The following is a 288,358-nucleotide window of genomic DNA, read 5'->3' as shown; positions in this document are numbered from 1 at the left end:
GAGTCAGATGAGGGCACGTACAACTGTCACATCAGCACCTTCCCCTCGGGGAACTTTGAACAACAGCTGTCACTCACCGTGTGGAGTAAGTTCCTCCCCTTCCTTCCCCTTACTCATTGAGTCTCTTTTTGATTTACAGAGTATAATGTCCTTTTATGGCCTATATATTTTAATGGAAAGAGTAATGGATGATTGGTGGGATGATGATGATGGTGATAATTAGGATGAAGTTGATGCTGATGAGGATGTTGATGATAATTAGGATGATGATGTTGTAGATAATGATGATGATGGGAACAGGTGTCAGTTGTAGTATTACTAGCTAAAACATTAGCTTCAGTTATGGTAATAATATTCATATAAGCCACAAGATCAGTAAACGATTAAGAACTGTTCTTGTGACAGTCAGTGTGTCCAGCTGTCTGAGGTTTTTAGGATCAAGTTTCCTCAAAGAGCTGATCTAGGGTTTTTTAAACACCTACCTAATGGAGAAGATTAGATCTCAGCTTGGATCATGTCAAAGCTGATCCTATTGCAGTGCTTGGTGATTACCACCCCCTGAAACATCATGTCACTGAACTATGAACAGCTTAACCTCCAACTAACAACTAAGACCAGTTCTAAGATTAGTCCTAAAGTCACCTCCACAAACACTAAGACCAGTGATTAGTTGCTTCCTGTCCCTGAAGAAAGTCTGACAAGTGACCGTTCTTGACATTTGACCCTTGACCCCCACAGCCACGCCCATCTCCTCCCTGGACCCTGTAATTCTTGTCGAGGGCCAGTCCTTTCGATTGGCTGCCTCCTGCCGCTCCGTGGCCCGCCCCCCGCCCATCCTCAACTGGGACACAGACCTGACGGGCCTGTCACAGAATAGGAGTTCGGTGGGCGGGTCAGTCTCCACCCACTTCTCCCTGCACCCCCTGAGGAGTATGAACGGGATGAGGCTGGACTGTCTGGTGAGGCACCGTGCTCTGAAGGAACCCCGCAGGATCACCAACAACCTGGTGGTGCACTGTGAGTTCAGACTCCACGATAGCTACGATTCTAGATACTTTATGCACAGCTCATTGAGTTTGGTCGCCAATTATTTATTAAACCAGCTAACAAGTCATATGTTTTATGCTTGACCTCTGACCTCTTATGCTTCATTCCAAATTGCTTTTTGCTTTTTTATTTAGACAGATTAGAAAAAAGGGGGGGGCTAGATTAGGAGGACACAAAGTGTGAAAGTTGGAGACAGGGATCAAACCCGGGTCTTGGTGTACCTAGACCACCAGAACATGTGGACTTTGAGCTTTTTACTATAATTAACCAATGATTAAGGAAGTTGTATCTACCATGATGAACACAAACTTGGATAAGGCTAAAGAAACTCGTACCAGCAGTTACAAGACAAATAGCTACACAACATGACCAAAAGTATGTGGACACCTGCTTGTCAAACAACTCATTCCAAAATCATGGGCATTAATATGGAGTTTGTCCCCCCTGTGCTGCTATGACAGCCTCCACTCTTCTGGGAAGGCTTTCCACTAAATGTTGGAACATTGCTGCGGGGACTTGCTTCCATTCAGCCACAAGAGCATTAGTGCGATCAGGCACTGATGTTGGGCGATTAGGCCTGGCTCACGGTCGGCGTTCCAATTCATCCCAAAGGTGTTCGATGGGGTTGAGGTCAAGGCTTTGTGCAGGCCAGTCAAGGTCTCCCACACCGATCTAGACAAACCATTTCTGAATGGACCTCGCTTTGTGCACTGGGGAATTGGCATGCTGAAACAGGAAAGGGCCTTCACCAAGCTGTTGCCACATAGTTAGAAGCATAGACTCATCTAGAAAGTCATTGTATGCTGTAGTGTTAAGATTTCCCTTCACTGGAACTAAGGGGTATAGCCCGAACCATGAAAAACAGCCCCAGACCATCATTCCACCTCCACAGCCGACGCTTGGCATTGGGTATGGTGATCTTGGGTTTGTGTGTGGCTGCTCGGCCATGGAAACCCATTACGTGACGCTCTCGATAGTCAGTTATTGTGTTGATGTTGCGTCCAGAGGCAGTTTGGAGCTCGGTAGTGAGTATTGCAACCGAGGACAGACGATTTTTACACGCTACGTGCTTCAGCACTCGGCGGTCCCTTTCTGTGAGCTTGTCGGGTCTACCACTTCGCGGCTGAGCCGTTGTTGCTCCAAGATATTTCCACTTCACAATAACAGCACTTACAGTTGACCGGGGCAGCTCTAGCAGGGCAGCAATGAGACAAACTGACTTGTTGAAAAGGTGGCATCCTATGAAAGTGCCACGTTGAAAGTCACTGAGTTCTTCAGTAAAGCCATTCTACTGCCAATGTTGGTCTATGTAGATTGCATGGCTGTGTGCTCAGTTTTATACACCTGTCAGCAACGGGTGTGGCTGAAATAGCCGAATCCACTAATTTGAAGGGGTGTCCACATACTTTAGTGTATATATAGTGTACAGTGCATTCAAAGTATTCAGACCCCTTGACCTTTTCCACATTTTGTTACGTGTCAGCCTCATTCTTACATGGATTAAACTGCATTTTTCCCCTCATCAATCTACACACAATACTCTATAATGACCAAGCAAAAACATGTTTTTACTTATTTACATAAGTATTCAGACCCCTTGCTATGAGACTTAAAATTGAGCTCAGGTGCCACCTGTTTCCATTGATCATCCTTGAGATGTTTCTATAACTTGATTGTAGTCCACCTGTGGTAAATTCAATTGATTGGACATGATTTGGAAAGGCACACACCTGTCTATATAAGGTCCCACAGTTGACAGTGCATGTCCGAGCAAAAACCAAGCCATGAGGTCAAAGGAATTGTCCGTATAGCTCCAAGACAGGATTGTGTCGAGGCACATATGTGGGGAACGGTAACATTCAATGTCTGCAGTATTAAAGGTCCCCAAGAACGCAGTGGCCTCAGGTGACCAGCACTGACAGAGCTCCAGATTTCCTCTGTGGAGATGGGAGAACCTTCCAGAAGGACAACCATCTCTGCAGCACTCAACCAATCAAGCCTTTAAAAGGCACACGACAGCCCGCTTGGAATTTGCCAAAAGGCACCTAAAGACTCTCAGACCATGAGAAATAAGATTCTCTGGTCTGATGAAACCAAGATTGAACTCTTTGCCAAGCTTTACATCTGGAGGAAACCTTGCACCATCCCTACGGTGAAGCTTGGTGGTGGCAGCATCATGCTGTGGGGATGTTTTTCAGCGGCAGGGACTGGGAGACTAGTCAGGATCGAGGGGAAAAATTAACGGCGCAAAGTATAGAGAGATCCTTGATGAAAACCTGCTCCAGAGCGCTCAGACCAAAGGTTACCCTTCCAACAGGACAATTATCCTAAGCACACAGACAGTACAGGAGCGGCCTTGGGACAAGTCTCTGAATGTTCTTGAGTGGCCCAGCCAGAGCCCGGACTTGAACATCTGGAAAGACCTGAAAATAGCTGTGCCTCAACACTCCCCATCCAACCTGAAAGATCTTGAGAGGATATGCAGAGAAGAATGGGAGAAACTCCCCAAATACAGGTGTGCCAAACTTGTAGCGTCAGACCCAAGAAGACTCGAGGCTGTAATCACTGCCAAAGGTGCATCAACAAAGTACTGAGTAAAGGGTCTGATTACGTATGTAAATGTCATATTTCAGTTTAAAAAATGTTATAAATAAGCAAACATTTCTAAAAATCTCTCTTTGCTTTGTCATTATGGGGTATTGTGTGTAGATTGTTGAGGGAAAATAACGATTTAATCAATTTTAGAATAAGGTTATAACGTAACAAGGGGTCTGAGTACTTTGAATGCACTGTATATAGCATAACCATGCCGTAAATATTATGCATGTACAAATTTTTATTTTTATTTTTATTTCACCTTTATTTAACCAGGTAGGCTAGTTGAGCACAAGTTCTCATTTACAACTGCGACCTGGCCAAGATAAAGCATAGCAGTGTGAACAGACAACACAGAGTTACATATGGAGTAAACAATTAACAAGTAAATAACACAGTAGAAAAAAAAAGAAAAAAAATTGTCTATATACATTGTGTGCAAAAGGCATGAGGAGGTAGGTGAATAATTACAATTTTGCAGATTAACAATGGAGTGATAAATGATCAGATGGTCATGTACAGGTAGAGATACTGGTGTGCAAAAGAGCAGAAAAGTAAATAAATATAAACAGTATGGGGATGAGGTAGGTAAATTGGGTGGGTTATTTACCGATAGACTATGTACAGCTGCAGCGATCGGTTAGCTGCTCAGATAGCAGATATTTGAAATTGGTGAGGGAGAAAAAAGTCTCCAACTTCAGCGATTTTTGCAATTCGTCCCAGTCACAGGCAGCAGAGAACTGGAACGAAAGGCGGCCATATGAGGTGTTGGCTTTAGGGATGATCAGTGAGATACACCTGCTGGAGTGCGTGGTACGGGTGGGTGTTGCCATCGTGACCAGTGAACTGAGATAAGGCGGAGCTTTACCTAGCATGGAGCTTCACCAAGCTTGTAGATGACCTGGAGCCAGTGGGTCTGTCGACGAATATGTAGCGAGGGCCAGCCGACTAGAGCATACAGGTCGCAGTGGTGGGTGGTATAAGGTGCTTTAGTAACAAAACGGATGGCACTGTGATAAACTGCATCCAGTTTGCTGAGTAGAGTATTGGAAGCTATTTTGTAGATGACATCGCCGAAGTTGAGGATCGGTAGGATAATTAGTTTTACTAGGGTAAGTTTGGCGGCGTGAGTGAAGGAGGCTTTGTTGCGGAATAGAAAGCCGACTCTAGATTTGATTTTAGATTGGAGATGTTTGATATGAGTCTGGAAGGAGAGTTTACAGTCTAGCCAGACACCTAGGTACTTATAGATGTCCACATATTCTAGGTCGGAACCATCCAGGGTGGTGATGCTAGTCGGGCGTGCGGGTGCAGGCAGCGAACGGTTGAATAGCATGCATTTGGTTTTACGAGCGTTTGAGAGCAGTTGGAGGCCACAGAAAGAGTGTTGTATGGCGTTGAAGCTCGTTTGGAGGTTAGATAGCACAGTGTCCAAGGAAGGGCCGGAAGTATACAGAATGGTGTCGTCTGCGTAAAGGTGGATCAGGGAATCGCCTGCAGCAAGAGCAAAGTAGTTGGTGAACCAGGCAAGGCAGTCATTAGAAAAACCGAGGCTATTGAGTCGGCCGATAAGAATATGGTGATTGACAGAGTCGAAAGCCTTGGCCAGGTCGATGAAGACGGCTGCACAGTACTGTCTTTTATCCATGGCGGTCATGATATCGTTTAGTACCTTGAGCGTGGCTGAGGTGCACACGTGACCGGCTCGGAAACCAGATTGCACAGCGGAGAAGGTACGGTGGGATTCGAGATGTTCAGTGACCTGTTTGTTGACTTGGCTTTCGAAGACCTTAGATAGGCAGGGCAGGATGGATATACAGTGCCTTGCGAAAGTATTCGGCCCCCTTGAACTTTGCGACCTTTTGCCACATTTCAGGCTTCAAACATAAAGATATAAAACTGTATTTTTTTGTGAAGAATCAACAACAAGTGGGACACAGTCATGAAGTGGAACGACATTTATTGGATATTTCAAACTTTTTAACAAATCAAAAACTGAAAAATTGGGCGTGCAAAATTATTCAGCCCCTTTACTTTCAGTGCAGCAAACTCTCTCCAGAAGTTCAGTGAGGATCACTGAATGATCCAATGTTGACCTAAATGACTAATGATGATAAATACAATCCACCTGTGTGTAATCAAGTCTCCGTATAAATGCACCTGCACTGTGATAGTCTCAGAGGTCCGTTAAAAGCGCAGAGAGCATCATGAAGAACAAGGAACACACCAGGCAGGTCCGAGATACTGTTGTGAAGAAGTTTAAAGCCGGATTTGGATACAAAAATATTTCCCAAGCTTTAAACATCCCAAGGAGCACTGTGCAAGTGATAATATTGAAATGGAAGGAGTATCAGACCACTGCAAATCTACCAAGACCTGGCCGTCCCTCTAAACTTTCAGCTCATACAAGGAGAAGACTGATCAGAGATGCAGCCAAGAGGCCCATGATCACTCTGGATGAACTGCAGAGATCTACAGCTGAGGTGGGAGACTCTGTCCATCGGACAACAATCAGTCGTATATTGCACAAATCTGGCCTTTATGGAAGAGTGGCAAGAAGAAAGCCATTTCTTAAAGATATCCATAAAAAGTTTGTTTAAAGTTTGCCACAAGCCACCTGGGAGACACACCAAACATGTGGAAGAAGGTGCTCTGGTCAGATGAAACCAAAATTGAACTTTTTGGCAACAATGCAAAACGTTATGTTTGGCGTAAAGCAACACAGCTTATCACTCTGAACACACCATCCCCACTGGCAAACATGGTGGTGGCAGCATCATGGTTTGGGCCTGTTTTTGTTCAGCAGGGACAGGGAAGATGGTTAAAATTGATGGGAAGATGGATGGAGCCAAATACAGGACCATTCTGGAAGAAAACCTGATGGGAAAAGACCTGGGACTGGGACGGAGATTTGTCTTCCAACAAGACAATGATCCAAAACATAAAGCAAAATCTACAATGGAATGGTTCAAAAATAAACATATCCAGGTGTTAGAGTGGCCAAGTCAAAGTCCAGACCTGAATCCAATCGAGAATCTGTGGAAAGAACTGAAAACTGCTGTTCAAAATGTTCTCCATCCAACCTCACTGAGCTCGAGCTGTTTTGCAAGGAGGAATGGGAAAAAATCTCAGTCTCTCGATGTGAAAAACTGATAGACATACCCCAAGCGACTTACAGCTGTAATCGCAGCAAAAGGTGGCGCTACAAAGTATTAACTTAAGGGGCTGAATAATTTTGCACGCCCAATTTTTCAGTTTTTGATTTGTTAAAAAGTTTGAAATATCCAATAAATGTCGTTCCACTTCATGATTGTGTCCCACTTGTTGTTGATTCTTCACAAAAAAAATACAGTTTTATATCTTTGTTTGAATCCTGAAATGTGGCAAAAGGTCGCAAAGTTCAAGGGGGCCGAATACTTTCGCAAGGCACTGTAGGTCTGTAACAGTTTGGGTCCAGGGTGTCTCCCCCTTTGAAGAGGGGGATGACTGCGGCAGTTTTCCAATCCTTGGGGATCTCAGACGATATGAAAGAGAGGTTGAACAGGCTGGTAATAGGGGTTGCGACAATGGCGGCGGCAAAGGAGAACCTGGCGGCGACAAAGGAGAACCTGGAGAGGCTTGGGCGAGTAGCTGCGGGGGGGGGGGGGGGGGGAGCTGTTGGCCGAGGTTGGAGCAGCCAGGAGGAAGGCATGGCCAGCCGTTGAGAAATGCTTGTTGAAGTTTTCGATAATCATGGATTTATCAGTGGTGACCGTGTTACCTAGCCTCAGTGCAGTGGGCAGCTGGGAGGAGTTGCTCTTGTTCTCCATGGACTTTACAGTGTCCCAGAACTTTTTGGAGTTAGAGCTACAGGATGCAAATTTCTGCCTGAAGAAGCTGGCCTTGGCTTTCCTGACTGAATGCGTGTATTGGTTCCTGACTTCCCTGAACAGTTGCATATCGCGGGGACTATTCGATGCTATTGCAGTCCGCCACAGGATGTTTTTGTGCTGGTCGAGGGCAGTCAGGTCTGGAGTGAACCAAGGGCTATATCTGTTCTTAGTTCTGCATTTTTTGAACGGAGCATGCTTATCTAAAATGGTGAGGAAGTTACTTTTAAAGAATGACCAGGCATCCTCAACTGACGGGATGAGGTCAATATCCTTCCAGGATACCCGGGCCAGGTCGATTAGAAAGGCCTGCTCGCAGAAGTGTTTTAGGGAGCGTTTGACAGTGACGAGGGTGGTCGTTTGACAACGGATCCGTTGCGGATACAGGCAGAGGCAGTGATCGCTGAGATCCTGGTTGAAGACAGCGGTGTATTTGGAGGGCCAGTTGGTCAGGATGACGTCTATGAGGGTGCCCTTGTTTACAGATTTAGGGTTGTACCTGGTGGGTTCCTTGATGATTTGTGTGAGAATGAGGGCATCTAGCTTAGATTGTAGGACTGCCGGGGTGTTAAGCATATCCCAGTTTAGGTCACCTAACAGAACAAACTCTGAAGCTAGATGGGGGGCGATCAATTCACAAATGGTGTCCAGGGCACAGCTGGGAGCTGAGGGGGGTCGGTAGCAGGCGGCAACAGTGAGAGACTTATTTCTGGAGAGAGTCATTTTAAAAATTAGTAGTTTCGAACTGTTTGGGTATGGACCTGGAAAGTATGACATTACTTTGCAGGCTATCTCTGCAGTAGACTGCAACTCCTCCCCCTTTGGCATGTTGTGGTGATGTGGTGTAGCCTATAAATGGCATATTTATTAGAATAAAAATTAAATTCATTATGACACTGTCTTTCCTCCCTTCCTCACTTGACGCTGCCATGCAGCTGCTGCTCCTGTCATTGTCACGGTCACCAGATTCAGTGTCAGGGACGTTGTTGTTAGTCTCAATCTTCTCATGTTGCTCAACTTTACTAAATAAATGTGTTATGGGCACATATGACCAAGTCTCTTCATCCTGTTCTTCCTTTTCAGCCCCAGATTTATACCTACTTTTCATTTTAGCCAGAGTTCAGATTCTTTGCTAGATAGCCAGCTAGATCTGAAGCTAATCCCCACCAATTTTGTTCAATGAAATGAAAAATGTTCTTGAGGGCCCCTCTCATTGGCTGCCATATCTACTATGAATTAAACCAAGCTTGTATTAGGCTACAGAAATGTGTACCTGCAGTTACGAGGTAAATAGCTATACCATGCTAGTAAATAATATGCACAGACAAATGACCTGGTGAAGCCTACACATGGGATATTATCATGTAGTAGCATTGTCCATGTGTGTTAAAAATCAATTGCTCTCTGATCTTGTTTCTCGATTGAAGATCCTCCTAATGCAGAGATCTCTGGGTTTAACCATAACTGGTATGCTGGTCTGGAGGGAGCTGCCCTCAGCTGTGTCAGTGGAGGAAACCCCAAACCACAGAGTTTCACCTGGACCAGGTAACACATGCCCTCCCTGCCTGTCGGCCTCCGTCTGTCTGACAGACTCAACTGACTCACGCTCTGTCTGTCTGGCATAATCTGTTTTTGTTTTGATTTACTGGTAATTCTATTAGTCAGTTTTTAATGGTGTTTAGTAAGCAAAACGGGGGGAGGTCAGGAGTTGTTTCTAGTTTTGCTATGAGTTCCACTTGCCAGCTTTCATTGTCAATAATAATTTGATTGAGTTACATCGTTAAACAAAGGATAGATGCATGGTCATAACGTTTTGGTTCAGGGACAGTTCAAATGGGACATGGGTATCAGATATGTTACACGGTGATGATAGCTGTGCTGAAGCAATCCCATAATGGCGGAGCTGACTGAAGTTCTTGTGGTTTCTCTACCTGGCAAATGTTTCTGGTAACCTTTGGAAGACATACCACATGCTGGAGTAAACCATTCTCGGGGTGTGGTAGAGGGTGGAGGTGGAACAAACCATCTACTGGAAATTACAACAAACAAAAAAATGTCTCATTAATAAAAAGATGACAGTTAGGCCTATGTCTGCTAGTGCGGACGATGTACAGTACCAGTCGAAAGTTTGGACACAGCTACTCATTCAAGGGTTTTCTTTATGTGTACTATTTTCTACATTGTAGAATAATAGTCAAGACATCAAAACGACGTGCAAACTTTTGACTGGTACTTTGTGTGTGTTTAACTGGATCATGGCCAACTGGGCACACACTCGTTGAATCAACGTTGTTTCCACGTCATTTCAAGGAAACTAGTGGGGTGAGACATGTGTCACCAAGTCTTAAGCTGTTAGTCACATGAACACACCTGCAAGGCGTGTTTGTGTGTTAGTAACACACACACACACACACACACACACACACACACACACACACACACACACACACACACACACACACACACACAGACACACACACACACACACACACACAGACAGCACGCTCACACACCCACACTAGACACACAGACAGCACGCTCACACACCCACACTAGACACACAGACAGCACGCTCACACACCCACACTGATTCCCTCTCTCACCCTTATATACTTAAGACTTAGATCTCTTGTTACACTCCATCGCTCCTTGCTTTACTTACACTCCACCTTAAAACACACTTCTCCTTAAAACACACCCCTCCTTAAAACACACCCCTCCTTAAAACACACACGATGCCCTAACGCTCCTGATTTAATGATGAGTAAGATAGTTAGAGGCCCAAAGATCATACCCCCAAAACACGCTAACCTCTCACCATTACCAATGACAGGGGAGGCTAGCATTTATTTGTGTAACTACATTGTCCAGCAGACCAATGAAAACTAAGGCGCGTACAGAGCTAGCGGGAAATGCTTTTACAGTTCTCTGCCCCTTCCGATTGGAACACGCTTCAAAAGGTCCTGGAAATACAGGAGCTCGTCCCTTTTCAAATGGGTTTAAAGCTAGGTTAAACACTGTGATGGGCCATGAAGTGGGGGGCTGTCAATGTTTTCACCCCTAGTTGCACCACACTTTCCCAAACCATGTGTAAAATGTTTTTTAAACTGTAGTGCTTTGTGTTTTATGTTGTAAATGTGTCTGCAACTTTGTGTGCTGCTATATTGGCCAGATCTCCCCCCAATCCCTCTTTTTACGCTGCTGCTACTCTCTATTTATCATGTATGCATAGTCACTTTAACTATACATTCATGTACATACTACCTCATTTGGCCCGACCAACCAGTGCTCCCACACATTGGCTAACCGGGCTATCTGCATTGTGTCCCACCACCCGCCATCCCCTCTTTTACGCTACTGCTACTCTCTGTTCATCATATATGCATAGCCACTTTAACCATATCTACATGTACATACTACCTCAATCAGTCAGACTAACTGGTGTCTGTATGTAGCCTCGCTACTTCTAAAGCCTCGCTACTGTATAAAGCCTGTCTTTTTACTGTTGTATTATTTCTGTACCTACCTATTGTTCACCTAATACCTTTTTTGCACTATTGGTTAGAGTCTGTAAGTAAGCATTTCACTGTCTATACCTGTTGTATTCGGCGCACGTGACAAATAAACTTTGATTTGATTTAATCTCAATGAGACTAACCTGGTAAATTAAAGGTAAAATAATTTAAATTGGGCACAACATGATCCAAAAAACAACCAAAACAAACTGAAAATGCATCCAACATGTTTGTGGAGACACAAGCTTGATATATTCATTGCGTGCTAGGAATATGGGACCAACTTTTGGCTACTTTAATAGACTATAAGTGAATTTGTCCAAATACTTATGGCACCTTTAAATGGTGGGACTAGATACATAAAAGTGCTTTAATTTCTTAACGGTAAAACATATATGTATGAAAATACTCTCAAATAAAAAGTGACATTCTGTACTGTCACCTCCTAAGAAACATTTGATATCAAATCCAAAATGCTGGAGTATAGAGCCAAATTAAACGTTTTAGCTTCACTGTCCAAATAAACATGTAGGGTAGTATACTTTCACTCCCCCTTAAAACTCACACGACGCCCACCCGCACGCACGCAGCAGGTAAACCAGTTTGCCTCTTTGTACTCCTCAATGCAAAGCAGCGGGAGAAGTAATAACCGTGCTGTCATATTGTCATGTTGCAGCTTGTGCGGAATGCAAACAGAGGACGCAGTTTCACACGAGGGAGGAAGGGGGGGGAGGGTGAGAGAGGTTAGAGAGGGAAGAGAAAGGAATGAGTGTGGGCTCCGAACAGGAGGGGTCGAAAGACAAGGAATGGGGGAAGTGGGTGGTATCGAGCCAAAGTGGGCATGGGACGGGGGAGGAAGGATACACTGTGGATTTGTTTAGAACATTATCAGGCAGTGTGATCTGTGTCTATGTAAAATTTTACGGTTTTCTTCTGCACATTGGGGCTCATAAAGAGTCTGTTCAAAAGGCCCAAAACAGGACTCAAAAGTATATAGTAGCCTATTGTTCAGATATAAGACATTTCAAATGGGAGTTCTGGGCCTGTATTTACACTGTCTCAGAGTAGGAGTGCTGATCTAGGATCAGGTCCCCCCCTCTTATTCACGATTTAAAAACCCAGACTGATCCTAGATCAGAACTCCTACTCTGTGATGCTTTGTGAATGCGGGTCCTGGTTTGTTGTGGCCTGCTTCATGTCCTTGTGGTGCTCATTTGACCTTTACGGTTAGTGTTGTTTGGTGGTCAGTAGTCAATTGTATTTTGGGATGTGTTGCTGTGATCGGGTTAGTGTTGTTGTTTTGAATGTGGTGTTTTTTACAACACTGTTGGGTGTGTTGAAAGAGTGCGTTCAGGTTCAGTGAGTGGTGTTGGGCGTTAATAGTCATGAAATTCAGCCCATTATTGTAGGATATACTGTATTGTTCTGTTAAGCCCTACGTTAAGTGCTATAGTATTTCTGTTATGCGCAGGAAGGGTGGAGACTTACCAGAGGGCGTTACGGCAGGGAATGGATCCCTGCTGTTCAATAGGCCCCTCGGTTTGACAGACGCTGGTATCTACCAATGTGTGGCCTATAACGTTGTGGGGACCGGGAAAGCAGAGGTGGAGATCACTGTGACGGGTAGGTTGTGTTGTCACTCTGAGTCATATAAAACAAATCACTTATTTTTTTTTATAGTAGTCCAGGATGTATGTTTTTTTGTTGTTGCTGTAGGCCTCCATGTTTCTTTCCTAAGAAAATAACTCTATTATATTAATGGTGCCAGTTAAGCATTTGGATTACATGTTCACTCCTGTATTCAATATGATGTGTATGTTGATTATGTTTGTGAATATGACATCACTTCCTGTTGTCCCTTTCCCACAGAGTTTCCTCAGAAGCCGGTGTTTTTCAACAGTCTCCTGATGATCATAGTTGGCGGGGTGGCTGGAGGACTGCTACTCATCATGGTCATCATAGTAATCTCAGTGACCCGTTACCACAAACGCAAAAACAAGAAACTGGAGAGAGAATTGAATGTGAAGAAGTATGTTTTCAAACCTCACAGTAACTCCCTTGAAATTGTTCTAGAATCTAAAGACAAATGTTACACTGAAAACAGTAAATGCTTTTTGAATTAAGAATATTTTAACAAGGTTTTTCTCTCTCTTTCTCTCATTCTCTCTCTCTCAGGGAGGAGATCACTACACTCTCCAGGCAGGCCTCTTTCAGGAGAGTCAACTCAGTCAGTACGGATGCTAGAGGACAGGTATATAATATTACCATGTCTTACAATCTGTGGTCTCGTCTCAACAGTCTAGGCATGCAGTCATTTTGTAAATAAATACTTGCAATTCCATGAGCATTATCCATTTACCTCGAGCTAATATGGTAATCTCTCCCTCTCTGTCTCCCTCCCTTTCTCCTCCCCTCCCTCTCTCATCCCTTGTTCTTTCAGATGGAGGAGAATATCCCTCTCAGAGTGGAGGGTACACTGCGGACCAGTCTGTCCTCTCTAGGGGTCAGTCTTAATTTCACTCTTTCTCTGCATGCGGGGAGCCTTTAGTTTTAACCTTCATATTCATGGCTTCTGAGTTCTGGGTGGCATATGCACATCTTATTTTAGTGTTTAATTAACATTTATGTAGTTAAATGAAATGTAAGGAGCTTATTTTCTCAAAGTAATATTTATATTTGAAAATAAAAGTAGTGCATCTCACATACCCTATATGAATTATACTTCATACTAATGAACTGTTACGTTATTAAGACTTCATGCTTTCTCTCCATCTTCTGTTCTGGAACTCCCGCTTCGGAAGCCATTTTAAATCAGACTATTCAGTGCAAAATGTGTGATGTGTTTAAAGCTCTCTCTTTTTCTCTCTCCATCTCTCTTTCCTTCACACCCAGGATCCAGGGCGCATCAGGGACAGTCGCTCTACTCTGGTAGGGGGAGGTGGACTAGACTACCTAGGTCGACCTGTTCTGAACAACTCTTCACGACGAGGGAGGGAGAACAGAGCCATGGACAGAGAGGAGGAGAACAGACTTAGGGTGGAGTCATACGTACGGAATAGCACTATGTCTTTGGTAAGTGTGTGTGAGAGGCATGAGGAATCAAGAATTGCATACACACCTTCTTGTAAATTGCTATGAAAATTAGAACCTTTTAAACGCATAGGTTTAGTATAGGTTGCTAATAGTGATACTCAAATTAGCCCTAGTTATTTAATTCCTCTCTTTAACCACGTGGTTACCCCTTGTCTCTGTTTGACTCACAGGGAACCCGTCTCCACCTGCCAATCCAACCCTCTCCCTTCCCAATGGAACAGTCCACCAAGCTGCTGAGGTCCCTGAACGGCAGCGTCATCATCCCAACAGAGGGGGGTTTACATGCACGGAACTCCCCTCTCAGCTGCAGCTACCCTCCTGTCACAGACGACGAACAGGAGGAGGGTGAAAGTGTGGAGGGGGAGCGGGGGACTAGCTCCAGGATGAGTCGTTTAGATCAGGGGAGGTCAGAGGACCAGGACAACAGTTCTCAGATCTCAGATGCGGAACGTGGACACAACCATCACTTCCAGCAGAACAACGGAACGCTGAGACCCAAACCCCGGCCCAACGGCATCCCATCCCCACACGCCTCCCTCATCCATAAGGCCCAGATTGTATAGATGGGTCCGGGCAAGAGCAGGTGACGCACTATACGACGAGGATTGGTCGTGACTTTGGGATAGGCGCTCGCCGGTGTGGTGGCATACCCCGGTGGCAGCCAGTTTACCTCCTTTTCACTTCTAGAACATCCCTTGCCTTCGCCTCGAGCTCTCAGACATTTTTGATCCAACAGGTAGAGGTTCTTATTGTTGAACAGATAACGCTTCTGATTGGTGTAGAGATACAAATAAGTAACACATACGTTTCACAGGAGAAGAACTGGACAAATTAAAAGCTTATGAATGTCAGGTTGCACATAGACCGAAGTAGTAATAATATTTTACTGTATATAATATCACAGCAATAACGATCACTACAGGAAGCATCAAGAGGACTTTTACATGATTTTGTACCCTAAAAATACTTATTTTTTTACATTTATTAAGACTTGATGACAGGACACTGTAACCGAGAAACAAGATTTGAATATCATCAAATACTGTGACTCCTAACTGAACTCAGCGAAGAGGCATTCAGTAGAAGCACCAATAGCGCTTGCCAGTTCGAAAGAATCCATGTGTTGGTGAACTTTCACTCTCCTTTCCACTGGATGAGGGGATACAACACATACTGATCTGTTCACCCTAATATTGAGTCCATCTTTCTAACTTTAAGTGTGGCAGGGGTTTATTTAGATATACTCCTCCTTTCCATGAACCTCGGTGTGCACAAACAACACTTTCAACTCGCTATAGTCTTTGATGCCAAAAGCCAATGAGACTGCATTTTCGCTGTGGAAAAAGTACCCAATTGTCATACTTGAGTAAAGTAAAGATTACTCAAGTGAAATTCATCCAGTAAAATACTATTTGAGTAACAGTATTTGGTTTTAAATATACTTAAGTACATTTTAGCAAATCCATAATTTTTTTTATACTTAAGTATCAAAAATAAAAGTATTACTCATTTCAAATGTGTTATATTAAGCAAACCTGACACGATTAGCTTTTTAAAATTTGTATGTACTGATAGACAGGGGCATACTCCAACACTCAGACATAATATACAAACAAATATTTTTGAGTGAGTTTTCCAGATCAAAGGCAGTAGCGATAACCAGGGATGTTCCCTTGATAAGTGTGTGAATTGGACCATTTTCCTGTCTGGCTAAATGTTCAAAATGTGACGAGTACTTTTGGGTGTCAGGGAAATTGTATGGAGTAAAAAGTACATTATTTTCTTACGGAATGTAGTGAAGTAAAAGTAGTCAAATATAAATAGTAAACTACAGATACCCCAAAAACGACTAAGTAGTACTTTAAAGTATTTTTTACTTAAGTAGTTTACACCACTGCATTTTAGACAAGAGGTTAAAACAGCTTTGATATGAAATGTTTTACTCAACAGTGAGATCCTATGTGAAAGTCTACTAAAACTGAGGATGTAAAAGCATTGTTCTATTTTCTTACACCAGACATTTAGACAATCAAACTGTTATATGCCTATGTTTGTATACATACAGTTAAAAGAGCCTTTGCTTTGTAGGCCAATATGAAGTATTATTATGTCTGATTCTACTGTATTATAATTCATTGTCTGCATCCGAAATGGCACCCTATCCCCTACATAGCCCCTGGTCAAAATAAGTGCACCATATTGGCATAGGAGGCCATTTCAGCCGCAGACATGCTATCGACCGACATCTCTATAAGTGGGTTTCTTTCACGCCGTACTCCAGTAAATGGCTTATTGTAGTTCCCTGGTTTGTACTGTATGTATGGGATTCATGTGTGGAACTCTGTTGTTTTAATGCACATGTACTTCTTTAGGAGAGTAGCAATATCGTTCTGTTTTCTATATCAATTTTTCCGTTGTATAATACTGTAACACTGATCTTTCTGAGTGAACGTAATACCTACATAGAATGTAAGAGGTTGGAAGTATATACACCGCCCCCTGGTGTGCACCAGTGAATAGTGCAAGAGAGGAAGAAACTGCATCCGAAATGGCACCCTATCCCCTACATAGCCCCTGGTCAAAATAAGTGCACCATATTGGCATAGGAGGCCATTTCAGCCGCAGACATGCTATCGACCGACATCTCTATAAGTGGGTTTCTTTCACGCCGTACTCCAGTAAATGGCTTATTGTAGTTCCCTGGTTTGTACTGTATGTATGGGATTCATGTGTGGAACTCTGTTGTTTTAATGCACATGTACTTCTTTAGGAGAGTAGCAATATCGTTCTGTTTTCTATATCAATTTTTCCGTTGTATAATACTGTAACACTGATCTTTCTGAGTGAACGTAATACCTACATAGAATGTAAGAGGTTGGAAGTATATACACCGCCCCCTGGTGTGCACCAGTGAATAGTGCAAGAGAGGAAGAAAGTTCAGGGATCTTGCTGTAAGGTCTGCAGACTGTTTTTCCTGGCGAGGTCACGTGGTCATGTGAAAACCCCTGACCCAACCACGTGCTCCATTAGCCACAACTGGGGCCTGTTCAGAAGGATGTTGATATAGAACGTTCAGATTCAGAAATGATTGGTAGAATAAGGAATTGTGTCAGCTCTAATTCATTCTATTTCTATCTGCAACAACTGTTTCACATCACTAAAACCATCCCTGCATATCTTCTAAACATGGAGATGTGTTCATTCAGGGAGGGTGTATGTCTGCTCAATGTATTATTGTGAAATAAACTTCTTGAGGGTTTGAGTCGTGGTTGAGTAGTGACTGGGTGATAAACCCTATTATTATTATTATTATTATTATTGGTTTGGAGTGACTATCATTAAAAGCCTTATATCTGACATTTATCAAAATAATTTCAAAACCTGTGTGGTACACTGCCCTACCAAGTAAAAAGACAGTAACTGCTCATTTGGTCAAAAATGAGTTAAGCATGTATTTAATGTAGCAAAAATGACTAATCACATGGACAAGTATCCTGACTCTATTGTAATGTGTTTTGGAGTGGGGGTCATGTCAGCTGTAACTGCTTAAAGTTACTGTGAAACCAAGGAAAACAAAAGCCATTTTTCTGCTTCTGTTCTCTATCACATAAAGGGTTAATGGTAGTATACTGATTAAAAAGTAAACATGCATGATTGTAGTATGACAAGAACATATTACAACTTTAATCACAATTCCAAAATAACAATGAATGTCAAAGCATTTAAGCCTTTAACCTGCGTCCTCCCAGGGGCTTCGTTTAGGAAGGGTTATTAGATTCCCTCCAATATTAGAAAGAGATAAATTGTTTCAAGTCAAACAAACTAATTCCGCAGCCTCCTCAACAACCCTGAACCATATGGCTTCTGAAATGTATGATATCCTTATATTTTTTGCCACATTTCCCACAGGTGTGGAGTTCGGTCACAGAGTGAAATTTTGCGACATGGGTTTTAAGGTAGGACGCAAGAGCAAAGGTTTTACCGCAGTAATCACAGGCGAACGGCTTCTCTCCGGTGTGCAAAGCCACATGGACTTTTAACGATTCGTGTTTATAGAAACCCTTGCCACATTCGTCACAGGTATAAGGGGGTTCTTCGGTGTGTGTGCGTTCGTGTCTCTTGCGCTCACGTTCACCTTTGAAGCCTTTCCCACAGTAGCTGCACGCTAACGGCTTGCTGGTCAGGTGCGAGGCTTGATGCATCTTAAGGTACCTTGACCGAATGAAGGTCATTGGGCATTTGCCGCAAGCATACGGCTTGGAGTCCGTGTGAGTCTTCTTATGGTCGCTAAGCGTATACTTGGTTTTGAAACACATCCGACACTGAGAGCACTGGAATGCTCTCTCTTCTGAATGAACACTTGCGTGAATTTTCAAATTTTCTTTTTTTCCGAAGCACTTCCCACATGTTGGACATTGGAACGGCTTCTCTCCCCTATGGACTGATGCTTGGTGCTGTTTGAGTTCGGAAGGAGACTTGAAACCCTTTCCACACAATTCGCAACGGTGAGCTCCTCCTCCGCTGTGGGTTTGCTGGTGATTCTTGAGGTATTTCAGCTTTACGAAGGTTTTTGGACATTTGTCACAAGCATATGAGTTTGAATTTGAATTGTGCAATATTGTATGTTCCTTGAGGCCATTTTTACTTTTAAAACACTTCTGACACACGAGGCATCGGAACGGTTTCTCTGTTGAATGGACGCTTGCATGTTTGTCCAAATAACTCTTTGTTGCAAAGCACTTCCCACATGTTGGACACTCAAGTGGCTTCTCTCTCCTGTGGACCACCAATTGGTGATTTCTGAGCTTCCAAGCAGTCGGGAAACATTTCCCACATAATTCACAACAATAAGGTCTCTCTCCTGTGTGAGTCCATTGATGCTGTTTAAAATTACATAATTTCTTAAAAACCTTACCGCAGTCCGGACAGAGGTACTCTTTCCTGGTGTTGGTCGTCTTATTTTGTTTCCTGTTTGGCCTTGGCTTTCTGTTGTGAAGAGATTCGTCACTCGAGGTTTGTCCGGCATTAGCATTCTCCTCCTCCCATTGGTCATCATCTGCGTTCTCCTTACTTCCGTCTGATTGTGCCACCATGGGTGCTTCTGTTCTCTTCTTTTCCCTCCTGGGTATAGTGGATAGCACAGAATCCGCACTGAGACTTTGTGCATCTGTACTTAGGGCCTGAATGTCTGTAGGCCTGCTTTCTGCCTCTCTGTCTGTTGGTCTACTTGCTTCTTGTTTGGCCTTATTTGGCCCCTGTTTGTTAGACTTAGTGAGTGAGGAAGGTAATTTTGCCAGAGATATAAAGCATTGTTTCATCTCTATGGTTTTAACTCTGATCGCGGTCTCCTTGCAATTTGTAGTCTTGTCAGCCTCATCAATGGGAGTTGGCACTTCAACCTGGGAGAAAAAAAAATATGGATTGGATCTCCAACATACACACATTCACAGAGCAGCACCCCTGGTTCAGGTTATGGAGTTAAGTGCCTTGCTCAATGGTACAATGGCAGTACATGTCAGTCCAGGTATTCAAGCATAATAACAGTAAAGGGCTCATGCCCACTGATAACGTCAGCCCCCTGGACTGCATAATTCATGCAAATGATGGGGGTCACCTTGGGGTCATGATTGGGGCTGCACCAAATGATTGATGTATTATAATAATTGATTATGCTTATGTTGTATTCATAGAAGGGGAAGGGCTATAAGACCCTCCCCCACTACATTTATAGGGTCCTGGACCACAGATTAGCAATATATGCATTATTATGAGATTATTTTCTAGTCTCTGCCTCTTATAAGAAACGTTATGAGCAGATGTGAGAGCTATTGTGGTCAAAACAGGGTGTCTGTGAGAAAGCGCCTCAAGGCTAAGAGATACATAGACACAGACCCCTGCAGGGGAGTAAATAGATAAGAGACAAGTCAGACATACCACTGTAAGCCACACGGGAATGGAAAATTACTGCTGAGCCCTTAGAAAACACTGGACTATTGTTTTCTCCTGCAAGTTTGTATAACTGTATATGCATGGGCTTGGTCTCATGAGTAGAAGGTGTTGACGTAGGCAGTTACATCACTAGGGGTTGACTGCAAGCATATTAAAGCAACTTTGACCTGTTTTATTTTGCAGAACTTCCACATGCGTGCTGTGTTTCTGTTGTCAACTTCTGTCTGCAATTGCATTAATAAAGGTTTGATTGATTTACTTAAAGAAGATTTTGTCTGATTGCTGATTTCACCAATAAGCCAAAGATTGACAAGGAACCTACACCTACACAAACATGTTAAATATAACATACCTCCAAATCCTCTGCAAACTCCGGTGAATATGGTAATCCCGTCCATTCCTGCTCTTCCAATGTCTGTGGGGTTCTTCCCAATGTCTTTTCAGGTATCTCCTTACCATCAGTCATCTCCAATAGCTTAACTTTCAGAGATTTAACCTCACTTTGACTCTGGCATATCTTTGAACACAGAGCTGCAGTACCTTTGGAAATCAAGTGGTTGATTTTGATAATAGTCTTTGTCACGAACTGTTTCATCACACATTTCAACTGGACCTAGAACAAGAAAACATATATAGATATATTTTTCATTCCACAACAACCTGTTTTCAAGCTGTTTAACTATGGATAGAAAACAAATTAGCTCATACGTTAAAGGGATAATCCACCCCCAGAAATGAAAGTCTCACCCCAAACTCACCCCATTCCGTATAAATGTGCGCAACCGCAACATTCAAACGAGGCGACAAAGAAAACTAATGGGACTGTAGCAACTGTGTTGACTTCAAAATCGGGGGTGTGAACTAGGTTTCTATTCAAGCGTTGATCGACATGGTAATGGCTCTATAGTATTGGAGAAATTTTGAAAAAAAAATGGCCCTTCCGTTACATCTAGACGTGTCATGTCATAATGTAAATCACACATAAAGCATCTATTTCTGTCTTACAATCTCTCTCCACCAGGTGTGCCACTTCTCTCATCTTTTAAAAACAATAAATGGACAGTGACGGGGGTAAGGGGGGATACCTAGTTATTTTTTGCGTCATCATTGCATGCGATCATCATTTTCAAAGCCGCTGTTTACTTGTAAGATCACTTTAGCACCGCCCTAAAAACCCGATTCAAATTCGACACAAACCTTCAAATAGGTATGTAATGACACATTATATAAACTCTTTATAGTGTTTTATTTACATTTTAGAGGCGATAAGGTGATAAGTTGGACAGATCGAGTGAAAAAAAGCAATTTTCCCACAGGACATTTCTCCTTCTCACTATCACGCATTAGTTTCGCTTCCCCACCCGCCATTTTTAAAAAGACCCGACGGGGCTCATTGCCTGCTTGAATTATGCAGAAATGGGCAGTGTTAGGTCATGTAATTGATTCTGTTGGAAAGGGGAGAAATTGTGCTTTACAGTGGTATTACAGTTGATCTGGAAGTATTACGTTTTGGGGGCGCTAAAATAAGGGCAATTGTACGGACCAAGGCGATGTACGAGTTTACGTTAGTATATTTTCTATGAGTGAGTAAAATAACTATTTTCCCCATAATTTAACTTCTAAGTGGTCCGTTCTCACCACTGGAGATAAAAGATAACAAACAATCACATTTTATAACTCTTAAATAATTACATGCACTCCAGATCGCCAAACCAGCCAATATATGGTAAGGGTATATACTTGTCTAGAACACACTCATCTATTTATTTCGTTAAAACAAATTATATATATTTTGCTTAGGGTGTGTTCGTAAATTAAATCTGGAGTGCGCTCTGGGCGTTCGTAATTTTACTCGCCCTAGCAGAGCTGGTTAGGCTATTTTCATGTTATCCAGAGCATTGGTGACTGTAACTGTACAGCTAGCAACAATTTAATTACGCTTTTCCGCCGTGGTTTACTAACACTGGCCATATTCAAGCGGTGTCGATCATTCGTAAATTCATCAGTTATTCTGCACTCTGTCACACTCCGATCGATGAATGCTCTGAAATCAGAGTAGATAGCCAGAGCGAATTTACTAACGGACCATTTGATGTGTTCTATCTAAACAGTGTACCAAATTAGTAACTACCATCATTCAATGCGCCCGTTGTGTCTGTGGGACAGGGCCGTTGGTGCCATAGCAACGTCTGTACTTTGCGTTGTCTGCCTCAGAGATTAACTGCAAATTGAACATGGTCTGATTGTAGACCCCTAAATCGATAGTGCATGGTGTTTAGACGATTTTACTACTAGCTAACTACTTCACATGCTGGTAATTGTGTTTGGCTACCTAACGAGCCAGCACAGAGAGAGCATTGCATTGTGGGCTTTGTAGTCCACTTGGGCTGCAACAGATTTCCACAACGATTTGCACGTTGATTGTATTAGTGTAATTTAACACTGCAAATCATAGGAAGTAGTGATGTTGGATGGATTATTAAACATTTTACTTGTAAAAGTAAAGTTAGCCACTTACTTTTACCTCCAACTCGGACTCCCCTGTCTTTCCTGCATCGACAATGCCTGTGCTGTGTTGTGTAGAAAAGACTGAGACCGCCATACATTTGTCAATTTCATCCTCAAACGACATCATTAATTCATCCATAATAGATACCAACTCATTATGGAAAGGATCTGGCTGCCACATCTTGTATTTGGTAGTTAATTATCAACAGCGATTGTTACATTTTTAACAAAGTTCAACAACATGCATAGACCGTATGACGATACACCTTCTTCTTCGGTGGGGTTTAACGGCGGTTAGCATCCAATAATAGTGCATTACCCCCACCAACTGGACTGAAGTATAAATCCATTGTTCACTGAGTGCACAAAACATTAGGAACACCTGCTCTTCCATGACACTGACCAGGTGAATCCGGAAAGAAAGACTAGATGAAGGGGAGAAGACAGGTTAAATAAGGATTTTTAAGCCTTGAGACATGGATCGGGAATGTGTGCTATTCAGAGGGTGAATGAGCAAGACAAAATATTTAAGAGTCTTTGAACACGGTATGGTAGTAGGTGCCAGGCGCACCGGTTTGAGTGCGTCAAGAACTGCAAAGCTGCTGGGTTTTTCACAAACAGTTTCCCGTGTGTATCAAGAATGGTCCACCACCCAAAACTCATCCAGCCAACTTGACACAACTGTGGGAAGCATTGGAGTCAGCATGAGCCAGCATCGCTGTGGATCACTTTTGACACCTTGTAGGGTCCATGCCCACCGACGAATTGAGGCTGTTCTGATGGCAAAAGGGGGTGCAACTCAATATTAGGAAGGTGCTCTTAATGTTTTGTACACTCAGTGTACTTTGTGATACGAAAAGAGAAAAATGATCCGGCCAACTAACCGGTAGTCACTAGTTACCACAGCCACAAACCCCACCTATTTCTACAATTATCTTCTTAAAATGTGATTTGAAACCTAACCTTAATCGCACTGTTAACATTATTAAGACCAAAAGGCTAATGTTTCTTTATACATTTTTACGATATAGCCAATTTTGACTTTGTGGCTCTGGTAACTAGTGGGAACACAACCTACCCCACACATTAAAAACCCACCACCACATTCCACTATTTTGACCCCATCTTATCCTACACCAGGACAACGGCCTGGCAGGAACTACCCTTCAACACACCCTGTAACTCTTCTGCAGTAAAATCTCATATTAGTAAGTACTTCTCTGCAGCTGCCACCACAACACCTATTTTCTGTGACTTGCATTCCATTCCGGTGGTACAGGTGATAACCACATTTAATTTGTAGGCCTATCACTATGCACTGGAAAAAGTATACTACTCACTTTGAGCCTGTTAGGGTCCCTCGCCCTTGAACCATCTTCATCTACTTTCTTCACTGGCTCAGCATAGAACACCTTCTGTACAACTCTGACCCTGGCAGCCCCAACCTGCCTCTCTCGCACTTCTGATCCCCAGCAACAAGATAGTGGTTGTCATGGTGCCGTAAGGTAGCCTAGGCAGAGAGCTCTATAAATATTCTACTTATTTTTTTTCATACATTTTAAGTGTTTTTGTAGCTTTTGTTTAAGGTATTTTTTTAGGGGCTTGATAGCTAGGATGTTTGGATTCTAATAAAGTGGCTTTTGGATTCCAAAAATGTGGCTTTCTGTTTCATCTGTTTGGAAGTATTACACCAAGGACTGCACACTGTGTAGCAGAGGAAGTACACAGACTGTTCAGGGAACGAATAGTGACTGACCATTCAGAGAAACAGGTGTGGTGGGCTGTTGAAGAGCTCCGGGGCTGTTTTTTAATACTGTCTTTGTTTCTCCTGGTCTGTCTCATCGATGACCTCTCCCACTGAACCGACACTGCCTTTCCAACCCAAATTGTCCTCAACTTCATCCCAAGCTGACTGAGACTTTCAATCTTCATCATTTACATTTAGGGTTTGTTGTTTTACTTTTTATGCACTTTGAGATTCTTTGTAAAGCCCTATACGGGTTAAAAAATGTATTCATTATTATTCGATCTGCAAATCCAAGTATGCCTAGTACGCTAGGTCTACTGTTTAGGCCAGACCTACTATGTTATGTTTGTTAATCTTTTGAACCATTCATTTATTAAGAGGACCACAATGGAAATACATTTTCAAACTTTTTTGTGTAATTCTCAATGATTTTAAATGCATTATCCACATGTGTAGTTGTATAGTGTTTTACATGATCATATATATATATATAACATGGGTACCCTACAGTTGACACATACTGCTTCCTTCACCAATACTACACATTCCTTTGTCCCATGCCCTCCTGCACACTTCTTTACATCTAGGGATCTCCCTCCTACACACTGCTGCAACATGACCATAAGTTTGTCATCTGAATCCATCTGTCGTGGATTCGGCACAATAGCTTTTACAGGATAACTGATATATCCTGACATTAATTTCTCGGGTAACGACTCAGCATCAAAATTCAAAAAGGACAGTGTCGTGAGAATTTTGTTCTCGTGTTCATTAACCAATTCAATTAAAATACTCTGTCTGTTACTAAGAATAAGTAAGGTTCTTATTAAAATGAAACAGACAGAGACCAGTCTACTTAGTCAGCAATGTTTATTCTCGAGAGCTCTGCGTATCATTTCCTGTACATTGGTCTATATACCTCACATTTCGTCATAAATGTCCCTTCCTCCTCTCAGATACAATGGCAACATAGTTCACAAGTCTTCTCCGACTCATACATTGTCTGCCACCTGTTAAACAATCTACTACAAGCCTCTCCCCTCCCTGGGTGGGGACAGAATGTCCTGTAAGGAACACAGTATTCCAGCTTGTCTGACGATAGCTCCATTTGTTTCTCACTTACACCCTGCTTACATACTAAAAAGGAACAGAAAGTCCTTGTTCTAATTCTTGACTAAAACTACACACATCAGATTTAGGTTTATGATTCTAATAAGTTTCATACAATCATGCAGTGACATGGTAGTATTCTGTTAGTTATAGTTCTACGTTAAATGTATACATCATTTAGTCATTATTCATAAAATTCATAACAGACAAGACAGTGGCCATGTTTGAAAAGGATCAAAACCGTAATGTGTCATGGGTAAATTGTGACTGACTGAACTACAAATAATTATGACTAGTTATTTATGATGGAAGATGATTTGTAGATCAGTCAGTCGGCAGTCGCTTGCACTGTCAGCTGCAATGTCTAACAAGCCCAGTGACTTTTCAGTTTCACTACGCCCGGGAATCTTCAACTTCAGTTGATCTACCTCCACCCTTACCGCAATTCCAGTAATCACTCCTTTCAATGGCACCCTGTTCCTGAGAACAAAGCAAGTAAGAAACAAAGCAAGTGGGTCTTGTCCCCATTCTCTTGGCGTGGAGTGCCTGCTCTCTCTGGGTGGGAAAAGCTAATAACCACAAGTCTACTTCGGGTTATCTTCACCGATTCAACAGTACCAAACTCCCCTTTCAACAGTACCAAACTCCCCTTTCACCAAAATCTGATACCAAATTTAGGTCAGCCAAAAGACAGTGGTCCACTTTCTCCAAAAATGTCACACCTACTGTACCAGAATCATATTTATCATGACTATTGGTGCAAGGCTCTTAACCACACTTGCCACCTCAGGTAATTTATTTGAATTATCTTCCAATTCACCTCCAGAGCTACTAGAGTACAGCTCATTCGGTTTGCACTGGCCGCCAATCTTCCTCTACACCAGGGGTGTCAAACTCAAATACCCAGTGGGCCAAAATGTAAAACCTGAACAAAGTCACGGGCCAACATTGAACAAATTAACCTTTTAATATGGACCCAAACAAGTTTTGCTTTAACATTGAATATGGAACAAGCATCGCTTATTACCATACAATATATAATTGAATAGTGGAGACATGCAAAATCGAATTTCAAATGAAAAAACACATCAATGGCATTCATTTATTAAATAAATAAAATTTAAATAAAAATTGTATGCCTCTTTTCTATTTGCAGCCTTCTGATTTAAATACCAAAATAAACTTTTTCCACTGGCTAATAATTTTACAAATAAAATGATAATAAATCAATCAACCACTCAAGCCCATGCCTTGTAGCAAGAAAAAGTGCATAAAGAAAACGTTAATTATTGCACACTGGTCTAATCTGATGTGCCCAAACCAGATAGATACCTGGCATCTCTTCTTGGATGCTAGTTCATCAATGTCTGGGCTCAAGCTCTGAGCTGAAGAAATCTTCAGTATCGAGCGAAGATGTTCATCAGTCAGACGTCTCCTGTGAGTTGTTTTGGTCATCTTCATCGAGGAGAAAAGTTGCTCGCATAGATAAGTGCTGCCGAACATGGAGAGCATCTGAGCAGCTTGGGTGCGGAGCTGAGGCATTGTGTCAGGGATGAACCGTGGAAACTGTGCGGCGCCCACAGCATCATACTTTGACTTCAGCGTGTCGTTGCACTGGAGTTCAATCAGCTCCATTTGGATGTTGGTTGGTGCATTTTCCACATCAACTGCGAAGGGATTACTAAGCAGTTCAAACTTGCATTTCTGGGCATCGAAATCGGCAAATCGCCGGCTAAACTCAGCGGCGAGAACACTGCGTTTTTCAGCAAACTGTGCGCATGGGAACACGGCGGTAGAGATCTGCGCTTTTATGGATTGGCAGCAGGGAAAATGGCAAAGGTTTCCTTGCAGCATCTGATTCTCCCACAGGCACAGTTTAGTTTTGAAGGGCCTCACTGCAGCGTACATGTCTGTGATGATGCGCCCCCGCCCCTGAAGCTGCAGGTTCAGCGCATCGAGATGGCTCGAGATGTCACAGAGAAAGGCCAGCTCACACAGGAACTTTTGCTCCCGGAGCTCTGCTGTAATCCTTCCCTTTGGTTTCCAGGAATTGACATATTTCCTCACGCAGCTCGAAACATCTGTTCAGTACTTTTCCTCTGCTTAGCCATCTCACCTCTGTGTGATACGGCACGTCTGCGTATTCCGAACCACACTCCTCCAGAAAAGATTTAAACTGGCGGTGATTTAGACCTTTGGCTCTTATAAAGTTAACTACCTGTGTTACTGCGGTCATAACATGTTCCATCTTTAGGGCTTTGGCACACAGTGCTTCCTGATGTATGATGCAGTGGTAAACAGTTAGCTCACCTGCACAGTTCTCTTCCCGCATCTTCTCCCGAACCATGCCCACCAGTCCACTCTTTTTACCGCACATCGCTGGCGCACAATCTGTCGTTTATCTAACGAGTTTAGCAGCTTTATTTCAGTTACACATTTGGAAACCTCCTCAAAGATTTCCTTTCCTGTGGTTGTGCCATGCATTGATTTGAATCCTAATAGCTCCTCCATAACACACAGATTTGAGTCCACTCCACAGATGAAGACTGACAGCTGAGCAGTATCAGATGCGTCGCAGCTCTCATCCACAGCGAGGGAGAACGCAACAAAATCTTTTCCCTTTTCCATCAGCTGGTCATACAGATTGGTGGCAAGATCACATGTGTGATCAGCTACTGTGTTCCTGCTCAGGCTCACGTTTGAAAATGCTTGTTTTTTTCTCTGGGCATACGAGGTCACAAACCTTCATCATGCACTTTTTCATGAACTCTCCCTCATTAAAGGGCCGGGCTGATTTTGCGATCTCTGCTGCCACTATATAACTAGCCTTTACAGCAGCCTCGTTTTGTGATGTGGCTTTTTTAAACATATATTCTGCCTCCCACTTGTCCAGAAAGCTCCTGTTTTGTGCCTTTCTTTTCGCCATTTTTGGGAAGGGTTAGCTCGCTGACAGTTGTAGCGTCTATGTTGCTATGACTACTGTCACAGAGGAGAGAGCGTTTCTGGGTCCTGTCCTGATTGGCGCGCGAAAACAGCAGAGCATTATGGGATTCGTAGTATTAGTGGTGAATGCGCTGTATAATACCGGCGGGCCAGCTCTAGTAGTAATTTGGTATTGTCTCGCGGGCCAAATATAATTACCCCGCGGGCCAAATTTGGCCCACGGGCCGGAGTTTGACACCCATGCTCTACACACTGTCTCCCTCGATGTTGCTAGCTTCATTGGATTCCAACTCGTAAACTACTTCCTTCCATCTCATTGACCTCAAGCCTGGAAATATACTTCCATTAGAATCCTTATCACTTTCACTGTCGGACTCCATGTTCCACGCGTCTCCATTCTTTTCCACTACTACTTTTCATTTATGTCTATTGACCTCCGCCCGCCATGCTCCCACTGCAAAAACTTGCAGTTGACTGCAGTCAAAGCTCTTCTACCCGCTTGACATAGAGATAAATAGTAATGGTGTATTTTTGTAGGCACTAAGTCCACCATGATTCATTAGACAAAGCTCATGGGGAAAATGAATGCCGTTTTTGGATAAACATCAAACATATAGTGTGTGGTAACACAGGCTTAGCAAATCTTATACGTTTTGTTCTGAGATAATCTTCATCAGCTAACGTCACTCTTTGTGAATTGTGAAGAATTTATGTTGTTACATTTTTTTAAAGCACAACGGCTTCGTAATTCATAAAGGTTGTGTTGACCTACTGTTATTATCTCCTAGAACAACACGTAGAAGATCTCCTAAACCTGTGTGAACGTCAGACCTTATTTTCTGTGTTAATTCCAAAACCCTATTCTTTGCCCATTCTTTTTTTCCCATAGGGATCACTGAACGAACCTGAGGTAACTCATTTCCGGGTTTTAGGACTACAATATTGACATATAGTAAGGAACTACAAGCTGGCGAGCTCTATTGCTGTGCATTATCATTACTGCCACCTGCTGTATTGGATGTCAAACTCCGTCCCTCCATTAGCCTCATGCGCCCTCTAGTGTTCCGTCTTGTAGTGTGCATGATCTCTGAAAGGGCCATCGAAATAGCGAAGGAAATAGTTTTTCGGTGTAAAAATGTTTTCTTCATAGCACAATTTTGGTGCAATTATTGCCATTACATAATTCAAATCTTTAATGCACAGCAATTAAAAAGGTCCCATTCAGTGAGCAAGGCATCTACTCATAACAACTTGGATTTGCAATAACCAGCTGACTCGCGCACTGCAACAATGTATTTATCTATATTTTAATGTCTATGTATTATTGATGAATAGTAAAATTGAAGCATAATGCATGCTTTATATAGTGTGCTGCTGAATGAACCATGTAGTTACATGAGCTTTTAATGCTTGGTTTCAAAGAGTTGAGGTATATGGCAGATGTATGCATATAAAACACTGTTCATTCTTGTAAATCTGTGATAAATGTTCTATTGATTGATTCTGCCTGGACAGAAAGCGGACCACACTGCCATAAAGCAATTTTGCTTACTTGACCTTCTGCCGTTAATCTTAAAAAATGTGGGCGCGTATTTCGATTTGGATTTAAAGCCTGAGCTTTCATATTGTCGCAAACCCATGTGTCGCGAAGCACGCCGCCCCAGTGAAGATGGCGGCTGAGCTGCACCCGCGCAGCGGAAAACTGATCGGACTGTCGAATTCGAACAGAACCGCTCAGCGGAACCAACCAGTCCAAGAATTTAACCACGGGTTGGTTCTAAGCAGAGAGCCACTGAGGGACCGGGATGTATTCACCGTCCGTATTGACAAGAAGGTAAACATAGCTGTCACTTTCAGCTCGGTGGGGGAGAGAGATGGGAATGCGAGGAGAGAGTGCATCCCGTGCCAGTGGGACGGAGTCTCTGTTGTCCGCAGTGGTGCTCGTGTCTTATTCAGTCCTCGTTGGGCGTGCGCAGTTTGACAATCAAGCAGTACAGTTTAGGTTTACTAGCGATCGTTTTAGCCATATCCTGTCCAAAATGTACTGCAACACATTTGCATTGGCACATTGACAACAACACTTGTTCAACACAATTAGCTAGCTAGCTCTGTGTGGTCCAGTCCATATACAGTGTATACCTTTTTTTTTTACGAAGGCAAAGTCAACTAGTGACATCTTCGCTACCAATTGCAAGGCTAACTTTACAGTAACGTTAGCTAAGTTATAGCTAATGTTAGCCATACTAGAGATCTTTTCGCGTGTGGATCGAACCAGTAAGTGCCTCGCTCTGTCAAAACACGGTAACGTTAGCTTTCAACGGCTAACTAACTAGCTATTGCTAGACAAATAAAATACCTATTATTACCACGACCAACATTTAGCCTGATATATTCACTACTGTATAGCAACGTTGGCTCGTTTAGTTAGCCATGAGTTTTCATGTTTGAAATGTAAGGTAGCGAGCTACTGTCGCTAGGTAACGTTAGCTATATCTCTAAGTTAGCTAACTAGCAACAGTCACTTGGTTGACCGCACACAGGCAGCAGCATTTATCAGTTGTTGACGTCTAGCTAGTCACAGAGGTCTGTCTACCTACAGCTAGACGAGAGAAGCCAACTGGTTGAGTCAATTCCACTAGATGTCAACAGTCTTGAGTCAATTTAACCTGTCTGTCACGTAGGCCATATGTCAATACTGTGGTCTTGACCAAATATATATAACCCCATATGGTCTGGTCTTGATAAGCAAAGCAGATATCAGTTGTGTCCTAATTGGTGTATGGTCCAACTAAAGACCAAAGTTGACAAAACAACTGACCCTGTGTCAGTGGTTAGGGGGAAACCTCACCCTACTCTGAATAGGCTCATTCCTGAAAAGCATAGCTGTAGTTTATCTGGATTATTGGGCCTCTTTGTGATACACCTTGGTATCACTGCATTTACACAGGCAGCCTAATTCTGAACTTTTTTCTCTAACTGATGTTTTGACCAATCAGATTAGATCTTTTGCCAATAATTTGGCAAAAACTCAATTGTGCTACCTGCCTGTGTAAACAGCCATTGAGCTTGTTCAAAGTGACTGATCTACAAATCACCTTGCATCATAAATAACTACTTATTATTATTTGTAGATCAATCAGTCACCATTTACCCACAATGTATAATGATTTGATGCTCTCCAACACGGCCAATGTTTTGAGCCAACCGTTAGTTACTGTTTCTGTTAAAAGGTCTGCCTGCCTATGCAACATTTAGACTTCTTATCTCTATGCCGACCGCAGCACCTAGTTTGCCTGTTATCTCATTTTAGCGAAGATAGCCATGATTATCGGTCTGCCGGCCCGTTGGTGACCCTCACACCTGTGGGTTTTTGGCAGAGGGCACTAGTACTGTCTCCTCCAATGCCATTTTAGCCCAACTGGGGTAGCACACAGCTCAGTGAACATGTATAGAGGGTGTATCCTTCAACCACTTGCAATGCCACTCTAGAAATCACTAGCTTGTCACATGAATAATAAACTCGCACAACAAGCTTTCACATGAAGAGCATAGCTAACTAGATGGATAACATTAACAACAGATAGGCCTATATCCCTCCCGGCAGTGAGTTACCCGTTTTCTCACTGGCAATAGTTTCATGGCCAGTATCTTCTCATGTATCAAAGCTATAATGGACCACTATCCGTAATTGCATGACGGAAATCAATATCTGTGCTGTACAGTCAGTGCAACAAACCTGGCAGTGTTGCTACAGTAATGCTATTTATAGACATTGATAGAGCTTGTGTCTTGTCCTGCAATCGGACAACAGGCAAATGCACCAAAACCAAGCTACTAGATTGATATACGACAGCTTGTTCGGCGTGGAATGTGATGGTGTTTGTTGGTAATAGTGACCGTAGCATATTATGCGGGATGGTTGTTTGGTAAGCACTAGTGTAGTATGTGCCTGCCTCTCCCCCTGGCTGCTCGTCTTTGTAGTGTGTGTGTCAGAGAGAGATAAGGAGCAGCAGCAGCTTGTATTCACAGATGTGTTTGTCTATGCATTCGTTTGCAGATTTGTGTGTATGTGTGCTGGGTAGAGAGACCGAGAGATGTATGCAGCATTTTAGTGTGTGAGAGAGGGTCTACATCAGATTTAGAATGTGCTTGCAAGGATGAATACCACAATAACATATGTGATTTTCAGTATCACCAAATGTGTAGGCCAAAGTCACCACATTTTGTGATACTGAAAATTACAACATCTGGCGTTATGGCATTCAGCTGACCTTTTTTACAAGGAGACGTGTGCGCCTAAGTTGAAAAATGTAGGCGCACAAAAATACATTTAGGAGCAGTGATGCTCCTAAATTAAGATTCCAGGTCCCATAGTAAAATATTTAGGCACATATGTGAGTAGAATGTTTGCACTGTAGAGCCCTGCTCTAAATTGAATTCCTCTGCCTCAATTTACAGTATATTATTTACTCTTGGTCTGTCTTTAACCCAGCTCAACCTCTTGACTTGCCTTCTCCTGTCCTCGCTATCTGTAGGCCTATGTGTGGTCCTTCTGTAGCTCATCTGTAGGCCTAGTTGTGATACATTTGCACTGACTTGTTTTAATTTGAAATGGATATTTATTATTATATTATTATATTATTGTGATACATTTACTGACTTGTTTTAATTTGATGGACTTTACTCTGCTTTTTGGTCTTCAAGTCAAATGTGAGTTTGTTGTTCACAGAATGTGCACTTAGTATTTGGTAGCATTGCCTTTAAATTGTTTAACTTGCGTCAAATGTTTCGGGTAGCCTTCCACAAGCTTCCCACAATAAGTTGCGTGAATTTTGGCCCATTCCTCCTGACAGAGCTGGTGCTATAATTTTCTTGAATTTTCCAAGCTGTTTAAAGGCACAGTCAATTTAGTGTATGTAAACAACTTCTGACAGAAATAATCTGTAAACAATTATTGGAAAAGTTTTAATGACGCCAACCTAAGTGTATGTAAACTTCCGACTTCAACTGTATGTATGTATGTATGTATGTATGTATGTATGTATGTATGTATGTATGTATGTATGTATGTATGTATGTATGTATGTATGTATGTATGTATGTATGTATGTATGTACAGTTGAAGTCGGAAGTTTGCATACACTTAGGTTGGCGTCATTCAAACTTTTCCAATAATTGTTAACAGATTATTTCACTGTATCACAATTCCAGTGGGTCAGAAGTTTACATACACTAAGTTGACTGTGCCTTTAACTTCTCTAAGGTAGGGGGCAGCATTTGGAATTTTGCATGAAAAGCGTGCCCAAATTACACTGCCTTCTACTCAGGCCCAGAAGATAGGATATGCATATAATTGGTAGATTTGGATAGAAAACACTCTAAAGTTTCCAAAACTGTATGATTGTTTTGTTGATGTAGTTTTCTATTCAATGCTATGATAGTATCCATTGATTTAGGACTCAAATTGCAGTTCCTATGCCTTCCACTAGATGTCAACAGTCTTTAGAAATAGTTTCAGGCGTGTATTCTGAAAAATGAGGGAGTAAGAGCAGTCTGAATGAATGGACTCAGAGCTTTTTCATGCGCGCAACCGAGAGAGTGCCTTAATTGTTTACCTTTTATATTGATGACGTTATTGTCTGGTTGAAATATTATCGATTATTTAGGCTAAAAACAACCTGAGGATTGAATATAAACATTGTTTGACATGTTTCTATGAACTTTACGGATACAATTTGGATTTTTCTTCTGCCTGTTGTGACTGCGTTTGAGCCTGTGGATTACTGAAGAAAACGTGCGAACAAAACAGGTTTTTGGAAATAGAGACTTTATCGAACAAAAGGAACATCTTCTGAGTGCAAACTTATGAAGATCATCAAAGGTAAGTGATTAATTTAATCTATTTCTGACTTGGGTAACTCTTCTACTTGGCTGGTTACTGTTTCTAATGATTTGTCTGCTGGGCTATGTTCTCAAATAATTGTACGGTATGCTTTTGCCGTAAAGCATTTTAAAAATCTGACACCGTGGTTGGATTCACAAGAAGTTCTTCTTTAAACCTATGTAAAATAGTTGTATCTTTTCTGAATTTTTATAATTAGTATTTCTGTATTTGAATTTGGCGCTCTGCAATCTCACTGGATGTTGGCCAGGTGGGACGCTAGCGTCCCACATACCCGAGAGAGGTTAAACAGCTTGCAAAATTCCAGAAAATGGTGTCATGGCTTTAGAAGCTTCTGATTTTGAGTCAATTGGAGTTGTAGCTGTGTATGTATTTCAAGGCCTACCTTCAAACTCAGTGACTCTTTGTTTGACATCATGGGAAAATCAAAAGAAATCAGCCAAGACCTCAGAATTTTTTTTGTAGACCTCCACAAGTCTGGTTCATCCTTGGGAGCAATTTCAAAATGCCTAAAGGTACCACATTCATCTGTACAAACAAAAGTATGCAAGTATAAACACCATGGGACCACGCAGCCGTCATCCCGCTCAGGAGGGAGACGCCTTCTGTCTCCTAGAGATGAACGTACTTTGGTGCGAAATGTGCAAAACAATCCCAGAACAGCAGCAAAGGACCTCGCTAAGATGCTGGAGGAAATGGGTACAAAAGTATCTATATCCACAGTAAAACGAGTCCTATAATGACATCCTGAAAGGATGCTCAGCAAGGAAGAAGCCATTGCTCCAAAACCTCCATTAAAAAAACCATACTACGGTTTGCAACTGCACGTGGGGACAAAGATCAGACTTTTCAGAGAAATGTCCTCTGGTCTGATGAAACGAAAATAGAACAGTTTGGCCATAATGACCATTGTTATGTTTGGAGTTAAAAGGGGGAGGCATGCAAGCCGAAGCATCATGTTGTGGGGGGAGCTTTGCTGCCGGAGGGACTGGTGCACTTCACACAATAGATGGCATCATGAGGGAGGGAAACAAATTATGTGGATATATTGAAGCAACATCTCAAGACATCAGTCAGGAAGTTAAAGCTTGGTCACAAATGGGTCTTCCAAATGGACAATGACCTCAAGCATACTTCCAAAGTTGTGGCAAAATGGCTTAAGGATAACAAAGTCAAGGTATTGGAGTGGCCTTCACAAAGCCCTGACCTTAATCCTATAGAACATTTGTGGGCAGAACTGAAAAGGCGTGTGTGAACAAGGAGGCCTACAAACATGACTCAGTTACACCAGCTCTGTCAGGAGGAATGGACCAAAATTCACCCAACTTATTGTGGGAAGCTTGTGGAATGCTACCCAAAACGTTTGACCCAAGTTTAACAATTTAAAGGCAATGCTTCCAAATTCTAATTTAGTGTATACAAACTTCTGACCCACTGGGAATGTGATGAAAGAAATAAAAGCTGAAATAAATTATTCTCTCTACTATTATTCTGACATTTCACATTCTTAAAATAAAGTGGTGATCCTAACTGACCTAAGACAGGGAATTTATTACTAGGATTAAATGTCAGGAATTGTGAAATACTGAGATTAAATGTATTTGGCTAAGGTGTATGTAAACTTCCGACTTCAACTGTACATACATGGATGCATGCATGCATGCATACATACATACATACATACATACACAGTACCTTTCAAAAGTTTGGACACAACTACTCATTCAAGAGTTTTTCTTTTTATTTTTACTGTTTTCTACTTTGTAGAATAATAGTGAAGACATCAAAACTATGGAATAGCACATATGGAATCATGTAGTCATCCAAAAAAGAGTTAAAGAAAATAATATATTTTATCTTTGTCAAAGTTGCCACCCTTTACCTTGATGACCGCTTTGCTCACTCATGGCATTCTCTCAACCAACTTCACCTGGAATGCTTTTCCAACAGTCTTGAAGAAGTTCCCACATATGCTGAGCACTTGTTGGTTGCTTTTCCTTCACTTTGCGGTGCAACCCATCCCCAAACCATCTCAATTGGGTTGAGGTCGGGTGATTGGGGAGGCCAGGTCTTCTGATGCAGCACCATCACTCTCCTTGGTCAATTAGCCCTTACATAGCCTGGAGGTGTTTTGGGTCATTGTCCTGTTGGAAAAACAAATGACAGTACCACTATGCGCAAACAGATGGGATGGCGTATCGCTGCAGAATGCTGCGGTAGCCATGCTGGTTATGTGTGCCTTGAATTCTAAATAATCAGACAGTGTCACCAGCAAAGCACCGTTACACCACCTCCTCCATGCTTCACGGTGGGAACGACACATGTGGAGATCTCGCTTCTCATTGCTTATTTGAGCTGTTCTTGCCATAATATGAACTTGGTCTTTTACCAAATAGGGCTATCTTCTGTATGCCAACACAACTGATTGGCTCAAACGCATTAAGAAGGAAAGAAATTCCACAAATGAACGACGCACACCTGTTAATTAAAATGTCTTGACTATTATTCTACAATGTAGACAATAGTAAAAAATAAAAACCATTGAATGACTAGGTGTGTCCAAACTTTTGTATGGTACTGTATATATGCTAATAACAAAGGAATAAGAATTGCAATATTTTATTTGGAATAACATTGGAAGGCTATACTTAAGCAATATGGCCCAAGGAGGTGTGATATATGGCTAATATACCACGGCTAAGGGCAGTTCTTATGCACGACACAGCGCAGAGTTCCTGGAAACAGCCCTGAGCTGGGGTATATTTGCTATATCACAAACCCCTGAGGTGCCTTACTGCTATTATAAACTGTTTACCAATGTTATTTGAACAGTAAAAATAACTTTTGTCATACCCGTGGTATACGGTCTGATATACTACGACTGTCAGCCAATCATCATTCAGGGCTTGTACCACCCAGTTTATAAAATGTATTGTACATTACTGACTAGATCTAAAAAGGGACATACAAATAAATAGATGAACTAGAAGCCTAAATAAATGTCACTTTCTTCTGCAGGTGAACTCATGGAGCGGCTCCGTAGAGATTGGGGTGACTGCTCTGGACCCGGCTTGTCTCGATTTCCCCAGCAGCGCTACGGGTCTGAAGGGAGGCTCCTGGATCGTCTCTGGCTGCTCAGTCCTACGCGACGGCCGCTCCGTTCTCGAGGAGTACGGCCGTGACCTGGACCAGCTGGCCGAGGGCGACCGCGTGGGCATACAGGTAAGTAGGATAGTGGTTAAGAGAGGCAAACCAGTGGCCGGAAGGTCACCACCGGTTTAAGCCCTGCGCCGGGCACTGAATTGGTAACAGGAGGGGTACTGGTCACTGAGCCTTGCCTTTGTGTCCTTGAGGAAAACACTCAATCTCTACAATTGCTCTCCATCCAGGGGGGCTGCTTTATGGCTGACCCTGTGCCTCTCAACTCTGTGTGTGTATTTGGGGAGATTGAGATGTCTTTCTCTAAAAATGTAATATTGCTATTCTTATTTCTGTCCTCCTATTCAGCGGAGCGCCCGTGGCGAGCTCCACCTGTGGGTGAACGGGCATGACTGTGGTGCAGCTGCCAGCGGTCTCCCGACGCGCCTCTGGGCGGTGGTGGACCTCTACGGCAAGTGTACGCAAGTGACGGTGGTGAGCTGCGAGCCGCCCTCCTCGATGGAGAGAGATACGGAGAGGGAGACGGTGGAGGGGCATGAGGAGGTGGTGGTGTGCGGGGTCCGGGAGGGAGACACAGAGGATCTGACGTCAGTGGTGAATCTGGCAGCAGCGACAAACGGGACGACAGAGGAAGGTAGGAGTTGTTTTTGTTTGCTATGTTTGTGTTAAAAGATAGGGTTCGTTGTGTCATTGTGTGAAAGGTTGTAGAAGTGTAAATAAGGGAAAGACTGACTCCTGTCTCTCACTCTTGTTCCTTTATCTCAGTGCCGGAGCTCCCTCCTATTCACAACCGACCTGACAAGTTCCCCAACAACATAGAGCCTGAAACGGGTACGAAAATAAAACTCGCCAAGTCTCTACCTGAATATCTATTACATTTGGTCAATGATGCCACATTATTGACTGTCTCTTTCTTTCCATTTCTCTCTTTTCTGTCTGTCTTTCTTTCTCTCCCCCTGTAGCTCTGACGGAGCACCAGCTCTTTGACGTGTTCAACAATGCCATCGTGTCCCTCTACCGCTCAGAGGACGAGGGCGTAGGAGGACGAGACCTGGGGGGAGGAACAGGGACAGACTCTGGGACAGGAGGTAGAGGGGACAGGGGGAGCAGCAGTGGCGGGGGAGCTGTCAACAGTAACAGTAGTAACAGTGACAGCGGGGCCGGGACCGGCAATACTGGAAGCACCAATATCAGCCCCGCAGGAGGGGTGGGACTTGGGGCGGTGACGGGCGGGATGATGACCAATGACGCGCTGCTGTTCCATGAGAAGTGCGGTACGCTGATCAAGCTGAGCAACAACAACAAGACGGCGGAGAGGCGGAGGCCGCTGGATGAGTTCAACAACGGCGTGGTCATGACCAACCGGCCGCTCCGACACAACGAGATGTTTGAGGTGCGGCCAATGACCGGCTCCAATACTGAGATGTGAATGCTTAGAATGACAAAGCGCAGGGTTTAGAGAAAAGAATAAAGAATACACGTGCTGTCATATTAATGATAAAACGCATGTCATACCTGTTTACAAAATGTTTATCTGTTCGGACGGCGGGGTGAAGTGTCACCATTTTGCTATTACATCACAATTTAAGGCTGCTCCTCTTTATATGATAAAGCTGGAGGCTTCAGATTAGCCTATTAATATTCACAATGTTACTGCCACAGGCTGTGAATAGATAATTGCATTTGAATTTGCTGGATTGCAGCTTGATATGAATAATATATTGTAAATTGGTGAATGTTTCTATATTCTGGAGGATACAGGGTGAGAGAATTCACTAGACACCAAAAGGACTGAAGCTGAGAGAGACTGCCTAAACTTGTCCAATAACAAACGCTTACTTAGGTTTTCTGTTGTCGCAAAACGCTTTGAGTGAAGACGCCCATGGTTTCTGTTGCCACAGATCCGTATAGATAAGCTGGTGGACAAGTGGTCGGGGTCGATTGAGATCGGCGTGACAACACACAACCCCAACAACCTGGACTACCCTGCCACAATGACAAATCTGCGCTCAGGTATGTAACACACACACAGAACGGCAAGATGTATTATTCTGTGTGCAGTTTTTTGTGGAATAAATCATGTTACAGTACGTATTAAGTTCATGCAACGCGTGTGTGTGTGTGTGTGTGTGTGTTTCTTGCCTTCCCAGGTACAATCATGATGAGTGGCTGTGGGATCCTGACTAACGGCAAGGGGACCCGTCGGGAGTACTGTGAATTCAGCCTAGACGAACTGCAGGTCAGTACCGCACGCACGCACGCACACACACACAACCTAACAGAGACACGCAGCCTCATGCCTTATGTGTCACTGTCTTCCAGGAAGGGGATCACATAGGCCTGATGCACAAGGCCAGCGGAGCTCTTCACTTCTACATCAATGGCATCGACCAAGGTGAGAGACACGCCAGGAGCATTCTTCAATGTAACGAGGGATTGAATGGCTGTAGCGTGGCGTTGGAGGGATAGTCACTTAGTGCTCGTCCATTGGTATAGTAGTAACCTTGCGGCGACCTAAGGAGAGACAAACCATGAAGCGAAAATGCATGAAATATTTTATTTCATAACCATTTCCACAATGTGTATTTTTATGTTTTACATACTTGTTATTTGATGTATTGCTTACATAATTGTCATGCAGTGCTGATTTTTGCCCCGTACAATGTAAAAATCATGGTCGTTTCAAGAAATGTATACAATTGCAAATCATTATCATATTTCATCAATGACCTCAATTTGACCTCTGACCCTGTCCCTAGGCGTGGCGGCGGCCCAGACACCTCCCATGGTCTACGGAGTGGTCGACCTCTACGGCATGGCGGTCAAGGTGACCATCGTCCACAATCACAACCACAGCGACCGTCTGCGTCGCAATAACGCCATAATGCGGGCTCTGTCCCCCGACGTGGGCCGCCCCCGGCCCGCCCTCTCCCTCACCGCCGACCCTGATGCCACTGACCGCCTCCTCTTCCACACCAACTGTGGGCAAAAGGCGGCCATCATCAGTGAAGGCAGGACTGCTCTTCGCCCTCAGTACGTAACCATGGATTTGAACCAAACAATGTTATTACCAACAGTCTGTAAGATTCAAATGGTCAGTTTACGGCCCTTTCTGTATTTGTAGAAAAGGACCCGTCGACTCCGTAGACAGTTTAGGATAAGGATATCATTTTCAACATCAGAAATACAGATATTTGTTTTCTCTAGAAGTAATGGTGCACTCCTATTACACTCTCACAGGTCAAAAATAGGAGCTATTCTTATGTGATGACCTCTGACCCTGCCTCCGAGGCGTGGCAACATCGTTGCAGTCCATTACCAACTCAATGACGACATTGTGCTTGCTCTTTGGGGTCTAGGCCAGGCTATTGTAAAAGTACTTTTTTGACTCTAGCTGACGTTAAAGGGCCTTTATCAATAATGATGTGTATGTATGTAGGTGACATACCTTATACAATATATTGCTAAATAGATAAATGTATAAATTGATTTGATTGTGTGAATATTTCCTCGGACAGTGCGACGGACGACTTCAACCACGGCGTGGTCCTGAGTGGCCGCCCGCTGCGCTCCAACGAGGTGTTCCAGGTGCGCATCGACAAGATGGTGGACAAGTGGGCGGGCTCCATTGAGATTGGCGTGACCACGCACAACCCCGCCTACCTGCAGCTGCCCTCCACCATGACCAACCTGCGCTCAGGTAATACCAACCAATCAGGTAATACCATCCTCTTACCCCTAGACACCCCAGATAATACCAACCTCTTACCCCAGATAATACCAACCTCTTACCCCAGATAATACCAACCTCTTACCCCAGATAATACCATCCTCTTACCCCAGATAATACCATCCTCTTACCCCAGATAATACCATCCTCTTACCCCAGATAATACCATCCTCTTACCCCAGATAATACCATCCTCTTACCCCAGATAATACCATCCTCTTACCCCAGATAATACCATCCTCTTACCCCAGATAATACCATCCTCTTACCCCAGATAATACCATCCTCTTACCCCAGATAATACCATCCTCTTACCCCAGATAATACCGTCCTCTTACCCCAGATAATACCGTCCTCTTACCCCAGATAATACCGTCCTCTTACCCCAGATAATACCGTCCTCTTACCCCAGATAATACCGTCCTCTTACCCCAGATAATACCGTCCTCTTACCCCAGATAATACCGCCCTCTTACCCCAGATAATACCGCCCTCTTACCCCAGATAATACCGCCCTCTTACCCCAGATAATACCGCCCTCTTACCCCAGATAATACCGCCCTCTTACCCCAGATAATACCGCCCTCTTACCCCAGATAATACCGCCCTCTTACCCCAGATAATACCGCCCTCTTACCCCAGATAATACCGCCCTCTTACCCCAGATAATACCGCCCTCTTACCCCAGATAATACCGTCCTCTTACCCCAGATAATACCGTCCTCTTACCCCAGATAATGCCGTCCTCTTACCCCAGATAATACCGTCCTCTTACCCCAGATAATACCGTCCTCTTACCCCAGATAATACCGTCCTCTTACCCCAGATAATACCGTCCTCTTACCCCAGATAATGCCGTCCTCTTACCCCAGATAATGCCGTCCTCTTACCCCAGATAATGCCGTCCTCTTACCCCAGATAATGCCGTCCTCTTACCCCAGATAATGCCGTCCTCTTACCCCAGATAATGCCGACGTCTTCCTTTGGCTAGGTTGAGTTTCCACCTCATACCCTCTGAGCAGTAGTGGATAGGGGCTTTATTCATCTACTTTTTCATACTCCAATGTACAGTATGTTTGGAAAGAGGTATAGATTGACTGATGATGTTTCACAGGAACGTGGATGATGACCGGGAATGGAGTGATGCACAACGGAACCACCATACTGGACGAGTATGGACACAACCTGGACCGACTCAAAGTGAGTGGGAAATCTACTTTACAGTCAGCCTTATATTATCTAACTCTACCCCCCCCCCTCTTCTCTTTTTTTTACCCCTGTTGCGCTCACGCTTTCCCTCACTATCAACATATGACACTATCATTTCACTACTTACTGCCTCTTGTGTTTCGTAGTTGTCAATTTGTCAATTTAACACTCTGAGCTCCCCCCCCCCCAGGCGGGGGACACGGTGGGCGTGGTGCGTAAGGAGGACGGGAGCCTCCACTTCTTTGTGAACGGGGTGGCGCAGGGCCCGGCGGCGTGGAACGTCCCGCCCAGCGTCTACGCCGTGGTGGACCTCTACGGCCAGGCCGCACAGGCCACCATCATGGACGACATGGGTGAGAGGGATGGGGGGGGGGTGTAGAGAGACAGGCGGGAGGAAGGTAGAGAGGTTCACAAGAACATTCTAAAGGCTGCTAGTGTGTCAACTAACTTTTTGTCTCCACAACCATTCATGACTAAACCCATCTCTCTCTCTCCCCCCTCTCCAGCGGACCTCCCCCCTCTCCCAGACGACAGCTCGGAGGGCCCCACCGTCATGTCGCCCGGCAGCCCATGCTCGGTTGCCGGGGGCAACAGTGCCAACGACCTGCGCTTCCACCAGCTGCACGGCACCAACGCCGTGATCACCAATGGGGGGCGCACTGCCCTCAGACAGAACTGTCGCTCCGAGTTCAACGACGCCATCGTCATCTCCAACAGGTCAGTGTGACACACACACACAATCGTCATTTCCAATAGGTCAAACGGTACACACACACACACACATCACTTGTGTGTGTCAAGACTGTGTGTTGTCCATTGCTAGGTGCCTTCGAGACGGAGAGCTCTTTGAGATAGTCATTCAGAAGATGGTGGACCGTTGGTCGGGGTCAATAGAAGCAGGTAAGATAATGGCAGGTAAGGCGTCTCTATTTTACCCCTCTCAAACTTCACACAGCCCTATCCACACCCACAGCAGAGGGGTGATGTGTTTGTCTCTGTGTGTTCTGTCCAGGTGTGACTTCCATCAGGCCAGAAGAGCTGGAGTTTCCTAACACCATGACGGATATAGACTACGACACCTGGATGCTTAGGTAAGGGTTTATGTTTGTTTGTGTTCAAACCCAGGTGTCCTGCTGTGCGCCTGGGAGCTAATGAAACGTTGTCAGGTCTCTTTGGACATGCGTGGTTCACCTAGCTGTCTTTGTTACGCCTGAAGAAACAGTAATTCAAACGTTTTATCTCCCCCCTCGCACTCCAGTGGCACGGCCATCATGCAGGACGGCAACACCATGCGTAACAACTACGGCTGTGACCTGGACTCCCTGACCACGGGCAGTAGGATCGGCATGATGCGTTCGGCCACCGGCGACCTCCACTACTACATCAATGGGGTGGACCAGGGTGTGGCCTGCACCGGACTGCCGCCAGATAAAGGTGAGTGGAACCAGTTGTCATGTACATCTTATCACAACCCCATGTACAGTGCCCTCAAGTATTCAGACCCCTTGACTTTTTCCACATTTTGTTACCTTACGGCCTTATTCTAAAATGGATTAAATTGTTTTGTCCCCCTCATCAATCTACACACAATACTCCATAATGACCAAGCAAAAATGGGTTTAGAAATGTTTGCTAATTTGTTACAAATAAAAAAACTGATAGCATTTACATGCGTATTCAGACCTTTTACTCAGTACTTTGTTGAAGCACCTTTGGCAGTGATTACAGCATTGAGTCTTCTTGGGTATGACGCTACAAGCTTGGCAGACCTGTATTTGGTGAGTTTTTCTTTACTCAAGGACATTCAGAGACCTGTCCCGAAGCCACTCCTGCATTGTCTTGGCTGTGTGCTTAGGGTTGTTGTCCTGTTGGAAGCTGAACCTTCGCCCCAGTCTGTGGTCTGGAGCAGGTTTTCATCAATGATCTCCCCGTACTTTGCTCTGTTCGTCTTTGCCTCAATCCTGACTAGTCTCCCAGTCTCTGCTGCTGAACAACATCCCGACACTGCCACCACCATGCTTCACCGTACAGATGGTGCCAGGTGTCCTCCAGACTTGATGCGTGGCATTCAGGCCTACGAGTTCAGTCTTGGTTTCATCAGACCAGAGAAACAAGATTCTTTAGGTGCCTTTTGGCAAACTCCAGGCAGGCTGTCGTGTATTTTACTGAGGAGTGGCTGGTGGAGTGCTTCAGAGATGGTTGTCCTTCTGGAAGGTTCTCCCATCTCCACAGAGGAACTCTAGAGCTCTGTCAGAGTGACCATCGGGTTCTTGGTCACTTCCCTGACCAAGGCCCTTCTCTCTGATTTGAATCCGTTTGGCTGGGCGGCCAGTTCTAGGAAGAGTCTTGGTGGTTCCAAACTTCTTCCATTTAAGAATGATGGAGGCCACTGTGTTCTTGGACTTTCAATGCTGCAGACATTTTTTGGTACCCTTCCCAGATCTGTGCCTCGACACAATCCTGTCTCGGAGCTCTACGGACAATTCCTTCGACCTCATGGCTTGGTTTTTGCTCTGACATGCACCGTCAACTGTGGGACATTGTATAGACCTGTGTCCCTTTCCAAATCATGTCCAATCAATTTAATTTACCACAGGTGGACTCCAAGTTGTAGAAACATCTCAAGAATGATCAATGGAAACAGGATGCAGCTGAGTTCAATTTCGAGTCTCATAGCAAAGGGTCTGAATACTTATGTAAATAAGGTATTTCTATTTTTTTATTTGCGAAAATGTCTAAACCTGCTTTTGCTTTGTCATTATAGGGTATTGTGTGTCGATTGCTGAGGATTATATTTATTTTAATCCATTTTAGAATAAGGCTGTAACGTAACGAAATGTGGAAAAAGTCAAGGGGTCTCAATACTTTTCCGACGGCACTGTATGTGCTAGGGGTCTCATGAATTGATAGTGTCCTGAAGCCATTCCTGCGCTGTCTTGGCTGTTTGCTAAGGGTATTTTTAGTTAGCTGCCACAAGCATCTCTGAATAAATACACTTAGTAGCTCTTTTATGCTAAAATATCACTGCAATTTAGTTATTTTACGTTTTATTTATCAATATTCGTCTCATTAAGATTAATTGTCTTTGTCAAGGGAGACTTTCCAAAACACTCTCCTTCCCTCCCTCCCTCCATTAGAGGTGTATGCGGTGATAGACCTGTACGGTCAGTGTGTCCAGGTGTCCATCACCAGTTCCTCTGGCCCTCTGGACAACAGTCTGTGTACCAGCAACATAACAGAGAAGAGCTTCCCCATACACTCACCAGGTACGCACCACGGACGTGTGTGTTTTCTCTCAGGTTCCGGATTGAAGAAAATTGTTAAACAACAGACCGCAAATGAACTGCCTCACATCTCCTTTTCCCCTGTGCGTGTGTCTCTTTCTGTACGTGTGTGTGTGTGTGTGTGTGTGTGTGTGTAGTGGCAGGCGTGGCCCACCGGCTTCACAGTAAACATGGTAAGAACGTGGTTCTGCTGGGAGAGGGCTGCCAGGCCGTCCGGGTAGGAGGATACGCTCATGGCATCGTCTTCAGTGCCAAGGAACTCAAAACAGACGAATTGTTCGAGGTGAGCCAAGGCAGGGGGAATACCATGGAGAGGTATTCAAGGTGTGAAAGTAGAGTTGCTGGGGTGGAGTTTAGCATTGTTTTGTTTTTTTGTGAAGGTCTTATACAGTGCCTTCGGAAAGTATTCAGACCCCTTGACTTTTTCCACATTTAGTTAAGTTACAGCCATATTCTAAAATGTATTCATTAAATGTTTTCCTCATCAATCTACACAATACCCCATAATGACAAAGGGAAAACAAGTTTCTTTTGACATTTTTGAAAATTTATTTAAAAAACAAGAACTGATACCTTTGCCATGAGACTTGAAATTGAGCTCAGGTGAATTCTGTTTCCATTGATCATCCTTCAGATGTTTCTACAACTTGATTGGAGTCCACCTGTGGTAAATTCAATTGATTGGACATAATTTGGAAAGGCACACACCTGTCTATATAAGGTCCCACAGTTGACAGTGTATTTCAGAGCAAAAACCAAGCCATGAGGTCGAAGAAATTGTACATAGAGCTCAGACAGGATTGTGTCGCGGCACATCTGGGGAAGGGTACCAAAAAATGTCTGCAGCATTGAAGGCCCCCAAGAACACAGTGGCCTCCATCATTTTTACATGGAAGAAGTTTGGAACCAACTGAGAAATCGGGGGGGAGAAGGGCCTTGGTCTGTGAGGTGACCAAGAACCCGATGGGCACTCTGACAGAGCTCCAGAGTTCCTCTGTGGAGATGGGAGAATCTTCCAGAAGGACAATGATCTCTACAACACTCCACCAATCAGGCCAGACCAAAGCCACTCCTCAGTAAAAGTCACATGACAGCCCGCTTGGAGTTTGCCAAAAGGCACCTAAAGGACTCTCGGCCCATGAGAAACAAGATTCTCTGATCTGATGAAACCAAGGTCGAACTCTTTGGCCTGAATGCCAAGCGTCACGTCTTGACATCTGGCACCATCTTTACGGTGAAACATTGTGGCAGCATCATGCCGTAGGGATGTTTTACAGTGGCAGGGACTGGGAGACTCGTCAAGGGAAAGATGAACGGAGCAAAGTACAAAGAGAGCATTGATGAAAACCTGCTTCAGAGCACTCCAGACCTCCGGTGGGGCGAAGGTTCACCTTCCAACAGGACAACGACCCTAAGTAAACAGCAAAGACCGCGAAGGAGTGGCTTCGGGGAAAGTCTCTGAATGTCATTGAGTAGCCCAGCCAGAGCCCGGACTTGAACCCATTCGAACATCTCTGGAGAGAACTGAAAATGGCTCTGCAGTGACACTCCCCATCCAACCTGACAGAGCTTGAGAGGATCTGTAGAGAAGAATGGGAGAAACTCACCAAATACAGGTGTGCCAAGCTTGTAGCGTCATACCCAAGAAGACTTGAGGCTGTTATCTCTGCCAAAGGTGCTTTAACAAAGTACTAAATAAAGGATCTGAATACTTATGTAAATGTATATTTCATATCTATTAATACATTTGCAAAAATTTCTAAAAACCTGTTTTTACTTTGTCATTATGAGGTATTGTGTGTAGAATGATGAATAAAAAACTATTTCATTAATTTTAGAATACGGCTGTAACAAAATGTGGAAAAAGTCAAGGGGTCTGAATACTTTCCCGAATGCACTGTAGGTGATTGTAATTGAGGAATTGTAAATGAAAAAAAATTTCCATCCAGAAAAACAAGTGAATTCTTTCACTCCATTTTTGCCATCACTAGTACTCATCCTCTTCTTCCTCTCTCTTCTTCCTTTCCCACCATCCCAACCCCCAGGTGAAGATAGACGAGGTAGATAACCAGTGGTCTGGTTCCCTCCACATGGGTCTGACTAGCCTGGCCCCCCCAGAGCTGCCCTCCTGCCCCATGTCGGGCCTGTCCCCCTCCCTCACACAGCTCCGCGCCAAGGTCACCTGGCTGCTGGCAGGGTCAGAGGTCAGACGCAATGGGGTCCTCCAAAGACAGAACTACGGGGCATCCCTGGACAGATTGACGGTGAGAGAAGGAGAGGGGAAGCAGTGGAGAAGGAACAACGTGTCAGAGAGAACTTGGGTGTAAAGATGGTGACTAGAGTGTTGTGAAAAACTATCCAAAAAGTAGGCAGAGACTATTGGAGTATAATAATGAACCTATAATCAAGCAGCTTCAGGGGAGATCCATCTCTGAGCATAGTCAGAGAAAGAACTCCCCTCCAGCTACTTGATTTAAAGGTCCATTATTATACTCCCAATAATCTCTAGAAAAATGTGTGCATTTGGAACGGATAGAAGGATCGCAATGAGTACAGAAATTGGCAAGTGTGTACTGGTAATGGGATGGGTACTGAGATGAATTCTCTGTGTCTAGGTGGGGAACCGCGTGGGCGTGAAGAGATGCAGTGATGACACAATGCACGTCCTCATCGACGGAGAGGACATGGGAACAGCTGCTACCGCTGTGGCCAAGGTACACACACACACACACACACGCACACACACGTGTGAGTATGTTCAATTAACACGCACACAAACACTTCATGAACGTACAAACTGTTCTCTCATCCACACACGTCATATGTGTTCAATTCTCACACACCACACCACACCACCCCACTAACCCCCACCTCTTTCTCCCCTCCCTGTAGAATGTCTATGCGGTGCTGGACCTGTATGGTCGTGTGACGGCTGTGTCCATTGTCAGTTCCTCAGTGCTGGAGGATGCAGGAAGCATCAAGGCCCCCTCCCTCTCCTCAGACAGCTGCAGCGACGGCGAGGAGGACAGCACGCCGGTGAGAGACACTGAGGGATGTAGTGGGATGCGAGACTGAGGGATGTAGTGGGATGCGAGACTGAGGGATGTAGTGGGATGCGAGACTGAGGGATGTAGTGGGATGCGATGTAGTGGGATGCGAGACTGAGGGATGTAGTGGGATGCGAGACTGAGGGATGTAGTGGGATGCGAGACTGAGGGATGTAGTGGGATGCGAGACTGAGGGATGTAGTGGGATGGGAGACTGCGGGATGTAGTGGGATGGGAGACTGAGGGATGTAGTGGGATGGAAAGGCGAGACAGTTGGACAGCATGTTTTTGCCTGGACCAAATATCTCCAAGTACAGTAGGAAGCCAGCATTTGCTCCACAGGTGGTTTAAGATAAGCATGAATTGAGCAACTGAAGTAAACAATAGCTTGTTGATTTACCTCTCTCTCGCCCCCCCCCCCCATCTATCCATCAGGTTGGGAGCAGTAAGCTAGCCCTGGTGCCCAACACTGTCATGGCCTTCCTGGAGAACCATGGGAAGAACATCCAGCTGTCCAATCAGAACCTGACGGCCGCCCGTGTCTCCAGCTACAACCAGGGTCTTCTGGTCACAGCACAACCCCTGCCCAGACAACAACTGTTCCAGGTAGCTACACTGTTGTGTGTGTGTGTGTGTGTGTGTTTTTCTGGATTTTTTGATTGGGGCAGCGTCGTTGTTTAGGGACACATTATATATTATAGTGCTTTCTGTCACTATTGTTTGTGACTGACAGTCCGGATGTCTCTGTTGCCATAGTTTCAGATCGACCGCCTGAACCCGTCGTGGACGTCGTCCTTGTCACTAGGGGTGATAGGTCACTCCCCTGACCGCCTCAACTTTCCCTCCACGGCGTGCTGTCTGAAACGCTCTGCCTGGCTGCTGCAGAGAGACTCTGTCTTCCACAACTCACTGAAGGTACTGGAGTCGCTGTCTCTCACTCAGCTCCCTTCACAACTCACTTTCTACCTTTGAGAACATTATGTCATTTCAGTCCTCTTTCTCTTTCCCTTCCCTCCATCACTTCACCACCCCTTCCTCCATCCCAGATCTGTGAGAACTATGGTCCTAACCTGGACACATGTCCAGAGGGTACAGTATTGGGTCTACTAGTGGATGGGAACAGCTGTCTGCACCTCCATGTGAATGGGATGGACCAGGGGGTAGCAGCCCAGGACATCCCCACCCCCTGCTACCCCCTCATAGACCTCTATGGGCAGTGTGAACAGGTACGTCTGTCACCCTCCCACCCAAAACCGTCTGAATCTGAAGAGGATGAGGAAGGTAATTTCTACCTGCTTAGTGTAGCCACTGATATAACCCCCGGTAATGCATTTTAATGATGATTAACAGTCCCAGTGGAAAACCAAACATCCCTCTGCGTTAAAAAAATAAAATAAAACTTCTACACAAACACAGGGTGTTTCCCAAATGGTTCCCTATATGGTGCACTACCTTTGACCCGAGCCCTATAGCCCCTGGTAGTAGTCATTTTAGACGAGTCCTACTCAGATCCACTTTTAGATCAGTAGCTAGGAACTAATCTGCTACTATGTTGCTCTATGTTCTCTAATCCTGAAATACTTCCACCTGGCCGAAGTCATAATCTCATTTAGACACTCCATCCCTCAGTAGGTCTGTAACTCTAATCCCAGCCCCCCCGCCAGGCTGGGTTTAATAATCAGTCGCCCGGCCCGGCCCTGTACAATGTAATCTGTTGTCACACTTCCTGAGGCCCGACCGAAGTCAAGTCAGTGACACGCTCTGATGTCGTTGGCAGGTTACAATCGTGACTGACAACGTGCCAACCGTGGGAGGGGAGAGCGGCAAGGCGCGTTGCCAAGGGGACATGGAGAAGGCGGACATGGTTGACGGTGAGAAGACGATGATGTCAACTCATTGCAGGCCTTTTACAGTTGATGTTCAAAATGTCTTTCATATTAAAAGTTAATTTCATGTGTTCTGTAGATTCAAAGTTGACCAAGTTATTGTCCTTGTTGGCATCACCTTCTTTGACAGTAAAACGTTTTGACTTCTAAGTAATATCAAGCTCTGTTGTCATCTCTTATTGGCCTCAACCGGTGCTACCCTTTGACCTTTGCTATCTGACCTCCAGGGATCAAAGAGAGTGTGTGCTGGACGCCCCCTCCAGAGGTCAACCCCAACAAGACCTGTGAATATCAGGCCCTGTGCTCGCGCTTCAAGGACCTGCTCACGCTGCCAGGTGAGTACCCCACACACTTTTTACATTTTTTTTTTTTTTAAAGCTAAACTTTCTTTTTGCCTGATTAACCTTTGGTGGCAGAGCATTCCATGATGACATGGCTCAGAACATAACTGAATGACGCATTAAATCTGTTTTTTGTTTTGGGTACAGTAAAGAACCCATAGTGGCCTGTCTGGTGGAGTATGTATGTCTGTTTTGAAGTGTATGCAATAGATTAGACAAGTGGTTAGCCATTTTCAACACACAAATGTTTATTTAAAAAGACTGGAAGAGAAGTAGTCAATTTCTCCTCAACCATGAAAGACTATGATGCATGTGGTTGTTAGTTCTGTGTGCGCAGTTAAGGGCAAGGCATTCTGCTTGGTTGTGAGCCAGCTAGTTATTTCTTTGCTGTGCCTGACCATATTAGTGGACAGTAATCAACATGGGACAAGACCAGAGCCTTAACAACTTGTACAGTTGATCTTTGTGCCAAAAACGTAGAACATCTAATTCTGAAATCATGGGCATTAATATGGAGTTGGTCCTCCCTTTGCTGCTATAACAGCCTCCAATCTTCTGGGAAGGCTTTTCACTAGATGTTGGAATGTTGCTGCGGGGACTTGCTTCCATTCAGCCACAAGAGCATTAGTGAGGTCGGGCACTGATGTTGGGCGATTTAGGCCTGGCTCGCAGTCAGCGTTCCAATTCAGGTCAGGGCTCTGTGCAGGCCAGTCAAGTTCTTCCACGCCGATCTCAACAAACCATTTCTGTATGGACCTCGCTTTGTGCACAGGGGCGTTGTTATTCTAAAACAGGGAAGGGCGTTCCCCAAATCCTTTGGAACTCTGTTGCAACCGAGGACAGAAGTTCAGTTTTGTGAGCTTGTGTGGCCTACTACTTTGCGGCCGAGCCGTTGTTGCTCCTAGACGTTTCATCTTCACAATAACAGCCCTTACACTTGACCAGGGCAGACATTTTACGAACTGACTTGTTGGAAAGGTGGCATCCTATGACGGTGCTACGCTGAAAGTCATTGAGCTCTTCAGTAAGGCCATTCTACTGCCAATGTTTGTCTATGGAGATTTCATGGCTGTATACTTGATTTTATACACCTGTCAGCAACTGGTGTGCCTGACGTAGCCGAATCCACTAATTTGAAGGGGTGTCCACATACTTGTGTGTGTATATATAAAAACAATCCCCCAAAATATTATTTAACGAGGCAAGTCAGCTAAGAACAAATTCTTATTTACAATGACGGCCTACCCTGACCAAACCCGGACGACGCTGGATCAATTGTGCACCGCCTTATGGAACTCCCAATCACGGCCCACTGTGATACAGCCTGGAATCGAACCAGGGACTGTTGTGACTCCTTTTGCACTGAGATGCAGTGCCTTAGACCACTGCCTACCTCTCCCCATCGTCACAACTATGTCAATATGACTTGACCATAATAACTGACCATCTAATGTTGCTTGAATTTTAGAAGAGCTTAAAATATGGGCAGTGTTTCTTGTAGCCTTACCCTAGTGTGACGTTTTGATAACCATGTCTGTCGGACAAGGTGACTTTTTATCAATGTATTCGGCTCTATTCGAAAATGATGATTAGCATCAAAGTAGACGTCATACAAAACTACAAATCCCTGCAAGCTTCTGCACGACGTCTCTAGCTGACACCTTTGCTAACAGGTATTGTTTCAATTTAAAACTTGCACAAGACAGTTAACAGAATTGACCGTTTTAAAGCCATTTAGCCAATTTATTATTTACTAAATTTAGCTAACATTCGATAGGATCTCTGGATTAACTAACTTTTGATTCGGCGGTCTCGTCCAGATCATGGCATTTTGTAGTTCTTTATGATAGCCACATTAGCAGCTAATTCGCATTTAATTTTTGGGTGATAAATACATGCAAATTTATATATATATTGTAGCTCAGTTGGTAGAGCATGGCGCTTGTAACGCCAGGGTAGTGGGTTCGATTCCCGGGACCATCCATACGTAGAATGTATGCACACATGACTGTAAGTCGCTTTGGATAAAAGCGTCTGCTAAATGGCATATTATTATTATTTTATTATTATATTTATAGTGATAAGTCACCTTGTCTTAGAGAGATTTACACTTATCAAAATGTCGCGCCAGGGTAAGCCTACACTAAACACCGCCCTTATTTTAAGTGTTTCTAAAATCCCCTATGGAGAAAAATTTCTGATGGAAAAACGATTGGAACCATTTCCTTGTTTGACTGAGTCTTATGACTCATGCTGTGGTACTCTATACCAGGTGGCTTATCCTTCTTGGCACAAACTTGACCAAATTCAAAACGGCAATCCTCTTAAATGATTAGATCTTCAATACACAAATATGATGGTTCAATGTTGTCATTTCCCTTCTGTTTGTCCACTTTAGCATAACTAGAGCGCACTCTCTGGGTTCTATTGGATACTAACTCTCCAATCGTGTGATGGCAGGTGATGTAAAGCCATAAGTTCGTTTTTTTTGTTTTTCAGTAACGAATGATGATCTATAACTTCAAAGGCTGCACTGAAATCTAACAATACAGCTCGAACTATCATCTTGTTATCCATTTAATCACTGGATAATTCTATTTCTGATAATAACAAAGAAGGAATGAATGGTTTTTGAGCAGGTTGTTTTCAGCAGATGCCTCGTCTGGTTTAGCTCGGCTGCAGCCGGGGGTGCTCTGTTCTTCGTGCCTCTTCTGCGTACTCCAGCTGTCTTGTTGGTCTCAATGGTGGAGGGGGGTGCTTTTCTGTTGGTGTGGGGGGGGGTTATGCTATCCAGTTGAGTATCCTTGGCTGAGTCATAACTCCGTCTTTGTTGTTCTCTCTCTCTCTCTCCGCCTATCCATCTCTCTCAGATGGTTACTTCAACGAGGATGCCAAGTATAACCTGTGTTACTGTGAGTCTTGCCACAAGCTGCGCGGAGACGAGTCCTACTACAAGAGAGGGGAGCCCCCCGGGACTACGCCCTGCCCTTCGGCTGGTGCCGCTTCGCACTGAGGTCAGAGGTCGCAAACAGCCAGTCAAGTGGACTGCGAAAACTGTCTTCAACCAATTACTTTAGATCAGTTCCAGTGCTATTCATGTCCACTGAATGAGTATAATCTAGTTCAATTAACAAATGGATTACTAGATCTGACCTATTCCCACCTTGGCGAAAGATACGGGGAGAATGTGAATAAAAATAGTATACAGTTTGAACTTTGAGTACTGGCTTTGAGTATCAATGTCCTAGGACACAAGGTGGAGATGGAGAGTGGTTATCTAACGATTTTGTGTGTGATTGTGTGCGTGTACTACGTCCCCTATAGGATCAAGGCCCACTGTGAGGTGTCTAGTGCATTTAAGAAGTGGCACATAGCCTACCACGGCACCAGTGTAGGGGCTCTGAGACGCACTCTGGACCATGCTCAGCTGCTCTCTGGTACGACGCAGCATTTGTTTCCTTATCCACTTTTGTTTAAAGAAAATAAATTGTACCCCTTTTATCCCCAATTTCGTGTTATCCAATTGTTAGTAGTTTATTGACTCATCGCTACAACTCCCGTACGGGCTGGGGAGAGACTAAGGTCGAGAGTCATGCGTCCTCCGATACACAACCCAACCAAACTGCTTCTTATAACACAGCGCGCATCCAACCCGGAAGCCAGCCGCACCAATGTGTCGGAGGAAACACCGTGCCCCTAGCGACCTGGTTAGCGTGCACTGTGCCCGGCCTGCCACAGGAGTAGCTAGTGTGCGATGAGACAAGGATATCCCTCCCGGGCAAACCCTCCCTAACCCGGACGACGCTAGGCCAATTGTTTAGGGGTCCACTTTTTTGGACCCCTAAAAATAGTGAATTGAACACTGGTCACCTTTATTTTGTGCATATCTCCTCAAGGGGTTGTTTCTCTCCCAAAGCACTAATCAGATGTCTATCCTTTTGAAACGTATGGTTGATTTCCAGAACCATTTCCATCACAAACATTTTCCCTAATGATTAAAGAATCATGACTGTGATGTAAATGAACAAACCCATATTGTCTTTGTGTTTCAGGGACTTCGTCCATCTTCTCTGTGTCTCCGGCAAAGGGTCCTAACGGCTACAGTGAGCCAGAGGAGAACAGCAACAGCCTCCCTGACAGGGAAAGGGACAAGGAGGTTCCCCGGGTACAGCTGTCCCCCACCATGCGCTATTCCGGCCTGGAGATGTTCGCCCCTAAAGTGCAGTACGTGTCAAGTCTCTATCGTTGTCTCTCTCATGCCCTTGCTTTTTATCTGCCTATTGAAGATTATACTCAGTTTATTAGGTACACCACCCCGTTCACAAAAATGGTTCACTCCTACAGACCGTGAGTCACGTGGCCATGGCTTGTTATATAAAGCAGGCAGACAGACATTGAGGCATTCCGTTACTGTTTTTGATTGAAAGTTAGAATGGGCAAAACGAGTAACCGAAGCGTCTTTGAGTGTGGTATGATCATCAGTGCCAGGCGCACCGGTTCCAGTATTTCAGAAACAGCTGGCCTCTTTTTAACTCACGACAATCTGATGATTCCCGAGAATGGTGCGAAAACAGCTCGTTGATGAGAGGTCGAAGGAGAATGGCAAGAATCGTGCAAGCGAACAGGCGGGCCACAAACAGCACAGTACAACAGTGGTGTGCAGAACGGCGTCTCGGAACGCACAACTCGTTGCTCCTTGTCACAGATGGGATATTACAGCAGACGACCACACCGGGTTCCACTCCTATCAGCTAAAAACAAGAAGTAATGACAAGAAGTGGGCGTGATCACCAACACTGGACAATTGCGGAGTGGAAAAACAGCGCCTGGTCCGACGAATCCTGGTTCCTGTTGCGTCACGGTGATGGCAGAGTCAGGAGTCCATGGCCCCATCATGTCTGGTGTCAACGGTGCAGGCTGGTGATGTAATGGTGTGGGTAATGTTTTTTTGTGGCACACGCTAGGTCCCTTGATACCAATTGAGCAATGTTTCCATGACCTGAAGAATTCCGGCCGTCCTGGAGGCAAAGGGGGGGTCTGACCCGGTACTAGATGGGTGTACCTGATAAACTGGCCACTGAGTATACTGTATACCATGAAATTGTTATGCTGTCTTGGTCTCGTCTGCCTTACGCTGCTTTTGTTCTTTCATTTTTATTCCCATGACTCCTGCTCACCTCTCTCCCTCCAGATTCCGGGACCCTCGTTCTCACTGTTGTCACCAGGCCCAGGTGGGTTTCCAGGTGTGCGTGCGGCCGGGCTCTTATAAGGTGGGGCCCCAGAACCTTGGAGCCAGCGAGCCCCTTGACCCCCGCTTTAGCAACACAGAAATCGAGTGGATCACCAAGGAGCAGGGTGGCACCCTCCTCTACGGCCTACTCATACGGGTGGAGTGAGGGAGGGATGAACAGCGGGGATGGATAGAGTGGAGATAAGGGAGCTTCTCTATCCCAGCGGTGCCTCCAAAACCTCTACTCCATTAACCAAATTCCAGACTTTGAGACTCTTTGGAATTTGGGTAATTTCCCTCCTGTTCCTGGGGGGGGGATTGTTGACATTGACAGTTCAGCATTATTTTAGTTTATTTTGGACAAAGTACATTTTTGTTTGTTTTGGAATCATTTTAACAGGGTGGGGCTTTGGTGGATTCAGAGAAGAACAACAAGACTGACACTGCCTGCACTTTATGTTTTGAACACTTTGTGGGCTATTAAAAAATATATATATATATATATATAAAAACAAGTAAAAAACAATCTACTTATCATTCACAATACAACACTCGTTCTTGGTCACCGCAGTTTTTCTTTTAGCACTGTTGTCCTCTCTAGCTCTTGTTTTTTATCACCTTTTATCCTGGCCTGATCACTCTCCTCACTCTCTTTTTGGTTCTCAAGTACAGGGGGGATGGTTCTCCTCAGTTCTCAAGGCTGAGTGCACAACCGGAACCGGTCACGTTCCAAGACTTGGACCGTTCCTTAAACCTCCTCGCAATGGTGACCCCCCCCCCATCGCCTGCTGCTCAGAACGGTCACTGACTATTGGACTTTATAAACTAAGGACTTAACCGCGTGTCAATGGAGGAGGAGAGTGCAAAATCAATGATGAGGAGAAAGACTGGAAATATCCCTGAACAGGAGAAGGACCTGAGAGCACCTTTTTTAGAGGGAGGAACAAAAAAAAAACCTGGAAGAAAATGTTTACAGGTGTAACGCTAACCACTGTCTGTCTACATGTATGAGTAAGACTCGTCCTCCATCTCCCTCCCCTCTACTCACACCTGTCCTAGATTTTTTTTTAAATTCTTCGTTAGTGGAAAGCGCTTCCCTAAGACAAGGGTACTTTCTCGTTCCCACGTTGCAGAGGTATAGATATATATACACTGTTTCTTGTGGTGGGGGGGGGGTGAAAGGGGTCTATTCAATTTCAGTCTGTTTCACAGACAAAGCTATCTGCATCTTGAATAGTGTGAAGTGGCTTCCTCTCCTTAGTCCTCATCTCCTTTCCTTCACCTGCACTGATCTGAAGGAAAGGAGCAGATAGACATGTAATGAATAGAGCCGACATGATTCTGTACCAGATAGGCATGTTTGTTCTTCATAACATAGTACTATCTGAACTTTACACCATGTTGTGGCCTGCTGAGCGTGCCTGTCTTCACGTCGTCGTTTACACTAGAGTTGTGTTCAAGTCTTTAAAGATTTGTAACGTATCTGTCCCATTATGGCGTCGGTGAGCGTACGGGCAGTGTCAGTGAGGCCATCTCCATTTTTAAACTAGTACATTTTCTTGTACTTCTGAGTTGGTAAACAAACGGAAAGGGTGTGCACTGCCATCTAGAGTGTGTTGTTTGAACAGGTATAAAGCCAAGGTTGACTATTTACAGCCACCTGCAGTCATGGAATGTTTGCTTACGAGTATAATTCATTGGCTGATCCCTGGATGGAATTTTATGACGCTTCCTTAACCCATAGGAAGGCCCACCCAGTTGACAACTTAATAATTGTGAAGTCCCTAATGGTACTACCCATGCTCAAACTAGCTTCTGGACACTGGAGTCCTCTATAGAACTCTATGGTCATTGTTTTAACAGGGAGAAATGTTCAGAGCCAATCCTTATTGGTGTGTCCGTGCAAATACTCTTGGGAAATGCAGTATTTAACGAAATGCAGGCCCTGATGCTGGTGTTTACATTGTGAATGTAATTCATTAGGGTTTTTGTCATTTAGTTTTTTGTGGTCCGTTTACGTTGAAACTAACACCCTTCATTTGACATATTACATTAAAAAAAGATTAACACTGGTTCATTCATTCCTTCCCCAAATATTTGATTGTATGTGGACGACTCTAAAGCACATCTTCTTTTAACCATGTATTTTGTTGCCAATCTGATATATACCTTACGTATGACTTACATTCATACATAGCCGCCCCATCTTGCCAAGTCATTATTTTGACAGAGGAGAAAAACAGGTCGAGTCAAGATCCAAGGTTCAGTTGACTTTCCTCACACACAACTGTGTATAACCTAATTTATTGCAACAAAAAAAGTGGGCTTTGAAGAAGGAAAAAAAAAGAACTTGTTTGCAACGTCCAATCAAAATGTGAAAAATGATATGGGGTTATTTAAAGGCCCAGTGCTGCTTTTTATGATAGTTTTTTTTCTGTATGTTGCATTTGTACAGGCTGTTACATAACATGAAATCATATCTTCCTGATTTGTAAAAATAAATGGACAGAGTATGCACATGACTCTGGACTGGCTTTGTGTGTCTTCCTTTTTAAAGTGTCAATCAGCAGGATAAGCAAAGCATTTTCCCCACCTGTTTTTGGTAAAAGCCTAAGGAATTGGGCTGGAGGAATGTAAACACATTCATAGACAGAGCTATGGATGCAAGGACTGACCATCCATGATATTATAGTTTTATCCATGTTTTGAGGCTATATAGTGTTTGTTCAAACATTGAGAAAAACAAGCTTACATCTAAGATTCTGATGACAGTTGAACTAAGCTCATGAGTCATTTAAATTATATTCAAGAATCATTGATTGGGTACATATAATTTAAGTCAAAATGGATGTAGCAACTGCTGAGTAGCCCCTTAATCCAAGAAGAGAAAAGCCGTAAGTACAATATACTTAATTTATACCAATCAAAAAGAGAGGCTGTTTTTAGTTAACATTTTATTCAGAGTAGGAAAAAAAATCCAGTCACTGACAAACTGCAGTGTTGCATATTTACTCACACTTTCTTTCTAAATTATTCCTAAGAATGATTTCTTAAGGCCAATAAATTCAGCCCCCCCCACCCCTCCCCTCCCTCCCCTAACAACAAAAAAAATGCAGGCAGACTCCGGCTTCATTGCCTTGCCGACGGGTAGTGACACACCTACCCACATCTGTAATGTCAATATAAAATGTCTGACTCCAGTGAAAGTTCAAAGGTAAAACACAGGAGTGTTTAACAAATAAAAAGTAGTGCAACAGAAATTAGTTGCTTTACCACAAAGCTTAAACTGGTGACACATTTACAGTACATACTTAGTGTACAAAACATGAGGAACACCTCTTCCCATGACAGATTGACCAGGTGGAAGCTATGATCCCTTTATTGATGTCACTTGTTAAATCCACTTCAATCAGTGTGGATGAAGGGGAGGAGACAGGCAAAAAAAATTTAAGCTTTGAGATAAACATTGTGTGTGTGCCATTCAGAGGGTGAATGGGCAAGACAAAAGATTTAAGTGCCTTTGAACGAGGTATGACACTAGGTGACAGGTGCACCAGTTTGAGTGTGTCAAGAACTGCAACACTGTTGGGTTTTTCACACTCAACAGTTTCCTGTGTGTATCAAGAAATGGCCCACCACCCAAAGGTCAACGAGCCAACTTGACAGAACTGTGGGAAGCAATGGAGTCAATATGGGCCAGCATCCCTGTGGAACGCTTTCGGCACCTTGTGGAGTCCATATCCCGATGAATTGAGGCTGTTCTGAGGGCAAAAGTGGGTGCAACTCAATATTAGGGAGGTGTTCCTAATGGTTTTGTACATCTCCGAGTACACGTAAAAAAACAATCTATTCTTCCAGTTGGGTTGAATTGTCTGTCGTTTGTTAACTAGTCCATCCTCGGAGGGAAATAAAACAAATCTACAGGCTGTTCTCCTACATCAGTCCTCCTGTCCTTCACATCAGCATACAGGAGACGACCACAGAAATACAATAACTAGAACGGTAATTCCCATTCAAGCCAACATGGTCCGAGGGGCTTTCCCACCCCATCCTAGTCAATCTATTTGTACAGCGACAACAGGCACATGGAAGTTAAAACCGGCTCACTTCTGGAACTGCAAGTTCTCATTCCAAGTAGGTACAACGGGCGAGTTTGTTATGCATGGATATCTGATCCTCGGTCAGTTTCTAACTACAGTAGAGCAAAAGGGGCCTCAATGGAACGAAAGTCATCCTGATCACCACCACCCCGACTCGGTCGCGGAATGACGGAAGGGCCAAAGGGTGGTCAAATAAATAGACAAGTAAAAACAGTTTGTGCTACAAATGATATAAATAAGTGCAACGTTTTGATTCAGCAGAGCTTTGGAGTCCTATTCTCCCAGCAATACACAACACAGGAGGTTGGTGGCACCTTAATTGGGGAGGACGGGCTCGTGGTGACGGCTGAAGCGGAATGGTATCAAATACATCAAACACATTCCCATGCGTTTGGTACCGTTCCATGTGCGCCGTTCCAGCCGTTATGATGAGTCGTCGTCCTCCCCTCAGCAGCCTCCACTGATACACAAGTTGAGCTACTACTTGCGAGTGCACAAGTATTTTGGGGGAGTTGAAATATAATGGGTTTTTCTTTTCAAATGGATGGAGTCAAACTACACAAGGTGGCTGAACGGAGGGGTCGGGCGTAGAAAGGGAAAGGAGAGCGACGGAGCTGGAATTAAGACAAATACAAAGAAAGTTACTGATAAGAGGGAGTAAAAGATTGGTCAAGCTTCGTTGGAATGTACACCTTACGCACACACATACAGTCTTTCAAATGAAGTGAGGAAGAGAAATAAATAGAAACAACTTCATAACAACATACTAGTACATAACCAAATGGTCCCCCTCCCTCCCCCATACACACACTCCACTTCTGCTATGTGCTTTATGAAAACGCCAGATCACAGAAATGTCAATAAATAAAACGGGTTATAAATAAACAAAAACATAAATAACAAATATTATAAACTGGGTGATTTGAGCCCTGAATGCTGATTGGCTGACAGCCGTGGTATATCTGACCGTATACCATGGGTATGACAAAACATTTATTGTTACCGCTCTAAGTATGTTGGTAACCAGTTTATAATAGCAGTAAGGCAACTCAGGAGTTTGTGGTATATGGCCAATATACCACGGCTAAGGGCTGTATCCAGGCACTCCACGTTGCGTAACAGCACTTAGCCGCGGTATACTGGCCATATACCACACCGCCTTGTTGCTTAAATAAACAACCTGCGGTACACAGACCTCACAGGACTCACACGGTTAAGACTCAAAAGATGACTCACCATGAACAAAAACAATGGAAGCTAACTCTGATGAGTTTCAGTAATAACGGACTTGGATCAGCTAGTAACAGACTCAGGTTTTAAAAACACACCGTAAAACATCGTAGGAGTACGTCGTTTAAAAACTCCGCTCGCACAGTAGAACATTAAAATCTCCTTTCATCACCAAAACCGCAAAAATTAAGCAGTGTTTGCTTTACAACTCGTGGTTTAGTTCTGCCACCCTGTGAACCTAAAATCCTCCACATCCCTCTTGTCTTGTAAAGAGGGCTGTTGGTTGGCTGGTGCTCTCCAGTTTCACTACTTGCTGGCTTAAGTTGGTTCAAAAGACCGTTACAAGATGCCTGGGCTGTCGGTTTGGGGTTTGGCAGTGGGGTCCACTGACTAAAACAAGTCCTTTAAAATGCAACGACAACTCCAGCCATGTTGAAGTGACGTGGAGAGGCAAGACAAAGCAAGAAAACAAGAGAGGGAAAGTCTTTCCTCCAATGGAGGCGAGGGGGATGGAAGAGAGATGGAGAGAAGGGGATAGAGGAGAGATGGAGAGAAGGGGATAGAGGAGAGATGGAGAGAAGGGGATAGAGGAGAGATGGAGAGAAGGGGATAGAGGAGAGATGGAGAGAAGGGGATAGAGGAGAGATGGAGAGAAGGGGATAGAGGAGAGATGGAGAGAAGGGGATAGAGGAGAGATGGAGAGAAGGGGATAGAGGAGAGATGGAGAGAAGGGGATAAAGGAGAGATGGAAGACAATGGGATAGAGGAGAGATGGAGAGAAGGGGATAGAGGAGAGATGGAGAGAAGGGGATAAGAGGAGAGATGGAGAAGGGGATAGAGGAAAGATGGAGAGAAGGGGATAGCGGAGAGATGGATAGAAGGGGATGGAAGAGAGATGGAGAGAAGGGGATAGAGGAGAGATGGAGAGAAGGGGATAGAGGAGAGATGGAGAGAAGGGGATAGCGGAGAGATGGATAGAAGGAGATAGAGGAGAGATGGAGAGAAGGGGATAGAGGAGAGATGGAGAGAAGGGGGTGGAAGAGAGATGGAGAGAAGGGGGTGGAAGAGAGATGGAGAGAAGGGGATGGAAGAGAGATGGAGAGAAGGGGATAGAGGAGAGAAGGGGATAGAGGAGAGATGGAGAGAAGGGGATAGAGGAGAGAAGGGGATAGAGGAGAGATGGAGAGAAGGGGATAGAGGAGAGATGGAGAGAAGGGGATAGAGGAGAGATGGAGAGAAGGGGGTGGAAGAGAGATGGAGAGAAGGGGATGGAAGAGAGATGGAGAGAAGGGGATAGAGGAGAGAAGGGGATAGAGGAGAGATGGAGAGAAGGGGATAGAGGAGAGATGGAGAGAAGGGGATAGAGGAGAGATGGAGAGAAGGGGATAGAGGAGAGATGGAGAGAAGGGGATAGAGGAGAGAAGGGGATAGAGGAGAGAAGGGGATAGAGGAGAGAAGGGGATAGAGGAGAGAAGGGGATAGAGGAGAGATGGAGAGAAGGGGATAGAGGAGAGAAGGGGATAGAGGAGAGATGGGGATAGAGGAGAGAAGGGGATAGAGGAGAGAAGGGGATAGAGGAGAGATGGGGATAGAGGAGAGAAGGGGATAGAGGAGAGATGGAGAGAAGGGGATAGAGGAGAGATGGAGAAGAGATGAGGACGTGCTCTTTTTTCCTCTGGCCTTCCTGGGTTGCTGGTTGAGGGCAACAGCTGCGAAAGAGCAAAAAAATGAAAAGGGGGGAGGAGGCGAAGGCGAGTAGCGATTTGTCCAGTGTTTGTTCTTTCCCTCTCCTCTCTCTTGTTTTCCCAGATGTCTCAAAACTTCTTGGGGCCCCAGGCGGAGGTCTGTTTTGGGGCCAGGCCTGCGCCGAAGGTGGGGAAGTCCTCAGCATTACTCATATCAGGAGCCTGAGACACACAACAACACACAACGTCAGAACAACCTCACGATGACGAAGATATAGGCCTACATGATAATGACTATTGATGACGAGGAGGATACTGATAAAGATGACACAAAGAATTAGGACGAGAATCAAGATAAAACACCTTGTCGTTCCAGGGGGCGTCCCGCACCACAAAGCCCTTGGCCGCCGCCCCGCTGATGTCGCCACCCCCAACCCCCCCCCCCACTCCATAGCGGGATGGGGGCTTCATGTAGGCAGCCATCGTCTCGGTCTCTGTCACACTCAACATCTAGCATGGAATGTTGGAGAGACAGTAGGCAAATAAGAAGGGAGAAAGTAAGATAGTAGCAGAAGAGAGAGACAGAGAGAGACAGACAGAGACAGACAAAGAGAGAGAGACAGACAGAGAGACAGACAGAGAAAGACAGACAGATAGAGAGAGAGAGAGAGAGAGACAGAGAGAGATTTGCTGATAATTGTCTCTCGTCCATCACTCACATATTCCTCCTCCAGATTGAGGAGGTGGTCGACGGCGTTGTCCACACTCTCTGGTAGTCCAGTCACTGTCACCCTGCCTGGGTCCTCTGAACCCGGCTGGGGAAACCGGATGTCCACCTAAACACACACGACAGAGGAGAGAAACCATGCCACGTCAGAGTGTGGCACAAACACGGCTTCATTTGCATCCACAACATACTGTAGTTGTTAACATTTCAAAATAAAAGGGCCTAACAAACGGACTCCCGGAGGTACTGCCACAGAAAAAGAAAAAAGTCTCCCTCTAAAAACAAAACAAACTGGTGCTGCGATGTCGTGCGTCGCTGTGAACCCTGGGGTTCAATCACCTCCCCCACGCCCGTACCTTGAACTCTTCCATTGTCTTGCGGACGGCCTTGCCGCGGGCTCCGATGATGCGTGCGTGTGTACGGGGGTCCAGGTGCACGTCGTGACTGACCATCTCCTGCAGTGTTGACACCAGCAGCTCAATGGCTGACCGCGCCTCTTCTGTGTTACGCTCATACCCAGAGATCACTATCACATCCTGGCAGAGAGAGAGGGAACAGAGAGAGATCACTATCACATCCTGGAAGAGAGAGAGAGAGAACAGAGAGAGATCACTATCACATCCTGGAAGAGAGAGAGAGAGAACAGAGAGAGATCACTATCACATCCTAGCAGAGAGAGAGAACAGAGAGAGATCACTATCACATCCTGGAAGAGAGAGAGAACAGAGAGAGATCACTATCACATCCTGGCAGAGAGAGAGATCACTATCACATCCTGGAAGAGAGAGAGAGAACAGAGAGAGATCACTATCACATCCTGGCAGAGAGAGAGAGAGAACAGAGAGAGATCACTATCACATCCTGGCAGAGAGAGAGAGAGAACAGAGAGAGATCACTATCACATCCTGGAAGAGAGAGAGAACAGAGAGAGATCACTATCACATCCTGGCAGAGAGAGAGAGAGAGAGAGAACAGAGAGAGATCACTATCACATCCTGGAAGAGAGAGAGAACAGAGAGAGATCACTATCACATCCTGGCAGAGAGAGAGAGAGAACAGAGAGAGATCACTATCACATCCTGGAAGAGAGAGAGAACAGAGAGAGATCACTATCACATCCTGGCAGAGAGAGAGAGAGAACAGAGAGAGATCACTATCACATCCTGGCAGAGAGAGAGAACAGAGAGAGATCACTATCACATCCTGGAAGAGAGAGAGAGAGAACAGAGAGAGATCACTATCACATCCTAGCAGAGAGAGAGAACAGAGAGAGATCACTATCACATCCTGGAAGAGAGAGAGAACAGAGAGAGATCACTATCACATCCTGGCAGAGAGAGAGAGAGAACAGAGAGAGATCACTATCACATCCTGGCAGAGAGAGAGAGAGAACAGAGAGAGATCACTATCACATCCTGGCAGAGAGAGAGAGAGAACAGAGAGAGATCACTATCACATCCTGGCAGAGAGAGAGAGAGACCAGAGAGAGATCACTATCACATCCTGGCAGAGAGAGAGAGAGACCAGAGAGAGATCACTATCACATCCTGGCAGAGAGAGAGAGAGACCAGAGAGAGATCACTATCACATCCTGGCAGAGAGAGAGAGAGACCAGAGAGAGATCACTATCACATCCTGGCAGAGAGAGAGAGAGACCAGAGAGAGATCACTATCACATCCTGGAAGAGAGAGAGAGAACAGAGAGAGAACACTATCACATCCTGGGAGAGAGAGAGAGAGAACAGAGAGATCACTATCACATCCTGGGAGAGAGAGAACACTATCACATCCTGGCAGAGAGAGAGAGAACAGAGAGAGATCACTATCACATCCTGGAAGAGAGAGAGAGAACAGAGAGAGATCACTATCACATCCTGGGAGAGAGAGAACACTATCACATCCTGGGAGAGAGAGAACACTATCACATCCTGGGAGAGAGAGAGAGAGAGAACACTATCACATCCTGGGAGAGAGAGAGAGAGAGAACACTATCACATCCTGGGAGAGAGAGAGAGAGAGAACACTATCACATCCTGGGAGAGAGAGAGAGAGAGAACACTATCACATCCTGGGAGAGAGAGAGAACAGAGAGAGATCACTATCACATCCTGGCAGAGAGAGAGAGAGAGAGAACAGAGAGAGATCACTATCACATCCTGGAAGAGAGAGAGAACAGAGAGAGATCACTATCACATCCTGGCAGAGAGAGAGAGAGAACAGAGAGAGATCACTATCACATCCTGGAAGAGAGAGAGAACAGAGAGAGATCACTATCACATCCTGGCAGAGAGAGAGAGAGAACAGAGAGAGATCACTATCACATCCTGGCAGAGAGAGAGAACAGAGAGAGATCACTATCACATCCTGGAAGAGAGAGAGAACAGAGAGAGATCACTATCACATCCTAGCAGAGAGAGAGAACAGAGAGAGATCACTATCACATCCTGGAAGAGAGAGAGAACAGAGAGAGATCACTATCACATCCTGGCAGAGAGAGAGAGAGAACAGAGAGAGATCACTATCACATCCTGGCAGAGAGAGAGAGAGAACAGAGAGAGATCACTATCACATCCTGGCAGAGAGAGAGAACAGAGAGAGATCACTATCACATCCTGGAAGAGAGAGAGAGAGAACAGAGAGAGATCACTATCACATCCTGGCAGAGAGAGAGAGAGAACAGAGAGAGATCACTATCACATCCTGGCAGAGAGAGAGAACAGAGAGAGATCACTATCACATCCTGGAAGAGAGAGAGAGAGAACAGAGAGAGATCACTATCACATCCTGGCAGAGAGAGAGAGAGAGAACAGAGAGAGATCACTATCACATCCTGGAAGAGAGAGAGAGAACAGAGAGAGAACACTATCACATCCTGGGAGAGAGAGAGAGACAGAGAGATCACTATCACATCCTGGGAGAGAGAGAACACTATCACATCCTGGCAGAGAGAGAGAGAACAGAGAGAGATCACTATCACATCCTGGAAGAGAGAGAGAGAACAGAGAGAGATCACTATCACATCCTGGGAGAGAGAGAACACTATCACATCCTGGGAGAGAGAGAACACTATCACATCCTGGGAGAGAGAGAACACTATCACATCCTGGGAGAGAGAGAGAGAGAGAACACTATCACATCCTGGGAGAGAGAGAGAGAGAGAACACTATCACATCCTGAGAGAGAGAGAGAGAGACACTATCACATCCTGAGAGAGAGAGAGAGAGAGAGAGAGAGAGAGAGAGAGAGAGAGAGAGAGAGAGAGAGAGAGAGAGAGAGAGAGAGAGAGATCACCACCACATCCTGGGAGAGAGAGAGAACAGAGGGATAACAGAGAGAGATCACCTGGGAGAGGAGGGGGAAAAAGAGAATAAGAGAGTGGATGTGTAAATGAGAAAGACAGCACGGGAGATGGAGAGGAGAATTAGGTGCAGGAGGGAGTTGTGGAGTTTATAAACAAGAGGGGAGAGGATGAGACGGGGAGGGATGAGAACACAAGAAAGAACAGAGAGGAGAAGAGGACATGGCAGGGCGAGAAGAGAGAGAAGAACTGTAAACACAAAAATGACAAAGGAAAGATGAGAGGGAGTGGTGGAAGAGAGCGAGAGAGAGAGAACAACAGAAAAGAGCAAGACACACACTCTCCTGACCTGCAGTTCGTCCCCTTTATCTGGGAACTGGACGTTGACGTCGTGGTCTTTGCGGATCTGAGAGATGACCGCTCCCTTCCGGCCAATGATCTTGGGGTGGAACTTAGGATCTACTGAGATGGAGACCTTGAAGCTCCTCAAGGCCTGGAGGAACAGGGAGATAAACTAGTCAGTACTGTGTGTGTGTGTCTCCCTATTTAGTGTGTGTTCCTACCCTGTCCTCCTGTTCAGCCTGTAGTTCTTTGACTCTCTCCAGCAGGCCTGACTTGGCTCGCTCTACGTTGGCCACCTGACCTGTCACCTTGATCACATCCGACTGCTGCTCCGGCTGGGGTACCCAGATGTTCACCTACACACAAACACATACACAAACACACCGAGACACACACAGGGATTTACAGTAGAGTCAAATTTAGTCCGATTTTCCCACGGTTTCTTAGAGAAGGCACAGTAGAACAACTATCAATTTGACGGCAATCTGATCAAGACCAACTTAACATGAGGTAAAGCACTAAAATATAAATTATTTGCAGAATTGAATATCAGGGACGACAGTAGTTTGCGTGTCAAAAAGGCTATGATGAGCAAATGCAGTGTGCATTACATCAAGATTGAACGTCAGAGCTGCAGTTCTACACGTCCACCAGAGGAGGGCGATGGAGCTCCATACCTCATACTCCTCCATCATCTTCCTGATGCCACTGCCCTTCTGACCAATGATGTAACGGTGTAGCTCAAAGGACACCTCAACATCCTCCGTGACAGGGACCAGAGCCTGGAGGGTGTGTGTGTGTGTGTGTGTGTGTGTGTGTGTGTGTGTGTGTGTGTGTGTGTGTGTGTGTGTGAGCGAGTGAGAAAGAGAGGAGAGAGAGAGAGAGAGAGAGAGAGAGAGAGAGAGAGAGAGAGAGAGAGAGAGAAAGAAAGAGTGTGAGGAAAAAAATAAAGGACACAACACTCTCCCAACAGAGTGTGAAAAGTTAACATCTTAACAGTTTATACCAGTAGGGCGATCTTTGCCAGCTCACACTTCTCCGTCCGCCCTGAGATGGTGATGACGTCACACTTGCGAAGGACAAACTCCGCCTCCGGGCTGGCGTCACCGTTCTCCTGAGGGGGCTCCTGTCCTGCAGCGTCACCATGGCAACAAGAACACGGCTTTTTTGGAGTTTCTGGTGAAACTCCGGATGTTCAATTTCAAGATGACGTGTTTTGAACCAAACAACAAAAATGGGGTCATGTTTTTTTTAGGTAGAAATGAAGGTGCCGGATAGGTGTAGGTTAACCCATTACAGTCTAAGCCCGGTCTAAACCAGGGGAGGGGGGTTCTACTAAACTATATGGATTTTTTTTTAAGGTCATACCAAGGATCATTTAGCGATGTGATTTGTAATTTGTAAAGGCCCCTGGATGTATACAAAAAAAAATATTACATATTGGATTACATTTTTTGTTGTTGACCTTACTGCTATTAGCCCATGCAAACACATTGAATAACAGAGTCACTACATGGAACAACAGACATACCCCCCCCAGCCTCCATATACACCCCAGCCTCCATATTCCATTCATTTCCAGACCGCCTTGGCTGACCTGCTGTGTTGTTGTCATCTCTCTCCGGGAACTTGACCTGCACCTCGTAATCTCTGGTGATCTGCTGGATCCTGACGCCTTTCGGCCCCATCACAGCCCTGTGGTACCGCTGGGGGACCGCCACCTCAACACTCACCTGGGCCTCCTGCAGGGAGGGAGACGGTCATCAAAACAGACTACACAATGGTCGACTTCCTGCCCCGACTAGAAGCGCAGGCGTTGCATTACGTCAACCAAGGGATGCGTGCCACGTCACCAACGGTGCCGTCAGGCATCACACTGCTATATCATTTCAAATGTGTCAATGAGTGTCTTTAGTTGTAGTTAAAGCTATGACCCCTTATTGATGTCACTTCGATCCGTGCAGATTTCAATTTTTTATTTTACCTTTATTTAACTAGGCAAGTCAGTTAAGAACAAATTCTTATTTTCAATGACGGCCTAGGAACAGTGGGTGAACTGCCTGTTCAGGGGCAGAACGACATTTGTACCTTGTCAGCTCGGGGGTTTGAACTTGCAACCTTCCGGTTACTAGTCCAACAGTCTAACCACTAGGCTACCCTGCCGATGAAGGGGAGGAGACAGGTTAAGTCTTGAGACGTGGATTGTGAGTGGGCAAGACAGCAAAATGTAAGTGCCTTTGAACGGGGTGTGGCAGTAGGTGCCAGGCGCACCGGTTTGTGTCGAGAACTGCAACGCTGCTGGGTTTTTCACGCTCAACAGTTTCCCGTGTGAATCAAGAATGGTCCACCGCCAAAAGGACATCCAGCCAACTTGACACAACTGTGGGAAGAATTGGAGTCAATATGGGCCAGCATCGCTGTGGAACGCTTTCGACACCTGGTAGAGTCCATGCCCCGATGAATTGGGGATGTTTTGAGGGCAAAAGGGTGTACAACTCAATATTAGGGAGGTGTCCTTAATGATTTGTACACACAGTATATTTACAGTGAATTCGGAAAGTATTCAGGCCCCTTGAATTTTTCCCCATTTTGTTACGTTACAGCCTTATTCTAAAATGGATTAAATTAATGTTTTTCCTCATCAACCTACACAATACACCATAATGACTAGAGGTCGGCCGATTAATTGGAATGGCCGATTAATTAGGGCCGATTTCAAGTTTTCATATCAATCGGAAATCAGTATTTTTGGGCACTGATTTGCCGATTATTATTTTCTTTTTTTACACCTTAATTTAATCTTTATTTAACTTGGCAAGTCAGTTAAGAACACATTCTTATTTTCAATGACGGCCTAGAAACGGTGGGTGAACAACCTTGTTCAGGGGCAGAACGACAGATTTTCACCTTGTCAGCTCGGGGGATCCAATCTTGTAAACTTACAGTTTACTAGTCCAACGCAATAACGACCTGCCTCTCTCTCGTTGCACTCCACAAGGAGACTGCCTGTTACGCAAATGCAGTAAGCCAAGGTAAGTTGCTAGCTAGCATTAAACTTCTTATAAAAAACAATCAATCATAATCACTAGTTAACTACACATGGTTAATGATATTTCTAGATATTATCTAGCGTGTCCTGCGTTGCATATAATCTGACTGAGCATACAAGCATACAAGTATCTAAGTATCTGACTGAGCGGTGGTAGGCAGAAGCAGGTGCGTAAACATTCATTCAAACAGCACTCTTGTGCGTTTTGCCAGCAGCTCTTCGTTGTGCGTCAAGCATTGCGCTGTTTATGACTTCAAGCCTATCAACTCCCGAGATGAGGCTGGTGTAACCGAAGTGAAATGGCTGGCTAGTTAGTACACGCTACTCGCTCTGAGCCTTGGGGTGGTTGTTTTCCTTGCTCTGCATGGGTAACGCTGCTTCGATGTGGTGGCTGTTGTCGTTGTGTTGCTGGTTCGAGCCCAGGGAGGAGCGAGGAGAGTGACGGAAGCTATACTGTTACACTGCTAATACTAAAGTGACTATAAGAACATCCAATAGTCAACGGTTAATTAAATACGAATGGTATAGAGGGAAATAGTCCTATAATTCCTATAAAAACTACAACCTAAAACTTCTTACCTGGGAATATTGAAGACTCATGTTAAAAGGAACCACCAGCTTTCATATGTTCTCATGTTCTGAGCAAGGAACTTAAATGTTAACTTTCTTACATAGCACATATTGCACTTTTACTTTCTTCTCCAACACTTTGTTTGTGCATTATTTAAACCAAATTGAACATGTTTCATTATTTATTTGAGGCTAAATTGATTTTATTGATGTATTATATTAAGTTAAAATAAGTGTTCATTCAGTATTGTTGTAATTGTCATTATTACAAATACATAAAAATAAAAGAAATTGGCCAATTAATCGGTATCGGCTTTTTTTTTTGGGGTCCTCCAATAATCGGTATCGGCGTTGAAAAATCATAATCGGTCGACCTCTAATAATGACAAAGCAAAAACAGGATTTCAATATAAGGCCCACCGTTGACAGTGCATGTCAGAGTAAAAACCAAACCACGAGGTTGAAGGAATTGTCCGTAGAGCTCTGAGACAGGATTATGTTGAGGCACAGATCTGGGGAAGGGTACCAAAAAAATGTCTGCAGCATAGAGTTGTTGTCATTACTGCATAGAGTTGTTGTCATTACTGCATAGAGTTGTTGTCATTACTGTATAGAGTAGTTGTCATTACTGTATAGAGTGGTTGTCATTACTGTATAGAGTTGTTGTCATTACTGCATAGAGTTGTTGTCATTACTGCATAGAGTTGTTGTCATTACTGTACAGAGTTGTTGTCATTACTGCATAGAGTTGTTGTCATTACTGCATAGAGTTGTTGTCATTACTGCATAGAGTAGTTGTCATTACTGCATAGAGTAGTTGTCATTACTGCATAGAGTTGTTGTCATTACTGCATAGAGTTGTTGTCATTACTGCATAGAGTTGTTGTCATTACTGCATAGAGTTGTTGTCATTACTGTATAGAGTGGTTGTCATTACTGTATAGAGTGGTTGTCATTACTGTATAGAGTTGTTGTCATTACTGCATAGAGTAGTTGTCATTACTGCATAGAGTAGTTGTCATTACTGCATAGAGTTGTTGTCATTACTGCATAGAGTTGTTGTCATTACTGTATAGAGTTGTCATTACTGCATAGAGTAGTTGTCATTACTGCATAGAGTAGTTGTCATTACTGCATAGAGTTGTTGTCATTACTGTATAGAGTTGTCATTACTGCATAGAGTAGTTGTCATTACTGCATAGAGTTGTTGTCATTACTGCATAGAGTAGTTGTCATTACTGCATAGAGTAGTTGTCATTACTGCACAGAGTTGAGTTGTTATTCATAAGTTATTACAAACTATTTTACATATCACGTATTGGCTTGAGTCAATATAAGACTACACACTTCAGAACACATAAACAGAATGGAACACACCACCCCAGACCCCCACACACACTCTCCACACACACTAACCTACCAGATCCTCTATGATCTCCTGGATTCTTCGTTTGGCTGCCTCCACACAGTCCTTGGCCCCCTTCAGTGTGATGCGGTCGCTGTGAGTCCCGGTGCGGGGGAAGCTGACCGCCACGCCGCCGTATTCCTCCGCCAGCTCCCTCAACACCTGGCCTCGCCGGCAGACAAAGTACCGGTGGTGCCGCGTCTCCACAACCAGGCTGTCCTCCACCACGTCGTCCTGAGAGAGAGGGGGGAGAAGGGGCAGGGAGGAGGGGGTGGGGGAGTAGGAAGATGGGGGATCAGTAAAACAGAGGTAGAAAAAAATGTGACCCCTCTGAGCTTCGTAAATTACAGACCAACAAAAAAACGAAAAATATATGCTTTTCTCTATGCTGTTAATATCCACAGTTTCAAATCTTGAACATGTTAAGTTACTGGACGAGCGCCTCTGTTTAAAAGCTTTTGCTTCTCTTTCTACCTACTGAACAGGAATCTGTTCCAACAGAAATCATCCGGACTAGTACCAGGTTTTTGACGAGTGTCTCCAGTTCTTTCTGGGCCAGTCTGACAGCCTCCTCCCTGCCTATGATGGTGATGAGCTCCTGCTCCGGCTCGTCGGGAGACGGGAAGATGATGCGAGCGCCCGTCCTCTCCCGCACACCACGGATGTTCACCCCGCCCTTTCCAATCAGGAACTTGTGGTACTCCGGCTTGGCCTGCAGCTCCGCCGTGAAGTTGTTCACTTGCTGTAAAACGAGAAGAAAGAGGAGAGAAAGAGAGGAGGTGTAAGAGACTGGTGCTATTCAATTAAACCCAAAAATGTGAAACCAATTCTTCCACATTCTGCCTAATTCATGAAGGCGGGGAGGGGGGTGGTGGTGGGAGACAGACCTCCTTGCCATTTCTCCTCTACCTCCTCCTCCCTCACCTTCTCTTCAGCCAGTTGTAGTAGCTGTCTCTTGGCCCTCTCCACCTCCCCGGCGGGCCCTCTGACAGTCACCCTGTCTGACCCGGAGCCCTCGGAGGGGAAGTGGATGTGCACCCCGCCACAGTCTTCCATGACGGCCCGCACCAGGCAGCCCTTAGAGCCTATCAGAGAATTGTGGAGCTTGGCCGGGATGGTCACATCTGACTCCTTGATGTTGGCCTGGAGAGAGAGAGAAAGGAAGGAAGGAAGGGAGGGAGGGGGAATGGTTGAATCATCGAGAGAGAAGAAGAGAGAGAGCGACAGAGAGAGAGCGACAGAGAGAGCGACAAAGAGACACTTGAGAGAAAGAGAGAGCGACAGAGAGAGAGACACTGGCGAGAGAGGGAGAGGAGACAGAGAGACACTTGAGAGAGAGAGGAGACAGAGAGACACTTGAGAGAGAGAGAGAGGAGACAGAGAGACACTTGAGAGAGAGAGGAGACAGAGAGACACTTGAGAGAGAGAGAGAGAGAGAGAGGAGACCGAGAGACACTTGAGAGAGAGAGAGAGGAGACAGAGAGACACTTGAGAGAGACAGAGAGAGAGAGAGAGACACACACACACACACACACACAGTGTTCTCTCACCAGTTCTCTCTGGATGGCTAGGATCCTGTCTCTGGCTGCTTCACAGTGGTTCTTCCTCCCAGTGATCACTATCATCTCACTATTACTGTTCTCCGTGGGCAGGTCAATCTTAGTGGTGGTCTCCTCACGGATCTGTGGGACACACGCACAAACACACATCATAAGAATGGCATACATTTTAAATGGAGGTTATTAGTTACAAGCACGTGTCAACACTTTAAAGTTAGACCAATATTTTGTCCTACTCTTCACACATTTCATCTCTCACCTTTTTGATGTTGGCGCCTCCTTTGCCGATGATGTTTTTGTGGAACTGTTTGAAGATGGGGATGGAGAGGGAGAAGCTGTTCTCCATCTGAGAGAAAAACAAAAAGGAGCGGTGAGTAACCAGGAAGTGGTCCATTGTAAACAGGAAGTAATGCATGAATCAGTCAGGTCGTACCAGGTCTGCGATGAGTTTTGCCAGAAACTTGGCACACTTCTCCACCTCGTTCTTGGGCCCTCTCAGCTGCACAATGTCACTCTTCTGAGCCGGGTCGGGGAAATTGATCATGACCTGAAAGAGAGCGTCCAAAATAAGTCCGATTTCACACTAGAATGGGAAGTTACACTCCTAATATCATAAAGGGATAAAAAAAAAAAGTTGAACCTTGTTACCTCTGGGAACTTATCCCGGACCTCTTTGATCTTCTCCCCTTTCTGGCCGATGATGGCGCGGTGGAACTTCTGCTCGACAATCAAGTCTTTGGTACGCTCGTTCTCCTGCCCAGGGGAGGAAAGAACAGTTGTCACCATTGAATATGGACTCCGTCCAAGTTGCCGGGCCACTATCCCAAATGAATGGGAGAGGATGGCACCCCCCCCGCCGTCCTCACCATCCTCTGTGCCATTTCCATCAGCTCCCTGCGTGCCAGCTGCACCCCCTTGGGGTCACCCTCGATCCGGACCAGGCCGCTTCGATCCGGCTCCTGTGGGATCCACACCGACACCTTGTACTGCTCTTTAATCCGGTTAACTGAAAAACACAGCATGGGATTTACATGGCTATATATTAGAAAGGGTGTGTGTGTGTGCGTTTGTGCGTGTGTGTGTGTGTACTCACTGTTGGCTCCGTTCTTGCCGATGAGGTGTCTGTGAAAGCGCTGGTCTATGTTGACGTCAGTGTAGTCCATCCTCACCAGCTTAACACCAGGAAACAGGGTTTACATGTTAGAGTAGACGGCCTGGTTCCTTGCAAGATGTCCTCATATCTAGGGAGGTTCTGTACGTTGGTGGGTTAGGACTGGGCTGCTGTTAATGCATTTGGAAAAGGTGTCATTTGAACAAAACGTATTGAGCGATACATCGATATTGATCAGTTGTGTGTGTGTGTGTGTGTGTGTGTGTGTGTGTGTGTGTGTGTGTGTGTGTGTGTGTGTGTGTGTGTGTGTGTGTGTGTGTGTGTGTGTGTGTGTGTGTGTGTGTGTGTGTGTGTGTGTGTGTGTGAGAGAGTGAGACTGCGACATGCAGCTCTGCGGTGGGAACGAGGGGCCGTCACGCAGCTCCACGGTGGAAGCCCGAACTCACCAGGTCTCTGATGATGTCTTGTATCTGAAGCTGGGCCTGCTCCACCTCCTCCGTGGGGCCCTCCAGGGATATCTGCTCCTCGCCGTCTGTGAACTCAATGTGAACCTAAACACACAGGGGTTAAAGGTCAGGGGTCAAGCCACTTAAAGGGGTCATCTGGTTCTGGCTCCCTCCACATGTCAGCTCAGTGAGCTAAGTGTGTCTCAATGTAGCTAGGGAGGTAAAGCGCTTGAATCCCTGGAGTGCAGCAGGTATATCAGGCTTTTTAAGAGTAATCCATAAGTAGTGCACTATACAGGGATTGGTTGGCACTACTGACAGACATGTGTCTGAGCCAAGCACTTCCCAGGCGGGTAAACATATAAACTCATGTTTCTGTCTGCAACCAAATATTTTGCCATATCCCTCGCTCCTTCTCTCCCCCTATCCCGCCTCTCTCCCCAATTCTCTCTCTCTCCCCTCTCCCGTCTCTCATGTCGACCTCTCACTCTCACACACCTTGGGTAGCTGCTGTGTGATGCGTCCGATGTTCTGTCCCTTCTTTCCGATGATGAAGCGATGGAGCCAGGCCGGGGCAGTCACCTCCACCACCATCACACTCTTGGCCTGCAGACAGAGAGGCAATCAGGATCAGACACACATGCTGTATATCTCTCACACACACACACACACACACACACACACACACACACACACACACACACACACACACACACACACACACACACACACACACACACACACACACACACACACACACAAGATTAATAAACTACTTGACTTGTTGATTAAAAGCAGAAAACAAATCAGCAAACAAGACAATCGCTCCTCTCCTCTCCCCACTTCCTCCTCCTCCTCCTCCTCCTCCTCCTCCTCCTCCAATCACCTTGGAGTAGACCTGTGTAAGTGCAGGGCCCAGCTTGTCCGGCTCGCCCCTCAGGATGATGGTCTCCGAGCAGGAGTCCAGCGGGGGCATCTCCACAGAAACCCCAGTGGTCTCCATGATCTCATGCAGGCTGTTGCCTTTAGGCCCCACAATGTACTTGTGCTGCGACTTCTTCACCTCCACTGAGATGGAGGTGGTCTTTCTCTTCTGGAGGACGTGGGGAAGGTGAGGAAGGGGAAGGAAGAGGAAAGGGGAGGGGTGACAGAGGGGAAAGGAAAGAGGCAGACAAAAAAAGAGACAAAGTGTGCATGAGAGAAAGAGAGTGAGAGAGAGTGGAGAGAGAGAGTGGAGAGTAGAGAGTCTCAGGTACAGTACAGTATTATGCAGTAAAGTACCATTAGCATTCCCATCCTATTGTCTTTCCCTTCCACTAGAATCCATACCCATTATCTCTGCCTGCTCTGTATCACCAACCCACAAACGGCTCCACTGTAGCACAATGTCTCCTTCTCTTCGTCCTCTCTATGGTTCTCTGCACAGTCCTCCATCCATCCTTTACACACTCACTTTCCCTCACCATGAACCTCTATTGTCTAACACCGTCTGCTTCTGTGAAATCGTGTCTAAGACGCACAAATCCATACAGTCCAGCGTCAACCACAACGCCCCCAGGCTGTGCGCACACAGGCACACACAGAGGGGGGGGAATCCGTTAGTGTTGACGTTCTGTGATTGACTGCTGTTTTGTAGGTTCCTACAGTGTTCAGCTAGCACACCTGTGTAGTTTATTGTATAGTGGTTCCTAAGCAACCCGCTCCCTCTCAAACCCAACCTTGACATCAAACACTGACAAAAGGTAAGTCAATGTCATTCAGCGATACATTTGCTTGGATATTATGTGAAGATGTCGGGTTCGGGTCAGCTCTCGCTCTCACACACACACACACCTTCTCGTCGTAGATGGCCCGTATGCGGCTGATGGCGAGGGCGACAGCCTCCTTCTCCCCGGTGATGACGATCTCGTCCTTGTGCAGGCTGGGCGGGGGGATGCTGACGCGGGCCCCCGTCTCTTGACACAGTTCCTGGACCAGACGGTTGTAGGCCCCAGCGATGAACGGGTGGAACACCTTCTCCAGGGAGAGACGCTCCACTGCTCGCTTGTCCTGGAGCAGAGGAGATGGAGAAAAATGTCAAACGATCAAGTATTGTATGACACACGCACATATCTACACCATACGTAACCATATCAACATGGGTCTTTTTGTCTGGGTTTCATACCATATCATTAGGGCTGTGACGATAACACAATTTTATTCCATGGCAAAAAAATGAAAACACGACGTGGGCCATTCTCTTTCTTGTCCTTTAAAAACCTGCTGTATGTAAAATATTGTGTGCTAATGTGTAAATAAACGTGACTCTAGATGACAACATAATGATGTTTGTTTCCAACATTAGGGCTGGTTTCATAAAAAAGTTAAAGCCGCTTCGTGTTCTGTTTCCTTTCCACGGTACTAACAAGTATTGCGATTACTGGCATCGTCCCGGCCCTAATAATTAGTATGTCAAAAAAGAATTAACATATCGCTCAAAGCTGAAGCGTCTCTGTCATCATCATCATCATTTTTCCCTTTGACCCCTGGCCCCCTCTGACCTGTTCGGCTGATATCAGCAGTATCTCGTGACGAGCCTTCTCGATGCCCTCCTTGGTGCCTGTGATTCTGATGTTGAGGCTGGGGTCGTCAGGTCGGGGGATGGCGATCTTCGTGGCCGTTTTCAGCTCCAGCTCCTGGAGTTTCTCACCGTTCTTACCGATCACAAACCGGTGGTGCTCCTTGGGGATGGCCACCGTGGCTGAAGCCTGTGAACAAGGGAGGGGAGGATGGGTGGAGGGAGGGAGGGATGGAGGGAGGGAGAAACACAAATGTATATCGCAATAACAATAAATATGATCGGTATGACATTTGATATATCGTCCAACCCTACGCTGAACATGGAGAGCCTTTATAACGTTATGCACCTGGGAATGGAGATTGGATTGAAAAACTAAAATTGAAAAACTAAAATCTGAACCTGTGTCTGCAGCCGAGACACGATCTCCTTACGGGCCTTCATGACAGAGTCCAGTTTCCCAGTGACCATGATGGAGAGGCCCTGGTCCTTGGCCAGCGACAGCTCGATGTGAGCCCCCGTCCTCTGCATGATGTCCAGGCACACCTTGGCCTCCTCGCCCCCGTCACCAAACTGGCTGTTGTCCTTGTAGCGCCGCTCCTCCAGGGGCACGTTGAACACCTGGGAGAAGGAGGGGGAGGAGGAGGAGGAGGAGGAGGGGGGAGAAGGTGGTGTGATGCTGAGACCACAACAGACTGTGTTGTACGTGTGCTTCGACATATGTGCCCGTTACCTGGGTGATGACAGAGGCTTTGATGGGTCTGATCTTGGAGCCCCACGCCCCGGCAGGCTCTCCAGACGTGTCCCCCGGAGCTCCCTTATTCTCCGGGAGCGGAGGGAAGGCCTCCAGGTAGGTGGGGATATAGGCCTCATCCTCGGGTACACCGCCTTGAAGGAGGGGAGGGATGGATGGACGGAGAGAGCGACAGAGACATGGAAATAGAGGGGTAGAAACAAAGGCAGAAAGAGAGATTAATGCAACCTCAAAGGCAGAAAATGCCAAACCGACACTCAAAACACAATCCAAAATCCATAGACTTAGCAATAGCCTTAAAGCGTTTTCTTGACCAGAGGTTACATTCCTAACGTAGAAAGCGTAAAAGAAAGTTCCCACATTCTGTTTCAAGCGGACAAGGAAGCTTGGCTGAAGAATGATGTATCCCTGAAAACCGGATGCATTCGCTTGTAGGCAACTCCAATAAGGGTGAGTAAATAGAACTCTATCCACTGGTCCCAGACCAGTAGAATACCTGTCATCTCCTGGTCTTTGATTCCGCTACGGTGCTCGGCAAAGCTCTCCGGGGTCAACACAGCCACAGAGCTCATGGTTCAAGAGTTATTCCACTGGAAGAGAAGGTGAAGAAGACACGGAAAGAGGATAGTATTAAACGCTGAGCCATACGTTTGTGGTCCCAAACTGCTTCCTCAAGTGTGACAGCCCACCATAAATACCGACTGGAGACAATTATTTGATCATTAATAGCCCGATAAGAGTTCTCTCTAGACCACCCCTCTCCTCATACACTGCACTCTCTTTATAATTTAGGCCTACGGTTCCTTCTCCAGTATTATATCCTCAGTGGGTTTCTAGTCCCAGAAGAGAGAGCGACTCCCACTAGGGTAGTGGTTTAGCACCTGAGATTCAGCACCAATTAAAACCACACACACCTTGAAAATACATAGACTACAACACATCCATAGGCTAAACCTTTGAGTTACAACAGATTTACGATTTCGATCTCGTGAAGGAAAAACAGAGATAATGGCAAGACATGCGTTTAAACTTTGTGCCAATAGCTATCCACCTTTCCTGGCCAGAGAGACCGGCACTCACCTGCAAAAGGTCAGTTACCAGAGAGTCCGTCCTGTTGGTGGCTACCGTAATCGTTTCAGTGCGAGTCTGCGGGTTTGGTCCTGGAGGGAAAGACAGAGACATACAGAGGAAAGAACAATCAAAAGCCCAGTGTGGGGGCTGGTCAAAACAGTACTGACAAACACAGAGGGGAAAACACTGACAAGCAAAGATTGATCAAATACACCTTTCATCTCTCTCTCTCTCTCTCTCTCTCTCAGACACACACACCAAAACAACAAGCTCCCTCACCCCGCAACCCCAGTGATTTTGTTAGCCCTCAAGAGTAGGAACCAGGCCCCTGCTGTGGTGGTTCATGTCCAGGGGCCGGCAGGAGAAGCAGTAAATAGATGGTACTATGGATAGACTCCCACTCTCTTCTCCCCCTGTTCTGGCTCCTTCCCTGGACACCTGTGTGTGTGTGTGTGTGTGTGTGTGTGTGTGTGTGTGTGTGTGTGTGTGTGTGTGTGTGTGCCCTGAAGACCTGACAGCCTAATTGGCCCCTCTGCCTGGGAGCAGAAAGGAGCACCAACTACCTTCCGCTGGGATGAGACTCACAGTGCACGCACACACACACACACACACACACACACACACACACACACACACACACACACACACACACACACACACACACACACACACACACACACACACACACACACACACACACACACACACACGAGCTTTAAACTTAAACCTGATCAACAGAATTGTTGACATGCAAACAGAGTTAACAAACAGGATTGGGGTCATGATAAACCCAACCAACAACACAAAACACATTGTTCAGTACGTGTAACACACACACACACACGCACGCACGCACGCACGCAGTGGATAGTGAACTAGTACATTGCTGAATGATGCGCATAACTAAGCATTTATTGTTTCATCCATGATAGCTTGCCACATAATGAACATAAGCTAGCTACAGTAACTAACGTTAGGCATTCAGCGAACTAACAGTAACAGTGCAGGCTGACAGGCTAACGTTGACTGATAATCGGCTAACAAGCCTGCTATAATGTATATGGATTAGCTAGCTACCATTAGCTAGCTAGCCAGACAGATAACGGTAACAGTATTTTGCATCGCTAGCTGTACTGTTACTTTAGCTGGCTAGCTAACTATAGCTGGTGTTGTTACACATTTTATAGCTACTGTACTGTACTGTTGTGATCATGTTCTCCACAATACTTGCAATCTCTTACATTGAAATTACATATTGTATAACAACACACATATTCTAACGTGTAAGTAATCGTACCTTGTAAGACGAAATTTAAATGCTCTTCAATTTGACGGGTGATGTAAACACACGCTCCCTCACACATTCAATCACTGATTGGTCTGAAAGCGTTTCCCTTGCGGCGGAGGGGTTTCCACGTACGGTTAGTGCTATATGGAATCATTGGGACGTCCTTACCCTAACCGTACCCTTGCCCCTATCCTTGCCCTAACCCTTATCGTTACCCTTGCCCTAAACCTTATCCTAACATTATAAGCAGGGTGGTTCGAGCCCAGAATGCCGATTGGCTGACAGACGTGGTATATTAGACCGTATACCACGGGTATGACACAAATTTTATGTGTACTGCTCTAATTACGTTGGTAACCAGTTCATAACAGCAATAAGGTGGTATATGACCAATTTACCACGGCTAAGGTCTGTATCCATTCGCTCTGTATTGCATCGTGCATAAGAACAGCTTTTAGCCGTGGTAAATTGGCCATATACCACAACTCCTCGGGCTTTATTGCTTAAATAACACATTGAACAGTAACCCTAACCGTTAGGGCCTAACGTAACCGTTTTAAACGTCAACTTCAGAGGAGTGACGTCAGAATTGGGACGTCCCAAGAATGCCGTTTAGACTTTTCCTTTCACGCACACAACGTCAAACCAAAGTAAACACCACTCCCTCACCACTGAAAAGCCGCAGTATCTTCTCGCGGCAGGAGTAGCTACGCTAGTTAAATAGACCCTTCTCTGCCTAACTACGTATTTTATTCTATGCAATGGAAAAAATGCATTACATACGTACTAGGCAACGTATTGCATTTTCACTCTCCATTCATCTATGATCCATTGCATATACAATGTATGTGATCAAATTATTTATGATTAGGAAAATGCACAAATCCCACAGCACTTTATGAAGAGATGCTTTGCCTCCACATTCTGAAAATTAGGCCATTTTTCAGATTGCTTTGTAAGTGACCGGATCTACTTCTCATTCATGGCAAACGGTCTTTTATTTTAAACACAAAATGCATATATTAATAGCACTGTAATATTTGGAAAACATGGTTTCAATGTTTAAAGTGTGACAATAACAAGTGTAATGGCTATTCAATAAAAAAAATCATAGAATAACCAAGACTGGACTATAACCCAATAGATTATTATGAGTATGATTTGACAGTCAAAAGTGTAAACAGTGTACAGTGTAAACGTTTCTACAGACTCCAGATTATTGAATTGTTTCCAAAAATTGTCGCGAGAAGAGAGTAGCAAAACAAAACAAAAAATGAATCGTGGCTAAAGGCAATGTCGAGGGGCGGGACAAGAGACAGACACTGTCACTAGGAACTCCCTCTTGAGCACCTGTCAATGTGTGCACCTGTATGGAAGGAAATGAATAAGCATTACACAGTAAATCATCTGCGTCTATGTAATTATGAATTATGGCAGTAAGAGACCTATAGTCATAAAAAAAGAAAGAGAAGATCAATATTATAAAAAGTAGGGCTATTTAAAATGAGTTAGGCTATTTAGTAATTCCTGACAATGCTTCTCAAGCACTTCTATTATAATATCTCTCCACCAGTGTGTCAGTGTGTTGTTTTGAAAGGGCGTTTACTCTATTGAAAGCGAGCGAGTTGTGTTCAGTTTGTGTTGTGTGAGATGAGAGGGAGACAGAGGAAGGAGAGGGTGGAGAAATCTCGGGGGGGGCACAACCCCACACCGGCAGGCCCACGCACGCGAACGCAAGCAGGAAACAAAGAACTGGCAATGATGAAATCGCTCCCGAACCGCATACTAGGATCTACAGCGAAACAATAAAGAATACTCAGAGAACACTATCTATCGTTCGTTGTGTTATTATTATCGTGTATGTTTAGACTACATCGTATTTTATGGATTTCCCATTTTTTATTGAACTAGTGAAGTTGATGCATAACCTGACTAGTGTAGCCGCGACTGATTAAATATACTTGTTTTTTTAAATCGGAGGAGGACGATTTATAATCGTTGACAGGGGTTTTGTCAAGGCAACAATTTTACATGAACTGGATTGTCGTTGGATGATTGTTTACGGACGTGGATGCGAATCTACTGGTGAGTAGCATGCACTTGATTCACTGTCTGGCTGCCTACGATTTTGACAGTAGTTTGATCAAATCAATTGACATATCAAATGTTGTAGTTACATTTGTGGAACTTCAGTTCAGATTGCAAGATTTTATTGTATACATGGTCCAACACAGTATATATATATATATATATGTTTTTCTTTTACAGTTTTTCATTACTTAACAATTTTCATAAACTTAAAGGTCTGAAACATTAATATGAATATTTTTGGGGGGTGTAAAAATGCAACTACGAGGCAGTGTTTGTGTGTGTGTGTTTCCTGTCAAAACACACCTTTTTCCGCTCTTCCCGACAAACAGACATAGAGAGACGATATTGTTTATAATGGCTATTGTCAGTTCTTCCCTAGACGCTGTGTCCAGTGCTCTAGATTTCTCTTCCTAAAGCCCCCGTCCTGTGACACTTAAGAGCAGATGGCCAAATAGACACACACACACACACACACACACACACACACACACACACACACACACACACACACACACACACACACACACACACACACACACACATGCCTGTAGTTAATGGATGAAGGTCCACTAAAGCACTTAGGATCGTCAGCCGGACTGCCAAACTGGATGGATAACACAATGAAAATCAATCTTAAAAAACTGAGTGGGTCGGTGCACACTGGGGCTCTCCAGGATTGATTGAGAGATACAATGGCTGAACGTTTTGACAGAGTGAAAGACTGGCCTAGTGACCTAGACATGATAGCATGTAGCCTGTCTGCCTGCCTGAAACACGCTGCTATTGACTGAAACATGTCAGAAAGCAAGGGTGGACAATAGTTATCCATACTGATGGTTGGTCATAGACAGACAGAGGGGGTTGTACACTTAAGGAGACATAATGCATACTGCATTGTCTATGAGGTCTTTGTGTATGTTCACAACCAACAAGCAGCCACCCCTACTTACATTGTTAATCAAAACCTGAGGCTAAAACTGGAACCAGAATTGACCCACACTGACGCATCAAGCTGAAAGTCGTTAACAAGTCTAAGTTGGTGTTATGTGGTGAAGGAGTCTCTGGGTTTTTTGAGTCGAGTGTGAAAGTGTGCCATAGTCAATCGTTCATGCAGAAATATGGATACAGGTGTGCCATTGGAATCTGTACAGATGTATGATCTCACTTCTGCAGTTACAGAGAGCGATGCAATAACCTCCCTATAGAGAAGCCTTGCTGTATAGGGGGATGAGTATTGGTATGGTGACTAACCTAATCTCTCTTTTGGTTTAATACAGCAAGAGCTGTGGTTATCGACCTGCCGTTTTAGTGTCTATTTTTGAACGACCTCGCAATGAAATTAATAGTTTGTTCATGACATCAACTTTTTCCCCTTTTTTATAGAAGGAAGGGAACTAGAAAAGGAGGTCCACTTCCCTCGGCTGTTTTGTATGAATGGAGTGAATGCAACGAATGAAGGGTATTGAATGTCATGTTCTGAGCTCGTACAGAGTATCAGATGGGATGCCAGATCATCTGTTCAGAATGTCTGCGCTGCACACACCCTTAGCAAGCATTCACATTGTGCACGTATGACTTACATTCTTACAGCGTTACATTTGATCATGTCTCGCCGAGATAAAAGGGCTCTTACTGTAACTTACCACGTGCTGGTAAAGATCGCTTCAGAGTGCATTGACTGCATGGAACGGTAATGTCTTCAGTGTGTTAGCTTTTTATTGGCCAAAGCGCATGACTCCCAATTCACATACCGCTCCAACAGATCCACAGGTGATACAATCTCTATTGCACTCCACACCCGCCCTTTCCCACTTGTTCAAAAGGAACACCTATGTGAGAATGCTTTTCATTGGCGACAGCTCAGCGTTCAACACCACAGTGCCCTCCAAGCTCATCACTTAGCCAAGGACCCTGGGAATGAACACCTCTCGCTGCAGATCCTGTACTTAATAATAATATATGCCATTTAGCAGACGCTTTTATCCAAAGCGACTTACAGTCATGTGTGCATACATTCTACGTATGGGTGGTCCCGGGAATCGAACCCACTACCCTGGCGTTACAAGCGCCATGCTCTACCAACTGAGCTACAGAAGGACCATGGTACTGATGGGACGCCCCCAGGGGGCGAAGGTAGTTAACAACACATCTGCCACGCTGACCCTCAACACGGGTGGCCCCTCAGGGGTGCGTACTTCGTTCCCTCATGTACTCCCTGTTCACCCAGTACTGCGTGGGCGCGCACAACTCCAACATCAACAAGTTTGCCAACGACACAACGGTGGTAGGCCTGATCACGACGACAATGAAACAGCCTATGGGCAAGAGACCTGGCAGTGTGGCGCCAGGACAACAACCTCTCCCTGTCAGCAAGACAAAATGAGCTTATCGTGGACTACAGGAAATTTTGGTCCGAGCACGCCCCCATTCACATCGACAGGGCTGTAGTGGAGCGGGTCGAGAGTTTCAAGTTCCTCGGTGTCCCCATCATTAAGGATCTATCATGGTCCAAACACACCAACACAGTCATGAAGAGGGCACGACAACGCCTTTTCTCCCTCAGGAGGCTGAAAAGATTTGGTATGGACCCTCGGATCCTCAAAAGGTTCTACAGCTGCACCATCGAGAATATCTTGACTGGCTGCATCACCGCTTTGTACGGCAACTGCTTGGCATCCGACCACAAGGCGCTACAGAGGGTAGTGCATACGGGGCTGAGCTCCCTGCCACCCAGGACCTCTATACTAGGCGGAATCAAAGACTCCAGCCACCTAAGTCATAGACTGTTCTCCCTGCTACCGCACAGCAAGCGGTACCGATGCACCAAGTCTGGAACCAACAAGACCCTGAACAGTTTCTACTCCCAAGGCATAAGACTACAAAATAGTTAAGCAAATTGCTACCTGGACTATTTAACTATCTGCATCGACCCTTTTTGCACAAACTTTTTTGAACTATCACATATGCTGTTTTTTTTTATTGTTTACGATATGTGACTTTATTCCTAGTTATACAGTATGTACATATCTACCTCCATTGCCTTGTACCCCTGCACATCGACTCAGTACGGGTACCCCGTGTATATAGCCAAGTTATCGTTACTCATTGCGTATTTATTATTACGTGTTTTACTTTTCAAATATTTCTATCTTTTCTTTCTCTCTGTATTGTTGGGAAGGGCCCGTAAGTAAGTCAACATTTCATTGTTAGTCTACACCTGTTGTTTACAAAGCATGTGATGAATGCATTTTGATTTGACCACATGAGCCATTCCAAAACGGTACAGTAATTTCCCTGTTTCCAATCGTTTTCCTTATCTCCCTCCCCATTCCCCTCCAAATATAATTCTCTCTCTGCCTCTCTCTGTCTCTCTGCCTCTCTCTCCGTTACTTTGCTGTCGTTCATTAACAAACTTGAAATGTCTGAATGGACTCTGGCATAAAGCATTAAGGAGATTTTCTCTGTTGTTGTTGAGCTTCCTGTTGTGAAACGCATTACGTAACCTGTTTTCCCCGAGATGGAAACCGTATATTTATTATTCTAGGTGGCATGCTTGCAATACGTTCAAAATTACGCCATGCCTGGGGGACATGGCACTCACTGAATTGACTGGATTCATGGTTCCTCATCTGTGGTTAGCTGTATGTCTTCGAAGGTGTGTCTCCTCCTTCCAGTCCAAAGTTCCAGTCCTCTCTCTCACCAGGACAAAGTTACCTTTCCTGTCTTAGGGATCTTTAATGCAGCGACATAGCTAAGAGAACTCTATTCAATTATTTGGATTTGATTGCTAATGGATGCGCTGTGTTTTGTGATGTGTGTGAAGTTTTATTACTGTCATATTAAATACTTATAATGGTTGTATTACCGCATATTAGACCTGAGAACATAAAATATAATAAGTATAATGACACTGGTAGTGTGAAACTAGTCTCTGTCAGACTGTCCTCATTCAGACTTGCTGTATTCAGTCTCTCTCTCTCCCTCTCTCTCTCCCTTTGTCCTCTCCAGGTGAAAATGGCACACCCAAACTGACCTTTGACCTGAAAGCCTGACCTCCTGACAGGTCAGAGCTCAGATTGGAATACTCCCGGAAATACAGACCACCCTCCAATATGTCCCTCCCGGAACCTTCCATACGCCCCACGTCCCCCTTACCCCCCAGACCGGAGGCCAAACCCCGGCCCCCCATCTCTAGGAAACCCCCTCCCTCCAACGGATCCCCCTCCACCCCTCCCAGCTCGGGGAGAGGGGCAGCACAGGCAGCAATTCCAGAGGTAAAGTCAAGAGCATAGTGAGCAAGTTCAGTCACCCAGAGACTACACCTACCACCAGAGGATATGCTACACCAACTGCCAATGGCACCACCGTCAAACCTCCTCTCCGGACCCGAGGGCCCAGGAGGGCCCCCACGGTCAAGCCCAAACCGTCCCGTGCCTCCATCCAGCAGTCTGCGAGTCCAGACCAGGCCCCTCCACTGCCCATGAAGAGGAGCCGGATCCTGCGGCAGCAGAGCGACCAGGCCAAGAGGGACACCCCTGGAGGAGAGGAGGGCATCCCAGCCAGTCGATCAGGTAGAGTTTGTTTTTAATGCAATCAGATAGTGGCCGTGTCTGAAATATTTGTACTTGCGTTCTAAATAGTAGGCATTTTAGGTATGCAAAAAATATGTTTTATAGTATATGACATTTTTAAAAATGTAGTATACTTTAAATGCCAGGATGTCATACTAATTTCTGCTTTTTATCTAGTTGAATTCACTGCACAATATTGAGGAAGAGAGTCGTCATGACAACAGCTGATAATCAGCTGAGAGGAGCTCTGTACCAAATGAAGGAATGGAGGGAATCAACACAACTGTGTATTAGATGACAAATTCTCAGTAGGATGAGACTAGCAGGCTGATATTTGTTGCTTACTGTAATAGTTTTTACTAAACAGTACATTCTAAATAGTATGTAGTACGACTAGTACACAGTATGCAGTTTTAGTAAGTTGTAGGCAAAACAGATTTTGGACCCAGCTAGTCAGTATATCGATTGATCAATTCATGAATCAGTATTAATATCCTCTCGAAAAAACAATGTTTTTTTTTTTATGATAGGGACTGATCATTTGTTATGATTAGCAATGTAGCCTACCTATCTACTAAGGCAAGCAATGCAGACAGGGAAACAAAATACATAGGTTAGCTTTCCCACGGATGCCCGTTAATCAAGTGTTGCCAACGGTAACACATGACCTAATCATCAGGAAGCGCTAACAGTCGTCCCAACCCAACCCAACCCAACAAGCTAGCCCTGGGGTGGCAAGTTAAGAAAAAAATCTGTCCGGTATCTGAGTGTTACAAACATTGACACGTTTCTTTGCCAGTTTGATACCATTATGCAGCATGCCACATGCGAGTGCGGTATGTTCCTTTGAGCGCGGAATCTGTGCTCAGGTGTGTTGCCTCATTCCTGAGGCCTAGAGGGTGACACGTTTCCCCTTTACCCAGAGACAAAACGACTACCCTAAACAGCCGGAAACCGGTTTTGTCAGTGCACCTGTATAGGTAAACCGGTTTCCCTTGAATGGTGTTTTATCTCCATTTGTTTTATTTTATATTTATTGAACTAGGAAAGTCAGTTCAGAACACATTATTATTTACAATGGCGGCCTACCAAGAGGCAAAAGGCCTCCTGCGGGGTCGGGGGCTGGGATTAAAAATCAAATAAAAACATAGGACAAAACACACATCACGACAAGAGAGACACCACAACACTACATAAAGAGAGACCTAAGACGACAACATAGCATGGCAGCAACACATGACAACACAGCATGGTAGCAACACAACATGGTAGCAGCACAAAACATGGTGCAAGCATTAATGGCCACAGACAACAGCACAAAGGGCCATAAGGTAGAGACAATAATGCATCACGCGAAGCGGCCACAAATGTCAGTAAGCGTGTCCATTATTGAGTGTTTGAATGAAGAGATGGAGATAAAACGGTCCAGTTTGAGTGTTTTTTGCAGCTCGTTCCAGTCGCTAGCTGCAGCAAACTAAAAAGAGCCGCGACCCAGGGATGTATGTGTGCTTTGGGGACCTTTAACAGAATGTGATTGGCAGAATGAGGGCTGCAGTAGGTATCTCAGATAGGGGGGAGTGAGGCCTAAGAAGGTTTTATAAATAAGCATCATCCAGTGGGTCTTCAAAGCAAATTTTGATTTGTCACATACACGTGTTTAGCAGATGTTATTGCGGGTATAGCGAAATGCTTGTGTTTCTTGCTCCAACAGTGCAGTAATATCTAACAATTTCACAACAATACACACACATTTAAAGTAAAGGAATGAAGAATATATAAATATTGGGTGAGCAATGTCAGAGCGACATAGACTTAGTTACAGTTGAATAGGATAGAATACAGTAGATACATATCAGTCTCTCTGTCCCAGATTTGATGCACCTGTACTGGCCTCGCTTTCTGGATGATAGCGGGGTGAACAGGCGGTGGCTCGGGTGGTTGTTGTCCTCAATGATCTTTTTGGCCTTCCTGTGACATTGGGTTCTGTATCTGTCCTGGAGGGTAGGTAGTTTGCCCCCTGGCAATGCGTTGGGCAGACTGCACCACCCTCTGGAGAGACCTGTGGTTATGGGCGGTGCAGTTGCCGTACCAGACGGTGATACAGCGAGACAGGATGCTCTCAATTTTGCACCTGTAAAAGTTGGAGGGTTTTAGGTGCCAAACCACATTTCTTCACCCTCCTGAGGCTAAAGAGGTGCTGTTGCTCCTTCTTCACCACACTGTCTGTGTGTGTGGACCATTTAAGTTTGTCAGGGATGTGTACGTCGAGGAACTTGAAGCTTTCTACCTTCTCCACTGCGGTCCCGACGATGTGGATAGGGTGGTGCTCCCTCTGCTGTTTCCTGAAGTCCATGATCAACTCCTTTGTATTGTTGACATTGGGTGAGAGGTTATGTTCCTGGCACCACACTTCCAGGGCTCTCATGTCCTCCCTGTAGGCTTTCTTGTCATTTTTGGTAATCAGGCCTACTACTGTTGTCATCTGCAAACTTGATGATTGAGTTGGAGGCGTGCGAGGCCACGCAGTCATGGGGGAACAAGGAGTACAGGAAGGGGCTGAGCACGCATCCTTGTGGGGCCCCAGTGTTGAGTATCAGCGGAGTGTAGGTGATTTTCCCTACCTACGCCACCTGGGGGGCGGCCCGTCAGGATGTACAGGACCAAGTTGCACAGTGAAGGGTTTAGACCCAAGAACACAAGCTTAATGATGTGCTTGGAGGGTACTATGGTGTTGAATGCTGAGCTATTGTCAATGAACAGCATTCTTACATAGGTATTCCTCTTGTCCAGATGCTATGGGGCAGTGCGATGGCGATTGCATTGTCTGTGGATATATTGGGGCGGAAAGCAAATTGAAGTGGGTCTAGGGTGTCAGATAAGGTAGAGGTGATATGATCCTTGACTAGTGTCTCAAAGCACTTCGTGATGACAGAAGTGAGTGCTACGGGGTGATAGTCATTTAGTTCAGTTACCTTTGCTTTCTTGGGTCCAGGAAAAATCGTGGACATCTTGAAGCATGTGGGGACAGTAGACTGGGATAGGGAGGGATTGAATATGTCCGTAAACACTCCAGCCATCTGGTCTTCTCTGAGTATGCGGCTAGGGATGCCGAAGCCTGAGAGCTAGAAGCACGGCAATCTTCTCTGTCTGCGCCATTTTCAAAATTGCGACGGGTGTAGTGTACAGAGATGACCAGTTTTGTACAGTAGTATAGAGTGCAGCTGTGTCCTATAAGAAGCATTGTTGGCAAATATTTTTTGTTGTTGTTGTTTAAAAAAATGTTTTTACCCCCTTATCTCCCCAATTTCGTGGTAGTTACTATCTTGTCTCACCGCTACAACTCCCGTACAGGCTCGGGAGAGACGAAGGTCGAAAGCCATGCGTCCTCCGAAACACAACCCAACCAAGCCGAACTGCTTCTTAAACCAGCGCGCATCCAACTCAGAAGCCAGCCGCACCAATGTGTCGGAGGAAACACCGTGCACCTGGCGACCTGGTTAGCGTGCACTGCGCCCGGCCCGCCACAGGAGTCGCTAGTGCGCGATGGGACAAGGATATCCCTACCGGCCAAACCCTCCCTAACCCGGACGACGCTAGGCCAATTGTGCATCGTCCCATGGACCTCCCGGTCGCGGCCGGCTGCGACAGAGCCTGGGCGCGAACCCAGAGTCTCTGGTGGCACAGCCCACTGCGCCACACGGGAAGCCTCATTGGTGGCAAATCTGATGGCCTAATGGTAAAGAACATCTAGCCGCTCGAGAGCACCCTTGCCTGCCGATCTATAAATTACGTCTCCGTAATCTAGCATGGGTAGGATGGTCATCTGAATCAGGGTTAGTTTGGCAGCTGGGGTGAAAGAGGAGCGATTACGATAGATGAAACCAAGTCTAGATTTAACCTTAGCCCGCAGCTTTGATATGTGCTGAGAGAAGGACAGTGCACCATCTAGCCTGCCGGGCGGCAGGGTAGCCTAGTGTTTAGCGCATGCATTGGTCTAGTAATCGGAAGGTTGCAAGTTCAAACCTGTCGTTCTGCCCCTGAACAGGCAGTTAACCCACCGTTCCTAGGCCGTCAATGAAAATAAGAATTTGTTCTTAACTGACTTGCCTAGTTAAATAAAGGTTAAACAAACAAATACTCCCAAGTACTTGTATGAGGTGACTACCTCATGCTCTAAACCCTCAGAGGTAGTAATCAAACCCTCAGAGGTAGTAATCACACATTCTTCTTACCAAACCACATGCCCTTTGTTTTGGAGGCGTTCAGAACAACGTTCAAGGCAGAGAAAGTTTGTTGGACACTATGAAAGCTTTGTTGTAGAGCGTTTAACATTAAATCTGGGGAGGGGCCAGCTGAGTATCATCCATTTATATGCAGATGATAGGGGCCTCCCGAGTGGCGCATTGGTCTAGCTGTGCCACTAGAGATCCTGGTTCGAGTCCAGGCTCTGTCGTAGCCGGCCGCAACTGGGAGACCCATGGGGTGGCTCCCAATTGGCCCACCGTCGTCCAGGTTAAGGGAGGGTTTGGCCGGCACATATGTCGCTGTCCCATCGCACTCTAGTGACTCCTGTGGAGTGCTGGGCACATAGACGCTGACATGGTCGCCAGGTGTACGGTGTTTCTTCCGACACATTGGTGGGGATGGCTTCTGGGTTAAGCGGGCATTGTGTCAAGAAGCAGTTCAGCTTGGTTGGGTCCTATTTTGCAGGATGCATGGCTCTCGACCTTCGCCTCTCCCAAGTCCATTTGGGAGTTGCAGCGATGAGACAAGACTGTAACTACCGATTGGATACCACGAAATTGGGGAGGAATTTTTTAAACAATAAAACAACAACAAATATAAATGGATGAGAGAGCTTCCTACTGCTTGAGCTATGTTGTTGATGTAAATTGAGAAGAATGTGGGACCTACGATCGAGCCTTGGGGTACTCCCTTGGTGACAGGCAGTGGCTGAGATAGCAGATGTTCTGACTTTATACCCTGCACTCTTTGAGGGAGGTAGTTAGTAAACCAGGCCAAAGACCCCTCAGAGACATCAATACTACTTGCCTGAACGAGAGCCAGTCAGCCTGAGTATGTGTGTGCCGAGTGATTTACCAAATGGAATTCTTGAGGTGGAGTAACTCTGCCAGATCACGATTGATGAGCGTTTTATGGCATGCTCATCAGACAGCTTCTACCTCATCAATGATACTAACCTGGTTAAGTAAAGGAAAAAATAAATAAACATATCCCACGTGGGTGTCTGTCCGTCCGTTCGTGTGGTTTTGCGTGCATGTATGTGTGTGAGTGAATGGCAAAGAGAGGAAGAGGCTGAGTAGAAATCTAGAAGAGTGGTAGAGAAAGAAAGAGGGGGAGAGCTGACTGAGAGAAAGCGAGAGGGTTCCTGTCCAAAACGGCAAGAAAAATAAGGAACAGGAACTAGTAGCATTTCTCACTGCAGAAAAGAACAAACAAATATCAAAATATATGTAGTATTAAACACTCATCAGGCTAAACAACTTAAGAATTCTTCCCCAAGTTTATGTGACAAAGCAAAAAACAAATCATGAAAGTAGGAGCAACAATTGAAAGTATTATAAAAATAGGAAGGTTGCATGTTAATTTGCCTAAACAGTGAAGATTCTCTCTCTCTCTCATACACACACACACACACGATTTGACTGATGTGCATTCCATTTCCATAAATATTTTATGGCATGCTCATCAGACAGCTTTTACCTTGTCAAGTCTTTACTGTCAAGGCACTGGAGACTTCCTCTATTTGCATTGCACTTGTGCTGACTGGCCAGTCCAGTTTGTGTTTAATGCCTAAGGCATAATGCTGACCTTTCATAAAACTGAGTTCAGTCAGGACACAGAAACAAACACACACACACACACATATACACACACACACATATACACACACACACACACACACACACACACACACACACACACACACACACACACACACACACACACACACACACACACACACACACACACACACACACACACACACACACACACACACACACACACACGCAGTGAAAGTGATATGTCCTGTTACCACAGGACCAGACTAGACAGGAAGCAACCACAATGATCAGTGAACTCCATCTGCCAAGGTTCAAGGGTCAATACAGGCCTGGAATGGAGTAAGTAATCCCACAGTCTTGGAGTTCTTGGTAACATAAATGCCAAACAAAACAGAACAAAAAACGTGTCTTTCTGATGCTTTATTAATTTCCTGTTACTGCAAACATATAGGCAAAAATGGGGCAGTGGATGTTAAAAGGGATGGGTTATGTTAGTGAAATGTTATGGCCTCCCAAACCATCTAACTCTGTGTCCCTCCCTCTCTCCCAGCACCTGACGGAAAAGAGGTAGAGCTTCAGCTGATTGGAGGAGTGGAAGTTGAGCCGGAGCACGGTTCAGGCACGCCCCTTAGCCCATGCTGCGACCAGGACTGCAGTTGTGTGTGCCACCTCCACCGGCCCGGCATGAAGCTGATATGGGTTCCCATCAACAAGGAAGAAGAGGAGGAGGAGGAGGAGGAGGAGGAGGAGGAGATTGTTCTGGAAGAGGAAACAGAGGAGGAGGAGAGAGGAAGGGAGGGGGAGAGCGAGGCAGGGGATGAGGAGGAGGAGGAGGGGGGGAGCGGTTTGTTGAGTGAGGAACGGGCGGGGCAGAGATTCAAGAAGGCAAAGTTTAACCAGGTTCTGGATGTGATGATAGCTAAAGGGAACCGTAGAAGGTCAGACCCAGGATCCCAGGTCATTCTGGCCTCCTTGGCCTTAAAACGCTCCCAGTCACCCCCCATCCCTCCTAAAAGAACCCAATCTCCCCCAAGCCATTTGAATGCCTTCATAGAGGAGGAGGACTCTATATATGAAGCTACTCTACTAATGGTGGAGCCAACACCCAGAAAGATCTGTCAAGAACTGGACATTAAGAAACCGGTCCGTTGGTCAAAACTGTCCTCCAGCAACTCGGAGGAAAACACTTCGATCCAGTCTGATTCGGACCCATCCCAAACCCAGACTACCGAGGACGCCCCTCCGGCCATCCCACCTCGGGTACCCCTTGCCCAGGACAAGTCCAAAACACCTGGCCACAACCTAACGCCCGTTCACAGGGGGGGTATCGCCTTACCTCAGCCCACCGCGGAGGAGTGGCGCTCCCTGCACCCCTCATCCCCCAACCATTCCTCTAGCCCCATAGTACCCCACCGGGTGGCCCCTCCACCCCCCACCAGCCCCCTGCTGCCCCACAGAGTCCCCCCACCTCAGCCACCCAAAACGGGCAGGGACGACAGGAGACTCAGTAACATCTCCGGCCATTCCATCAACCAAGCCATAAAAGGTTGGTATAAAAGTAAACATGCAATAAACCTGTTTTCTAGCATCTTTTCTCGTGAGAGGTCAGATATATACAATATAAATTAAGGGTATATTGTTAATTCTTTTGTGTTTCCCTCTAGAACAAGAGGAGGATGGACGCACTAAAGGAGAAAAGGAGGACACAGAGGAAGACTGGTAAGTTCTTGTCTCTCTTCTGTTGACGTCCATCTTTCCTCTTCTACTCTCATCTCATATGTCTTTGTTTTGGCCCTGTTGAAAGTCTTACTTCCTCCCTTCCTGTAAGTTACCACAGATCAGTGTGGGTTGGATCAATGAAGGTGATAGGGTATCACTTATCCAATCACATATCAGTGATTACTTCATGGAAGGAAAGGAAGAAGGATGCATTTAGCCATGTTGTATCTATGATCATATATTCTCCATTCATGCTTTTTTTAGATGTTCTATTGATATCTGTAAATCAACCAATTAAATCAAGCCACAGCCGGACATGATTACAGACACCTGTGTGTCTTTTCAAACTATATAAACGGGTGACCCGCAGAGTTTGTCATTATACGTTGATGAGAAACGTTATTCAGTTATTGCATCTGACCTCCTAGAGTGTGCGGCTCTCCTTTTCTTTTTCACGTGCTCTACTCCGATAGCCAGCACCTCGCCTAAAAAGGTGTGCGCTTCTTTCGCCTCCAAAGAGTTAGAACCAGGCCTATGTTTCACTAATTAACACTTTCCCAGCTTAGTCAGTTATCTAACATCCTGCCCTTCTTTCCTGTCCCAGTATGCCTGTAGCCCCACCCAGGAGAGGATCCTATATTGACTGGGAGTCCAGACTGCAGGATGGTAAGGTTACCAGGAGAGGATCCTATATTGACTGGGAGTCCAGACTGCAGGATGATAAGGTTACCTGACACAAGCATAACACACCCAAAATATCAGACACTGCTGAATCAGGTGACAAATGACATGCAAATGTAGGTGTAAAAAAAACAGAAAATGTTTGGTATGTCATCATTGTTTGAGGGTCACCAATAGATTAATACCCCACATATTAATACCTAATCTATTTGTATTAAGAGATTGTTTGCCCTTTGACCCCTCTGTGACCTCCTTAGAGCCTCTGTACCAGACGTACCGCGCCACTGTCATCACCAAGGAGATCCGGCGCCAGACGGTGTGCCGCAACATCAGCAAGACTAGTGCCGACTACCACATGGACTGGACTGCCCGCCGTGGTGGCGTGGGCATGGGGTCGGGGGGCGTGGGGGCGGTGGGCAGTGGTACTATTCCATTGCCCACCCCGGGCCAGAGCACCCTGTGGCAGGACATACCAGGAGTACGGGACAGTGGGGTGCTGGAGACTCTCAGCCCTGAACAGTGCAAGTACCAGGAGGTGAGGAAGAGGGGGAAAGAGGAGAAGGGGGTAGGGAGAGGCAATTCAGCAATAAAAGAGAAAGGAAGAGTTGAATGGATGTTGTCATGTATTAAGATGGAATCCCCCAGTGAGTGAAGAGCAAGTGTCCAGGTTTCCGAAGATTCAGTTTTTTTATAGAATCATCAGTAGGAAAAACTCAAATTTGATGGTGATATTCAATTACGGTTTGAATCTCATATGTATATACTGTACTCGATACCATCTACTGCATCTTGCCTATGCCGTTCTGTACCATCACTCATTCATATATCTTCATGTAATATTCTTATTCCAACGCTCTAACCACTAGGCTACCCTGCCGCCCCATATAAGGTAGTAGTTGTGGAATTGTTAGGTTAGATTACTCGTTGGTTATTACTGCATTGTCGGAACTAGAAGCACAAGCATTTTGCTACACTCGCATTAATATCTTCTAACCATGTGTATGTGACAAATAAAATTTGATTTGATATGTATGAATTCACCGTACCATTCTCTCTTCCCTCAGAGTATGTTTGAGGTGTTGACATCGGAAGCGTCGTACCTGCGTTCCCTAAGAGTTCTCACAGAACACTTCCTGGATTCCCGGGATCTGGACGAAGCGCTGATCATCCGGGACAGGAAGACCCTCTTCTCCAATGTCCTGCGAGTCCGGGAGGTCAGCGAGAGGTAAGAGGGAGAGAGAGGAGTAAAGGGATTCTCAGCTAACAGTTGGGAGTCAGAGGAAGGAAGGAAATAAGGAATAGCATCTGACACAGATTGATAGATTTACACCGTTAGATCATGACAAATCAAAGTTTACTGGTTTATCATACACAGTTTAGCAGATGTTATAGCCGGTGCCGCACTAAACTCCTAACAGTGCAGTAGAATGTCAAACAAGTACACAAATAATCAGAAACAAGAAATCAATAATGTCAGAATGAATCCAATGATCGAGTTGATCCCATTAGATCAGGAAAATGTATCATGTTAGATCAGAACAATCCTGGTTGTAGGAAAGCTATAATGTGTGCAGAGTGGAGACCCAGCACAACAGTGACCGCCACAGCCACAGGCCACTGCTTTATCCTTGACGTGACATGAAACAAGGAGGCTGTGTTTTGCCCCACGTTTACACCTGTAGAGAGTGTAACGCCCCCTTTTTGGTCTTTTGCATAGTAGCAAAGTGGTTCCTATGCAGTCCATGCACAATGTTCATACTGAATACAAGCAGTCTGGTGTTCAGTAGGAACCATGGGCGTTGCCAGCCCTGGGTGTTGCTTTTGTAGAAATCTATTCCTATGTAGCTTAGTTGGTGTCAAAGAGAAGGAAGGGGGAATCAAATGTTTGTGTGTTTCATTTCGTTGTATGATCTTGCATGACCTTGAAAGACAAATTGCCATTCTAATCACATTAAACATTTGTATCTATGGAGACATTTTGTGAATATATTACTCAACCTCCTTTATTCTGACTTTCACTGCGTCAATTTTATTGATTGAAAACTACATTTGGCAATTGCAGCCACTCACTAACAGGTGGCCCTTATCTTTAGAATACATTTTTACATCCTTTTGGCAAATATACATTTTAGAAGACCAGCCTACAAATAAATGGCTGCTATGCCTACAACACGTGCATATTCTGGTGACATGATGATCGATGCTTGGCTGCCGTTTGACAAATACAAATAATCTCGCTCTTTTATCCATAATAACCTCCTCATCTAGGCTATACCAGCACTGCATCTGCAAGCTTTTGGCTAAGACACACGTGCCAATACCAGCATGGGCACATTAGCTATATAACGCAACATTTTTGTGACAAAACCATCATTAGAGTTGAATATGCAATGAAGGCCCAATTAACTTTTTTTTTTAAATTATCCGGTACATGGGAATTTAACCGCAAAAGTCATTTTTACGTGCGGTAAGTCATCACGCAACAAGTGAATTTGATGGAAATGCATCTCTGGTGGCATATAGTTTTTATGCGGATTTCAGAATATTCACATGAAAATCTGTCGCCAATTGGATGGAAACTGTGTTCGAGTTATTTCCTGATAGTTGCTGGTTAAAAATGCAATCTACACAAGACCTTCTAATCGGCAAGTTTGCATGGGCATGAGTTTCGGCTTTCCATAGTGATATCACCACATGGTAAATTGGTTAATAGACCAATAAAAACATAGTTCCAAACCTCTCTGCCAGTAAAAGCTAGTTTTTAGTTTTCCCCTCACCACTAAGACAACTCCCTAGCAAAATTCTTTGTTGATGAATAGTTTTTGGCTAAAAAGCTCATTTTGCCAATTGTAATGGAAATCCAATACAGTAAGGTACATAGTTGTTACCCAGGAATGATGTAATATTGATATGAAAAGAAATGGCTGCATTGGACCTCTTTAATAAACCCCTCATCAATAGAATAAACCATAACCTTTGCCCTTTCGAACCCCCCCCATTAGGTTTCTGAAGGACCTGGAGGACCGTATGGACGAAGGTCTGGTGTTCTCCGACATCTGTGACATCATCCACTACCACGCACAGCACAACTTCCCGGCCTACATCGACTACGTCCGCAACCAGATCTACCAGGAGAAGACCTACACATCCCTCATGTAAGTATGGGTCTATTACTAGATCTCAGAGGTAGGGTTGCAAAATCCTGGTCATTTCCCCCAAATTCCCAGATTTTCCAGAAATCCAGATCGGAAAATTCCCGGATTTCCTGATTTTGGGAATGTTGACGGAGGCATCTTGGTCTGATCATTTACCCAGCAAACTAGAAAAAGATGGGACACTGAATAATGTGTGTCCCCACAGGAAAACCAATGTGGCGTTTGCCACGGTCATCACCCGTCTGCAGGAGTCTCCTCAGTGCCAGCGGCTGCCATTCATGTCCTTCCTGCTGCTGCCCTTCCAACGAATCACACGCATTAAGATGCTCATCGAGGTTAGCGGTATCATGTGAAGTGGACTACAAAGTGTTTTCTATCACAATGAAATGCATGAAACCACATGACTATTAGATTTGTTTGCCTTGAATCCAGATCATCATTTGTTTGTATTGTGTAACATGGCTTATTGTTGCTTTTGTTCATCAGAACATCCTGAAAAGAACAAAGGAGGGGACTACAGAGGAACAGACCGCCTCCAAGGCCCTGGACTCTGTTTCCAAGGTAACACACCTCTCCTGTTTCCATCCAGCCGTCTGCCTGCCCACAGACATTCCGATTGTTCCATTCTAAAGCACTGTTCCACACCGTTCTGGAATATGGAGCAACGGCGTCAGTCCCCTGGTCTATTGTGTGGGATAGAGGATATCCTATTGCGAGAGGACAGAGAGAGTGACTCAGTGTGTCACTGAAGACAATGACAATCTGACAAAGTGTAGAGATAAGAGATGAGGACTCCCAGCTAGCATATTTGGTTCCTTGGAAGTTGTGTGAACGTACAATTTTGGTTTCCCATTGGTTCTGGGAACAAAGTCATACATTTCCTGACTGGTAAAACAGAATGTTTTTTAAACGTTCTGAGAACGGAAGTGAAAATTTTGACTGTTCTGGGAATGTACATTTTTAGTTTGCAGGGAGGTTCTGAGAACATTTTACGGTTCCCTGAAAGTTTTCCTGGAAGGTTTTAATACCGTTCTGAGAATAAGACTTTTAATAACATTGCTTGCTTAGTTTGGGTTAACTGTTTTGAAATCCAAGCACAGATAGGACACATGGAAATTAATTTGCTTTGGAAATAATCATGCTAACACGTTTATTTTTTGCTTTACTCTGGCACGGTGTCAGTGAGATTCAAACCTATGATCTTCTGTCCACAATCCATGGAATTGGTACGCTGTGCCACCAGGATGGAGGAAGCATGCCTTTTTTTTATTCATACAAAGCTGTTCATTTAAGTCTATTCAAACAAACCCCATTTAAAAGGGAACAAGCACTCATTAACACAGTTAACAAGATCAAGGATAGAGAGAGTTTTGTTGATGCTGAGAACAGAATGTACATGTTTTTAAATAACATTCTTAGAATGTTCTTTGAACGATGCTAATATTTTCTTATGGTTTTTATGGAAAATGTTCCTAATGTTCTGAGAACATGACGTTAAATAGAACCATGAGGAAAACGTTATGCTGAAGTACTGAAATTCCCACAGAATAACTTTGTTTCTTAATGTTCTCAGAATTTTCTGAGGACATTAATTTATTTAGAACCATGAGACTTGTGGAAAACATTATGCTGAAGTACTGAAATTCCCACCTATGAAACATATGGTTCTCAGAACGTTATGTGCTAGCTGGGTATCCTGCACCATTCCCAGAACATGGTGTGAATGTTGTTTGCAAAATAACCATGCTCTTACCAAGCTCCAAGAAACATATGGTTCAAGGGGACATTACAGTATGTGTTACCTGGGCTGGCGGTTGCTGCTGTGCTAGCGAGTGTTATTCAAGAAGGGAGGGATCCCCTTGAAAAAGAGAAGAACTTGATACACTTGTGATAGCGAGGAATGGGGATTTTCATGAAATTAGAGAAGGGCTATGAGGATTATTTATCTTGTCTGTTTGAGAGAAAAAGTGAAGGGGCAGCCAAGGTGTCTCTGATCTACTGTTTTCATTCAGTCTCTTGTTCTTTGTCTCATACAATTTATCTTTTTCTTTCACGTTTCCTCAGATCATAGAGGAGTGCAACACCCAAGTGGGGAAGATGAAACAGGTGGAGGAGCTGATCCACCTCTCCAAGACGCTGGAGTTTGACAAGCTCAAGGTAATCAATTAATCAGTCAGTCAGTCATTCAGTTATTACACGACCCAAATACAATATGAGCCTATCCCTTTCTAATTGATTCTTATACATTTCTCCTCCCCTCTCTCTCTTCCTCTCCCTCTAATCTTCCCTGCCTCTCTATCAGGCCATCCCCATCATCTCCCAAACCCGTTTCCTGGAGAAGCGTGGGGAGGTACAGGAGATGGCTAAAGGGGGCAACCTCTTCAACCTGCGTCCCAAGTTCACCCCTGTCTACCTCTTCCTCTTCAACGACCTGCTCATCATCGCCACCAAGAAGGGGTGAGTCCCCCTTATGGTGTTCCTAAGGCTTTATGAAGCCTTCACAAAACCTTCATAAGGCCTTTATTAATGCTTTACAAGTAATGTATACCACGTCAGGCTAGAATATAGAGCGTGGCTCTACATTCACATGTTCTACACTCATAGTCTATGACTCATCTTACTGTCCCAGCCCATCAATGTGATTGGTTCCTCCTCTTATCTCCATTAGTTCGGAGCGTTTCGTGGTGATGGACCACGCCCACCGTTCCCTGGTCCAGGTTCAGCCAATAAAAGAGGACCAGGCCCTGAGCCCTAGCTATGAACACTGTTTCTGTCTGACTCTACTGGAGAACCACCAGGGACGCATGATGGAGAGGCTGATGAAGGCCTCCTCACAGTGAGTAGAACACTGTGTGATATGGAGCACATGGGGATGTGTGATATGGAGCACATGGGGATGTGTGATATGGAGCACATGGGGATGTGTGAAACTTACTCCTCAGCCTGAAGTGTCCCCACTTGCACCACCGAATAGTTCACTTTTCGGTGACGCCTACTGGTAAAACGCTTCGGGAGGGTGGTCACGTGTGCTAACAAAGCAGAGGTACTAGGTTCGAGCCTCTGTGTGAGCCGAATCAGGAGGAAGTGGTACTCGCTAAACGAGCAGCGTGACATCCTTTACAAATACACAAGTTTATTCGCACTCTATGGTCTGTTTCACAAGTCAGTTCTCTCTTTCTCCTTTTTGCTTGTCTTTCTACCTGACCTGCACAGGTCTGACCTGCACAGGTGGATAGCAGCGTTCCCTAACCCTGGTAACCATGATGGAGATCAGGAGGAAGTCATCTATGATGACTGGGGTGAGTGACTGGGTTAGCTAGCCGCAGTTAGGAAGCCATTAGTGACTGAGCTAGTTGCCAAATTCAACCATCCACACACCCATTTAGTCTCCGTTTGCCTTATTGTAAGTACATGGAAACACTTTGGTTTGTATTTGTGTGGTTTCTTGATATTTACTGTTGTGTCCTCAGACTGTCCTCAGGTGCAGTGTGTGGAGCAGTACATTGCTCAGCAGGCTGATGAGCTCACCCTGGAACCCACGGAGATCATCAACGTGGTGCGCAAGACCAACGAGGGTAAGACCTGGCAGGACACTAATGACCTGTCATGTGGTTAGTTAGGAAACTGGGTAGCACTTTATTTTACAAATCCAGAAATTATCCGGTCATTACTACTGACACAGTAATAACCAATCCAATTAACCCACTTCTTTTCCCCAACTCTCTGTTATCCCGAAAATTCTAATTCAACCCTTTAACCTACCTTATCCTCTATACTGTAGCAGTTTGATTTGTGAATGTTATTTTGCATGATTTATATGTAAACATCCTAACTCCCCCCTGCACTCACCCATCCCTCTTCTTCTCCTTCATTCTCCACCTCCTTCCCCTCCCTCGCTCCCTCCATCTCTCCAGGTTTGTACGAGGGGATCCGTCTCTCCGACGGACAGAAGGGTTGGTTCCCCGTGGAGAATGTTTTAGAGATCACCAACGAGCATGTGCGGCGACGGAACCTTCGGGAGCGCTACCGGGTCTTTCAGGCCGCCAGCATCGTCACCAACAAGGTCAAGACCCTTCCATAGTGTTGACGGAACGTCAAGGGAACATTCCAGAATAGTAAAGACCATGCCTTGAGGTCAGCTTAATGGTGACAGAACATCAGGAGAACGTCATTCGAACGTTGACAAAATGTTACAGAACATTTAACTGGATAGGGGAGTGAACCAGTGCCTGCTCTGCATGCTCCCCTGAATAACTCTTAGCTGTAGATATGAGATTTCTGAGAAGCGCTATCTCACTGTGGGTTTTGACTAGAGGCGGCTTGACATTTGCATAAAGTAGAGCAGAGATCGTTTTTTTCTCTACCTGCCCACTAGCAGGGTTCTCGCCGTTCACCTTCCCACAGTTCCCCACACATTTCTGTGCCCTCGTTGAAAATGAATGGGGCAGAACTTGCGGAATTCATTGTTTGTGAAAACCCTACGTTATCATATCATGCAATTAGCATGTTTTCATTTTGTACAAATTACTCATTTGTTGGAAGTTATGGGGGAATGTTTTTTTTTTTTTTAGGGAACTTTAAAGAACCAGGAAATGAAAAATATGGTAGGAGGATGATGTACTAATTTATTACAGGCAAACAAAAATGGACTCCTCTCTTTAATGTTGAGTATGTATTTGAGTGAGAGTGTATAGTATGAGTGAGAGTGTATGTTTGTGTGTGTGCGAACCTGCACCTAACCCCACACACTGCCAGAGGAAAGCTCCAGTTGAAAAGTTTCCCTGCATCAATGTCAGTCAGGTATACCATACCAGTTTGCACGTATCAGGTGGTATATCAAGTATAGATCAAACTCTGAAGTGCCTTCCAATGGATTGTACTCGAAGCACAAGTCCTACAGCTGTGTTATCGTCGTCACTACAGGGTTGGATACATTTGACTGCCATTTCTGGACACAAAAAAAGTCATAGCCAAGTCGCAAACATAATGTCAAGACCACAAAACCTGGTTGTTTGTGATGTACAGTAGTAATATTGGTAACATGGAGCTCTAGTGAAGCCATACTGTTATGATATCAACAGGTCTCTATTACCTCTTTATACAACGGATGGGTCTAATACTGAATGCTGATTGGTTAAAACCACATTCCATTCCGTTTGTTTGAGTGAGTGGGTTTACTCTGGTTTAAGACCAGTGTTCTTATTAAAACTCGATCATGTTTTTCAATGGAAGTGTTTTTTTCAACAGATCAAATAAGATTGACTTTAGTCTGAAATATTAATATAATATTTGAACTATTTGGCAAGTAACAAAATATAAAAAGGCACAAAGGAAAATGAAGTGGTTAATTAAACTGTGTGGTGCACACTTGTAAAAAGGTCTTCAATTACAGTTTTGTTTTCTCGAATTGAACCTGAGCTTAACTATCATATGTTGTGCACATTTGTGGGCGATTAACTGAAAGGAGGACAACATGGGGTTGTGAGGTCACCCAGTATTAACAGGGCATCCACAGCCATCCCCTCAGACTCTGTGACAGTCCCATTTCTCAGAGCCACCGCATCACAAATACTGGTCATTGGAGGCAAAGCTTCTGGGGATAGGCAGCTTTCATCGTCTTCTAATGGCAGTGCATCACCATCACACTCTTCGGGTGAGAAGTACTGGAGATGTAGATTCTCAGGGCTTCTGTTAGAGGGCCTGTCCAGGGTCTGAGTCTGGTTCCAGGGCCCTTCATCATCCATCAGACTGACCGACTCCTCATCCATAGTGAGCAATGCGTTAGCTGCCTCCAGCTCCACAACAGACCTCAGTCTGGGCTGGTTCTGATGTTGGTGCTCCAAGATGTCCAACACAAAGAGCTGGTCCTCTCTATGAAAGAGCCCCATCTCTTCAGCTGGAGATGGTTTGGTGGTGGGAATGGACTGACCCACTGATGGCTGGCTAAGGGTTGAGGTGTGATCAATTGGCGATGTCCCTTCAGGACAAGCCACCTGTTAGTAAGATGATATATTATTAGGAATTTCTTTTGTATCTTTACAGACTCACAAAAAGTTGCCCATGAACACAGATCTAGGATCTGATTACTACCCCAGTCCTTCAGGAGGGAAACCTAACACTGACCTTAGATCAGCTACTAGAGGTACATTTCAACGTACTTCCTTATTTACCTGGGTGGAGATGACGGCAGTGGTGACCTCTGGATGGGCAGGCATTTGGTAATGGAGCTTCAGTAGGTTGGTTATAGCCTGATCCTCCTCCAGGCTTAGCTGGATCACAGCCTGACTCCGTCCCCTCTCTCTGGGCCTGGGTGCAAAGGGCCTCAGCCTGGGAGTGATGGGCAGATGGGGAGCGTCCCTCCTCCAGGTGTGGCCACCCAGGTCTCTGGTAGGGTGGGCTTGTGTTCTGAAGGGGTCAGGTCTGACGGGGGGTGCGGGGCAAAAGGACATGATGGGGCGAGGGGTGTTGAGTTGGAAGCACTCAAAAACCTGCCGTGGAGGGTAAGAAGGGAGGAGTATGGTTCATTTGCAGTTACTGCTTTTGTGTGCAAAAAGTCTAAATGTATGCACTCACTACTGTAAGTCTGGATAAGAGCATATGCTAAATTACTCAAATGTAAAATGAGAAACTGCTTCATTTCAAGTTTCATTAGTGATAAGTTCTGCTCATAACTACCTTCAACGAATGTAAGCGTTTCTACACCACCAGCAGCAGTGAAAACAGAGGATCTTCCTACGGTTCTAACCCCATCTCACTTCCACACCAAAACAAACCAAATGACCTCTACACTGTGTTCTACCGTCCCAATTTATTTCCACCCCCACTCGCCCTGTCTGACTAGAGGGAGGCAATCTAATTCAACTCCCCCAGTCTGTCTGATCCCCCTTTAATCTCTGAACAACCCCCCCCAACAGGATCCCAGTCGCCTCCCAAGGCCATAGAGACAGCCCACTCCCACCCCATCATGACCTGTAGTATTCTCCACAAATCTCTAGTAAGCTGGATAACCCCACTGAAAGGGGGCATTTAATAGGTTTTGCTTTATGATTTTAATTAATACACGGGGGATGGTTTTGGGGGTGTACTCTCTCTTTCCCTCTCTTTCTGTTGGCATCTAGCACATTACAGTTATCTGCAGTTAAGGCATTGCAAAAGGGCAGATGACTGCATAATTGATGAGATGGATTATGACCAATGATGCTCTCACCTGCAACTCGGTCACGATGTTCGGTACCCGTTGTCCCCGGCGCATGGTGGGGTCCGTGTAGAAGAACTCTGAGGGAGTCATAACTGGTACGGATGGGGGGAAATTGTCCAATAAACAAATATTGGCCTTGATTCATTTGGGAGGCGGGTCTTAAAAATCGGGTTTCGGGGGTCAAAAGTGTTGATGAACATTAAACAAACGATGAGAGTTTAAAAAACATACAGCCCTACTATTACCAAGTCAACCCCAAAAGTAAATGTGTCATTTGAAACCTGGCTAATATGTACCAAATCCCAAAAGGTAGCAGAGGGTCCAAGAGCTACATAGGCACCTGAGAGGGGTGGTGGTCCACCTGTCCTGTCCTCACCTAGCTGGTGGTGGGGTCTCCAGGGGTACTGGGCCGATCCCATGGCTGCCATGTACAGGGGCAGGAAGGAGGGATGGTGAAGGGTCCTGTTGGAGAATGGAGGAAGGACCACCTGCCTTGGGCTCTGTTGTTAGAGGAAAGACAACACAGATATTGGAATAAGGCAAAGGTATTGGCTGCTGATGATCTAATTTCAAGTATAATTGTCAAACACCAGTCTAGACGATGGTCATGTTTTTGTGTCGTCTCCATTTACTCAGTTCATGCGTATTATTGTAGGCTACTACCTCGCAATTAAATTGTAGTGTGTTGTTCCAAATCTACTAAACTGTTACTTCTGTATCAGTAGGCTATAATTCTGGAAAACTCACATTGAACTTTGCAGAACCTCCATGTCTGTCGCTCATATCGCTGCAACAACTTTTCTATTTCACTAAAACAAATATAATCTGAAAGGACCAGCAACGATCAATGCACAAAGAAAATAAGCTACTAAAACTGTTTTGGAAGCTTCAACTATTTCTAATGAATTAGCAACAAGCTCTTAAGGTACGAAAACATGTTCGCACAAGTTTTGTTGTGGTTTGAACCACAGGCGTCATAGACAATTGATGCGCATTGACATTTGGTAAATGAGCATGGCGCTACCTGCTGGCCATATCAGGGATCAATGATTCGTCTCTGACTGAATAATATATGTATTGGCTACATCTGAATCCATTAAACCTAGGTTCAATGACGTATACGTACTATGGAGATGCATTGTTGATCAGTGAAATTGCATATTGCAACTGTTTTAAATCCGTGGTCAATTATGTTCTTAGGATAGGCGAGTATAAAATTAAAAAAACAAGGCACCCATGCTGTCTGACTTTCCATAATGGGAAGAACACTGTGAAGATGTTGATCAAAGATATGCAGCTTTATTAAATAAATGTCAACTGGATTTTACTTCAGGTAAAGCTCATTCATTTAAATAGTTTTATAAAATATTGCTAACTGCTATAATAGTGATTCAATTTGTCTTAAATTCTATTGCAGGGCAGTGATTGGTTACCAATGGATTCATTCTAAATAAAGGTAAAATAAATAAAGGTAAAATTCTCACCCCTCTTTAGTTTCCTTCTGTCAGTGTGACAGGAGAAGTTGGAGGCTCTGAGCTCAACATGGCCAGGCAGAGGGAGGATACTGAACATGTAGCCACATTGACTCATACTGCTTAGTGATGGGATGAACACCATCCGCATCTAGAGGAGGGAAAGGATTCAATGCGTACGGTCAAGTCTGATTTTAAACAATTTTAGGTCAAAGGTTTACACTTAAAATGTATTGAAACAAAACCACGTCAATAAATGCATCATTACCTTACCAATAGCTTCGAATCGAGGTTCAATATCAGAAAATGCCAAGAGCGCAGACACCACAAGACTTCTATCCCGACATTCAACCTGAACAGTTCCCGAAAGACGAATTAAAGGTAATACCAATCAGGCTTCCATTGTTTTAAAAACGTTATTATAAAACGTATCATAGGCTAGAAGAAGTCGTAACCACTGTAAACCCACAAACACTGCAAGCAGTATAAAGGAAAAGGGACATGCTATACTACTCGTCTAGTTACATTGACTGCAGAGTATGACCCAAGCACTTCAATGTTTCCGTTCCACTCTCTGGATGATTCCGACTGTATCTCTTCCTTGTTGGGCAGGATATCAACCCTGATAACATTGATCTTTAACCTATTTCGATGTTAATGAAGCAAACAATAAATATAACGATTGTGTTTATCCAGATTCAAATTTCCTGAAATTGACCAGAAATAAGTGTCACTTGTGATTACTGCAATGTTAAGTAATTTAACAACCTGTATAGCAGTACCTAATCCCAAAACACGTTTATTTTTGACCTTGCGTTTGAACGTTCGCAGGCTTCCTAAAAAAACATGATCACCTTGGTCATTACCTGTCTTTTCTTAGTCATGAATGTTCCATTGTTGCTCTTTCAGAAAGATGGTTGACTGAAGAGACAACCACGCTTTATGATATGTCTCATTATTAATGCTGTTTGTTCACCACTGTAGAACCTCAACATCCGATAACATTGATGTTGAATCTCTTTTCATAAAAATGACCTGTTCATTTTTTGGTGGTAAAGAAGTGCTAATTGAATGCATCTATCGGCCACCCGATTCTAACATTGGTAGTTTCATTGATATCCTTGCATCAACCTTGGATTTGATTAATAATGAAGATAAAATGTGTTTTCTATTGGGTGTTTACAACATACATTTATTTAAAAGTGATAACCACTCACTGCCATCAGACTTTTTGAATAATTTATATTCATGCGATCTGTATTACCTCATCTATAAACCCACGCGAGTGACCAGTTAGTTCACCTGCCGCCCTTTTTGATAATATTTTGAATAATGTGGTTAATACAGGTATATTTTACATTGACATTTCTGATTTACTTTCCAATTTTCCACTTCTCTTTGGCAGCTGAAAATGAACAGGTGGGAATATTTAGTAGCATTAAATGTAGAATATTTAACTACAGTAATTGTGAGCGCTTTAAGATGTTGATTGATGATATTTATTGGAAAAAATAATTATAATCAGGCCGATGTGGAGTCTGCTTACCAGACTTTAACCTTGGTTTACAACCGGTCTCAAATAATCCAGTTTAAAAAAAAAAGTTGTATAAAACAATTCTCACAAATCCTTCTCCCCTAAATTTTGCAAATTTACTCACTTACTTTGGATATCCCCCCAAATATGTTTTACTAACAAATTCCAAGAATCCTTAACTAATAAGTCAACTTGGAAAATTGCTTATCAACTGTTGAGTTCTACAAAAGGCATCTACAACTAACCCATCTATCTCAATGTATTGTTGGAAATAAGACTTATAGTGACCCTGATGTTATTTCATGTGAATTTAATATTTTTTTTGTGAATGTGGGTTCTTCTATGTCAAAGAAAATTGATGGAAATCCCTTGGATTACATTTAAGGGACATTTCCCTTCTCTGCTTTAGTTTGACCCCCCTGAAGTAATGTAGTTGATGGCGGTATTGGTCATTTAAAGATATCAGCAGCAGGTCATGATGAGATTGGTGCCTCAGAATTTTGATTTGGTGAAATCGGTGTCTTCCTCGATCACTGAGCTGCTAACATATGTCTTCACCAAATCTATGCAAACTGGTATTGTTCCTAAAGATGAGGAAAATGGCCAGTTATCCCCTTCTATAAATCTGGGGATCCAAGATCTTTTACAAAGTATCACCCAATATCTATACGACCATGTTTTTCAAAACATCTTAGAAAAATTGGTGTATAAGAGAATGTTGACACATTTAAATCAACATTTTATTCTATATGAGCACCAATATGGTTTTCATAAAAACTTCACCACAGATATGGCTCTTATGCAATTGGTGGATAAAATATTTACAACCCTTGACAACAATGAACATGCTCTTGGCATCTTTTTACATTTATCCAAAGCGTTTGACACGGTTGATCATGAAATATGATTTTCTAAATTGCATTATTATTGTTTTCATGATTTATACATAGAATTGGTTATATAGTTCTATTTATGATGGAGAACAATTTTATAATTGTTATTCCTAATCTATATCAAAGACCTTACTGCTGTGTCTTCTACCGTACTTTCCATTCTCTTTTCTGACGATAACAATTAGATTTTATCACATAAGAATTTTGATTCACTAATTAATGAAGCCAACTCAGGCATGGCCAAATTTTCCAGATAAACAAATTATCTTTATTGTGCTCACTAGTAAGAATAAGCAATAGTGTTTAAAAAATAATAATAAAAAGGCCAGAATCTCAATTGGTGGGAATGGAATGGAACAAGTCTCATACACTAGATTCCTCTGAATTCTAATTGATGAAAAGTTATCCTGGAAAGATCACATTCAATTTGTCTGCAGCAAATTAATAATCTGTTGATATCATCATAAAGATTAGTGGTTTGGTTCATCAGGCTTGCTTCCTAACTCTTTAACATAGCTTAATTTACTCATATCTCATTTACTCTAATATTGTCTGGGCCAGTACATTTGTCTCCTACGTACACAAATTACTCATCATACAAAATACATTTGCTAACCACCTCCTTTAATTCCATGGCTTCATCTGCACCTTTGTTTAAGAAACTCAATATCTTGTCTATTTACGACATTAATGTACTCAAATTATGCATTTTCATCTACAAGTACTCATACCTTACAGACAGTTTACCTAAACCCTTCAATGGATTCTTCCAAGTTAGTTCTGAAATCCATCTATATAACACAAGACACTGCGATAACCTTCACCCTTCCCACATCTCACATAATCAATTCTCTACCATACTCTGAAATTCTAATCTTCATCTTTCCAAAACCTCACAATCTGTCAATAACTTCAACTGAAGACTGGGGGGTCAGCCTGATTCACCAAACTACTCAGTAATCTCCTCCATATAGCCTAATTCACACATGCACATCCACACCTGCACACACATATTTTAAATAAAACATAAACTGTTTTTTTTGGTGATTTGTTCGTCTGTACAGTTATGATTAGTGGGTTTTGTTATCTGTTGAAACTATTTTTTACAATTTTTGTACTTACACTACCGTTCAAAAGTTTGGGGTCACTTAGAAATGTCCTTGTTTTTGAGAGAAAAGCACATTTTTTGTCCATTAAAATAGCGTAATATTGATCATAAATACAGTGTAGACATTGTTAATGTTGTAAATGACTATTGTAGCTGGAAACGGCAGATTTTTTTAATGGAATATCTACACAGGCATACAGAGGCCCATTTATCAGACGCCTCACAAGTCCTCAACTGGCAGCTTCATTAAATAGTACACGCAAAACACCAGTCTCAACGTCAATAGTGAAGAGGCGACTCCGGGATGCTGGCCTTCTAGGCAGAGTTTCAAAGAAAAAGCCATATCTCAGACTGACCAATAAAAAGAAAAGATTAAGAACACAGACACTGGATAGAAGAACTCTGCCTAGAAGGCCAGCATACCGGAGTCGCCTCTTGACTGTTGACGTTGAGACTGGTGTTTTGCAGGTACTATTTAATGAAGCTGCCAGTTGAGGACTTGTGAGGCGTCTGTTTCTCAAACTAGACACTCTAATGTACTGTATGTACTTGTCCTCTTGCTCAGTTGTGCCCGGGGCCTCACACTCCTGTTTCTAATCTGGTTAGAGCCAGTTTGTGCTGTTTTGTGAAGGGAGTAGTGTACAGCGTTGCACCAGATCTTCAGTTTCTTGGCAAATTCTCACATGGAATAGCCTTCATTTCGCAGGAACAAGAATAGACTGATGAGTTTCAGAAGAAAGTTCTTTGTTTCTGGCCATTTTGAGCCTGTAATCGAACCCACAAATGCTGATGCTCCAGATACTCAACTAGTCCAAAAAAGAGCAGTTTTATTGCTTCTTTAATCAGCACAACAGTTTTTCAGCTGTGCTAACATAATTGCAAAATGGTTTTCAAATGATCAATTAGTCTTTTAAAATTATAAACTTGGATTAGCTAACACAACATGCCATTGGAACACAGGAGTGATGGTTGCTGATAATGGGCCTCTGTACACCTATGTACATATTCCTTTTCCAGACACAGTAGTCATTTACAACGTCTACACTGTATTTCTGATCAATTCGATGTTAATTTAATGCACAAAAAAGTGCTTTTCTTTCAAAAACAAGGACATTTCTATGTGACCCTAAATTTTGGAACGATAGTGTGTATATATTGTGTATAGTTTTTTTGTGGTGTGGTGTGGCTTCCAACCATACCATTTAAAAAAATATATATATATTTTAATCTTCATTGCTGTTTATTTTCTTTGGTGCAATTTGCTCACTGCTTTTCTACCCTCTTAGGAGGACAAGGTGTTCACCTTTAACTTCAACTGTGGTCCTTCTGTAGCTCAGTTGGTAGAGCATGGCGCTTGTAACGCCAGGGTAGTGGGTTCGATTCCCGGGACCACCCATACGTAGAATGTATGCACACATGACTGTAAGTCGCTTTGGATAAAAGCGTCTGCTAAATGGCATATATATATATAACTTGTTCATGACTGGTCCTGGTCAGTTCTTGGATGGGAGATGAGATGCTGCTGGAAGTGGTGTTGGAGGGCCAGTAGGAGGCACTCTTTCCTCTGGTCTAAAAAAATATCCCAATGCCCCAGGGCAGTGATCGGGTGCCATCTTTCGGATGGGACATTAAACGGGTGTCCTGACTCTCTGAGGTCATTAAAGATCCCATGGCACTTATCGTAAGAGTAGGGGTGTTAACCTCGGTGTCCTGGCTAAATTCCCAATCTGGCCCTCAAACCATCACGGTCACCTAATAACCCCCAGTTTACAATTGGCTCATTAATCCCCCTCCTCTCCCCTGTAACTATTCCCCAGGTCGTTGCTGCAAATGAGAACGTGTTCTCAGTCAATTTACCTGGTAAAATAATGGATAAATAAATAAAACTAACGACAGTGGAGAAAAGCTACACCATATCTAAAACCTGGTCTCCTCTGCCCTAGTCTCCAGAGAAGTTAGCTGTGACAGAGGTACCGATCTATGAACCAAAATATTTTACTGAGTTACAGTTCATATAAGGAAATAAATTCATTAGGCCCTAATCTATGGATTTCACATGAATGGGAATGCAGATACGCATCTGTTGTTCACAGATGCCTTTAAAAAAAAGTAGGAGCTTGAATCAGCAAACCCATCAGTTTCTGCTGTGACCACCATATGCCTCATGCGGTGCGACACATCTCATAGAGTTGATCTGGCTGTTGATTGTGGCCTGTGGAATGTTGTCCCACTCCTCTGCAATGGCTGTGCGAAGTTGCTGGATATGGGAGGGAACTGAAACACGCTGTCGTACACGTCGATCCAGAGCATCCCAAACCTGCTCAATGGGTGACATGTCTGGTGAGTATGCAGGCCAAGGAAGAAATAGGACATTTTCACCTTCCATGAGTTGTCTACAGATCCTTGAGACATTGGGCCGTGCATGACTATGCTGAAACACGGGGGGATGGCAGCTGATGAATGGCACGACAATGGGCCTCGGGAGCTCGTCACAGTATCTCTGCACATTGAAATTATCATCGATATAATACAATTGTGGTCATTGTCCATAGTTTATGCCTGCCCATACCATAACCCCACGGCCACTCTGTTGACATCAGCAAACCGCTCACCCACAAGATGTCTACCATCTGCCCGGTTCATTTGAAACCTGGATTAATCCTTGTAAAGCACACATCTCCAGCATGCCAGTGGCCATTGAAAGTGAGCATTTGCCCACTGAAGTTGGTTACAATGCCAAACTGCAGCCAGGTCAAGACCCTGGTGAGGACAACAAGCATACAGATGATCTTCCCTGAGATCGTGCAGAAATTCATCAATTGTCTAAACCCACAGCTTCATCAGCTGTCCGGGTAGCTGGTCTCAGATGATCCTGGAGATGAAGAAGCCGGAGGTCACGGGCTGGCATGGTTACACGTGGTCTGCGGTTGTGAGGCCGGTTGGACGAACTGCCAAATTCTGTAAAACGACGTTGAACGCGGCTTATGGTAGAGACATGAAAATGTAATGGTCTTGCAACAGCTCCGGTGGATGTTCCTGCAATCATGCAAATTACACACTTATATTTTAGTTTAGTTTCAGTTCCTATACCCACAATGTATGTCTGAAAAAGTGGGTAAACTGTCTACCCTAAAGCGTTTGATTGAATTAGAAAATTGAACTTAAGATTCCTGGACCTCTGAAAATGCACCCAAATGCCTGTTCACATTGGTCTCGCTTTGAGAATAGTTGTGCACACAAAATAAATAATGAAGCCTATGCCATTGCATAACCAAATGCCAACTATAGGCCTACCATTGTTGGATGATCATTGGCATCTAGCTGAAGGCGAGTTGTCTGGAGCAATTTGACCAGTCAAATGTGATTCTGATTATCAAATCAACTAAGCTGACACTGAAATAGCCTGTTAATGACACTTCCATCAATGATCAAGCTGGACCACCGCCAACTTTAAAGATTTTAATTGGCTGAATCACTTCTACCAGGATATGACTTGTGCCAACTGTTGTAGTGCAATCTAGACCTATGCCACATTCTGATGGGACCAGTTACAATTTAGCATTTCAATAACATGCAACTTGACACTGGCTGATGCAGTGTGTTGTGTACGGTCAGAATTGGGGTACCTGTTAACAGCCTTAAAGCATCCAGGTAAAATGTGTATAACTTGAGTGTATGAGCCTTAAATTAAAGGCATAACTAAGTGGTTAGACATACTCATGACAAGTCAACTTAAATCTACCAACACCCTTTGCAGTCACAGAACACTTTATTTCTATAGCATATGTGCTCAGCTATGCAGGGCGTGTGCCATTTCAAGTGAAGTACTACAAAGCTTGTCTACAGAGGCTTTATAAGTTATGGAACGATAAAGGGGGAATCTGTAGTTGAGCAATTAATTGGAATACAACTTGCCTTGAGCTTGCTTGACGCAATATCTAGTAACACTAGCCTCAACATGGTTAATTATTTGTGATCTCATGGTCACGCCTTGCTACCAAAAAGCAGTCTATGAAGCTGAGTGCTTAAATTAGTCAAGCCACATCCTGCAGCAGTTAACTGAAAGTGGCCACGGTTAGAACTGCTGATCACCCCTTAAAGGCCAACATGTCTTAAGTGACATTAAAGTGTCGCACAGAGCATTTACCTAGCCAACTTAGTTACCAAATAAAGTCCTCACTTGTGATATAATCCACAAACTGGATGCAGCCACATTCCATAACAATCAGGACAAGGTACAGAGTGTAAGAAAATATTTATTAAGAACCAGACTTAATTATATTCACAAACATAGCAATCACTCCCGATTCAGTCAGTGGTTTCATTTGTTCCTGTGGAGAGAATAAAATGAAGCTCGATCTCATCTAGGAATATGACATGTAGAACAGATCTCTCCATCTCATACCATTGTATGGAGAGTGACTGGGGTCTGGGCCTAAGTGGTTCCTTTAGGTTGGTTCATTTGCCAGCTGAAGACTTTGACGTATTTAGCCCTAGGGTGGATGCCAGGCATTTCCCTCCCAGGACTAAGGCCTGTGTTGGAAGTAGTTGTGGAGGTCAACGGTCTTCTGGTGGTGGTGAGGGTAGTGGGTGGAAATGCTATGATTGGACAGAGAGTCAGGTGTAAAACGCTGTAGCAGTTACCACCCTCTTTAGCTGCACAACTACCGAACACTTACTTGTTATAGGAACTCTAGTCAAGATGGTGCCAACTCCTGGAGAGTCTGCCTCAAACCGCCAATATGCAAACAGCTTGTATAGGTCACTCAGTGGATAGACACACCGAACTACAATCCTAAAAAGAGAGCTGAACATTAAAGCCACAAGTGCCTGTAGTGAGAGTTAATGACTGACGTGAATATTTATTTTAACCAATGAGGTAGATTATTAGTGAAGTCACGTACACAGAGGCAGTATCCCTGGTTTTGACTGGTGCATTCACAGACTGGCTCTTGTGCTCAACATTGATCTCATTTTCATAGGTAACATGCTGATGGTCAACCTAGAAGACAAGAGGACATCACAAGCCTGAACATAATTCAATGAAAATTATCAAACTATTGCAAGCCATGTCTATAAACTAAATGGTTGGTCCCTTGTCAGGCCTCAAGAGAAATAGACACCTGTCAGTCAAAGTGAATATTAATTTAAATATTCAGCCTGTATGAGATGGAGGCTTGCTGATCTCGTGGACCGATTCTGCACCTGAACCAATGACAGGGTGCATTGATAACAGCAGTAGTTCCTGTGTTTATCTTGCAGATTATTTGGACACATCAGGATTAGGCAAATTCTAAGACATAAGTAACCAGAACTAAGTCATATAGCTGAACAAATTAAGCAAGATGAGTTCTGGGTTACCAGGTTAGATGCTGACAAACTTATTTGAAGTAGTCACTGGTAGGGCCAGTCTCTTGATCATTTGAATGAGTCAAATTGTATAGGTTGGACAGTTATACCTGGACCCTGGTACCACAGGCGTGGAGTCCAAAGCTAAAGAGAGCCCTGGTGTCATCCGTCTCTTGAGGCCTGCAGGTGGAGTCCAGGAGAAAGGTTCCGTTGGGTTCAGCTCCAGGGATGGCCGTAGTCACATCAGTAACCACTGTCACCACCCCTTCAGTGGAACACACTAGAGAAAGGTGTTAGAGCTGGGCTAGAACAAAGTGAATGATCAACACTAAACAGTCAGGCAATAAATTAAGTTGCAGGCAAAGAGACACTAGTAGTTACCTATGACCTCAGTAGTCTGGAAGAGACAAGCTTTGGCCAAGGAACTCTTGACCTCGAAGGTCTTAGGAAGTCGTGAGTGAATTTCAAATAAGCCGTAGAACTGCTTCAAATTGATGTCCTGGGAAAAAAAAAAGAGCAGGTACATTTTAAATAATTATAACTCCTACTTGAGCCAACGACAAGTCAGTTTAAGCACTTGACCAATGAGCATCTCACCTTATAAGTGTAGCCAACAGAGAAGAGGGGCACTTCCAGGTTCAGACTCTTGCTGTCATTCTGCATAGCGTAGCCCCGCTTGGCTGCCAGATTTGTGGTCAGAATGTAGGGGCCAACACCCACCTCCCACAGGTAGTCAAATGGCTTATGGTCCATCTGGAATCTGATGCTTTTCTCATTGCAGACGCCTTTGAAGACTGGAGGAACTGACGAAGAGAAGTTCGGCCCAATAGTTTAGTCAATAGTGCCAAGATGACATCAGGGGTAAACAGTGGTAGATCGCTGGGCTGCATCCACATTAGGCAGGGGTCAGAACCAGAAGGCTCAGAAGACAATCTTGAGAAATAGCATTCCATCCCAGGTCTCTTACTAAACTTAGTCAACTTACAGACATCATTGAACTGAGCCACGACTGAGGCCAGGTAGTAGTAAGGCTCCTCGTGAGGCAGGATGACCAACGTGTAGTTGATGTCCATCGAGAACTGAAGAAGCCCCTCTGGAGAGTACTATGGATATGAACACTCGTTGAGAAACTAGATCTTATATCCACAAACTATGGGTGAATCTCAGGTCCCCAAAACCCATTGGAAAAAGTTCAGGGGAGGAACCCTGGATATCCTCCAATGAGAAGTCACGAGGAAATACTGAGAAAAACCACAGTAGTTCATTAAAGAGTAAACATATACATTTCTCCTTACCAGCTTGTGAACAGCAGCATCCTCAAATGGCAGCCTGAGAATGTAGGCATGAAGGTTACTATTGGGCTGGGGGACCATGGTTATGACGAGGCCACTTTTATTCGCCTCTCGTATGGTGAAGTTGTGACCATTGACCGTCACAGCCACCAGGTCAACATCGTAGTAGAGGTTCCCCAGGTAAACAGTAAACACACGATCCTCAAGGACTGTTTCTGTGGTGGGAGAAGGACAACAGGGTCATTAGCAATCATGACCATGGAGCTGAAGATCCACTTCGGATTGGTTAGTAGAACTTACGGTTAATGATTGTGAGGTGCTGGATCAGAAGAGGTGTGTTCATGGGCCTGTGGAGGCGGAGTCTGGTCTCCACACCACAGTCATCAAGAAAGATTTGTTCATAGTAGAGACGGACCACATAGAACTCATGGTACATGTTGTCCATCACAAAGCTCTGGAAGAGTTGAAACATTTATGAAGCATCTGCCATTCGGTTATATGTTACAAAGTAGAATATTCAAGGTGTACAGAGGACATGAGTGAATGAAGCCATTTGAAGCTTCTCTGCATCAGAATACAAGGTAAGCGTCTCCATGTGAATGGTCAGATGCCGGCCTGGTACGCTACTGACTTTTCTGTATCCTCCGGCAGCATTGAAGGGGATGCTGATCTGGACAGTGGTGTCACTGATGTCCAGGCTGTAGCCTCGCTCTGTTGTGATGGGCTCATCCAGGAGCTGCCCATCCACCCCCATTGATATCTTGATGCTCTCCAACCCAGAGAGGCCAGAGACCAGCGGGGACAGCAGAGTGGGGGTCTGCCAGACCAGCCCCACCCCATCATACATCCCTTCATCTGGAAAGAGATTACAAGTGTTTAGACCCTGTGAGCAACCGAGTGATCGAAACATCTCACAGATCTGAAATAACTTCATAGGTGAAAGTATTATTTGCTTAACTGTTCCATCATTATTGCTTAAGACAATCAGATCTGATAGTTGATTATGTGGAACCTGATATTACACTGGAACTTACTAGTGCTGCACGCAACAATCCAGTCCACCATCATAACCACCCATCTCTGCCTGGAGAACAGTATGGGATGGACCACCTCCACCACTGAACCATTGATCTGGAATTGAATAAAGGATGAAGTGTACTTTCCAACAGTACAAAAGGGGCATTTCAGTAGTCTAAATAAGTGGCTTACTTCCCATCCTGCATAACCCTGGTTTTAAACATTACGCAATGTAAGACCCTCTTGGAATACAGCCACCAGTCTAGGTCGTTAATGTCAAATTAAGCAAGCCTGAAGACAACCAAGATAAAGGAAGCCATTGAACATGACATTTAAATCCTCACCATGGACACAGACCCCATGACAGACCGTGGTGTGTAGGGTGAGCGGAACACCAGTCTCCCCTGGGTGAGGTGGAACACGTAGCCCAGCTCCCGAGCCTCTGAGAATGACATGGGAATCAGCTGCTGCCCCTCCTGCTGGAACATCACCTGCCAGGTAGACGTGGCAGAGCTGTGGGCCTGATGGGGAACAAGAGACAGGGCATGCATGGTGGTATTGGGGACAAACTGGTAGAGCTCATCTAATTGACAATTTGTCAAATAGCCTTTAGCTTACTTTAGCAAGGGCAGCAGTCCAGGCATCCGTTGTACCAGACAGACAAGAAACGTCACTCCTCATTGACACCTACAGGGTAACATGACACTCTCCTATAAAAATACACAAGCCCACCTCCACGAGCCCTGGATACAGTCTAGATCCATGCACCAGTACCTCCATATAGTTCTCCTCACAGCTGACTTCTCTGGTAGACCAGGGTAGAGGGAGGAAGCAGGTTGCATTCACAGAGTAGGTAGTTTCCACTCCACTTGCAGCAGTTGTGATCAAGTTAAAGCTAAAAGTGAACACCTCGTCATCCTAAGATACAAAAGCAAGACCTTCAACTGAGACATTTGGTAGCAATTTATCTAAAAATATATTTAAAAAACCCTCCAATGGGCACAGATAGCAACTCAATGGCTACTCCACATTGGTTCAATGTAATTGAAATATTGATTTAACCAGTGTGCCCATGGGTTGTGGCTTTGAAAAGACCCCAATGCACAGAAAATATATGAACCTGGTTGTCAGTGTGGCAGGAGAAGTAGGAGGCTCTGAGTTCAGCATGGCCAGGCAGAGGGAGGATACTGAACATGTAGCCACACTCTGACCCATACTGCTTAGTGATGGGGTGAACGCCATCAGCATCTAGATAGGGGTAAAGAACTGGGTCATATCAAATGATTTGAATATGCTGAAGTCAAATTCTAAATAAAATCAGTTTATTCTTAATAGTCCAACAGGCACAGTGAGACTGAAATATACTGCAGATAGAGACTTCCTGTCAGCACCAGCTACCAAACTCTGGCCAAGACATGTTAAGATGCCAAGTTCATGAGCTGACCAAACCTGGTTTCAGGCCCATTTTGCATCAGAATTAAAGGTTAAAAGCCTACTTACCAACCGCTTCAAAGCGAGGTTCGTTCCCAGCAAATTGGAGTTGGGTTGTTAACAACATGTATCGATCCCGGCATGCAGTCTCAATGGCCCCTATATAGACACACAAGGTGAGAAACTAAAGGGTGGAAACTAATTGATTCTGACCAACAATTCATGCCAGTGTTCTACAGCTTGTATAAAGTCATCTGACTCATTAAGTTACTTACCTCTTGGAAGGTCAGAACATCTTACACTAGGCCATACAGACAGGAGTACAAATACTCTGTAAGAAAAACAATAGCACAGGTCAATAAAAGGTTGCCAGCATCAAAACACTTACTCAAAACATTTAAGCCCACCACCAAACTTACCCCAACCAAAACCCAAAAGCCATTGCCACTGAGCAGTAGAAGTGTCTAACCAGGAACAGCTAGTAAACACAACAATCAACTATCACGTACTGGCAATATCCTAGACAAAACAACAGTTGATGAGTAGTATGTTCTCTTTCTGGCACTTTTATATGGGGGTGGTGCTGTGATTGAGGTAATTAATTAGCTAATTGGGTCACATGGTTGGTCATCTTGCCAGAGCCGAGGGGCGCAGCTAAATAGTCTGAAGTGGATTCGTCTCCTCATCTCCTCTCCTTCCCCCTTTCTTAGGAAGTGTTTTCCATCTCCACTGAACAACAATATAAACGGATCATGTAAAGTGTTGGTTCCATGTTTCATGAGCAGAAATAAAAGATCCCAGACATTTTCCAAACGAACGAAAAGCTTATTTCTATCAACCTTTGTGCACAAATTTGTTTACATCCCTGTTAGTAAGCATTTCTCCTTTGAAAAGATAATCCATCCACTTGACAGCTGTGTTATATCACGAAGCTGATTAAACAGCATGATCATTACACAGGTACACCTTGTGCTGGGGACAATAAAAGGCCACTCTAAAATGTGTCACAACACAATGCCACAGATATCTCAAGATTTGAAGGAGAGTGCAATTGGCATGCTGACTGCAAGAATGTCCACCAGAGCTGTTGCCAGAGAATTTAATGTTCATTTCCCTACCATAAGCCGTATCCATCCGGCCTCACAACCACAGATCATGAGTAAGGCGTTGTGTGGGCGAGTGGTTTGCTGATGTTAACGTTGTGAACCGAGTGCCCATGGTGGCGGTGGGGTTATGGTATGGGCGGCATAAGCTACGGACAATGAACACAATTGCATTTTATCTATGGCAATTTGACCCCACTCCGGGATGCTGTCCTTCTAGGCAGAGTTTCAAAGGAAAAGCCATATCTCATACTGGCCAATAAAAATAAAAGGTTAAGATGGGCAAAAGAACACAGACACTGGACAGAAGAACTCTGCCTAGAAGGCCAGCATCCCGGAGTCGCCTCTTCACTGTTGAGACTGGTGTTTTGCGGGTACTATTTAATGAAGCTGCCAGTTGAGGACTTGTGAGGTGTCTGTTTCTCGAACTATACACTCTAATGTACTGTACTTGTCCTTTTGCTCAGTTGTGCACCGGGGCCTCCCACTCCTGTTTCTATTCTGGTTAGAGCCAGTTTGTGCTGTTTTGTGAAAGGAGTAGTGCACAGTGTTGCACCAGATCTTCAGTTTCTTGGCAATTTCTCACATGGCATAGCCTTCATGTCTCAGAACAAGAATAGACTGATGAGTTTCAGAAGAAAGTTATTTGTTTCTGGCCATTTTGAGCCTGTAATCGAACCCACAAATGCTGATGCTCCAGATACTCAACTAGTCCAAAGAAGAGCAGTTTTATTGCTTCTTTAATCAGCATTTTTTAAACAGTTTTCAGCTGTGCTAACATAATTGCAAAAGGGTTTTCAAATGATCAATTAGCCTTTTAAAATAATAAACTTGGATTAGCTAACACAACGTGCCATTGGAACACAGGAGTGATGGTTGCTGATCATGGGCCTCTGTACGCCTATGTAGATATTCCTTTAAAAATCAGCCGTTTCCAGACACAGTAGTCATTTACAACGTCTACACTGTATTTCTGATAAATGTTATGTTGTTTTAATGGACAACAAATGTGATTTTCTTTCAAAAACAAGGACATTTCTATGTGACCCCAAATCTTTGAACGGTAGTGTATATATTGTGTATCGTTTTTTTGTGGTGTGGTTTTCTTTTAGCCCATGGGCTTCCAACCACACCATTTAAATGTTTATTTTTTTTCATTTTAAATATATATTTTAATCTCCGTTGTTGTTTATTTTCTTTGGTGCAAGTTGCTCAATGCTTTTCTACCCTCTTAGGAGGACACGGTGTTCACCTTTAACTTCAACTTGTTCATGACTAACAACAGTGGAGACAAGTTACACCATATCTAACACCTCTGCCCAAGTCTCCAGAGAAGTTAGCTGTGAGCACATCACAGAGGTACTGATCTATGGTTCCATACTGAACCAAAATATAAACGCAACATGCAATGATTTCAAAGATTTTACCGAGTTACGGTTCATATTTCTTTTGAACATTTTATTTTACCTTTATTTAACTAGGCAAGTCAGTTAAGACAAATTCTTATTTCCAATGAGGGAACAGGGAACAGTGGGTTACAATTGCCTGTTCAGGGGCAGAAGGACAGATTTGTACCTTGTCAGCTCGGGGATTTGAACTTGCAACCTTTCAGTTACTAGTCCAACGCTCGAACCACTAGGCTACCCTGCCGCCCCATATAAGGAATCCAGTCCATTGAAATAAATTCATTAGGCCCTAATCTATGGATTTCACATGAATTCAGATATGCATCTGTTGTTCAGAGATGCCTTTAAAAAAAAGTAGGAGCGTGAATCAGCAAACCCATCAGTTTCTGGTGTGACCACCATATGCCTCATGCGATGCGACACATCTCATAGAGTTGATCTGACTGTTGATTGTGGCCTGTGGAATGTTGTCCCACTCCTCTACAATGGCTGTGCGAAGTTGCTGGATATTGGAGGGAACTGAAACACGCTGTCTTACACGTCGATCCAGAGCATCCCAAACATGCTCAATGGGTGACATGTCTGGTGAGTATGCAGGCCAAGGAAGAAACGGGACATTTTCAGCTTCCATGAATTGGCTACAGATCCTTGCGACATTGGGCCGTGCATGACCATGCTGAAACACGGGGGGATGGCGGCTGATGAATGGCACGACAATGGGCCTCGGGAGCTCGTCACAGTATCTCTGCACATTCAAATTACCATTGATATAATACAATTGTGTTCATTGTCCGTAGTTTATGCCTGCCCATACCATAACCCCACGGCCACTCTGTTGACATCAGCAAACCGCTCACCCACAAGATGTCTACCATCTGCCCGGTTCATTTGAAACCTGGATTAATCCTTGTAAAGCACACATCTCCAGCATGCCAGTGGCCATTGAAAGTGAGCATTTGCCCACTGAAGTTGGTTACAATGCCAAACTGCAGCCAGGTCAAGACCCTGGTGAGGACAACAAGCATCCAGATGATCTTCCCTGAGATTGTATCTGACAGTTTGTGCAGAAATTCTTCAGTTGTCTAAACCCACAGATTCATCAGCAGTCCGTCCGGGTAGCTGGTCTCAGATGATCCTGCAGATGAAGAAGCCGGAGGTCACGGGCTGGCGTGGTTACACGTGGTCTGCGGTTGTGAGGCCGGTTGGACGAACTGCCAAATTCTGTAAAACGACGTTGAACGCGGCTTATGGTAGAGACATGAAAATGTAATTGTCTTGCAACAGCTCTGGTGGACATTCCTGCAATCATGCAAATTGCACACTCCCTCGTAAATTGAGACATCTGTGGCATTGTGTTGACAAAACTACACCATTTAGTGGCCTTTTATCCCCAGAGGTTTAATCAGCAAAGTTAAAATGCTCACTAACTGGTAAGCTACATTTGTTCACAAAACGTGAGAAATAAGTTGTGTATGGAACATTTCAGGGATCTTTTATTTCAGCTCATGAAACATGGGACCAACACGTAATGTTATTTATACTTGTTCATTTTCAGTCCCTAAACCCACAATGTATTTGTCTGAAAGTGGGTAAACTGCCTACCCTCTCAGCAGAGGCAATTTTACACAAACACATGCAAAACAGGTAGCCGACATTAAATATACGAGTTCAATCAAACGTCGACACCCTAGTTCATGAGCTGTCTATTAGTCATGAGTTGAATGCGTGGCGTTTTCACCGATCATGTGACAAAACACCTTTCATTACATTGTTTTGTAATTAAGTTTAGAATTAGGAAATATAACTCACGATTCCTGGATCTCTGAAAATGCCTACGGTCACATTTGTCTCACTGTGAGAATAGTTGTGTACACAAATCCAAAGATATAGGCCTATGCCATTGCATAATCAAATGCTTCCAACCAAAAGTAAACTATAGGACTACAATTTTTGGATGAGCATTGGCATCTAGCTGAAGGCTAGTTGTCTGGAGGCTAGTTGTCTGTCCATAAGTTGAATGCTTGGACTTCAATCATGCGACAGAACACTCTTTCCTTACATTTGTAATAAAGCGTTTGAATTAGAAAATTGAGCTTACGATTCCTGGATCTCTGAAAATGCACCTAAATGCCTACGTTCACATTGGTCTCGCTTTGAGAATAGTTGTGCACACTAAATAATGAAGACTATGCCATTGCATAACCAAATGCTTCTAACCAAAAGCCAACTATAGGCCTACCATTGTTGGATGATCATTGGCATCAGCTGAAGGCGAGTTGTCTGGAGCAATTTGACCAGTCAAATGTGATCCCTGATTAGCAAATCAACTAAGCTGACACTGAAATAGCCTGTTAATGACACTTCATTCAATGAACAAGCTGGACCACCGCCAACTTTAAAGTTTAATTGGCTGAACCACTTCTACCAGAATATACTTGTGCCAACTGTCGTAGTGCAATCTAGACCTATGCCAAATTCTGATGGGACTAATTACAATTTAGCATTTGTCACACAACTTGACACTGGCTGATGCAGTGTGTTGTGTAAGGTCAGAATTGGGGTACATGTTAACAGCATCCAGGTAAAAATGTGTATAACTCGACAGTGTATGAGCCTTAAATTCTAGGCATAAGTGGTCAGACACTAATTCTAACACCCTTTGAATTCACAGACATTCAAACTGCATGGTAAAAAAAAAAAAAAGCAATAGCCATATTGTTCTGTCTACAGAGGCTTTAAGTTCTAGGATGAGTAGGAGTCATCTGTAGTTACCCATTGATTCAGGCCCATCCTGCAGCAGTTGACCAAAAGTGACAGGGTGGCCACAGTTAGAATTGCTGATCACCCCTTAAAGGCCAACATGTGTCGTAAGTGACTGAGATGAAAGATTCAAATGCGTCGCACACAAAGAATTTACCTAGCCAACTTAGTTACCAAACAAAGTCCTCACTTGTGATATAATCCCCAAACTGGATGCAGCCACATCCCATAACAATCAGGACAAGGTACAGCTTGTAAGATATTTTTTTTATTAAGAACCAGACTTATTTATATTCAAAAACACCTCAATCACTCCCAATTCAGTCAGTGGTTTCATTTGTTCCTGTGGAGAGAATAAAATGAAGTTATTCCTAGATGAGAGCTATGACATGTAGAACAGATCTCTCCATCTCATACCATTGTATGGAGAGTGACTGGGGTCTGGGCCTAAGTGGTTCCTTTAGGTTGGTTCATTTGCCAGCTGAAGACTTTGACGTATTTAGCCCTAGGGTTGATGCCAGGCATTTCCCTCCCAGGACTAAGGCCTGTGTTGGAAGTAGTTGTGGAGGTCAACGGTCTTCTGGTGGTGGTGAGGGTAGTGGGTGGAAATGCTATGATTGGACAGAGAGTCAGGTGTAAAAAGCTGTAGCAGTTTTACCACCCTCATTAGCTGCACAACTACCGAACACTTACTTTTTACAGCTTCTCTAGTCAAGATGGTGCCAACTCCTGGAGAGTCTGCCTCAAACCGCCAATATGCAAACAGCTTGTATAGGTCACTCAGTGGATAGACACACCGAACTGTAACCCTAAAAAGAGAACTGAACATTAAAGCCACAAGTGCCTGTAGTGGGAGTTAATGACTGACGTAAATATTTTTAATTCAACCAATGAGGTAGATTATCAGTGAAGTCACGTACACAGAGGCAGTATCCCTGGTTTTGACTGGTGCGTTCACAGATTGGCTCTTGTGCTCAACATTGATATCATTTTCGTAGGTAACATGCTGATGGTCAACCTAGATGACAAGAGGACGTCACAAGCCTGAACATGAGTCATTGAATATCAAACTGTTGCAAGCCAAAAAAAAAACCTAAATGGCTGTTCCCTTGTCAGGCCTCATGAGAATATAGACACCTGTCAGTCAATGTCTGAATATTCATTTAAATATTCAGCCTGTATGCTGACGGTTTGAGATAGAAGCTTGCTGATCTTGTGGACCAATTCTGCGCCTGAACCAATGACGGGATGCATTGATAACAGCAGTAGTTCCAGCGTTTATTTGGACGCATCAGGATTGGGCAAATTCTAAGACATATGTAACCAGAACTAAGTCATGCAGCTGAACAAATTAAGCAAGATGAGTTCTGGGTTACCAGGTTAGATGCTGACAAACTTATTTGAAGTAGTCACTGGTAGGGCCAGTCAAATTGTATGGGTTGGACAGTTATACCTGGACCCTGGTACCACAGGTGTGGAGTCCAAAGCTAAAGACAGCCCTGGTGTCATCAGTCTCTTGAGGCCTGCAGGTGGAGTCCAGGAGAAAGGTTCTGTTGGGTTCAGCGCCAGGGATGGCCAGAGTCACATCAGTAACCACTGTCACCACCCCTTCAGTGGAACACACTAGAGAAAGTTGTGTTAGAGCTGGGCTAGAACAAAGTGAATGATCAACACTAAACAGTCAGGCAATAAATTAAGTTGAGGCAAAGATGAGGCACTAGTAGTTACCTATGACCTCAGTAGTCTGGAAGAGACAAGCTTTGGCCAAGGAACTCTTGACCTCCAAGGTCTTAGGAAGTCGTGAGTGAATTTCAAATGAGCCATAGAACTGCTTCAAATTGATGTCCTGGGAAAAAAGAGAAGGTACATTTTAAATAATTATAACTCCTACTTGAGCCAACGACAAGCCAATTTAAGCACCTCACCTTATAAGTGTAGCCAACAGAGAAGAGGGGCACTTCCAGGGTCAGACTCTTGCTGTCATTCTGCATGATGTAGCCCCGCTTGGCTGCCAGATTTGTGGTCAGAATGTAGGGGCCAACACCCACCTCCCACAGGTAGTCAAATGGCTTATGGTCCATATGGAAACTGATGCTTTTCTCATTGCAGACGCCTTTAAAGACCGGAGGAACTGACGAAGAAAAGATCGGCCCAATAGTTTAGTCAATAGTGCCAAAATGACAGGGGTAAACAGTGGTAGATCACGGGGCTGCGTCCACGTTAAGGCAGTGGTCAGAACCAGGAGGCTCGGAAGACTGAGAAATATCACTTCCAGCCCAGGTCTCTTAATAAAGTTAGTCAACTTACAGACATCATTAAACTGAGCCACGACTGAGGACAGGTAGTAGAAGGGCTCCTCTTGAGGCAGGATTACCAACGTGTAGTTGATGGCCAACGAGAACTGAAGAAGCCCCTCTGGAGAGTACTATGGATATGAACTCATTTAGAAACAAATCTTACATCCACATATTAGGGGTGAATCTGAGGTCCCCAAAACCCATTGGAAAATGTTGAGGAACATTGGATCTCCTCCAATATCAAGTGTCATGAGAATTTTCTATCCCAATGATTATAACCACAATCAAGCTTTGACCAATTCCCAAGGTTTGTAAGACCCTGGGTTTAATAAATAGGAAGAGAGTCAGCTTATGCAAAAGGTAGTCCTTTATTCACGAGAAGGTGCTAAGAAACCTATAATGCGCACAGCCTTCTATATAACTCCTACAAGTGTATCAGTTCCTCAATGGGGGGGGGGAACTTTCACCTGTCCTTGGTCTCACAGTACTAACACACGTGTTGTCAGTTCCTCTTTATCACACAAAAAACACAATGTTCCCACAATATTCTAGTATTGTGTCTAAACACATCTAAGCTTCTGTAACTATTAGGGTGAAATACTTCAGTCATAACTCTTAATGTCATTCAGATTACATTATTACTTTAAACATAAATTCCCTTATCAAGAAGCCATGAGGAAATACTGAGAAAAACCACAGTAGTTCATTAGAGAGTAAAAATAAGTATTTCTCTTTACCAGCTTGTGAACAACGGCATCCTCAAATGGCACCCTGAGAATGTAGGCATGTAGGGTACTATTGGGCTGGGGCACCATGGTTATGACGAGGCCACTTTTATTCGCCTCTCGTATGGTGAAGTTGTGACCATTGATCGTCACAGCCACAAGGTCAACATCGTAGGAGAGGTTCCCCAGGTAAACAGTAAACACACGATCCTCAAGGACTGTTTCTGTGGTGGGAGAAGGACAACAGGGTTAGCAATCATGACCATGGAGCTGAAGAGCCACTTCGGATAGGTTAGTAGAACTTACGGTTAATGATGGTGAGGTGCTGGATCAGAAGGGGTGTGTTCATGGGCCTGTGGAGGCGGAGTCTGGTCTCCACACCACAGTCATCAAGAAAGATTTGTTCATAGTAGAGATGGACCACATAGAACTCATGGTACATGTTGCCCATCACAAAGCTCTGGAAGAGTTGAAACCGTTATGAAGCATCTGCCATTAGGTTATATGTTACAAAGTAGAATATTCAAGGTGTACAGAGGACATTAGTGACCGAAGCCATTTGCAGCTTCTCTGCATCAGAATACAAGGTAAGCGTCTCCATGTGAATGGTCAGATGCCGGCCTGGTACGCTACTGACTTTTCTGTATCCTCCGGCAGCGTTGAAGGGGATGCTGATCTGGACAGTGGTGTCACTGATGTCCAGGCTGTAGCCTCGCTTTGCTGTGATGGGCTCATCCAGGAGCTGCCCATCCACCCCAATTGAGATCTTGCTGCTCTCCAACCCAGAGAGGCCAGAGACCAGCGGGGACAGCAGAGTGGGGGTCTGCCAGACCAGCCCCGCCCCATCATACATCCCTTCATCTGGAAAGAGTTTACAAGTGTTAAGACCCTGTGAGCAATTCTTCCTCTGCAACTGAGTGATCGAAACATCTCACAGATCTGAAATAACTTCATAGGTGGAAGTATTATATGCTTAACTGAGCCATCACTATTGCTTAAGACAATCCAGTCCCTTCAGGTCTGAACCATGATAATGTGGAACCTGATATTGCACTGGAACTTACTTGTGCTGCACGCAGCAATCCAGTCCACCATCATAACCACCCATCTCTGCCTGGAGAACAGTATGGGATGGACCACCTCCACCACTGAACCACTGATCTGGAATTGAATAAAGGATGAAGTGTACTTGCCAACAGTACAAAAGGGGCATTTCAGTAGTCTAAATAAGTGGCTTCCTTCCCATCCTGCATAACCCTGGTTTTAAACATTACGCAATGTAAGACCCTCTTGGAATACAGCCACCAGTCTAGGTCGTTAATGTCAAATTAAGCAAGCCTGAAGACAACCAAGATAAAGGAAGCCATTGAACAGGACATTTAAATCCTCACCATGGAGACAGACCCCATGACAGACCGTGGTGTGTAGGGTGAGCGGAACACCAGTCTCCCCTGGGTGAGGTGGAACACGTAGCCCAGCTCCCGAGCCTCTGAGAATGACATGGGAATCAGCTGCTGCCCCTCCTGCTGGAACATCACCTGCCAGGTAGACGTGGCAGAGCTGTGGGCCTGATGGGGAACAAGAGACAGGGCATGCTTGGTGGTATTGGAGACTAACTGGTGGAGCTCATCTAATTGACAATTTGTCAAATAGCCTTTAGCTTACTTTAGCAAGGGCAGCAGTCCAGGCATCCGTTGTACCAGACAGACAAGAAACGTCACTCCTCATTGACACCTACAGGGTAACATAACACTCTCCTATAAAAATACACAAGCCCACCTCCACGAGCCCTGATACACAGTCTAGATCCATGCATCAGTACCTCCATATAATTCTCCTCACAGCTGACTTCTCTGGGGGACCAGGGTAGAGGGAGGGAGCAGGTTGCATTCACAGAGTAGGTGGCTTCCACTCCATTCGCATCAATTGTGTTCAAGTTAAACCTAAAAGTGAACACCTCATCGTCCTAAGATACAAAAACAAGACCTTCAACTGAGATACCTGGTAGTAATTTAACTAGAAAATATAGTTTAAAAACCCTTCCCATGGGCACAGATATAAACTCAATGGCTACTCCACATTGGTTCAATGTAATTGAAATGTTGATTTAACCAGTGTGCCCATGGGTTGTGGCTTTGAAAAGACCACAATGCACAGAAAATATATGAACCTGGTTGTCAGTGTGGCAGGAGAAGTAGGAGGCTCTGAGTTCAGCAAGGCCAGGCAGAGGGAGGATACTGAACATGTAGCCACACTCTGACCCATACTGCTTAGTGATGGGGTGAACACCATCAGCATCTAGATAGGGGTAAAGAACTGGGTCATATCAAATGATTTGAATATGCTCAGGTCAACTACTAAATAAAATCAGTTTATTCTTAAGTGGTCCAACAGGCACAGTGAGACTGAAATATACTGCAGGGAGAGACTTCCTGTCAGCACCAGCTACCAAACCCTGGCCAAGACATGTTAAGATGCCAAGTTCATGAGCTGACCAAACCTGGTTTCAGACCCATTTTGCATAAGAATTAAGGTTAAAAGCCTGCTTACCAACCGCTTCAAAGCGAGGTTCGTTCCCAGCAAATGAGAGTTGGGTTGTTACCAACAGGTATCGATCCCGGCATGCAGTCTCAATGGCCCCTATATAGACACACAAGGTGAGAAACTAAAGGGTGGAAACTAAAAGATTCTGACCAACAATTCATACCAGGGTTCTACAGCTTGTATAAAGGCTAATCTGACTCAATTTAAGTGTCTTACCTCTTCGAAGGTCAGAACATCTTACACTAGGCCATACAGACAGGAGTACAAATACTCTGTAAGAAAAACAATAGCACAGGTCAATAAAGGTTGCCAGCATCAAAACACTTATTCAAAACATTTAAGCCCACCACCAAACTTACCCCAACCAAAACCCAAAAGCCATTGCTCCGTAGAAGTGTCTAACCCTAGCCAGGAACAGCTATTAAACTACACCTGCTAGTTAACACAACATCAATTATCACGTACTGACAGTATCCTAGTCAAAACAACAGTTGATAAGTAGCATGTTCTCTGGCACTTTTATATGGGGGTGGTGCTGTGATTGAGGTAATTAATTAGCTAATTGGGTCACATGGTTGGTCATCTTGCCAGAGCCGAGAGGCGCAGCTAAATAGTCTGAAGTGGATTCGTCTCCTCATCTCTTCTCCTTCCCCCTTTCTTAGGATGTGTTTTCCATCTCCACTGAATAACACTATAAACGGATCATGTAAAGTGTTGGTTCCATGTTTCATGAGCAGAAATAAAAGATCCCAGACATTTTCCATACGAACGAAAAGCTTATTTCTATCAAACTTTGTGCACAAATTTGTTTACATCCCTGTTAGTGAGCATTTCTCCTTTGCCAAGATAATCCATCCACTTGACAGCTGTGGCATATCAAGAAGCTGATTAAACAGCTTGATAATTACACAGGTACACCTTGTGCTGGGGACAATGAAAGGCCACTCTAAAATTTGTCACACAACACAATGCCACAGATATCTCAAGTTTTGAAGGTGAGTGCAATTGGCATGCTGACTGCAAGAATGTCCACCAGAGCTGTTGCCAGAGAATTGAATGTTCCCTTCTCTACCATAAGCCGCATCCATCCGGCCCCACAACCACAGACCATGAGTAAGGCGTTGTGTGGGCGAGTGGTTTGCTGATGTTAACGTTGTGAACCGACTGCCCATGGTGGCGGTGGGGTTATGGTATGGGCGGGATAAGCTACGGACAACGAACACAATTGCATTTTATCTATGGCAATTTGACCCCACTCCGGGATGCTGTCCTTCTAGGCAGAGTTTCAAAGGAAACGCCATATCTCAGACTGGCCAATAAAAAGAAAAGATTAAGATGGGCAAAAGAACACAGACACTGGACAGAAGAACTCTGCCTAGAAGGCCAGCATCCCAGAGTCGCTTTTGTGGGTGATAAACCCCATGGTGCGGGATGTACCATGCTGGATGCTTGTTAATGTCCTCTTTGGAGAACTTCTCAGCATCTCCACAAGATATGGTCTCTTCCATGAATGCTGTGTAGTCCTTGTAGTGCTGCTTGTTTTTCCTTAGCCTCCTTTCCAGGCACTTGAGACGGTGAACTGCACATGTTTTATTGTTCGGCAGTTTGGGTCTTTCTTCCTTAAACGGCAGCGGCATCTCATAATGTCCATTGTCCTTGCGTCTGATGCCCGCTTTCATTTTCGTCAGGAACCGGATATCCTCTTGAGATATGAGGTCCTCTTCTGCAGCGCTCTCGTTGAAGTCAGATTCAAGCGTCTTGATAATGTCCAGTGCTGTGATTACCTCTCTTACACATGTTCTACAAACATAGTGTACTTGATTTGTGAGGTTGGAAGAAGATTGAAGGCTTGGCATCATCTGTCTAACGATAACCCGATGACTCACTCCAATAGCGTCGCCATTGTCGATACATGGATTTCCATAGCCGACTATGCTCCAGCCAAGATCTGTTCTCTGAGCGAAAGGCTGATTTCCCTTACCAGACACAATTTCTCTTGGAAGGAGAGCCTGGGAGCAGTTGTAGCCAATTAAGAGACCGACATCACAGCTCTGTTGAGGAGCAATCTCCTCTGCAATGTGTTCAAGATGAGACCATGCTCTTGCAGTCTCTGGAGTAGGAATATGATCTCTGTTTGCAGGAATAAACTCTCTCGAGTAGGCTGTTGGCAGAGGGATTTTCTACTCCAAGTAAAACCCTCTAACCTGCAAACCAGACAGCTTCTGTTAGGGCACAATGGTATTCCTTGAAGCCATTGTTGAGAGATTCAGTTGGACTGGGTCCTTCCTTGTATTGAGAGCCTTTGTTGTCTCTTCAAGGATAAAAGTGGTGTCGCTCTGGGTGTCAAGAAGTGCATACCCAAGCTTTGAATCCTTGGCGTCTTAGGTTTTCCATCTTCGCTTGGTTTCAAAGCATGAAGGGATGTCACAGGATTGCAAGCGATCTTTACTTCTCTCGTGAGAAACTTCACAAACTGACTGAAGCTTGGAAAGGTCTCAGTTTCTTATAAGATGTCTATGACCTTTCTATTCCATCTTGAAGTTAGCCAATTTGGAAGTTTAGCGAGGATCTTTTGTTTATCATTACAGTCATTAAGCACCTCCAGGTCCTTATTCTGAGACATAGCAGCCTCACAGCTGCGAAGAAAGTCTACAAGGTCTCTAAGCTCAAAACTGTCCTTGGATCCTATCTTAGTGATGAGTAATTTGTTTCCGTACCTTTCTTCAAGAATGGTTCACGCAGCATGGTAGGCTGACTCAGTTCCTAACATAAAGTAACTTTCGATGACTTTCTTGGCAGGCCCACCGATATATTTTCTTAAGTAATATATCTTCTCATTTGCTGGTATGTTCTCAAATCAAATCAAATTTTATTTGTCACATACACATGGTTAGCAGATGTTAATGCGAGTGTAGCGAAATGCTTGTGCTTCTAGTTCCGACAATGCAGTAATAACCAACAAGTAATCTAACTAACAATTCTAAAACTAATGTCTTATACACAGTGTAAGGGGATAAAGAATATGTACATAAGGATATATGAATGAGTGATGGTACAGAGCAGCATAGGCAAGATACAGTAGATGGTATCGAGTACAGTATATACATATGAGATGAGTATGTAAACAAAGTGGCATAGTTAAAGTGGCTAGTGATACATGTATTACATAAGGATGCAGTCGATGATATAGAATACAGTATATACATATGCATATGAGATGAATAATGTAGGGTAAGTAACATTATATAAGGTAGCATTGTTTAAAGTGGCTCGTGATATATGTACATCATTTCACATCAATTCCCATTATTAAAGTGGCTGGAGTTGAGTCAGTGTCAGTGTGTTGGCAGCAGCCACTCAATGTTATTGGTGGCTGTTTAACAGTCTGATGGCCTTGAGATAGAAGCTGTTTTTCAGTCTCTCGGTCCCAGCTTTGATGCACCTGTACTGACCTCGCCTTCTGGATGATAGCGGGGTGAACAGGCAGTGGCTCGGGTGGTTGTTGTCCTTGATGATCTTTATGGCCTTCCTGTAACATCGGGTGGTGTAGGTGTCCTGGAGGGCAGGTAGTTTGCCCCCGGTGATGCGTTGTGCAGACCTCACTACCCTCTGGAGAGCCTTACGGTTGAGGGCGGAGCAGTTGCCGTACCAGGCGGTGATACTCTCGATTGTGCATCTGTAGAAGTTTGTGAGTGCTTTTGGTGACAAGCCGGATTTCTTCAGCCTCCTGAGGTTGAAGAGGCGCTGCTGCGCCTTCTTCACGATGCTGTCTGTGTGAGTGGACCAATTCAGTTTGTCTGTGATGTGTATGCCGAGGAACTTAAAACTTGCTACCCTCTCCACTACTGTTCCATCGATGTGGATAGGGGGGTGTTCCCTCTGCTGTTTCCTGAAGTCCACAATCATCTCCTTAGTTTTGTTGACGTTGAGTGTGAGGTTATTTTCCTGACACCACACTCCGAGGGCCCTCACCTCCTCCCTGTAGGCCGTCTCGTCGTTGTTGGTAATCAAGCCTACCACTGTTGTGTCGTCCGCAAACTTGATGATTGAGTTGGAGGCGTGCGTGGCCACGCAGTCGTGGGTGAACAGGGAGTACAGGAGAGGGCTCAGAACGCACCCTTGTGGGGCCCCAGTGTTGAGGACCAGCGGGGAGGAGATGTTGTTGCCTACCCTCACCACCTGGGGGCGGCCCGTCAGGAAGTCCAGTACCCAGTTGCACAGGGCGGGGTCGAGACCCAGGGTCTCGAGCTTGATGACGAGCTTGGAGGGTACTATGGTGTTGAATGCCGAGCTGTAGTCGATGAACAGCATTCTCACATAGGTATTCCTCTTGTCCAGATGGGTTAGGGCAGTGTGCAGTGTGGTTGAGATTGCATCGTCTGTGGACCTATTTGGGCGGTAAGCAAATTGGAGTGGGTCTAGGGTGTCAGGTTGGGTGGAGGTGATATGGTCCTTGACGAATCTCTCAAAGCACTTCATGATGACGGAAGTGAGGGCTACGGGGCGGTAGTCGTTTAGCTCAGTTACCTTAGCTTTCTTGGGAACAGGAACAATGGTGGCCCTCTTGAAGAATGTGGGAACAGCAGACTGGTATAGGGATTGATTGAATATGTCCGTAAACACACCGGCCAGCTGGTCTGCGCATGCTCTGAGGGCGCGGCTGTGGATACCGTCTGGGCCTGCAGCCTTGCGAGGGTTAACACGTTTAAATGTCTTACTCACCTCGGCTGCAGTGAAGGAGAGACCGCATGTTTTCGTTGCAGGCCGTGTCAGTGGCACTGTATTGTCCTCGAAGCGGGCAAAAAAGTGATTTAGTCTGCCTGGGAGCAAGACATCCTGGTCCGTGACTGGGCTGGATTTCTTCTTGTAGTCCGTGATTGACTGTAGACCCTGCCACATGCCTCTTGTGTCTGAGCCGTTGAATTGAGATTCTACTTTGTCTCTGTACTGACGCTTAGCTTGTTTGATAGCTTTGCGGAGGGAATAGCTGCACTGTTTGTATTCGGTCATGTTACCAGACACCTTGCCCTGATTAAAAGCAGTGGTTCGCGCTTTCAGTTTCACGCGAATGCTGCCATCAATCCACAGTTTCTGGTTAGGGAATGTTCTTCCTGCCTATCAGAGTCTGAAAAGAGACCTTCCAGTCAGTGAACGAGAGTGGTTCTCCATTGAATGTTACTGGTTACTGGTTCTGGTATGGGGAGGCGGCTTTCCCTGATTGATTCCGCTAGCAACCTGAACATGGTCTTGGTGCCATCTTCTTGTTGTGTGCTTGTCACAACATCTTGTGGTGAAAGACTGTGGAATGAGCCACTTCTGTGCATGACTTCTTTCACAGATTTGCAGTTAGAGAGTAGTTCTCTCTTCTCGTCCTCTGAGTTTTCATCTTGCTCATACACTTGCATCCGAGTCTTGGCAGCATTTAGTTTCTTGAGCATTTCTAGGTGCTCTAACTCTCTACGCTTGTCTTCTCGCGTCCTTCGTCTGGCAACATTTTCTACCTCTAACTTGACTCGCAGCCTAGCTTCTTCTAAGCTGCGTTTCACAGCCTCAGCTTCTTGCTCCGCTGTCCTCTTCTTATCTTCATCTTCGAGTCTCTGAAGCTCTTCTAGTTGCCGTTGTTGCTTAACCATTACTTCTAAAGCTGCTTGGTTAGTAGATACTTCCGCCGCAGCCTCTTGTCTCTTGACAGATGACACGCTTGAATGTCTGGAGTTGACCTTTGAGTTGCTTAGAGACTGGGAGGAAGCACTTAAGGGCTGATAGTTGAGACTTGACTTATGTGAGAGTTCGGACATGCACAAGGAATTGCTGTCCTTCCAGTGCAGCTCTACCTGGTTACTTTTGACCTTCTTCCCTGCCTTTTAAATGACACCTTACAGTCTTGATAATAGACATTGTAGCTGCTTCACAAGTATCAACTCTGCGTCGTATATCATTGTCGGGAATGTCAATTTGACGCAAATTTACGTAGACAAGGTTTAGCTCTGTAGAGGTATGGCTAATCTTGATTAAGAGGTCTTCTAGTAGGTCTTCAGAGCAACAGCCTGTCGGTGACAGTTTTGCTTCCTTTACCAGAGCCTTCCACTTCTCATAGCTGACCCTGAAACGATGTTCGAGCTGTCTCCATCTTTCGGCGCGCAGTTCTCTGCCCTTTTCAGTTAACCTGTGGACCCTCTCACCTTTTCGTGGCTCTTCTTGTGATATCTCATCAGCAGCCTCTGTATCATCATTCGCTGGCAGAAGTGACTCCACACCAGTCTGGGCCTCTTCCTGCTGCTCTGTTTGTTCTGATGAAGGCTTAAAGTTTGCGAGGTGATGCTGCAGATGCTCAACTTGACCCACCCCATCTCTATCACCTATAGTGAAACTACCTCTTTCTGACATTCTAAATCAAATCAAATCAATTCTAGGTAAGGTTTGGATAAGTGAGTAGGTAATTTATTCTCTAATTCACTGTAATTTAAACCTTAGTACTGTAACGTCGGGATAGTGATGGGTGTGGAGTCAGACGCAGAAAGCAGAAGGTAGACGGGAAAAAACGCTTTAATGTCCTCAAGCACAGTAACAGGGACAAACATGGGTGAAGCCCAAAACACAGGCGCAACAAAACCCAAAACCACTGTTACCAAAATACCGGACAGCGAAAACCCAAAAGAACACAAACACCACTAACGTAGAATAACCACAAGCCCGTACAAACACCAGCGGGCTAAACTAACTTAAATAACACCCATCCCAAAACCCCAACAAGGAACAGGTGAAAACAATTAGACAAAATAAAACGAAAAGGAAAAAGGGATCGGTGGCAGCTAGTAGACCGGCGACGACCACCGCCGAGCGCCACCCGAACAGGAAGGGGAGCCACCTTCGGTGGTATTCGTGACAAGTACGTGGTTTAAACATGTATAATGCTTGTAACAAAGGCTTGAACAAACACCTCATTGGTTGCTTATTACAAAAGGGAGGAAATCAAACTTCACATTTATTATTCCTGGCATGAATTCACACTTCATCCTTAATTATTATAATGTTACCATCCTAACATACACGCTTCAACCTTTATGAACTACACCCGATGACATGAAAATTTAGCTAACAAAGCGCGGGATTACCTTCCCTCCAAAAGTGTGTTGCTACAATAAGGATCCCCACGACAACAGAATTAGCTACGTAGTTCCGCTTGTCTTATCATTTCCCCCACACAGCGGACACGTAAACAATTCAAACAAAGGACAATGGCATAGACTTACAGGATAACTGTCAGTTACAAGTAGTGCACAGCGTTGCACCAGATCTTCAGTTTCTTGGCAATTTCTCACATGGAATAGCCTTCATTTCTCAGAACAAGAATAGACTGATGAGTTTCAGAAGAAAGTTCTTTGTTTCTGGCCATTTTGAGCCTGTAATCGAACCCACAAATGCTGATGCCCCAGATACTCAACGAGTCCAAAGAAGAGCAGTTTTATTGCTTCTTTAATCAGCATTTTTTTATAAACAGTTTTCAGCTGTGCTAACATAATTGCAAAAGGGTTTTCAAATGATAAATTAGCCTTTTAAAATGATAAACTTGGATTAGCTAACACAACGTGCCATTGGAACACAGGAGTGATGGTTGCTGATAATGGGCCTCTGTACGCCTATGTAGATATTCCTTTAAAAAATCAGCCGTTTCCAGACACAGTAGTCATTTACAACATCTACACTGTATTTCTGATCAATTTTATGTTATTTTAATGGACAAAAAATATTTGCTTTTCTTTCAAAAACAAGGACATTTCTATGTGACCCCAAATCTTTGAACGGTAGTGTATATATTGTGTATAGTTTTGTTGAGGTGTGGTTTTCTATAAGCCCATGGGCTTCCAACCACACCATTAAAAGAAATGCTTTTCTACCCTCTTAGGAGGACAAGGTGTTCACCTTTAACTTCAACTTGTTCATGACTAACAACAGTGGAGACAAGCTACACCATATCTAACACCTGGTCTCCTCTGACCTAATCTCCAGAGAAGTTAGCTGTGAGCACATCACAGAGGTACTGATCTATGGTTCTATACTGAACCAAAATATAAACGCAACATGCAACGATTTCAAAGATTTTACTGAGTTAGTTTTTAAAAAAACATTTTATTTTTACCTTTATTTAACTAGGCAAGTCAGTTAAGACAAATTCTTATTTTCAATGACGGCCTACCAGGGAACAGTGGGTTATAACTGCCTGTTCAGGGGCAGAAGGACAGATTTGTACCTTGTCAGCTCGGGGATTTGAACGTGCAACCTTTCAGTTACTAGTCCAACGCTGGAACCACTAGGCTACACTGCCGCCCCATTTAAGGAATCCAGTCCATTGAAATACATTCATTAGGCCCTAATTTATGGATTTCACATGAGTTCAGATATCCAACTGTTGTTCAGAGATGCCTTTAAAAAAAAGTAGGAGCGTGAATCAGCAAACCCATCAGTTTCTGGTGTGACCACCATATGCCGCAGTTGATCTGGCTGTTGATTGTGGCCTGTGGAATGTTGTCCCACTCCTCTACAATGGCCGTGCGAAGTTGCTGGATATTGGAGGGAACTGAAACACGCTGTCGTACACGTCGATCCAGAGCATCCCAAACACGCTCAACGGGTGACATGTCTGGTGAGTATGCAGGCCAAGGAAGAAATGGGACATTTTCAGCTTCCGTGAATTGGCTACAGATCCTTGCGACATTGGGCCGTGCATGACCATGCTGAAACACGGGGGGATGGCGGCTGATGAATGGCACGACAATGGGCCTCAGGAGCTCGTCACAGTATCTCTGCACATTCAAATGACCATTGATATAATACAATTGTGTTCATTGTCCGTAGCTTATGCCTGCCCATACCATAACCCCACGGCCACTCTGTTGACATCAGCAAACCGCTCACCCACAAGATGTCTACCATCTGCCCGGTTCATTTGAAACCTGGATTAATCCTTGCAAAGCACACATCTCCAGCATATCAGTGGCCATTGAAGGTGAGCATTTGCCCACTGAAGTTGGTTACAATGCCAAACTGCAGCCAGGTCAAACCCTGGTGAGGACTTCAAGCATCCAGATGATCTTCCCTGAGATTGAATTTCTGCACAAAACTGTCAGATACATCAATTGCCTAAACCCACAGTTTCATCAGCTGTCCGGGTAGCTGGTCTCAGATGATCCCGCAGATGAAGAAGCCGGAGGTCATGGGCTGGCGTGGTTACACGTGGTCTGCGGTTGTGAAGCCGGTTGAACAAACTGCCAAATTCTGTAAAACGACGTTGAACGCGGCTTATGGTAGAGAAATTAAAATGTAATCGTCTGGCAACAGCTCTGGTGGACGTTCCTGCAATCATGCAAATTGCACACTCCCTCATAACTTGAGACATCTGTGGCATTGTGTTGTGACAAAACATCACCATTTAAAGTGGCCTTTTATCCCCAGTGGTTTAATCAGCTTCTTGACATGCCACACCTGTCTGGTGGATGGATTATCTCAAAGTTGAAATGCTCACTAACAGGTATGTAAATAATTTGTGCACATAACATGAAATAAGCTTTGTATGGAACATTTCAGGGATCTTCTATTTCAGCTCATGAATCATGCGACCAACACTTAACGTTATCTATACTTTTGTTCATTTTCAGTCCCTATACCCACAATGTATTTGTCTGATAAAGTGGGTAAACTGCCTACCCTCTCAGCAGAGGCAATTTTACAAACACATGCAAAACAGGTAGCCGACATTAAATATACGAGTTCAATCAAACGTCGACACCCTAGTTCATGAGCTGTCCATTAGTCATGAGTTGAATGTGTGGCGTTTTCACCGATCATGCGACAAAACACCTTTCATTACGTTGTTTTGTAATTAAGTATTTGAAAATATCTTACGATTCCTGGATCTCTGAAAATGCCTGTCACATTTGTCTGTGAGAATAGTTGTCTACACAAATCCAAAGATATAGGCCTATGCCATTGCATAATCAAATGCTTCCAACCAAAAGTAAACTATAGGCCTACCATTGTTGGATGAGCATTGGCATCTAGCTGAAGGAGAGTTGTCTGGAGCAATTTGACCAGTCAAATGTGATCCCTGATTAGCAAATCAACTAAGCTGACACTGAAATAGCCTGTTAATGACACTTCCATCAATGAACAAGCTGGACCACCGCCAACTTTAAAGATTTTAATTGGCTGAACCACTTCTACCAGGATATGACTTGAGCAATCTAGACCTATGCCACGAATTACAATTTAGCATTTCAGTCACACAACTTGACACTGGCTGATGCAGTGTGTTGTGTAAGGTCAGAATTGGGGTACATGTTAACAGCCTTAAAAGCATCCAGGTAAAATGTGTATAACTCTACTGTATGAGCCTTAATTCTAGGCATAACCAAGTGGTCAGACACTCATTCTAACACCCTTTGAATTCATTCATTCAAACAGCATGGTAAGAAAAGCAGCAATAGCCTTATATTGTTATGTATACAGAGGCTTTAAGTTCTAGGATGAGTAGGAGTCATCTATAGTTACCCATTGATTTGGACTAATATAGCTTAATGCCACGAGCTTGCTTTACTCAATTTCTAGTAAAACTAGCCTCAACATGGTCACACCTTGCTGCCAAAATGCAGTTTATGGATCCGTGTGCTTAGATTATTCAGGCCCCATCCTGCAGCAGTTGACCAAAAGTGGCAGGGTGGCCACAGTTAGAATTGCTGATCACCCCTTAAAGGCCAACATGTGTCGTAAGTGACTGAGATGAAAGATTCAAATGTGTCGCACACAAAGAATTTACCTAGCCAACTTAGTTACCAAACAAAGTCCTCACTTGTGATATAATCCCCAAACTGGATGCAGCCACATCCCATAACAATCAGGACAAGGTACAGCTTGTAAGAAATTTGTTTATTAAGAACCAGACTTATTTATATTAAAAAACACCGCAAACACTCGATTCAGTCAGTGGTTTCAATTGTTCCTGTGGAGAGAATAAAATGAAGCTCGATCTCATCTAGGAATATGACATGTAGAACAGATCTCTCCATCTCATACCATTGTATGGAGGGTGACTGGGGTCTGGGCCTAAGTGGTTCCTTTAGGTTGGTTCATTTGCCAGCTGAAGACTTTGACGTATTTAGCCCTAGGGTGGATGCCAGGCATTTCCCTCCCAGGACTAAGGCCTGTGTTGGAAGTAGTTGTGGAGGTCAACGGTCTTCTGGTGGTGGTGGAAAGGGTAGTGGGTGGAAATGCTATGATTGGACAGAGAGTCAGGTGTAAAACGCTGTAGCAGTTACCACCCTCTTTAGCTGCACAACTACCAAACACTTACTTTTTACAGTTTCTCTAGTCAAGATGGTGCCAACTCCTGGAAAGTCTGCCTCAAACCGCCAATACGCAAACAGCTTGTATAGGTCACTCAGTGGATAGACACACCGAACTATCACCCTAAAAAGAGAACTGAACATTAAAGCCACAAGCGCCTGTAGTGGGAGTTAATGACTGACAAATATTTTTAATTCAACCAATGAGGTAGATTATCAGTGAAGTCACGTACACAGAGGCAGTATCCCCGGTTTTGACTGTTGCGTTCACAGATTGGCTCTTGTGCTCAACGTTGATATCATTTTCGTAGGTAACATGCTGATGGTCAACCTAGATGACAAGAGGACGTCACAAGCCTGAACATGATTCATTGAATATCAAACTGTTGCAAGCCAAAAAAACTAAATGGTTGTTCCCTTGTCAGGCCTCATGAGAATATAGACACTTGTCAGTCAATGTCTGAATATTCATTTAAATATTCAGCCTGTATGCTGACGATTTGAGATGGAGGCTTGCTGATCTCGTGGACCGATTCTGCACCAGAACCAATGACGCGATGCATTGATAACAGCAGTAGTTCCAGTGTTTATTTGGACGCATCAGGATTGGGCAAATTCTAAGACATATGTAACCAGAACTAAGTCATGCAGCTGAACAAATTAAGCAAGATGAGTTTTGAGTTACCAGGTTAGATGCTGACAAACTTATTTGAAGTAGTCACTGGTAGGGCCAGTCACTTGATCATTTGAATGATTCAAATTGTATGGGTTGGACAGTTATACCTGGACCCTGGTACCACAGGTGTGGAGTCCAAAGCTAAAGAGAGCCCTGGTGTCATCAGTCTCTTGAGGCCTGCAGGTGGAGTCCAGGAGAAAGGTTCCGTTGGGTTCAGCGCCAGGGATGGCCAGAGTCACATCAGTAACCACTGTCACCACCCCTTCAGTGGAACACACTAGAGAACGTTGTGTTAGAGCTGGGCTAGAACAAAGTGAATGATCAACACCAAACAGTCAGGCAATAAATTAAGTTGCAGGCAAAGATGAGGCACTAGTAGTTACCTATGACCTCAGTAGTCTGGAAGAGACAAGCTTTGGCCAAGGAACTCTTGACCTCCAAGGTCTTAGGAAGTCGTGAGCGAATTTCAAATGAGCCGTAGAACTGCTTCAAATTGATGTCCTGGGAAAAAAAGAGAAGGTACATTTTAAATTATCATAACTGCTACTTGAGCCAACGACAAGCCAATTTAAGCGCTTGACCAATGAGCATCTCACCTTATAAGTGTAGCCAACAGAGAAGAGGGGCACTTCCAGGGTCAGACTCTTGCTGTCATTCTGCATGATGTAGCCCCGCTTGGCTGCCAGATTTGAGTTCAGAATGTAAGGGCCAACACCCACCTCCCACAGGTAGTCAAATGGCTTATGGGCCATCTGGAAACTGATGCTTTTCTCATTGCAGACGCCTTTAAAGACTGGAGGAACTGACGAAGAGAAGATCGGCCCAATAGTTTAGTCAATAGTGCCAAGATGACAGGGGTAAACAGTGGTAGATCGCTAGGCTGCGTCCACGTTAGGCAGTGATCAGAACCAGAAGGCTCGGAAGACAATCTTGAGAATTATCACTTCCAGCCCAGGTCTCTTAATAAAGTTAGTCAACTTACAGACATCATTGAACTGAGCCACGACTGAGGCCAGGTAGTAGAAGGGCTCCTTTTGAGGCATGATGACCAACGTGTAGTTGATGTCCATCGAGAACTGAAGAAGCCCCTCTGGAGAGTACTATGGATATGAACTCATTTAGAGGGGGGGGGGGGAACTTTCTCCCGTCCTTGGTCTCACACATGTGTTGTCAGTTCCTCTTTATCACACAATGTTCCCACAATATTCTAGTATTGTGTCTAAACACATCGTCTAAGCTTCTGTAACTATTAGGGTGAAATACTTCAGTCATAACTCTTAATGTCATTCAGATTCTATTATTACTTTAAACATAAATTCCCTTATCAAGAAGCCATGAGGAAATACTGAGAAAAACCACAGTAGTTCATTACAGTAAAAATAAGTATTTCTCTTTACCAGCTTGTGAACAACGGCATCCTCAAATGGCACCCTGAGAATGTAGGCATGTAGGGTACTATTGGGCTGGGGGACCATGGTTATGACGAGGCCACTTTTATTCGCCTCAAGTATGGTGAAGTTGTGACCATTGAGCGTCACAGCCACCAGGTCAACATCGTAGGAGAGGTTCCCCAGGTAAACAGTAAACACACGATCCTCAAGGACTGTTTCTGTGGTGGGAGAAGGACAACAGGGTCATTAGCAATCATGACCATGGAGCTGAAGAGCCACTTCGGATAAGCTAGTAGAACTTACGGTTAATGATGGAGAGGTGCTGGATCAGAAGGGGTGTGTTCATGGGCCTGTGGAGGCGGAGTCTGGTCTCCACACCACAGTCATCAAGAAATATTTGTTCATAGTAGAGATGGACCACATAGAATTCATGGTACATGTTGTCCATCACATAGCTCTGGAAGAATTGAAACCATTATGAAGCATCTGCCATTAGGTTATATGGTACAAAGTAGAATATTCAAGGTGTACAGAGGACATGAGTGACTGAAGCCATTTGCAGCTGCTCTACATCAGAATACAAGGTAAGCGTCTCCATGTGAATGGTCAGATGCCGGCCTGGTACGCTACTGACTTTTCTGTATCCTCCGGCAGCGTTGAAGGGGATGCTGATCTGGACAGTGGTGTCACTGATGTCCAGGCTGTAGCCTCGCTCTGTTGTGATGGGCTCATCCAGGAGCTGACCATCCACCCCCATTGAGATCTTGATGCTCTCCAACCCAGAGAGGCCAGAGACCAGCGGGGACAGCAGAGTGGGGGTCTGCCAGACCAGCCCCACCCCATCATACATCCCTTCATCTGGAAAGAGTTTACAAGTGTTAAGACCCTGTGAGCAATTCTTCCTCTGCAACCAAGTGATCAAAACATGTCACAGATCTGAAATAACTTCATAGGTGAAAGTATTATTTGCTTAACTGAGCCATCACTATTGCTTAAGACGATCAGATCTGATCCTTGATAATGTGGAACCTGATATTGCACTGGAACTTACTAGTGCTGCACGCAACAATCCAGTCCACCATCATAACCACCCATCTCTGCCTGGAGAACAGTATGGGATGGACCACCTCCACCACTGAACCATTGATCTGGAATTGAATAAAGGATGAAGTGTACTTCCCAACAGTACAAAAAGACTCATTTCAGTAGTCTAAATAAGTGGCTTCCTTCCCATCCTGCATAACCCTGGTTTTAAACATAACGCAATGTAAGACCCTCTTGGAATACAGCCACCAGTGTAGGTCGTTAATGTCGAATTCAGCAAGCCTGAAGACAACCAAGATAAAGGAAGCCATTGAACAGGACATTTAAATCCTCACCATGGAGACAGACCCCATGACAGACCGTGGTGTGTAGGGTGAGCGGAACACCAGTCTCCCCTGGGTGAGGTGGAACACGTAGCCCAGCTCCCGAGCCTCTGAGAATGACATGGGAATCAGCTGCTGCCCCTCCTGCTGGAACATCACCTGCCAGGTAGACGTGGCAGAGCTGTGGGCCTGATGGGGAACAAGAGACAGTCTCCAATACCACCAAGCATGCCCTAACTGGTGGAGCTCATCTAATTGACAATTTGCCAAATAGCCTTTAGCTTACTTTAGCAAGGGCAGCAGTCCAGGCATCCGTTGTACCAGAAAGACAGGAAACATCACTCCTCATTGACACCTACAGGGTAACACAACACTCTCCTATAAAAACACAAGCCCACCTCCACGAGCCCTGGATACAGTCTAGATCCATGCATCAGTACCTCCATATAGTTCTCCTCACAGCTGACTTCTCTGGGGGACCAGGGTAGAGGGAGGGAGCAGGTTGCATTCACAGAGTAGGTGGCTCCCACTCCATTCGCATCAATTGTGATCAAGTTAAAGCTAAAAGTGAACAACTCATCGTCCTAAAATACAAAAACAAGACCTTCAACTGAGATACCTGGTAGTAATTTAACTAGAAAATATAGTTTAAAAGCCCTTCCCATGGGCACAGATATAAACTCAATGGCTACTCCACATTGGTTCAATGTCATTGAAATGTTGATTTAACCAGTGTGCCCATGGGTTGTGGCTTTGAAAAGACCACAATGCACAGAAAATATATGAACCTGGTTGTCAGTGTGGCAGGAGAAGTAGGAGGCTCTGAGTTCAGCATGGCCAGGCAGAGGAAGGATACTGAACATGTAGCCACACTCTGACCCATACTGCTTAGTGATGGGGTGAACACCATCAGCATCTAGATAGGGGTAAAGAACTGGGTCATATCAAATGATTTGAATATGCTGAAGTCCAATACTAAATAAAAATCAGTTTATTCTTAAGTGGTCCAACAGGCACAGTGAGACTGAAATATACTGCAGGGAGAGACTTCCTGTCAGCACCAGCTACCAAACCCTGGCCAAGACATGTTAAGATGCCAGGTTCATAAGCTGACCAAACCTGGTTTCAGGCCCATTTTGCATCATAATTAAGGTTAAAAGCCTACTTACCAACTGCTTCAAAGCGAGGTTCGTTCCCAGCAAATTGGAGTTGGGTTGTTACCAACAGGTATCGATCCCGACATGCAGTCTCAATGGCCCCTATAAAGACACAAGGTGAGAATCTGAAGGGTGGAAACTAAATGATTCTGACCAACAATTCATACCAGTGTACTGTAGCTTGTATAAAAGGCTCATCTGACCCATTAAGTTTCTTACCTCTTGGAAGGTCAGAACATCTTACACTAGGCCATACACACAGGAATATAAATACTCTGTAAGAAACACAATAGCACAGGTCAACAAAGTATGCCAGCATCAAAACAGTTATTCAAAACATTTAAGCCCACCACCAAACTTACCCCAACCAACACCCAAAAGCCATTGATCCGTAGAAGTGTCTAACCCTAGCCAGGAACAGCTAGTAAACTACACCTGCTAGTTAACACAACATCAACTACCACGTACTTACAGTATCCTAGACAAAAAAAACAACAGTTGATATGTAACATGTTCTCTGGCACTTTTATATGGGGGTGGTGCTGTGATTAGGTAATTAATTAGCTAATTGGGTCACATGGTTGGCCAGCTTGCCAGAGCCTAGGGGCGCAGCTAAATAGTCTGAAGTCGATTCCTCTCCTCATCTCCTCTCCTTCCCCCATTCTTAGGATGTGTTTTCCATCTCCACTGAACAACAATATAAACGGATCATGTAAAGTGTTGGTTCCATGTTTCATGAGCAGAAGTAAAAGATCCCAGACATTTTCCATACGAACGAAAAGCTTATTTCTATCAAACTTTGTGCACAAATTTGTTTACATCCCTGTTAGTGAGCATTTCTAAGATAATCCATTCACTTGACAGCTGTGGCATATCAAGAAGCTGATTAAACAGCATGATCATTACACAGATGTACCTTGGACTGAGGACAATAAAAGGCCACTCTAAAATTTGTCACACAACACAATGCCACAGATATCTCAGGTTTTGAAGGAGAGTGCAATTGGCATGCTGACTGCAAGAATGTCCACCAGAGCTGTTGCCAGAGAATTGAATGTTCATTTCTCTACCATAAGCCGCATCCACCCGGCCTCACAACCACAGACCTTGTGTACGTCGTCTTGTGGGCAAGTGGTTTGCTGATGTTAACATTGATAACAGAGTGCCCATGGTGGCGGTGGGGTTATGGTATTGGCGGCATAAGCTACGGACAACGAACACAATTGCATTTTATCGGTGGCAATTTGAATGCATAGAGATACCGTGATGAGATCCTGAGGCTTGTTGTAGTGCCATTTATCCAGCTCCATCACCTCTGTTTCAGCATAATAATGCACAGCCCCATGTTGCAAGGATCTGTGCACAATTCCTGGAAGCTGAAAATGTCCCAGTCCTTCCATGGCCTGCAAACTCACCAGACATGTCACCCATTGAGCATGTGTGGGATGATCTGAATCGATGTGTATGACAGTGTGTTCCAGTTCTCGCCAATATCCAATAGCTTCGCGCAGCCATTGAAGAGGGGTGGGACAACAGCCTGATCAACTCTATGTGAAGGAAATGTGTTGCGTTGCATGAGGCAAATGGTGCTCACACAAGATACTGACTGGTTTTCTGATCCACCCCCCTATTTCTTTTGAAGGTATCTGTGACCAACTGATCCATATCTGTATTCCCAGTCATGTGAAACCCATAGATTAGGTCCTAATTTAATTATTTTAATTGACTGATTTTCTGTAACTCAGTAAAATCTTGGTTGCATTTATATTTTTGGTCAGTATACATAGTCTATGCTTGATATTTATACATGTCATTTCATATTCATGGTACAGAATAATCCTTCACTATGTCTGAGTTTACACAGGCAGCCCAATTCTGATATTTTTTTCCACTAATTGGTCTTTTGACCGATCACATTAGATCTTTTCACATCAGATATTTTTCAGAGCTGATCTGATTTGTAAAAAAAAAAATCTAAATTGGGCTGCCTGTGTAAATGCAGCCTTTTTGGTGAGTTTAGTGACCCAAGTCAAGAGTTATATTTTCACTTGGCAATGGGATCATTATATGAAATACATTTAGCTGGGATTTTAACCAACTTCACAAATTTGCAAACATGTTTTCATGTTTTATTAGGCATTCAACCGAGGATCTTCCCTGTAACAGCAATCAAAGCTCCCATCCCAACTATCGCCACACCCACATACTGCCCACTGCCCTGACCTCTGTTGGAGACTAGTGTATTAAATAGGCAGCAGAGGTTAGAGGGCAAAGGTTGAGTTGACAGGGTGTTCAATAGAGACAGTGACAATGTCATTAGCAGGGTAGGGACACTGAACGGTCAGCCTGAAACAAAACACAATTGTTAAGAGAACGGAACATTTGAATGTTAGTGTGTAAATAGTGTGTGTGCGTGCATCCATGTGTGTTGTTACCTGTAGGGAGAGTCTTGCGGATGAGGCCCTCCCTCACCCTCCCTTTGGCATATCAGACCATGACTATCTACCTGCTTCCTGTTTACAGACAAAATCTCAAAACAGGAAGTACCAGTGACGTGCTCAATACAGAAGTGGTCTGTTGAAGCAGACACAAGGCTACAAGACTGTTTTGCTAGTACAGACTGGAATATGTTCTGGGATTCATCCAATAGCATCAAGGTGTTTACCACATCAGTCACGAGCTTCATCAACAAGTGCATAGATGACTTCATCCCCACAGCAACTAAGCGAACGAACCCAAACCAAAACCATGGAATACAGGCAATATCGGTGCTCTGCTAAAGGCTATAGCTACTGCTTACAAGAAAGCCCGCTACGATCTCCGATGAGACATCAAACATTCAAAGGACAATATGGGAGGAAGGTGGAACCCTATTAGACCGGATCTCACTCTCCGTGGCTGATGAAAGTAAAGCTTTAAAAAAGTTTAAACTCACAAGGCCACCGGGCCAGACCGAATACCAGTGAGCGTTCTTGGAGAATGTTCAGAGACCAGCAAGTGTCTTGACTGACATTTCCACTCTCTCTTTGTCCCAGTCGTTAATCCCAACACGTTTCAAGTTACCACCATTTTCCCTGTTCCCAAGAACTCCAAGGTAACCTGCCTAAATGAATATCGCCCTGTAGCACTCAACTGTAATTATGAAGTTCATTGAAAAGGCTGATCATAACACACCATCATCCTAGACACCCTGAGCCCATTTCAATTTTCATATCGCCCCAACAGTTCCACAGATTACGCAATCTCAAATGCACTTCACAATACCCTCTCCAACCTGGACAACAGGAGAAATAACTGGGTGGACAGCCCATTACAACACTGGGGCCAAGCCCCTGCCATCCAGGACCTCTGTATCTGGCGGTGTCAGAGGAAGGACTAAAAATGGCCAAAGACTTCAGCCACCCAAGCCATAGACCGTTCACTCTGCTCCCGTCCGGCAATCGATACCGGAGCATCGGCTCTTAGACCGACAGGCTCAGAGACCGCTTCTACCACCAAGCCATAAGACTGCTACATACTTAATGAAATGGTTACACAGACCATATGCATTGACATTGATCTTGCACTGACTCTACGCACACTCACAAGTATTCAGCGCATGTGACAAGTATAATACATGTTTTTACATTTTAGTCATTTAGCAACACTCTTATCCAGAGCAATTAGGGTTAAGTGTCTTGCTCAAGGGCACAGTGGCAGATATTTCACCTAGTCGGCACTGGGATCTGAACCAGCAACCTTTCGGTTACTGGCCCAACGCTCTTAACCGTTGAAGTTTCAAATGCATTCTGACATTACTGAAAGTGTAGGTATTTTAACATTACTATTGTTTAACAGACAACAACACTTTTGATCAATGAAATATTGAATCAGTCGTCTTCCTCAAATGAACGGGATGATGAAATCTTTGCAAGAGGGAGGGAATCTGATTTCATTGGTCCTCAAGTCGCGGCTCAGGCAATATATTCAGGATAAATTGTTTTAACCCCGAGTAAGCCTGCCCCGAGCAGGTTATTTATGAATGATTAATTGGCATAAAATTTTACCTGGCTAAAAAGGTGAGCCACTTTCGTGGTACTGGTTATCCCGAGTTGAACTCAGGGTTGACCAAAGTTATCTAGAATTCCTGAAATCTGATTCGTAGTATCGGGCTCTGATTCTCATACAGTACACTAGCAAATTCCCCTCAACCTAGATGAGACATAATATACTGTATACTTAACACGTATGTTTATTTCATAACTCCAACTGGAACTGGTGATATGCCCACAGATGTTCGTATTGACCATTATGTTGGTAACAATTGAATAAACTCGAACCAACAACTGTATTCTGTGGCTCAACACACACACACACTCTCGCAGTAGATACAGCCTGACTCAGACTAGACATTGTAAATCTGGGACACGAATTAGTATGATATTGTAATGGCCTCTATAAATCATAAATGAGCGAATGTCCACAACAGTTGTTGAGTCCTTCAATGAAAACTCACAGGCTAGTGCAAAAGTACCATGCACAAAGAAAAAGCCAGGTTACAACCTGCGGTGCCCCGACCCCCTGCCCAGATCCCCTGCCCCCCACATAACTGACCAGGAGGGTCGCTACACAGCCCCCTCACCACAAAGTCCCTTGTTCCAGAGGGAACAAAAAGTCCCGGAAGCGACCCGGAGGCCTCCTTTTTTTCCCTACGCGGGTGTGATGGGGCTCACAGGCATAAGCGGTTCAGTCTGTGGTAGGGGGCTATCCCTCTGGGGCACCGGGGACACAGCCTGTGGCTCTGGGGAACCACTCAGTGACATAGGGGGTATAGGAGGAGCGGGACTTCTGGAGCTCTAACTGTGGGCAGAATTTAATTTCCAGAGGGAGGGGTTTACCTGAAGAGGCCCCTCTGTATGGGGATTACCTGCCACATTTCTCCCTCTGGGAGGCAGCTGGATCCAGTACACCATCTTCTCCCATCCTATCCAGGACCATGCACCGTCCCACCCAGTGACTCTCCAGCTTGGGGCAACTACGTTTCTTTCTTTCTTTCTCATCAGAGATGATGGCCAGCTGCTGCGCTAGCGTTTTGTTGAAGTGCTCCACGAGGCCATCGCTCTACGGGTGAGGCGGAGTGGTGCGGCTTTTGTGCCTATCCAGCCACTCACACATGGTGACGAACACACGGGACTGTCGCTGTGAATGGACTCAGTCGACAAACCTGCTGAACATATGGCTGTGAGGGCATCGACGATGGTCTCTGCTTCCTGGAGTGTAGGTTTCAGGCCATTTTGTGAAATAGTCCATGGTCGAGAAACACCCAGCGGTTTCCACGGTCTGTGGTGGGGTACGGCCCGACTCCGTCCACTCCCAAACTGTCCAATCCCTACTCCTCCATGCATGCTCTAGAGCACAGCCTCCCACAGTGCTTTGGGGACCACCACCTGCCACCTATCCTCTCCTGTAGCTGGCTCCTTCCATGCTCACTGTAGCATGTCATCAGCAAGCCGCACCTCCACCCACTCTAGCACTGGCTGCAGATCTGTGTCCTGCTGCTGCCTCCATTTAGCCAATTTGAGAGCCTGCAGCTCACAGCAGACAGGCACGCTCACCTGGCATACTGAGGCACCGACCCCCTCCTCCGCACACAGCTCTCTCTCATGGGCCTCTCTCAGCTCCCGTGTGCAGTACAGGGCCACCGTTAGAGTGGCCCGATGTACAACGGTGAAGTCGTACAGCTGGAGCTCCTCCAACCAGCATGCGACCTGCCCCTCTGGCTCTTTAAAAAACATGAGCCACTGGAGAATGGAGTGATAACTCCTTACAGTGAAGGGCAAGCCACACAGGTAGTACTTGAAGTGTTTGATGGACTCCACTACAGCGAGGAGCTCTTGCCATATGACACAGTAGCAGTGTGTGTTTGTTGAATGTCTTGCTGAAGTACGCCACTACTCTCTCCCCTTCTGGCCCCACCTGGGCCAGCACCCCACCCATGTCCATATTGCTCGCATCTGTGTTCAGGAAAAAGGGCAAGGTGGGGGAGGTGAGCACATGGGCCTCGATCAGTGTACGCTAGAGGGTGTTGGAGACCTCCTGCCACTCTGCTGTCCTTTGGCAGTAGGCGGTTCAAGGGAGTGGCAACACTGGAGAAGCCCCGTACAAACCTCCTGTAGTACGAGACCAGGAAGCTCTTCAGCTGCTGCTGGTTAGTGGGAATGGGCCAGTCTTGGACAGCCCACACTTTGTCCTCCATAGTGCTGATTCCCTCTTCCTCCACTTGGTGCCCCAAGGACACCTCTCTCCTCATGAAGTGAGATTGCTCAGGGTGGAGCTTCAGGCCTGCGGCAGACACCCTTTCCAGCACTTCATAGCGCCCCCAGGACAGACTGGAAGGAGCTGCCATGGGCCAGGATGTCGTCAAGGTTGACCAGACACTCCTGTTGGGGAACGCCAGCCAGCACCCTATCAATCAACCGCCCAAAAATAGCTGGAGCGTTGCGCAAGCCGAAGAACAGGACCTTGAACTGCCAGTGCCCTCTGTTGGTGGGTGAAAGCAGTCTTGGCTCTGGGGAGAGGAGAACCTGCCAGTGCCCTCTGTTGGTGGGCAAAAGCAGTCTTGGCCCTGGGGAGAGGAGAACCTGCCAGTGCCCTCTGTTGGTGGGCGAAAGCAGTCTTGGCTCTGGGGAGAGGAGAACCTGCCAGTGCCCTCTGTTGGTGGGTGAAAGCAGTCTTGGCTCTGTGGAGGGAGAACCTGCCAGTGCCCTCTGTTGGTGGGCAAAAGCAGTCTTGGCTCTGGAGAGAGGAGAACCTGCCAGTGCCCTCTGCGGAGGTTCAGTGAGGGAGCTAGGAGGACGTCCTAACCAGGTTCAGTGAGGGAGCTAGGAGGACGTCCGAACCAGGTTCAGTGAGGGAGCTAGGAGGACGTCCTAACCAGGTTCAGTGAGGGAGCTAGAGGACGTCCGAACCAGGTTCAGTGACTCTTCGTTACATGATATAGGGTATGACTCCTTCATGGTTACCGCATTCTGTAGTCCGCACATAACCTCAGCTTATCCCCCTTCTTAGGAATCATGACTATTGCTGCCGCCCAGGGGCTGCCTGAGGGCTCAATGAAGTCTGCCCACTGTATCTCCAACGGCCTTGTCTGCTGCCTCCTGGTGTGCCAGTGGGATATGGCTGGGATGCATCTTGATGGGCCGAGCGTCCCCTCGTGCTGCACCAGAATCTGACCCGCCTCCTCTTCACTCAGAGCAAAGCTGTCTCTGAATTCCAACAGCAACAGCCGTTCCTGCTGCTCGGGGTCAAGGCCATCACAGCTCCTCTCCCATATCTATCTCACTGCGGACAGTGTCCTCTTCTCTCCCATCTGGGGTGGCTGGGCTGGCCCCGGCTCACAGATGGACGTTTCATGGAGGTAGCTGGGGAAAGAAACACACAGATGGGGGTTGTGGGCTTGAACCGAGTCCAACCTAGTACAATGTCCGGCCTCACCAGGGTTACTGTGGACAGTGACAGCGAAGAGACAAAAGTCCCCAACACCGTTCCGGCCAACCACAAAAACAGGCTCCATTCTCATGCAGCAGTCTGCTCCTGAGCTCTGTGGGACTTTGGGTAATCCCTGCGCAGATGGCCTGGCTGGCCACACCCCCAGCAGACCAAGTGGCCAGAGCGTGTGCTGCATGCTGTCTGTAGTGCAATAGAACGAATTGAGTTTAGTTATTTTCAAGGTTTTCCGGCTCTGGGCTACACTGCACCACAGCCCACACAGTGGGTGTACTGTATCAACATGCCCCCACGGAAGCTCCAGTCCATACAATCTCCAAGGCTTTCTGTAATGAATCAAACACGACAGCGTCTTGGGTTTACCGAGAATGGTGCGACCCCCCCAACAAATGGGGAATGGATTTAAAACATTTTCAGGGGGGGTCTCTCAGTTGGTTGAGGGGCAGCTCTCGGGGAACTACGGGAGGGGGATCCTGGGGGGCTGGTCGCCTGGCAGTTGGACGCTTGGGCCGATGGCTGATGGGAACCTGAACCAGCGATCTGTTTTTTGGCCTTGTGGGAGATCTGTCAACGTGCCCTTGTTTCGGGCGGTGACCCTGGTTGCTTCTGTGGGTCACTCTGGAAGATGGCTAATGTGATGTAGATTTTGTGCAGCTTCACTGCAAGTAGATATCATTTTTTTATTGAATAGTACACCATAAAGAAAAATAATTACAAAAAAAGATTAGTGCAAGCAAATATACGGGCCACAAACAGGCAAATAACTGTGCAGCACAAAAGTGGTGTGCAAAACGGCATCTCGGAACGCACAACTCATCGGTGCTTGTCACAGATGGGCTAATGCAGCAGACAACCACACCGGGTTCCACTCATATCAGCTAACATCAAGAAGAACTGTGGGCACGCAACCACCAACACTGAACAATTGAGGAGCGGAAAAACATTGCCTGGTCCGACAAATCCCGGTTCCATCATGATGGCAGAGTCCCGATTTGGTTTAAGCAGCATGAGTCAATGTCCCCATCCTGTCTGTTGACAACAGTGGTGTAATGCTGTGGTGGATGTTTTCCTGGCACACGTTAGGTCCAACACCGTTCACCTGATGACCGAGGTCAGCCTGCAGGCGCCCGGCCTGCCACAAGGAGTCGCTAGAGCGCGATGAGCCAAATCAAGCCCGCCCGGCCAAACCCTCCCCTGGACAATGCTGGGCCAATTGTGTGCGACCCTATGGGACCCCCGATCATGATCGAACCCGGGTCTGTAGTAGCGCCTCCAGCACTGTGATGCAGGAGGCCCTTTTAGCGGGCTCTCTTGTATGCATCCATGTCCTATTCCCTCTGCTCTCTGTGATGCATTTTCTTCTTTGACGCACCTTATGTCTAAACTTCTTTACAGTGAAATGATCTTGATTGGTGATCTCAACTGGTTGGTTAAAGCCGGTGTCTGATGGTTTAAAAATGTTTTGTAATTCTATGAATCTTACCCAGTTGATTAATTCACCCACTCGCCCAAATCTTAAATGCCCAGATAAATCTACCCTGATTGACTTGATATTAACAAATGTTCCACATAAATATTCTGAGGTTGGTGATTTTTGTAATGATTTAAGTGACCATTGTGTTGTTGTTGCTGTTAGAAATATGAAGGTTCCTAAGACAGACCCACGTTTTATTCGTAAGAGAAATTTGAAGTGTTTTAATGAGCAGGCTTTCTTTCATGATTTGTTTTATTTTGACTGGAGCAAGATTGAGCTTACCCCTGATGTGGAAACTGCCTGGATATTCTTTCATGATGTTTTTTTCCAAATAGTAAACAAACATGCCCCATTCCGCAGGTTCGGGGTTAAAGGGCGGGATAATCCATGGTTTTCTTCTGAGCTGTCTTGTATTATTCACAACTGTAATCTAGCCTGGGCTAAAGCAAGGAAATCATGTTCTGATGCTGATTGGCTTATTTTTAGGCACTTACGAAACAAGTGTTATTTTCTTCTCAGGAAGGCCATTTTATGTATTTTACCACTGATAACCTGAATGACCCTAGAAAGTTTTGGAAGGCTATTAAGTCTGTCTGGTAACAGTAATGTTAATTAATGAATTACCGTCATGTGTTTTGAAGGACTCTGTTGCTGTATATGACAAAACTGAAATGCTGAATTGTTTCAAAGAACACTTTGTATCATCTGGTAGGCTGTTTGATTCAGTGTCCTCTGTCTCTGTACAACCCTGTGTGGATGAACCAGTGTCCTCCGTCTCTGTACAACCCTGTGTGGATGAACCAGTGAGAGCTGGTCAAACGCTTAGCTTTTTGCCATTCTCAGTGCAGGTGGTACATAAAGCCCTGAAATACTTAGATCAAAGAAAGCCTGCAGGTCCTGATCTTTTGGATCCCTGCTTTTTAAATCTGGCAGCTGATTTCATAGCTGAACCACTTACATATCTGTTCAATCTAACCCTGGAATGTAATGAAATTCCAAAAATCTGGAAATCAGCAATTGTCCTACAACTTTTAAAAGGGGGAGATCCAACTCTTAAATAATTATAGGCCAATCTCAAAGCTGTCACCCCTGGTGAAAATACTTGAAACCCTTGTGAGTGAACAGCTAAAAGAGTTTTTATTTATTAACTCTATATTATCAATGTACCAATCAGGCTTCAGGAAGAAGCATAGCACAATTACAGCAGCCATGAAGGTTTTAAATTATATCACTGAAGCCCTTGACAAAAAACAGCACTGTGTCTCACTTTTTATTGATCTCTCTAAGGCTTTTGATACAGTTGATCATGCTATACTAAAGGCAGAGATTGTCGAGTGTAGGTCTTTCAGAGCATGCAGTTGCATGGTTTGCTAACTATCCGTCTGATAGAACTCAGTGCACTCAATTTGATGGTCTTGTGTCTGTTAAATTGTCTGTCTTTAATGGTGTGCCCCAAGGCTCTGTACTTGGTCCTCTCATTCACTATTTATTTAAATGATTTAGACAAAAATGTCCAAAATGCATTTTTATGCTGATGATACTGTTACTTACTGTTGTGCCTAGTCTCTTACAAAACCTTTCCAGAACATGCAAACTGCTTTTTATACTGTTCAACAATTGAAGCTTATCCTCAATACTGACAAAACTAATCTAATGGTGTTTTTTAAAGCAAGAAATAGACCTCTGAACCTTTCACCTATTACTACCTTTCAGGGCAAGGAAATTGAGGTTGTAACCTCCTATAAATATCTTGTAATATTAATTGTTGACGGCCTCTCTTTTAAATTGCATATTCAACAACTTACAAAAAAAATTAAACTGAAATTGTGATTTTATTTTAGGAATAAGGCCTATTTTTCTTTTGAAGCCAGGAGGCAGCTAGTATCAGCTACATTTATGCCTTTACTAGACTATTGGGGATACTTTATATACGAATGCTTCTGCTCAGTGTTTGAGATCAATTGACACTCTTTACCATGGCACTTTGAGATTTATTTTCAAATGCAAAACCTTTACGCACCACTGCACTTTGTATACCAGGGTTGGCTGGCCTTCTCTAGTGACTCGTAGGCTCAGTCACTGGTATACTTTTATTTATAAAGCCATTTTGGGTTTACTACCATTTTGTTTGTACATTTTTATTGTTCAGAAATGTGGGTACTCTTCATTCGTTGGACTTTATCCTGCTAACTGTTCCAAATGTCCGAACTGAATTTGGTAAAAGGGCTTTTATGCGCCATCGTCTTGGAACGCCTTACAAAATACTTTTAAACTGGAAGAACTTGTCCCGACTGGTATTTTTAAATCACTGATGAATGATCTTGAGACTGACTCCCTGACCTGTCAATGTTAATTTGTTTTTGATTTTTGTTATACTCTTGTGAATTCTATGGTTTTTACTAGATTACTTGTAGTTTATGTCTGTAATTTTTGTAATGACTTGGTGCTACCTAGCTTGGCCAGGACGCTCTTGAAAAAGATTTTAAATCTCAATGAGCCCTTCCTGGTTAAATAAGTTTAATAAAATAAAAATGCCTTGTAAGCGGTAGATTAGCCTTTAACCCAGCACTGATATTGTCTGTAATTCATGGTTTATTTTGGATACATTCGTAGTCACTGTAGGGATGACAGTCTGCACTTATTGAAGCCTGTGACTTTTGGTGGTAAACTCAATGTCTGCGTGTCGTCATCACAGGAGGCTGCTGAGTACAAGACTCGTCTGGAATAGAGCAAATGAAACAGCTGGAAACCATGTATTGGATACCATTCTGCTCCAGCCATTAACACAAGCCAGTCCTCTCCAAATAAAAAGGTGCCACCAACCTCCTGTGAGTCATGTATATCGTCCTAAGGTCATGATTGTGTTGCTCATATTTGGTTTAATTATTTTATATTGGATGAACCCCGAAACATATCCCAATCTGTGCTAGCGAAAATCTTGTAGCCTCGCGTTTGTCGTCCTACCACTTCCGTATTGAGCGCATCACTGGCACTTCCTGTTTGAGCTTTTCTTTGTAAAACAGAATCACGTTTAGATTTGCTGAAGGACCTTATGCGTAATGACTCGGGATGATCCAGCTGGGTCTGTGAAGCACCGTAGGAGAGAACGTCTTTGTTCTGGGGCAGGTAGCCTAGTGGTTGCAAGCTTGAATCTGAGCTGACAAGGTTAAACTTTATTTTTAAAGTCGTTCTGCCCCTGAACAACGGAGTTAACCCACTGTTCCTAGGCAGTCTTTGAAAATAAAACTGTTAACCAACTTAATTAAAAATATAAAAAAACTTGTCCCAGATTGCTCTGTGGGAGGGAGGGGAGAAACGCCAAGAATCAGACAACTCCGTCTGTCCGCACACTGGAATCCACACCCACTTCATCCACCCAGCAGACTTATGACCTGATGCCCTTGCCTCAGCCAGATCCGATGTCCAGCCACAAGCATTCCAGTGATCCTACACTCAGGCCACCTTGAAGTATTGGCCCTTTCCACTGCTAGGCTTACCCATATTGCCAGCCACTATCGTCCACTAGTGCAATTTCAATTTACTTGACACCAATATAACAACCTTAGTGTTCAGGCTACTGTATGGCTATGGCCACAAACACCCTAAAGAAACAGAACTGTTGGGACTAGAGATAAAAGGAAAAGCCTGGTCATAACTTGGGGCGGTTTCCACTGGCAATTAAAGGGTCAAATAGCTGGCTCCAAAAAAATGCTCAACTTCACGCTGGGTCAAGGGGCAGTAGGGTAGCCTTATGGTTAGTGTTGGACTAGTAACGAAAGGTTGCAAGTTCAAATCCCCGAGCTGACAAGGTACAAATCTGCCGTTCATTGAAAATAATGTTCTTAACTGACTTGCCTAGGTGTTGGAGGAAATTATAGTTGAAGCGATTAATAATGTATACATTTCAATTAGAACCAATTATTCTAATACTATTATGTTATGGGATGAAATATATGGGTTCTTGGTTAAGCTGTTACTGAAAATGTAAGAAATGAATTAATTGTCTGTACCTTGTAGGTTTAAGGGAGAAGGATGATGCATCTGACAGATAAGAATGGTCCTTGATATTCCATTAGTGGAGAAAAGTATCTTTTAGACAGTTTGGAATGTAGTTTTATGAGGGGAGTAGAAGAAGGTCTCCAGACCTAAAGACACTGCGTTATTGTGGGGATCGGAGAGAGTGTGTGAAACTGATGACGTCATTTTATGTCCTCATTAAAATGTAATGTTCTTTGTATTTTGGGTCAGTACTCTCTGGAATTAAACGCTGTTACCTGGCTTTTAAGACTGGTCTCGATCTACTTCATGCATAATTAATGAACTTAAACCTCATTAATGAACGAGAGAGTGCGAAATTGATTTTGGCTATAAAACATAGGAATTTATAAATTCCACTAACACTAGGTTAAAGAAAACTGGTCTACACTGGCCCAGGTTAACTGGTGCCAGATTGATTAGATTTAGGGCTGTGACTTTACACAACAACCAAGCTGATCACTGCTAGACACTGAAAGTTTAGCTAGTTCATGGACAAGCAGTTGTCATACATGGGGAATTACCACCATAAATCCATCCTTCATACAAATGTTTTCACTATGCAAAACAGACCCTTCAGCCCTTGAATGCTAGCAAGTCAGTTAGAAGATGGCAAGTGAATTCCTACTAGTTCAAATTGAACACAAGCCAGAGCCTATCATTTTTTTCTGGTTTGCTAGGTGGTGAATGCCATGGCAAGCAAGGAATTAAGCTAGCAACACTAAGTATTAACTAGTGAACATTAGCAAGCTAAATAGATGGATCAGTCATGTCACAGCAGGAATTTGGGGTAAAGTTAGAACATGGCAAATTACTCAGGTCAACATCTTGCTAGCTACATTAATGACTCCAGCTCACCACATTGTCTACCTACAGTAGCATCATGGCAATCTAATTTCTGGAGGCAATGGAAATAACATTTGAGTTGACCCCACCCTGGGTTGACTTCAAAGTGCTAATGTTAACAGGGCTTTAAAGTGTTACCCTATTAGAATTCACTTGGGGTATAACCCCCAAACTGAATGAAGCCACATCAGGACAAGCTACAGAGATTTTAAAGATTATATTTATTAAGACATTTACACTCAATACTCTTGGCAGCATTGTCACTTCATTAGTTCCTACAGAGAGAGGAAGAAAAAGTTAGCTCCGTTTGAAAAGTAACACAATACTAGTCGTCATTGTACGTCATAAAATTGTGTTGCGTGACTGGTGTGGGCCTAGAGATTGATTTGCCAGTTGCCTTAAGCTGGCAGGCATTTCTCCCAGGAGTCACTCCTGTTTTGGAGGTTGAAGGTATAATGGGTAGGCTGAAATAGTGTGGACAGAGTCAGGAGTAAATTTCTCCACTTTTTAGATGCATGACACCAAGTACTGAACACTTACTTTACAGGGACTCTAGTCAAGATGGTGCCAAATCCTGGCGAGTCTGCTTCAAACCGCCGATACGCAAACAGCTTGTAAAGGCCACTCAGTGGATAGACACACCGCACAGTCACCCTAACGAGAGAACAATTGAACACATGTATAGATCAAAGCCACGGTGCCTTTAGTGAGAGTTAGTGACTAAGGAATATTTATTGTACTTGGTTTCAACCAATGAGACAGTATATTATTAGTGAAGTCATGTACACAAAGGCAGTATACCTGGTTGAGACTGGTGCTTCCACTGATTGGCTTGTATGCTCAACAGTGATCTCATTTTCATAGGTAAGGTGCTGGTAATCAAACTGCAACACAAGAGGTCAAAACAAACCTGAATGTATTAATTCAACCATTAGCCTGTTGAAAGCCATGTCTAAACGCTTACGGTTGTTCTTTTGTTAGCCCTCATGAGAAATCAAGACAGTTTAAGTCTTAATATTAATTTAAGTAGTTGGCCTGTATGTTGAAAGTTCCTGAGTTAAACCAGGGTTTCCCCAAAACTCAGTCCTGGGGCACATACCTTGCTTTACAGATTCAAATACCAACTCCGCAAGCTTTGAATCAACTGTGTAGCACTGGAGTTTAAAAATTATTTTTTCAGTACCAGGGGCCCTAGAATAAAGTTGTGAACACCGAGTTAAGGCACACCAATCACTTGGACCGTCTCTGCACATTCAGGATATTCTGGTAATCAAATTATTTGGCCAGATTAGGATATGGGGCAAAACAGGTTAAATTAGGGGGTTTCAGCCGAGTCCTTTGGTAAGGACTAACAAAAACCCCAGAACTAAAACCCACAGCTGACCAAAATTTAGCAAGATTTTAGTTGTTGGTTAAGATGGAACAATGCTGGAACTTCCATTTCAAATACCGATCACTCGTGGAGCCCGATTGCATTTATGACTCTAATTCTATGGGTTGGACAGTGCTATACCTGGACCCTGGTTCCACAGGTGTCAAGTCTAAAGCTAAAGAGAACCCTGGTGTCATCCATCTCTTGAGGCCTGCAGTTGGAGTCCAGGAGGGAGGATCTGATGGGTTCAGATCCAGGGATGGCCAAAATCACAGACACCACTGTCATCACACCTTCAGTGGAACACACTGGAGAGAGGAAGGCCTGTTAGTGCTGATCAACCCTATAAAAGCGTCACCAGGCAAAAGCAAGCGACGCTGCAGGTTAATATCTGACCAACTAGTAGTTACCTATGAACTCAGTAGTCTGGAATAGACACGCTTTGGCCAAGGAGCTCTTGACCTCCAAGGTCTTCGGAGCTCTTGAGAGAATTTCAAAAGTACCACGGAACTGCTTCAAATTGATGTCCTAGGAAGAAAAAAAAAGAGCAGGTACTCTTTAATTATAACTCCTACTTTATCCAACGACGAGTCAGTTTAAGCACTTGACCAATGAGCATCTCACCTTATAAGTGTAGCCAACAGAGAAGAGGGGCACTTCCAGGGTCAGACTCTTGCTGTCATTCCGCATAACGTAGCCCCGCTTGGCTGCCAGATTTGTGGTCAGAATGTGAGGGCCAACACCCACCTCCCACAGGTAGTCAAACGGCTTATGGTCCATCTGGAATCTGATGCTTTTCTCGTTGCAGACGCCTTTGAAGACCGGAGGAACTGAGAAGAAACAAATAGTTTAGTCAATAGTGACACAACGTTAGGGGTAAACTTGGGAAAGTGTATCGTGGTTGGTTACTGGGCTGCGTCAAGCCATCGTGCAGCCCAGGTCTCATAGTTGAAGGTTGAAGTCAACTTACAGACATCATTGAACTGAGCCACGACTGAGGCCAGGTAGAAGTACGGCTCGGCCTGAGGCAGGATGACCAACGTGTAGTTGATGTCCAACGAGTATTCGAGAAGCCCCTCTGTAGGGTACTATGGACAGGAACACATCACCAATTAAGAAACAGTACAAAAGCCTTCAATTCACCTCTTAAAACCATTGGAGATGGTTGAGGACAGGAACCCCCTCTTCTCCAATGTTGAGGAAAAGCTGAGACCACAGTAGCTAATATCATTGCATCATTACCAGCTTGTGAATAACGGCATCAAATGGCACCCTGAGAATGTAGGCATGTAGGGTACTATTGGGCTGGGGGACCATGGTTATGATGAGGCCACTTTCATTCGCCTCTAGTATGGTGAATTTGTGACCATTGAGCTTCACAGCCACCAGGTCAACATCATAGGAGAGGTTCCCCAGGTAAACAGTAAACACACGATCCTCAAGGACTGTTTCTGTGGTGGGAGAAGGACAACAGGGTCATTAGCAATCATGACCATGGAGCTGAAGATCCACTTGAATTGGCTAGTAGAACTCCTTACGGTTAATGATGGAGAGGTGCTGGATCAGAAGGGGTGTGTTCATGGGCCTGTGGAGGCGGAGTCTGGTCTCCACACCACTGTCATCCATGAAGATTTGTTCATAGTAGAGACGGACCACATAGAACTCACGGTACATGTTGTCCATCACAAAGCTCTGGAAGAGTTGAAACCGTTATGAAGCATCTGCCATTAGGTTATATGGTACAAAGTAGAATATTCAAGGTGTACAGAGGACATGAGTGAATGAAGCCATTTGCAGCTTCTCTGCATCAGAATACAAGGTAAGCGTCTCCATGTGAATGGTCAGATGCCGGCCTGGTACGCTACTGACTTTTCTGTATCCTCCGGCAGCGTTGAAGGGGATGCTGATCTGGACAGTGGTGTCACTTATATCCAGGCTGTAGCCTCGCTCTGCTGTGATGGGCTCATCCAGGAGCTGACCATCCACCCCCATTGAGATCTTGATGCTCTCCGACCCAGAGAGGCCAGAGAACAGCGGGGACAGCAGAGTGGGGGTCTGCCAGACCAGCCCCACCCCATCATACATTCCTTCATCTGGAAAGAGGTTATACATAGAAAGGTTAAGACTGATGAACACTTCCTGGTTTAGTGATCAATCAGTGCAGTGATCAGGTACAGGTGAAAATAGTCACTAGAGCCATCAATTGTTTAGCCCATCTAGCCCTTTGAATGGTCAGGGCTGATAGGTCACTGAAACTTACCAGTGCTGCAAGCAACCACCAAGTTCACCATGATGACCATCCATCTCTGCCTGGAGACTAGTATCAGATAGACCACCTCAACCAACGTACCATTCACCTGGAATTAGATAATGATTTGGTACCTGCCAACAATACAGTATGAAGACAACTGAAAAGCTATGTAAATAAATCCAGTATTCCAGCCTAAACAAGTTATATTTTAAGAATTCCTACAGGAAAGCAAGACCATACCCATCAAGGCATTTAATGTAATTTGAGATGGGAAAGCCTCGTGCCAGCATTGAGACATACCCAAGATACCTGCATCCATTTAAATCCTCACCATGGTGACAGACCCCATGACAGAACCTGGCGTGTAGGGTGAACGAAACACTAGCCTCCCCTGGGTGAGGTAGAACACGTAGCCCAGCTCCCGAGCCTCTGAAGGAGACATGAGAGTCAGCTGCTGCCCCTCCTGCTGGAACATCACCTGCCAGGTAGACATGGCAGAGCTGTGGGCCTGATGAGGAACAAGAGACAGGGCATGCATGGTGTTATTGGGGACAAATTGGTGGAGCTCATCTAATTGACAATTTGCCAAATAGCCTTTAGCTTACTTTAGCAAGGGCAGCAGACCAGACATCTGCTTTTGTACCAGGTAGATCAGACACTTCACCCCTCACCGACACCTACAGGGGAATATAACAGACCATACTCCTATAAAAAAAGGTTAAGGATAGTCTAGGCCAGCATCAGCACAAATACAACCCTGGATGCACAGTCTAGAGCCATGTATTAGTACCTCCATATAGTTCTCCTCACAGCTGACTTCTCTGGGGGACCAGGGTAGAGAGAGGGAGCAGGTTGCATTCACAGAGTAGGTGGCTTCCACTCCATTCGCATCAATTGTGATCAAGTTAAAGCTGAAAGTGAACACCTCGTCGTCCTAATATACAAAAACAAGACCTTCAACTGAGATACCTGGTAGTAATTTGACTAGAAAATAGTTTAATGCCCTTCCCATGGGCACAGATTTAACTCAATGGCTACTCCACAGTCGTTCAATGTAATTGAAATGTTGATTTAACCAGTGTGCCCATGGGTTGTGGCTTTGAAAAGACCACAATGCACAGGAAATATATGAACCTGGTTGTCAGTGTGGCAGGAGAAGTAGGAGGCTCTGAGTTCAGCATGGCCAGGCAGAGGGAGGATACTGAACATGTAGCCACACTCTGACCCATACTGCTTAGTGATGGGGTGAACACCATCAGCATCTAGATAGGGGTAAAGAATTGGGTCATATCAAATGATTTGAATATGCTCAAGTCCAATACTAAATAAAAATCAGTTTATTCTTAAGTGGTCCAACAGGCACAGTGAGACTGAAATATACTGCAGGGAGAGACTTCCTGTCAGCACCAGCTACCAAACCCTGGCCAAGACATGTTAAGATGCCAAGTTCATAAGCTGACCAAACCTGATTTCAGGCCCATTTCACATCAGAATTAAGGTTAAAAGCCTACTTACCAACCGCTTCAAAGCGAGGTTCGTTCCCAGCGACTGAGAGTTGGGTTGTTACCAACAGGTATCGATCCCTACACACAGTCTCAATGGCCCCTATAAAAGACACACAAGGTGAGAAACTAAAGGGTGGAAACTAATTGATTCTGACCAACAATTCATACCAGTGTTCTACAGCTTGTATAAAGGCTCATCTGACTCAATTTAAGTTACTTACCTCTTGGAAGGTCAGAACATCTTACACTAGGCCATACAGACAGGAGTACAAATACTCTGTAAGAAAAACAATAGCACAGGTCAATAAAGGTTGCCAGCATCAAAACACTTATTCAAAACATTTAAGCCCACCACCAAACTTACCTCAACCAAAACCCAAAAGCCATTGCTCCGTTGTGAACCGAGTGTCTAACCCTAGCCAGAAACAGCTAGTAAACTACACCTGCTAGTTAACACAACATCAACTATCACAGACTGACAATATCCTAGTAAAAACAACAGTGGATAAATACCATGTTCTCTGGCACTTTTATATGGGGGTGGTAATGTGATTGAGGTAATTAATTAGCTAATTGGGTCACATGGTTGGTCATCTTGCCAGAGCCTAGGGGCGCAGCTAAATAGTCTGAAGTGGATTCCTCTCCTCATCTCCTTCCCCCTTTCTTAGGATGTGTTTTCCATCTCCACTGAATAACAATATAAACGGGTCATGTAAAGTGTTGGTTCCATGTTTCATGAGCAGAAATAAAAGATCCCAGACATTTTCCATACGAACGAAAATCTAATTTCTATCAAACTTTGTGCACAAATTTGTTTACATCCCTGTTAGTGAACATTTCTCCTTTGCCAAGATAATCCATGCACTTGACAGCTGTGGCATATCAAGAAGCTGATTAAACAGCATGATCATTACACAGGTACACCTTGTGCTGGGGACAATGAAAGGCCACTCTAAAATTTGTCACGCAACACAATGCCACAGATATCTCAAGTTTTGAAGGTGAGTGCAATTGGCATGCTGACTGCAAGAATGTCCACCAGAGCTGTTGCCAGAAAATTGAATGTTCCTTTCTCTAACATAAGCCGCATCCATCCGGCTTCACAACCACAGACCATGAGTAAGGCGTTGTGTGGGCGAGTGGTTTGCTGATGTTAACATTGTGAACCGAGTGCCCATGGTGGCGGTGGGGTTATGGTATGGGCGGCATAAGCTATGGACAATGAACACAATTGCATTTTATCTATGGCAATTTGACTCCACTCCGGGATGCTGTCCTTCTAGGCAGAGTTTCAAAGGAAAAGCCATATCTCAGACTGGCCAATAAAAAGAAAAAGATGGGCAAAAGAACACAGACACAGGACAGAAGAACTCTGCCGAGAAGGCCAGCATCCCGGAGTCGCCTCTTCACTGTTGAGACTGGTGTTTTGCGGGTACTATTTAATGAAGCTGCCAGTTGAGGACTTGTGAGGTGTCTGTTTCTCAAACTATACACTCTAATGTACTGTACTTGTCCTCTTGCTCAGTTGTGCACCGGGGCCTCCCACTCCTGTTTCTATTCTGGTTAGAGACAGTTTGCGCTGTTTTGTGAAGGGAGCAGTGGAGCTCCCTCCAGTAACCACGAGCACAACTTCTCCTTGATTTTAACTGGCCGCTTTATCCTGTAGATTTAGTCAGAATTATCACCTTCCGTGAGAACTATAAAGTAAATGAAAAATACAGTGAAGCACACTCTTACATCCTCCTTATCTTACGAGTGACATATTAGCTTGGTATAACTCTGAAGTGCTTACATACATAAATAGTTTAGCCGGTGCTATAACAGTATCAGATTAAACACATGAATCATGGTAAAATACCTCATTGGCTGCTTATTACAGAAGGGAGGAATATCTACTTCACATTTATTATTCCTGGCATTAATTCACACTTCATCCTTAATTATTATAATGTTACCATCCTCACATACACGCTTCAACCTTTATGAACTACACCCGATGACATGAAAACTTAGCTAACACAGTGCGGGATTGCCTTCCCTCCAAAAGTGTGTTGCTACAATAAGGATCCCCGTTACAACAGTATAAGCTGTGTAGTTCCGCTTGTCTTATCATTTCCCCCACACAGCGGACACGTAAACAATTCAAACAAAGGACAACGACATAGACTTACAGGTTAACTGTCAGTTACACTCCCACCAATCACCGGTGATTTCTGTGAAAGGGGTGTGCATGTTTCTTGATCGGCTTCCAGGAGGGTGACTCTTATGGACGGGCCTCTCCCTATAGGTGGGTTTGGTGATGTGTTTACCTCTCTCATCCAGGGTTGAGTCACTGATCAGTAACTTGAATCTTCTCACCCGTCCATCCTGTCCCGGGTACACTTCTGTAACGTTTGCCAATTTCCACTGGTTGCGTGGTACAATATCATCTTGCAAGATGACAATGTCATTAATCCTTGCGTTTCTTCTGTCTTTATTCCATTTCTGTCTGTGTTGGAGGTTTAGGAGGTACTCTTTCTTCCACCTTGTCCAGAATTCATTGGCTAAGAATTGTACTCTACGCCATCTCTTGCGGAGATAAAGATCTTCCTTGATGAACTGTCCAGGTGGCGGTAAGATAACTGTGGACTTCATTGTCAAGATATGATTTGGCGTGAGAGGTTCTGGACCTAATGGATCATTCAGATATACCGTAGTTAGGAGTCTACTATTTAAAATTGCCATGACTTCATAGAGAAAGGTATGCAGAGAAGCGCTGTCGAGTCTTCCATCTGACTGATCAAGAATGGATGTTAAGACACTTCGTATCGTGCGGATTTGTCTTTCCCAAACACCACCCATGTGACTTAAAGATGGGGTGTTCATGATAAACTCGCATCCAAGTTCCTTCAGTCCTGTTTGATCCATTTCTTTCAGGGCGTCCACAAACTCGCGTCTTGCACCAATGGAGTTGCTGTCTTGATCACGTCTGATTTGACGAACATTACCACTTTTGAATGAACGCAGGGAATTGATAAAAGTGTTGGTGGTGAAGTCATCAAGCAGGAGTAGGAGCCCATAACGCTTTAACTCTCTTCTTCCGTCCTTGGCATAGAAAGGTCCAAAGCAGTCCATCCAGCAGTATGTGAAGATCTGCCATCCTTTGCCCTTCTGTACATCTTCTGAATTTCCTACATTTCACACATTTGTAGATGTGAGAGGAAACTGCATTGCTGCATCCTTGGATCCATATACCGTTGGATCGCAGCTCATTGATAGTCATTCCACGTCCTTGGTGTCGTACTCTTTCAAGATAGCCACTTGTCAGTGCTGCTTGTCAAGCACTATCTCTTGGCAGGATTGCAAGATGCTTCACATGGGAATGAAGAGTTGCATGAGCCAAGCGACCTCCTACCCTGTGGATACCTTGCTCATCCAGAAATGCAACTTGCTTGCTTTATCTTTGGTCTTGATGTCTTTCTGGTGCCTAAGGTTGTGTATCTCATGGGAGAAGGCTGCTTCTTGAACCATCTTTATAATGGTGAGCTCTGCCTCTCTCCTTTCTTCTATGCTTGTAGCTTCACTGGACCTCAATTTTAAACCCATGGCTTCCTTGACACGTCGTTTGAGCCTGGCAATAGCTTTTACCACTCTTGCCCAGTCTGAGAACATGTGAAGGTGATCTAGTAAGGATCTTTCTTCCTTTGCCTGGGTATCATGGACCAGGGATTTCTGCAGCTCTGGATCATTGTCTGAGAACTCTTCCCCCTTGACTTGAACTTTGGGAAGTTCTTCTTGTCAAAGAAAGTCTGGACCTGTGAACCAGTTGGAAGCCATGAGCTGTTCTGATGTGAGACCTCTGGAAGCATGATCCGCAGGATTCTCTTCAGAGGTCACATATCTCCATTGTTCGGGATCTGTGCTTTGCTTAATGCGTTGAATACGGTTAGCTACAAAGACGTGGAATCTTCTGGCTTCATTGTTGATGTAGCCAAGAACTACCTTCGAGTCTGTCCAGAAGTATTCCTGTAGACCTTGTATCTCTAGCTCCCTTTTGAGCATGTCACTTGTTCGAACAGCTACCACCGCTGCTGAAAGTTCCAGTCGTGGTATGGTCGTAACCTTGGAAGGGGCGACTCTCGACTTCCCCATAACTAGGGAGCAATGAACTTCTCCTGCTGTGCTGATTGTTCTGAGGTATGAGCACTCTCCAAAACCTGAGGTACTAGCGTCGGAGAAGTGATGCTCATAACTCTGCACCTCCTTGAAACTTGATGGCAAGTAGCCTCGTTGGATCCTTACTTCAGACAAGTTTTGTAGACCTTAGAGCCAGAATTCCCACTGGGAACGTAGGTCATCTGGAAGGGGGTCATCGCGGTCAATCTTGTCACGACACATCTGCTGCAAGATCTGCTTCCCTGCCAGGACAAAGGGTGCCACAAAGCCAAGTGGATCATATACAGAGGCTACTGTAGACAACACTCCTCTTCTTGTGAGTGGGCGTTCCTTGACAACTACTCTAAACTGGAACTCGTCTGATGCGACACACCACAGTACACCAAGCGCTCTCTCCATGTGTGGTTCACCCAGGTCTTTGGCACCCTCGGGACACGTTCTTCCTTGGGAATTATGGCTTTAACTTCCTTGCTGTTAGAGATAAACTTGTGCTGCAAAGCTCTCTTGCTTCTTTCACCAGCTGGGCCGCTTCAGCTTCAGACGATACGCTTGTCAACCCATCATCAACATAAAAGTTCCTTTCTATGAACTGGATAGACTTCTCACTGAAGCTTCCTCGTCCTTCGGCAGCAAGATGTTTGAGACCATAGTTGGCGCAACCAGGAGATGAAGCTGCGCCGAACAAGTGGACCTTCATACGATGCACTGAGGGTTGAGACTCTCGATCTCCGTTCTCCCACCAAAGGAACCGTAGATAATCTTGGTCTTCTGCTTTCACATGAAACTGGTGGAAAATGCGCTCTACGTCACACATGATTGCAACTGGACCCTTACGAAAACGACAAAGGACGCCCAGCAATGTGTTTGTCAACTCTGGACCGCAAAGGATATGGTCATTCAAGGACGTCTCTCGAAACTTAGCTGAGCAGTCAAAGACGACTCGTATCTTCCCAGGCTTTTGTGGGTGATAAACCCCATGGTGCGGGATGTACCATGCTGGATGCTTGTTAATTTCCTCTTTGGAGACCTTCTCAGCATCTCCACAAGATATGGTCTCTTCCATGAATGCTGTGTAGTCCTTGTAGTACTGCTTGTTTCTCCTTAGCCTCCTTTCCAGGCACTTGAGACGGTGAACTGCACATGTTTTATTGTTCGACAGGTTGGGTCTTTCTTCCATAAACGGCAGCGGCATCTCATAATGTCCATTGTCCTTGCGTCTGATGCCCGCTTTAATTTTTGTCAGGAACCGGATATCCTCTTGAGATATGAGGTCCTCTTCTGCAGCGCTCTCGTTGAAGTCAGATTCAAGCATCTTGATAATGTCCAGTGCTGTGATTACCTCTCTTACATGTGTTCTACAAACATAGTGTACTTGATTTGTGAGGTTGGAAGAAGATTGAAGGCTTGACATCATCTGTCTAACGATAACCCGATGACTCACTCCAATAGCGTCGCCATAGTCGATACATGGATTTCCATAGCCGACTATGCTCCAGCCAAGATCTGTTCTCTGAGCAAAAGGCTGATTTCCCTTACCAGAAACAATTTCTCTTGTAAGGGAAGACCACCCTGTATTGGACAAAAATGAATGGGAAGTCATTGGCATCGGACAAACCATATACACATTGTTCAATACCACCCAATTCGGCGTTGATTCATGCAAAGTGTATTGCAAATGCCATATGGCAATTGCCAGTTGTAACACTTTAAAAATTCAACAGGTGGCGAATCCGCTCCACCATGGTTTTTCATATTGGAAATGTAACCCAAGTCAACCTCCAAAAGCAACATTTTGAAAAAATGATTTTTTTGTCGAAAACTTATCACCCCTTAAAAAAGTGCTTTCTGGGCCGTTTATCGAAATTCTTCAGATTTTTTTTGTAAATTACACATGTGTAAGAACTGTATGAATATACTTTTGTCCAATTTTATTATCATATATATATATTTTTTTTTTATGCGCATAAGTAATATGTTGTGTCCATTTTCAATATGATTTCATAGGAAGTCAAAAGTCAAAAGTCAAAATTTTGTAAAAAACTTCACACACCCTTAAAAAAGTGCTTTCTGGACCGTTTTTCGAAATTCTTTCAAATTTTGTGTCAATTACACACGTATAAGAACTGTATCAACATAGTTTAGTTGTATTTTATTATCATAATTTTTTTTTTTTTACTTGTGCATAAGGAATATGATTTTTCCATTTACAATATGATTTCATAGGAAGTCAAAAGTCAAAGTCAAGTCACTTTTTGGGGGCCAAATGCCATAAGAAATTTGACATGCTCAAAAATCCTGCAGAAATGCAAAAATTGACTGGCCTGATGAACTCTGGATGGCCGGGCAGTGATAGTTGTTCCTTTCCATCACTCATTGTGTTGATTTCATCATGTCCATTTGGTGATGTTTTTTTCACTTTTGCAAAGTCACTGTGCATTTGCAATATGGTTCAATGGGCATTTACCATATGAAATTTGACATGCTCAAAAATGCAAAATTGACTGGCCTGATGAACACAGGATGACCGAGCAGTGATAGTTGTACCTTTCCATCACTCGTTGTGTTGATTTCATCATGTCCATTTGTTTATGTTTTATCACTTTTGCAAAGTCACTGTGCATTTGCAATATGGTTCAATGGGCATGTACCATCACAAATTTGTCATGCTATAAAAATCCTGCAGGAATGCAAAATTGACTGGCCTGATGAACACAGGATGGCCTGGCAGTGATATTGTTCCTTTCCATCACTCGTTGTGTTGATTTCATCATGTCCATTTGGTGATGTTTTTTTCACTTTTGCAAAGTCACTGTGCATTTGCAATATGGTTCAATGGGCATTTACCATATGAAATTTGACATGCTCAAAAATGCAAAATTGACTGGCCTGATGAACACAGGATGACCGAGCAGTGATAGTTGTACCTTTCCATCACTCGTTGTGTTGATTTCATCATGTCCATTTGTTTATGTTTTCTCACTTTTGCAAAGTCACTGTGCATTTGCAAGATGGTTCAATGGGCATGTACCATCACGAATTTGTCATGCTATAAAAATCCTGCAGGAATGCAAAATTGACTGGCCTGATGAACACAGGATGGCCTGGCAGTGATATTGTTCCTTTCCATCACTCGTTGTGTTGATTTCATCATGTCCATTTGGTGATGTTTTTTTCACTTTTGCAAAGTCACTGTGCATTTGCAATATGGTTCAATGGGCATTTACCATATGAAATTTGACATGCTCAAAAATGCAAAATTGACTGGCCTGATGAACACAGGATGACCGAGCAGTGATAGTTGTACCTTTCCATCACTCGTTGTGTTGATTTCATCATGTCCATTTGTTTATGTTTTATCACTTTTGCAAAGTCACTGTGCATTTGCAATATGGTTCAATGGGCATGTACCATCACAAATGTGTCATGCTATAAAAATCCTGCAGGAATGCAAAATTGACTGGCCTGATGAACACAGGATGGCCTGGCAGTGATATTGTTCCTTTCCATCACTCGTTGTGTTGATTTCATCATGTCCATTTGTTTATGTTCTCACTTTTGCAAAGTCACTGTGCATTTGCAATATGGTTCAATGGGCAGGTACCATCACGAATTTGTCATGCTATAAAAATCCTGCAGAAATGTGAAATTGACTAGCCCGATGAACTCGGGATGGCTGGGCAGTGATTCTGGTTCATCTCAATGGCTCGTTAGGGTTGATTTCAGAATGTCACTTTTGGTGATGGTACCTCACTGTTTAAACATATTGCAAATGGACAAGAGTCACCAGCAAGTCACCGTCCATCAGTCAATTAGATATCATTCTGACACCAAACTGATACAAACTGACACTAAACCCACTTTTTCCAACTTGTTTAGTAGCCAACTATCACATACTTCAGAGCTGGCCCAAAATTCACAACGCCTTTGGTTCAAACCATAAAAAAAAACATAAAACACGTAGTTACATTCTAGCTGCGGGTCCATTTCTTATGTTATGTGTAGGCCTAGCTGAGGCGAACCCGAATCCCAAGTTTCGGCTCGATCGGTCATTTGGTGTCCGAGCAAAACCCTAATTGGTGCTGAAAATCCACTTTTTTCCATGACTTGCTACGGGGTCCTGGAATGAGCTATCGGACAGAAACGTTGGGGTCTGTCTATATGGGCCGAGACGGTCGCAATGCACCCAGTCTTGCGACTCTGGGACATTTCTAAATGTCGCCATTTTCGTGATGCAAAAATGAATTGAAGTCATTGCAAATGTACGAAGCTGTTTCTCGGTCCGAGAACCGTCTAGAGCCACGTAACTCACCACGCACTATCGAGGTCTAGAACAGGATTCTAACGTTTCGGAACTCTAGGTCTGACGGTTCTTTAAAAGTTCCAACAAGGTTAACTAATGCAGGCAGTGTATGTCTCTACACACCCCAATGGGTCCCTACTTCCAAGCTGTGTGTGTGTGTGACTGATTTACAGTTCATGGGGGTTGCCTAATCACATATGAAGTTTTGGAAAGATCTGACTTTTTTAACCCCTCGAAACAGCCCAAGAGACACCAATTATGGCACTTCCGGTTGGCACAGGAAGCTATAAGTCAACACATATCCTCACTGGGGTATGCTTTTACAGAATTCTGAGTTTTAAGTCCTTACGTTAAGAATTGACTGATTTACACAGGGTTGAATGCACTATGTCTATCAAACTGCAGGCAGGGTATGGAAAAACACTTTGAGGGTGATTTTAACCACTTCCGGTTGGTCCAGGAAGCTTAGAATCAACACAGGTAGACCTCGTAGTGGCCTGATGGACTGTCATCGAAGACAGGTTCATACGACATTCAGAACCCACATAGGCTGAATGGTTGAATTTAGGGGTGCAGGCAATGTATTCCTATGGGGAGAGAGGTCAATGCAAACTGTTTGATGTAAACACCTTCTTTTAACTGTTAAGGGTTAATGCCACATGGTCAAGGTTAGGCTTGCACGGATCGGGAGGACCTTAGGAACGTACCTGAGGTCGAATTGTGCTTCTCACTCTAACAGTTCTCTCACTGTCACCCAAAAGCAAATGACATTGAGGGCCAGCCTTCATTTTGGGCCTACTTTTCTAATGGTCGCTGTGCTTAGACCGAGCGAGCTACGGTCAAGCGGGGCATCTCGTTGATCTCGGCATGGCCTAGGGAATATGGAAATGCCATTGTAGGCTTTGTGTGTCTTTAAGCACCGCACTTTGTCACTCCATCCTTGCTGTGTGTGTGTTTCTGGGTGTGTGTGTGTGTGAGAGAGAGCTTTTCTTTGACATCTGTTGGGAGAAATGACTGACTTACAGTTTATGGGGGTTTCCTAATCACACATATGAAGTTTTGAAAAGATCTGACCTTTTTAACCCTTAGAAACTGCCACTGTGACACCATTTACGGCACTTCCGGTTGGCACAGGAAGCTATAAATAAACTCATATCCTGATTGGGGTATGCCTTTCCAGAATCCTGAGTTTTAAGTCTTTACGTTAAGAACTGAGTTATTTACAGAGGGTTTAGTGAGTGTGTGTTATTTCAGAAAATCATAGAAAATCACAGAAATCTCGCAGAGCTCCGCAGCACACTTTAAAAAGATTCGTAAGAACACCCCGCAACTGGATCTGTAACCGTTGAAAAAAAACACCTATCCGTGAACATCACCAATCTGTCATCGTACGATTTCTCTTAAATGACGATAGATAAATGGCTGGTTCTTTTTTTATTGACACCGGAGGCTCCTTGACTTTGACGTGAAGTGGAAAAATAATTTCTCTATTTTCATTTTGGACCTTTAATCCCAGATAAATGGCCATAACTCAAAAACCGTTGAGGCCTAGACGCCATCTTGTTCGGGGCCAACTGCCCATTATGCCAAACCTACGCTCACCGAGTTTCGGCTTTGAAATATTTTCCGTTTTCGAGATAAGACCCCGTCGTGAATCGTGATGTTTTGTCCAATAGCAATATGATTGCTTATGCCCTCTTGTGGGATATTCCGGGACAGCAGAAAAATGACCAAAATCTTATTATTTTTGTAAAACGGAAACCGAATGTCCGACAAAGTTCATTTGATTACTTCCTGGTAGGTCCGGCCCTGCCGCTCGGCCCGACGCCGTCCGCGAATTTTACAAACGATTTTGGACGTCTAGTAAGGGACCGTACATTTGCAATATGGACTTTCTCACTAACCATACAGCAACTGCAGAAATCTTCCCTTAAGGTATGGAACGAGAGCCTGGGAGCAGTTGTAGCCAATTAAGAGACCGACATCACAGCTCTGTTGAGGAGCAATCTCCTCTGCAATGTGTTCTAGATGAGACCATGCTCTTGCAGTCTCTTGAGTAGGAATATGATCTCTGTTTGCAGGAATAAACTCTCTCGAGTAGGTTGTTGGCAGAGGGATTTTCTTCTCCAAGTAAAACCCTCTAACCTGCAAACCAGACAGCTTCTGGCAGGGCACAATGGTATTGCTTGAAGCCATTGTAGAGAGTTTCAGTTGGACTGGGTCCTTCCTTGTATTGAGAGCCTGTCCTTCCAGTGCAGCTCTACCTGGTCACTTTGACCTTCTTCCCTGCCTTTTAAATGACACCTTACAGTCTTGATAATAGACATTGTAACTGCTTCACAAGTATGAACTCTGCGTCGTATATATCGTTGTCGGGAATGTCAATTTGACGCAAATTTACGTAGACAAGGTTTAGCTCTGTAGAGGTATGGCTAATCTTGTTTAAGAGGTCTTCTAGTAGGTCTTCAGAGAAACAGCCTGTCAGTGACAGTTTTGCTTCCTTTACCAGAGCCTTCCACTTCTCATAGCTGAACCTGAAACGATGTTCGAGCTGTCTCCATCTTTCGTCGCGCAGTTCTCTGCCCTTTTCAGTTAACCTGCGGACCCTCTCACCTTTTCGTGGCTCTTGTTGTGATATTTCATCACCAGCCTCTGTATCATCATTCGCTGGCAGAAGTGACTCCACACCAGTCTGGGCCTCTTCCTGCTGCTCTGTTTGTTCTGATGAAGGCTTGAAGTTTGCGAGGTGTTGCTGCAGATGCTCAACTTGACCCACCCCATCTCTATCACCTATAGTGAAACTACCTCTTTCTGACATTCTAAATCAAATAAAATCAATTCCAGGTAAGGTTTGGATAAGTGAGTAGGTCATTTATTCTCTAATTCACTGTAATGTAAACCTTAGTACTGTAACGTCGGGATAGTGATGGGTGTGGAGTCAGACGCAGAGAGCAGAAGGTAGACGAGAAAAAAAACTTTAATGTCCTCAAGCACAGTAACAGGGACAAACATGGGTGAAGCCCAAAACACAGGCGCAACAAAACCCAAAACCACTGTTACCAAAATACCGGACAGCGAAAACCCAAAAGAACACAAACACCACTAACGTAGAATAACCACAAGCCCGGGCTAAACTAACTTAAATAACACCCATCCCAAAACCCCAACAAGGAACAGGTGAAAACAATGAGACAAAAACAAACGAAAAGGAAAAAGGGATCGGTGGCAGCTAGTAGACCGGCGACGACCACTGCCGAGCGCCACCCGAACAGGAAGGGGAGCCACCTTCGGTGGTATTCGTGACAAGTACGTGGTATAAACATGTATAATGCTTGTAACAAAGGCTTGAACAAACACCTCATTGGTTGCTTATTACAAAAGGGAGGAAATCAAACTTCACATGTATTATTCCTGGCATGAATTCACACTTCATCCTTAATTATTATAACGTTACCATCCTAACATACACGCTTCAAACTTTATGAACTACACCCGATGACATGAAAATTTAGCTAATACAGCGCGGGATTACCTTCCCTCCAAAAGTGTGTTGCTACAATAAGGATCCCCGCTACAACAGAATTAGCTACGTAGTTCCGCTTGTCTTATCATTTCCCCCACACAGCGGACATGTAAACAATTCAAACAAAGGACAACGGCATAGACTTACAGGATAACTGTCAGTTACAAGTAGTGCACAGCGTTGCACCAGATCTTCAGTTTCTTGGCAATTTCTCACATGGAATAGCCTTCATTTCTCAGAACAAGAATAGACTGATGAGTTTCAGAAGAAAGTTCTTTGTTTCTGGCCATTTTGAGCCTGTAATCGAACCCACAAATGCTGATGCCCCAGATACTCAACGAGTCCAAAGAAGAGCAGTTTTATTGCTTCTTTAATCAGCATTTTTTTAAACAGTTTTCAGCTGCGCTAACATAATTGCAAAAGGGTTTTCAAATGATAAATTAGCCTTTTAAAATGATAAACTTGGATTAGCTAACACAACGTGCCATTGGAACACAGGAGTGATGGTTGCTGATAATGGGCCTCTGTACGCCTATGTAGATATTCCTTTAAAAATCAGCCGTTTCCAGACACAGTAGTCATTTACAACATCTACACTGTATTTCTGATCAATTTTATGTTATTTTAATGGACAAAAAATATTTGCTTTTCTTTCAAAACCAAGGACATTTCTATGTGACCCCAAATCTTTGAACGGTAGTGTATATATTGTGTATAGTTTTGTTGAGGTGTGGTTTTCTATAAGCCCATGGGCTTCCAACCACACCATTAAAAGAAATGCTTTTCTACCCTCTTAGGAGGACAAGGTGTTCACCTTTAACTTCAACTTGTTCATGACTAACAACAGTGGAGACAAGCTACACCATATCTAACACCTGGTCTCCTCTGCCCTAATCTCCAGAGAAGTTAGCTGTGAGCACATCACAGAGGTACTGATCTATGGTTCTATACTGAACCAAAATATAAACGCAACATGCAACGATTTCAAAGATTTTACTGAGTTAGTTTAAAAAAAAAACATTTTATTTGTACCTTTATTTAACTAGGCAAGTCAGTTAAGACAAATTCTTATTTTCAATGACGGCCTACCAGGGAACAGTGGGTTATAACTGCCTGTTCAGGGGCAGAGAGACAGATTTGTACCTTGTCAGCTCGGGGATTTGAACGTGCAACCTTTCAGTTACAACGCTGGAACCACTAGGCTACACTGCCGCCCCATTTAAGGAATCCAGTCCATTGAAATAAATTCATTAGGCCCTAATTTATGGATTTCACATGAGTTCAGATATCCATCTGTTGTTCAGAGATGCCTTTAAAAAAAGTAGGAGCGTGAATCAGCAAACCCATCAGTTTCTGGTGTGACCACCATATGCCGCAGTTGATCTGGCTGTTGATTGTGGCCTGTGGAATGTTGTCCCACTCCTCTACAATGGCTGTGCGAAGTTGCTGGATATTGGAGGGAACTGAAACACGCTGTCGTACACGTCGATCCAGAGTCGATCCAGAGCATCCCAAACACGCTCAATGGGTGACATGTCTGGTGAGTATGCAGGCCAAGGAAGAAATGGGACATTTTCAGCTTCCATGAATTATCTACAGATCCTTGCGACATTGGGCCGTGCATGACCATGCTGAAACACGGGGGGATGGCGGCTGATGAATGGCACGACAATGGGCCTCGGGAGCTCGTCACAGTATCTCTGCACATTCAAATTACCATTGATATAATACAATTGTGTTCATTGTCCGTAGTTTATGCCTGCCCATACCATAACCCCACGGCCACTCTGTTCACAACGTTGACATCAGCAAACCGCTCACCCACAAGATGTCTAACCATCTGCCCGGTTCATTTGAAACCTGGATTAATCCTTGTAAAGCACATCTCCAGCATGCCAGTGGTCATTGAAAGTGAGCATTTGCCCACTGAAGTTGGTTACAATGCCAAACTGCAGCCAGGTCAAGACCCTGGTGAGGACTACAAGCATACAGATGATCTTCCCTGAGATTGTGCAGAAATTCTTCAGTTGTCTAAACCCACAGATTCATCAGCAGTCCGTCCGGGTAGCTGGTCTCAGATGATCTCGCAGATGAAGAAGCCGGAGGTCACGGGCTGGCATGGTTACACGTGGTCTGCGGTTGTGAGGCCGGTTGGACGAACTGCCAAATTCTGTAAAACAACGTTGAATGCGGCTTATGGTAGAGACATGAAAATGTAATTGTCTGGCAACAGCTCTGGTGGACGTTCCTGCAATCATGCAAATTGCACACTCCCTCATAAGTCCCCGCGATATGCAACTGTTCAGGGAAGTCAGGAACCAATACACGCAGTCAGTCAGGAAAGCTAAGGCCAGCTTCTTCAGGCAGAAGTTTGCATCCTGTAGCTCCAACTCCAAAAAGTTCTGGGACACTGTGAAGTCCATGGAGAACAAGAGCACCTCCTCCCAGCTGCCCACTGCACTGAGGCTAGGGAACACGGTCACCACCGACAAATCCATGATTATCGAAAACTTCAACAAGCATTTCTCAACGGCTGGCCATGCCTTCCGCCTGGCTACTCCTACCTCGGCCAACAGCTCCGGCCCCCGCAGCTCCTCGCCCAAGCCTCTCCAGGTTCTCCTTTACCCAAATCCAGATAGCAGATGTTCTGAAAGAGCTGCAAAACCTGGACCCGTATAAATCAGCTGGGCTTGACAATCTGGACCCTCTATTTCTGAAACTATCCGCCGTCATTGTCGCAACCCCTATTACCAGCCTGTTCAACCTCTCTTTCATATCGTCTGAGATCCCCAAGGATTGGAAAGCTGCCGCAGTCATCCCCCTCTTCAAAGGGGGAGACACCCTGGACCCAAACTGTTACAGACCTATATCCATCCTGCCCTGCCTATCTAAGGTCTTCGAAAGCCAAGTCAACAAACAGGTCACTGACCATCTCGAATCCCACTGTACCTTCTCCGCTATGCAATCTGGTTTGCGAGCCGGTCACGGGTGCACCTCAGCCACACTCAAGGTACTAAACGACATCATAACCGCCATCGATAAAAGACAGTACTGTGCAGCCGTCTTCATCGACCTTGCCAAGGCTTTCGACTCTGTCAATCACCATATTCTTATCGGCAGACTCAGTAGCCTCGGTTTTTCGGATGACTGCCTTGCCTGGTTCACCAATTACTTTGCAGACAGAGTTCAGTGTGTCAAATCGGAGGGCATGTTGTCCGGTCCTCTGGCAGTCTCTATGGGGGTGCCACAGGGTTCAATTCTCGGGCAGACTCTTTTCTCTGTGTATATCAATGATGTTGCTCTTGCTGCGGGCGATTCCCTGATCCACCTCTACGCAGACGACACCATTGTATACACTTTCGGCCCCGTCATTGGACACTGTGCTATCTAACCTCCAATCGAGCTTCAATGCCATACAACACTCCTTCCGTGGCCTCCAACTGCTCTTAAACGCTAGTAAAACCAAATGCATGCTTTTCAACCGATCGCTGCCTGCACCCGCATGCCCGACTAGCATCACCACACTGGATGGTTCCGACCTTGAATATGTGGACACCTATAAGTACCTAGGTGTCTGGCTAGACTGCAAACTCTCCTTCCAGACCCATATCAAACATCTCCGATCGAAAATCAAATCAAGAATCGGCTTTCTATTCCGCAACAAAGCCTCCTTCACTCACGCTGCCAAGCTTACCCTAATAAAACTGACTATCCTACCGATCCTCGACTTCGGCGACGTCATCTACAAAATTGCTTCCAACACTCTACTCAGCAAACTGGATGCAGTTTATCACAGTGCCATCCATTTTGTCACTAAAGCACCTTATACTACCCACCACTGCGACTTGTATGCTCTAGTCGGCTGGCCCTCGCTACATATTCGTCGCCAGACCCACTGGCTTCAGGTCATCTACAAGGCCATGCTAGGCAAAGCTCCGCCTTATCTCAGCTCACTGGTCACGATGGCAACACCCATCCGTAGCACGCGCTCCAGCAGGTGTATCTCATTGATCATCCCTAAAGCCAACACCTCATTCGGCCGCCTTTCGTTCCAGTACTCTGCTGCCTGTGACTGGAACGAATTGCAAAAATCGCTGAAGTTGGAGACTTTTATCTCCCTCACCAACTTCAAACATCAGCTAGCTGAGCAGCTAACCGATCGCTGCAGCTGTACATAATCTATTGGTAAACAGCACACCCATTTTCACCTACCTCATCCCCACAGTTTTTATTTATTTACTTTTCTGCTCTTTTGCACACCAATCTCTACCTGTACATGATCATCTGATCATTTATCACCAGTGTTAATCTGCAATATTGTAATTATTCGCCTACCTCCTCATGCCTTTTGCACACATTGTATATAGACTCCCTTTTTTCTCTGTGTTATTGACTTGTTAATTGTTTACTCCATGTGTAACTGTGTTGTCTGTTCACACTGCTATGCTTTATCTTGGCCAGGTCGCAGTTGCAAATGAGAACCTGTTCTCAACTAGCCTACCTGGTTAAATAAAGGTGAAATAAAAAAAAAAAAAAATAACTTGAGACATCTGTGGCATTGTGTTGACAAAACTGCACCATTTAGTGGCCTTTTATCCCCAGCGGTTTAATCAGCTTCTTGACATGCCACACCTGTCAGGTGGATGGATTCTCTCAGCAAAGTTAAAATGCTCACTAACTGTGCACAAAACGTGAGAAATAAGTTGTGTATGGAACATTTCAGGGATCTTTTATTTCAGCTCATGAAACTTGGGACCAACACTTTACATGTTATATTTTAGTTCAGTTTCAGTTCCTATATCCACAATGTATTTGTCTGAAAAAGTGGGTAAAATGCCTACCATCTCAGCAGAGGCAATTCCACACAAACACATGCAAAACAGGTCACCTACATGAAATATGATACGAGTTCAATTAAAACAGACACCCTAGCTCATGAGCTGTCCATAAATTGAATGCTTGGACTTCAATCATGCGACAGAACACTCTTTCCTTACATTTGTAATAAAGCGTTTGATTGAATTAGAAAATTGAGCTTACGATTCCTGGATCTCTGAAAATGCACCTAAATGCCTACGTTCACATTGGTCTCGCTTTGAGAATAGTTGTGCACACAAAATGAAGACTATGCCATTGCATAACCAAATGCTTCTAACCAAAAGCCAACTATAGGCCTACCATTGTTGGATGATCATTGGCATCTAGCTGAAGGAGAGTTGTCTGGAGCAATTTGACCAGTCAAATGTGATTCTGATTATAAAATCAACTAAGCTGACACTGAAATAGCCTGTTAATGACACTTCCATCAATGATCAAGCTGGACCACCGCCAACTTTAAAGATTTTAATTGGCTGAATCACTTCTACCAGGATATGACTTGTGCCACCTGGTATAGTGCAATCTAGACCTATGCCACGTTCTGATGGGACCAGTTACAATTTAGCATTTCAATACCATGCAACTTGACACTGGCTGATGTAGTGTGTTGTGTACGGTCAGAATTGGGGTCCCTGTTAACAGCCTTAAAGCATCCAGGTAAAACTTGTGTATGAGCCTTAAATTCAAGGCATAACTAAGTGGTTAGACATGGCAACTTAAAATCTACCAACACCCTTTGCTGTCACAGAAGACTGTTTCTATAGCATGTCATTGTTCTCTATAGCATATGTGCTCAGCTATGCAGGGCGTGTGCCATTTCAAGTGAAGTACTACAAAGCTTGTCTACAGAGGCTTTATAAGTTATGGAACGATAAAGGGGGAATCTGTAGTTGAGCAATTAATTTTGGAATACAACTTGCCTCGAGCTTGCTTGACGTAATATCTGGTAACACTAGCCTCAACATGGTTAATTATTTTTGATCTCATGGTCACACCTTGCTACCAAAAAGCAGTCTATGAAGCCGAGTGCTTAAATTAGTCAAGCCACATCCTGCAGCAGTTAACTGAAAGTGGCCACAGTTAGAACTGCTGATCACCCCTTAAAGGCCAACATGTCTTAAGTGACATTAAAGTGTCACACAGAGCATTTACCTAGCCAACTTAGTTACCAAACAAAGTCCTCACTTGTGATATAATCCCCAAACTGGATGCAGCCACATCCCATAACAATCAGGACAAGGTACAGCTTGTAAGAAAATATTTATTAAGAACCAGACTTAATTATATTCACAAACACGCAATCACTCCCGATTCAGTCAGTGGTTTCATTTGTTCCTGTGGAGAGAATAAAATTAAGCTAGATCTCATCTAGGAATATGACATGTAGAACAGATCTCTCCATCTCATACCATTGTATGGAGAGTGACTGGGGTCTGGGCCTAAGTGGTTCCTTTAGGTTGGTTCATTTGCCAGCTGAAGACTTTGACGTATTTAGCCCTAGGGTTGATGCCAGGCATTTCCCTCCCAGGACTAAGGCCTGTGTTGGAAGTAGTTGTGGAGGTCAAAGGTCTTCTGGTGGTGGTGAGGGTAGTGGGTGGAAATGCTATGATTGGACAGAGAGTCAGGTGTAAAACGCTGTAGCAGTTACCACCCTCTTTAGCTGCACAACTAACGAACACTTACTTGTTACAGGAACTCTAGTCAAGATGGTGCCAACTCCTGGAGAGTCTGCATCAAACCGCCAATATGCAAACAGCTTGTATAGGTCACTCAGTGGATAGACACACCGAACTGTAATCCTAAAAAGAGAGCTGAACATTAAAGCCACAAGTGACTGTAGTGAGAGTTAATGACTGACGTGAATATTTGTTTTTACCAATGAGGCAGTAGATTATTAGTGAAGTCACGTACACAGAGGCAGTATCCCTGGTTTTGACTGGTGCATTCACAGACTGGCTCTTGTGCTCAACATTGATCTCATTTTCATAGGTAACATGCTGATGGTCAACCTAGATGACAAGAGGACATCACAAGCCTGAACATAATTCAATGAAAATTATCAAACTATTGCAAGCCATGTCTATAAACTAAATGGTTGTTCCATTGTCAGGCCTCATGAGAAATATAGACACCTGTCAGTCAAAGTGAATATTAATTTAAATATTCAGCCTGTATGAGATTGAGGCTTGCTAATCTCGTGGACCGATCCTGCACCTGAACCAATGACAGGGTGCATTGATAACAGCAGTAGTTCCTGCGTTTATTTTGCAGGTAATTTGGACACATCAGGATTGGGCAAATTCTAAGACATAATTAACCAGAACTAAGTCATGCAGCTGAACAAATGAAGCAAGATGAGTTCTGGGTTACCAGGTTAGATGCTGACAAACTTATTTGAAGTAGTCACTGGTAGGGCCAGTCACTTGATCATTTCAATGATTCAAATTGTATGGGTTGGACAGTTATACCTGGACCCTGGTACCACAGGCGTGGAGTCCAAAGCTAAAGAGAACCCTGGTGCCATCTGTCTCTTGAGGCCTGCAGGTAGAGTCCAGGAGAAAGGTTCTGTTGGGTTCAGCTCCAGGGATGGCCAGAGTCACATCAGTAACCACTGTCACCACCCCTTCAGTGGAACACACTAGAGAAAGTTGTGTTAGAGCTGGGCTAGAACAAAGTGAATGATCAACACTAAACAGTCAGGCAATAAATTAAGTTGCAGGCAAAGATTAGGCACTAGTAGTTACCTATGACCTCAGTAGTCTGGAAGAGACAAGCTTTGGCCAAGGAACTCTTGACCTCCAAGGTCTTAGGAAGTCGTGAGTGAATTTCAAATGAGCCGTAGAACTGCTTCAAATTGATGTCCTGCGAAAAAAGACAAGGTACATTTTAAATAATTATAACTCCTACTTGAGCCAACGACAAGACAATTTAAGTACTTGACCAATGAGCATCTCACCTTATAAGTGTAGCCAACAGAGAAGAGGGGCACTTCCAGGGTCAGACTCTTGCTGTCATTCTGCATGATGTAGCCCCGCTTGGCTGCCAGATTTGAGTTCAGAATGTAAGGGCCAACACCCACCTCCCACAGGTAGTCAAATGGCTTATGGGCCATCTGGAAACTGATGCTTTTCTCATTGCAGACGCCTTTAAAGACTGGAGGAACTGACGAAGAGAAGATCGGCCCAATAGTTTAGTCAATAGTGCCAAGATGACAGGGGTAAACAGTGGTAGATCGCTGGGCTGCGTCCACGTTAGGCAGGGGTCAGAACCTGAAGGCTCGGAAGACAATCTTGAGAAATAGAATTTCATCCCAGGTCTCTTAAAGTTCAAGTCAACTTACAGACATCATTGAACTGAGCCACGACTGAGGCCAGGTAGTAGTAAGGCTCCTCGTGAGGCAGGATGACCAACGTGTAGTTGATGTCCATCGAGAACTGAAGAAGCCCCTCTGGAGAGTACTATGGATATGAACACTCGTTGAGAAACTAGATCTTATATCCACAAACTAGGGGTGAATCTCAGAAAGTTCAGGGGAGGAACCTTGGATATCCTCCAATGAAAGTCACGAGGAAATACTGAGAAAAACCACAGTAGTTCATTAAAGAGTAAACATATATATTTCTCTTTACCAGTTTGTGAACAGCAGCATCCTCAAATGGCACCCTGAGAATGTAGGCATGAAGGTTACTATTGGGCTGGGGGACCTTGGTTATGACGAGGCCACTTTTAGTCGCCTCTATGGTGAAGTTCTGACCATTGAGCGTCACAGCCACCAGGTCAACATCGTAGTAGAGGTTCCCCAGGTAAACAGTAAACACACGATCCTCAAGAACTGTTTCTGTGGTGGGAGAAGGACAACAGGGTCATTAGCAATCATTACCATGGAGCTGAAGAGCCACTTCAGATAGGTTAGTAGAACTTACGGTTAATCATGGTGAGGTGCTGGATCAGAAGGGGTGTGTTCATGGGCCTGTGGAGGCGGAGTCTGGTCTCCACACCACAGTCATCAAGAAAGATTTGTTCATAGTAGAGATGGACCACATAGAATTCATGGTACATGTTGCCCATCACAAAGCTCTGGAAGAGTTGAAACCGTTATGAAGCATCTGCCATTAGGTTATATGGTACAAAGTAGAATATTCAAGGTGTACAGAGGACATGAGTGACTGAAGCCATTTGCAGCTTCTCTGCATCAGAATACAAGGTAAGCGTCTCCATGTGAATGGTCAGATGCCGGCCTGGTACGCTACTGACTTTTCTGTATCCTCCGGCAGCGTTGAAAGGGATGCTGATCTGGACAGTGGTGTCACTTATGTCCAGGCTGTAGCCTCGCTCTGCTGTGATGGGCTCATCCAGGAGCTGCCCATCCACCCCCATTGAGATCTTGCTGCTCTCCAACCCAGAGAGGCCAGAGACCAGCGGGGACAGCAGAGTGGGGGTCTGCCAGACCAGCCCCGCCCCATCATACATCCCTTCATCTGGAAAGAGATTACAAGTGTTAAGACCCTGTGAGCAATTCTTCCTCTGCAACCGAGTGATCAAAACATCTCACAGATCTGAAATAACTTAATAGGTGGAAGTATTATATGCTTAACTGAGCCATCACTATTGCTTAAGACAATCCAGTCCCTTCAGGTCTGAACCATGATAATGTGGAACCTGATATTGCACTGGAACTTACTTGTGCTGCACGCAACAATCCAGTCCACCATCATAACCACCCATCTCTGCCTGGAGAACAGTATGGGATGGACCACCTCCACCACTGAACCATTGATCTGGAATTGAATAAAGGATGAAGTGTACTTGCCAACAGTACAAAAAGACTCATTTCAGTAGTCTAAATAAGTGGCTTCCTTCCAATCCTGCATAACCCTGGTTTTAAACATTACGCAATGTAAGACCCTCTTGGAATACATCCACCATTGTAGGTCGTTAATGTCGAATTCAGCAAGCCTGAAGACAACCAAGATAAAGGAAGCCATTGAACAGGACATTTAAATCCTCACCATGGACACAGACCCCATGACAGACCGTGGTGTGTAGGGTGAGCGGAACACCAGTCTCCCCTGGGTGAGGTGGAACACGTAGCCCAGCTCCCGAGCCTCTGAGAATGACATGGGAATCAGCTGCTGCCCCTCCTGCTGGAACATCACCTGCCAGGTAGACGTGGCAGAGCTGTGGGCCTGATGGGGAACAAGAGACAGGGCATGCATGGTTGTATTGGGGACAAACTGGTGGAGCTCATCTAATTGACAATTTGCCAAATAGCCTTTAGCTTACTTTAGCAAGGGCAGCAGTCCAGGCATCCGTTGTACCAGACAGACAGGAAACGTCACTCCTCATTGACACCTACAGGGTAACACAACACTCTCCTATAAAAACACAAGCCCACCTCCACGAGCCCTGGATACAGTCTAGATCCATGCACCAGTACCTCCATATAGTTCTCCTCACAGCTGACTTCTCTGGTGGACCAGGGTAGAGGGAGGAAGCAGGTTGCATTCACAGTGTAGGTGGTTTCCACTCCACTTGAAGCAGTTGTGATCAAGTTAAAGCTAAAAGTGAACACCTCATCATCCTAAAACACAAAAGCAAGACCTTCAACTGAGATACCTGGTAGTAATTTAACTAGAAAATATAGTTTAAAAGCCCTTCCCATGGGCACAGATATAAACTCAATGGCTACTCCACATTGGTTCAATGTAATTGAAATGTTGATTTAACCTGTGTGCCCATGGGTTGTGGCTTTGAAAAGACCACAATGCACAGAAAATATATGAACCTGGTTGTCAGTGTGGCATGAGAAGTAGGAGGCTCTGAGTTCAGCATGGCCAGGCAGAGGGAGGATACTGAACATGTAGCCACACTCTGACCCATACTGCTTAGTGATGGGGTGAACGCCATCAGCATCTAGATAGGGGTAAAGAACTGGGTCATATCAAATGATTTGAATATGCTCAGGTCAAATACTAAATAAAAATCAGTTTATTCTTAAGTGGTCCAACAGGCACAGTGAGACTGAAATATACTGCAGGGAGAGACTTCCTGTCAGCACCAGCTACCAAACCCTGGCCAAGACATGTTAAGATGCCAAGTTCATAAGCTGACCAAACCTGGTTTCAGACCCATTTTGCAGCAGAATTAAGGTTAAAAGCCTGCTTACCAACCGCTTCAAAGCGAGGTTCGTTCCCAGCAAATGAGAGTTGGGTTGTTACCAACAGGTATCGATCCCGGCATGCAGTCTCAATGGCCCCTATATAGAGACACACAAGGTGAGAATCTGAAGGGTGGAAACTAAAAGATTCTGACCAACAATTCATACCAGTGTTCTACAGCTTGTATAAAGGCTCATCTGACCCATTAAGTTACTTACCTCTTGGAAGGTCAGAACATCTTACACTAGGCCATACAGACAGGAGTACAAATACTCTGTAAGAAAAACAATAGCACAGGTCAATAAAGGTTGCCAGCATCAAAACACTTACTCAAAACATTTAAGCCCACCACCAAACTTACCCCAACCAAAACCCAAAAGCCATTGCCACTGAGCAGTAGATGTGTCTAACCAGGAACAGCTAGTTAACACAACATCAACTATCACGTACTGACAATATCCTAGACAAAACAGCAGTTGATGAGTAGTATGTTCTCTTTCTGGCACTTTTATATGGGGGTGGTGCTGTGATTGAGGTAATTAATTAGCTAATCGGGTCACATGGTTGGCCAGCGTGCCAGAGCCTAGGGGCGCAGCTAAATATTCTGAAGTGGATTCCTCTACTCATCTCCTCTCCTTCCCCCTTTCTTAGGATGTGTTTTCCATCTCCACTGAACAACAATATAAACGGATCATGTAAAGTGTTGGTTCCATGTTTCATGAGCAGAAATAAAAGATCCCAGACATTTTCCATACCAACGAAAAGCTTATTTCTATTAAACTTTGTGCACAAATTTGTTTACATCCCTGTTAGTGAGCATTTCTCCTTTGCCAAGATAATCCATCCACTTGACAGCTGTGGCATATCAAGAAGCTGATTAAACAGCTTGATCATTACACAGGTACACCTTGTGCTGGGGACAATGAAAGGCCACTCTAAAATTTGTCACACAACACAATGCCACAGATATCTCAAGTTTTGAAGGTGAGTGCAATTGGCATGCTGACTGCAAGAATGTCCACCAGAGCTGTTGCCAGAGAATTGAATGTTCCCTTCTCTACCATAAGCCGCATCCATCCGGCCCCACAACCACAGACCATGAGTAAGGCGTTGTGTGGGCGAGTGGTTTGCTGATGTTAACGTTGTGAACCGACTGCCCATGGTGGCGGTGGGGTTATGGTATGGGCGGGATAAGCTACGGACCACGAACACAATTGCATTTTATCTATGGCAATTTGACCCCACTCCGGGATGCTGTCCTTCTAGGCAGAGTTTCAAAGGAAAAGCCATATCTCAGACTGGCCAATAAAAAGAAAAGATTAAGATGGGCAAAAGAACACAGACACTGGACAGAAGAACTCTGCCTAGAAGGCCAGCATCCTGGAGTCGCCTCTTCACTGTTGAGACTGGTGTTTTGCGGGTACAATTTAATGAAGCTGCCAGTTGAGGACTTGTGAGGTGTCTGTTTCTCAAACTATACACTCTAATGTACTGTACTTGTCCTCTTGCTCAGTTGTGCACCGGGGCCTCCCACTCCTGTTTCTATTCTGGTTAGAGCCAGTTTGCGCTGTTTTGTGAAAGGAGTAGTGCACAGCGTTGCACCAGATCTTCAGTTTCTTGGCAATTCCTCACATGGCATAGCCTTCATGTCTCAGAACAAGAATAGACTGATGAGTTTCAGAAGAAAGTTATTTGTTTCTGGCCATTTTGAGCCTGTAATCGAACCCACAAATGCTGATGCTCCAGATACTCAACTAGTCCAAAGAAGAGCAGTTTTATTGCTTCTTTAATCAGCATTTTTCTAAAACAGATTTCAGCTGTGCTAACATAATTGCAAAAGGGTTTTCAAATGATCAATTAGCCTTTTAAAATAATAAACTTGGATTAGCTAACACAACGTGCCATTGGAACACAGGAGTGATGGTTGCTGATAATGGGCCTCTGTACGCCTATGTAGATATTCCTTTAAAAATCAGCCGTTTCCAGACACAGTAGTCATTTACAACATCTACACTGTATTTCTGATAAATTTGATGTTATTTTAATGGACAAAAAATGTGCTTTTCTTTCAAAAACAAGGACATTTCTATGTGACCCCAAATCTTTAAACGGCAGTGTATATATTGTGTATAGTTTTTTTGAGGTGTGGTTTTCTATAAGCCCATGGGCTTCCAACCACACCATTTAAATGTTTTTTTTTAAATATATATTTTAATCTCCATTGTTTTTTTTTTCTTTGGTGCAAGTTGCTCAATGCTTTTCTACCCTCTTAGGAGGACACGGTGTTCACCTTTAACTTCAACTTGTTCATGACTAACAACAGTGGAGACAAGTTACACCATATCTAACACCTGGTCTCCTCTGCCCTAATCTCCAGAGAAGTCAGCTGTGAGCACATCACAGAGGTACTGATCTATGGTTCCATACTGAACCAAAATATAAACGCAACATGCAACGATTTCAAAGATTTTACTGAGTTAGTTTTTTAAAAAACATTTTATTTTTACCTTTATTTAACTAGGCAAGTCAGTTAAGACAAATTCTTATTTTCAATGAGGGCCTACCAGGGAACAGTGGGTTATAACTGCCTGTTCAGAGGCAGAAGGACAGATTTGTACCTTGTCAGCTCGGGGATTTGAACTTGCAACCTTTCAGTTACTAGTCCAACGCTGGAACTACTAGGCTACCCTGCCAGCCCATTTAAGGAATCCAGTCCATTGAAATAAATTCATTAGGCCCTAATCTATGGATTTCACATGAATTCAGATATCCATCTGTTGTTCAGAGATGCCTTCAAAAAAAAGTAGGAGCGTGAATCAGCAAACCCATCAGTTTCTGCTGTGACCACCATATGCCTCATGCGGTGCGACACATCTCATAGAGTTGATCTGGCTGTTGATTGTGGCCTGTGGAATGTTGTCCCACTCCTCTACAATGGCCGTGCGAAGTTGCTGGATATTGGAGGGAACTGAAACACGCTGTCGTACACGTCGATCCAGAGCATCCCAAACACGCTCAACGGGTGACATGTCTGGTGAGTATGCAGGCCAAGGAAGAAATGGGACATTTTCAGCTTCCGTGAATTGGCTACAGATCCTTGCGACATTGGGCCGTGCATGACCATGCTGAAACACGGGGGGATGGCGGCTGATGAATGGCACGACAATGGGCCTCGGGAGCTCGTCACAGTATCTCTGCACATTCAAATGACCATTGATATAATACAATTGTGTTCATTGTCCGTAGCTTATGCCTGCCCATACCATAACCCCACGGCCACTCTGTTGACATCAGCAAACCGCTCACCCACAAGATGTCTACCATCTGCCCGGTTCATTTGAAACCTGGATTAATCCTTGCAAAGCACACATCTCCAGCATGTCAGTGGCCATTGAAGGTGAGCATTTGCCCACTGAAGTTGGTTACAATGCCAAACTGCAGCCAGGTCAAGACCCTGGTGAGGACTTCAAGCATCCAGATGATCTTCCCTGAGATTGAATTTCTGCACAAAACTGTCAGATACATCAATTGCCTAAACCCACAGTTTCATCAGCTGTCCGGGTAGCTGGTCTCAGATGATCCCGCAGATGAAGAAGCCGGAGGTCATGGGCTGGCGTGGTTACACGTGGTCTGCGGTTGTGAAGCCGGTTGAACAAACTGCCAAATTCTGTAAAACGACGTTGAACGCGGCTTATGGTAGAGAAATTAAAATGTAATCGTCTGGCAACAGCTCTGGTGGACGTTCCTGCAACATTGTGTTGTGACAAAACATCACCATTTAAAGTGGCCTTTTATCCCCAGTGGTTTAATCAGCTTCTTGACATGCCACACCTGTCTGGTGGATGGATTATCTCAGCAAAGTTGAAATGCTCACTAACAGGTATGTAAATAATTTGTGCACATAACATGAAATAAGCTTTGTATGGAACATTTCAGGGATCTTCTATTTCAGCTCATGAAACATGAGACCAACACTTAACGTTATCTATACTTTTGTTCATTTTCAGTCCCTATACCCACAATGTATTTGTCTGATAAAGTGGGTAAACTGCCTACCCTCTCAGCAGAGGCAATTTTACACAAACACATGCAAAACAGGTAGCCGACATTAAATATACGAGTTCAATCAAACGTCGACACCCTAGTTCATGAGCTGTCCATTAGTCATGAGTTGAATGTGTGGCGTTTTCACCGATCATGCGACAACACCTTTCATTACGTTGTTTTGTAATTAAGTATTTGAAAATATCTTACGATTCCTGGATCTCTGAAGATGCCTACGGTCACATTTGTCTCACTGTGAGAATAGTTGTGTACACAAATCCAAAGATATAGGCCTATGCCATTGCATAATCAAATGCTTCCAACCAAAAGTAAACTATAGGCCTACAATTTTTGGATGAGCATTGGCGTCTAGCTGAAGGCTAGTTGTCTGGAGCAATTTGACCAGTCAAATGTGATCCCTGATTATCAAAGCAACTAAGCTGACACTGAAATAGCCTGTTAATGACACTTCCATCAATGATCAAGCTGGACCACTGCCAACTTTAAAGATTTTAATTGGCTGAACCACTTCTACCAGGATATGACTTGAGCAATCTAGACCTATGCCACGAATTACAATTTAGCATTTCAGTCACAACTTGACACTGGCTGATTCAGTGTGTTGTGTACGGTCAGAATTGGGGTACATGTTAACAGCCTTAAAAGCATCCAGGTAAAATGTGTATAACTCGACTGTATGAGCCTTAATTCTAGGCATAACCAAGTGGTCAGACACTCATTCTAACACCCTTTGAATTCAGACATTCAAACAGCATGGTAAGAAAAGCAGCAATAGCCTTATATTGTTATGTATACAGAGGCTTTAAGTTCTAGGATGAGTAGGAGTCATCTGTAGTTACCCATTGATTTGGACTAATATAGCTTAATGCCACAAGCTTGCTTTACTCCATTTCTAGTAAAACTAGCCTCAACATGGTCACACCTTGCTGCCAAAATGCAGTTTATGGATCCGTGTGCTTAGATTTCTCAGGCCCATCCTGCAGCAGTTGACCAAAAGTGACAGGGTGGCCACAGTTAGAATTGCTGATCACCCCTTAAAGGCCAACATGTGTCGTAAGTGACTGAGATGAAAGATTCAAATGTGTCGCACACAAAGAATTTACCTAGCCAACTTAGTTACCAAACAAAGTCCTCACTTGTGATATAATACCCAAACTGGATGCAGCCACATCCCATAACAATCAGGACAAGGTACAGCTTGTAAGAAATTTGTTTATTAAGAACCAGACTTATTTATATTAAAAACCACCGCAAACACTCGATTCAGTCAGTGGTTTCAATTGTTCCTGTGGAGAGAATAAAATTAAGCTCGATCTCATCTAGGAATATGACATGTAGAACAGATCTCTCCATCTCATACCATTGTATGGAGAGTGAATGGGGTCTGGGACTAAGTGGTTCCTTTAGGTTGGTTCATTTGCCAGCTGAAGACTTTGACGTATTTAGCCCTAGGGTGGATGCCAGGCATTTCCCTCCCAGGACTAAGGCCTGTGTTGGAAGTAGTTGTGGAGGTCAACGGTCTTCTGGTGGTGGGTGGAAAGGTGGGCTGAAATGCTATGACTGGACAGAGAGTCAGGTGTAAAAAGCTGTAGCAGTTTTACCACCCTCATTAGCTGCACAACTACCGAACACTTACTTTTTACAGCTTCTCTAGTCAAGATGGTGCCAACTCCTGGAAAGTCTGCCTCAAACCGCCAATACGCAAACAGCTTGTATAGGTCACTCAGTGGATAGACACACCGAACTGTCACCCTAAAAAGAGAACTGAACATTAAAGCCACAAGCGCCTGTAGTGGGAGTTAATGACTGACATAAATATTTTTAATTCAACCAATGAGGTAGATTATCAGTGAAGTCACGTACACAGAGGCAGTATCCCTGGTTTTGACTGTTGCGTTCACAGATTGGCTCTTGTGCTCAACGTTGATATCATTTTCGTAGGTAACATGCTGATGGTCAACCTAGATGACAAGAGGACGTCACAAGCCTGAACATGATTCATTGAATATCAAACTGTTGCAAGCCAAAAAAACTAAATGGTTGTTCCCTCGTCAGGCCTCATAACTACAGACACTTGTCAGTCAATGTCTGAATATTAATTTAAATATTCAGCCTGTATGCTGACGGTTTGAGATGGAGGCTTGCTGATCTCGTGGACCGATTCTGCACCAGAACCAATGACGCGATGCATTGATAACAGCAGTAGTTCCAGTGTTTATTTTGCAGATTATTTGGACTGGGCAAATTCTAAGACATATGTAACCAGAACTAAGTCATGCAGCTGAACAAATTAAGCAAGATGAGTTCTGGGTTACCAGGTTAGATGCTGACAAACTTATTTGAAGTAGTCACTGGTAGGGCCAGTCAAATTGTATGGGTTGGACAGTTATACCTGGACCCTGGTACCACAGGTGTGGAGTCCAAAGCTAAAGAGAGCCCTGGTGTCATCAGTCTCTTGAGGCCTGCAGGTGGAGTCCAGGAGAAAGGTTCCGTTGGGTTCAGCGCCAGGGATGGCCAGAGTCACATCAGTAACCACTGTCACCACCCCTTCAGTGGAACACACTAGAGAACGTTGTGTTAGAGCTGGGCTAGAACAAAGTGAATGATCAACACCAAACAGTCAGGCAATAAATTAAGTTGCAGGCAAAGATGAGGCACTAGTAGTTACCTATGACCTCAGTAGTCTGGAAGAGACAAGCTTTGGCCAAGGAACTCTTGACCTCCAAGGTCTTAGGAAGTCGTGAGAGAATTTCAAATGAGCCGTAGAACTGCTTCAAATTGATGTCCTGGGAAAAAAAAGATAAGGTACATTTTAAATTATCATAACTCCTACTTGAGCCAACGACAAGCCAATTTAAGCGCTTGACCAATGAGCATCTCACCTTATAAGTGTAGCCAACAGAGAAGAGGGGCACTTCCAGGGTCAGACTCTTGCTGTCATTCTGCATGATGTAGCCTCGCTTGGCTGCCAGATTTGAGTTCAGAATGTAAGGGCCAACACCCACCTCCCACAGGTAGTCAAATGGCTTATGGGCCATCTGGAAACTGATGCTTTTCTCATTGCAGATGCCTTTGAAGACCGGAGGAACTGACGAAGAGAAGATCGGCCCAATAGTTTAGTCAATAGTGCCAAGATGACATTAGGGGTAAACAGTGGTAGATCGCTAGGCTGCGTCCACGTTAGGCAGTGATCAGAACCAGAAAGCTCGGATGCCCACCTTGAGAATTATCACTTCCAGCCCAGGTCTCTTAATAAAGTTAAATTCAACTTACAGACATCATTGAACTGAGCCACGACTGAGGCCAGGTAGTAGAAGGGCTCCTTTTGAGGCATGATGACCAACGTGTAGTTGATGTCCATCGAGAACTGAAGAAGCCCCTCTGGAGAGTACTATGGATATGAACTCATTTAGAGGGGGGGGGGGGAACTTTCTCCCGTCCATGGTCTCACAGTACTTACACATGTGTTGTCAGTTCCTCTTTATCACACAATGTTCCCACTGTCTCACAATATTCTAGTATTGTGTCTAAACACATCGTCTAAGCTTCTGTAACTATTAGGGTGAAATACTTCAGTCATAACTCTTAATGTCATTCAGATTACATTATTACTTTAAACATAAATTCCCTTATCAAGAAGCCATGAGGAAATACTGAGAAAAACCACAGTAGTTCATTACAGTAAAAATAAGTATTTCTCTTTACCAGCTTGTGAACAACGGCATCCTCAAATGGCACCCTGAGAATGTAGGCATGTAGGGTACTATTGGGCTGGGGGACCATGGTTATGACGAGGCCACTTTTATTCGCCTCAAGTATGGTGAAGTTGTGACCATTGAGCGTCACAGCCACCAGGTCAACATCGTAGGAGAGGTTCCCCAGGTAAACAGTAAACACACGATCCTCAAGGACTGTTTCTGTGGTGGGAGAAGGACAACAGGGTCATTAGCAATCATGACCATGGAGCTGAAGAGCCACTTCGGATAAGCTAGTAGAACTTACGGTTAATGATGGAGAGGTGCTGGATCAGAAGGGGTGTGTTCATGGGCCTGTGAAGGCGGAGTCTGGTATCCACACCACAGTCATCAATAAATATTTGTTCATAGTAGAGATGAACCACATAGAACTCATGGTACATGTTGTCCATCACATAGCTCTAGAAGAATTGAAGCCATTATGAAGCATCTGCCATTAGGTTATATGGTACAAAGTAGAATATTCAAGGTGTACAGAGGACATGAGTGACTGAAGCCATTTGCAGCTGCTCTACATCAGAATACAAGGTAAGCATCTGCATGTAAAAGGTCAGATGCCGGCCTGGTACGCTACTGACTTTTCTGTATCCTCCGGCAGCGTTGAAGGGGATGCTGATCTGGACAGTGGTGTCACTGATGTCCAGGCTGTAGCCTCGCTCTGCTGTGATGGGCTCATCCAGGAGCTGACCATCCACCCCCATTGAGATCTTGATGCTCTCCAACCCAGAGAGGCCAGAGACCAGCGGGGACAGCAGAGTGGGGGTCTGCCAGACCAGCCCCACCCCATCATACATCCCTTCATCTGGAAAGAGTTTACAAGTGTTAAGACCCTGTGAGCAATTATTCCTCTGCAACCAAGTGATCAAAACATGTCACAGATCTGAAATAACTTCATAGGTGAAAGTATTATTTGCTTAACTGAGCCATCACTATTGCTTAAGACAATCAGATCTGATCCTTGATAATGTGGAACCTGATATTGCACTGGAACTTACTAGTGCTGCACGCAACAATCCAGTCCACCATCATAACCACCCATCTCTGCCTGGAGAACAGTATGGGATGGACCACCTCCACCACTGAACCATTGATCTGGAATTGAATAAAGGATGAAGTGTACTTGCCAACAGTACAAAAGGGGCATTTCAGTAGTCTAAATAAGTGGCTTCCTTCTCATCCTGCATAACCCTGGTTTTAAACATAACGCAATGTAAGACCCTCTTGGAATACAGCCACCAGTGTAGGTCGTTAATGTCGAATTAAGCAAGCCTGAAGACAACCAAGATAAAGGAAGCCCTTGAACAGGACATTTAAATACTCACCATGGAGACAGACCCCATGACAGACCGTGGTGTGTAGGGTGAGCGGAACACCAGTCTCCCCTGGGTGAGGTGGAACACGTAGCCCAGCTCCCGAGCCTCTGAGAATGACATGGGAATCAGCTGCTGCCCCTCCTGCTGGAACATCACCTGCCAGGTAGACGTGGCAGAGCTGTGGGCCTGATGGGGAACAAGAGACAGGGCATGCTTGGTGGTATTGGGGACAAACTGGTAGAGCTCATCTAATTGACAATTTGCCAAATAGCCTTTAGCTTACTTTAGCAAGGGCAGCAGTCCAGGCATCCGTTGTACCAGAAAGACAGGAAACATCACTCCTCATTGACACCTACAGGGTAACATAACACTCTCCTATAAAAATACACAAGCCCACCTCCATCTGCCCTGGATACAGTCTAGATCCATGCATCAGTACCTCCATATAGTTCTCCTCACAGCTGACTTCTCTGGGGGACCAGGGTAGAGGGAGGGAGCAGGTTGCATTCACAGAGTAGGTGGCTCCCACTCCATTCGCATCAATTGTGATCAAGTTAAAGCTAAAAGTGAACAACTCATCGTCCTAAAATACAAAAACAAGACCTTCAACTGAGATACCTGGTAGTAATTTAACTAGAAAATATAGTTTAAAAGCCCTTCCCATGGACACAGATATCAACTCAATGGCTACTCCACATTGGTTCAATGTAATTGAAATGTTGATTTAACCAGTGTGCCCATGGGTTGTGGCTTTGAAAAGACCACAATGCACAGAAAATATATGAACCTGGTTGTCAGTGTGGCATGAGAAGTAGGAGGCTCTGAGTTCAGCATGGCCAGGCAGAGGGAGGATACTGAACATGTAGCCACACTCTGACCCATACTGCTTAGTGATGGGGTGAACACCATCAGCATCTAGATAGGGGTAAAGAACTGGGTCATATCAAATGATTTGAATATGCTCAGGTCAAATACTAAATAAAAATCAGTTTATTCTTAAGTGGTCCAACAGGCACAGTGAGACTGAAATATACTGCAGGGAGAGACTTCCTGTCAGCACCAGCTACCGAATCCTGGCCAAGACATGTTAAGATGCCAGGTTCATAAGCTGACCAAACCTGGTTTCAGGCCCATTTTGCATCATAATTAAGGTTAAAAGCCTACTTACCAACTGCTTCAAAGCGAGGTTCGTTCCCAGCAAATTGGAGTTGGGTTGTTACCAACAGGTATCGATCCCGACATGCAGTCTCAATGGCCCCTATAAAGACACAAGGTGAGAATCTGAAGGGTGGAAACTAAATGATTCTGACCAACAATTCATCCCACTGTACTGTAGCTTGTATAAAAGGCTCATCTGACCCATTAAGTTTCTTACCTCTTGGAAGGTCAGAACATCTTACACTAGGCCATACAGACAGGAGTACAAATACTCTGTAAGAAAAACAATAGCACAGGTCAATAAAGGTTGCCAGCATCAAAACACTTATTCAAAACATTTAAGCCCACCACCAAACTTACCCCAACCAACACCCAAAAGCCATTGATCCGTAGAAGTGTCTAACCCTAGCCAGGAACAGCTAGTAAACTACACCTGCTAGTTAACACAACATCAACTACCACGTACTTACAGTATCCTAGAAAAAAAACAAACAAAAAAACAGTTGATATGTAACATGTTCTCTGGCACTTTTATATGGGGGTGGTGCTGTGATTAGGTAATTAATTAGCTAATTGGGTCACATGGTTGGCCAGCTTGCCAGAGCCTAGGGGCGCAGCTAAATAGTCTGAAGTCGATTCCTCTCCTCATCTCCTCTCCTTCCCCCATTCTTAGGATGTGTTTTCCATCTCCACTGAACAACAATATAAACGGATCATGTAAAGTGTTGGTTCCATGTTTCATGAGCAGAAGTAAAAGATCCCAGACATTTTCCATACGAACGAAAAGCTTATTTCTATCAAACTTTGTGCACAAATTTGTTTACATCCCTGTTAGTGAGCATTTCTAAGATAATCCATTCACTTGACAGCTGTGGCATATCAAGAAGCTGATTAAACAGCATGATCATTACACAGATGTACCTTGGACTGAGGACAATAAAAGGCCACTCTAAAATTTGTCACACAACACAATGCCACAGATATCTCAGGTTTTGAAGGAGAGTGCAATTGGCATGCTGACTGCAAGAATGTCCACCAGAGCTGTTGCCAGAGAATTGAATGTTCATTTCTCTACCATAAGCCGCATCCACCCGGCCTCACAACCACAGACCTTGTGTACGTCGTCTTGTGGGCAAGTGGTTTGCTGATGTTAACATTGATAACAGAGTGCCCATGGTGGCGGTGGGGTTATGGTATTGGCGGCATAAGCTACGGACAACGAACACAATTGCATTTTATCGGTGGCAATTTGAATGCATAGAGATACCGTGATGAGATCCTGAGGCTTGTTGTAGTGCCATTTATCCAGCTCCATCACCTCTGTTTCAGCATAATAATGCACAGCCCCATGTTGCAAGGATCTGTGCACAATTCCTGGAAGCTGAAAATGTCCCAGTCCTTCCATGGCCTGCAAACTCACCAGACATGTCACCCATTGAGCATGTGTGGGATGATCTGAATCGATGTGTATGACAGTGTGTTCCAGTTCTCGCCAATATCCAATAGCTTCGCGCAGCCATTGAAGAGGGGTGGGACAACAGCCTGATCAACTCTATGTGAAGGAAATGTGTTGCGTTGCATGAGGCAAATGGTGCTCACACAAGATACTGACTGGTTTTCTGATCCACCCCCCTATTTCTTTTGAAGGTATCTGTGACCAACTGATCCATATCTGTATTCCCAGTCATGTGAAACCCATAGATTAGGTCCTAATTTAATTATTTTAATTGACTGATTTTCTGTAACTCAGTAAAATCTTGGTTGCATTTATATTTTTGGTCAGTATACATAGTCTATGCTTGATATTTATACATGTCATTTCATATTCATGGTACAGAATAATCCTTCACTATGTCTGAGTTTACACAGGCAGCCCAATTCTGATATTTTTTTCCACTAATTGGTCTTTTGACCGATCACATTAGATCTTTTCACATCAGATATTTTTCAGAGCTGATCTGATTTGTAAAAAAAAAAATCTAAATTGGGCTGCCTGTGTAAATGCAGCCTTTTTGGTGAGTTTAGTGACCCAAGTCAAGAGTTATATTTTCACTTGGCAATGGGCTCATTATATGAAATACATTTAGCTGGGATTTTAACCAACTTCACAAATTTGCAAACATGTTTTCATGTTTTATTAGGCATTCAACCGAGGATCTTCCCTGTAACAGCAATCAAAGCTCCCATATAGGCAGCAGAGGTTAGAGGGCAAAGGTTGAGTTGACAGGGTGTTCAATAGAGACAGTGACAATGTCATTAGCAGGGTAGGGACACTGAACGGTCAGCCTGAAACAAAACACAATTGTTAAGAGAACGGAACATTTGAATGTTAGTGTGTAAATAGTGTGTGTGCGTGCATCCATGTGTGTTGTTACCTGTAGGGAGAGTCTTGCGGATGAGGCCCTCCCTCACCCTCCCTTTGGCATATCAGACCATGACTATCTACCTGCTTCCTGTTTACAGACAAAATCTCAAAACAGGAAGTACCAGTGACGTGCTCAATACAGAAGTGGTCTGTTGAAGCAGACACAAGGCTACAAGACTGTTTCGCTAGTACAGACTGGAATATGTTCTGGGATTCATCCAATAGCATCAAGGTGTTTACCACATCAGTCACGAGCTTCATCAACAAGTGCATAGATGACTTCATCCCCACAGCAACTAAGCGAACGAACCCAAACCAAAACCATGGAATACAGGCAATATCGGTGCTCTGCTAAAGGCTATAGCTACTGCTTACAAGAAAGCCCGCTACGATCTCCGATGAGACATCAAACATTCAAAGGACAATATGGGAGGAAGGTGGAACCCTATTAGACCGGATCTCACTCTCCGTGGCTGATGAAAGTAAAGCTTTAAAAAGTTTAAACTCACAAGGCCACCGGGCCAGACCGAATACCAGTGAGCGTTCTTGGAGAATGTTCAGAGACCAGCAAGTGTCTTGACTGACATTTCCACTCTCTCTTTGTCCCAGTCGTTAATCCCAACACGTTTCAAGTTACCACCATTTTCCCTGTTCCCAAGAACTCCAAGGTAACCTGCCTAAATGAATATCGCCCTGTAGCACTCAACTGTAATTATGAAGTTCATTGAAAAGGCTGATCATAACACACCATCATCCTAGACACCCTGAGCCCATTTCAATTTTCATATCGCCCCAACAGTTCCACAGATTACGCAATCTCAAATGCACTTCACAATACCCTCTCCAACCTGGACAACAGGAGAAATAACTGGGTGGACAGCCCATTACAACACTGGGGCCAAGCCCCCTGCCATCCAGGACCTCTGTATCTGGCGGTGTCAGAGGAAGGACTAAAAATGGCCAAAGACTTCAGCCACCCAAGCCATAGACCGTTCACTCTGCTCCCGTCCGGCAATCGATACCGGAGCATCGGCTCTTAGACCGACAGGCTCAGAGACCGCTTCTACCACCAAGCCATAAGACTGCTACATACTTAATGAAATGGTTACACAGACCATATGCATTGACATTGATCTTGCACTGACTCTACGCACACTCACAAGTATTCAGCGCATGTGACAAGTATAATACATGTTTTTACATTTTAGTCATTTAGCAACACTCTTATCCAGAGCAATTAGGGTTAAGTGTCTTGCTCAAGGGCACAGTGGCAGATATTTCACCTAGTCGGCACTGGGATCTGAACCAGCAACCTTTCGGTTACTGGCCCAACGCTCTTAACCGTTGAAGTTTCAAATGCATTCTGACATTACTGAAAGTGTAGGTATTTTAACATTACTATTGTTTAACAGACAACAACACTTTTGATCAATGAAATATTGAATCAGTCGTCTTCCTCAAATGAACGGGATGATGAAATCTTTGCAAGAGGGAGGGAATCTGATTTCATTGGTCCTCAAGTCGCGGCTCAGGCAATATATTCAGGATAAATTGTTTTAACCCCGAGTAAGCCTGCCCCGAGCAGGTTATTTATGAATGATTAATTGGCATAAAATTTTACCTGGCTAAAAAGGTGAGCCACTTTCGTGGTACTGGTTATCCCGAGTTGAACTCAGGGTTGACCAAAGTTATCTAGAATTCCTGAAATCTGATTCGTAGTATCGGGCTCTGATTCTCATACAGTACACTAGCAAATTCCCCTCAACCTAGATGAGACATAATATACTGTATACTTAACACGTATGTTTATTTCATAACTCCAACTGGAACTGGTGATATGCCCACAGATGTTCGTATTGACCATTATGTTGGTAACAATTGAATAAACTCGAACCAACAACTGTATTCTGTGGCTCAACACACACACACTCTCGCAGTAGATACAGCCTGACTCAGACTAGACATTGTAAATCTGGGACACGAATTAGTATGATATTGTAATGGCCTCTATAAATCATAAATGAGCGAATGTCCACAACAGTTGTTGAGTCCTTCAATGAAAACTCACAGGCTAGTGCAAAAGTACCATGCACAAAGAAAAAGCCAGGTTACAACCTGCGGTGCCCCGACCCCCTGCCCAGATCCCCTGCCCCCCACATAACTGACCAGGAGGGTCGCTACACAGCCCCCTCACCACAAAGTCCCTTGTTCCAGAGGGAACAAAAAGTCCCGGAAGCGACCCGGAGGCCTCCTTCTTTTCCCTACGCGGGTGTGATGGGGCTCACAGGCATAAGGGGTTCAGTCTGTGGTAGGGGGCTATCCCTCTGGGGCACCGGGGACACAGCCTGTGGCTCTGGGGAACCACTCAGTGACATAGGGGGTATAGGAGGAGCGGGACTTCTGGAGCTCTAACTGTGGGCAGAATTTAATTTCCAGAGGGAGGGGTTTACCTGAAGAGGCCCCTCTGTATGGGGATTACCTGCCACATTTCTCCCTCTGGGAGGCAGCTGGATCCAGTACACCATCTTCTCCCATCCTATCCAGGACCATGCACCGTCCCACCCAGTGACTCTCCAGCTTGGGGCAACTACGTTTCTTTCTTTCTTTCTCATCAGAGATGATGGCCAGCTGCTGCGCTAGCGTTTTGTTGAAGTGCTCCACGAGGCCATCGCTCTACGGGTGAGGCGGAGTGGTGCGGCTTTTGTGCCTATCCAGCCACTCACACATGGTGACGAACACACGGGACTGTCGCTGTGAATGGACTCAGTCGACAAACCTGCTGAACATATGGCTGTGAGGGCATCGACGATGGTCTCTGCTTCCTGGAGTGTAGGTTTCAGGCCATTTTGTGAAATAGTCCATGGTCGAGAAACACCCAGCGGTTTCCACGGTCTGTGGTGGGGTACGGCCCGACTCCGTCCACTCCCAAACTGTCCAATCCCTACTCCTCCATGCATGCTCTAGAGCACAGCCTCCCACAGTGCTTTGGGGACCACCACCTGCCACCTATCCTCTCCTGTAGCTGGCTCCTTCCATGCTCACTGTAGCATGTCATCAGCAAGCCGCACCTCCACCCACTCTAGCACTGGCTGCAGATCTGTGTCCTGCTGCTGCCTCCATTTAGCCAATTTGACAGCCTGCAGCTCACAGCAGACAGGCACGCTCACCTGGCATACTGAGGCACCGACCCCCTCCTCCGCACACAGCTCTCTCTCATGGGCCTCTCTCAGCTCCCGTGTGCAGTACAGGGCCGCCGTTAGAGTGGCCCGATGTACAACTGTGAAGTCGTACAGCTGGAGCTCCTCCAACCAGCATGCGACCTGCCCCTCTGGCTCTATAAAAAACATGAGCCACTGGAGAATGGAGTGATAACTCCTTACAGTGAAGGGCAAGCCACACAGGTAGTACTTGAAGTGTTTGATGGACTCCACTACAGAGAGGAGCTCTTGCCATATGACACAGTAGCAGTGTGTGTTTGTTGAATGTCTTGCTGAAGTACGCCACTACTCTCTCCCCTTCTGGCCCCACCTGGGCCAGCACCCCACCCATGTCCATATTGCTCGCTTCTGTGTTCAGGAAAAAGGGCAAGGTGGGGGAGGTGAGCACATGGGCCTCGATCAGTGTACGCTAGAGGGTGTTGGAGACCTCCTGCCACTCTGCTGTCCTTTGGCAGTAGGCGGTTCAAGGGAGTGGCAACACTGGAGAAGCCCCGTACAAACCTCCTGTAGTACGAGACCAGGAAGCTCTTCAGCTGCTGCTGGTTAGTGGGAATGGGCCAGTCTTGGACAGCCCACACTTTGTCCTCCATAGTGCTGATTCCCTCTTCCTCCACTTGGTGCCCCAAGGACACCTCTCTCCTCATGAAGTGAGATTGCTCAGGGTGGAGCTTCAGGCCTGCGGCAGACACCCTTTCCAGCACTCCATAGCGCCCCCAGGACAGACTGGAAGGAGCTGCCATGGGCCAGGATGTCGTCAAGGTTGACCAGACACTCCTGTTGGGGAACGCCAGCCAGCACCCTATCAATCAACCGCCCAAAAATAGCTGGAGCGTTGCGCAAGCCGAAGAACAGGACCTTGAACTGCCAGTGCCCTCTGTTGGTGGGTGAAAGCAGTCTTGGCTCTGGGGAGAGGAGAACCTGCCAGTGCCCTCTGTTGGTGGGTGAAAGCAGTCTTGGCTCTGTGGAGAGGAGAACCTGCCAGTGCCCTCTGTTGGTGGGCAAAAGCAGTCTTGGCTCTGGGGAGAGGAGAACCTGCCAGTGCCCTCTGTTGGTGGGTGAAAGCAGTCTTGGCTCTGTGGAGAGGAGAACCTGCCAGTGCCCTCTGTTGGTGGGCAAAAGCAGTCTTGGCTCTGGAGAGAGGAGAACCTGCCAGTGCCCTCTGCGGAGGTCCAGTGAGGGAGCTAGGAGGACGTCCGAACCAGGTTCAGTGAGGGAGCTAGGAGGACGTCCTAACCAGGTTCAGTGAGGGAGCTAGGAGGACGTCCTAACCAGGTTCAGTGAGGGAGCTAGAGGACGTCCGAACCAGGTTCAGTGACTCTTCGTTACATGATATAGGGTATGACTCCTTCATGGTTACCACATTCTGTAGTCCGCACATAACCTCAGCTTATCCTCCTTCTTAGGAATCATGACTATTGCTGCCGCCCAGGGGCTGCCTGAGGGCTCAATGAAGTCTGCCCACTGTATCTCCAACGGCCTTGTCTGCTGCCTCCTGGTGTGCCAGTGGGATATGGCTGGGATGCATCTTGATGGGCCGAGCGTCCCCTTGTGCTGCACCAGAATCTGACCCGCCTCCTCTTCACTCAGAGCAAAGCTGTCTCTGAATTCCAACAGCAACAGCCGTTCCTGCTGCTCGGGGTCAAGGCCATCACAGCTCCTCTCCCATATCTATCTCACTGCGGACAGTGTCCTCTTCTCTCCCATCTGGGGTGGCTGGGCTGGCCCCGGCTCACAGATGGACGTTTCATGGAGGTAGCTGGGGAAAGAAACACACAGATGGGGGTTGTGGGCTTGAACCGAGTCCAACCTAGTACAATGTCCGGCCTCACCAGGGTTACTGTGGACAGTGACAGCGAAGAGACAAAAGTCCCCAACACCGTTCCGGCCAACCACAAAAACAGGCTCCATTCTCATGCAGCAGTCTGCTCCTGAGCTCTGTGGGACTTTGGGTAATCCCTGCGCAGATGGCCTGGCTGGCCACACCCCCAGCAGACCAAGTGGCCAGAGCGTGTGCTGCATGCTGTCTGTAGTGCAATAGAACGATTGAGTTTAGTTATTTTCACGCAGGTTTTTCCGGCTCTGGGCTACACTGCACCACAGCCCACACAGTGGGTGTACTGTATCAACATGCCCCCACGGAAGCTCCAGTCCATACAATCTCCAAGGCTTTCTGTAATGAATCAAACACGACAGCGTCTTGGGTTTACCGAGAATGGTGCGACCCCCCCAACAAATGGGGAATGGATTTAAAACATTTTCAGGGGGGGTCTCTCAGTTGGTTGAGGGGCAGCTCTCGGGGAACTATGGGAGGGGATCCTGGGGGCTGGTCGCCTGGCAGTTGGACGCTTGGGCCGATGGCTGATGGGAACCTGAACCAGCGATCTGTTTTTTGGCCTTGTGGGAGATCTGTCAACGTGCCCTTGTTTCGGGCGGTGACCCTGGTTGCTTCTGTGGGTCACTCTGGAAGATGGCTAATGTGATGTAGATTTTGTGCAGCTTCACTGCAAGTAGATATAATTTTTTTATTGAATAGTACACCATAAAGAAAAATAATTACAAAAAAAGATTAGTGCAAGCAAATATACGGGCCACAAACAGGCAAATAACTGTGCAGCACAAAAGTGGTGTGCAAAACGGCATCTCGGAACGCACAACTCATCGGTGCTTGTCACAGATGGGCTAATGCAGCAGACAACCACACCGGGTTCCACTCATATCAGCTAACATCAAGAAGAACTGTGGGCACGCAACCACCAACACTGAACAATTGAGGAGCGGAAAAACATTGCCTGGTCCGACAAATCCCGGTTCCATCATGATGGCAGAGTCCCGATTTGGTTTAAGCAGCATGAGTCAATGTCCCCATCCTGTCTGTTGACAACAGTGGTGTAATGCTGTGGTGGATGTTTTCCTGGCACACGTTAGGTCCAACACCGTTCACCTGATGACCGAGGTCAGCCTGCAGGCGCCCGGCCTGCCACAAGGAGTCGCTAGAGCGCGATGAGCCAAATCAAGCCCGCCCGGCCAAACCCTCCCCTGGACAATGCTGGGCCAATTGTGTGCGACCCTATGGGACCCCCGATCATGATCGAACCCGGGTCTGTAGTAGCGCCTCCAGCACTGTGATGCAGGAGGCCCTTTTAGCGGGCTCTCTTCTATGCATCCATGTCCTATTCCCTCTGCTCTCGGTGATGCATTTTCTTCTTTGACGCACCTTATGTCTAAACTTCTTTACAGTGAAATGATCTTGATTGGTGATCTCAACTGGTTGGTTAAAGCCGGTGTCTGATGGTTTAAAAATGTTTTGTAATTCTATGAATCTTACCCAGTTGATTAACTCACCCACTCGCCCAAATCTTAAATGCCCAGATAAATCTACCCTGATTGATTTGATATTAACAAATGTTCCACATAAATATTCTGCGGTTGGTGATTTTTGTAATGATTTAAGTGACCATTGTGTTGTTGTTGCTGTTAGAAATATGAAGGTTCCTAAGACAAACCCACGTTTTATTCGTAAGAGAAATTTGAAGTGTTTTAATGAGCAGGCTTTCTTTCATGATTTGTTTTATTTTGACTGGAGCAAGATTGAGCTTACCCCTGATGTGGAAACTGCCTGGATATTCTTTCATGATGTTTTTTTCCAAATAGTAAACAAACATGCCCCATTCCGCAGGTTCGGGGTTAAAGGGCGGGATAATCCATGGTTTTCTTCTGAGCTGTCTTGTATTATTCACAACTGTAATCTAGCCTGGGCTAAAGCAAGGAAATCATGTTCTGATGCTGATTGGCTTATTTTTAGGCACTTACGAAACAAGTGTTATTTTCTTCTCAGGAAGGCCATTTTATGTATTTTACCACTGATAACCTGAATGACCCTAGAAAGTTTTGGAAGGCTATTAAGTCTGTCTGGTAACAGTAATGTTAATTAATGAATTACCGTCATGTGTTTTGAAGGACTCTGTTGCTGTATATGACAAAACTGAAATGCTGAATTGTTTCAAAGAACACTTTGTATCATCTGGTAGGCTGTTTGATTCAGTGTCCTCTGTCTCTGTACAACCCTGTGTGGATGAACCAGTGGGAGCTGGTCAAACGCTTAGCTTTTTGCCATTCTCAGTGCAGGTGGTACATAAAGCCCTGAAATACTTAGATCAAAGAAAGCCTGCAGGTCCTGATCTTTTGGATCCCTGCTTTTTAAATCTGGCAGCTGATTTCATAGCTGAACCACTTACATATCTGTTCAATCTAACCCTGGAATGTAATGAAATTCCAAAAATCTGGAAATCAGAAATTGTCCTACAACTTTTAAAAGGGGGAGATCCAACTCTTAAATAATTATAGGCCAATCTCAAAGCTGTCACCCCTGGTGAAAATACTTGAAACCCTTGTGAGTGAACAGCTAAAAGAGTTTTTATTTATTAACTCTATATTATCAATGTACCAATCAGGCTTCAGGAAGAAGCATAGCACAATTACAGCAGCCATGAAGGTTTTAAATTATATCACTGAAGCCCTTGACAACAGCACTGTGTCTCACTTTTTATTGATCTCTCTAAGGCTTTTGATACAGTTGATCATGCTATACTAAAGGCAGAGATTGTCGAGTGTAGGTCTTTCAGAGCATGCAGTTGCATGGTTTGCTAACTATCCGTCTGATAGAACTCAGTGCACTCAATTTGATGGTCTTGTGTCTGTTAAATTGTCTGTCTTTAATGGTGTGCCCCAAGGCTCTGTACTTGGTCCTCTCATTCACTATTTATTTAAATGATTTAGACAAAAATGTCCAAAATGCATTTTTATGCTGATGATACTGTTACTTACTGTTGTGCCTAGTCTCTTACAAAACCTTTCCAGAACATGCAAACTGCTTTTTATACTGTTCAACAATTGAAGCTTATCCTCAATACTAACAAAACTAACCTAATGGTGTTTTTTAAAGCAAGAAATAGACCTCTGAACCTTTCACCTATTACTACCTGTCAGGGCAAGGACATTGAGGTTGTAACCTCCTATAAATATATTGGAATATTAATTGTTGACGGCCTCTCTTTTAAATTGCATATTCAACAACTTACACATTTTTTTTAACTGAAATTGTGATTTTATTTTAGGAATAAGGCCTGTTTTTCTTTTGAAGCCAGGAGGCGGCTAGTATCAGCTACATTTATGTCTTTATTAGACTATTGGGGATACTTTATATACGAATGCTTCTGCTCAGTGTTTGAGATCAATTGACACTCTTTACCATGGCACTTTGAGATGTATTTTCAAATGCAAAACCTTTACGCACCACTGCACTTTGTATACCAGGGTTGGCTGGCCTTCTCTAGTCACTCGTAGGCTCAGTCACTGGTATACTTTTATTTATAAAGCCATTTTGGGTTTACTACCATATTGTTTGTACATTTTTATTGTTCAGAAATGTGGGTACTCTTCATTCGTTGGACTTTATCCTGCTAACTGTTCCAAATGTCCGAACTGAATTTGGTAAAAGGGCTTTTATGCGCCATCGTCTTGGAACGCCTTACAAAATACTTTTAAACTGGAAGAACTTGTCCCGACTGGTATTTTTAAATCACTGATGAATGATCTTGAGACTGACTCCCTGACCTGTCAATGTTAATTTGTTTTTGATTTTTGTTATACTCTTGTGAATTCTATGGATTTTACTAGTTTACTTGTAGTTTATGTAATTTTTGTAATGACTTGGTGCTACCTAGCTTGGCCAGGACGCTCTTGAAAAAGATTTTAAATCTCAATGAGCCCTTCCTGGTTAAATAAGTTTAATAAAATAAAAATGCCTTGTAAGCGGTAGATTAGCCTTTAACCCAGCACTGATATTGTCTTTAATTCATGGTTTATTTTGGATACATTCGTAGTCACTGTAGGGATGACAGTCTGCACTTTGAAGCATTGAAGCCTGTGACTTTGTGGTAAACTCAATGTCTGCGTGTCGTCATCACAGGAGGCTGCTGAGTACAAGAAGACTCGTCTGGAATAGAGCAAATGAAACAGCTGGAAACCATGTATTGGATACCATTCTGCTCCAGCCATTAACACAAGCCAGTCCTCTCCAAATAAAAAGGTGCCACCAACCTCCTGTGAGTCATGTATATCGTCCTAAGGTCATGATTGTGTTGCTCATATTTGGTTTAATTATTTTATATTGGATGAACCCCGAAACATATCCCAATCTGTGCTAGCGAAAATCTTGTAGCCTCGCGTTTGTCGTCCTACCACTTCCGTATTGAGCGCATCACTGGCACTTCCTGTTTGAGCTTTTCTTTGTAAAACAGAATCACGTTTAGATTTTCTGAAGGACCTTATGCGTAATGACTCGGGATGATCCAGCTGGGTCTGTGAAGCACCGTAGGAGAGAACGTCTTTGTTCTGGGGCAGGTAGCCTAGTGGTTGCAAGCTTGAATCTGAGCTGACGAGGTTAAACTTTATTTTTAAAGTCGTTCTGCCCCTGAACAACGGAGTTAACCCACTGTTCCTAGGCAGTCTTTGAAAATAAAACTGTTAACCAACTTAATAAAAAATATTTAAAAAACTTGTCCCAGATTGCTCTGTGGGAGGGAGGGGAGAAACGCCAAGAATCAGACAACTCCGTCTGTCCACACACTGGAATCCACACCCACCCAGCAGACTTATGACCTGATGCCCTTGCCTCAGCCAGATCCGATGTCCAGCCACAAGCATTCCAGTGATCCTACACAGGCCACCTTGAAGTATTGGCCCTTTCCACTGCTAGGCTTACCCATATTGCCAGCCACTATCGTCCACTAGTGCAATTTCAGTTTACTTGACACCAATATAACAACCTTAGTGTTCAGGCTACTGTATGGCTATGGCCACAAACACCCTAGAGAAACAGAACTGTTGGGACTAGAGATAAAAGGAAAAGCCTGGTCATAACTTGGGGCGGTTTCCACTGGCACTTAAAGGGCCAAATAGCTGGCTCCAAAAAAATGCTCATCTTCACGCTGGGTCAAGGGGCGGTAGGGTAGCCTTATGGTTAGTGTTGGACTAGTAACGAAAGGTTGCAAGTTCAAATCCCCGAGCTGACAAGGTACAAATCTGCCGTTCATTGAAAATAATGTTCTTAACTGACTTGCTTAGGTGTTGGAGGAAATTATAGTTGAAGCGATTAATAATGTATACATTTCAATTAGAACCAATTATTCTAATACTATTATGTTATGGGATGAAATATATGGGTTCTTGTTTAAGCTGTTACTGAAAATGTAAGAAAAATGAATTAATTGTCTGTACCTTGTAGGTTTAAGGGAGAAGGATGATGCTTCTGACAGATAAGAATGGTCCTGCATATTCCATTAGTGGAGAAAAGTATATATTTTAGACAGTTGGGAATGTAGTTTTATGAGGGGAGTAGAAGAAGGTCTCCAGACCTAAAGACACTGCATTATTGTGGGGATCGGAGAGAGTGTGTGAAACTGATGACGTCATTTTATGTCCTCTTTAAAATGTAATGTTTTGTATTTTGGGTCAGTACTCTCTGGAATTAAACGCTGTTACCTGGCTTTTAAGACTGGTCTCGATCTACTTCATGCATAATTAATGAACTTAAACCTCATTAATGAACGAGAGAGTGCGAAATTGATTTTGGCTATAAAACATAGGAATTTATAAATTCCACTAACACTAGGTTAAAGAAAACCTGGGCCAGTGCAGACCATTAACTGGTGCCAGATTGATTAGATTTAGGGCTGTGACTTTACACAACAACCAAGCTGATCACTGCTAGACACTGAAAGTTTAGCTAGTGCATGGACAAGCAGTTGTCATACATGGGGAATTACCACCATAAATCCATCCTTCATACAAATGTTTTCACTATGCAAAACAGACCCTTCAGCCCTTGAATGCTAGCAAGTCAGTTAGAAGATGGCAAGTGAATTCCTACTAGTTCAAATTGAACACAAGCCAGAGCCTATCATTTTTTTCTGGTTTGCTAGGTGGTGAATGCCATGGCAAGCAAGGAATTAAGCTAGCAACACTAAGCATTAACTAGTGAACATTAGCATGCTAAATAGATGGATCAGTCATGTCACAGCAGGAATTTGGGGTAAAGTTAGAACATGGTAAATTACTCAGGTCAACATCTTGCTAGCTACATTAATGACTCCAGCTCACCACATTGTCTACCTACAGTAGCATCATGGCAATCTAATTTCTGGAGGCAATGGAAATAACATTTGAGTTGACCCCACCCTGGGTTGACTTCAAAGTGCTAATGTTAACAGGGCTTTAAAGTGTTACCCTATTAGAATTCACTTGGGGTATAACACCCAAACTGAATGAAGCCACATCAGGACAAGCTACAGAGATTTTAAAGATTATATTTATTAAGACATTTACACTCAATACTCTTGGCAGCATTGTCACTTCATTAGTTCCTACAGAGAGAGGAAGAAAAAGTTAGCTCCGTTTGAAAAGTAACACAATACTAGTCGTCATTGTACGTCATAAAATTGTGTTGCGTGACTGGTGTGGGCCTAGAGATTAATTTGCCAGTTGCCTTAAGCTGGCAGGCATTTCTCCCAGGAGTCACTCCTGTTTTGGAGGTTGAAGGTATAATGGGTAGGCTGAAATAGTGTGGACAGAGTCAGGAGTAAATTTCTCCACTTTTTAGATGCAGGACACCAAGTACTGAACACTTACTTTACAGGGACTCTAGTCAAGATGGTGCCAAATCCTGGCGAGTCTGCTTCAAACCGCCGATACGCAAACAGCTTGTAAAGGCCACTCAGTGGATAGACACACCGCACAGTCACCCTAACGAGAGAACAATTGAACACATGTATAGATCAAAGCCACGGTGCCTTTAGTGAGAGTTAGTGACTAAGGAATATTTATTGTACTTGGTTTCAACCAATGAGACAGTATATTATTAGTGAAGTCATGTACACAAAGGCAGTATACCTGGTTGAGACTGGTGCTTCCACTGATTGGCTTGTATGCTCAACGGTGATCTCATTTTCATAGGTAAGGTGCTGGTAATCAAACTGCAACACAAGAGGTCAAAACAAACCTGAATGTATTAATTCAACCATTAGCCTGTTGAAAGCCATGTCTAAACGCTTACGGTTGTTCTTTTGTTAGCCCTCATGAGAAATCAAGACAGTTTAAGTCTTAATATTAATTTAAGTAGTTGGCCTGTATGTTGAAAGTTCCTGAGTTAAACCAGGGTTTCCCCAAAACTCAGTCCTGGGGCACATACCTTGCTTTACAGACTCAAATACCAACTCCGCAAGCTTTGAATCAACTGTGTAGCACTGGAGTTTAAAAATTATTTTTTCAGTACCAGGGGCCCTAGAATAAAGTTGTGAACACCGAGTTAAGGCACACCAATCACTTGGACCGTCTCTGCACATTCAGACGGTAATCAAATTATTTGGCCAGATTAGGATATGGGGCAAAACAGGTTAAATTAGGGGGTTTCAGCCGAGTCCTTTGGTAAGGACTAACCAAAACCCCAGAACTAAAACCCACAACTGACCAAAATTTAGCAAGATTTTAGTTGTTGGTTAAGATGGAACAATGCTGGAACTTCCATTTCAAATACCGATCACTCGTGGAGCCCGATTGCATTTATGACTCTAATTCTATGGGTTGGACAGTGCTATACCTGGACCCTGGTTCCACAGGTGTCAAGTCTAAAGCTAAAGAGAACCCTGGTGTCATCCATCTCTTGAGGCCTGCAGTTGGAGTCCAGGAGGGAGGATCTGATGGGTTCAGATCCAGGGATGGCCAAAATCACAGACACCACTGTCATCACACCTTCAGTGGAACACACTGGAGAGAGGAAGGCCTGTTAGTGCTGATCAACCCTATAAAAGCGTCACCAGGCAAAAGCAAGCGACGCTGCAGGTTAATATCTGACCAACTAGTAGTTACCTATGAACTCAGTAGTCTGGAATAGACACGCTTTGGCCAAGGAGCTCTTGACCTCCAAGGTCTTCGGAGCTCTTGAGAGAATTTCAAAAGTACCACGGAACTGCTTCAAATTGATGTCCTAGGAAGAAAAAAAAGAGCAGGTACACTTTAATTATAACTCCTACTTTATCCAACGACGAGTCAGTTTAAGCACTTGACCAATGAGCATCTCACCTTATAAGTGTAGCCAACAGAGAAGAGGGGCACTTCCAGGGTCAGACTCTTGCTGTCATTCCGCATAACGTAGCCCCGCTTGGCTGCCAGATTTGTGGTCAGAATGTGAGGGCCAACACCCACCTCCCACAGGTAGTCAAACGGCTTATGGTCCATCTGGAATCTGATGCTTTTCTCGTTGCAGACGCCTTTGAAGACCGGAGGAACTGAGAAGAAACAAATAGTTTAGTCAATAGTGACACGACGTTAGGGGTAAACTTGGGAAAAGTGTATCGTGGTTGGTTACTGGGCTGCGTCAAGCCATCGTGCAGCCCAGGTCTCATAGTTGAAGGTTGAAGTCAACTTACAGACATCATTGAACTGAGCCACGACTGAGGCCAGGTAGAAGTACGGCTCGGCCTGAGGCAGGATGACCAACGTGTAGTTGATGTCCAACGAGTATTCGAGAAGCCCCTCTGTAGGGTACTATGGACAGGAACACATCACCAATTAAGAAACAGTACAAAAGCCTTCAATTCACCTCTTAAAACCATTGGAGAAAGTTGACAGGAACCCCCTCTTCTCCAATGTTGAGGAAAAGCTGAGACCACAGTAGCTAATATCATTGAATCATTACCAGCTTGTGAATAACGGCATCAAATGGCACCCTGAGAATGTAGGCATGTAGGGTACTATTGGGCTGGGGGACCATGGTTATGAGGCCACTTTCATTCGCCTCTAGTATGGTGAATTTGTGACCATTGAGCTTCACAGCCACCAGGTCAACATCATAGGAGAGGTTCCCCAGGTAAACAGTAAACACACGATCCTCAAGGACTGTTTCTGTGGTGGGAGAAGGACAACAGGGTCATTAGCAATCATGACCATGGAGCTGAAGATCCACTTGAATTGGCTAGTAGAACTCCTTACGGTTAATGATGGAGAGGTGCTGGATCAGAAGGGGTGTGTTCATGGGCCTGTGGAGGCGGAGTCTGGTCTCCACACCACTGTCATCCATGAAGATTTGTTCATAGTAGAGACGGACCACATAGAACTCACGGTACATGTTGTCCATCACAAAGCTCTGGAAGAGTTGAAACCGTTATGAAGCATCTGCCATTAGGTTATATGGTACAAAGTAGAATATTCAAGGTGTACAGAGGACATGAGTGAATGAAGCCATTTGCAGCTTCTCTGCATCAGAATACAAGGTAAGCGTCTCCATGTGAATGGTCAGATGCCGGCCTGGTACGCTACTGACTTTTCTGTATCCTCCGGCAGCGTTGAAGGGGATGCTGATCTGGACAGTGGTGTCACTTATATCCAGGCTGTAGCCTCGCTCTGCTGTGATGGGCTCATCCAGGAGCTGACCATCCACCCCCATTGAGATCTTGATGCTCTCCAACCCAGAGAGGCCAGAGAACAGCGGGGACAGCAGAGTGGGGGTCTGCCAGACCAGCCCCGCCCCATCATACATCCCTTCATCTGGAAAGAGGTTATACATAGAAAGGTTAAGACTGATGAACACTTCCTGGTTTAGTGATCAATCAGTGCAGTGATCAGGTACAGGTGAAAATAGTCACTAGAGCCATCAATTGTTTAGCCCATCTAGCCCTTTGAATGGTCAGGGCTGATAGGTCACTGAAACTTACCAGTGCTGCAAGCAACCACCAAGTTCACCATGATGACCATCCATCTCTGCCTGGAGACTAGTATCAGATAGACCACCTCAACCAACGTACCATTCACCTGGAATTAGATAATGATTTGGTACCTGCCAACAATACAGTATGAAGACAACTGAAAAGCTATGTAAATACATCCAGTATTCCAGCCTAAACAAGTTATATTTTAAGAATTCCTACAGGAAAGCAAGACCATACCCATCAAGGCATTTAATGTAATTTGAGATGGGAAAGCCTCGTGCCAGCATTGAGACATACCCAAGATACCTGCATTCATTTAAATCCTCACCATGGTGACAGACCCCATGACAGAACCTGGCGTGTAGGGTGAACGAAACACTAGCCTCCCTGGGTGAGGTAGAACACGTAGCCCAGCTCCCGAGCCTCTGAAGGAGACATGAGAGTCAGCTGCTGCCCCTCCTGCTGGAACATCACCTGCCAGGTAGACATGGCAGAGCTGTGGGCCTGATGAGGAACAAGAGACAGGGCATGCATGGTGTTATTGGGGACAAATTGGTGGAGCTCATCTAATTGACAATTTGCCAAATAGCCTTTAGCTTACTTTAGCAAGGGCAGCAGACCAGACATCTGCTTTTGTACCAGGTAGATCAGACACTTCACCCCTCACCGACACCTACAGGGGAATATAACAGACCATACTCCTATAAAAAAAGGTTAAGGATAGTCTAGGCCAGCATCAGCACAAATACAACCCTGGATGCACAGTCTAGAGCCATGTATTAGTACCTCCATATAGTTCTCCTCACAGCTGACTTCTCTGGGGGACCAGGGTAGAGAGAGGGAGCAGGTTGCATTCACAGAGTAGGTGGCTTCCACTCCATTCGCATCAATTGTGATCAAGTTAAAGCTAAAAGTGAACACCTCGTCGTCCTAATATACAAAAACAAGACCTTCAACTGAGATACCTGGTAGTAATTTGACTAGAAAATAGTTTTAAAGCCCTTCCCATGGGCACAGATTTAACTCAATGGCTACTCCACATTCGTTCAATGTAATTGAAATGTTGATTTAACCAGTGTGCCCATGGGTTGTGGCTTTGAAAAGATGCACAGAAAATATATGAACCTGGTTGTCAGTGTGGCAGGAGAAGTAGGAGGCTCTGAGTTCAGCATGGCCAGGCAGAGGGAGGATACTGAACATGTAGCCACACTCTGACCCATACTGCTTAGTGATGGGGTGAACACCATCAGCATCTAGATAGGGGTAAAGAATTGGGTCATATCAAATGATTTGAATATGCTCAAGTCCAATACTAAATAAAAATCAGTTTATTCTTAAGTGGTCCAACAGGCACAGTGAGACTGAAATATACTGCAGGGAGAGACTTCCTGTCAGCACCAGCTCCCAAACCCTGGCCAAGACATGTTAAGATGCCAAGTTCATGAGCTGACCAAACCTGGTTTCAGGCCCATTTTGCATCAGAATTAAGGTTAAAAGCCTGCTTACCAACCGCTTCAAAGCGAGGTTCGTTCCCAGCAAATGATAGTTGGGTTGTTACCAACATGTATCGATCCCGGCATGCAGTCTCAATGGCCCCTATATAGACACACAAGGTGAGAAACTAAAGGGTGGAAACTAATTGATTCTGACCAACAATTCATGCCAGTGTTCTACAGCTTGTATAAAGGCTAATCTGACTCATTGAGTTACTTACCTCTTGGAAGGTCAGAACATCTTACACTAGGCCATACAGACAGGAGTACAAATACTCTGTAAGAAAAACAATAGCACAGGTCAATAAAGGTTGCCAGCATCAAAACACTTATTCAAAACATTTAAGCCCACCACCAAACTTACCCCACCCAACACCCAAAAGCCATTGCTCCGTTGTGAACCGAGTGTCTAACCCTAGCCAGAAACAGCTAGTAAACTACACCTGCTAGTTAACACAACATCAACTATCACAGACTGACAATATCCTAGTAAAAACAACAGTGGATAAGTACCATGTTCTCTGGCACTTTTATATGGGGGTGGTAATGTGATTGAGGTAATTAATTAGCTAATTGGGTCACATGGTTGGTCATCTTGCCAGAGCCTAGGGGCGCAGCTAAATAGTCTGAAGTGGATTCCTCTCCTCATCTCCTTCCCCCTTTCTTAGGATGTGTTTTCCATCTCCACTGAATAACAATATAAACAGGTCATATAAAGTGTTGGTTCCATGTTTCATGAGCAGAAATAAAAGATCCCAGACATTTTCCATACGAACGAAAATCTAATTTCTATCAAACTTTGTGCACAAATTTGTTTACATCCCTGTTAGTGAACATTTCTCCTTTGCCAAGATAATCCATGCACTTGACAGCTGTGGCATATCAAGAAGCTGATTAAACAGCATGATCATTACACAGGTACACCTTGTGCTGGGGACAATGAAAGGCCACTCTAAAATTTGTCACGCAACACAATGCCACAGATATCTCAAGTTTTGAAGGTGAGTGCAATTGGCATGCTGACTGCAAGAATGTCCACCAGAGCTGTTGCCAGAAAATTGAATGTTCCTTTCTCTAACATAAGCCGCATCCATCCGGCCTCACAACCACAGACCATGAGTAAGGCGTTGTGTGGGCGAGTGGTTTGCTGATGTTAACGTTGTGAACCGAGTGCCCATGGTGGCGGTGGGGTTATGGTATGGGCGGCATAAGCTATGGACAATGAACACAATTGCATTTTATCTATGGCAATTTGACTCCACTCCGGGATGCTGTCCTTCTAGGCAGAGTTTCAAAGGAAAAGCCATATCTCAGACTGGCCAATAAAAAGAAAAGATTAAGATGGGCAAAAGAACACAGACACAGGACAGAAGAACTCTGCCGAGAAGGCCAGCATCCCGGAGTCGCCTCTTCACTGTTGAGACTGGTGTTTTGCGGGTACTATTTAATGAAGCTGCCAGTTGAGGACTTGTGAGGTGTCTGTTTCTCAAACTATACACTCTAATGTACTGTACTTGTCCTCTTGCTCAGTTGTGCACCGGGGCCTCCCACTCCTGTTTCTATTCTGGTTAGAGACAGTTTGCGCTGTTTTGTGAAGGGAGCAGTGGAGCTCCCTCCAGTAACCACGAGCACAACTTCTCCTTGATTTTAACTGGCCGCTTTATCCTGTAGATTTAGTCAGAATTATCACCTTCCGTGAGAACTATAAAGTAAATGAAAAATACAGTGAAGCACACTCTTACATCCTCCTTATCTTACGAGTGACATATTAGCTTGGTATAACTCTGAAGTGCTTACATACATAAATAGTTTAGCCGGTGCTATAACAGTATCAGATTAAACACATGAATCATGGTAAAATACCTCATTGGCTGCTTATTACAGAAGGGAGGAATATCTACTTCACATTTATTATTCCTGGCATTAATTCACACTTCATCCTTAATTATTATAACGTTACCATCCTCACATACACGCTTCAACCTTTATGAACTACACCCGATGACATGAAAACTTAGCTAACACAGTGCGGGATTGCCTTCCCTCCAAAAGTGTGTTGCTACAATAAGGATCCCCGTTACAACAGTATAAGCTATATAGTTCCGCTTGTCTTATCATTTCCCCCACACAGCGGACACGTAAACAATTCAAACAAAGGACAACGACATAGACTTACAGGTTAACTGTCAGTTACCTCTCTCATCCAGGGTTGAGTCACTGATCAGTAGCTTGAATCTTCTCACCCGTCCATCCTGTCCCGGGTACACTTCTGTAACGTTTGCCAATTTCCACTGGTTGCGTGGTACAATATCATCTTGCAAGATGACAATGTCATTAATCCTTGCGTTTCTTCTGTCTTTATTCCATTTCTGTCTGTGTTGGAGGTTTAGGAGGTACTCTTTCTTCCACCTTGTCCAGAATTCATTGGCTAAGAATTGTACTCTAAGCCATCTCTTGCGGAGATAAAGATCTTCCTTGATGAACTGTCCAGGTGGCGGTAAGATAACTGTGGACTTCATTGTCAAGATATGATTTGGCGTGAGAGGTTCTGGACCTAATGGATCATTCAGATATACCGTAGTTAGGAGTCTACTATTTAAAATTGCCATGACTTCATAGAGAAAGGTATGCAGAGAAGCGCTGTCAAGTCTTCCATCTGACTGATCAAGAATGGATGTTTAAGACACTTCGTATCGTGCGGATTTGTCTTTCCCAAACACCACCCATGTGACTTAAAGATGGGGTGTTCATGATAAACTCGCATCCAAGTTCCGATCAGTCCTGTTTGATCCATTTCTTTCAGGGCGTGCTCGCGTCTTGCACCAATGGAGTTGCTGTCTTGATCACGTCTGATTTGTTTACCACTTTTGAATGAACGCAGGGAATTGATAAAAGTGTTGGTGGTGAAGTCATCAAGCAGGAGTAGGAGCCCATAACGCTTTAACTCTCTTCTTCCGTCCTTGGCATAGAAAGGTCCAAAGCAGTCCATCCAGCAGTATGTGAAGATCTGCCATCCTTTGCCCTTCTGTACATCTTCTGAATTTCCTACATTTCACACATTTGTAGATGTGAGAGGAAACTGCATTGCTGCATCCTTGGATCCATATACCGTTGGATCGCAGCTCATTGATAGTCATTCCACGTCCTTGGTGTCGTACTCTTTCACGATAGCCACTTGTCAGTGCTGCTCGTCAAGCACTATCTCTTGGCAGGATTGCAAGATGCTTCACATGGGAATGAAGAGTTGCATGAGCCAAGCGACCTCCCACCCTGTGGATACCTTGCTCATCCAGAAATGCAACTTGCTTGCTTTATCTTTGGTCTTGATGTCTTTCTGGTGCCTAAGGTTGTGTATCTCATGGGAGAAGGCTGCTTCTTGAACCATCTTTATAATGGTGAGCTCTGCCTCTCTCCTTTCTTCTATGCTTGTAGCTTCACTGGACCTCAATTTTAAACCCATGGCTTCCTTGACACGTCGTTTGAGCCTGGCAATAGCTTTTACCACTCTTGCCCAGTCTGAGAACATGTGAAGGTGATCTAGTAAGGATCTTTCTTCCTTTGGGTCTTCCTGGGTATCATGGACCAGGGATTTCTGCAGCTCTGGATCATTGTCTGAGAACTCTTCCCCCTTGACATGAACTTTGGGAAGTTCTTCTTGTCAAAGAAAGTCTGGACCTGTGAACCAGTTGGAAGCCATGAGCTGTTCTGATGTGAGACCTCTGGAAGCATTATCCGCAGGATTCTCTTCAGAGGTCACATATCTCCATTGTTCGGGATCTGTGCTTTGCTTAATGCGTTGAATACGGTTAGCTACAAAGACGTGGAATCTTCTGGCTTCATTGTTGATGTAGCCAAGAACTACCTTCGAGTCTGTCCAGAAGTATTCCTGTAGACCTTGTATCTCTAGCTCCCTTTTGAGCATGTCACTTGTTCGAACAGCTACCACCGCTGCTGAAAGTTCCAGTCGTGGTATGGTCGTAACCTTGGAAGGGGCGACTCTCGACTTCCCCATAACTAGGAAGCAATGAACTTCTCCTGCTAAGCTGATTGTTCTGAGGTATGAGCACTCTCCAAAACCTGAGGTACTAGCGTCGGAGAAGTGATGCTCATAACTCTGCACCTCCTTGAAACTTGATGGCAAGTAGCCTCGTTGGATCCTTACTTCAGACAAGTTTTGTAGACCTTAGAGCCAGAATTCCCACTGGGAACGTAGGTCATCTGGAAGGGGGTCATCGCGGTCAATCTTGTCACGACACATCTGCTGCAAGATCTGCTTCCCTGCCAGGACAAAGGGTGCCACAAAGCCAAGTGGATCATATACAGAGGCTACTGTAGACAACACTCCTCTTCTTGTGAGTGGGCGTTCCAACTACTCTAAACTGGAACTCGTCTGATGCGACACACCACAGTACACCAAGCGCTCTCTCCATGTGTGGTTCACCCAGGTCTTTGGCACCCTCGGGACACGTTCTTCCTTGGGAATTATGGCTATAACTTCCTTGCTGTTAGAGATAAACTTGTGCTGCAAAGCTCTCTTGCTTCTTTCACCAGCTGGGCCGCTTCAGCTTCAGACGATACGCTTGTCAACCCATCATCAACATAAAAGTTCCTTTCTATGAACTGGATAGACTTCTCACTGAAGCTTCCTCGTCCTTCGGCAGCAAGATGTTTGAGACCATAGTTGGCGCAACCAGGAGATGAAGCTGCGCCGAACAAGTGGACCTTCATACGATGCACTGAGGGTTGAGACTCTCGATCTCCGTTCTCCCACCAAAGAACCGTAGATAATCTTGGTCTTCTGCTTTCACATGAAACTGGTGGAAAATGCGCTCTACGTCAAAACTGGACCCTTATCAATGTGTTTGTCAACTCTGGACCGCAAAGGATATGGTCATTCAAGGACGTCTTGAGCAGTCAAAGACGATTCTCTTCCCAGGCTTTTGTGGGTGATAAACCCCATGGTGCGGGATGTACCATGCTGGATGCTTGTTAATTTCCTCTTTGGAGACCTTCTCAGCATCTCCACAAGATATGGTCTCTTCCATGAATGCTGTGTAGTCCTTGTGGTACTGCTTGTTTCTCCTTAGCCTCCTTTCCAGGCACTTGAGACGGTGAACTGCACATGTTTTATTGTTCGACAGGTTGGGTCTTTCTTCCATAAACGGCAGCGGCATCTCATAATGTCCATTGTCCTTGCGTCTGATGCCCGCTTTAATTTTTGTCAGGAACCGGATATCCTCTTGAGATATGAGGTCCTCTTCTGCAGCGCTCTCGTTGAAGTCAGATTCAAGCATCTTGATAATGTCCAGTGCTGTGATTACCTCTCTTAGTGGTCCTTCTGTAGCTCAGTTGGTAGAGCATGGCGCTTGTAATGCCAGGGTAGTGGGTTCGATTCCCGGGACCACCCATATGTAGAATGTATGCACACATGACTGTAAGTCGCTTTGGATAAAAGTGTCTGCTAAATGGCATATATTATATTATATTATTATATTATATCTTACATGTGTTCTACAAACATAGTGTACTTGATTTGTGAGGTTGGAAGAAGATTGAATGCTTGGCATCATCTGTCTAACGATAACCCGATGACTCACTCCAATAGCGTCGCCATAGTCGATACATGGATTTCCATAGCCGACTATGCTCCAGCCAAGATCTGTTCTCTGAGCAAAAGGCTGATTTCCCTTACCAGACACAATTTCTCTTGTAAGGGAAGACCACCCTGTATTGGACAAAAATGAATGGGAAGTCATTGGCATCGGACAAACCATATACACATTGTCCAATACCACCCAATTCGGCGTTGATTCATGCAAAGTGTATTGCAAATGCCATATGGCAATTGCCAGTTGTAACACTTTAAAAATTCAACAGGTGGCGAATCCGCTCCACCATGGTTTTTCATATTGGAAATGTAACCCAAGTCAACCTCCAAAAGCAACATTTTTAAAAAATGATTTTTTTGTCGAAAACTTATCACCCCTTAAAAAAGTGCTTTCTGGGCCGTTTATCGAAATTCTTTCGATTTTTTTTGTAAATTACACATGTGTAAGAACTGTATGAATATACTTTTGTCAATTTTATTATCATATATATATATTTTTTTTACATGCGCATAAGTAATATGTTTGTGTCCATTTTCAATATGATTTCATAGGAAGTCAAAAGTCAAAGTCAAAAGTCAAAATTTTGTAAAAACTTCACACACCCTAAAAAGTGCTTGGACCGTTTTGAAATTCTTTCAAATTTTGTGTCAATTACACACGTATAAGAACTGTATCAACATACTTTAGTTGTATTTTATTATCATAATTTTTTTTTTACCTTTCTTGTGCATAAGGAATATGATTTTTCCATTTACAATATGATTTCATAGGAAGTCAAAAGTCAAAGTCAAAAGTCACTTTTGGGGGCCAAATGCCATAAGAAATTTGACATGCTCAAAATCCTGCAGAAATGCAAAAATTGACTGGCCTGATGAACTCTGGATGGCCGGGCAGTGATAGTTGTTCCTTTCCATCACTCGTTTTGTTGATTTCATCATGTCCATTTGGTGATGTTTTTTTCACTTTTGCAAAGTCACTGTGCATTTGCAATATGGTTCAATGGGCATTTACCATATGAAATTTGACATGCTCAAAAATGCTAAATTGACTGGCCTGATGAACACAGGATGACCGAGCAGTGATAGTTGTACCTTTCCATCACTCGTTGTGTTGATTTCATCATGTCCATTTGTTTATGTTTTATCACTTTTGCAAAGTCACTGTGCATTTGCAATATGGTTCAATGGGCATGTACCATCACGAATTTGTCATGCTATAAAAATCCTGCAGGAATGCAAAATTGACTGGCCTGATGAACACAGGATGGCCTGGCAGTGATATTGTTCCTTTCCATCACTCGTTGTGTTGATTTCATCATGTCCATTTGTTTATGTTTTCTCACTTTTGCAAAGTCACTGTGCATTTGCAATATGGTTCAATGGGCAGGTACCATCACGAATTTGTCATGCTATAAAAATCCTGCAGAAATGTGAAATTGACTAGCCCGATGAACTCGGGATGGCTGGGCAGTGATTCTGGTTCATCTCAATGGCTCATTAGGGTTGATTTCAGAATGTCACTTTTGGTGATGGTACCTCACTGTTTAAACATATTGCAAATGGACAAGAGTCACCAGCAAGTCACCGTCCATCAGTCAATTAGATATCATTCTGACACCAAACTGATACAAACTGACACTAAACCCACTTTTTCCAACTTTTATCACATACTTCAGAGCTGGCCCAAAATTCACAACGCCTTTGGTTCAAACCATAAAAAAACATAAAACACGTAGTTACGTTCTAGCTGCGGGTCCATTTCTTATGTTATGTGTAGGCTAGCTGAGGCGAACCCGAATCCCAAGTTTCGGCTCGATCGGTCATTTGGTGTCCGAGCAAAACCCTAATTGGTGCTGAAAATCCACTTTTTCCATGACTTGCTACGGGGTCCTGGAATGAGCTATCGGACAGAAACGTTGGGGTCTGTCTATATGGGCCGAGACGGTCGCAATGCACCCAGTCTTGCGACTCTGGGACATTTCTAAATGTCGCCATTTTCGTGATGCAAAAATGAATTGAAGTCATTGCAAATGTACCTAGAACCACGTAACTCACCACGCACTATCGAGGTCTAGAACAGGATTCTAAAGTTTCGGAACTCTAGGTCTGACGGTTCTTTAAAAGTTCCAACAAGGTTAACTAATGCAGGCAGTGTATGTCTCTACGCACCCCAATGGGTCCCTACTTCCAAGCTGTGTGTGTGTGATTTAGTTTTCCTTTGAAATTTTAAATGACTGATTTACAGTTCATGGGGGTTGCCTAATCACATATATGAAGTTTTGGAAAGATCTGACTTTTTTAACCCCTCAAACAGCCCAAGAGACACCAATGGCACTTCCGGTTGGCACAGGAAGCTATAAGTCAACACATATCCTCACTGGGGTATGCTTTACAGAATTCTGAGTTTTAAGTCCTTACGTTAAGAATTGACTGATTTACACAGGGTTGAATGCACTATGTCTATCAAACTGCAGGCAGGGTATGGATAAACACTTTTAGGGTGATTTTAACCACTTCCGGTTGGTCCAGGAAGCTTAGAATCAACACAGGTAGACCTCGTAGTGGCTGTCATCGAAGACAGGTTCATACGACATTCAGAACCCACATAGGCTTCAGGTTGAATTTAGGGGTGCAGGCAATGTATTCCTAAGCCCTGTTAAGGGTTAATGCCACATGGTCAAGGTTAGGCTTGCACGGATCGGGAGGACCTTAGGAACGTACCTGAGGTCGAATTGTGCTTCTCACTCTAACAGTTCTCTCACTGTCACCCAAAAGCAAATGACATTGAGGGCCAGCCTTCATTTTGGGCCTACTTTTCTAATGGTCGCTGTGCTTAGACCGAGCGAGCTACGGTCAAGCGGGCATCTCGTTGATCTCCATGGCCTAGGAATATGGAAATGCCATTGTAGGCTTTGTGTGTCTTTAACACCGCACTTTGTCTCCATCCTTGCTGTGTGTGTGTTTCTGTGTGTGTGTGTGTGAGAGAGAGCTTTTCTTTGACATCTGTTGGGAGAAATGACTGACTTACAGTTTATGGGGGTTTCCTAATCACACATATGAAGTTTTGAAAAGATCTGACCTTTTTAACCCTTGGAAACTGCCACTGTGACACCATTTACGGCACTCCGGTTGGCACAGGAAGCTATAAATAAACTCATATCCTGATTGGGGTATGCCTTTCCAGAATCCTGAGTTTTAAGTCTTTACGTTAAGAACTGAGTTATTTACAGAGGGTTTAGTGAGTGTGTGTTATTTCAGAAAATCATAGAAAATCACAGAAATCTCGCAGAGCTCCGCAGCACACTTTAAAAGATTCGTAAGAACACCCCGCAACTGGATCTGTAACTTGAAAAAAAAAAAACACCTATCCGTGAACATCACCAATCTGTCATCGGATTTCTCTTAAATGACGATAGATAAATGGCTGGTTCTTTTTTTTTTATTGACACCGGAGGCTCCTTGACTTTGACGTGAAGTGGAAAAATAATTTCTCTATTTTCATTTTGGACCTTTAATCCCAGATAAATGGCCATAACTCAAAAACCGTTGAGGCCTAGACGCCATCTTGTTCGGGGCCAACTGCCCATTATGCCAAACCTACGCTCACCGAGTTAAATATTTTCCGTTTTCGAGATAAGGCCCCTCGTGAATCGTGATGTTTTGTCCAATAGCAATATGATTGCTTATGCCCTCTTGTGGGATATTCCGGGACAGCGGAAAAATGACCAAAATCTTATTATTTTTGTAAAACGGAAACCGAATGTCCGACAAAGTTCATTTGATGACTTCCTGGTAGGTCCGGCCCTGCCGCTCGCGCCGTCCGCAATTTACAAACGATTTTGGACGTCTAGTAAGGGACCGTACATTTGCAATATGGACTTTCTCACTAACCATACAGCAACTGCAGAAATCTTCCCTTAAGGTATGGAAGGAGAGCCTGGGAGCAGTTGTAGCCTAAGAGACCGACATCACAGCTCTGTTGAGGAGCAATCTCCTCTGCAATGTGTTCTAGATGAGACCATGCTCTTGCAGTCTCTTGAGTAGGAATATGATCTCTGTTTGCAGGAATAAACTCTCTCGAGTAGGTTGTTGGCAGAGGGATTTTCTTCTCCAAGTAAAACCTCTAACCTGCAAACCAGACAGCTTCTGGCAGGGCACAATGGTATTGCTTGAAGCCATTGTAGAGATTTTCAGTTGGACTGGGTCCTTCCTTGTATTGAGAGCCTGTCCTTCCAGTGCAGCTCTACCTGGTCACTTTGACCTTCTTCCCTGCCTTTTAAATGACACCTTACAGTCTTGATAATAGACATTGTAACTGCTTCACAAGTATGAACTCTGCGTCGTATATATCGTTGTCGGGAATGTCAATTTGACGCAAATTTACGTAGACAAGGTTTAGCTCTGTAGAGGTATGGCTAATCTTGTTTAAGAGGTCTTCTAGTAGGTCTTCAGAGAAACAGCCTGTCAGTGACAGTTTTGCTTCCTTTACCAGAGCCTTCCACTTCTCATAGCTGAACCTGAAACGATGTTCGAGCTGTCTCCATCTTTCGTTGCGCAGTTCTCTGCCCTTTTCAGTTAACCTGCGGACCCTCTCACCTTTTCGTGGCTCTTGTTGTGATATTTCATCACCAGCCTCTGTATCATCATTCGCTGGCAGAAGTGACTCCACACCAGTCTGGGCCTCTTCCTGCTGCTCTGTTTGTTCTGATGAAGGCTTGAAGTTTGCGAGGTGTTGCTGCAGATGCTCAACTTGACCCACCCCATCTCTATCACCTATAGTGAAACTACCTCTTTCTGACATTCTAAATCAAATAAAATCAATTCCACTAAGTGAGTAGGTCATTTATTCTCTAATTCACTGTAATGTAAACCTTAGTACTGTAACGTCGGGATAGTGATGGGTGTGGAGTCAGACGCAGAAGGTAGACGAGAAAAAACTTTAATGTCCTCAAGCACAGTAACAGGGACAAACATGGGTGAAGCCCAAAACACAGGCGCAACAAAACCCAAAACCACTGTTACCAAAATACCGGACAGCGAAAACCCAAAAGAACACAAACACCACTAACGTAGAATAACCACAAGCCCGGGCTAAACTAACTTAAATAACACCCATCCCAAAACCCCAACAAGGAACAGGTGAAAACAATGAGACAAAAACAAACGAAAAGGAAAAAGGGATCGGTGGCAGCTAGTAGACCGGCGACGACCACTGCTGGTATTCGTGACAAGTACGTGGTATAAACATGTATAATGCTTGTAACAAAGGCTTGAACAAACACCTCATTGGTTGCTTATTACAAAAGGGAGGAAATCAAACTTCACATGTATTATTCCTGGCATGAATTCACACTTCATCCTTAATTATTATAACCCATCCTAACATACACGCTCCCACCCGATGACATGAAAATTTAGCTAATACAGCGCGGGATTACCTTCCTCCAAAAGTGTGTTGCTGACAATAAGGATCCTACAACAGAATTAGCTTTCCGCTTGTCTTATCATTTCCCCCACACAGCGGACATGTAAACAATTCAAACAAAGGACAACGGCATAGACTTACAGGATAACTGTCAGTTACAAGTAGTGCACCTGCACCAGATCTTCAGTTTCTTGGCAATTTCTCACATGGAATAGCCTTCATTTCTCAGAACAAGAATAGACTGATGAGTTTCAGAAGAAAGTTCTTTGTTTCTGGCCATTTTGAGCCTGTAATCGAACCCACAAATGCTGATGCCCCAGATACTCAACGAGTCCAAAGAAGAGAAGTTTTATTGCTTCTTTAATCAGCATTTTTTTAAACAGTTTTCAGCTGCGCTAACATAATTGCAAAAGGGTTTTCAAATGATAAATTAGCCTTTTAAAATGATAAACTTGGATTAGCTAACACAACGTGCCATTGGAACACAGGAGTGATGGTTGCTGATAATGGGTCTCTGTACGCCTATGTAGATATTCCTTTAAAAATCAGCCGTTTCCAGACACAGTAGTCATTTACAACATCTACACTGTATTTCTGATCAATTTTATGTTATTTTAATGGACAAAAAATATTTGCTTTTCTTTCAAAACCAAGGACATTTCTATGTGACCCCAAATCTTTGAACGGTAGTGTATATATTGTGTATAGTTTTGTTGAGGTGTGGTTTTCTATAAGCCCATGGGCTTCCAACCACACCATTAAAAGAAATGCTTTTCTACCCTCTTAGGAGGACAAGGTGTTCACCTTTAACTTCAACTTGTTCATGACTAACAACAGTGGAGACAAGCTACACCATATCTAACACCTGGTCTCCTCTGCCCTAATCTCCAGAGAAGTTAGCTGTGAGCACATCACAGAGGTTGATCTATGGTTCTATACTGAACCAAAATATAAACGCAACATGCAACGATTTCAAAGATTTTACTGAGTTAGTTTAAAAAAAAACATTTTATTTGTACCTTTATTTAACTAGGCAAGTCAGTTAAGACAAATTCTTATTTTCAATGACCCTACCAGGGAACAGTGGGTTATAACTGCCTGTTCAGGGGCAGAAGGACAGATTTGTACCTTGTCAGCTCGGGGATTTGAACGCAACCTTTCAGTTACAACGCTGGAACCACTAGGCTACACTGCCGCCCCATTTAAGGAATCCAGTCCATTGAAATAAATTCATTAGGCCCTAATTTATGGATTTCACATGAGTTCAGATATCCATCTGTTGTTCAGAATGCCTTTAAAAAAAGTAGGAGCGTGAATCAGCAAACCCATCAGTTTCTGGTGTGACCACCATATGCCGCAGTTGATCTGGCTGTTGATTGTGGCCTGTGGAATGTTGTCCTGGGCCGTGCGAAGTCTGGATATTGGAGGGAACTGAAACACGCTGTCTGTACACGTCGATCCAGAGTCGATCCAGAGCATCCTAAACTCAATGGGTGACATGTCTGGTGAGTCCCAAGGAAGAAATGGGACATTTTCAGCTTCCATGAATTGTCTACAGATCCTTGCGACTTGGGCCGTCTGAAACACTTGGGGGATCCATGAATGGCACCCGGGAGCATCTCTGCACATTCAAATTACCATTGATATAATACAATTGTGTTCATTGTCCGTAGTTTATGCCTGCCCATACCATAACCCCACGGCCACTCTGTTCACAACGTTGACATCAGCAAACCGACACCCACAAGATGTCTAACCATCTGCCCCATTTGAAACCTGGATTAACTCTCACATCTCCAGCATGCCAGTGGTCATTGAAAGTGAGCATTTGCCCACTGCTTGACATCAGCTTTGAGGACTACTACAGATGATCTTCCCTGAGATTGTGCAGAAATTTTCCTAAACCCAAGGTTCCAGCAGTCCGTCCGGGTAGCTGGTCTCAGATGATCTCATTGCACGGCTGGCAGGTTACACGTGGTCTGCCGTTGATGAGGCCACCTGCCAAATTCTGTAAAATGACGTTGAATGCCTTATGGTAGAGACATGAAATGTAATTGTCTGGCAACAGCTCTGGTGGACGTTCCTGCAATCATGCAAATTGCACACTCCCTCATCCCCACGATCTACCGGGAAGTCAGAACCAACTACACGCAGTATCCCAATCTCCTGCCTCCACTGTAAAGAGCTCCTCCCAGCTTGCACTCACGGTCTCCTCCCCTGGCCATGCCTTCCGCCTGGCTACTCCTACTCGCTTCGGTTCTCCAAGAGATAGCCATGTTCTGAAAGAGCTCAAACAATCCCCTTCTATCCGCCGTTCTGAACCTCTCTCATATACTGAGATCCCTACTGCAGTCATCCCCCTCTTCAAAGGGGGACTGGCACCCAAACTGTCAGACCTATATCCATCCTGCCCTGCCTATCTAAGGTCTCCTGTCAGGTCTGCAGGGTATGCACTGGGCTGGAGGGCACGGGTGCACCAGCCACCTCAAGGTACTCCCTTCTAGACAGTACTCAGCCGTTCCTTGCTAAGGTTTCGACTCTGTCAATCACAGGCAGACTCTAGCCTCGGTTTTTCGATGACTGCCTCCACCAATTACTTTGCAGACAGCAGTCAAATCGGGAGGGCATGTTGTCCGCCTCTGGCAGTCTCCATTCAGAGACTCTTTCTCTTCCTCTTGCTCCACCTCTACGCAGACGACACCATTGTATACACTTTCGGCCCGTCATTGGTGCTCCTAACCTCCCAAGAGCTTCTCAACACTTCCTCCAACTGCTCTTAAACGCTCTGCATGCTTTTCCTGTGCACCGCATGCCCGACTAGCATCACCACACTGGATGGTTCCTCCTTGAATATGTGGACACCTATAAGTACCTAGGTGTCTAGACTGCAAACTCTCCTTCCAGACCCATCAAACATCTCCGATCTCAAATCAAGAATCGGCTTTCTATTCCGCAACAAAGCCTCCTTCACTCACTGGTGTCCCTAATAAAACCTATCTCTGATCCCTGAGGCCCTCCCCCACTCCCTCAGCTCAGATCACAGTGCCACCATCACTCTGCGAGCTCTAGTCAGAGCCACTGGGGTCATCTGGCCATGCTCTCAGCTCATTGGCACGCGAGCAGGTGTATCTCACATCCCTAAAGCCAACACCTCATTCGCCGCCTTTCTGGCCTCTACCAACTTCAAACATCACCACCAGCTCCGATCGCTCAGCCACAGCATGTTGTGCTCTGACATGCATCTGATCATTTATCACAAAGCTGACCTCTTTCTCCCAAGCATTCGCACTTCGCTCTGCAGGTTGTATAACTTTTATAACTTTTTCATTACATTTCATTATAGTACAACGGTTGATTTGTCTAATCTTAGCAATTCTTCTTAGCTAGCTACACAGCCGTCCTTGTATCAGAGATAATTGCATAATTATCGATTTCCAGCCCTAACGTAGCCTTCACTGCTATTCGCCCAGGAGCTAGCTAACGCACACAGATTAGCATCACTGTAGTGCTATTCACTCAACTGTACGACTTGATTAGTTCAGTGTTAACTAGCTACATAGCTGTCTTTGTTTCCAAGATAATTGTGTAGTTTAGTGTGTGTAGCCTTGGAGTGATTATCTTAATTCACTGAGGTTCGCTAGCCAGCTATTTGTCGTCCTTAACGTAGGAGACTCTGCTAGCTAGCCAACAGCTAACTGCTAACAGCTAGCCAACGTCTGCTGTTTTGAATTCAACAACCCGGTCAGGTGGTTTCACATTTTCGTTTCATTGCAGTGCAGCGGTTTGATTTGTTTGATCGTGGCTAGCTGCATAGCCGTCTTTGTTTCAAAGATAATTGTGTAGTCTAGACCGATTCCCTAGGTTAGCTAGCCAGCTATTGTCGTTCTTTTAACTCAACGTAACGTAAACAACACTGCTAGCTAGCCAGCTAGCCCCCGAATAGCAGCACTGTAGAATTATTACACTCAACGGAACGACTTGATTAGTGTAGTGTCAACAACGCAGCTACTGCCAGCTAGCCTACTTTAGCAGTACTGTATCATTTTAATCATTTTAGTCAATAAGATTCTTGCTACGTAAGCAACTTTCTGAACATTCGAGACGTGTAGTCCGCTTGTCATTCCAATTTCCTTGCATTAGCGTAGCCTTTTCTGTAGCCTGTCAACTATGTGTCTGTCTATCCCTGTTCTCTCCTCTCTGCACAGACCATACAAACGCTCCACACCGCGTGGCCGCGACCACCCTAACCTGGTGGTCCCAGCGCGTACGACCCACGTGGAGTTCCAGGTCTCTGGTAGCCTCTGGAACTGCCAATCTGCGGCCAACAAGGCAGAGTTCATCTCAGCCTATGCCTCCCTCCAGTCCCTTGACTTCTTGGCACTGACGGAAACATGGATCACCACAGATAACACTGCTACTCCTACTGCTCTCTCCTCGTCCGCCCACGTGTTCTCGCACACCCCGAGAGCTTCTGGTCAGCGGGGTGGTGGCACCGGGATCCTCATCTCTCCCAAGTGGTCTTTCTCTCTTTCTCCCTTACCCATCTGTCTATTGCCTCCTTTGAATTCCATGCTGTCACAGTTACCAGCCCTTTCAAGCTTAACATCCTTATCATTTATCGCCCTCCAGGTTCCCTCGGAGAGTTCATCAATGAGCTTGATGCCTTGATAAGCTCCTTTCCTGAGGACGGCTCACCTCTCACAGTTCTGGGCGACTTTAACCTCCCCACGCTACCTTTGACTCATTCCTCTCTGCCTCCTTCTTTCCACTCCTCTCCTCTTTGACCTCACCCTCTCACCCTCCCCCTACTCACAAGGCAGGCAATACGCTTGACCTCATCTTTACTAGATGCTGTTCTTCCACTAACCTCATTGCAACTCCCCTCCAAGTCTCCGACCACTACCTTGTATCCTTTTCCCTCTCGCTCTCATCCAACACTTCCCACACTGCCCCTACTGGATGGTATCGCGCCGTCCCAATCTTCGCTCTCTCTCCCCCGCTACTCTCTCCTCTTCCATCCTATCTTCTCTTCCCTCTGCTCAAACTTTCTCCAACCTATCTCCTGATTCTGCCTCCTCAACCCTCCTCTCCTCCCTTACTGCATCCTTTGACTCCCTATGTCCCCTATCCTCCAGGCCGGCTCGGTCCTCCCCTCCCGCTCCGTGGCTCGACGACTCATTGCGAGCTCACAGAACAGGGCTCCGGGCAGCCGAGCGGAAATGGAGGAAAACTCGCCTCCCTGCGGACCTGGCATCCTTTCACTCCCTCCTCTCTACATTTTCCTCCTCTGTCTCTGCTGCTAAAGCCACTTTCTACCATTCTAAATTCCAAGCATCTGCCTCTAACCCTAGGAAGCTCTTTGCCACCTTCTCCTCCCTCCTGAATCCTCCCCCTCCCTCCTCCCTCTCTGCAGATGACTTCGTCAACCATTTTGAAAAGAAGGTCGATGACATCCGATCCTCGTTTGCTAAGTCAAACGACACCGCTGGTTCTGCTCACACTGCCCTACCCTCTGCTCTGACCTCTTTCTCCCCTCTCTCCAGATGAAATCTCGCGTCTTGTGACGGCCGGCCGCCCAACAACCTGCCCGCTTGACCCTATCCCCTCCTCTTTCTCCAGACCATTTCCGGAGACCTTCTCCCTTACCTTACCTCGCTCATCAACTCATCCCTGACCGCTGGCTACGTCCCTCCCGTCTTCAAGAGAGCGAGAGTTGCACCCCTTCTGAAAAAACCTACACTCGATCCCTCCGATGTCAACAACTACAGACCAGTATCCCTTCTCTCTTTTCTCTCCAAAACTCTTGAGCGTGCCGTCCTTGGCCAGCTCTACCGCTATCTCTCTCAGAATGACCTTCTTGATCCAAATCAGTCAGGTTTCAAGACTAGTCATTCAACTGAGACTGCTCTTCTCTGTATCACGGAGGCGCTCCGCACTGCTAAAGCTAACTCTCTCTCCTCTGCTCTCATCCTTCTAGACCTATCGGCTGCCTTCGATACTGTGAACCATCAGATCCTCCTCTCCACCCTCTCCGAGTTGGGCATCTCTGGCGCGGCCCACGCTTGGATTGCGTCCTACCTGACAGGTCGCTCCTACCAGGTGGCGTGGCGAGAATCTGTCTCCTCACCACGCGCTCTCACCACTGGTGTCCCCCAGGGCTCTGTTCTAGGCCCTCTCTTATTCTCGCTATACACCAAGTCACTTGGCTCTGTCATAACCTCACATGGTCTCTCCTATCATTGCTATGCAGACGACACACAATTAATCTTCTCCTTTCCCCTTCTGATGACCAGGTGGCGAATCGCATCTCTGCATGTCTGGCAGACATATCAGTGTGGATGACGGATCACCACCTCAAGCTGAACCTCGGCAAGACGGAGCTCCTCTTCCTCCCGGGAAGGACTGCCCGTTCCATGATCTCGCCATCACGGTTGACAACTCCATTGTGTCCTCCTCCCAGAGCGCTAAGAACCTTGGCGTGATCCTGGACAACACCCTGACGTTCTCAACTAACATCAAGGCGGTGTCCCGTTCCTGTAGGTTCATGCTCTACAACATCCGCAGAGTACGACCCTGCCTCACACAGGAAGCGGCGCAGGTCCTAATCCAGGCACTTGTCATCTCCCGTCTTGATTACTGCAACTCGCTGTTGGCTGGGCTCCCTGCCTGTGCCATTAAACCCTACAACTCATCCAGAACGCCGCAGCCCGTCTGGTGTTCAACCTTCCCAAGTTCTCTCACGTCACCCCGCTCCTCCGCTCTCTCCACTGGCTTCCAGTTGAAGCTCGCATCCGCTACAAGACCATGGTGCTCGCCTACGGAGCTGTGAGGGGAACGGCACCTCAGTACCTCCAGGCTCTGATCAGGCCCTACACCCAAACAAGGGCACTGCGTTCATCCACCTCTGGCCTGCTCGCCTCCCTACCACTGAGGAAGTACAGTTCCCGCTCAGCCCAGTCAAAACTGTTCGCTGCTCTGGCCCCCAATGGTGGAACAAACTCCCTCACGACGCCAGGACAGCGGAGTCAATCACCACCTTCCGGAGACACCTGAAACCCCACCTCTTCAAGGAATACCTAGGATAGGGTAAGTAAGGGTAAGTAATCCTTCTCCCCCAACAAGATTTAGATGCAAGTGGCTGTTCCACTGGTTGTCATAAGGTGTATGCACCAATTTGTAAGTCGCTCTGGATAAGAGCGTCTGCTAAATGACTTAAATGTAAATGTAAATGTAAATCACACCTTCAGTGGAACACACTGGAGAGAGGAAGGCCTGTTAGTGCTGATCAACCCTATAAAAGCGTCACCAGGCAAAAGCAAGCGACGCTGCAGGTTAATATCTGACCAACTAGTAGTTACCTATGAACTCAGTAGTCTGGAATAGACACGCTTTGGCCAAGGAGCTCTTGACCTCCAAGGTCTTCGGAGCTCTTGAGAGAATTTCAAAAGTACCACGGAACTGCTTCAAATTGATGTCCTAGGAAGAAAAAAAAGAGCAGGTACACTTTAATTATAACTCCTACTTTATCCAACGACGAGTCAGTTTAAGCACTTGACCAATGAGCATCTCACCTTATAAGTGTAGCCAACAGAGAAGAGGGGCACTTCCAGGGTCAGACTCTTGCTGTCATTCCGCATAACGTAGCCCCGCTTGGCTGCCAGATTTGTGGTCAGAATGTGAGGGCCAACACCCACCTCCCACAGGTAGTCAAACGGCTTATGGTCCATCTGGAATCTGATGCTTTTCTCGTTGCAGACGCCTTTGAAGACCGGAGGAACTGAGAAGAAACAAATAGTTTAGTCAATAGTGACACGACGTTAGGGGTAAACTTGGGAAAGTGTATCGTGGTTGGTTACTGGGCTGCGTCAAGCCATCGTGCAGCCCAGGTCTCATAGTTGAAGGTTGAAGTCAACTTACAGACATCATTGAACTGAGCCACGACTGAGGCCAGGTAGAAGTACTGCTCGGCCTGAGGCAGGATGACCAACGTGTAGTTGATGTCCAACGAGTATTCGAGAAGCCCCTCTGTAGGGTACTATGGACAGGAACACATCACCAATTAAGAAACAGTACAAAAGCCTTCAATTCACCTCTTAAAACCATTGGAGAAAGTTGAGGACAGGAACCCCCTCTTCTCCAATGTTGAGGAAAAGCTGAGACCACAGTAGCTAATATCATTGAATCATTACCAGCTTGTGAATAACGGCATCAAATGGCACCCTGAGAATGTAGGCATGTAGGGTACTATTGGGCTGGGGGACCATGGTTATGATGAGGCCACTTTCATTCGCCTCTAGTATGGTGAATTTGTGACCATTGAGCTTCACAGCCACCAGGTCAACATCATAGGAGAGGTTCCCCAGGTAAACAGTAAACACACGATCCTCAAGGACTGTTTCTGTGGTGGGAGAAGGACAACAGGGTCATTAGCAATCATGACCATGGAGCTGAAGATCCACTTGAATTGGCTAGTAGAACTCCTTACGGTTAATGATGGAGAGGTGCTGGATCAGAAGGGGTGTGTTCATGGGCCTGTGGAGGCGGAGTCTGGTCTCCACACCACTGTCATCCATGAAGATTTGTTCATAGTAGAGACGGACCACATAGAACTCACGGTACATGTTGTCCATCACAAAGCTCTGGAAGAGTTGAAACCGTTATGAAGCATCTGCCATTAGGTTATATGGTACAAAGTAGAATATTCAAGGTGTACAGAGGACATGAGTGAATGAAGCCATTTGCAGCTTCTCTGCATCAGAATACAAGGTAAGCGTCTCCATGTGAATGGTCAGATGCCGGCCTGGTACGCTACTGACTTTTCTGTATCCTCCGGCAGCGTTGAAGGGGATGCTGATCTGGACAGTGGTGTCACTTATATCCAGGCTGTAGCCTCGCTCTGCTGTGATGGGCTCATCCAGGAGCTGACCATCCACCCCCATTGAGATCTTGATGCTCTCCAACCCAGAGAGGCCAGAGAACAGCGGGGACAGCAGAGTGGGGGTCTGCCAGACCAGCCCCGCCCCATCATACATCCCTTCATCTGGAAAGAGGTTATACATAGAAAGGTTAAGACTGATGAACACTTCCTGGTTTAGTGATCAATCAGTGCAGTGATCAGGTACAGGTGAAAATAGTCACTAGAGCCATCAATTGTTTAGCCCATCTAGCCCTTTGAATGGTCAGGGCTGATAGGTCACTGAAACTTACCAGTGCTGCAAGCAACCACCAAGTTCACCATGATGACCATCCATCTCTGCCTGGAGACTAGTATCAGATAGACCACCTCAACCAACGTACCATTCACCTGGAATTAGATAATGATTTGGTACCTGCCAACAATACAGTATGAAGACAACTGAAAAGCTATGTAAATACATCCAGTATTCCAGCCTAAACAAGTTATATTTTAAGAATTCCTACAGGAAAGCAAGACCATACCCATCAAGGCATTTAATGTAATTTGAGATGGGAAAGCCTCGTGCCAGCATTGAGACATACCCAAGATACCTGCATTCATTTAAATCCTCACCATGGTGACAGACCCCATGACAGAACCTGGCGTGTAGGGTGAACGAAACACTAGCCTCCCCTGGGTGAGGTAGAACACGTAGCCCAGCTCCCGAGCCTCTGAAGGAGACATGAGAGTCAGCTGCTGCCCCTCCTGCTGGAACATCACCTGCCAGGTAGACATGGCAGAGCTGTGGGCCTGATGAGGAACAAGAGACAGGGCATGCATGGTGTTATTGGGGACAAATTGGTGGAGCTCATCTAATTGACAATTTGCCAAATAGCCTTTAGCTTACTTTAGCAAGGGCAGCAGACCAGGCATCTGCTTTTGTACCAGGTAGATCAGACACTTCACCCCTCACCGACACCTACAGGGGAATATAACAGACCATACTCCTATAAAAAGGTTAAGGATAGTCTAGGCCAGCATCAGCACAAATACAACCCTGGATGCACAGTCTAGAGCCATGTATTAGTACCTCCATATAGTTCTCCTCACAGCTGACTTCTCTGGGGGACCAGGGTAGAGAGAGGGAGCAGGTTGCATTCACAGAGTAGGTGGCTTCCACTCCATTCGCATCAATTGTGATCAAGTTAAAGCTGAAAGTGAACACCTCGTCATCCTAATATACAAAAACAAGACCTTCAACTGAGATACCTGGTAGTAATTTGACTAGAAAATAGTTTTAAAGCCCTTCCCATGGGCACAGATTTAACTCAATGGCTACTCCACATTCGTTCAATGTAATTGAAATGTTGATTTAACCAGTGTGCCCATGGGTTGTGGCTTTGAAAAGACCACAATGCACAGAAAATATATGAACCTGGTTGTCAGTGTGGCAGGAGAAGTAAGAGGCTCTGAGTTCAGCAAGGCCAGGCAGAGGGAGGATACTGAACATGTAGCCACACTCTGACCCATACTGCTTAGTAATTGGGTGAACACCATCAGCATCTAGATGGGGAAAAGGATCGGGTCAAATCATTTTAATATGTCATTTAGTTGAAATTGTATTTCTTCCTAAGTGGTCCAACAGCACAGTGAGAGACTGCAATATACTGCAGTCGTGCTGTCAGCACCAGCTACCAAACCCTGGACAAGACATGTTAAGATGCCAAGTTCATAAGCTGACCAAACCTGATTTCAGGCCCATTTCACATCAGAATTAAGGTTAAAAGCTTACTTACCAACCGCTTCAAAGCGAGGTTCGTTCCCAGCGACTGAGAGTTGGGTTGTTACCAACAGGTATCGATCCCTACACACAGTCTCAATGGCCCCTATAAAAGACACACAAGGTGAGAATCTGAAGGGTGGAAGCTATATGATTCTGACCAACAATTCATACCAGTGTTCTATAGCTTGTATAAAAGGCTCATCTGACCCAATTTAAGTTTCTTACCTCTTGGAAGGTCAGAACATCTTACACTAGGCCATACAGACAGGAGTACAAATACTCTGTAAGAAAAACATCTGCACAGATCAACAAAGTGTGCTAGTGTCAAAACACTTAAATCAAAACATTTATGCCCACCACCAAACTTACCCCAACCAAATCCCAAAATCCATTGCCACTAAGCTGTAGAAGTGTCTAACCCTAGCCAGGAACCGCTAGTAAACTACACCTGCAAGCGTACATAAACCATGTGCTGACAGTATCCTGGCAGTTGATGAGTGGCACATTCTCTACCTGGCACTTGTATATAGGAGTGGTGCTTTGCTTGACCAATTACAAGCTCTCTGGAGTTAATGTGCAGGTAATTAATTTGATAATTGGGTCACATGGTTGGGCAGTTTACCAGAGCCTAAGGGTGCATCTCAATAGTCTAATGTGGATTCCTCTCCTCATCTCCTCTCATTCCCCCTTCTTAGGACATGTTTTCCATCTCCATTGTCTGTCATTTATATTTATACATATAATTTCATGTTCTTGGTACAGATAAATCCTTGACTTTGGGGAATCACTTTGTTGACCTGTGAAAAAATGACTGGGGGGGGGGTAAAGTCGAACAGCTTTTTCAATGGGGTTTTCAAGCTCCAAATGAAGATTTACTTTATAATGGAAAGGTGGCCTAAGTGAGATGAAGTTGCCATGAGCAGCACCACAGATATTGGGTGCGTTCGAGTGGTAAAGCAACCGACTGTAGACGAAAGTCAAGGAGTGAATTCGGGGGAAGTGCATTTGCGACTGACAACAGTTAGACACGATTGTTGTTTTCCAACAGCAAGACTCAGATCAACATGGCAGTGTTGCCACGGTTTATAAAATGTTTTCTTTATAAAGTATGAAACAAACATGTATCCAACCCCCATATCACACACTCACAAACTGAAATCATAATATAAAATTGTGTACACATTTTACAATCAATTAGTGAGAGAGCCTCAAATATCACATGTATTTGTATATATCTACTCTACACATAAATCACAACAAATTGGTTCCTGTTTCAGTCATGTCTTTGGTCACGTTCACGTGGGTCCATCAAAAACACCCTAATGATTGGTTGACAATAAAGCCTCCAACAATGCAGGCGATGGCTGCAGAATGAAGTTGGTGAAGAGCAACTACAGGAACTTGTAGTCAACTGCAGTCAAAACTTCATGACCTTTGATCACACCATTGTTATTTCCAGAATACAACACACTTTGAAAGGCAGTGACCAACGATGGTCACAGACTTGACAAAAGTGATCCTCTCGAACGCGCCCATTGACATTTTTGCAAGATTTTGCTGTCACAGTCACACAGAGGCTCCAGTACAAATACATAATTTTTATCCCCTCAGCTCTTGCGCTAGCCACTTTCCCTCGGGGGAATCTCTGTCGAAACCGGATGCAGTTTGATTGTCATCTTAAGTGGAGGTCCAATTCACTTACGTTGCCTGCCTCGGCCTTTGATTTAGCTTGAGGGAGCGAGTGAACAACTTTGGTCACTTGCGGGGTTGATATGACCCACAATTCAATGCGAACTGTAGCCACATCAAACTGTAGTTGGCACGAAGTGTCGAATTTAATGAACAAGACTGCAATTTCGGCACATCAGAAAAAAGTGTGAAGCTAGCTTGCTAAAAAATAGACTGATTTTAACGTTGGAAAATTGTCTTAGTCTCGTAGTGAGGAACCTATAAAACATAGCTAGATTCTTAAAACATATTTTGGGGAATTCTGACATGTATGGGAATAAATGACCAAACTATAAAACTAGCTAGGCAGCAGTGAAGGCTCCTCAAAGGAGAAAGGGGAGGACCATCCTCCTCTGTGAATTTCATAAAAATTACATGTTTAAAACATTGAAAAAGTTATCCCTTTTAGATAAAACTATACTAAATATAATCACATCACCAAACAATTGACTACACCACACTATTTTGAAAAGATGGTCTACAGTAGCCTCAACAGCACTCTGTAGGGTACCGCCATGGAGTAGCTGGAGGACAGCTAGCTTCCGTCCTCCTCTGGGTACATTTACTTCATTACAAAACCTAGGAGGCTCATTGTTCTCACCCCCTTCCATAGACTTACAGAGTAACTATGACAACTTCTAGAGGATATCCTCCAGCCTATCAGAGCTCTTGCAGCATAAATTGACATGTTGTCCACCTAATCAACGGATCAGAGAATGAATCTAGTACTAAAAGCATAAGCTCCAGCTAGCATTGCAGTGTATACAATGTGGTGAGTAGTTGACTCAAAGAGAGAGAAAGACAATAGTTGAACAGTTTTGAACAAATACATTTCTTCCAAAATTAAGGAGAAGCAAGAGAGAAATAGAGAGCTTTTTCATTTTTTTCACTTTCAGTTTCACTTACTTAGCTAGAAAATGCAGCTAGCTAGTTTAGCCTACTGAAACACCCTGCTCAAACAGAGGGATGCTATGTTTGCTAGCTGCCTATGACTATCCAACACAACACTCGAACTTTTCCAAGTCAAGGTAAGCTTTTGGTGTTACTAATGTATTGCCATCGGGCCCCACCGGTGTAACTGCTCACTGACTGTACATTAACGTTACTCCATGATTGTAGCGGGTTTACTAACTCATTAGTTCTATTAGCTATGCTGACTATGACGTTACTTTAGCTAATATGATGACAATGATGTAGGCTGTGTGTAGCGGTTTGGTTTGGAAAGGCTTTTTTGCCTGGTTACATGCAGCTGATGTGTTGTGCATTGAAGTCCACAAGGGAAAGGACAAATTGAAAGGAGAGCGAATAGAAGGAATTCAACGGGGCTGCTATGAAAGTGAAATGTGTTTACATATGATCAGGTGTGTATTCATTCCACTGATTCTGTTGAAAACGTTTCTTAAACGAAAGCCGGAAGTAAACGGAACAAAACAGGGATAAACCATACCTAAATTTGTCCAATAGAAACTCTTGTTTGCAACTGTTGGACTAATGATTACACCCTAGATCAGCTAGATGCAGACAAGAGTGTGCAAGCTGGTATTGAATGTCACTGTCAGTCCAAGTGTCACTGTCTGTCGCCTCAAATTTGTCTCTCAACCTGTGTGCACTTACGTTGTAAACATTAATTCATAGGCTAGGTTGTAGCAACCTCGTGATGGGTATAGGGAAAGTTGAGTATCATGTTTAACCTCGCACTTCAATGCTCCTGGTTGTTGCTGAAATTGACCCATCGATAATTGACCCATCTCACTGAGTCTACCTTTAAACCTAACCTTTGACCTGTCCCATCACCTTATACATTAGCGCCCCACAGTGGAAAGAAGTGACATCCCAAAAAACCTGTCTCCTAGCCTCCTATGCATAGGCTTCTTTCTGTACATGGGCTTGCTCCTACCTATCTTTCCAATTTGGTCCTGCCGTACATTCCTACACGTACGCTACGGTCACAAGACGCAGTCATTGTCATTGTCATTGTCAAGATGGTCATTGTCCCTTGAATTTATAAGCAAACAGCTGGAGGCAGGGCTTTCTCCTACAGAGCTCAATTTTTATGGAATGGTCTGCCTACCCATGTGAGAGACGCAAACTCGGTCTCAACCTTTAAGTCTTTACTGAAGACTCATTTCTTCAGTGGGTCATATGATTGAGTGTAGTCTGGCCCAGGAGTGTGAAGGTGAATGGAAAGGCTCTGGAGCAACGAACCGCCCTTGCAGTCTCTGCCTGGCCGGTTCCCCTCTCTCCACTGGGGCCTCTAACCCTATTACAGTGGCTGAGTCACTGGCTTACCGGTGCTCTTTCATGCCGTCCCTAGGAGGGGTGCGTCACTGGAGTGGGTTGAGTCACTGACGTGATCTTCCTGTCTGGGTTGGCGCCCCCCAGTGGTGTGGGGCCTGTGCTTTGGCGAAGTGGGTGGGGTTATATCCTTCCTGTTTGGCCCTGTCCTGGGGTATCATCGGATGGGGCCACAGTGTCTCCTGACCCCTCCTGTCTCAGCCTCCAGTATTTATGCTGCAGTAGTTTCTGTGTCAGGGGGCTAGGGTCAGTTTGTTATATCTGGAGTACTTCTCCTGTCTTATCTGGTGTCCTGTGTGAATTTATGTATGCTCTCTCTAATTCTCTCTTTCTCTTTCTTTCTCTCTCTCTCGGAGGACCTGAGCCCTACGACCATGCCTCGGGACTACCTGGCATGATGACTCCTTGCTTTCCCCAGTCCACCTGGCCGTGCTGCTGCTCCAGTTTCAACTGTTCTGCCTGCGGCTTAGGAACCCTGACCTGTTCACCGGACGTGCTACCTGTCCCAGACCTGCTGTTTTCAACTCTCTAGAGACAGCAGGAGCGGTAGAGATACTCTTAATGATCTCCTATGAAAAGCCAACTGACATTTACTCCTGAGGTGCTGACTTGCTGCACCCTCGACAACTACTGTGATTATTATTATTTGACCATGCTGGTCATTTATGAACATTTTAACATCTTGGCCATGTTCTGTTATAATCTCCACCCGGCACAGCCAGAAGAGGATCGACCACCCCTCATAGCCTGGTTCCTCTCTAGGTTTTATCCTAGGTTTTGTCCTTTCTAGGGTGTTTTTCCTAGCCACCGTGCTTCTACACCTACATTGTTTGCTGTTTAGGGTTTTAAGCTGGGTTTCTGTACAGCACTTTGAGATATCAGCTAATGTAAGAAGGGCTATATAAATCAATTTAATTCGATTTGATTTACCTAACACTAAAACTGAAACTGAATAATATAAAAACGAATGATAAATGTTTTATAAAGCGCAAACTACATAAAAACTAGCAAAGTGGATTTGAAAACTAACGGAACTAAACTGAATTTCAAATAAAATTCTTAAAACAAAATATGTTTTTAAAATACTTAAACTAAATAAAAACGAGTAAAGCGGATCTGAAAACTAACTGAACTAAAAAAAAAAGTTTTAAAAAATCTTAAGACGACTAGAATGACTATAAAAACGAATATAAAAACACACAACTATAATAACCTTCTAGCACACACTCAGGTTGCTGTGGTAACACAGTAATCCAGGGAGAAGTTGAATAGGGGTGTTCATCTCTTTGGGGACACAGCTGAGGTCAAATATGGTGGTGCAGTTTGGTTGGGTGGGCAGGATCGTACCTGTCAGTCATTATCATCATCCTGGTAAGCACACTGGAAGTCAAGAGTTCAAGGATCGGTTTGAATGAGGTCACTTCGGTCATAATTTTCAATAGTATACCACACGTGTGTGTGTGTGTGTGTGTGTGTGTGTGTGTGTGTGTGTGTTACGCAGAAGCTCCCTGACAGGAAAGGTGTAGAGCTGGATAAGGCTGTCCTCCACTCTGTGTGTATGTTCACCACACTCACCTCCACCCTACATACTCAGTTCCTACAAGGGGATGTAGCGAGCGAGAAAGGGGAGGTTTTCATAATGAAAGAATCCCCTGCATTGATTTAGATGTAAAGAAATATTATTTACTTTTAAAATATATTTAACAAATAACTTTTCCCTAATGGTATGTATAAGCTCTCAAAATACTCAACAAATTCTTATATACTCTCTGATTCACAAATTAATTCTTAATTAATCCAACAAAGAGTGTACCAAGATCTGTGGGGCTTTAATGAGATTGAGATTAGGAATCACTTGAATTAATTACAGATTAAAAGATACACATTAAGGCTGGTTGAGACAAGTTTCCAAAGCCCACATATCGCATGCAATCCAACAGTTGGATGCCACCTCAAACGTGTAGTGAGGGTATTGTAGGTGAGTTTCATAGCTACAGTCAATAGGTGGCGCCACATCACCATTTTCCTTGCTTTCATATTAACAACATTTGACAAAATATGAAACTCACAAAGTGTGTGTGTGTGTATGTGTGTGTGTGTGTGTGCGCCCGCATGTGTGCACCTTAACGTGTGTTCCCTCGTCTCCAAACGGAACGCTGACCTCCATCATCATGCCCCCTCTCATTGATCACACACTCACTCAGGGCAAGCGTCTCCACCCCTATCCTCATGCCCATGTCCCTGAACCGCCCAGGGGGTAGAGGACATGGGGGACAGGCCAGAGCAGGTGTGGCCCATCCACTATCGCCTCATCTGGTGGAGTTGAGAGAGGGCGGGATAGATGGAGGAGGAGAGGAGGAAAGAGACGTAGGGATAAAGGAGATTTTCAAAAGAAGGCATGGCAGATAGGACCCCAGTCAAAACTAGCACTTAGACAGAAAACATGGACTGACTAATAGAGCAGGCCGTTGTGGCATCAATGGCAAGGAGCTTCCCTTGATGTGGGTACAGGAATGTGGCATTGACCACTTCCAGCTCCACCCATTTGTTCTGTTTGTTCATAGATCCTGCCAAGAGGCAAAAAACAGAGTTACTCCATCTCTAACCGTATACATTAAAGCACACACAAACTGAGCACCATAAACCCCCTGCCTACATAGAAGTAACCTCTGACCTTGATGGTGTAGGAGAGGGATGAGGAGTAGGGGCAGCGGAGGATGATCCTGGAGCCTGAATCACAGATGTGGTAAACCAGGGCACTGGGCTCCGTCATGTGCCTGGGTCTATACTCCTCCTGCGGTTGGCCTGGTCTGTGAACATCATGTTCCTATCTCCCACCTCCTCCTTCGACTGCTCAGATTCTAACACAGCTGGCACTGGTCGCTTTATGGACACGTTGGAGACATATTAAAGGAGAGACAGACGGTGTAAGTGAAATTAAAACATTGCTGATTTGAAACACGTACGTTTGACATGGACGTTTGGCAAAGTTCAGATGGACAGTAAAGCTCTTGGGGTGGCAGGTAGCCTAGTGGTTAGAGCGTTGGACTTGTAATTGAAAGGTTGTGAGATCAAATCCCTGATCTGATAAGGTAAAAATATGTTGTCTGCCCATGAACAAGGCAGTTAACACACTGTTCCTAGGCTGTCATTGAAAATAAGAATATGTTCTTAACTGTCTTGCCTCGTTAAATAAAGGTAAATATGATATTGTGGTCTGATGGTCCTGTAAGTCACTTCTGTGTAGTTCTCCTCACAGGTGAGCTCATGGCTACCCTAGGGACACTGGGGAGAGCAGTGGGGTACTGCTATGTCCCTCCCATCTACCTGCTGGGTCATCAGCCACCACCTTGGACTGAAATCTGAGTCCCCCAGACACACAAAGAGATATTATTGAATAAATCAGGTGTTATTGATTTCTTCACGACTGGACTACTGACGTTATCCAACTGGCCAACGTTGTGAAGTAACCTGAACGCCCATCTGCGGCCTGCTTATTGTTGGCTACTATCTATCGGACAATTTTCTTGGGTCACTATAACTATATCTATTTTGCCAATTGGATTGGTCCCCTCTACCACACGGAACTCCACTAATCTACCGACGGGAACGCACAAGGTGGCTAAAAACAGACCTCCATCCTCTGACAGCTTGCTACCGATGGCCCGGCTAGCTGTCTGAATCGCCGTGACCCCAACCAACCTCACTACTCACTGGACCCTTATGATCACTCGGCTAAGCATGCCTCTCCTTAATGTCAATATGCCTTGTCCATTGCTGTTCTCGTTAGTGTTTATTGGCTTATTTCACTGTAGAGCCTCTAGCCCTGCTCATTATACCTTATCCAACCTTTCAGTTCCACCACCCACACATGCGATGACATCACCTGTTTTCAATGTTTGTGGAGACAATATCTCTCTCATCATCACTCAATACCTAGGTTTACCCCCACTGTATTCCTACCAAACCTACCAAACCTTTGTCTGTACATTATATCTTGAAGCTATTTTATCGGCCCCAGAAACCTGCTCTTTTTACTCTCTGTTCCAGACGTCCTAGATGACCATTTCTCATAGCTTTTAGCCGTACCCTTATCCTACTCCTCCTCTGTTCCTCTGGTGATGTAGAGGTGAATCCAGGCCCTGCAGTGCCTAGCTCCACTCCTATTCCCCAGGCGCTTTCTTTTGATGACTTCTGTAAGCGTAATAGACTTGGTTTCATGCATGTTAACATTAGAAGCCTCCTCCCTAAGTTTGTTTTATTCACTGCTTTAGCACACTCTGCCAACCCAGATGTCCGAGTCGTGTCTGAATCCTGGCTTAGGAAGACCACCAAAAACTCTGAAATCTCCATCCCTAACTACAACATTTTCAGACAAGATAGAACGACCAAAGGGGGCGGTGTTGCAATCTACTGCAGAGATAGCCTGCAGAGTTCTGTCCTACTATCCAGGTCTGTACCCAAACAATTTGAACTTCTACTATTAAAAATCCACCTTTCTAAAAACAAGTCTCTCACATTTGCCGCCTGCTATAGACCACCCTCTGCCACCAGCTGTGCTCTGGACACCATATGTGAACTGATTGCCCCCCATCTATCTTCAGAGCTCGTGCTGCTAGGTGACCTAAACTGGGACATGCTTAACACCCCAGCCTTCCTACAATCTAAGCTTGATGCCCTCAATCTCACACAAATTCTCAATGAACCTACCAGGTACCACCCCAAAGCCGTAAATACGGGAACCCTCATAGATATCATCCTAACCAACTTGCCCTCTAAATACACCTCTGCTGTTTTCAACCAAGATCTCAGCGATCACTGCCTCATTGCCTGCATCCATAATGGGTCAGTGGTCAAACGACCTCCACTCATCACTGTCAAAGGCTCCCTGAAACACTTCAGCGAGCAGGCCTTTCTAACTGACCTGGGTATCCGAGCTGGCCCGGGTATCCTGGAAGGATATTGACCTCATCCCGTCAGTAGAGGATGCCTGGTTATTTAAAAAAAAAAGCCTTCCTCACCATCTTAAATAAGCATGCCCCATTCAAGAAATGTAGAACCAGGAACAGATATAGCCCTTGGTTCTCCCCAGACCTGACTGCCCTTAACCAACACAAAAACATCCTATGGCGTTCTGCATTAGCATCGAACAGCCCCCGTGATATGCAACTTTTCAGGGAAGTTAGAAACCAATATACATAGGCAGTAAGAAAAGCCAAGGCTAGCTTTTTCAAGCAGAAATTTGCTTCCTGCAACACAACACACCTATCCTCAGCTGCCCACTGCACTGAGGATAGGAAACTGTCACCACCGATAAATCCACTATAATTGAGAATTTCAATAAGCATTTTTCTACGGCTGGCCATGCTTTCCACCTGGCTACCCCTACCCCGGTCAACAGCACTGCACCCCCCCATAGCAATTTGCCCAAGCCTTCCCCATGTTTCCTTCTCCCAAATCCAGTCAGCTGATGTTCTGAAAGAGCTGCAAAATCTGGACCCCTACAAATCAGCCGGACTTGACAATCTGGACCCTTTCTATCTAAAAAATGATCTGCTGAAATTGTTGCAACCCCTATTACTAGCCTGTTCAACCTCTCTTTCGTGTCATCTGAGATTCCCATAGATTGGAAAGCAGCTGTGGCCATCCCCCTCTTCAAAGACCTATATCTATCCTACCCTGTCTTTCTAAGGTCTTCCACTGCAAATCTACCATTCCAGTGTTTTACTTGCTATATTGTATTTACTTCACCACCATGGCCTTTTTTTGCCTTTACCTCCCTTATCTCATCTCATTTGCTCACATTGTATATAGACTTAATTTTCTACTGTATTATTGACTCTTATGTTTGTTTTACTCCATGTGTAACTCTGTGTTGTTGTATGTGTCGAACTGCTTTGCTTTATCTTGGCCAGGTCGCGATTGTAAATGAGAACTTGTTCTCAACTTGCCTACCTGGTTAAATAAAGGTGAAATAAAAATAAAATAAAAAATTGGTCAAATATATATATTTGGCAGACGTTATCGCAGGTGCAGCAAAATGCTTTTGTTCCGCGCTCCAACAGTGCAGTAATACCTAACAGTAAAAAAACTCAAACCCAAAGAATAAAAAGAAAGAAATCAAGAAATATCAGAACGAGCAATGTCAGAGTTCAGAATATAAATATATATGTATATGATGGTATGTATAGACATTATGTATATGAATAGAAAAGGTGTGTACAGCAGTAGTTATAGAGGATGAGCCTTGACTAGAATACAGTATATACATATGAAGTGGATAAAACAGTATGTAAACATTATTCAAGCGATACAGTGTTCAATGACTATGTACATAAGGCAGCAGTCTCTAAGGTGCATGGTTGAGTATCGCGTGGTAGCCGGCTAGTAACAGCGACTAAGTTTCAGGGCAGGGTACTGGCCGGAGGCCGGGCTAGTAGTGACTATTTAACAGTCTACTAGCCTGTTTTTCAGTCTCTTGATCCCAGCTTTGATACAAGTGTACTGTCTCTGCCTTCTAGATGGTTGCAGGGTGAACAGGCCATGGCTCGGATGGTGAGGTCCTTGATGATCTTCCTGTGACATCGGGTGCTGTAGATGTCTTGGAGGGCAGGCAGTGTGCCCCTGGTGATGCATTACGCTGAGTAAATCACCCTCTGGAGAGCCCTGCAATTGCGGAAGTTGCAATTGCCGTACCAGGCAATTGGAGCATGGTGCATCTGTAGAAGCTTGTGAGGGTCTTTGGGCCAAGCCGAATTTCTGTAATTGACTGCTGAATACAGTCGATTACACACACAAAAACATATCAAAATAAATACATTTAGTGGGATTCATTGTTGAGTGCAACATCAGTGGATGAGGTGAGTTTTCCACCCCAACCTAGTGTAAAACAATTGGAAAAGGACTTTATCAAACCAAAGCGATTTTATTACCACAAATAAAGAAATTCCAGCCTCCCGGGTGGCGCAGTGGTTAAGGGCGCTGTACTGCAGCGCCAGCTGTGCCATCAGAAACTCTGGGTTCGCGCCCAGGCTCTGTCGTAACCGGCCGCGACCAGGAGGTCCTCGTCTCATCGCGCACGGTGTTTCCTCCGACACATTGGTGCGACTGGCTTCCGGGTTGGATGCGTGCTGTATTAAGAAGCAGTGCGGCTAGGTTGGGTTGTGTATCGGAGGATGCATGACTTTCAACCTTCGTCTCTCCCGAGCCCCGTACGGGAGTTGTAGCGATGAGACAAGATAGTAGCTACTACAACAATTGGACACCACGAAATTGGGGAGAAAAATGGGTAAATATTTAACTAAAAAATAAAAAAATAAGGAAATTCCAATATGGGTCAACCTAGTCGCTGACCAGACAGGAAGTGGACTCCATGGTGGTCTGATGACATCAGAGGTTTACAGGAAGTGAACGTCAATATTCACAGTGCACCTAGCTTACTCTAAGGGGACACAAAATCGTGTTATTTAATTGAATGATGTCTGAACCCATCACTATTTTCAACCAATAACATTACACTTTCACCTTCAACGTCTAATCTGATCATTAGGCAGAGGGAGCCAGACACAGACACATTCCTGTGTTAAAGGAATGTTCCTTTAACACAGGACAGATGGAATCATAACCATAAACTCATTGACACAGAACATGTTGTATTTGGTATGAGTCAGTAATAAAAGCAAGGAGGCTGATCAACAGTGGCATGTGTTTCACAGATTGTTTGTTTATGGTGTTTCCATCCGTTGAACCATATGCAACCACAATAAGAACAACATGGTGAATGAATAACAATATGAGATTCTGTACAGTTTCATCATGTGTTTCCTGTCTGACAGGGTTATTTTCCAATCCTGTCAGATATACAGTACCAGTCAAAAGTTTGGACACACCTACTCATTCAAGGGGTTCTCTTTATTTGAACTATTTTCTACATTGTAGAATAATGGTGAAGTAATCAAAACTATGAAATAACATATATGGAATCATGTACTAACCAAAAAAGTGTTAAACAAATCAAAATATATTTTAGATTCTTCAAAGTAGCCACCCTTTGCCTTGATGACAGCTTTGCACACTCTTGGCATTCTCTCAACCAGCTTCATGAGGTAGTCACCTGGAATATATTTCAATTAACAGGTGTGCCTTGTTAAAAGTTAATTTGTGGAATTTCTTTCCCTCTTAATGCATTTGAACCAATCAGCTATGTTGTGACAAGGTAGGGGTGGTATACAGAAGATAGCCCTATTTGGTAAAAGACCAAGTCCATATTATGGCAAGAACAGCTCAAATAAGCAAAGAGAAAAGACATTCCATCATTACTTTAAGACATGAAGGTCAGTCAATGCGGAAAATGTCAAGAACTTTGAACGTTTTTTCAAGTGCAGTCGGAAAATCCAATCTAGCGCTATGATGAAACTGGCTCTCATGAGGACCGCCACAGGAAAAGAAGACCCAGAGTTACCTCTGTTGCAGAGGATACGTTCATTAGTTACCAGACTCAGAAATTGCAGCCCAAATAAATGCTTCACAGAGTTCAAGTAACAGACACATCTCAACATCAACTGTTCAGAGGAGGCTGTGTGTATCAGGCCCTCATAGTCAAATTGCTGCAAAACCACAACTAAAGGACACAAATAATAATAAGAGACTTTCTTGACCCAAGAAACACGAGCAATGGACATTAGACCGGTGCAAATCTGTCCTTTGGTCTGATGAGTCCAAGTTTGAGATTTTTGGTTCCAACCGCAGTGTCTTTGTGAGACGCAGAGTAGCTGAACGGATGATCTCCGCATGTGTGGTTCCCACTGTGAAGCATGGAAGAGAAGGTGTGATGTGTGGGGGTGCTTTGCTCGTGACACCGTCTATGAACTATTTAGAATTCAAACCACACTTAACCAGCATGGCTACCACAGCATTCTGCAGCGATACGCCATCACATCTGGTTTGCGGTTAGTGGGACTATCATTTGTTTTTCAACAGGACAATGACCCAAAACACACCTCCAGACTGTGTAAGTGCTATTTGACATAGGAGAGTGATCTAGTGCTGCATCAGATGATCTGGCCTCCACAATCACCCGACCTCAACCCAATTGAGAAGGTTTGGGATGAGTTGGACCGAAGAGGGAAGGAAAAGCAGCCAACAAGTGCTCATCATATGTGGGAACTCCTTCAAGACTGTTGGAAAAGCATTCCAGGTGAAGCTGGTTGAGAGAATGCCACGAGTGTGCAAAGATGTTATCAAGGCAAAAATGGCTTCTTTGAAGAATCTAAAATATATTTAGATTTGTAGAACACTTTATTGGTTTCTACATGATTCCATGTTATTTTCATAGTTTTGATATCTTCACTATTATTCTACAATGTAGAATAGTAAGAAAATAAAAATAAAGAAAACCCCTTGAATGAGTAGATATCCAAACTTTTGACTAGTACCATACATGCATAATTTAAGTGCATCTAAGATTAACTTTTATTGTGAATCTTCTATTGGATGTTGTCCTAATAAAATATCTTTGTTTTTGCATTAGAGCGTCAGTTTTGGATTTGTCCACATTTTCAACAGTGTGCAGATCTCCATCTCTCTGACAAATCTAAAGACAAAACACTTGACTGAATTATCCTATACTGATACTAAGAAAGGTTATGCTGTAGATGGCCAACAGGGGTCGACACTATCATATGACATGTTCAGTAAGAGAAGCAGTCCGGTCGTTCATGAATAAGCTCGTTAAATCCGGTGGGTGAGAGCAGCGCTGTAAATGTAATCAAATTTAGCAACTGGCACATGAGTAAGGGTACTGTTGAGTGTAGCACAGAGTAATAGTGTGCTGGGAAAAAGTGTTTAATTCAATTAAACATGTATATATTTATATGGAATAACTATTCTATTACTGTGACCAAATACTAGTAGCTTCACAGTCACTACCATCCACTCTTAAAACTCACCCCAGCATGTATTTGGGAGACCAAACTTTTACTTAACAATGTATGGTCATGGCTGGTATAGTGTGAAGATGAAGTGAAAAATAATTTCATTTCTATTTCTTTATCTTTTTCTATTTTCTTGTGCAATTAGTCAAATTTACAATTGTTTTGCTGTTCATAACTGGCGCCATTTTGACTATTTTGTTGACACCTGTTCGCACCTAATTGGTAGAAATCTGTTTGCTGTCATAGGATCTACCAATTAACAAGGCACATTGAAGAATTTACACGGATTTCCAAGGAAATAGTCAAACCCCATGCATTAATTGGCCCTCATATTTCTGAAATCACTTTAGGCTTAAATGTATGTACGCCTACCCAACAGGTCCACATATTATGCCTAATCACGCATGTATCCTACGTTTCTCTGTAACACGGGAAGATACAGATGATCCCTTGCGTGTGAGACAACATCCGAGAGATGAGATCGAAGAACAAGGGATCTTCCGAAATAATATCTATAATGTAGATTTCTGTTTTAAAAGAAAATGCATTTGGCAGATAATTGTATCGCAGAAAGACGCATAAGATTCTGATGCAGAATACATTTAATTAAGATTAATGAAAAAGAGGGAAGGAATGATGCGTTTGCAGTTTAATCGTTTTATGTATAGGTGTGACAGCGCACATTAACGCAGTGCAAACGTGCTAAAATACACAGTTCTGGGTTTAGATTTTTACAGACAACAAGATGAGCAGCGGCAGTGTAAGTAACCAGGCTAAGGAATCTATTTCTGTTTCGGAAATGAATCATTTGACAATTAAATGTTTATTGTAGCCTATGTATTCAATCACCCATAGATGAAATATAATCAATGATGTAGTTTTAAAATGCAGTTGTAGATATTATTTGATTTATATTTCCTTTGCATTCATAACCATGCATCTAAATGGCAGTGGATGTATTGTTTGTGCACCATATAGTGGGATACTTGTCAAGGATGCTGAGGTGTTGCTAGGAGATAAGGGGTATCTTATTTTCCATGCAACATACTGAGGTCCTTGCTTTCAGATAAACAACATTTGCTCAAATATGAAATTCACAAAGTGTGTGTGTGTGGCAGAAGCGAGAGAGAGAACAGAGGAAAAAACTGCAGCACTTTCTGACAGACCTGGCCTTATTGGGATCATTGCAGGTTAGTTCTTATAGTTCTAGAACCAGATACATGATAGTTACAGAACACCTAAATAATAATCATTTTAAAGGTCAGAAAACATATATTATCATCAGGATAATCTTGTGTCTCTCCATGTAGGGTTTCCGGTACTTTCAACCTTGGCTGAGGGGGAGAGAGGAGCTACTCCTGACAGTAGTCAATGAAGACCTGGTTAGTGTTGAACTAACTCCACTAATTAACTGCACCTATCTTGTTTTCTCAAACATTCAGAAATCGATGATGAGCCATTCCTTTAAGTCTATATGAGTGGTTCCCAAACTTTTATATAGTCCCGTACCCCTTCAGACATTCAACCTCCAGCTGCGTACCCCCTCTAGCACCAGGGTCAGCGCACTCTCAAATGTTGTTTTGTTTCCATCATTATAAGCCTGCCACACACACACACTATACGATACATTTATTAAACATAAGAATGAGTGTGAGTTTTTATCACAAACCGGCTCGTGGGAAGTGACAAAGAGCTCTTATAGGACCAGGGCACAAATAATAATATAATAATAATCAATACATTTGCTTTTTATTTAGCCATCTTACATATAGAACCTTATTTGTTCATCAAAAATGGTGAATAACTCACAACAGGTTAATAAGAAGGGTGTGCTTGAAAGGATGCACATAACTCTTTATTGGAGAGTGTGAAATTATTTTCCACACACAGTCTTTGCCTGTATTTAGTTTTCATGCTAGTGAGGGCCGAGTATCCACTCTCACATACGTACGTGGTTGCAAAGGGCATCAGTGTCTTAACAGCGCGATTTGCCAAGGCAAGAAACTCTGAGCGCAGCCCTATCCAGAAATCTGGTAGTGAATTCTGATTAAATATAACTTTCACAAAACCCCTTTCTTGCAATTTCGATGAGCCTCTCTTGTTCACATATCGGTAAGTGGACTAGAGGCAGGGCATGAAAAGGATAATGAATCCAGTTGATTGTGTCGTCCGTTTCAGGAAAGTACCAGCGTAATTGCGCACCCTGTTCACTCAGGTGCTTCGCTATATCACATTTGACATTGTCCGTAAGCTTGAGTTCATTTGCACACAAAAACTCATATAATGATGGAAAGGCCTGTGTGTTGTCCTTGTTAATACAGACAGAAAAGAGCTCCAACTTCTTAATCCTAGCCTCAATTTTGTCCCGCACATTGAATATAGTTGCAAAGAGTCCCTGTAATCCTAGATTCAAATCATTCAGGTGAGGAAAAAACATCACCCAGATAAGCCAGTCGTGTGAGAAACTCGTCATCATGTAAGCGATCAGACAAGTGAAAATGATGGTCAGTAAAGAAAATGTTAAGCTCATCTCTCAATTTAAATGTATCAATACTTTGCCCCAGCGCATTTCTGCATGTTGTAAAAGCGTTAAATGGTCGCTGCCCATATCATTGCATGATTCAGAAAATACACGAGAGTTCAGGGGCCTTGCTTTAACAAAGTTAACCATTTTCACTGTAGTGTCCAAAATGTCTTTCAAGCTGTCAGGCATTCCCTTGGCAGCAAGAGCCTCTCGGTGGATGCTGCAGTCTGTTTGATGTCACAAAGCTGTCCATTGCTTTAAAAATATCCTATCATGTCTCCCCCCATAAACGTGACGGACATATAGCAGGGGCTGCTCCAGGCCCAACACGTCTGTTGACTCATCCAGTTGTAACGCATATAATTCATTGACTTGTATGCAAAGCAGTAATTGTTTCAAAACATCTCCTGCCATGTCACTGATGCATTGTGAAACAGTGTTGTTTGATGGAGGCATTGTCTGTATCGTATTTTGGGCCTTCTCCCCAAGCATTGTCTCAGCCACATCCCCGGCAGCAGGAAGAATTAAGTCCTCCACAATAGTATGTGGCTTGCCTGTCCTTGCCACTCAGTAGCTCACCATATAAGATGCTTCTAGCCCCTTCTTATTAATGGTATCTGTTGCTTTTATACATGTCTTACTACTCGAAAGTTGTCTTAATTCTTGCTCAAAAAACTCCTGTGGCTTATTTTTCAAATGGTCATGTTTCATTTCTAAATGTCTGCGCAAGAGTGAAGGTTTTCTGCGAGAGAGTAACGGTTAATGTGATTGGATGTTAATTATTTGACATTGTGTTGTTATTTCGACTGAACACTAGATGGTTAAATGTATTTATTTTTGGCAGTGAAACGAGGCTACTCAGGTGGGAGAAAAAAAACTCACCCAAATGTATAGCTGAGTTGGAAAATATAAATGTACTATGAAGAATTATTATTGTTAACAATATTTGTATTTTTTTATGTGAATCACATTTTTATTTGGCGTACCCCCAGTTTGGGAATACCTTTTCTATATTACTGTTAATCTTTTATTCCAGGACAGTAGGGAGAAAACGTTTTAAAAGAGAGTGAAATTCTACTTTAACTTGACCAATTAGAACACTGATTTCCATTCCCTGTTCCAAAAACTTTTGCTACTGTGTGCTCTACTGAACAAGACCCTGGTCTGCCCCCTCAGGGTTGGCGTTCCCCTGGGTTCATGGTGTCGGCAGCGTCCTCCTTCAGTAGCAGTTCCTCATCCAGCAGCACCAGTAGCACTTACAGCCTGGCAAGTGACGCCAGCTCCCCCCTGCCCGGGGACCACCAGGGGCCTCATCAAGGCCCCCAGGGGCCACAAAGCATGCTAAGGAAGCAGCAGCACTCATCACATGGGACCAACCACCATGCCCACAAGTGAGGGGTTATGTTTTGCGAGTATTAAAGTACACACACAAATACACACATGCAACTATGAAACACACACAACTTGCATAGATTCATGCCCACATGCACACACACAGAATCATGTATCTATCTTTTTCCACAGGGGCAGCAGTGAGGCCCATCTCCTACCAGCCTCCCCCAGTGAGAGGGAGATAGCAGTGCCTGTGAGTATAGTCATCATTGCGTTCCATTCACTTTGAGTTGTAAATAAATCAGTTTTATTCTGACCCTCGCTCATCTTTTCAGGAAGTGAATTGCACTCTTTTCCTATTGGCTGGCTACGCCAAGTATGGTCGCCCGTACGCCTGGATAAGGTCCAATCACGAGCGCCTGGTCAACATTGGAGGTACAGATTCGATGGTCAAGGACACGCCCATGAAACTCAAGGCCATCACGGACTGGGGATCACAAGGTTTAGAACGTTTATATTTATGTTTTTCTAGTTTGCACCCCACCATAACAATAATCCATCTGAAACACTGCATCACATAATTGGCTGATCAGCTATCCTCCTTTTCCCTGTTGCTCTTCCTATAGGAATAAGGGTATGGGATGTAGTGAGTGAGCTGGTGTGTCTGTGCACCGTTCCATCTCCCTCCAACCCCTTTGCCCTGGACATGCGCTACCTGAAAAGCCTTCCTCTCCCAGAGCGCTTCCTGGTCTCTGGGGCTCTGCTTAACTTTCTGGAAACCTACGCTGTCTATGGCAACCGGGATGAGCTGCACTACGACAAAGGTAAGTCATAATTAAATAAAACTTCCTGGAAACATATCTATTTCTGTACCCAGTATCAAATCGTCAAGACTAGAATAGGCCTATGGTGCTGGGGTTTAGTGAACATTTTCAACACAGAATCAAAACATCCAATTATGAATGTGTTGACCTGCAATGCCAAGTGTTTATAAATGGCTTAAGATGATGCATGGGCTACATTTGTATTTATTATCCAACCAATAATATTCATGAACATAATTATTATGATGAGTGTTGCTCTAGTCTATAGTTGCTAGGTGGCACTGTTGGGCTGTATATGTATGGCAAATGGCCTTCCTTTCTTAATCTCCTCACTCTTTCTTTCTCTCTCTCAGTCGTAGAAGAGATGAAGTCTCTGAGGCGTCTCCATGTCCAGACTCTGTCTGAGGTCCAAAGAAGACCAGGCAGAAGCACCAGGCCAGCCACTCCCGTTTCAGGAGAGTCGTCAGAGGAAGAGTGACAAGGGTCATATTCTTTAGTGCACAGCACACCGTAGCAAAACTCTTTGGAATGAAAAACTCTAAAAAAAAATACAGTTTCTTATAGGGCAAGTCCAGGGGTGCTTTCAGTTCAATATAACATTTGCTATGTTGGGTAACGGTTTGTACTGAACGACACGTTTCCTCAAAACGTTCAACGTTCTTAAACAAGACTTTGAGGTACGTTTGCTCTGATTGGTAATGTATTTTAAGGGCAGCGGTGCATTTTGAACCCACAACCAAACCCCCCCCCCCCCTCTCCATTATTCAACTGGTCATTTCCGAACAGCACCGTTTCCTTTTAATTGAACGCTCCACTAATTTCTGTCCAACTTCAGGATGTTTTCTTCCTTTTGGTGCCCCTGAACACAACCCTGATGTGGTGGTCAGAGTCAACATTGTAGGATGGAAGGAGACTGAGGGGGTACTAGTATATCCCTGTTTGTGCATGTTTAATATAGGTAAACATATAGCCATATTGAATGATTATTTCCCCAACAGAGGTGTGATCAATGTGCCAATAAGACAATACAAAAGGGAACTATTATTTGTCCCCCCTGAAAAATGCTCTCATTCAAATGTTCTAGCCCCATAAATAGGGCACATTTGAATGTATTGTATTCCATTTCAATGTGTTAATGTACTGTAATTTCACCTCTGTCACAGTGATGTAGAGGTAAATGTCAGTTTAAGCAATTATGAAATGGGTCAGAATAAAGTATCCTAAGAAATAAGCCTCATGACTTTCAGCTTATCCCATGACCCATGGTGAACTTCTGCTTTCCAGCTCCTTGATGGAATGTGTTCTTTCGTGTCAGAGATATAACGCCCCTTTTAAAAAAAGAAAAAGGGCAAATCGCCTTTTTAAATAGATACGCCTCAGATTGTTTTGTCTCATTCATCAAACGCTTGGCTCCAGGACTAAAGATACACACTAGTGTGGTACAGGACTCTTATTTTGGCCTGAGGTTGGCTGTTTTGATGCTCTGAGTCCTCAGTTAAGGTAGAAAACACATTTAAATATACAAGCACATACAGTATCATTGTATAAATGTTTATTATTCCATAGAACACATTTAAACATGCAACATAAAACCAGCATGCACTTACAAATGGCACAACCTCATCTTTGGAATGTAGTTTGAGATACATCAGAATACAGTCATTTAAAATAAATGGTTAAACAAACATCCATTGACATCAATGGCAACCTGTCAAGTTAAATAACATTTTAAAACAGAGGCACCTTTTACTGTAAAACATGCAGATAGCCATCGCTAACCTTTTGTCACTAAAATGGTAAGGTGTAATGTGGGGGGGGTTTGGCCCGAGGATAGGTAGGGACTCAAATGTAGAATAGCCCCCATACCACCCCATTCATAGACAAGCAGTCTCCTGTGTAAACTCTACACAAAACACCAGTCAGCTGTCATGAAACTAAATTATACAATACTGCATACTGTAGTATCACGTTGAGAAATTAAGCTGGGATGTAATGTGACCTTTTCATAATGGTTGCCTGAGTATAGATGTCTTTAATGTATGGAATAAGCGGATGTGGCATGGGGAAGTGTGTGAGGCGCAAGAGAGCGTGTGTAAGAGAAACAGGTATTTGAGCTTGGGGCCACGCTAACACTAATGCTATGAAACATGCAAAGTCATGAGGTTAGAGTAGGTTAAGCCAGACAGAGAGGAGGTTGGGGGCGGGGCCAATGAGGATTTGTGAACTCTAATGTCCCCATTGGAATGCAGGAGCACGACAGAAGTTCCCGAACAGTTCAAACCAACGTTCCTGCCCCACAGAGGAACAGAGGTAGCCTAGCGGTTAGAGCGTTGGGCCAGTAAGTGAAAGGTCGCTGGTTTGAATACCTGAGCCGCCAAGGTGAAAAATCTGTCGATGTGCCCTTGAACTAGACACTTACACCTAATTTTCTCCAGGGCTGCTGAACTACTATATCTGACCTGGGGAACACATTTCACTACACCCATCTGGTATATGTGACAAAAACATTACTACTTTGCATACACCGGAATAGTGAGGAATGAGGAGGATCACAGATGAGTGATTTTTTCCAAATAAACTGCTAATAAGATACATCTAACTGGTTCATCATTATGAGAAAAAAAATAAACTCTTCTAGCAAACACTAACGCCTGTAAGGGAGGATTTAGTGTGAATAAGTAGGTTGATATCGCATCTATAGTATACATAAGCCGTGAGGCTCATTCAAATTCAGAAGATTTGTGAAGATTGGAATAAAATGCACTGTCAATGACTGGCCACATCATCATCATTTGATTTTCCCTTTCACAGTTCCATTTGAATTCCACAGCCCAGCCAGGCAATTTATAAATGTAATATCTCCTGTAAAATAGTGTTAAAACATTATTTCCCCACACTACTAGGCTAGCATTTGGTTTGCAACAGTTTGGGTTCGTCTAAACCTTGCAAGGTTGTTGCAGGTTATACTTGCGAGTGACAAGACTGACAGCTTCTTAGTCAGGAAAATTTATTTATAAAGGGTCATAACAATGGATATGTCAAAAGAAATGGCAATAGAAACAAAGGTAAAACAAACTAAAATGCACATAGTTTGCCATCATTTCAGCTGCTTGATGTGATAGTGTCAGCTTTAGTTAGCTAACTAGCAAAGGAAAAGTAGCTAGCCTGCATGGCAACCTTTTTTGGATGACCAGCTCATTTGGCTAGCTACTTCATTATTTCAGAACTAACAACTGGCTTTTGCTCAGGCTAGATCGTCATGGTGGAAGGATGAAATAAAACACATTTACACATTAAAATAACATTGAATGAAAACACATCTTTAAAAAAGATAAAAAAAAAAAAAATTGGTAACAGTTTTATAAAAGCAATCAGGCCCCAGGAATTATCGTGAATAACATCCTCCTAATGGCAGTTTCCCTGATTCTCCATGTTGGGTCTTAGTCGCGAGTTATTCACACGATAAACCCTGGGTTATCATGTCTTATAGCCTTAATTACAGTTCTGCCTATAAACACAGCCTACCGTGTACCTACGACAACTCAGCAGATGTTCTTCTATGGTCGGCTCAAATGAACCCTTTATGCCCCATGAATCCTCCACACACACTTTGTAACACCTCTCCCAAGACCAACACGGAGCTCACATTGCAGGGTCAGCTCAAACAAAGTTCCTCGCCCCTTAAAAAAAAAAAAAAAAGTACAGGCTAATGATCCATAAGCTAACAACAAAAACCTAATTGAAATACATTTTTTTTTTAACTATAAAAAATAAAAAAAACGTCATTGCTATGACTGTAACCAGTTTCAACCATTCCAGCCCATACCCAGCATTGCATTGAGAGAATTTTTTGTGGTTTGGGGATATATTTGGTCATATCCTTACCTAGTTATAAAGGCACACAAGACCATGTGCTCCTTTCTTCAAAAGCATAACTGGCAGTTTAGAGTAGCAAGGCCACTAGAAAACAAGTGCCTTGGAATGGCAATGGATATTAGCAGTTTAGCATTGAAGCTTTCCAACAGTGAAAGCAAGTCACAAGGCAACGGAGGTGAATGCTGGAAACAGCTTACAGTACCACACCATCAACCCAATGCCTTGTTCCCAGGTCTTCCAAGGCAGCTAGTCATTAACTGTCCCAGTTTGTAGGCTAAATGTTCATTTCAGTCATGAACTGTACTGTAGACTTACTAAGGCAATGTCCCATTTAAAAGAAAGTCCAGCACTAATCTCCTTCTCTCACCCTTCAGTCCTGTTGAGTCCAGTAGTGGTGGGTTCTTTCAATCCCTCGTCTCTTCCCTCCCTACGTGCTGTAACTAGTCTCTGTGGGTGTCATCAGTTTAGTGTCATGCTGGGGATCGGTTGTCTCAGTGCCAGATGTCTGAGGTGGATCTCTTCCTGATCATGGCACTCAGTGGACTGCGAGACAGGGACCTCCTCTTCTTCCAACGGACTGCAAACAGACACAGGAATGAGAGAGGGTGTTAAATGTGCTGACTGGGCTTGATTTTAATCACATACAACTCTCAAGAAAAAGACAGTGAAATGTGCAAATACAGGTACATACATATTCATGCGTTAACTGAAGACTATCAATTGATCCCTTTGAAAGTTTCCCCTACTGATAGGCGGTAAGGGGATTGCCTGCCTAAAAATGTTGGTTTCTATTGATTTCAATTGAATATTTCAGTGTGTCAGGTGCTCAGGCCATGTTCACCTCGTCTTAAGCTAGCTGTTAGCATGGAGTTTTTGGAGCTATTAGGGGTGGTGGGCATATCCTCTCCCTCCTTCACCCCAACCTTTTCTGGGGTCAGTGTGCCGGTACTTCCGCCATCCCCCTGCCAGTCACTCAGTGCCCTCTGGAAGGAGTGCGCCAGACAGGCAGTCATGTCCCGTGCCCGCTCTGCCCGGCTGCACCAGAACACCCGGCACTGCAGCTGTTGCCCACGCTGCTTACAGATGTACAGAAACACGTTGGGTCTGGTGGCGTCGGCCGCGCAGTAGGCGATGTCCTGGAGGTAAGTCTTAGTGAGCTGGCGTCCTGTGCTGAGCTCTTTGACTTCGACATAGCGTGGACGAACAACCAAGGCGTGGTCTTTGCTCAGCTTCTTTCCATTTGCGGCCCCATCGAGCAGACGGGCTATGGCATCCTGGGCCTGCTCTCGATCCAGGGAGAAGATTTTCTCAGTGCCCAGGTAGTGGACCTTGAATAGCGGATCGCCGTGGGAGAGGGACTCTGTGCGGTCGCGGCGGAAACGGCGGCGTAAAGCCGCCGGGGATTTCTTGAGGGTCTCCATCAGGTGGAAGGTATTGAGAGACATAGTGGATAGGAGGGTGGGTTTTGAAGGGGTCAAGGGGGGGTTAGTGGTAGATGTGGCACAGGTGTCGTGGTCTTCAGTCCTTTTCCTAGTTGGATTTCCCACTTTCTCTTTGAATCGAGTACAGTTGGAGGAGTCAACGTTTTGATCTGGAATACAGAGAAAGACAAATTGCAGCCTAGTTAAATACATTACCGCAAATCACACATGAATTGCCAACACCATAACATAAGTTATAATGTGGAATATGGACACACGGCTCGAGAGATTTTATAAAAAATAAATATATATATTTTTTGTTGTTGTTGAGAGGCGAACTATACTTTTAAGCGTATTATGCAGAGTGGACACGTGTCAGTAGTTAAAGGGGACTGTTAGGATACAATGAACTGGGTCGTGGAAAAACAACCAAAAGCCAGCCCAGGATCAGGTGCAGCAATAAAACAGTCAATCAATATTCCCTCACTAGATTCAGTACAGAACCATCAAATATTTAACAGTTACTGTGCCTCGTCTTAATAAACCCAGCTCAACCTAGCTGCTGAGCTGGAAAAACAGCAAATCAAATGACAGTCCAGTGGAGGTGTATTCCCTCCCCCCTCCCCCTCCCCATATTAACACCAAGGCTGTCATAGGCTTACCCTTCACCTCGAGCACATGATCTGTAGGCTTAGAAGACAAAAAGTTGTTTTTTACAATACAAATCTTAAGTGATTTGATGTGTACTTACTGCAAGTTCTAGAATTCATAGCATTGACTTGACCAGACTTGTGTTACAACTAGACACTACATAAGAGCCAATGAGACCCAAACAATGGACTGTCTAACGGAGGTTAAGTGTCACCAGCTGGACATAGCTCTCCCATTGTCTTAAGAAAGTCCCAAAAACACCACTCTCTTCTTGGCACATTGTGTGAGCTGTACAGCCCCAGCCATTGTTAGGCACTTTCTCCCCCCTTCTCTTTTCTCTGCCATTCTCTCCATATCCTACAGCCTCCCTCAGATGTTGCTTTGACTGCGAACCGCCGACTGTGCCAAGATGATGGCCATTGTTAGGCAAGCCCACTTCTCAGGAAACAGCTTCGCTTTCTACCCCGCCACACATAATATTTATCCTCCTAAAAAAATGTTTTTTGTTTTTTTTTAAATGGCATGCTTTGGTGAGATGTCAAGAGACCTAGACATCAGAAATAGTGTTATCACACACAAAAAACAGACCTCTTCTCACCCCACCCCAGGCTACAAGTAAAGTAATCTTCCACAGTAAATATGTTCAGTTATTTTGGCATGTCTACAAACTGGTAGATGGCAGATACAGGTGAACATGCACACATACAGTAACGCCGATCGTAACTATGTTCAGAATGTGGTCAGGCTGCATTTTTCTGCACAGTGCTTTTTAATAGGATCAAGAATGCCCATGAGTAAATAGAGCAATGTGACAAATCCCAGAGGATATTGTCTGATGTACTGTACTGCCCTAGTGACAGACAGTAAGGTTTGTGTGTCTGTGCAGACTGGGAAATATGGAGAGTTGTTGAAATGCCATTATGCACCGAGGACATAAGCGGTTTTCCCTTCAGTAGAGCGTCTTTACTAGATGGCCCCAATTATGAGCCATGGAAAAGTCAGCAGCACATTGACGTTCCAATGACTCCACAAATTCTAACACATTCAATATGCGCCAAAGGATAAGGCAACTTGATTTATTGGTAAATGCTTGTACTTCGGAAATGACACAAATTGCCATCGTCGTCGAATAATTTTCATTCTGAAAAATAATAATAGTCACATGAAATTGGTTTGTCAGTTTCCCTTCTCATGACTCAAATTACATTACATGACAGTGGAGACTGTTACTGAATCTGGTTGATAGGTAATCGACGAGCTGGGCTGTTCCCCGGACTCCGTGTGTAGGGATTTGTACAATGCTTAAACAAGGCTATTGAACTTGACATGGGTGTCTTGTCTTTATTCTTTTATCCAACATATCATACTCAAACACACAGAGACCACGTCCCATCATTTTGCCTTGAGTGAGTCTAAACGCAAATATGCCTCGCACGCTATATGGTTTTGGAAACATTTGACTTTGGCTTTCATAGGAGCAAGATATACACGATGATGTAGCTTTCTAGACGTTTAAACAGGGTGTCGGGATTGTAGATCACATGGAGCCAGCTGTGGGCCGTACCATCAACTGAAATCACAAAACGGGCTGAAAAATCCCTTTAGTTCAATAGAGTGAAAAACAATTACGCATCTTACCTGGCTTCAGTTTCATGCAAATGATGTCCTGTGGCGCTTCAAAGAAGAGTGCCTGTCTTCACAATGCAAATGAACGGTTTCTGCTTCAGCACGGTTGTTTTCTCAATGATTGGAATACTTAAATATAAGATCAACCAAAATGCGCGTCTCGTTTAAAAACATAACAATTCTGACCCAAAGCTTCGTTTGGCATTGCCTGCTCAAGATTCACGATACATTCCAGTAATGTATTTTATGGACTAAAACTAAAAAAAGAACGTGGCACAATTTAGGATATTATGACTGTTCGGAACTAAAAACTCGTGCTTTCCTCATCGGCGTGTGTGATACTCATCCGCTCAACTTTAATGTGGTGACGCCTTCGCGAGCTGCGCTTATGAACAGCGTGGGCGCGCCTCCGGCCTACTATGCAAGTGGACGAGCATTTGCGTCTTTGAGGGGGTTTTGAGTGTGTGAGTGAAAGGTGGGAGAAATGTGTGTGTGTGTGTGTTTGTGACTGAGTGAAAGGCGCACAAGGGGATAAGGGGAAAACTATAGGGCTTTGAGCAGAGAAAGAGGAGAAAATACAAAGCCAAGACAAATAGTACCTGGAGGCAATGTTAGGGCTTACTATAGGGGAATGCTGGTATAGCCTATATACATAAATGCGCACATAACTAAAGATGCATTGACTTGATAAAGAGGACAAGGAAGGATAACACCTCAGTCCCTGTGTGTCATAAACAAATAAAAAGTAAATGACTGATAACATAATTATGGACACATTCACCATAACATTATATTTTACCATTATTTAACTAGGCAAGTCAGTTAAGAACAAATTCTTATTTTCAATGACGGCCTAGGAACAGTGGGTTAACTACCTGTTCAGGGGCAGAACGACAGATTTGTACCTTGGCAGCTCGGGGGTTTGAACTTGCGTCCAACGCTCTAACCACTAGGCTACCCTGCCTCCCCAATTAGGCCATTAGCCTAGCTCTTTCAATGAAAACAAATACACAATTTTTTTTTTTTGACAATACAGTGACTCAGACAACAAACTGCAGTAGCCTAGGTCTATAGCCATAACAACATCTGAAAACCACTACTGCCCATCAGTACATTGCATCATCCATAGCCTCTTGCTAATCAGGGTTATTTACCCTAGTTTCTATATTCTTTTTCATCTTTTTATGTTGGGGGGCATTCGAGCTGAGGTGATGGAAAACGCTATATGGTTCCGTGTGTATGTGCGTGTGTGTTTCAGAGAAGAACAGTGCGCCCCTGTTTAATCTGGGTTTGGCCCAGCAGGAACTGTTAAGTTTTGGAAGTCACACCCACCAAAGTACCTTACAGTACACAGTGGAACTATTATTAGGCACCGATGACGCTATGAACCATCTACCATACCCACCCACCCACTAAACTAACATGATTTCAGCTCTACCAATGAAACAGAGCAGAACTGGCTAGGATGTGAATTGTCACGCAACTTGGGTCAAGATCTGTTTCTTGATTTGCTCTTAGGAACAGGGCACCATTGAAAGTAGTGATTTCTGGGGTAGCGTTAAGTGTGGAGGTGGAGGAATTGAAGTTGAAAATTCATGGTGTTTGTGACGCCTGCCATTTGGCGCGACGCAGGCCTGGTGGGGAGCATGGTGGAACAGAGTCAGTCCTTTTGTGTTTTGAGTCAGAGTCAGAGTCTCTAACCAAACAAAGCCATGCTAAGATATCAGTTATCATGTTAGAGCTTTTGTGCCGAATCTACTGCAGTGTTTCAGGTGCAACATTTATGGTCATGTCACAGCAGTATGTAGGAGGGAGATTCCAAGATGTGGGAAGTGTGCAGGAGGACATGGGACAGAGGATTGTGTAGTTTCCGTGTATAAAGTTGTGTGTGTCAACAGTAGGGTTGCTCATGTTGCTGGGGATCCGGAAGTGTCAGGTGTGAGAGAGGCAGGTTGAGGTTGCCAGAGTCAGAGTAGTGCAGAAGGTATCATATGCTGAGGCAGTGGAGAAAGTAGAGGAGGATGGGTCACGGGTGAGGGAGCCTGAAAGGATCCCAGGGAGTAGTAGATTTGTGCCAGCACAGAGGAATAGGGCAACAATTCCTTTATGCTTCAGTAAGGTCGGCTTTTTCGTGTTTTATAGCAATGGTTATCAACTGTACCGCGGAAATGGAACGTAAATCACAGAAGATAGATATTGTGGTGGCAGCTGCAGAGAAGTATTTGGGTATACGAGATTTGACTTCAGAAGAGTTACACGGTGTGTTGAGGGGTGTTGTCCCATCCTCCCAGGCCGTTGGCTTGGTGTAGGATCAGTTACGGTCAAAGTAGTGATTTTATTTCTATGAAATAGTGGTATATAGGTGTAGGGTTAGTTGGTGGTGCAATTGTTTTCCTTTTCCTTTTTCCCATTTGCTTTTTATTTTTGTATCTCAAATGTTTCATGTGATCCGCCAACCCAGTCCCAAAGAAGAAGAGGAAGGCTGTGAATTGACAATCCAAAAACAGGGGTTAAGGCAATGGGCGAAAGATGAACTTAGTGGTACGAAGCTTTCAGGAAACTCACACCAGAGTATTTGCTGGTTGAAACTGGTTGCGATGGGTGGCTAAATCCATCATGACACCGTGTCTACAGTCATATCAAGGAGGTCAGTAACCTCTGTTTTTGTTTCCAGCTCCAAGCAGCGACTTCCTGCATCTCTGAAGCAAAAGATAATGAGATTGAAGCTTTTTTGAGAACCACACAGGGGCTCTTTTTAGTGGAACAATATGTTAACAAGACGTTGTGTAGATAAAATGAGTTGAGTTGACACCCACGGCAGCAGCAATAATCCAGTATTCTGTTATCTCATGTTTCCATCCATACATATTTGGACATCTGTGCTAAAAGAACACGCTGAGATTGTTGACAGAAGGGAACACATGAGATGTAAAAAAATACATTGTGAATGGGAGATTTTATCCCAAATCCATTTTCCATTTTTCTATCCAATCAGAGCATCTTCCACGCTTTTATTAATTCTACTTACAGTTCTCAACAAGTAGAAGTTTGATCTGACATCTTGGATTTTGGGAAATAATAGGAAAAACCTCAATATATTGCAACTTTACAAAACAAAACAGAATGTACATTTGACCAGAGCATAATGGCACTAGTTCAGGTGATTAAGAATGACTTAGATGAATGTGTGAAGTGTGAAGATACACACACTCATGAGATAATCAATGACATTCAAATGATCTCAAATGATTAACTGTACTTCCCTACCCATCAACAGCCTGTTAAGACTAACAAACACTACTTTTGTGGAGAGTGGTTAGAGAACACTTTAGGGTTAGAGTTGTACAGTTGTCACAAGCTCATATTGATCAGCCAACAAATCTCTGCTGTTGCAAACCAAATGCTAGTCTAAAATAAATGGGAGATCATGTCTAGATGCTTTTTACAGTGTAGTTCTAGCATATACATTTCTGAGCTGATGAGATAGCGGATTTCGCAATCAGATGAAACAGAATAAATAGGCATTTCAACGTCATAGATTTTTGGCGGTGATAACTTGTGGAAAAGAAACCGACTGGAATGTGGTTTTAACCAATCAGGATCCATGATTAGACCCACTTGTTGTTTAAAATATAGTAATACAGAATATTGGTTTTGAGTGCAGCCAGGTCACCCTTGATGCAAGTCAGTATTCGATGTCTCTCCATGTCTGAGGACGTCTGGACATGACGTGGAAACTGGCCACTAGGGGCAACAGTGAGCGCTATTACCTTCAAGTAGACCTTGAACCTCTGGTGCCAAATGTTGCATGTTCGAATCCAGCAATAGAAACTTGTTTTTGAGAGTTTTGTTTTCAGCCTATCTCAAACTTAAACCCTTACCTTAACCATTCGGAGCTAATAGCCAACCTTAAAATCTCGGAGTTAATGCCTAAACTTAACCCTAACCTTAAAAATGTGTAGTTAAGTAACCTTAAACACATAGAAATTTGACGTTGGAACAACTTAGAAATTTGACATTTGAAAAACACGGATGAATGTCTAATTCTGACATGAGACTGTGAGAGCTAGTTAGACCCAGGCTTCCACTGAATCTGACCACCAAGGTCTTTTGAGGACAACCGTGTATGTCGGGTTACTGGTTAGCCATGCAGGATAACCTAGTAATTAGAACATTTTGCCAGTATTGAGAGAGAGTGTGTGTGTGTGTGTGCTTGCATGTGTGTATGTGTGCTTGTGCATGCGCTTGAGTGTGTGTGACCACTTAATCTCCCCCCGCCCCTCAAACCCTCAATCGGTTTCTATTGAATTTAGTGATAACAATGCCCAGTCCCAGTCCAGAGAGTGTACTTCAAATCAGAATCAATGAGTTAGCCAGCTAACTTGCTAAATATTCTGAAATAACTTTTTATTTTTTAGAAGGATAAGCTTGAAATAGGTATGGTCTAATTGACTTGACAACCAAAAACACATATCTAAGCATTCTTAATGAATCAGAAAATCAATAGTTATTTCTGGTTGTTTGTCAAAGTTAGCTGGCTAACTCATTGATGCTGCTTTGTAGTATACCCCTGAGATGTCTTCAAAAAATTAAACCTAAGGTTCCCGCTCACCCCACCAAACACTCCATTCAGTAGAATACTAAGCACAACAGGCCTGCGCTTGGCCGCTAGCCAATCCCTAAACATCCTTGTCCCTTCCCAAAAGGAAATGTTGTTTTTGCATTCTGAGGAATGAGCGTAAAAGCGTATATATAAATCGTTGTTTCACGTCACTTATTGTCAGTGGTGTAAAGTACTTAAGTAAAAATACATTAAAGTACAACTTAAGTAGTTTTTTGTGGTATCTTTACTTCACTATTTATATTTTTACTTCACTACATATTTTACTTTTACTTCACTACATTTCTAAAGAAAATAATGTAATTTTGAAACCATATATTTTCCCTGACACCCAAAAGTACTCGGTATATTTTGAATGCTTAGCAGGACAGGAAAATTGTCCAATTTACACACTTATCTAGAGAACATCCATGGTCATCCCTACTGCCGCTGATCTGGCAGACTCACTAAACACACATGCTTAGTTTGTGGTGAAAAGTGGTGTTATTTTATGTAAGGAATTTGAAATGATTTATACTTTTACTTTTGATACTTAAGTACTAGACTTTTACTCAAGTAGTATTTTACTCAGTAACTTTCACTTTTTCTTTTGTCATTTTCTATTGGGGTATCTTAACTTTTACTCAAGTATGACAATTGGGTACTTTTTCCACCACTGCTTATTGTGATATTTTTACTTTAGGCCAATTGGTCAAAGTTGATTGGAAACATTCAAATGCACCCCCATAAACTCAACAACACAACACTGCATCCAAGATGGCCGCCTTTGACGGGTCATTAGTGTAAGTTATGGGAAACTGTTATGGGAAACAACTTCCTCAGGATGTCGCTATGCTATATGCACCCTGCCTGTGTTGCACTGCATTATAGGCCTACTGTACGTGCTTATATCAGAGGCAGGCCCATTGAAATGTTTACTTATAGGAATAACAAGTGGCCTCTGTTGTTTTGTTAACTGACAACAACATTTTTATGGGCCAATGTAGTATATTGGACAGGAATTGGGTTGTATATTGTGGCTTACTGTAAATGCAGGTGTGAATGGCTGTTAAACATTTATTGAGCACATTGCAGATAAAACTGTAGCCCTAGAGCTATCTTCATAGTTCCTAAATTGTTGAGAAGTACTTTTCATCCGTACATATAATGTAGTTGCGAAAGTTCAATCAGTAAGGCTGGTCTGTATCGATCATCACTTCATCTTGGAAACTCTATAATTCATATTGCATCTATCTCACCAATCAGCATAGCATGTATTTATATAGTATAGTCTATAACATTACCTCATCTGTAAAGCTGCTATTTATAGGGTAGTGTTTTATAATGTTCCCTCATTAGCATAACATGTATTAATATGGTAGCTGTTATGTTACCGCATCAGCATAGCAGGTATTTACAGTGTATGGTAGCTGTTATGTTACCATATCAGCATAGCAGGTATTTATATGGTAATGATTATAACGTTAGCGCATAAGCATAGCAGGTATCCATTGTAGTGTTTATAAAAGGTAGCTCATAAGCATAGCAGGTATCCATTGTAGTGTTTATAAAAGGTAGCTCATAAGCATAGCAGGTATTGATATGGGAGTGTCCATATTACCCCATCAGCAAAGCAGGTGTTTTTATGGTAATGTTAATAATGTTACTTAATCAGGATAGCATCACGTCTCTTCTCTGGTCCTTCTGTAGCTCAGTTGGTAGAGCATGGCGCTTGTAACGCCAGGGTAGTGGGTTCGATCCCGACCACCCATACGTAGAATGTATGCACACATGACTGTAAGTCATAAAAGCGTCTGATAAATGGCATATATTATTATATTATTCTCCTCTTTACCATTAGCAAGTGTGCCATTCATGCCAATGAGCATGTCACACGAAGGCAAGTCTGCCATACTTGCTGATGAACCTATGGGAGCACTCGTGCAATAATCACTTCCCTTTCTGTCAACTAATGGGCATAAATCTAGGGAGTATTTATGTCAACTCACCCCTTGTCTGTCACTTGATTTACAGCAACAGTCTTCCAATGACCTTCCACATCCCCACCACCACCAGCATAATAACCTGAAAGCCCATCACTGGAACCCCGTTCTCCAAGTGGGGGGTTTCGGGGCCAGCTGCCCAGCATAGGGCAACCTGTCATCAGCACTTGGCTCTGAGGAGCATTGCTCAGAGACGAGGCCAACCCCAAACTATTCAATAAAATTCCATATTGTATTATGTCTCTGTTGTCATTCAGTTAAGCCTGTACTCGATTGAACTCTATACACATTCATCAATATTTTCTTATATGGACCTATTTATTATCCGCGTAAATTCTGACAACACAATGTAGCCTAGATATGTAAAATAAACTATATAAGCCAGGGGTGGGCAAGCTATGGTCCGCATGAGGTTTGGGAAAATTATTGTTTTGGGTAAAAAAACACTCCAGGCCATGTTTTTTATTTCTAAAACTAAATAGTGCCTTCGGAAAGTTTTCATACCCCCTGACTTTTTCCACATTTTGTTATGTTACAGCCTTATTCTAAAATGGAATTTTAAAAAAATCCTCAGCAATCTACACACAATACCCAATAATGACAAAGCAAAAATATTTTTTTAGAAATTTTTGCAAATGTATTAAAAATAAAAAACAGAAATACCTTATTTACATAAGTATTCAGACCCTTTGCTATGAGACTCGAAATTGAGCTCAGGTGCATCCTGTTTCCATTGATCATCCTTGAAATGTTTCTACGACTTGATGGGAGTCCACCTGTGGTAAATTAAATTGATTGGATTTGGAAGGGCACACACCTGTCTATATAAGTACCACAGTTGACAGTGCATGTCAGAGCAAAAACCAAGCCATGAGGTCAAAGGAATTGTGTCGAGGCACAGATCTGGGGAAGGGTACCAAAAACATTCTGCTACATTGAAGGTCAGTGAATGCCATCTAAAATATATTATGTGCTATTTCATAGTTTTGATGTCTTCTACATTGTAGAACAATAGTGAAAATAGTAAAAATAAAGAAAAACACTTGAATGACTAGGTGTGTCCAAGCTTTTGATTGGTACTGTATGTAAATGTGATATTTCAGTTTTTAACTTTTAATAAATTAGCAAAATTTTGTAAAAATCTGTTTTAGCTTTGTCATTATGGGGGATTATGTGTAGATTGACGAGGAAAACATTACATTTAATACATTTGATTGATTATGACAAACAAATACGTCCAAGAAATCTGTGCAGCCCTCCATTGAATTTTGAAATCCCGACCCTTGAGCTAAAAGTTTTGCCCATCCCTGATGTAGGCCGACTACAAATGTAAACTTTGTACCGAGGTCTATTGGGAAACACCTGAACCAGTGCACGTTGACAAGAAAAAGTAGGCTACAACAATTTACAAAGTTATGCCTCTTGTTTCAATGACAACAAATTCATGTCCGTTATCTGTAAACACCTTTTACTTTGAGAGTCCTAGGGCAAGGCAATAGGGGCAACATAAGCTTTTGCTGAATAGGTCATTCTGGGAAGTAAGCCTGAAAATCTACGCCTATTTAATGTCTGTGGATAAATTATCTGATTTACCAGAACAGGTTGCACTTTGTTATTGTTTAATTTTCTCTCTAAACGTCCATTGTGTCAGACAGAGACTGACCTGACCTGACCTTCTTGAGTCACATGTCCAACAGTTATCAGTAGGCGTGAGCCGCGAAGGCGAGCTGAATACACATTGTTCGTTGCCTCTCGCCCTATAGTGGGCTGCCTACTGGAGTGACACGACAACCACACATTTCCTAATATGGTTTACAGATGAGAGTTTAAAGTCTGTGGCGGAGAATGACTGGGTGAGATTCTCCTTTTTTTCTTCTCTGTTTTTCTTTCTCTTTCTCTTGCGGCAGGGTTAAGTCAGCACACATGATGATCTAATTTCCTATTTTATCCCGGATCACCAGACAAAGTAGTGACTGATTGTTTTAAGAGGAGGAATTCAGTTTGAAAAGAACTGAATTCCTCCTCTCCTGTCATTTGAGGAGGGGGCTGTAGGAATACCTTTATTTAAAAAATATTTTTACTTCATGGCCTAGCCTACTGTGCTGTCCTAATCTGCCCTGAACAAGTCATCATATATTAATTAACATACCAAATAAACTATTACATTTCTCATAAATCTATGGTAGCCAAATTCTGGTCACAAATGTTACTGCAGCACAAGCACTGAGAGTTGTAACAACCAGTGAAGGATGCAGTGCATTCGGAAAGTATTCAGACCCCTTGACTTTTTTGAAAAACATTTTTTTCTAAAAAACAATTTTTTGCTTTGTCATTATGGGGAATTGTGTGTAGATTGATGAAGGAACAAAACGATATAATCAATTTTAGAATAAGGCTGCAACGTAACAAAATTTGGAAAAAGAATGCACGGAGTCTACCAAACATCAGAAACACCTTCCTAATATTGACTCCAATGCTTCCCACAGTTGTCAAGTTGGCTGGATGTCCTTTCGGTGGTGGACCACCCTCTGAATGGTACACATAAACAATACATGTCTGAATTGTCTCAAGGCTTAAAAACATTATATAACTTATTTCATCCTGTTCATCTACACTGATTGAAGTGAATTTAACCAGTGTCATCAATAAGGGATCATAGCTTTCACCTGGATTCACCTGGTCAGTCTGTCATGGAAAGAGCAGGTGTTCCTAATGTTTTGTACACTCAGTGTATATATGAGAGGGAGGGAGAGAGAGAGAGGGGGTCGCTCTTGACATTAGTAAAATATTTGTAGTAGGATCTCTCTTCAATATCAGATGTGCATTCCTGCTTCTTACGTGTGTGTGTGTGTGTGTGTGTGTGTGTGTGTGTGTGTGTGTGTGTGTGTGTGTGTGTGTGTGTGTGTGTGTGTGTGTGTGTGTGTGTGTGTGTGTGTGTGTGTGTGTGTGTGTGTGTGTGTGTGTGTGTGTGTGTGTGTGTGTGTGTGTGTGTGTGTGTGAGATTTAACATTTATAATGTACTTTTAATGCATTCCCTTGTGGCCTTTCATTCCTATGGGAAAAAACCGCCAGCCTACATAGATTAACACTAGAAGGCGTCTACCCACTAGAGTAGTTCCCTTATCACAATAGTCCTATATTCCCCACATTGGGCTGGGTTGTTGTTCTTTGTGCTCCAGGCCATGTTATCTATCCAGAAGTATGCTTATGCCATGGAAATACTCCTCAGCTCACAGACCAATCACGGGATAGACTTAACAGGAAAGAAGGCAGCTTCCTGTACCGGCTGAAAAGAGCTCCTAAATTATTTGGGAGCCCATCAAGCCAAAACACACCTCAACATGCCAAAATCTTGATGAGATGAGACCAAAATAGAGCTTTTTGGTAAAGCACACCATCTCTTTGTTCACAGAAAACAAAATGAAGCCTTCAGATAAAATAACAACTTCCCTACAGTCAAACGTGGAGGAGGTTCAGTGATGTTTTGGGGTTGCTTTGCTGCCTCTGGTATTGGGTTCCTTGAACGTGTGCATGGCATCATGAAATCAGGAGAATACCAAGGTATTTTGGAGTGCAATGTTGGACCCAATGTTGGACCCAGTGTCAAAAAGCTGGATCTCTGTCAAAGGTCCTGGGTCTTCCAGCAGGACAATAACCCCAAAACACACTTCAAAAAGTACCCAGGATGGGTTCAAGACAAAACACTGGACTGTTCTGAAGTGGCCAGCAATGAGTCCAGATCTAAATCCCATTTAAAACTTGGAGAAATCTGAAAACAGCAGTTGGGAGAAGGACCCCTTCTATTCTGGGAGAACTGGAGCAGTTTGCACAAGAGGAGTGGGCCAAACTACCAGTACAAAGGGGCAGGAAGATATTTCTGATGTACCGATTCCATGGCACGTGGTTTATGAATTGACACACAAAATGACACCAGATTCAAAACATAATTTTTCAATTGAAATTATTATACAAAATTATTGAAACTAATAGAATGTTATATATATGGGGGATACAATCTTCCCAGCTCTGAAGATTTTGCTGCGAGGAGGCAGAGTCATTAGATCATTTATTTTGGTACTGTCCATATGTAGCTCATTTTTGTTCACAGGTCCAGGGAAGGCTGAAGAATCGCAACATTTACCTGGAGCTAACGCTGCAGATATCAATACTGGGTGATTTGAAAAGTCATAGTCAATCGATCAATAATATAAATTATTTTACAATCTGTAGAAACTATGAGAATAGAAAGGTTCAGTACTTTTGTGAAGCATCACAGCTTTAAAATATATGGCAAATAGAAATCCAATATGTGTAACGGGGTGAGTAACTGGTTGCCGGGAAGTCAGGTGCAGGAGAGCAGAAATGGGTGATAACAGGAGAACTTCAATATACACCCTGGCCCAAAGGCACAGGCGAGGCAGCACAAAGCACAACCACAGTAACATGAAGCAGATTAAACAAAACAAACAAACCTAGGTTTGAAACTTCCCCCCCCTGACCGCGCCGACACCGGCCCCGGGGACGACCCGGGGGGCGAGGTGCAGGGCGATCCGGACGAAGATGGTGGAACTCCCACAGCATAGAAGGGTCCAAAACGTCCTCCACCGGGAACCCAGCATCTCTCCTCCAGACCCTACCCCTCCCAGTCCACGAGGTACTGAAGGACCCTCGCCCGATCCCTCGAATCCAGTATGGAGCGAACGGAGTACGCCGGGGCCCCTCGATGTCCAAAGGGGGCGGAGGAACCTCCCGCACTTCAGACTCCTGGAGCGGGCCAGCCACCACCGGCCTGAGGAGAGACATATGGAACGAGGGGTTAATATGGTAATCGGGGGGAAGCTGTAACCAGTAACTAACCTCATTCAGTCTCCTCACAACTTTAAATGGCCACACAAACCGCAGCCCCAGCTTCCGGCAGGGCAGGTGGAGGGGCAGGTTTCGGGTCGAGAGCCAGACCCTCTCACTGCAGTGACGGTCTGCGCTGGCCTTCTGGTGCAGCATGGCCCGCTGGAGGTGAACATGGGCGGCGTCCCAGGTATCCTCCACGCGCCTGAACCAGTCATCCACCACAGGAGCCTCGGTCTGACTCTGATGCCAATGCGCCAGAACCGGCTGGTACCCCAGTACGCACTGGAATTTTTAATTTAATTTAATTTTACCTTTATTTAACCAGGCAAGTCAGTTAAGAACACATTCTTATTTTCAATGACGGCCTGGCAGAATGACAGATTTGTACCTTGTCAGCTCGGGGGTTTGAACTCACAACCTTCCGGTTACTAGTCCAACGCTCTAACCACTAGGCTACGCTGCCGCCCCAGGGCGAGAGGTTAGTGGAGGAGTGGCGGAGCGAGTTCCATCTCGGCCCAGGGCACGAACGTCGCCCACTCCCCCGGCCGGTCCTGACAATAAGACCACAGAAACCTACCCACATCCTGGTTCACTCTCTCCAACTGCACATTACTCTCGGGGTGAAAACCTGAGGTAAGGCTGATCGAGGCCCCCAGATGTTCCATGAACGCCCTCATGGGACCCCGATCAGGCACTATATCCTCAGGCACCCTGTAGTGCCGGAAGACATGTATGTGTAAACAAGGCCTCCGCAGTCTGTAGGGCTGTAGGGAGACTGGGCAGAGGGAAGAGATGGCAGGATTTGGAAAACAGGTTAACTTCGACCAGGATAGTGGTGTTACCCTGTGAGGGGGGAAGATTGGTGAGGAAATCGACCGACAGAGGCCGTTGTGGAACGGGTAAGGGGTGTAGCTTACCTGTGGGCAGGTGCCTAGGAGCCTTACACTGGACGCACACCGAGCAGGAGGAAACGTAAACCCTCATGTCCTTTGACGAGGTGGACCACCAGTACTTCCCACTCAGACAGCGCACCGTCCGATCGATGCCTGGATGACCAGAAGAGGCTGACGTGTGGGCCCAATAGATCACGGACAGCAGATGGAACGTACAGACGGCCAGCGGGAGACTGGAGGAGAGCGGGCTCTGCACGTAATGCCCGCTCAATGTCCGCTTCCAGCTCCCATACTACCGGCGCCACCAGGCAGGAGGCCGGGAGTATGGTAAGGATCCATGAGCCGCTCCTCTGTGTCATACAGCCGGGACAGTGCGTCTGCCTTAACATTCTGGGAACCTGGTCTGAAAGAAAGGGTGAAAACAAAACATGGCCCACCTTGCCTGACGAGGATTCAGTCTCCTCGCTGCCTGGATGTACTCCAGGTTGCGGTGGTCAGTCTAGATGACAAAAGGGTGTTGAGCCCCCTCAAGCCAATGTCTCCACACCTTCAACGCCTTGACCACAGGCAACAGCTCCCGGTACCCCACATCATAGTTTCACTCCACCGGGCTGAGCTTCTTTGAGAAGAAGGCACAGGGGCGGAGCTTCGGTGGCGTACCCAAGCGCTAAGAGAGCACGGCTCCTATCCCAGCCTCGGACTCGTCCACCTCCACCATGAATGCCAAAGAGGGATCCGGATGGGCCAGCACGGGAGCCGAGGTAAACAGTGCCCTTAGGTGACCAAAAGCCATGTCCGCCTCAGCCGACCACTGCAAACGCACCGGGCCCCCTTCAGCAGTGAGGTAATGGGAGCCGCTACCTGACCAAAACCCCGGATAAACCTCCGGTAGTAATTGGCAAACCCTAAAAAATGCAGCACCTCCTTTACAGTGGTGGGAGTCGGCCAATTACCCACGGCTGAAATGCGGTCACTCTCCATCTCCACCCCTGAGGTGGAAATGCGGTATCCTGGGAAGGTGACGGACTGTTGGAAGAACATGCATTTCTCAGCCTTAACATACAGGTCATGCTCCAACAGTCGACCAAGCACCTTGTGCACCAAGGACACATGCTCGACGCGTGCAGCGGAGTATATCAGAATGTCATCAATATACACCACGACACCCTGCCCGTGCAGGTCTCTGAAAATCTTGTCCATAAAGGCTTGGAAGATTGACAGAGCATTCATGAACCCGTATGGCATGACGAGGTACTCATAATGCCCTGAGTTGGTACTGAACACTGTCTTCCACTCGTCTCCCTACCGGATACGCACCAGGTTGCAAGCGCTCCTGAGATCTAGTTTAGTGAAGAAGCGCGCCCTGTGCATGGACTCAATCGCTGTGGCTATGAGAGGTAGCGGGTAACTGTACTTCACAGTGATCTGGTTAAGGGCTCGATAGTCAATACACGGGCGCAGACCTCCCTCCTTCTTCTTCACAAAAAAAACTTGAAGAGGCGGGTGAAGTGGAGGACCGAATGTACCCCTGACGCAGAGATTCGGAGACATATGTCTCCATAGCCGCCGTCTCCGTCTGTGACAGGGGATACACGTGACTCCTGGGAAGTGTGGCATCTACCTGAGGGTTTATCGCACAATCCCCCCGATGATGGGGTGGTAATTGAGTTGCCTTCTTTAAAGAGAAGGCGAGGCCAAATCGGAATAATCGGGGGGAATGCGCACGGTGGAGACCTGGACTGGACTTTCCACCATAGTCGCACCAATGGAAACCCCCAAACACCTCCCCGAGCACTCTCACGACCACCCCGTGAGAGCCCTCCGTTGCCATGAAACCGTGAGGTCATGACAGGCTAACCAGGGAAGGCCTAGCACCATGGGAAATGCAGGAGAATCAATGAGGAAGAGACTGAATCTCTCCCTGTGACCCCCTGCGTCACCATGACCAAAGGTGTGGTGGCCTCCATGATAAAGCCGGACCCTAATGGTCGACTGTCAAACGTGTGAACTGGAAAGGGCATAACCACTCGAACAATGGGGATCCCTAAACTATGGGCGAATGCTCTGTCGATAAAATTCCCAGTCGTGCCTGAATCGACGAGCTCCTTATGCTGGGAATGCGGGGAAAACTCAGGAAAGTTGGCTTGCAAAAACAGGTGGGCAATGCCAGAGCGCTCTGCCTGCTGCCTCGAAGGCCCCCCCCTCCGGCCTCCCTGAGCGCAGAACCCCCCAGCTCCATAGGCACCGGAGCAGTGGTGCTGGGAGATGGAAACGTGTCTGAACGTCCGGACGTGCTCCTCTACCCCCACAATGGTACCCGCTTCTGCTGACTCCATTGATTGTGTGGAATTCTGTAACGGGGTGAATAACTGGTTGCCGGGAAGTCAGACGTAGGAGAGCAGAGATGGGTGATAACAGGAAAACTTTAATATACACCCTTGCCCAAAGGCACAGGCGAGGCAGCACAAAGCACAACCGGATTAAACAAAACAAACAAACCTAGGTTTGAAACAAACCTAGCGCAAGACAGCCTATAGCGTAACACCCTGCACAAAGAACAATTCCACACACAGACATCGGGGAAACAGAGGGTAATATACATTTCGTCTGATGAGGGAATGTGAACCAGGTGTACGGGAAAACAAGACAAAACGAAGAGGAAATGAAAGGTGGAGTGTCGATTTTGAATGGAGCTGAAGGGTGGGTCTAATAATGACAAGATAACAAATGTAAAACATATGGGTCTGTAAAATGTATATAGGTTCAGAACTTTTGTGAAATAACAAATATATGGCAAAAATATATGGCAAATAGAAGGATGGACATCAGAAATAGAGGAAGACCAGGACGAAAAACAAGCAAAATATGACTATTGTCATTTAATTTGTGTATGTAAAATGTGTATAGTACTTATAAGCTAGAAGTAGAAGCCCAAGTGTTATTGTTTATTAGTTTACTCCAATTGGGGGAGCGGTGGTAGGGTTTGCAGGGAATAATAAAGGAAGGTATATAAAAACAAGTGTGTATGTATGTATATATGTGGGTATATATATATATTTTATTTATATTTATTTACCCCCAAAATATATGGTGGATTGGAAATCATGCAGACAATAACATTGATGGAAGCAACAATCTATCTGCAATATTAAAGTTGATCCACCCCCAAAATAAATAAAAAATACAAGGAGTCACTAGAACGCAATGAGCCAAATAAAGCCTCTCCCTTGGTCAAACCCTCCCCTAACCCAGACAACGCTGGGCCAATTGTGCGCCGCCCTGTGAGACTCCCAATCACAGCCGATTGTGATACAGCCCAGAATCAAACCCGGGTCTGTAGTGACGCCTCTAACACCGTGATGCAGTGCCTTAGACTGCTGCGCCACTCGGGAGGCCCTTCTGTTTATTTTCTGATTTAAATGGATGTAGTAAGTTCCGAATAAAACATTTAAAAAGGTTCTGTAATATTAACAGTAAAATCAAGAGTTGTGGGAACCAAATACTTGGGTAAATTTAAACTTATTTTAAGGGAAAATTGTAAGTTACTTGAAAAAAAGTGCTAGGGTGCCAATATCTTTGGCCACAATTGTACTTGGCTCCAGGACTAGGAAAGCAGTTACAGCTCTTAGTAGTCTACATTAGTAACCCCATCCACCAGATGTCCCGCTTGGAACCGTGCCCAAAATAAGTTAATTTCATTAACCAGGGTCTGTGTAATGTATACCTTGATAATGTGTGCTGTACACCTATTAAGTGGAATTGGCAAAGTGAAGAATAAAACCTTCAAATAAAAAAAACTACCTAGAAATGTTTTGCACGTTGACATTCAACAGTTTGAAGCAGGAAGCCCTAATGTTACCAAAACGTTTTATTACATGTATTGATAATGTCAACCTTGTATAATGGTTGGTTAGTTGTTAACACTTGGCACAGAAGTCAATGCAGGGTTGCGGAGTAACTGATTACATTTAATCAGTTACATGTAATCTGATAACAAAACTGTAACGTAATAAGCAAAAATAATGTAATCAGATTACATATACTTTAGAAAAACTAAAGGAAAACGTGTAAATTCAGAAAGGATGCTTGTGGGAAGAAAATACATTATGACAACTTTCTGTTTTGTCAATGACATTTAATTCAGCAATGAAAAACAGTGCAAGTTTAAGTTTGTTGCACCTGAGCCAGTCTGACCACAAGTCAGAGACTACTATGATAACACACCACATGTATTTGGATTATTTTTGTCTTCTCCTAATGACTCTTAAGGAGAAGGAGGAAAGTAATCAGATTACATTACCGAGTTCGGATATTCCAAAAGTTACGTTACTGCTAAACATGTTGGAACAGGTCACTAATAACTAATTGATTACATTTAGAAAGTAACCTACCCAACCCTGCATTTATGAAACAATGGATAATGGCGTGTATTGATCTATAGCAGGGGTATTCAACTGTTACCCTACCAGGTACTTTTTTTAAAGGTCTACAAACTTCAGGGCAATAAATATAAATATTTGATTACACATGTATTACAATAGGCAATATACATGTATTATTCCTTCTTTACATGTGAAATAAGGGTATGCAATAAAATGCAAGATGCTGTTTTTGTGCATATAACCCTTGCCTTGATCTCCAGACTTTTTCTGGTACTTTTTCTGCAATCCTGTATGGGCCTGATATGATGCATTATGAGTAGGCCTAACAGTAGCCCACTGAAAGCTCCCCTTTTTCTCTGTGACTTTCTCCCTGACTTTCTCTCTCACTGTTCACACTAACATTCTTTACAATGTTTCCATATATAAAAACGCATGAGTTCCAGTGCTGGAAAAAGTACACAATTTTCATACTTGAGTAAAAGTAAAGATTCCCTTTTTTTTATAATTACTCAAGTAAAAGTGAGTCACCCAGTAAAATACTACTTGAATAAAAGTCTAAAAGTATTTGGTTTTAAATGCACTTAAGTATCAATCATTTAAAATGTCTTATATTAAGCAAACCAGACATGATTTTATTTATTTTTTTAAAAATGAATGGATTGCCAGGGGCACAGTTCAACACTCAGACATAATTTAAGAAATCATTTGTGTTTAGTGAGTCACAAGATCAGAGGCAGTAGGGAGGACCAGGGATGTTCTCTTGATAAGTGCATGAATTAGACCATTTTCCTGTCCTACTAAGCATTCAAAATGTAACCAGTACTTTTGGATGTCATGGAAAATGTAAGGAGTAAAAAGTACATTATTTCTTTAGGAATGTAGATGATTAAAAGTATAAATTGTAAAACATATGAATAGTAAAGTAAAGTGCAGATACCCAAAAACACTTCTTAGTACATTAACGTATTTTTACTTTACACAACTGTTGAATTCTCTAGTGAGTCGATAAAAAACCTTCCAGGTTCTCGCGCGCGAGCGCGTCATCAGCAGGGCCCAGAGAGGCTGATGAGAACAGTGGCAAGCTCTGCCTTTGCTTACGTCAAATGAAAGAAAGAGCCGTTAGTCCGTCTAGAACGAAACCTCACTCCCTGGCTTGAATTTAAGTGTTATTTTAGACACAAGTCACCATTTTTCAAGGGTAGAGTCTTGTAATGACGGCATCGAAGCTCGCGCGCCCCCTCCTTCCCGTTTCCTCCCCACCCTGTCTGTACCTACTCAATGCCCTGTACTGTGAAAACCCCTCTGTGTCAAATCTATTTTTACACCCAACCACTACCCCTTTTCTATTTTTAGGGATAAAATCTGCAGCCGGCTCTTAGACTAGACGTAACATACTAAACGTAAATCCAGGACACTGAAATTAGTATGAAATGTTACGTTTGGTATTTTTACATAGGACAAAAGGTTACTTAAGGCAAAAATGAAAGGAGGGTGGTTAGACGGGGTGGATAGTTGGGCTTATAATGCAAATGTCTAGCAACCTAAAGGTTGCACGTTCCAATATCATCATGGGGAAATATAGCTTTTTAGCTAATTAGCAACTACTTACTACTTTTTAGCTACTTGGCATGTTAGCTAACCCTTCCCCTAACCTTAACTCTATTAACCTAACTCCCAACCTAACCTTAACCCCTAGCCTAAATAACTTTAGCCACCTAGCTAACGTTAGCATTAGCCACCTAGCCAACATTAGCCACAACAAATTGTAATTAGTATCATATCTTACGATTTGTAAATTGTAACATATCATATGAAATGGACGATGGATATCCACAAATGAATACATACCAATACGAAATGTAACATTGCATACTAAATGGAGGGAGACAGATTTACATGTACTATTTTACATCTACCCCTATTCCAGGTTGAAAATCCCTGTACTTTGTCACAGTTATGGGTCTAATATTTGATGATATGCCAAGTAGAAGTGTTATAAAGTGTTGTTATTTTATAAGCTACAGGTATGGTGCACGAGCCCAAATATAACCACCACAAAACATTGTTGATATATTTTTTTATATACATATTTGATATATGTTTTGTGAGAATGACACTGCAATGAATAGCAGCTGTCTTACAGGCTCCTGACCAATTATGTTTTTTTGCGCTGATCTTAACTTTTTTTGGTACATAATGTTTCCGACCATCGTGAACAGGTGGAATTGCAATGTCCTGTTGCACCACAATACAGGCAACTGTTGGAGTTAAGCCTCTGTAGCCGTTCCTGAGGTGACAACCTAGCTCTGCCCCGTTGCGTAGGCACAGTAGAAAACGAGTCACTCGTTCCCGATGATTCCCGAGGGTTGTCCGGTACCTTCGAATCGTCTCGGAAATGCAGGCATCAGGGACTTCTGGGGTTCTTCGCGGGCGAACGAGCAGCCTTGGACGAACGAGTGTGGCCGAAAACAGACCTCCTCTCCCTCCTGCACTCCCGTACATCGATCCTTATTGTTAAGGCCATGAGGAAGTCGATGTCCAGGGGTAACTCCCGAGTTGCGAGCTCATCTTTAATCTCCTCAGATAGTCCATGAAGAAATGTATCAAACAGAGTATCCGGGTTCCAAGTCTACTGCGTAGTCTGCCACACTACGGGGTTATTGACGTAATCGAAGTAGCTTTTGGGCCACCTCTCCAAGCCGCCATAGCCCAGGAGAGCGCCCTACCAGACATTAGCGTTATATGATAGGCTATTCTCAAACGGGATGAAGGGAACAAAGAGGGCTGCAACTCAAAGATGAGGGAGCACTGGGAAAGAAACGCCCGGCAGGTTACAGGACCCCCAAAATAGAGCTCAGGAGAAAGTAAGCAAGATTTTCAGGAAGCCGGGGTAGGCTGTACAAAATCACTGGCAGGGGAATTACTGAGTCTGGGAGGTCTCCGTTGTGGCATGCTGCCTGATCGATAGTCCACAGAATTATTCTAGCAACGTCTTGAAACCCTGGTCATGATGTACCCAACAGCGTATGGAGACCTTCCATAAGGCTCTGAAGTAGCTCTTCATGTTTTTCAATGGTGGCTGGTCCGAGTCTGCTGGGTCAGTCATGGCCAGTTCGTACGATAATGGCACAGGGCGAGACCCAGATGCGTACACAGGAGGCAGATGGTTCTAGTCTCTGATATTGATTAAAATACAAGGGACAGGCAGAAGTTAATTAACCAGGTCAGAGTCCGAAAGGTACAGGGGAGCAGGCAGGCTCGAGGTCAGAGCAGGCTGAATGGTGAGGCAAGTGAGCTCAGTGTCAAAGCAGGCAGAACAGGTTGGAACAGGGAGAGCTAGTAAACAGACTTGGAAATACAGGACCATGGAAAAACACACGGGTATGCTTGACAAGACAAACTGGCAACGGACAACCAGAGAACACAGGTAAATATACACTGGGGATAATGGGGAAGATGGGCGAGACCTGGAGGGGGGTGGCGACAAGCACAAAGACAGGTGAAACAGATCAGGGTGGAGTGGAGGCAAGCACAAAGACAGGTGAAACAGATCAGGGTGTGACAGGTAGGGGTGGTATACAGAAGATAGCCCTATTTGGTAAAATACCAAGTCCATATTACGGCAAGAACACGTCAAATAAGCAAAGAGAAACAACAGTCCATCATTACTTTAAGACATGAAGGTCAGTGCGGAACATTTCAATAACTTTGAAAGGGGCGACGTACAATTGGCCTAGCGTCGTCCGGGTTAGGGAGGGCTTGGTCGGTAGGGATGTCCTTGTCTCATCGCGCACCAGCGACTCCTGTGGCGGGCCGGGCGCAGTGCGCGCTAACCAAGGTTGCCAGGTGCACAGTGTTTCCTCCGACAAATTGGTGCGGCTGGTAGGATTGGTCCGGGTAGGATGCGTCCGGGTAGGATGCGCACTATGTTAAGAAGCAGTGCAGCTAGGTTGGGTTGTGTATCGGAGGACGCATGACTTTCAACCTTTGTCTCTCCTGAGCCCGTACGGGAGTTGTAGCGATGAGACAAGATAGTAGCTACTGCAACAATTGGACACCACGAAATTGGGGAGAAAAAGGGGTAAAAACTCAACAAATTAAAACAAACAAAAAAAATAACGTTGAAAGTTTCTTCAAGCGCAGTCGCAAAACTATCAAGCGCTATGATGAAACTGGCTCTCATGAGGACCGCCACAGGAAAGGAAGAACCAGAGTTACTTCTCTTGAAGAGGATAAGTTCATTAGAGTTACCAGCCTCAGACATTACAGCCCAAATAAATGCGTCACAGAGTGCAAGTAACAGACACATCTCAACATCAACTGTTCAGACGAGGCTGTGTGTATCATGCCTTCACAGTCAAATTGCTGCAAAGAAACCACTACTAAAGGAGACCAATAAAAAGAAGAGTCTTGCTTGGGCCAAGAAACATGAGCAATGGACATTAGCAATGGAAATCTGTCCTTGGTTTGATGAGTCCAAATTTTAGATTTTTGTTTCCAACCGACGTGTCTTTGTAAGATGCAGAGTAGGTGAAAGGAGGATCTCCACATGTGTGGTTCCCACCGTGAAGCATGGAGGTGCAACAGCTGTTGGTGGAAGAAGGTGAGGACCAAGGTGCAGCGTGGTACGTGTTCATCTTTTTTATTTGAACTGAACAACAAAGAGAATGACCGAAACAGTTCTGTCTGGTGCAGACACAAAAACAGAAAACAACTACCCACAAAAACCCAGTGGGAAAAGGCTACCTAAGTATGGTTCTCAATCAGAGACAATGATAGACAGCTGCCTCTGATTGAGAACCACATCCAGCCAAACAACAAAGAAATATAAAACATAGAAAATGAACATAGAATGCCCACCCTAGTCACACCCTGGCTTAACCAAAATAGAGAATAAAAGCCTCTCTATGGCCAGGGCGTGACAGGAGGAAGAGGTTTGATAGTGTGGGGGTGCTTTGCTGGGGACACTGTCAGTGATTTATTTAGAATTCAAGGCACAGTTAACCAGCATGGCTACCACAGCAGTCTGCAGCGATACACCATCCCATCAGGTTTGCGCTTAGTAGGACTATCATTTGTTTTTCAACAGGACAATGAACCAACACACCTCCAGGCTGTATAAAGGCTATTTGACCAAGAAGGAGAGTGATGGAGTGCTGTC

The 288,358-nt window shown here is 44.3% G+C and overlaps 10 protein-coding genes and 1 long non-coding RNA gene across 79 annotated transcripts in view; 4 read left to right on the top strand and 7 right to left on the bottom strand.

Annotated features, from left to right (window-relative positions):
• LOC118392020 (nectin-4-like) overlaps window positions 1-16,655 on the top strand; it is a 27,540-nt gene extending 10,885 nt beyond the window's left edge. For both annotated transcript variants that reach the window (XM_035783626.2, XM_035783625.2), the window contains exons 4-12: window positions 1-85; window positions 739-1,017; window positions 8,939-9,056; window positions 12,498-12,649; window positions 12,896-13,055; window positions 13,202-13,277; window positions 13,467-13,529; window positions 13,919-14,098; window positions 14,290-16,655. The exon at window positions 1-85 is cut by the window's left edge and continues 83 nt beyond it. In XM_035783626.2, the coding sequence (XP_035639519.1) occupies window positions 1-85; window positions 739-1,017; window positions 8,939-9,056; window positions 12,498-12,649; window positions 12,896-13,055; window positions 13,202-13,277; window positions 13,467-13,529; window positions 13,919-14,098; window positions 14,290-14,682 (1,506 nt within the window). In that variant the 3' untranslated portion in view covers window positions 14,683-16,655. The remainder of the gene's footprint in view (window positions 86-738; window positions 1,018-8,938; window positions 9,057-12,497; window positions 12,650-12,895; window positions 13,056-13,201; window positions 13,278-13,466; window positions 13,530-13,918; window positions 14,099-14,289) is intronic.
• LOC118392019 (gastrula zinc finger protein XlCGF26.1-like) overlaps window positions 1-22,896 on the bottom strand; it is a 26,896-nt gene extending 4,000 nt beyond the window's left edge. The window contains exons 1-4 of one of the 4 annotated variants that reach the window (XM_052459683.1): window positions 22,587-22,896; window positions 20,421-20,681; window positions 19,035-19,518; window positions 9,111-9,540 (exon numbers count right to left, since the gene is read on the bottom strand). In XM_052459683.1, the coding sequence (XP_052315643.1) occupies window positions 9,368-9,540; window positions 19,035-19,518; window positions 20,421-20,681; window positions 22,587-22,757 (1,089 nt within the window). In that variant the 5' untranslated portion in view covers window positions 22,758-22,896 and the 3' untranslated portion in view covers window positions 9,111-9,367. Of the gene's footprint in view, window positions 1-9,110; window positions 9,541-17,558; window positions 19,519-20,420; window positions 20,682-22,199; window positions 22,346-22,586 lie in introns of those variants that run through there. The other 3 variants (XM_052459684.1, XM_035783624.2, XM_052459682.1) reach the window with 3 other exon arrangements.
• Window positions 22,897-30,020: 7,124 nt separating this feature from the next.
• neurl4 (neuralized E3 ubiquitin protein ligase 4) lies at window positions 30,021-58,686 on the top strand. The gene is given in 31 exon segments (XM_052459680.1): window positions 30,021-30,210; window positions 37,297-37,500; window positions 37,786-38,071; window positions 38,203-38,268; window positions 38,400-38,830; window positions 39,339-39,450; window positions 39,588-39,676; window positions 39,760-39,832; window positions 40,197-40,470; window positions 40,956-41,137; window positions 42,282-42,367; window positions 42,567-42,729; window positions 42,883-43,093; window positions 43,200-43,276; window positions 43,389-43,467; window positions 43,635-43,810; window positions 45,514-45,642; window positions 45,798-45,943; window positions 47,706-47,924; window positions 48,276-48,374; window positions 48,553-48,696; window positions 49,143-49,313; window positions 49,464-49,622; window positions 49,754-49,933; window positions 50,485-50,578; window positions 50,821-50,928; window positions 53,805-53,903; window positions 53,906-53,948; window positions 54,259-54,371; window positions 54,987-55,158; window positions 56,126-58,686. Coding segments are annotated over 31 exon segments (4,755 nt in total). The 5' UTR covers window positions 30,021-30,045; the 3' UTR covers window positions 56,331-58,686.
• A 420-nt stretch (window positions 58,687-59,106) lies between these two features.
• Window positions 59,107-81,539, bottom strand: hdlbpb (high density lipoprotein binding protein b). 2 transcript variants are annotated; one of them, XM_052459678.1, is made up of 28 exons: window positions 81,366-81,539; window positions 80,078-80,157; window positions 79,494-79,587; window positions 78,977-79,131; window positions 78,646-78,864; window positions 78,227-78,433; window positions 77,520-77,735; window positions 76,573-76,779; window positions 76,185-76,292; window positions 75,687-75,791; window positions 75,223-75,301; window positions 74,996-75,135; window positions 74,778-74,882; window positions 74,563-74,676; window positions 74,389-74,475; window positions 74,121-74,252; window positions 73,495-73,713; window positions 73,091-73,312; window positions 72,586-72,804; window positions 69,144-69,288; window positions 68,553-68,722; window positions 68,224-68,328; window positions 67,768-67,902; window positions 67,554-67,697; window positions 64,263-64,442; window positions 63,899-64,015; window positions 63,543-63,689; window positions 59,107-63,401 (listed from the first exon to the last, which is right to left on the bottom strand). In XM_052459678.1, exons 3-28 carry the CDS (start codon window positions 79,567-79,569, stop codon window positions 63,309-63,311), a joined length of 3,846 nt encoding a protein of 1,281 aa, XP_052315638.1. In that variant the 5' UTR covers window positions 79,570-79,587; window positions 80,078-80,157; window positions 81,366-81,539; the 3' UTR covers window positions 59,107-63,308. The 2 variants fall into 2 exon arrangements, with proteins under 2 accessions (XP_052315638.1, XP_052315639.1); XM_052459679.1 differs by having other exon boundaries at window positions 68,553-68,677; window positions 81,366-81,538.
• A 1,242-nt stretch (window positions 81,540-82,781) lies between these two features.
• Window positions 82,782-104,606, top strand: arhgef15b (Rho guanine nucleotide exchange factor 15b). Its single transcript, XM_035783616.2, has 16 exons — window positions 82,782-83,441; window positions 87,456-88,018; window positions 94,376-95,371; window positions 95,490-95,544; window positions 96,149-96,210; window positions 96,483-96,760; window positions 97,290-97,450; window positions 99,228-99,380; window positions 99,586-99,715; window positions 99,867-99,941; window positions 101,445-101,537; window positions 101,683-101,837; window positions 102,049-102,216; window positions 102,594-102,679; window positions 102,851-102,955; window positions 103,295-104,606. Exons 2-16 carry the CDS (start codon window positions 87,928-87,930, stop codon window positions 103,459-103,461), a joined length of 2,775 nt encoding a protein of 924 aa, XP_035639509.2. The 5' UTR covers window positions 82,782-83,441; window positions 87,456-87,927; the 3' UTR covers window positions 103,462-104,606.
• Window positions 104,607-104,743: 137 nt separating this feature from the next.
• Window positions 104,744-108,651, bottom strand: LOC118392017 (uncharacterized). Of its 7 annotated transcripts, none has more exons than XM_052459675.1 (7): window positions 108,576-108,651; window positions 108,324-108,402; window positions 108,063-108,201; window positions 106,919-107,078; window positions 106,588-106,670; window positions 105,551-105,868; window positions 104,744-105,373 (listed from the first exon to the last, which is right to left on the bottom strand). In XM_052459675.1, exons 4-7 carry the CDS (start codon window positions 107,004-107,006, stop codon window positions 104,834-104,836), a joined length of 1,029 nt encoding a protein of 342 aa, XP_052315635.1. In that variant the 5' UTR covers window positions 107,007-107,078; window positions 108,063-108,201; window positions 108,324-108,402; window positions 108,576-108,651; the 3' UTR covers window positions 104,744-104,833. The 7 variants fall into 7 exon arrangements, with proteins under 7 accessions (XP_052315635.1, XP_052315636.1, XP_052315634.1 ...); XM_052459676.1 differs by having other exon boundaries at window positions 108,319-108,402; window positions 108,576-108,633; XM_052459674.1 differs by having other exon boundaries at window positions 108,319-108,651.
• A 7,172-nt stretch (window positions 108,652-115,823) lies between these two features.
• Window positions 115,824-219,074, bottom strand: LOC118392015 (uncharacterized). 46 transcript variants are annotated; one of them, XM_052459629.1, is made up of 19 exons: window positions 218,985-219,065; window positions 189,783-189,846; window positions 189,640-189,695; window positions 166,418-166,507; window positions 166,037-166,164; window positions 165,693-165,836; window positions 165,508-165,579; window positions 165,234-165,410; window positions 164,912-165,008; window positions 164,521-164,744; window positions 164,190-164,343; window positions 144,922-145,133; window positions 144,507-144,624; window positions 144,121-144,326; window positions 143,908-144,025; window positions 143,632-143,822; window positions 143,082-143,179; window positions 142,857-142,972; window positions 115,824-116,184 (listed from the first exon to the last, which is right to left on the bottom strand). In XM_052459629.1, exons 2-19 carry the CDS (start codon window positions 189,803-189,805, stop codon window positions 116,021-116,023), a joined length of 2,388 nt encoding a protein of 795 aa, XP_052315589.1. In that variant the 5' UTR covers window positions 189,806-189,846; window positions 218,985-219,065; the 3' UTR covers window positions 115,824-116,020. The 46 variants fall into 46 exon arrangements, with proteins under 46 accessions (XP_052315589.1, XP_052315578.1, XP_052315582.1 ...); XM_052459618.1 differs by lacking the exons at window positions 164,190-164,343; window positions 164,521-164,744; window positions 164,912-165,008; ... (3 more) ...; window positions 166,037-166,164; window positions 166,418-166,507 and adding exons at window positions 145,219-145,372; window positions 145,550-145,773; window positions 145,967-146,063; ... (3 more) ...; window positions 147,071-147,216; window positions 147,452-147,541; XM_052459622.1 differs by lacking the exon at window positions 166,418-166,507 and adding an exon at window positions 189,430-189,519 and having other exon boundaries at window positions 218,985-219,064.
• On the bottom strand, window positions 194,681-240,791 carry zpax4 (zona pellucida protein AX 4). 9 transcript variants are annotated; one of them, XM_052459664.1, is made up of 18 exons: window positions 240,632-240,791; window positions 240,488-240,543; window positions 240,276-240,365; window positions 239,915-240,042; window positions 239,570-239,713; window positions 239,387-239,458; window positions 239,113-239,289; window positions 238,791-238,887; window positions 238,400-238,623; window positions 238,069-238,222; window positions 237,773-237,981; window positions 237,501-237,618; window positions 196,369-196,574; window positions 196,155-196,272; window positions 195,879-196,048; window positions 195,350-195,447; window positions 195,123-195,238; window positions 194,681-195,046 (listed from the first exon to the last, which is right to left on the bottom strand). In XM_052459664.1, the coding sequence occupies exons 1-18, from the start codon at window positions 240,652-240,654 to the stop codon at window positions 194,877-194,879; spliced, it is 2,370 nt and encodes a 789-aa protein (XP_052315624.1). In that variant the 5' UTR covers window positions 240,655-240,791; the 3' UTR covers window positions 194,681-194,876. The 9 variants fall into 9 exon arrangements, with proteins under 9 accessions (XP_052315624.1, XP_052315625.1, XP_052315626.1 ...); XM_052459665.1 differs by lacking the exon at window positions 237,501-237,618 and adding an exon at window positions 215,780-215,897; XM_052459666.1 differs by lacking the exons at window positions 237,501-237,618; window positions 237,773-237,981; window positions 238,069-238,222; window positions 238,400-238,623; window positions 238,791-238,887 and adding exons at window positions 215,780-215,897; window positions 216,049-216,254; window positions 216,342-216,495; window positions 216,673-216,896; window positions 217,064-217,160.
• A 13,155-nt stretch (window positions 240,792-253,946) lies between these two features.
• On the top strand, window positions 253,947-260,128 carry si:dkey-19b23.7 (uncharacterized). Of its 4 annotated transcripts, none has more exons than XM_035783605.2 (8): window positions 253,947-254,023; window positions 255,336-255,407; window positions 255,528-255,599; window positions 257,918-258,132; window positions 258,266-258,326; window positions 258,409-258,574; window positions 258,700-258,897; window positions 259,251-260,128. In XM_035783605.2, the coding sequence occupies exons 4-8, from the start codon at window positions 257,939-257,941 to the stop codon at window positions 259,373-259,375; spliced, it is 744 nt and encodes a 247-aa protein (XP_035639498.1). In that variant the 5' UTR covers window positions 253,947-254,023; window positions 255,336-255,407; window positions 255,528-255,599; window positions 257,918-257,938; the 3' UTR covers window positions 259,376-260,128. The 4 variants fall into 4 exon arrangements, with proteins under 4 accessions (XP_035639498.1, XP_035639497.1, XP_035639496.1 ...); XM_035783603.2 differs by lacking the exon at window positions 253,947-254,023 and adding an exon at window positions 254,573-254,977; XM_035783607.2 differs by lacking the exon at window positions 253,947-254,023 and adding an exon at window positions 254,580-254,977 and having other exon boundaries at window positions 255,284-255,407.
• A 1,759-nt stretch (window positions 260,129-261,887) lies between these two features.
• LOC118392014 (uncharacterized) lies at window positions 261,888-266,844 on the bottom strand. Of its 2 annotated transcripts, XR_004827282.2 has the most exons (4): window positions 266,484-266,844; window positions 263,615-264,364; window positions 263,141-263,350; window positions 261,888-262,577 (listed from the first exon to the last, which is right to left on the bottom strand). XR_004827282.2 is itself a non-coding variant. In XM_035783608.2 (3 exons), the coding sequence occupies exons 1-3, from the start codon at window positions 266,497-266,499 to the stop codon at window positions 263,265-263,267; spliced, it is 852 nt and encodes a 283-aa protein (XP_035639501.1). In that variant the 5' UTR covers window positions 266,500-266,844; the 3' UTR covers window positions 261,888-263,264. The 2 variants fall into 2 exon arrangements, 1 of the variants encoding a protein (XP_035639501.1); XM_035783608.2 differs by having other exon boundaries at window positions 261,888-263,350.
• A 9,925-nt stretch (window positions 266,845-276,769) lies between these two features.
• Window positions 276,770-288,358, bottom strand: part of LOC127906742 (uncharacterized) — a 23,113-nt gene continuing 11,524 nt past the window's right edge. Inside the window, exon 3 of the long non-coding RNA XR_008062738.1 lies at window positions 276,770-277,863. This is a non-coding gene — a long non-coding RNA (uncharacterized LOC127906742). The remainder of the gene's footprint in view (window positions 277,864-288,358) is intronic.

Source organism: Oncorhynchus keta, chromosome 13 (assembly GCF_023373465.1).
Source record: "Oncorhynchus keta strain PuntledgeMale-10-30-2019 chromosome 13, Oket_V2, whole genome shotgun sequence".
In the NCBI taxonomy this organism is placed as follows: domain Eukaryota; kingdom Metazoa; phylum Chordata; class Actinopteri; order Salmoniformes; family Salmonidae; genus Oncorhynchus; species Oncorhynchus keta.
Note: the sequence above shows the minus strand (reverse complement) of the source record. Positions and strands in the feature narration are given on the sequence as shown.

Bases quoted from the DNA above. Each gene is read 5' to 3' on its own strand.
- hdlbpb (XM_052459678.1), bottom strand. From the start codon at position 79,569: ATGAGCTCTGTGGCTGTGTTGACCCCGGAGAGCTTTGCCGAGCACCGT. The intron at 75,302-75,686 runs GTGAGTTCGGGC...CCTGGTGTTAAG, and splicing joins AAGACATCATCAGAGACCTG to CTGGTGAGGATGGACTACAC. The intron at 68,329-68,552 runs GTATAAACTGTT...CACACCCTCCAG, and splicing joins TGGCAAAGATCGCCCTACTG to GCTCTGGTCCCTGTCACGGA.
- arhgef15b (XM_035783616.2), top strand. From the start codon at position 87,928: ATGAAGAGGAGCCGGATCCTGCGGCAGCAGAGCGACCAGGCCAAGAGG. The intron at 99,716-99,866 runs GTTAGCGGTATC...TTTGTTCATCAG, and splicing joins GCATTAAGATGCTCATCGAG to AACATCCTGAAAAGAACAAA. The intron at 99,942-101,444 runs GTAACACACCTC...ACGTTTCCTCAG, and splicing joins CCCTGGACTCTGTTTCCAAG to ATCATAGAGGAGTGCAACAC.
- LOC118392017 (XM_035783618.2), bottom strand. From the start codon at position 107,361: ATGAGCGACAGACATGGAGGTTCTGCAAAGTTCAAT. The intron at 107,079-107,325 runs GTGAGTTTTCCA...CTCTAACAACAG, and splicing joins GAGGTTCTGCAAAGTTCAAT to AGCCCAAGGCAGGTGGTCCT. The intron at 105,374-105,550 runs GTAAATAAGGAA...TCTTACTAACAG, and splicing joins CTGCCGTCATCTCCACCCAG to GTGGCTTGTCCTGAAGGGAC.
- LOC118392015 (XM_052459618.1), bottom strand. From the start codon at position 189,805: ATGGCTTTTGGGTTTTGGTTGGG. The intron at 146,472-146,568 runs GTAAGCTAAAGG...GTTCCCCATCAG, and splicing joins GGACTGCTGCCCTTGCTAAA to GCCCACAGCTCTGCCACGTC. The intron at 144,026-144,120 runs GTGAGATGCTCA...TTTTTTTCCCAG, and splicing joins CTGTTGGCTACACTTATAAG to GACATCAATTTGAAGCAGTT.
- zpax4 (XM_052459664.1), bottom strand. From the start codon at position 240,654: ATGGATTTTGGGATTTGGTTGGG. The intron at 196,575-237,500 runs GTAAGTTGACTT...TCTCTTCGTCAG, and splicing joins GGCTCAGTTCAATGATGTCT to TTCCTCCGGTCTTCAAAGGC. The intron at 195,047-195,122 runs GTAAGTGTTCGG...CTCTCTGTCCAG, and splicing joins GACTAGAGAAGCTGTAAAAA to TCATAGCATTTCAGCCCACC.
- si:dkey-19b23.7 (XM_035783603.2), top strand. The intron at 258,327-258,408 runs GTGAGTATAGTC...TCATCTTTTCAG, and splicing joins AGAGGGAGATAGCAGTGCCT to GAAGTGAATTGCACTCTTTT. The intron at 258,575-258,699 runs GTTTAGAACGTT...CTCTTCCTATAG, and splicing joins CACGGACTGGGGATCACAAG to GAATAAGGGTATGGGATGTA.
- LOC118392014 (XM_035783608.2), bottom strand. The intron at 263,351-263,614 runs GTGAACATGGCC...GTCTGTTTGCAG, and splicing joins AACAGCTAGCTTAAGACGAG to TCCGTTGGAAGAAGAGGAGG.